The sequence below is a fragment of the Sminthopsis crassicaudata genome, chromosome 1, assembly GCF_048593235.1.
Source record: "Sminthopsis crassicaudata isolate SCR6 chromosome 1, ASM4859323v1, whole genome shotgun sequence".
Taxonomy (NCBI): domain Eukaryota; kingdom Metazoa; phylum Chordata; class Mammalia; order Dasyuromorphia; family Dasyuridae; genus Sminthopsis; species Sminthopsis crassicaudata.
Genome location: NC_133617.1, coordinates 325,911,015 through 326,177,419, shown reverse-complemented (window position 1 = coordinate 326,177,419; position 266,405 = coordinate 325,911,015). Strand labels below are relative to the sequence as shown.

At 34.3% G+C, this 266,405-nt stretch overlaps 1 protein-coding gene across 1 annotated transcript; it reads right to left on the bottom strand.

Moving 5' to 3' along the window:
- Window positions 1-42,009: 42,009 nt before the first annotated feature.
- On the bottom strand, window positions 42,010-245,925 carry MYO10 (myosin X). The gene is made up of 37 exons (XM_074279100.1): window positions 245,377-245,925; window positions 194,313-194,411; window positions 155,690-155,848; window positions 142,239-142,426; window positions 136,440-136,574; window positions 134,823-134,940; window positions 134,094-134,202; window positions 133,131-133,234; window positions 127,234-127,363; window positions 126,325-126,443; window positions 124,989-125,135; window positions 124,538-124,638; window positions 124,367-124,433; window positions 123,211-123,303; window positions 122,281-122,349; window positions 121,703-121,785; window positions 119,270-119,378; window positions 115,361-115,441; window positions 76,337-76,461; window positions 76,097-76,211; window positions 69,787-69,893; window positions 68,740-68,949; window positions 68,005-68,050; window positions 65,204-66,052; window positions 63,396-63,519; window positions 61,810-62,053; window positions 59,937-60,032; window positions 56,893-56,986; window positions 56,250-56,305; window positions 53,628-53,770; window positions 53,188-53,382; window positions 51,779-51,936; window positions 49,390-49,513; window positions 47,804-48,101; window positions 46,615-46,822; window positions 43,098-43,234; window positions 42,010-42,164 (listed from the first exon to the last, which is right to left on the bottom strand). The coding sequence occupies exons 1-37, from the start codon at window positions 245,395-245,397 to the stop codon at window positions 42,047-42,049; spliced, it is 5,379 nt and encodes a 1,792-aa protein (XP_074135201.1). The 5' UTR covers window positions 245,398-245,925; the 3' UTR covers window positions 42,010-42,046.
- Between the last annotated feature and the right edge of the window lie 20,480 nt (window positions 245,926-266,405).

The window sequence follows — 266,405 nt, the reverse complement described above, 5'->3', positions numbered from 1 at the left end:
TTTCCAAAATACATAGAGAACTGACCCTGATTTATAGGAAACCGAACCATTCTCCAATTGATAAATGGTCAAGGGATATGAAAAGACAATTCTCAGATGATAAAATTGAAACTATTTCCACTCATATGAAAGTGTTCCAAATCACTACTGATCAGAGAAATGCAAATTAAGACAACTCTGAGATACCACTATACACCTGTCAGATTGGCTAAGATGACAGGAACAAATAATGATGAATGTTGGAGGGGATGTGGGAAAACTGGGACACTGATACATTGTTGGTGGAGTTGTGAAAGAATCCAGCCATTCTGGAGAGCAATTTGGAACTGTGCCCAAAACGTTCTCAAACTGTGCATACCCTTTGACCCAGCATTGCTGTTATTGGGATTATATCCCAAAGAAATACTAAAGAGTGGAAAGGGACCTGTATGTGCCAAAATGTTTGTGGCAGCTCTTTTTGTTGTAGCTAGAAACTGGAAGTTGAATGGATGTCCTTCAATTGGAGAGTGGTTGGGTAAATTGTGGTATATGAAGGTTATGGAATATTATTGTTCTGTAAGAAATGACCAGCAGGAGGAATACAGAGAGGCTTGGAGAGACTTAAATCAACTGTTGCTGAGTGAAATGAGCAGAACCAGAAGATCACTATACACTTCAACAACAATACTGTATGAGGATGTATTCTGATGGAAGTGGAAATCTTCAACATAAAGAAGATCCAACTCACTTCCAGTTGATCAATGATGGACAGAAATAACTATACCCAGAGAAGGAACACTGGGAAGCGAATGTAAATTGTTAGCACTACTGTCTATCTACCCAGGTTACTTATACCTTCGGAAGCTAATAATGTGCAACAAGAAAATGGTATTTACACACATATATTGTATCTAGGTTATATTGTAACACATGTAAAATGTATGGGATTACCTGCCATCCGGGGGAGGGAGTGGAGGGAGGGAGGGGATAATTTGGAAAAATGAATATAAAAAAATAAAAAATTTTTTAAAAATAAATAAAAATAAATAAATAAATAAAAGAAAATGAATATGATTTTTGGGGAAAGTCAAAAGTCTTTCAGTCAAGTTTTACATAAGATGATAAGACCATTGATTTAGAGAATAAGATTTAATGAATCCAACCCATTCATTTTATAGATGAAGAAATTGAGGCACTGACTGGGCCAAGGATTTACAGGTAGTAAATGGCAAAGCCATGTGTTAAGCATGCAAGCAATAAGCACTTATTTAGCCATACTGTGTGTGATGCAGTTAAGTAAGTAGTACCATCATTTGTGTTACTTTTGTTTTTAAGTTTGACTATAAAATACCAGTACTGATTTAGTTTTGTAGGTCATGAACTGGTTCAATATATTCCAAAATAGATGAAGGCACTTGGTGCTTTAAACATACTTGGAAATTGTTTAGATAAATGATGATTTAAAACCTGATTTAATAACAACATTATTCTTCAAAGCCTGTTTTAATAATTCTTCCCAGAACATTCTTGTCAACATGTATTCTATCCACAGGCATTCTAAGTTAGTCCAAAATAGCATTTTCTCATTAAGTAAGTTATCTTTCTCCTCCAAATATCTTGTTCAACTCAGATTTACCGATTGAGGCCTAATATCAGAAATGAGAGGGAAAGTAGCTATAGAGAGAATATAATTAACTTTCATTTTTTTAAATCAGCATTTTACCATTTTACTGAACCCTGCAAGAGAAGAATGTGTTCAGACACATACACACACACACACACACACACACACACGAGAGAGAGAGAGGGAGAGAGAGAGAGAGAGAGAGAGAGGAGAGAGAGAGAGAGAGAGGGAGGGAGGAAGTACAAGCAGCCTCTACAATTTGAAGAGTTCCTACTGTTAAAGGATTTTTAATAGTGCTATTGTCCTAATTATAACATGCTGACTTCCCCTCCTTCCAAAAACTTCCTTCAGTTCTCATGTTTTATGATTCCTATCAAGGCTACTCATAGTAATCACCTTGACCTGATTTTTGTCTATATAAAAATGTTGGGCATGAGTAGAGGGAAAACAAAAATTTGCCTTGACCCCAAATCTCTAGGGTTGATCAAGGAACCCAAACACCATCACACCCCATTGCACCCCAAAGGCAGCCAAACCTGTTTACAGTATTCAATGTGTATTGCCTAACTCTGCTAGTGACTCTGGGAACTTAGGTTGCTGGTTCCTAGACAAAAGTACTACCATTCACTATTCAATGAGACATAGAATTTATCATTTTAGTAGACCCTTGGACCGCTAAGACAAGATTAAATTCTGCACTGTACAATGTAGCAAAGACCACCTTATTTTTAGAGATATTTCAAGAACTATACATTGATTATGTTCAGAAAGTTATAATCATAGTCATAAAATTTGATGTTGACAGATTCTAAATTAACAAATACTCTACTGGATCATCCCAGTGATGTGGATATTCCCTATAAAAAGCAAATTACCAACTCATCCACACTTGCCTTTTCTTTTAGTTCTGTACTCTGATATTTTTTTGTTGCGGTGGTCATTTCTTCTACTGAGTTTTGGCTGCTCTTCATGACCTTTTCATGATCTTTTCTTTTCAAAGAGTGGTTTGCCATTTTCTTTTCCAATTTATTTCAAATTGGATTAAGTAATTTACCTAATATTATCCAGCTGGTAAATGCATATGAGGGAATATTTGAATGTGTGAAGATGCCAAACTTACCACTCTAAGCACTGGACCATTTAGCTGTTCACTAATAAATGTAATACAGAGACCACCCCTAGAGCACACCAACTATCTGTCACTTGTCTTTCACTATGGCTAACATCTCTAGCTCTTTTTTTTCAGATTTGTAATATCCCTCTTCTGTAATTATGCAGTTGGATTTTTAAAGCATTCTGTCATTTTTAAAGTTATTAGGATCATAGGAACAAAGATTCAGATTTGACTCATTAATCCAGCTATTAAGATCTCCTTGGATCCTGACCTTCTCATCCAATCTGTTTACAAGGAAAAAAGCAACAAGCACATCCCTTCTAGCTTTGCATCATATGAAGATTTGATAACATTTATACATTTCCCTATCCGTCATTAATTAAAATGTTAAACAGAACTGACTCATAAAAAAAATCATCAGGCATCCCCTTCCATGGTGACATCAATATTACTTTAGTAGGGTCATTCAATTATTTTTACATATACCCAATTGTACTGTTATAGATTGTAATTTGTGCAAGAGCACACAGCAAATTTGTATTAGAAGCAGGATACAAACCCGGATTTTTATTATTCTAAGACCATTTCTTTTTCTACTACAAGTTGAAAGGCCATTGGACTATTTTTCCTTAATGTTCACTGCGGTTATTTTTCTTTAATCTTGTTCCATCTTGGTGTAGAAGTAATCCTGGTTTCCCAGACTATGCTAATAAAATTCAAGTTATAATGGGTTTTACAAGATAAAATGTTTAAAATAAACATTTTAAAAGTAAGGTCTAAGGACACGATTGTATCTTTTTGTTGTCCAAGGGCCAACCAACTCAAATGACTTCTATAGAAGGTAAACTTAATAAGTTATGAAGGGTGAAGTAGGAGATAGAAGGAGAGAAAGGAAATAAGGGAAGGAGAGAAGGGAGTGTTTTTAGCCTTCATTCTCAGAGAGGACCAAAATGACATCAGTATGTTGGTCAAGTCAAGGTACAGGGTGTCTGACTGGCTGGTCAGATCAGTATGATCTCAGAAGGCTCTAGTAGATTGGGCATTTGAATTTGAAATAAAGATGTCTCTAAATTTGCACATCAAACATTTCTTTTGAACTACTTAATTCTTCTCCCTCATAGTGCCTTTTTGATGCTGGCAAGTCATTCTAAATGGTCCTTTTACCAGTGTCTGTCACAATCAATTCCAAAGTTTTTCAGAGAGAGCTTTAGAGTGTCCTTTATTGTTTCTTCTGACCACCACGTGAGTTCTTTGTTAAATAATCTTTTTAGACAAATCTATATTTGTCATTCAGACAACATGGCCAACCCATCAGAATTGTGCTTTCTGCAATAGAATTTAAATGCTTGGCAATTAACTTGAGAGAGAATTTCAGTGTCCTGTACCTTATTTTGCCAAGTCATCTTCAGAATCTCCCTAAGATAATCAAAAAAGTGATTCAGTTTCCTCGCAGCTGGTTTCACATGCATACAACATGGCAGGTTTCACAGACATACAACGACCACAACAGCTCTTAGAGACCTTTAGTTTGGTAGCCAGTCTAATACCCCTCCTCTCCCACACTTTCCTTTGGACCCTCCCAAACACTGGGTTAACTCTGGCAGTGTGTATATCAACTTCATCATCTAGATGTACATCCCTGGACAGTGTATTGGCAAGGTTAGTAAATTTATCCACAGCATTCATAATTTTTCTATTTATTGTGATCAGTGGTTCCACAGATAGATGGTATGGAATTGATGGTGGAGAATGTGTTTACTTGGTGATAATTGTTCAACCAAAATTAGTCTAAGCAAGAGTGGATTAACCCATATTTTGTTTTATCTCAGCAACAGAGGCTGCTGTGAGTGCATAATCCTTTGCAAATAAAAAATCTCACACCATTCTCCTTCCTCTTTAGTCTTGGCTTATCATCTTTTCAAGTAAAGTAATTTATCATCAGAGTGGCAGCTGATGATGCAATTCTTGTCCTGATTGAAGGCATCTGGAAACATTGCTAAACACGTGCTATTGTACCAAAGCAACAACAAAATTATACAAGAATCAACTCTGATAGACGTGGCTCTCTTCAACAATGAGATGATTCAGGCCAGTTCCAATTGTTCGGTGATGAAGAGAGCCATCTACACTCAGAGAGAGGCCTGTGGGAACTAAATGTAGACCACAGCATAGCATTCTCTGTTTGCTTGCATTTTGTTTTCTTTCTTGATTTTTTCCCTTCTTGATCTGATTTGTCTTGTGCAGCAAGATAACTAAATATGATAAATTAGATTTATATTAGATAAATAAATTAGATTTAACATATATTTTAACATTTAACGTGTATTGGATTACTTGCCATCTAGGAGAAGGGGGAGTAGGAAGAAGGATGGGAAAATTTGAAAAACAAGGTTTTGCAAAGATCAATGTTGAAAAATTACCTATGCATTCAAAATAACTGTCGATAGTATAAAATATTTGGGAATATATCTACCAAAGGAAAGTCAGGAATTATATGAGCAAAATTACAAAACACTTGCCAAAAAATAAAGTCAGATTTAAATAATTGGAAAGACATTAAGTGCTCTTGGATAGGGCGAGCGAATATAATCAAGATGACAATACTCCCCAAACTAATCTATTTATTTAGTGCTATACCAATCAGACTCCCAAGAAACTATTTTAATGACCTAGAAAAAATAACAACAAAATTCATATGGAAGAATAAAAGATCGAGAATTTCAAGGGAAGTAATGGAAAAAAAAATCAAATGAAGGTGGCCTAGCTGTACCTGATCTAGAACTATATTATAAAGCAGCAGTCACCAAAACCATTTGGTATTGGCTAAGAAATAGACTAGTTGATCAGTGGAATAGGTTAGGTTCACAGGACAAGATAGTGAATAAAAATAGCAATCTAGTGTTTAACAAACCCAAAGATCCCAACTTTTGGGATAAGAATTCATTATTTGACAAAAACTGCTCGGAAAACTGGAAATTAGCATGGCAGAAACTAGGCATAGACCCACAGAACACCACATACTAAGATAAGATCAAAATGGGTCCATGATTTAGACATAAAGAACGAGATCATAAATAAATTAGAGGAACATAGGATAGTTTACCTCTCAGATTTGTGGAGGAAGAAGGAATTTGTGACCAAAGGAGAACTAGAGATCATTATTGATCACAAAATAGAAAATTTTGATTACACCCAATTATGCTTTTGTACAAACAAAACTAATGCAAACAAGATTAGAAGGTAAGTAATAAATTGGGAAAACATTTTTACAGTTAAAGGTAAAAAAGGCCTCATCTCCAAAATATACAGAGAATTGACTCTATAAGAAATCAAGCCATTCTGCAGTTGATAAATGGTCAAAGGATATGAACAATTTTCAGATGATGAAATTGAAACTATTTCCACTCATATGAAAGAGTGTTCCAAATCACTATTGATCAGAGAAATGCAAATTAAGACAACTCTGAGATACCACTACACACCTGTCAGATTGGCTAAGATGACAGGAACAAATAATGATGAATGTTGGAGGGGATATGGAAAAACTGGAACACTGATGCATTGTTGGTGGAGTTGTGAAATAATCCAACCATTCTGGAGAGCAATCTGGAATTATGCCCAAAAAGTTATCAAAATGTGCATACCCTTTGACCCAGCAGTGCTACTACTGGGCTTATATCCCAAAGAGATATAAAAGAAGGGAAAGGGACCTGTATGTGCCAAAATGTTTGTGGCAGCCCTTTTTGTAGTGTCTAGAAACTGGAAAATGAATGGATGTCCATCAATTGGAGAATGGTTGGGTAAATTATGGTATATGAATATTATGGAATATTATTGTTCTGTAAGAAATGACCAACAGGATGAATACAGAGAGGCTTGGAGCGACTTACATCAACTGATGCTGAGTGAAATGAACAGAACTAGGAGATCATTATACACTTCAACAATGATACTGTACGAAGATGTATGCTGATGGAAGTGGATATCTTCAACATAGAGAAGAGCTAATCCAATTCCAATTGATCAATGATGGACAGAATCAGCTACACCCAGAGAAGGAACACTGGGAAATGAGTGTAAACTGTGAGCATTTTTTTTTTGTTTTTCTCCCCAGGTTATTTTTACCTTCTGAATCCAATTCTTCCTTTGCAACAACAACAAAATTCGGTTCTGCAATATGTATTGTACCTAGGATATACTATAACATATTTAATATGTATGGGAATTCCAGCCATTTAGGGGAGGGGTAGAGGGAAGGAGGGGAAAAATTTGGAATAGTACAAGGGATAATGTTGTAAAAAAAATTACCTATACATATGTACTGTCAAAAAAAGTTATAATTATAAAATTAATTTTTAAAAAGAAAGAAAAATTACCCATGCATGTTTTGTAAATAAAAAAAAGAAAAAATTATGCTAAAAAGCACACTTCTTTCACTCCTTTGGCATCTGGAAAAGTTGACATAATTATCTAGAATCCGGACAAGCATGTCATGAAATGACCTATGATACTGATGAACTTCTCCGAACAACTCTCCACAAGTCTCATGATTAACAGTATCAAAGGCCTTGGTCATATTAATTAATGTTGTGTACAGATCTCTGTTTTGCTCCTGGCATTTCTCCTGGCAGTTTGGGCAGCTAGCACCATCTGTACTGTTCCTCTGCTCTGTCTGAAGCAACCTGGGCTTTCAGGTAGATCACCACCTTTCCGGCTAGACTGGTAAGGAGGAGATCCCCTATCTGCTCTGTGATTGTCACAGGACAATGTATTTTATCTTTCTAGAGATGGACAATGGAGGGAATAACCTATCTCCCTCTTGCCATTATAATCTGGAAATTTTCAGTCAGCTTTTATGTGAGCAGTGGGTAACCCTGCTTTATAAATCTCAGCTGGAATAGAATCAGCACTAGGCTGCTACAGGAGGGGAGCCTAATGGCATTCAAAACCTCTTCTGTTTGAAATTCAACATGAAGTATTTGTTCAATGGCTTCAGTATTGATTGATGTTGATCTGTTAACACTATGAAAATGTTCAGCCCATCACTCTTTGATCATGTCTGAATCACCAATCAATGTGGCTCTAGTAGCACTGAATAATTGAGATGCAACGTATGTCTTTGACTCATAGTCTTCAGGGTATCATAGAAGCACTTTGGATTGTTACTATCAGTGTAAAAATGACTTTCTTCTGCCTCCTTACTAACCCAAGAATCCTGCATTTTATTTTTGATGGAGTTAAGCACTACTTTCTTAGAGACAGATAAATTATCCTAGTGGTAAACCATGTGAATTTCCCCATTTCTGTCAAACCAGTTTTGATGTTTTAATTCTGGCTTAGGTGAATAAAAGCAGCAGTGGCCACTAAATCTCTGAAAGCTGCCCATTCCTTTATTGCTCCAGTGTTCCCAACCATGTTTTGGCTCCAAGTTAGAAATTAACTGTTTTCACCAGGAGACTCACTCTAATTTGTTAATATTAAGTCTTTTGGTGCTTGTTTTGCATTGGAGCCACCACTTTTGTTGAATGTGAGAAAAGATAAGTCTATGATCATTTTTTGGCATTGACCCTTACAAAGCCTTATGTTCCTAATTTTACCCTTCCTGCCTCCTCCCCTAGGTTAAACTTGTTAAAATATATGTTAAATCCAATATATGTATACATATTTATACAATTATTATGCTAGTACAGTTCTTTAAAAAGACTGCTCAGGCACCCTAGTGGGCTGCCAAATCTTACTGCTGCTTCCAAGAGTGAGAAGACAACCCTACGGCTTGGGATACCTGTGTTCAGTGTTGTGACTACAGCTCTCAATGTATTTGCACCTGCTGCCTTGTCACTTGGTTGTTGCCATAGGAAATTGAAACAAGTAAAATAGCATGAGTGATATCTCCTGATTTGCACGTAAATTGGATTGGTGAGGCAGAATTACACAAAGTCCACACTCTCTTCCAAAGTCATCAGAGTCCAATGGTAAGACATAGTAATGGCTCAGAATACAGTACTTTGGTAACCTGTCTAACCAAGCTCATAAGTGCTCTGTAGCACCTGTTTCATTCACCTTCCTGATCCTGGAAACAAATTGTTCTTATCCACCCATTCTGCCAGGGGAAATGTTCACAAGCTAACTCACTGAAGAGTTTTACTTTCAACCTGGTTTAGTTTGGTTTCAAGGATGTGATCAATATATATGCTGCCAGTTCTTGGAGCCCAAGAGTTGGTGAATCAGATGGACCCCAAAGGTGGGAAGCAGCCCTGAATAGGGCCCAGCAATCCTCAAAGCAAAAGTAGTTGTCTCTTCCCTAGTTAGGGTCTTACTAAGTGCTAATGAGATAATGAGATATTAGGTTCTTAACTAAGTGCTAAGTCGGTACTTGACAATTCTCTAGTTCTGGCCTTTCCTGGGGAAGAGCTTGCATGCTTAGGAGGAGCAAGTTCATTGGTTGAAGTAATTCTTCCCAGAAGCCCTTGCATTATCCCACGCCCATTCTCTGGGAGGATAAAGAGGGCAGCTCTGGAGGAAAAAGGGAGTTGTTTCTGGACCAGACTTGAGGTTTCTCTCTGCAGGAAGGGAAGTCAGCTTTCTACAGGAAGAAGAATCTGTCTGAGAGATTTGAGTTGACACAGCAGATCTCCTCCCAGAGAACGATCAGCAGCTTCTGAAGACAACAGCACATTACATTCCCTGAATACACCCCACACCCCTTATTGAGGCAAAAGGCGTTAAATGACTTAGCGAGGTCACAGACTTCTTAAGTGTCTGAGGCTGGATTTGAATTCAAGAAGATGAGCCTTCTGACTCTGGGCCCACTCCTGTATCCACTCTACCATCTAGCTGCCCAGGAAAGAAGGAAGAAGGGAGTGAGAAAAATAAAAGAAAAAAGATAGAACTTATAGGAAGAGAAAGAAAGAAAAAATGGGGGGAAGTAACTTTTTTTAATTAAAAAAAAATTAAATAGCTTTTTATTTTCAAAATACATGCAAAGATATTTTTCGACATTCACCCTTACACAATCTTGTGTTTCAAAATTTTTTTCCCTCCCTTCCCTCCACTCCCCTTCCCTAGACAACAAGTAATCCAATCTAGGTTAATCATGTGCAATTCTTCTAAACATATCTCCACATTTATTGTGCTGCATATGAAAAATCAGATCAAAAGGGGAAAAGGAAAAGGAAAAACAAAGGAACAAAAAATTTTTTAAAATCTATATTGTGATCCACATTCAGTCCCGCTATAGTCCTTTAGATGCAGATGGCTCTCGCCATCACAAGTCTATTGGAATTGGCCTGAATCACCTCACTATTGAAGAAAGCCATGTCCATCAGAGTTGATCATCATATAATCTTATTGTTGCTGTGTTCAATGATCTCTTTCTGTTCATTTCACTTAGCACCAGTTCAAGTAAGTCTCTCCAGGTCACTCTGAAATCATCCTGCTGATTGTTTTTTATAGAACAATAATATTACATAGCATTAATATACCATAATTTATTCAGCCATTCTCCAATTGATGGGCATCCATTCAGTTTCCAGTTTCTTGCCACTACAAAGAGGGCTGCCACAAACATTTGTGCACATGTGGGCCCCTTGCCCTTCTTTAAGATCTCTTTGGGATATATGCCCAGTTGAAACACTGCTGGATCAAAGGGTATGCACAGTTTGATAGCCCTTTTGGCAGTTGGATCACTAAGGAAGTAATTTTTAATACAATTGCCAATATATTAAAGCTAAAAATAACTTTAATCCAGCTCCTTTATTTTAAAGGTGAGAAATTGAAGTCTAGGAAAGGGAAGCTATTTACTCAAAATTGAATTATTATTTTCAGAGCTTGAAGGAGTGCCAATATATATATATATATATATATATATATATATATATATATATATATATATATATATATATATATATATATATATATATATATATATATATTACAAATTATTATTATATGATTTGGCTTTTGGTGTAGTAGTACTTCAGTTAATATTTATACTAATCTTACTTTAGTTGTTGAACTTCATCTTATAACAGAAGACTGTGTTGTATTTTATATATGTATATATCCACAGATACCTATCTCTATATATATACCTATACACATAAAGTATGAAGTATTTCTATTACCTTCAAAAATAACAAATGGATTGCCAAAATATGTTTAAAAGAATTTTTTTTCTTCTTTAATCATCCTTTTGGCATGTTAGTTGGGCCTCTCTTCTTGAATTCTATTGCCATCAGTCACTATTACAATAGTGAAAGCTGCTGTCAGAACACAGGCATAAAACCTAAGCTTGTTTGTTTAATTTGCAAGTTATCTCTCCTTTAAAATAACATATCCCACTATCATAAAATCTTTTCCATTTTAAATTACTTCAGAAAATCTGGTACCAGAATTTTACTTTTTTTTTCTTTTTCTTTTCTTTCTTTTGTTTTGTTTTTTTTTTTTTTACATAGCAAGATGGATGTTTTTTCCCCACTTCTCATACCTGTTGACAAACCAAAACCATACTAGAGTAAAAGAAGTCACCCTATCACAATTAAAACAATGCTAAGTATTGGTTTTTTATTATCTTTTTAACTCTAGAAAAACTTATTCAGCACTGAGACACTTTTTAAAAAAAAATATCATTAAGTGGTTTATTGCTCAAAGATCCCTGACCAGTCAGTCAGTCAAGTTGTATATCTTTTCCTCCCCTTCATCGTTAAAGGCCTTGTGAATTCTATATTTCTCCACTTCTCTTCTTAACTGTCTTCCAAATCTTAGTAATCTAGCTGTTCTTTCTTAGTGATGTTTAAATTTCGAAGTCTAATGGCCTTTTCTCATTTTTCATTCTTTTTTACTTTCAGGAGCATTTGACACTATCAATCACTTTAGTTTCTCCTCTCTAGGTTTTTCCTACTTGTCTGATCCTCTATTCTCTTCTATTAGTTTTTCATCCATGTCGTGCCCTCAAATCATGAGTATCCCCCAAGACTCTTATCTCCTCTTCTTTTTTACTCTCTGTGATTTTACTTTCTCCTATGGTTTCAATTATCTCTAAGTAGAAGATTCCCAGATCGATGTATTTATTCAAGTGGTTCTCCTGAGCTAAAAAAATCTCCCATCACCAACTGCCTTTTGGCTCAAACTAGATGTCCCATTCATTAACTTTTCTTCAAATTCACCCTTTCTGAGTTTCTCTGCTATAGGTTACTATCATCATCTTGGTTACCTATGCTCACAATCTCAATGAATATTCAGCTCCTGATTTTCATTCATCCCACACACATAACCAAACCATTACTAAATCTTATTTCTACCTTCCCAACATTTCTCATATTTGTCCTTGTCTACTCACACACAACTTCCTTGTTCAGTCTCCCATCATCTCTTGCCTGAATTATTGCTAAGCCCTAATTTTATTGGTTTCCCTTGTTCAGATCTCTCCTTACTCCAAGACATCCTCCACTCAGCTTCCAAAGTGATTTTTCTCAAATGTGGGTTTGACATTACCCCTTCTCCCCCCATTCAGTAAACTCCAGCAGCTTTGTATTATCTCAAAGATCATATACATGCTCCTTTGTCATTTAAAGCTCTTCACAACCTAATTATTTTCCTACTTTTCAGGCTTTATTATGCTTTGTGAATTCCACAGTCCAACTCTACTGGCCAACTTCCTGCTCCTCACAAACAATACTCCTTTCCAAATCTCCATGCCTTTGAATTGGCCCTCCTCCATAACAGGGATGATCTCCCTCTTCTTGTTTCTGTTAGCTCTCTTCAGTACTGCTCAAATGTCATCTTCTATGGAGGGACTTTCTCGGCCCTCTCAGCTTAGTTAACTTCCTTTCTGAGATCACCTTAGAGTTACTCTATATGTACCTAATTATTGACATGCTCCCCTCTCACACTATATAATATTCTCACTTATAATTGTATTATCATACATTATATAATTTCACACTATAGCTCTTTGAAGGAAGGTACTGTTTTTGTATTTCTGTCTCTTATTCCTATCTAGTACCATAGTGTTTCATCCATAGGAAGTTTAATAAATGATGGTCAAATGATTCTTTTATGAAGTGTCTAATAATAAATACATTGTACCAAGTGCTTAGAGGAACAAAGACTAAAGCAAAATGGGTCTTGCCCTTAACTTACAATTCAAGGAAAGACACATACATATAATCACATGCAAACACATACAACACAAAGAAAAGGCACCCTTGGTGGGAGAGGACACTGGCCATTGAGGGGAGCAATAAAGGCCTCTTGCAGCTGATGTTTAAGCATAGTTTTGAAGAGTTCAAGAAGAGAACATTCTAGGCACAAAGAAAATGCAAAAGTTAGAGATGTAGTATGTGTGAGCAATAGCAAGAAAATTATTTTGGCTGGATTACAGAGTGTGCAGAAATGAATAATGTGTTATAAGACTAAGACTGGAAAAAGCCACTAAAGAGCTTTTTTCCTGTGTCATTATATGTTGGTGATAATCAGTGGACTGTTTGATATCACCTTCGGAATAATGTGTTTTAAGACTGGAAAGGCAGGATGGAATCAGCTACTAAAGAACTTTTTGTCTGCCACTATATGTTGGTAATAATCAGTGGACTGTTTGGTATCACTTGCAACTATGTGAAGGTCTGTTTTTCACAGAATAGTAATTATTTTCATAAAAAACATTTGGCTGTGTAGACTCCAATGGATTAATGATGCCATGCAACTATGTGAAGGTCTGTTTTTCACAGAATAGTAATTATTTTCATTAAAAAACATTTGGCTGTGTAGACTCCAATGGATTAATGATGTCATCATCCTCTCTATTGAGGATCTTCCCTACCTCCATGGAGAAATTTGAAGTGGGGAAACCAATTAGAAAACTGTTGCACAAAACTAATGCAAACAAGATTAGAAGGGAAGCAATAAACTGGGAAAATATTTTTACAGTTAAAGGTTCTGATAAAGGCCTCATTTCCAAAATATAAGAAGAATTGACTCTAATTTATAAGAAATCAAGCCATTCTCCACTTGATAAATGGTCAAAGGATATGAGCAGACAATTTTCAGATAAAGAAATTGAAACTATTTCTAGCCATATGAAAAGGTGCTCCAAATCATTATTGATCAGAGAAATGCAATTAAAGACAACTTTGAGATACCACTACACACCTGTCAAATTGGCTAGAATGACAGGAAAAGATAATAACGAATGTTGGTGGCGATGTGGGAAAAGTGGGACACTAATATGTTGTTAGTGGAATTGTGAATGGATCCAACCATTCTGGAGAGCAATTTGGAATTATGCTCAAAAAGTTATCAAACTGTGCATACCCTTTGATCCAGCAGTGTTACTACTGGGCTTATATCCCAAAGAGATCTTAAAGAAGGGAAAGGGACCTGTTTGTGGCAGCCCTCTTTGTAGTGGGTAGAATCTGGAAATTGAGTGGATGCCCATCAACTGTATAATGGCTGAATAAATTGTGGTATATGAATATTATGGAATATTATTGTTCCGTAAAAAATGCCCAGCAGGATGAATACAGAGAGGCTTGGAGAGACTTACGTCAACTGATGCTGAGTGAAATGAGCAGAATCAGGAGATCACTATATATACTTCAACAACAATACTATATGATGATCGGTTCTACTGGATGTGGCTATCTTCAACAATGAGAGGATCCAAATCAGTAATGAACAGAACCAGCTATACCCAGTGTAAGAACACTGGTAAATGAGTGTGGACCACAACATAGCATTTGCACTCTTTCTATTATTGTCTGCTTGCATTTTTGTCTTTCTTCCCAGGTTATTTTTACCTTCTTTCTAAATCTGATTTTTCTTGTGCAATAAGATAACTGTATAAATATGTATACATATATTGTAGTTAACATATACTTTAACATATTTGACATGTATGGGACTACCTGCCATCTAGGGGAGGGGGTGGAGGAAAGGAGGGGAAAAGCTGGAACAGAAGTTTTTGCAGGGGTCCATGTTGAAAAATGACCCATGCATATGTTTTGCTAATAAAAATATATAATAATGTAAAAAATAACAACAAAAAGCTTTAAAAAAAAAAAAAGAAAACTTGAAGTAATATAGGCAAAAGGCAATGAGTGCTTGAATCAACCACCATCAAACTTTCTAGTATCCATTACTCACTTTTGTTTCTTCTTTTTTTTCGCTTATGCAGCCTATTTAGCTTGGAAAATGTGTTTGAAGTTAAGAGCTTTTCATATATTTTATACCCCAATAACCCTTTATATGGTAGGCGCTTATTTAATAACCTTTTGATTTAATGAAATACTAAATTATTAAAATTATTAATATAATTACTACCAATAAGTTTTAAATTATAGTTATAAATGCATTTAAAATATGTCATTTGGAAATATATTTGTTAATAAATTACATAAATAATTTTATTATAATTTAGCAACAAGTTGCTAAACTATTATTTGAAATGCAAATGTCAAAATATAGTTTAATGAAGCTTCAGTCTTCAGATAGTTTTATAAAGAAATGATTCCAAGCATGTCTCCCAAAAGAAAAATCTGTCATCTGAGCTCTCATTGATAGCTACCTGCATCATAATTAAATTTGCCTAGTTATTAATTAATCATTAGTCATCAAAAGATTTTGTACTATTTGTATCCATCTTCTAAAAATACACATGTAATAGTTGCTCCTGTCAGCAATTAGGATTTATAGGATTTGCACCTGTATTAAGAAACTGGGACAGATGAAGGGAAGTATCCTATAAGCACATTTTCCATCACTCAGCTCTCAGCTCCTCTCTGTCACTTCCCAGGCTCTATGCAAAGTTATTTATAAGAAATTATCAGTCATTTGCTAGGCTAGTTCCTGTCCCACTGGCTATTCCCTCTATAATCAGTGAACAAGAATTTACTATATTCCAGTTACATTTTAGGTGTTGGGGATGGAAAGACAGTCTGATCACAAGGAGCTCCAATCAGCTACCACTGAAGTAAAAAAACAAACCAAAAAACCTCCATTCCAGTACTGGGGTTAAAAATTCCATAATATTGGCAGTTCCTATGGAAATCTTTCATAATGAAACTTACTTCCTTTCAACATAGAAATGGAGAACTAAGGGTATGGAATGCTGTGTACACTACCAGAACGAGTTCACTATGGGATTTACTTTTGTTTAACTGCTTTTCTTTATAAACTCATTGGCTAAAGATGGGAGTAGGAGAAAGTATGTAGAAGTAACTGTGATAAAATACAAAAGGAGCCAGCACCACTTTTTTTTAAAGCAAATTAAATCACATGATGGTGTCCTGAGCTGATCTTTTCCTGCTCATTTAGGAGACAGAAATCATATCTGGTCCTAGGCTGGACTGTTCTGGATTGCAGGGGTCCCTTCCTGTCTGTAGGATTCAGGCTTCTTCCTGCTCCTTCACCTATTCCCTGGCCTGGCTCACCTGAAGGAACAGAAAAGAAACATCATTCCTTCACCTTCCAGCCCTTATCTTCCTCCCGAGCAGCCCCGAGAGATCTCTACCCAGAGGCAGAAACCTTAAATGATGTTAATAGCCCATCACCTGAATTGATTCATCAGTGCTTAAGACATTTGCAGCCAGTCTTACATCCCCAACCCAATGACTCAGTATTCAAAGGCTGTTTGTTCTCTGTTCTTCACTGCTAATTCCTTTATTCCTATCCCTCAACACCCAACCCTATCTAGGTCCCATTCAGCCCCTGCCCCTTTCACTGTGCTCTCTGAAATGATTGTCCTAGAGGTAACAAATTTGCTCAGACCTCAGATCTTACATTTTCATGCTACCCTCAAGCTGTGTCCATATATTTAGCTATTACACACAAACATATGGGTATACATCCTCCAAGGAAGTAAAAGGCAAAAAAGAAGTCTGTATGCAACCAAAATATTCATGGCAATGTTGATATGGAAGACACTCCAATAATGTTAGGGTGCCCAGGTCAGTGTTGTAGATATGGCGAAACAATCCACAAACTCAGTTTGTCTCCAAGTTAAGGGGCAAAAATTTATTACACTCCTTACAGCGAGCGGGCTCAGTTCCAAAAGAATTTTAGCAAATAATCAGAAGCAAGAAGTTTAAATTTATAGGAAAATGTTAGACCTGGTGCTTTTTGTCACTGATATGCTAATTTTATGGCTGACAGGTGGATTTGGGGAGTGGTCTGGTATACATCTTATTGTCTCAGAACCTGTTATCACTGATGAACAGATTGTTCTCAAACAGCCAGTAATGTTTGTGGGACTATTGCTCTCCCAAGGCCAGGGGAACTCGGGGTTATTACTACATCTTGCCTAAAAGCTAGAAGAAATATATAACTACATTACTCCCAAGGCCAAATGACCTTAAGGTTATTGCTATATCTCCCTTAGAAGTTACACCCTATCAACAACACTATTTATGGTTGAGGAAAAAGAAGATGCTCATTGGTTATGAAATGACTAAGCAAATTGTGATACAGAAAAGAGTTGAGAAAATATACTTTCCTCACTTTGCTGCAAAGGTATATACTCTGAGTTTAGAATGTTATATGTGCTATCACACATGTTCAACATATTGATTAATTATATTAATTATATGGAATTGCTTTCTTTGTCTTGTCTTAAAATTATACTTTGTTACAAACAATGTCTTGCTAGTAAGAGGATAGGAGTGATATATTCAGAAATGCATATGATATAAAAATGAAAATTTTTAATAATAAAATTTTAAATTTTAAATACATTTTTATAAAATAAAATTTTAAAAGAAGCAACTAAATCTTCTCCTTGTGTAGTGGGAACTTTAGCTTCCCCTGCAAAGTTCAGAACTTTGGGACCACTTGGCCAGAACAGGAGAGAGCCTCTTTTACAGTTAATCTCTCCTGTCTCTGTTCCAGTCACAGGTAGGTTCTCCCAACATATTTATGTTTCAATAGTTCTGGTCACAAATTCCAGGCACTAAAAGTTATGTAGCTCTGTCTACCTTAGGAAATGTTTCTCTCTAGTTACGACATAGAACCCCAAGTATCCCCTAATTTCTTCTTTTTAGCATATGATCTGTCAGCTAGTTGCCAGACCTACCTCAAGTGGGAGCTATTTCTCCTTCAGTTCCCAATGCTGGACTTCAAGTCTAACCTTTCTCCTAAATCAATAAAGGATAAGAAAGGGAAGGAAGATCCTAGAAATAACTACAGTACCATCTACAGGCCAAATGTGAAATCCTGAATGATATATTAACAAATGGCAGTTTTGTAATTACTGTGTTAAAACTTAATATATACTTTTCAAACACAATAAGAATGGAACAAAAGTTCATAATGTTATATGCAAATCTATTTTTTCTTGTTCTTTGCATTTTGAAATGTTTGTTGAAAAGTTAATCAAAATAAAATAAAACTTTTAAAAGATACTAGGGAAAAGTGGGTTATGATTTATTGGGCTCAATTCTGTACTTTCATAAGAACAAAAATATTGCACCTGCAGAACCTATGCTGTTGTTTATTCTGGCTTTTTTCTTTTTTCTTTTTCCAAATGTGGTAAGGGGATGGAGGGAAAGAAAATAGATTTTTATTTATTGAAAAAACAAAATGAAATCAAAACAAACTTTTAAAAAACTTTGCTGTAGCCTCTACACTATACTTCCATTTTCCTGTCCTGTATCTGAGAGGGGAGTCTTTTGTAGACACCGCAGACCACAAGTAAGTTTTAGGCACTTATGTAAAATGCTAAGCTGCTACTAGGATCAACAACTATACAATATAAAAAAGCAAGAATTGTCCCTCTGTAGTTGATATTATAATACCCTTTTCATATCTCATGCCTCCTTTTTTAGTCTTAATATTTTAAAGAAATGTGGAAAAACTAAGCAGAAAAATATACTAACAAGAAAATTAAAATGAAGGAAAATAAACCATTTTTCTTGGGAAAGATAGGTAGTCTATATGTATTAAACATTAATGGCAACTTCTTTATAGAAAAGAAGTGGAAATTAAAGAAGTACTCATTAATTGGAAAATGACTAACTAGATTATAGTATGTAAATTTAATATAATGGTAGGTAATATAGTTATATTAATTTTGTCACTATAATTACCTATTAAGAAATAAGACAATTTATCACCCCATAAGAAATCACAAAATAAATCATTTCAAAGAAACCCAGGAAGATTAACTAATGCAGAATGAAGTTGGGGGCACAAGGACAACAGCCACATTGTAAAGAAAAAGAACTTTGAAAGACTTAAGAACGCTAATCAATGAAAGTTTGACCACAATTCCAGAGAACTGAATATGAAGCATGGTACTTACATCTTGAGCATGGGGGATTCCCAATTCAAGGTTACAGTGGTGATGGTGTTCCTCCATGCAGAAAAAACAACAAATAGGCCATTTAACTAGATTTTAGAGGATATGGAAGGAAGTAAAGTAATTAAATTTGGAAGATAGGAAGTGTCCATTATAAAGAGCTTTATATGCCAAATATGACTTTTATTTTTGATCTTGAAAGTAATAGAAAGTTATTTAACTGTAAACTTCAAAGGGCTAGTCACATAAGACTTTCTCCAGTCTTATCCCATTTGGGGTTTTCCTGGCAAAGATACCTGCCATTTCCTTCTCTGGTTCATTTTATAGATGAGGAAACTGAGTCAGGGACTTAGGGTCCCACTGCTAGTATCTGCAGCCAGATTTAAATTTTGGAAGAGTCTGTCCCCGTGCCCTGTGGTCTCTATTCCCAGCTCACTATTTTAGAGACTTCAAGAAATATACTCTGGGGTAATATGTAGAGCTCTCCCTCTTGGTTGAATTGAGTTAGCTAAGTCCTAATAGGGAAGCTCACTCACTCTATGAATTGTCTGTTGTATATTTTCATTTGTACACATTTTCTGTTTTCTGTTTGGATAAATGAATTTATTTGCCATTTGCAATGGCATCTGATGGCAAAGGAGTCAAACCTTGTATATTTATAATTTAAGACACTCCTTTCCCTTAAGAGATAGTGATCAGGAATATAACTTAAATCTAAAAATTATTTTCTCTGGATTAACAATATTTAAGGAAATATCCTCTCTGTCTCTGAGGAGAGCAGTGGCCAGTCTCTGGTCCCATTCTCTTGCTTTCCCTCTTGCTCCCTTGGAAAAAGTGTGGGGTAGATTGTGGAAGAGATTGTAGAGATATCTGTTCTTGTCTCTCTACAAAACACATCTAGACACATATGTAACTTAATGGGCAAAAACAACAACCCCACACCCTACCAGTTTTATCAATTTATTGTACCACCATATAGGCTAGAATAATTTCTTCCCCCAGTAGGGAAGCTACCTTTTTCACTTCACTAGTTCAGGGGGCCTAACACTTAAGTTCTCAATGTAGCTTTCAATTACCTAAGGCATAAGATACTAAGCTGATGCCTTTCAGACTGTGGAAGCCCCATTGTTATTATGCTTGACATATCCTGCTGACCAGAAAGATGAGAGGTATCATATTTACCTAAATCAGTACTGTATAATAGCTGAGTAACCTTTCCATACTATGGATAAATAAACCTTTTTGTTTACTGATAGAAATCCTGTGAGTGTCTCATTTCATGCCAACTGAGGGCCTGGAACACCAGATAGTCTGAATTAGGCCCAGCCTACCATAGACTCCTTTTGAACTTCCTTTTGTTCTCTTATTGTGTTTTTAAAAATATTTCATTAATGTTCTTTTCCCTTTTTTTCCCTTCTTTTGCAACACTCTCTTCCCCTCAACTTTGTTTATCTCCATCCTCAAACATAAGTTCTTTCTCCTAATAAGTATAATCAAAACAAATCAATGCAATGTCTGTAAAAATGTGTTTTTTTCTCACCTCTAACCCATCACTTCTTTGCCAGGAAATGGAAAGCATGTTTTATTATGTCTTCTGAAGTCCTATTGGTTGCTGCATTGATCAGTGTGCTGAAGTCTTTCAAATTTGTTTTCCTTAACATTATTGTTGTCATCTTGTAAATTGTTCTGTTCATTTTGCTCTGCAACACAGTTTATACAAGTATTTAACATGCCATAATTTGTTTTCCTTCAGAATTTTCATAGCATTTTAAAAATGACTCAATTATAATTGTTTGTATTCTTGTTTTGTGTCTTCTCCTATTAGAATGTAAACTCCTTGAGGATATGACTTCTGTCTTTTCAAAAGTTGCATTTCCTTAGTAGAAAGAGTGCCAGACCTGGAATCAGAGAGACCTAGGTCTCAGACATACTAGCTGTATGACCCAGGGCCGGTCACTTCACCCCATTTGTCTCAGTTTCTTTATCTATAAAATAAGCTTGAGGAGGAAATGGCAAACTACTCTAGTACCTTTGCAAAAAACCCCAAAAAACTCCAAATAGAGTCAAGAAAAGTCAAACACGACTAAAGCAATTAAGCAACAACAGCAACAACATTTAGAAAAATACTTTGTAGTAAATAATAAATAGTATTGTCACAAGGTCTTTGCCCCAAATTTTGCAGCTTTCTATTTCTCGTTCAGATTGAAGTGTTAGGGCTACAACTCAAACTCACCTTTATAAAGGTGCTGCAGGTAATTTTGGCCACAGGTTTCTAGAGCAGAGAGGCTTCCTAGTAAACCTACAGAGGATTATCACTCAGCTCTCTATCTTATTTACCCAGGCTATAATTACACATTGACTCCTTCTCCCCTAGCTAAGAGATGTAAGAGGCCACATTTGAACTCAGTTCTTCATAACCATAAGCAATTTATAAATTTTTACTCAAGTGCAGCAATACCAATACAAAAATCTTTGGGGGAAAATAAAGAACCAGATACTCTGAAAATTTCTTTCATATTTCCTTGGTTTTTTTTAAAGTAAAGTTAAGAGTCTAGGGGCCTATCTGCCCTAATCTTATTTATCCATCTTCTGTATTACTTAGATATTAATTCAATGTCCAAAATAAGGGACATTATAGTCTAGCTATAGTAACCACCATTATTGTATTCATCATGGGTATGATATTTTGCCAAACTGATCTCATTCCTAGGAGACTGTCACCAGTATAATGAAGGTGATGCTGTTTGAGTGGTCTAGATTCCTGGTGGTCTAGAGGTTAGTGGTTATAAGAGAGGTGTTAAGAATCCCCTTTAAGGGACCTGTCTGTGCAAGAATGTTTGTGACAAACCTCTTTTTAGTGGCCAGAAACTGGAAACTAAGTGGATGCCGATCAATTGGAGAATGGCTGAATAAATTGTGGTATATGAATATTATGGAATATTATTGTTCTGTAAGAAACGACCAGCAGGATGATTTCAGAAAGACCTGGAGAGACTTACATGAACTGATGCTGAGTGAAATGAGCAGGACCAGGAGATCATTATATACTTCAACAACAATACTGTATGAGGATCAATTCTGATGGACTTGGCCATCTTCAACAATGAGATGAACCAAATCAGTTCCAATAGAGCAGTAATGAACTGAACCAGCTACACCCAGCAAAAGAACTCTGGGAGATGACTATGAACCACTACATAGAATTCCTAATCCCTCTAATTTTTTCCACCTGCACTTTTGATTTCTTTCACAGGTTAATAATACACTATTCTCTTTGTGCAGCAAAATAACTGTATGGACATATATACATATATTGTATTTAATTTATACTTTAATATATTTAACATGTATTGGTCAACCTGCCCTCTGGGGGAAGGGGGGGAAGGAAGGGAAAATAAAATCAACACAATTTAAATAAAAATGTTAAAAATAGAAATTAAAAAAAGAATACCCTTTAAATTGGCCACAGGTTTTAGGAATGAAAGAATTTACTCATTCCTTAATATTAGTTGCAAAATGAAAGTTTATTGTTAGATAGAAATCAGTTTACCAAGAGACTGACTTCTGTAGTGTCAGATTTATGGAAAACGGAGTTTTGTACTGAGAATGCAGTTCTCAGTGGACAGAAAGTCCTGGCAGCAAAGGGAGCTGCTAAGGTCTGTCTGCAAAGACTTTAGTTAATGAAAGCTCATTATATTGGTTGTCTTGGTGGGGGGTGGGAAACCCGAGCACATCAGAACCAGTAGGGGCTGGAAGGCCCAAGCAAGTCAGAATGGGGGCTGGGACAAGCCCAGATCTCCTATTAGAATTCAAAGGGATGCTTTTTGACCAGGATTTGTAATTGAATCAAAGGCTCTGGCATCCTGGAAAGATCTGGGGAGGATATGGCCCAGTCAGAAGGGGCTGGGAATCTGAAAGGAATCACAGATCAATAGGAAATACAGTTTCTTAAAGGGACCACAACCCACTTCAAAGGTACTCACCATCATATAAGGATAAGTTGAAGGAATTGGGAATATTGAGCCTAAAAAGAGAAACTTCAGAGGATACTTGTTTTTAATTATTTGAAAGAATATCATAAGAAAAATGTCATAGTTGTATTAACTCAAATTGATACCTTAATTTGACATTTTTCTCCTTTTTATTAGTGCAACAACAGTTAAATATGGAGAGTTTCGTAGTGGACATGCTATTTGTGTTTCCCAGAATAATAATTACTTCTAAGCAAACAGCATAGGAGCCAGCATGGTTCAGTGGTAAGAGTACCAATTTGGAATCTGACATCCAGGATTCAAGTTTCAGCTCTGTTATTTCCTGCTCATATGAGACCGTACAAGTGACTTATTGTGATAGCAAAATATTGAAAATTGAGAGGATGCCCAACAATTGGGGAATGGCTGAATGTTGTGCTATAATGAATGTAAATGGAATATTACTGTTCAACAGAAACAATGAATAGGCAGATTTCAGAAAAACCCGGAAAGATTTATATGAACTGATACAAAGTGCAATGAGCAGAACCAGGAAAACATTGTGCATAAAGTTGACAACACTATGATAATCAATTAGGAATGATGAAGTCCTTCTCAGCAACACAATAATCCAAGACAAGTTCAAAGGACCCATGATAGAAAATACTATTGTGGAATCCTGATTGGTGAAAGCCATATAATGGGTAAAAGCCATTCTAAAAGGGGTGTAAAAGGTATTTTCATCTAGCAAATAAGCTTCCGTGCACCTGGAAACTTACTCAAACTCACCAGCACATGGTCTTATGAAATCCCTATTGAGTTGAAAACCATATCCATAACAAGGACACAGAAACATGAACACAACATTCACTGTGTCTAACATATAACCTTGGACATATAGAACTCATTCAAGGGTATTCACATGTAACCCTGAGATCCAGGCCCAAAATTAGAACTGCTTGCTAAATATAATGCAAAATCCCTAAATAATATGGTGCTTTGCAGCTCCTCCTCCCTTTGTTTGATTTCTATAATTACCATGGGATTTGGGGAGGGGGGTCTTTGAGGGGATCACTGAATCTGGGACCAGTGTCCCAGATTATATGGTGAGAATTTGAGATATAATGAATTGTCTGTCAGCCATCCCCAGACAGCGCCTATGTAAGTAACTCATTAAAATTATTCAAATACTCATATAATCATTATGGAGCTTTTTGCCTTTTTAAAAGTATAATTAGCTTGCCCTTTAGTTGGGGGGGGGGATAGAGTAGGAGATTCAGAGTTCTCTTGGTTGGACAATTCTAGACCCTGCATCTATGTACATCTGGATAAAGAACTGATAGGAAAAAAACAAAATAAAACCTGATAGATTCTGAATGCAGATCCCCTTCATCTATGCATTTCTGGATAAAGAACTGACAGACTCTGAATGCAGATCCAAGCATACTTTTTTCACTTTATTTTTTTTTTCATGGTTAGTAACCCTGGAAGATTTGAATATAGGAAGATGAGTCTTCCTGACTCCAGGCTCCTGTGCTCTAACAACTATACCACTACCTAACTGTCCCTAGAAGTTGGACTAGATGATCTCAAGTTCCTAACCAGGTCTGAATCTCTGAGGATTCTCTAAATTGTTGTTCTAAGTCTTGTAGGGCAGAACTAGGATCAATGACTAGAAGTTTCAGAGAGGCAGATTATGGTTTGATAAATATTAAAATGTTCTAAAAGTTAAAAAAAAAAATAGAATGAACTGACTCTTCAGGTAGTGAATTCCCTAGCATTGGAGATTTTCAAGGGGATTTTGAATCAACTATGTAAGCTGCACAGAGAATTCCCCAAGTATTGATGAAAGTAAATTGATAAAATCTCTGAACTTCCTTCTAAGTCTGAGATATTTTATCCAAGGTTCATGGATCTACACGGAACTTGATCTGGTTCATACCTCTCCCCTAGAAGCACTATACCTTATTTTATAGATGAGGAAATGAATGAAGTGATTTGTCAATGGTCATACAAATAGTAATCACCAAAGGCAGCATCTGAAGCTAGGTCCCCTACCTCCTGTCCTAGTCTGTCTCCCAATATCCAAGTGAGTTCTAAGCCTTTGCTAATTATTCTAGCCCCAGGGATCTTTCCTTCTGCTGAATCTTTGGTGTCTATGGAACATTTGCCTTTTCTCTTCATATTGCCTTAAATTGTTTTTGAAACACTCATCTGTATGTCTTGTCTCTCAACTAAACTATTATCCACAGCACTCAGGACAGGGTCTCATTCTCAGAAGACTCTTGATTGGTTGAGTAAAAGTGATAGAGTTGAGTTAAAGTTAAAGAGTTGAGTAAAGTGATAGGGGTAGGGACCACAGCCATGAAAAGACTGAAAGACAAAAGTAAGAATTTAGTTGAGGTAGAGACATTGGAAGATTTTAAAGAGTCAGGAAGGCTTTTTTTTTTGATTCGTGCATAAATTGGATTTAAGTGAGGCAGAATTGCACCAAGTAGTCAGCCTCAAGAGTCAGAGGCAAGACAGAAGTGAATCCAAAGGAGGTAAGCAGTGCTTTTAACAGCTCTTAATAAAGGGGTGTAGTGAGACAGTGTCAGAAAAGTGCTTTGAACTTCTTGAAAGAGAGGCCCACAAAATACACTATTATTATACTCACAAAGAAATAATGAGCTTCTTTGACTTCAGTGAACTAGAAAACTGAGTTCTTGGGGCTATAAAACTACAGCCTTCTGAGGACAAGTTACCAAGCCTGCCCAACCACCTTTTCCATGCATCCAACTTGTAATTTTAGCTTTTTTTTTTTTTTCCTTAAACTTTACACTGTAAATTTTTACTTCTCCCAGGAGAGAATTAGTATAATATTTTGGTTGCCTGACTGTCACCCTATACATATTATATACTTATTCACTTGTATGAGTAATAATAGGCCATAATAGAATACCTATTGCCTTCTGTGTTACCGGTCTCCCTGATTCTTTTTGCAAAATCCCCTCTTAAGTACCATAAATGTTACTAAGAACAAAAACAATTTAAAGAATTTTAAAGCCGATCCAAGTATAATACATATAGTTTACAATATAATATATAATATATATAATGTATATATACATATACTCATATATATGTATCATATATATACTATGTGAATAAACTTTTATAACTATATACGTATGTAATTACTTATTATGTCTCATTACTTCTGCCTAATTTTTTTTCAAAAAGGGTAATCTGTGCATTTTTCTCTATATAGATATCTATATAGAGATAGATATCTATAGATAGATGATAGATGGTAGATAGATAGGTAAGATAGATAAATAAACAGATTATCTTTTCTCCAAAAGAGCAACAGTCTAACTTCTTAATAGCAATTACGAAACTTACAGGAGGTTTAGAAAAGTGTCAGATCAACTTGCTGACTGGGCAAGAAGGGAAGGAAAAACGTTAGAACACAGGGTTTTGTAGGGGTGAATATCAAAAATTATCCATATATATTTTTTGAAAATAAAAAGTTATAATTTAAAAAAAAAAGAAAAATGTCAGATCAATAACACAAAAAAAACCATAGATCTTCTATTATGGCTCAGGCCTAAAACCTAGCAGCTGAGGCAAGAGCCTGAAGGTGGCAGCAAAAAGGAGGGATAAAAAGGGAAGAGGAGGTGAAGGCAAAAGTTTCTGTCATAACTAGAATGATTAGTTGTTCCTTGGACACAAAGGGGCTTCAGGACACTTCAGGAGGAGAAAGGGGATGTTAATCATGATTTTCTGGAGAGGCTACACTGAGCTCTTGGGGAGACATTGTGGTACAGTGAAATCAAAGGACCTGAGTTTAAATATCAGTTCTGGACAAGTTGTGTGAATTCACTGGAATTCAACTTTTTCTTTAAATGACTTCTAATGCCCCTTTAAGAGCCCTTAATTAATTATACTATGACTTTGCATTCCTGGCTTCTCTAATCTCTCCATCATTTTTCTATCTGGTACCATATACATGAGCTTCATTGTCTTCAGAGCTCATTGGGGCAGATGTGAATTATAGGATAATGTATGGCCAAGGTCCCCTCTAAGGATTCTAGGTTCTCCTAGCCTGTGTTCATGGTCCAGGGCTGAGGGTCCATGGCCCAGGGTTGAGGGTCCATGGCCTAAAGGTGAATTTCTTACATTTGCCTTTGCCTATATCCTGGAGTAAAACTTCAAGGTCATCTCCAAAATTAAATTCAGGTATGGCTTGTTTTTATGTTTTTCCAGATAGACACTTGCCATAAAACTAATTTTTTCTATAACATAGATCTAACCATGTCACCCCCTTCAATTAATAAATATTAACTCCTCTGACAGTGATTTCCATTGGAATTAGAGCCATTTTTTGCTTATTCTTTGTATTTTCAGAATTTAGCATAATTCCCGACACATAATAAGAATTTAATAAATGCTTGCTGATTTATTGATAGGACATTTGATTATGAAACATAATCAATTTGATTATCAATTTTAAAAATAAAGGACATTCCATAATCAATAAGATTTACTATTTTAGCTGTATTTTACCCATGATACCACAAAAGCCCATGTAGAAATATAGAAAGAGAAACCATACAAGCTTCTTACAGATTTTGTCCAGAAGGTAGCAACATTTTGTAGAATTTCTAAATAAATACTCTTTATTCACCTCAGACCTGATTTTTTGGGGTAACTCATAGCAGTATCATGGCGAGTTGACAAAGTACAACTCTTAGCTTCTCATGGCATGATTGCAGTTTATTAGCATGAAGGCCATATTCTTCCTTCTCCAGACTGCACACTATTGAGAAAATCTTTTCCCTTTAAACTGCCAAACTACCGAACTTTCCAACTACCAAAATTCCCTATGTCTTAGGAATGTCAGAACTTGGCAATTCTTGAACTCAGTTACCAAAAAGAGTAATCTACCAGGCTGGAATTACCCATTCTCAAAGTCATTAGTTTTTGATTTGTCCTCAGGGAAAAAAAAAAAAAAGAATGACAGAAGTAGGTTTCTAGGAAATAAAAACTTAGGAACTCCCCATCAGGCTTCTCAGCTCAGTGCTGGATTGATTACTGTGGACTTCTCCTGTAACTCTTCATTCCTGTTTCCTTTGGGGAGGAGAATAGAGAAATCCCCTCCTTATCCTCTGTATATCATTTTCAAAAGAAAAGAAAAAGAAAACTATGGAAAAGACAAGGATAAGTGTTTTATAATGTAATTTTATAGCAGTTCTCAAAAAAGGAATTGGGAACTATTAACAATCCTATGAAAGAATGTTCCAGAGAGCCAATAATAAGAGAAAACTAAATTAAAATAACTCTGAGGTTTCATTTTATGCTTAGCAAATTGGAAAAAAGTGACAAAATATGAAGGAGTTGTGGAAAGATGGATATACTAAAATACTTCTAATGGAGCTATAAATTGCTCCAAACATTGTGGAAAAACACTTGGAATTTTGAAAATAAAGTGACTTTCACTTTGATATTCCATTGCTAATTATATATCCCAAGAGGGTCAATGACAAAAAGAAGCATGCCCAGAGACATAAAAATATGGCACTACTTTTTGTAGAAAAAATGAACCAGAAATAAAAAAGCCTGGTTTGGTAAAGGTGAAACAGGTTATATAATACATGATTATAACGGAATATCATTATGCTTTGAGAAATTATGAATATGATCTATAAATCACTTATAATCTGAGAAATGATGACTATAACCTACAAATCATTATATTTCTTTCTTTTCCTCCTGGCCAGGATACCACACAGAAAGCAGGTGACCCTTACCTTTGCTGCCGTAAAGAAATCAAAGAAAAATGATCAATCCTTTGTTTTAGAAGCTCTTCAAGAATTGTGGCCTTGGTCAAGACATCCGGAATAAAAAGGACTTAATATGCTTTATGCATTGTAATATCAAAAGTTTATCCTTTATAATCATTTGAAAGTGCTACCAGCAATTAACCATTTCAACTAGTTTGTTTGTTTATTTTATTTTTTCAATCATTAAACAACTAATCAACTAATCCACAAGCACAGACCTGAAGTGAAGCAAGGAAAAAAAATCAAAAATGCTCTTGTAGATTGATTCAGAAAGCTCAAGGTAAGGAGGATATCCCTACCAAAAAATATCTATCTTCAAGGTTCTTCTTTACTAACCTGATAGAAAAAAGGAAGCTCAGCTGCCAATGCATATGAATGATGTGGCTTCTTTCTATCTGCCTTTTACCTCAAACTGAGATCTCCTTATTGTATTACCAAAGGAAAGGCCAGATTGGTGGTTTAATTCACAAAAAGACTGAACCCACAGGTTAATCCTGAAGATAAAGGAACCCTGGCTAAACTGGTAAAAGCTATCCAGAACAATTATCAATAACATAGGTTGAGAGCCATCATCCTTGGACTCATTTTGCCAAGCTAGAAAAGACAAAAATTAAAGAACTTGCCATCAAACTATGTGAAATGTGTCAGTTTGATTTTCCCTACATAAAAATGGAAATTCCAAAAACAACAACAAAAAGATCAATACAGAGGAATACTGAAAGACATAATTATGGTAATAGATGAGGAAGGAAGGAAATAGAATCATAATACACGACTATAAAAATGAAAATGAAAGAACAAAACAACTCTAAGTTCTCTGAGACTGTAATGACCAAGATGGGCTCAAACAGGAGACATAAAAAAGCACTATGAGTGTGGGAGGCCAGGAGCGTAGAATATAGTTTTATGATGTCAAATTTTTTTTGTTTTGTTAATTAGTTTTGCTAATTTTTTTCCTCCTTTTTTTATTATTTTATTTATTATTTTTATTATTTTTATCTTGGGTGGGGGGGGAAGGAAACAGGATATATAGAGAAATGTAGATGTTATTTTAAAAAAAGATATCAATACAATGTATTTTAATAAAGTTTATTAGGAAACTTAACAAATTGATCTGGATTTTTCTGATTCCCCCCTTATAATAAACATATGTATGTGTTTTATTTAACTAGAAGCAACATGCTTACATGTCCAGGACCACACAAGTAATGTCAGAAATCAAATTTGAATTCAGGTCCCCCTGCCTCCAGGGCTAGTGCTCTATCCACTGTGTCGCCTAGCTGCCCCACAAATAGAGGCAAATTTGTATGGTTGATATCAAAAACAGAGAGATGCTGTCTTTGGCAGTGGAGGCAGGGAATCAATCAAGGTGTATGAGTATGGAGTATTGCCACTTTTCAATCAATGGCAGGAGGATAGAGTTAGGCAGAAGAAGGGCTTGGCAAGAGTCCATAATAAAGATAACCTAAAGCCAGTGAGCCGCGTTTCCTAGGTTTTTTTTTTTTTTTTTTTTTTTAGACTGTCAAACAATAAAATCCAATTAAATGCTAAGAGACTACAGAACATTTCAGTAAATGTGCTAGCCTATTCACTGCTAAGGTTAGGCTGACACAGTACTGACAAGCTGCATATATCTATGTTTCAGAGAGAAGAGTTAAAAAGACATTAGGATATAAATTATCTCTTTATTGTGCTCCCCCTGATTCCTTTCCCCAGGTCCAGTTTTCAATAGCCGGATGAGTGATTCACTAGGTCACTAACAGGATAACAAGCTGTGAGGAGGAAGGAATTGTGGCTAAAAAATTCTGAATTGTTAAGGAACTTGAGAAAGATAAGATTTTCATGCTGGATCCCTGAGAATGGAGCTCTGACCCTGGAAAAGGGTTAGATAATAAAATTAGAAATAGAAGAAATATAGGATGGGAAATGCCAAGCCAGCATAATGGGAAGAGTGAATCAGGGGAGTGGAGCAGACCAAACAAATTACTGCCAGGTTGAAGTATGGCCTATAAAACCTATATTGACAATATGATGAAAACATTATAATTGTTTAAAATATCTTCTTTTTCTTTAAATCTTCATACATTTGCTAAGAAGCCCAAGGAGTTTTATCTAAATCTTACAAAATTTGCATGCTGTCTGATGGTAGAATCAGCATCCACAATTTTTTACTTTACAACTTCTGCAACTCAAAAGAGAACTTTAAATTATTTGAAAATGGACTTCTAACTAAGCATGGACCCACACTTAACACCACATACTAAGATAAGATCAAAATGGGCCCTTGATTTAGGCATAAAGAACCAGATCATAAATAAATTAGAGGAACATAGGATAGTCTACCTCTCAGACTTGTGGAGGAGGAAGGAATTTGTGACCAAAGGAGAACTAGAGATTATTATTGATCACAAAATAGAAAATTTTGATTACATCCAATTAAAAAGCTTTTGTACAAACAAAATCAATGCAAACAAGATTAGAAGGGAAGTAACAAATTGGGAAAACATTTTTACAGCTAAAGGTTCTGATAAAGGCCTCATCTCCAAAATATACAGAGAATTGATTTTAATTTATAAGAAATCAAGCCATTCTCCAATTGATAAATGGTCAAAGGATATGAACAGACAATTTTCAGATGATGAAATTAAAACTATTTCCACTCATATGAAAGAGTGTTCCAAATCACTATTGATCAGAGAAATGCAAATTAAGACAACTCTGAGATATCACTACACACCTGTCAGATTGGCTAAGATGATAGGAACAAATAATGATGAATGTTGGAGGGGATATGGAAAAACTGGGACACTTATGCATTGTTGGTGGAGTTGTGAAAGAATCCAACCATTCTGGAGAGCAATCTGGAATTATGCCCAAAAAGTTATCAAACTGTGCATACGCTTTGATCCCAAGGAAATACTAAAGAAGGGAAAGGGACCTGTGTGTGCCAAAATGTTTGTGGCAGTCCTTTTTGTAGTGGCTAGAAACTGGAAACTGAATGGATGTCCATCAATTGGAGAATGGGTAAATTATGGCATATGAATGTTATGGAATATTATTGTTCTGTAAGAAATGACCAACAGGAGGAATACAGAGAGGCTTGGAGAGACTTACATCAACTATTGCTGAGTGAAATGAACAGAACTAGGAGATCATTATACACTTCAACAATGATACTTTTTGAGGATGTATTCTGATGGAAGTGGATATCTTCAACATAGAGAAGAGCTAATCCAATTCCAATTGATCAATGATGGACAGAACCAGCTACATCCAGAAAAGGAACACTGGGAAATGTGTGTAAACTGTTTGCATTTTTTGTTTTTCTTCCCAGGTTATTTTTACCATCCAAATCCACTTCTTCCTTTGTAACAACAACAACAAAATTCGGTTCTGCACATATATATTTTATCTAGGATATACTATAACATATTTAATATGGATGGGAATGCCTGCCATCTAGGGGAGGAGGTGGAGGGAAGGAGGGAAAAATTCGGAACAGAAGGGAGTACAAGGGATAATGTAAAAAATTACCTATGTATATATACTGTCAAAAATGTTATAATTATAAAATTAATTTTAAAAATCATCTAAAAAATAAATAAATAAATAAGAAAATGGACTTTTAGGGGTAGCTACCTGGCACAGTGAATAGAGCACCGGCCTTTAAGTCAGGAGGACCTGAGTTCAAATCTGATTTTATACACTTAACACTTTTTAGCTGAGTGACCCTGGGCAAGTCACTTAATCCCAACTGCCTCAACAACAAAAAAAGAAAATGGACTTCTACATTCATTTATCATCAGTTGCTTCAAACAGTTGTTTATCTAAATGAAGATCATTACTAATCAATTCTTGTCAGTGCAAATCTCGCAAGCAAATCTGGAAAATGGTCATCTTTTCATTATTCAAAACCAAGATTTCTTCTTCTTCTTTTTTTCTGTTTCTTCTGTAAATCTGTTTTGAAGACAGAAAATCTTAAAAATGACTATTTGCACAATGTGACAAAATGTACTTCTACCCTGCTACATCCTCAACTGTACTGGCTGATTCTTCAGTAAATCTAACATTAATGCAATTGAACTACAATTTTTAAAGCAATTGAACCAATTAGCTTATAGTAACTAAGTTTCTTCACTATTAACTTCATTGTCATTTTTTTCCATTTCCTTAAATAAATTTAATGCTTTTATTTGAATGGAAGCTATACCAAGAGAAATGTTGACCATATCTCCAATGTTAGCTTTGCAGGGAGCTCTAGATGAGAAACTCCCTATTTTGAGGAAAATACAAGTCTTCTCTGTATGGAATAGTATCAGAGTATTGCCTCAGGCCATTGAGCTACCCAGTCATTATGTGTCATTGACAAGGCTTCTTCCATCAGTTCTGAGGCACTCTTTGGTACCTCTCTTCTTAGGCCTTTTAATTCTTTTGTTAAATGTATATCATTTTTGTGCCAGAAAATTCTACTCCATGGCACACCCTTATTTTATTTTGAGATGTCATACCCTTATATTACAGTCAAAGGCTTCAGTGGATTGTAAAAAGCTGCAACATCCAAACCTTACTAAGTAAAGTCACTTTAAAACACCTTTATTTTTTGTTCTCTAAAAAGATTTGTTTCTATTGGAGTTGGATTCTCCTCAAGTGATATTATGGTTTAACACCAAAATTTCAGCTTTCTAGGGAAACAACTTCAGATCCTAACTGCGAACTATTATGTCTCTCTTTGGATCAAAAAGTTGGAAACTTGATCTACAATGATTTATTGGGAGACTTATCATGTACCCCCCAAAATTGAAGGCTAGTTTTTCCTCAGTTTACTTGTTGCTTTTCTTAGGCTGATTTACAATATGTTTTTGGTAAATGATTTTCTTAGAATAACAATCCTTGACAAATAATGAAAGTAAATATTATCATTTGCCATGAGCATTAAAAAATTTTTTTTCTTAGATAGAGAGGGTTCCTTTATATAAAATGCATTTAATCATTTACTGCTAAATGAGGTCTTAAATTAAAAAAAAAAAAATTTGGCACCAACATGTACATAGAAGTCATTTTGTTTTTAAGGGAACTAAGAACATTTTTCAGGATGACTTTGGTGAGAAGGGTTTCTTTACTTGTCTGGCTATTCCTTCTCAGTTTCCTTTGCAGGATGATGATTTCTGTCCACCTCCTAAGTATGGGCATCCTTTAGGCAGTTGTACTAGGTTTTCTTCCCACAGTGATTGATTATCTTCTAAGGTGATGACTCCCAACTACATATTTACCCCTTACTTTCTGTGGAGGTTTTCTTAGGCTTATAAAAATCAACATAGCCAATGCAGAATTATCTTTTCTCCTATCCTTAATTGTCCTAAATTTCCTATTTTTGCGGAGGGTAATCACCACCTTTCTGTTTATCTGGGTTTCTAAGAAAGTTGATTATTTATTCCCCTATCCAATGGTTTGTCAACTCTTACAGATTTCAGCTTAACAGTCTTCAAATTTGCCTTCTCTCCCCATGTACCCAAAGCACTCTAATTTAAGGCTTCCTCAACTTTCCCCTGGACTATTTATAATAGGAACCTAATTGGTCTCCCTGGTTCCAAGCTGTCCCCATAACATCCCATCCTCTACATAGTTGTCAGATTGAACCTCCTAAAGCCAAGGCTTGACTATATCACTCCCCTCCTCAGGTAGCCTCGGTGGCTTCCTTTTAGCCAGATGAAATACAATCTTCTACTTGGCAAATTGAGTCCTTTACAATCTGAATTTAAACTAACTTGCAAGGCTCATTATCTTCTCTTACACATTATGTTGCAGTTAAATTGGCCTGATGACTGTACCTTCTACACAACATCCCATTTCTCATCTCTGTGCATTTGTCCATGCTATCTCCCATTCCTGAAATGCAACCCTTTATTTCTACCACATGAAATCCTTCAATGCTACCTTCAGCTAAGCCCTTTCTGATTATCTCAATTATTAGTGCTGTCTGTTCGTCCTTCCCTTCCCCTGAAATTACTGTGCATTTATTCTGTATTGATTTAACTGGGGACATGTTGTTTTCCCCAGAAAAATGCAAGCTCCCTTGAGAATAAAGCTCATTATTTTTATCTTGCTATCGTCAGAACCTACCACACAGCAGCTACTTAATAAATGTTCACTTGCATTGAATAAAAATAAATCTCCTCTAAATCTGAAATGTTTTTCTTTCCAGTTAGCTTTCCAAGGAAAATATTAAATATATTGATGTCCTTGTTAATGTCCATCAACCAATTAGTGTCTAGGGAGATAGCAAATGAGCAGTTGCAGTCATGTGAAACATTATAGAACTCTTGAGAGGGAAAGGTTTGCATAAAAAACAGATACTAGACAGACCTTAGTCATTAGGCAAGGACACCCTGTCAGTGACCACAAGTTCTGCTGGGCTTCTTTTAAAATATTCTTTTAATTTGATTATATACATCAGTATATGCTTATACGTAATTATTTACACGTTGTCTCCTTTATTAGATTGTGAGCTCAGGTATAGAGATGATCTCTTCTCTGTTATCTCCAGCATTTAGCAAATTGCCTGGCACATAGCAGGTGCTTATTAAATGTTTGACTGTACCTGTTTTGTTACCAGACCGGAATATTTTAATTTGCCTGACTTTGCTCCTCTTCTTGTTCTTAATGCAGAACTTAGCCATCCAAATTGGGACCCCAGCCCCACCATCTGGTGTAGATCTGGGTAGATAGGAAAAATATGAGCCTGAGAAGTTAAAAGGCTTGGTATAGCTGTAATCTTGATCAAATCACTAAACTTCTGCGTCTCATTTTCTCATTTGTAAATTGAGGCAATTGAACCAGAGGCGCTCTTCTGATAATTTTTTCCTACTTGTGTATTCTATCTTAGTCATTAGGCAATTAAGCACTGCCACAGAAACAATGAATGGGTCCCAAGAAACAATGGGTAACAAGAAAAGTGCTTCAAAATATGAAGGTAAAACTGTCTCCACACGGGAGACTTGACTGCAGTATACTATTCTTGGTATTTTTGTTATGATATTGTAGTCATTTAATTCCCAAACACTGAATGTACTATGAATGTGCTGCAAAGCCCTCCAAGACTGGGATTCTGTGTGTGTGTGTGTGTTTATGCTTAATGTACATGCACAATGGTAAAGGTTTTGACTATCATGAACACAGCAGTTTCCTAGAGAAGCAGTAGATGAACAGGGAATACAAATGCACCCTTTCCCTTTGTGAACTTGTGTTTAACATACTGCCCCATTCTTTGCATTTCTTCTGCAGATCAACTAGAATTTCACTCATGGTAGATAAAGGGAACAAAGCCACACAACTGCTCATCTAGTACATGTATGAGAAATTTTTTAAAAAACAAAGGATTATTTTAGAATCACTGCAAGTTAGGTGTACTGATGACAAAGATGAGACATAAAAGATTCAGTAGGTTAACTAGGATCTTTTATTGTTGGATTTCCTTTGAGCAAATATGTAACATTTCTTAAAGGCTGTGGTTTGTCATAAAGGCCCAAAATGGCTTTCATTTATTCTCTTAATGCACAGATTCATCGCTGTTGATGCATGTTTGCCTTATATTACAACTTTTCCATATAAAAATAAATGTCCCAAACCAGATTATTTTTTTTTCTGGTTATAATTGCAGATTTATTTACAGGTGTTTGTGAGGACCACTATCAAGAACTTGGGATAATGTATTTTAGAAATTAAAACAACACAATATAATTTCATGCTCCTTTAAAAGGTCTTCCATTTTACAAGAATTTGATCTTTTTCCCCCATTCCAGTAGGGTGCTTTTGTAATCTCCAATCAGAGTTTTATGAGATAGTGTCCTTTAGAGTAACATTAAAACTTTATAAACTAAAGATCCTGCATGTATGGCATATCGTATTGAAAACTGCATTTCTGTATGAGAATAATGTATAAATACAATTATCTTAATCAGCTACTTATCTGTATATAATACAGCAGATACAGAATGCAGACTTGCTACATGGAAAATAAAACTGCCAAAACATGATTTAGAAATACACTAAAGACGTAGGAAAAATCTGTGATTCTGATTTATTAATAAAACTGCCTTATAAAGTAACCATAAAATTGAAACTATAACTCTGAACTCTATTAAAATGTACAGAAGGACTGTTTACACCATTGCACATCATTATTCCCTTTGCTTTTAATGCTCATGAGAAATGAAATAAAATTAGTTTATATAACATGCATGCATATGCAAGCACATCTACTTAGAAGAATAAACAAAACAGCTAATGTCTGTGAAGAAGGCTGCCAGCAGCACTCCAAGCAGAATAGACAATTCTGGTTCCCTTCCCTCTCCCTCATCCCCCAGATTCCTCACTGTACCACTAGCAAAGGAAGTCCAGCTGGAAGGTTAGTGCATAATAGATGGATTCACTTCCCCTCTTCCATTTCTTTACTCTTTGTATGGAAAGAAAGGCTTTCTCTCCTCAGGAGCACAGTTAAGGTCAATTCGTGATGGTTTACAAGATGAAGGCACTTTTTGCTGCCTCTATGGCAGCATACACACGCACACACACGTAGACACACATATTTAAGGCATGTATCATCTAAAAGTAATAAAGCTTTGGAAATTTTGCAGACTGTGAAGCTGACAGTGGATTTTTCAAGTTGGCATTGGTAAGGTCTTGTGGAGAAATCTTCTCCTTGCAAGGGTCTTGCTTTGCTGATGGCTTGAATCAATCAGCACGCCAGAGCCCTTCTAGGCCAGAAGGTGATATGTTCAGATGTGAAGGTCCTGGGGACTGGCCCAGCTTCTATCGGGAGCTCCCTTGACTTTCATGGCTGCTCACAGATCGGGAGGTGCTATAGCGCTTTTTCACAATCATACTGATATAAGCTTTCATCAATTTGGCCACATCCACTACCTGTCCGGTGAAACAAAGGGAACAGATCATCCCATCAGACCCGATGATGAGTTTTCCATAATGCACAAATACAATGAACAAATGATTTTCCTTATCAAATGAACATTCCAATGCTTGTCATTTAACAAGAAATATCAGGAGCTCTGGAATCACTGACTCTGACTTAGCTAAGCTTTTATGAATTGTGGTAGAAGACATCATCAACTTTTACTATCCTAATGATGAAAGGAAAATCATGGTCATATATGAAATATTCTTTCCACTGGTACTATCATCTTTAAACTAACCTTTAAGCAGATTTTAATACAAAAGAATTAAAATTATTATATTAACAAATTATGTTAAAATAAATTATACCAACAAATTATTGTATTATTACATTACATTAAAATTATTATAATTAAAATGTTATGGCTCCAATTATATCAAAATACATGGTAAACACTACATATTAGTGTTAAAATCCCTATTTAATTAAGCAATTAATGTTTCAGATACATTAACATATGCTTCTTTTAACTTCTGACACTCAATTTAAATATTGGTAATAAAAGCACAAAGAGAAACAGTGATCCTGTGAAAATCACTTAACCTGAGGATCAATTTGGCTGATAAGACAAATTACAGATGGTGATTACAGAAGAATTTCCAGAGTTCTCCACACCCATGAAATTATAGGTCCATAGATTTTTATTTTTTATGTCTTCTTATGAATGTAATTATAATTTTTTTTATATTCTTTCTGCATTGTTGCTCTTTATGTAATAAAGTATATACTAAGTATATATATGTAATATATATAAAAAAAATATAGTACATACTAAAGTATACACTAAAAGTGATAAAAATCTGGGTAATTAATTAGAGCTTAATGCTGCATATTTTTAAAAGATATAATATATTTAAATACAATTATCTGGCCAATGCTAACACAAAGAATTAACTATTACTGTTTGGTTTAGTAAGGATGTTTCTAATATTATTTATTGTCAGTTCTTACCTCAGTGGTTTCAAATAGCAGTTCCCTCTCATCAACCACTATCTTGTATGTGTTTGCCAGTGGTGCTCCAAAAGACAGGATATGTTCATACTGGAATACTTCTAGAGGTCTGCCCTCTCCACGCTTGTACACAGACACTGCTTCAGCACTGACCCCGAGCCAGAGCTCTTGTGGAAAGCCACCTTCTTTGCACTATTGGAAATGAGAATAAAATGAGAATTATAGAGATAGCACCAATAATTTAAATATTGTGATTACCTTCCAAGTGTTCCTAAATTCTTACATACATATGAGCTTGTTTGTACTTCCTTCATTCTCTTAGGGAAATCTAGGAGATGAGATGGACTGTGTTTACAAAGAATACTGAATTTGCCATTTTGATAGCTTAGTCAGTCACACAGCCAGCTAATTCAAAGTACTGATCCACATGATTTATTTATTTATTTGTTTGTTTTTTTGTTTGTTTTTGTGGAGGTATGGTTTTGTTTTACTGAAATTAATAGTTGTTTGATTAAAAGAGCAATTATTTTGACAACACAACCTGATTTGCCAAGATTCTTCTAATGAACTAAGGAGCCAGAACTGGAATTAGAAGACAGAGCTTCTTGCACAGACCACTGCTATAGCTTTTTGCCCCAGATCCTTGTTTAACCCACTATTCCTCAAAGATAATATGAACAGAGCTAAGAGCACTTCCCCACTTAGTGGCTTGGGCTTTTCCCTGAAATAAATATACTAAGTAGGTTGAAGTGATCTTTGTGTGTCATCAAATTATCTTCCTATCAAACTAATAATCCACTCAGTTTATAGTTTAACATTGCTCTAATTCCTGTAAAAGACAGGCTAGTTTTCATCTGAAATATACTGGAAACAAGTTTTAAAAACAAATTAGAGTTTTTGAATCCGTAACTCACATGCTATTTTTTAGAGACTGTAATTAAAAGCCTATTATTCTTACATGGATAAAAAGTAGTTAGATAATACTAATTTATTTTATTGATAAGCAAGATGATTGAAGATGTCAAGCTATTTCAATTATAAATAACTTGTTTGCACTGGATACTTAAAACTTTTCTAAGAGGAAAAAAAACCCTAAAATTATTTTAGTAACCATTTTTCTCCTCATTCTTCACAAATGTTAGAATTTGTTAAAGGTATTTTTTAAAAAAATAATTTAGAAAAGCTTTTACTGGACCTACTAAAAATATGTAACAGACCAAAGTGTCATATGATTTAAAAAAGAAAATCCACTCAAGGATTATCTTTTATTTAAATCTATTTGATTATCCTTGAATTACTCTTGCCATATTTCAAGTCTGAAGTTGTACATCATCCTACATGCTTTCAACTAACTAACTTCAGTTATCTATACGAAAATTTCTTAACCTGTGGATCACAACATCATATGGGGGCTGCAAAATTATTATTTACCATCAATAACAATTTGATTCGTATACCTATTTTACCTATCTACATAATGTGGGTCACATAACATTTCTTAGAAAAAAAGTTAAGAAGCCCCAATCTACAATTCTGATGGATATGGCTCTTCTTGACAATGAGATAATCCAGGCCAATTCCAATGAAAAGAGCTATGTGCACCCAGAGAGAGGACTATGGGAACTGAGGGTGGATCACAACACAGCATTTTCATTTCTTTTATTGATGTTTGCTTGCATTTTATTTTCTTAATCAATTTTTTTCCCTTTCTGATCTGATTTCTCTTGTGCAACAAGATAACTGTATAAATATGTATGCCTGTATTGGATTTAACATATTTTTACCATGTTTAACAGAAACTGGATTACTTGCCATCTAGAGGAAGGGATAGAGGGAAAAATTGGATTTTCAAGGATCAGTGGTAAAAAACTATCCTTGCATGCTTTAAAAATAAAAAGCTTCAATTAAAAAATAAAAACCAATCTACTATATAGTACTTGTATAATATCTGGAGTTCTATCATGTCTCACTTCCAGTTCCCCTTACCTCCACATCAAAGAGTGTAGATCCATATCCTGGCCACTCTTTAATCAAGGCCATGTATTTGGCCATGGCCTGTTCCTGATTCATTCCCTGTACTTTTTTCCACTTATCAATGACACTGGCTCGAGCGGACGAGACTTCTTCCTTAATCCACATATCCAACATCTGTTCTTCTTCGATCTTTTGTCGGCTGATAGATCCCGTGCGGAAGCTTCTTCTCAGCGTTCCTTCTAAAAAGCTAGTGCGCCTTCTTTCCATTCTCTCCAAAGGTGGGAAGGTTTTAGTGGACTGTGTAATACGAGACTTGAGCCTCTGTAAAGGGTAGACTTCTTCTAAGGCTGGAACAGGTGTGTGCATTGTATAATCTCCATGAAGATACTGAAGCCTCAAGGCAGCAAGAACTTGAAGGTTTTCTTCAGGAGCTGGATAATGACCCCGGATAACTGCTTCATGAGCCTAAAAAGAATGAGACTGTAACTTAAGAAGCCCGATATTCAACCCTGATACATTTCTGCTACCTTTCACTATATCCATCTTCATGTCCCAAGACCAAGCTTTGGAGGGCATCACTTTGTTAACTCGAAAACTCTCTCCCCTAAGGACTGTGCTGCTTTAATTGGTGAGTGCCTCTTATGTCCCACTCTATTCTGGATGGCTAACGTCATCTTGTTGAACCATCCACAGAAGTTCTCCATCCCTCTTTCAAGCTCTGGAATTGTAATCAAATTAAAAGTACCATCTCTACTGGAAATGTGTTTTTTTTTAAGGCTCCACTCCCATCTTTATGAATTCCTCGATCAAAACCTCTCTCCCTGGACACAATTCCTTTATTAGTGCTAACTTCTTCTATTAGAATGGAAGTTCTTTGAGGGCAGGGATCATCTCACTTCTAAGTTATATCCCTTTTTTCTAGTACAGTGCTTGCCATGTGCTAGATTATTTCCTCTCATACAGCTCAGCCATTAGGTGGTGCAGTAGAACAGAGAACTGAGACTGACAAAAACCTGAATTCAAATCCAGCCTCAGACTCTTTCCCAGAAGTGTGAGCTTGGCAAGTCACCCTGTTCCTATGTAATAGGAACAATAACAACACCTACATCACAGTACTGTTGGAAGATCAAAGATCAATTTTTGGGTAAAGAGCTTAGCATAGTGCTTGACCCATAAAGATGCTATAAAAATGCTTATTTATTTTATTTGTATTTATAACTATTATCTATTATTTTTTATTCTCTTTATGACAAATTAGCAAAATTTTTCATTGTTCGCTAGGGGATAAAAACTATTTGAAAACACACACATTCACATACAGACAGATACACCCACACATACTCTTTACCTGTTCAAACCATAAATGCAAATTCCACACTGTCTTTTGGGACATTATCTGTATCCAAGAAACAGTAAAGTTTGAAGTAGAACTTCCAGGGCAAGTCGCCAACCTCTGATGAGGCAGTAAGCCTGCAAATACAAATTATGATGTACTTTAAGAGACTAAAATAATTGTCAACAGCTATTTCACAGGGAACTTCTTTATTACTTTTGAATTTTTTTAATGCTTTTATGCTTTTATATGACAATCATTTCCTGATATAGCTTCTGCAGAATCTAATTTTGGAGGAAGAAGTATATAGCAAAACTGACCAAAACACAATCTGAATACTCTCCTCATCCTTACCCACTTGAGCCCCAAACTCTGCTTTATGGAGGATTTTTTTTCCTATTTGTTGCTCTGTGGAATCAATATTTGGTTTCTTTTACTTTTAAATCAATTTCATATAGTTAATGTTCACGCACAATAATATAATACATATATATAACAATTAATATATGTATTATATGTATATATTAATATATATAATGTCATATATATATACATACACACACACACACACACACACACACACACACACACATATATCTTTTTATGAGACATTTTATATACAAGTAAATGGTACAGTAGAAAAGATCATTGTTTCTGAAGTTAGGGAAACCTGCATTCTAATCTGGCCTTAGACACTTCCTAGCTAACCCTGAAAGTCTATTGGTCTTAGTTTTTGCAAATGTAATATGGGGATCGTTATAATATTGTCAGTTGACAGTACTGTCATCTGAGTTGATACAGATTGAAAGGCTTGCTTATTAGGGAAAAATAAAAAAGGCAGGAGAGAGCTGTTATAGTGTCTCTTAATAAAAATGTCAGTAAATTAATATTTTCAGAATACTCTAGTTACTTTCTAAATGACAACTTTGCTGTGTTTTATTTAATGACTAAGTAAATAGGATAATACAAACTAACAAAAACAATGAATAAGAAAAAAGTAAGATAATAGAGATTACTATATATGCTGGTACATTCTAGAATTCCTACTATGGGATTTTAAGGAGACTTACTTTTCAAACTTGGCTAAGACATCAGCCACTATAGTTCTGCTTTCAATTGCTTTATCAGCAGTCCCATTGTACTCAAAGAGAGCAAACATGTTTCTGCTATCCTCCATGGCTAAACCTCTAATTAATTTTTCAACAACCTTAAAAAACAAAAAATTCAACTTGTTAGTATCATTGAGTTCTCTTAAGTTATTTAAGCAAATAAAATTAATAAGCACATCTTTACCTGAAATTAAAATTAACTGGTATCTCAATTCAGAAGCAATAACACTTTTGTTATTGTATAATAAAAATTTTTGTTATAAGGGATCTTTGTTGGATATAGGAAAGGAGAGAAGAATTTTCAAAAATAAAAGTGTTTTATATTGTTCAGTCATTCAGTTATCTCCCAAAGTCTATCCAAGTTCATGTTCATTGTTTCCATGATGCTATCTACCTGTCTCTTCTGTTATTCCCTTTTCCTTTTGCCTTCAATTTTCTCCAACATCAAGGTCTTTAAGTATTTAAACTTCAATAATAACCTTCTAGTGAATAATATTATTTTTTAAGTTATTAACTGATTTTATCTCCTTGCTATCAAAGACTTTCAAAAATCTTCTCCAATACTACAACTCAAAAGGGTTAGTTAATTCTGTGGTATTCAGTTTTCCTTATAGTCCAGCTCTCCTAATGGAAAAACCAAAGCTTTGACAACAAGGCAATAGCTTTGCTTTTTTAGTATTCTGTCCATCTTTGCCATAGCTTTCTTTCCAAGGAGCAAGGATTTTTAAATTTAATGACTGCAGCTGCTGTCTGCGGTGATCTTTGAGCCTAAGAATATAAAGTGCTTTCATTTCTTCCCACATTATTTGCAAAAAGTGATTGGATTAATTGCAAAGATCTTGATTGTTTTGATGTTAAACTTCAAGCCAGTTTTTATATACTCTTATCCTTAACTAGAAGTGTTTTAATTTTTCTTCACTTTCTGCCATCATAATGACAGGGTTGATATTTCACCTGACAAACTTAATTCCAGATTTTGACTCATCCAGTCTAGCATTTTGCATGACACAATTTGCATATAAGTTAAACAAGGTGACAATATATAACCTTGTCATACTACTTTTCCAATATTAAAACAACCAGCTATTCTATGTTTGTTTCCAACTATTGCTTCTTAACCATCATACATACAGTACAAGTAAGATGATCTGGTATTCCCATTTCTTTGAGAATCTGTCATGTTGTAGTCTACATAGTCAGAGGCTTTAGTGTTGTCAATGAAGCAGAAATAGATATTTTTCTGGAACTCACTTGCTTTCTCCAAAATCCAGAAAATGTCTCTAGTTCCTTTGTCTCTTCAAAAATCAATTTGCTCTTCTGGTAATTCTTGTTTCACATACTGCTAAGTCTAGCTTGCAGAATGTTAGGCAGACCCTTGCTGATATGTGAAATGAGTGCAATTGTTTGAAAATTCTTTGAGACTGCTTTTCTTTAGGGCTAATCTTTTAAACCAATCTTTTCCAATTCAGTAGACACTGACGAATTTTCCTAATCTGCTGGCATATGGAATACAACACTATAACAAAATCAACACTTAGACTTTTAAATCACTCAGCTAGAATTCCACCACCTATTTGACTTTATTTTTTGGGATGTCTGGCTCTAGGTCAGTAACCACACTATCATGGTCATCGGTGATAGTAAGACCTTTCTTGTATAGCTCTTCTTTGTATTCTTGTTATCTCATCTACTTCTACCAATTTTTGTCTTTTTTGCATGAAATATTCCCTTGATATTTTGAAATCTTCTTCAATGTCTTTGCATTGTTCATTTAAGAAAACCTTTTTTTATCTTTCCTTGTTATTCTCTGGAATTCTACATTAAGTTGGATATATCTTTTCCTTTCTCCTTGATTTTCCTTCTTTCCTCAACTATTTGTAAATCTTCATTAGACAACCATTTTGTTTCATTATTTTTCTCTTTATTAGGAGTTTTTGTGGTTACTTCCTGGAGAATTCTGTAAACCTTTATTCAGTTCTTCAGGTGCTTTATCTACCTGATTTAAACCTTTAAATCTATTCATTATTTCTACTTTATATTCATAAGGCAAGTTATTTATGTCATATCTATGTAGTCTGATGATTTTCCTTACTTTTTTTAATTTAAGCCTGATTTTTCTAATAAAAAGCTCATAATGTAGCTCTTGGTCTTGTTCAACCTACTCTATAGAATCTCTCCACCTCTGGCTGTAAATATAATAAATCTAAATAAATAATCACTCTGATTTCCATATATTGTCTACATGTAGTCAATTTTTATGTAGTAGAAATAATTGTTTGCTATAATCAGGAAGTTATCCTGACAAAACTGTTATTTACTGCTTTGCTTTACTGCTTGCATTCCAATTCCCTATAATGAAAAGGATATATTTTTTGATGTTGTTTCTAGAAAATCTTGTAGGTTCTTCTCTGGATCTGTGGTTGCAGGATATACTTGCATCATTATTATGCTGAATGATTTGTCTTGGATTTGAACACACACACACAGTGCTGTCATTTTTGAGATTATACCTCAGTACTACTTTTCTCACTCTTTTACTGATTATGAGGAAGACTCATTTCTTCTAAGGAATTTAACAAACAAAAAGTTGCTTTTTAAGTTCTAATCAAATCAGTTAAAACCAAATCCTGGAAAAAGTGCATCAACGTATTCTCCCCATGGCTTCACTATCCTTGTTACTTTCTAATGAAAAGTCTTCTCTCTGGCTATATTCCCTTTTATCAAATGTAAGGCTCCTTAAGGGATGGGACTGTCTCTGCCTTTGTATCCTCAGTGCTGAGCACATAAGTAAATATTTATATTCTTCTTTCTTTTCTTTTTTTTTTTTTCTTCCTTCCTTCTGAGGCAGCTGCTAGCACAGTGGATAAAATACTGAGCCAGGAGTCAGGAAAATTACAAATTCAATGAGAGACTCCAGAGGGATGTCTTTTACCTGCTAAAATTTATTAACTCTAAGGAGTATTAATAGTGACTTCAGCAAGTTCCTTGTGGAACATTTCTTGCATGTTGGAAACTACTTGGGATTTTATATTGCACCACGCTTACTTTAAGATTAAGTGGAAAATGTGGTCATTAGCCCACACATTTCATAGCTGTGGTCACTGAGATGACAAGCAAATATTTACATTTCTATGCAGATATGATATAATGAAGTTAGGTTACACTGTACAACTTGCCAGTATTACTTGATTCCTTTGTGATTACAGTAATTTAAATTTTCTAAGATACTTACTGACTTGTGAATATACTTTACCAAGAGTTTCAGAGAGACATTCTTTCTAAATTAACCTTATTGTTTTCTCCCTCCTCCATCTCTAACAAATATTTTGGTTTTACATGCATGTGGTTGCCTTTAAGAACGCATTTCTAAATCTGTAAAAAATCTGTATTTTCTATGAATATATGAAAATAATACTTTCACCTATATATGTTAAAGTAAAACAGTAAAGTAGGAAAATATCCCAGAAGAAAGTCTTACCTCTCCAGCTGTAGTGTGAGAGTTGACTGTGATTTTGCAGGATCCACCACCATGGCAATAAACAGTAGATGTCATTTCCTGCCTATTAATCAGGGCTTCTATTTCATCCCGGGAAGGCACAAACTCTCTGCATTTGGTTTTTTTAAGAGATTCATAAACGAAGGCAGCATACTTTTCCATTTCTGTTCCTGGAAACTGTTCTCGTATCCTAGGAGACAAGCATCGGCCTTTAATTACAAGTTTTAAGGGAAAATCTTAATATAAGAATTGGTAGTCTGTGTTGCTAGGGACTTCACTTAAGATCCAAAAGGCAAAGGGCCTCCAAAGGCAGCACAGTGATTCACTGGCACTGATCACTATTTGGGGCACATGCCCATTTTATGTGGATTTTAGTTTACACACGAGAAAAACGACTAAATGTTTAAAGGAGTATACTTCTTGTTGCCAGCTCAACTTTGACTCATGGTCCTTTCCTGAGGCTCTCATTCAAGCACACACACTCTTGTGGGGAAAAAAAAAGAAAAAAAAAGAAAAAAGGAAAAAACAAAACCCCAAACATCCTTTACTCACAGCAATGTAAAGTAAATAAAAACATGAATCTGATTTTTCTGTGGAATATAAAATGCCAATGCATTTTTCTTATTAAGTGGACAAAGGGCTGGCTACTCTCCCTATCTGATGTGATGGCAAATGACAGATATGAGCATAAAAATCATATAGGTAATTTCTGAGACAAGTTCTTCCTACCCTGGGACCCTACATAACCTGTCTTTTTAAGTGGTTTGACTCACCAAGACTTCCCAATCCAAAACACCTCTCCCCTGGCTACCCATTCCTTATATAGGTTATTTCCCCTGATTAGAATGTAAATGCCTTGAGAGAAGGACCTATCTTTTTTCATCATTTTGTACCCTAATCATTTGTTAGCATAGATGTGGGTTTGGTATTCTCCGCCCCCCCCCCCCACCATTCCTTCAGGGAATCCTAAAGCTTGGCAATGGAGAGCTCAGACATCATCTTCGGAGCTCTCCATCTCTTTAAATTTGAATAAATTATTGCATAAATGAAATACATCCAACTTTCATTTGGATGAGGCAATACAGAGAAAATGAAAATACACCTAATAATAACACTACCCCTCCCCCCTTACCTCACTAACCATTCTAAAGAAGACTTTTTCTGCCTTTACCTTTTTAGATGGAATTTCAGATACTTAAGAATCCCACGACTGGGCAGGAAGGTGCAGCTCAGGCAAGTCAGAATCTGCCAGCTATAGAGATTCCCCACACTGCCTGGATGGGGCACTTTGTTGGTCTGTTTGATAAGTTGGCAATAAAGCTCATCGCGGAGAGGTCGGAGATCATGTCCAGTCTGAAGGATGCCTTGAATAATAGGGATAGGATCGGACATGGACTCAAGTTGCTGGAGGGAATTGAATATCTTGATAGCTTCATCCTGGAGAGTTGTATAGCCCTTGTCTTTTAGCACTAGGAAAACAAGACAAAAAAAAAAATAGGAAAAAATTTGTAAAAAAGCTTTGGGTGAATACATAAATTGAGCAAAAGACAAATTATGTGGAAGGTGATGTGAGAATAGGTAAAATTGAGACAGTGAAAAGCATGTTGGATTTGACAGTTAGGGTTCAAAATCTCTCTCTGAGATCATTATATATCATATGACTTCTGTGCAATTTTCTATTCTATAAAATGGGAGCAGATTAGATGGACTTTTAAGTCTTTTTTAGCCTCAAGTCTATGATCCTAAACTAGATGGTTTAGATTAATTTTAGAGGAAAATTATAAGAATAAATATTTCAGGTGGGTTTTACTCTTAAAGATGGATCAAATTCAAAAGTAAATTATAAAAGTATCCAATATCTGTACCATGTAGCTTTATGTAATTCATCTATTTTTCACAGGAACAAATTGAGAGGTAGAAGGAATCTTGGAGGTCACCTACTTCAATACATTTATTTTAAAAATATGGAAACTTAAGGGAAGTCACACAAGTAGGAATTAGCTTATATTCTGTGTGTGAGACTGAGTTCTTTTTTTAAAGAATTTTTCTGTGTCCTTTTAGTTCTCAGCACACCTTAGTCTAATATTGGAAATCTTAACTTGAAGTCTGTATATGTAATTTTATTGTTTTTTTTTTTTGAGGGAATTGGGGTTAAAGTGACTTGTTCAGGGTCATACAGCTAGGAAATATTAAAAGTCTCATTTGAATCTGGGTCCTCTAGATGTCAGGGCCAGGAGCTCTATCCACTATGCCATCTAGCTACTTCAGTAAACTTAATTTTAAAATTAATTAACTATATTTCAATAACTTGCTTCTTTTATTATTCTGTCTTTTGTGTATTTACATCATTTTGAGGAGGGCTTCACCAAACCAATAAAGGGATCCATAACACAAAAAAATTTAAGAACTCCTGCCAACAGCAAGACTTTCTCCACCTAGTCTAAGCTAATCAGTGAAAGCATCTTTGTGCAGAACTTTCTAAGAATGAGGCAGTATCACTGAAGCTATTTAGAAGTGAACCTGTCTACTCCTTTCAGACTGTTTTTTAAGTTATATTAGAAATAAACATGGGTCCTATATGAGTCAAACCTAAAAACGTCCTATCAATTCTTAAAAGAGAACCAGTCATCCTTTTGACCTCACAAAAATATTAGACTTTTGGAAGAAAGAGCTGGTTCAAGTGATTAAGTTAGAATTAAACATACCAAGAAAATGTCTTTGAACAGTTTATATTTAAGAATATAAGTCTATACTTACAGTTTAGATTAATGTCTCCATAAGGCAAGGGCAGAAGTGGTGAGTGCAATGGGTGATTGGTGTAACGCAGGATGGGGTTTCGCTTGTAAATTTGTTCTACCACATCAGAATTCAGGCAGTTCTCCTTAGAAATAATTTTCAAAAATTAATTCTAAATTTTGTTTTGTATTTTATTGCAAACAAGTACAATAAAGAATGCAATGTATGGACTTTGTTTTTAAAAGAGAATTCATTGTGTAGAAAATCTATGAATGGCCAGAAAATTACTTTAAAAATTACTGATAGTTGAAAGCACAAAGAGAGCCAATTCTCTGCCTTGGAAAACTATGAAGTTCTTCTGAGGGAACCATTTTTCTTAATTTTAACTTGCAAATATTTCCCTAAAGCATTTCTAGCATCATTTCCAGAAAACTATACCCTTTTAAAAGGGTAATAGTATACTTAGAAATCATTTGATAAGTACCATTTAACCCAATTATGCTTTTTTTTTTAATGTACAATTTTTTTCCCCCAAATAAATCCTCCCTAGTTTCTTAATCCCCCCCCCCCCCCCCCCGCCCCTGGCTGGGGTTAAGTGACTTGCCCAGGATCACACAGCTAGGAAGTGTTAAGTGTCTGAGACCAGATTTGAACTCAGGGACTCCTGAATAGATAGAGCTGGCGCTCTATCCACTGTGCCACCTAGCTGCCCCCCGCTTCTTAATTTTTTATTGGATAATCTCCCAAACTGTAATGTGTACAGAAAGGCCATCAATAAAAAAGAATTAAACAAAAGTATAGTTCCTAAGTAACTAAAAATTACTATTTCACATTCATGCATTGCTTACTTTCCTTCTTCCTAGTATGTAACCACTACACAGGTATTTTCACCATATATTTATGTTGCTAAAATACACGGTACTTGAATGGAAGTCCAGCTATTTTTATTGCTTCAGTTTTTAAAAGTGGAGAAAAACCCAATGAATCACTCCATCACAGTCACTTTAATGTTTTTTCTTTCTTTCTTTTCTTTTTTTCCCCCCTGAGGCTGGGGTTAAGTGACTTGCCCAGTGTCACACAGGTAGGAAGTGTTAAGTATCTGAGACCAGATTTGAACTCGGGTCCTTTGGAATTCAGAGCTGGTGCTCTATCTACTGCACCACCTAGCTGCCCCTACTTTAATGTTTTTAATGAAACTTTCCTATTAGTATTCCTTTATAAAATGTTATTTCTTTTATCAAAAAAAAAAAAAAAAGTAAAATGGAACGAAAATCATTATTTCGCAAATTATTTCAGATTTGAAAATTTATTTAATTTCCTTTAAAATCTAAGTTTATTCAAGAAAAAGGATAATGGGGATTAATACTTAAAATTAAATTCAAGAGAAACTCTGCAACGAGAACTCTGCAAACTTTCATATAACATTTCCTGACATTTGGGCCATAAAAACTATTGGACTGTTTTGTTACTTTAGAACTGGCCCACAAGAAAGTTAAACATGGATATAGTAGAAAATTATTTTAATTTACCCTTTTTAGATTCACTGAAAGGAATTGTTGTTTTAGGACTTGATAAAGGGAAAAATCCAAGGTTTTCAATATTCCACTAGCATATTGTCTTTATCTTGTTTTTACAAAGCAATTGTCACAAACTTCATTTTTTCATTATTATTTTCATGTTTTCCCTTTAATATTTCCCCATTTCAAGAAAAACAGTGAAAATAGCTTGTTATTAAAAACAAATGTAATTAACGTTCAATTTTGTTTCAGCAAATAATTTTATACCTTCTTTGATATCTGGGAAACATGGATAGTGCTACTTCCATCCTTTTGACCTCACAAAACTATTATACTTTTAGAAGAAAGAGCTGACTCTTTTTTCCACACAACTATGAAAATTTGCTTCTGGCCAGAGGTATCAAGGCCCATCATTCTAGATTCTAGATACAACTGGAAAGAAATACCAGTAGTGGTTTATAAGCCATGCTGATACAAATATGACTGATAAGCAACAGCTAAAAACAAAAGGTCTTCCAAATACCCAGTATGGACGTATGGACTTTTATTCTGAGAAGTCCAGAGAGTCAGTACCTACAGAACAATGATGGAAAATTTCAAACCATATTAGAGAAGATATACCCGGCAGGTCTCATACTCTGATATCTCTCTGATATCAAAGGCCAGTTCAGCCAGTATGACAAAGTTCAAATTTACAAAGTGTGACAATTAAAGTGTAAAGTATATAAACTCTTGGCTGAAAGAGGGAAATTCAGATTAAAAAGTAACTTAATTTTCTTGTTTAATCAACCTAGTCACCCAATGTTTCTGATTAAAAGACTAGTAATTGAGCAGCAAAGTTCCTTTGAGCAAATGGATACATAGATAAAAACACAAATAAAAATTCTGCTTACCTTGATATCCTGGATTAGCTGCTGGGTAGGAGTATCAATTGGAGCTTTGGTCTCAGTCACATTTTGTATGGCACTGGACCACCGGGTTGCCTCATTGAGCAATTTGGTGTAGAGACGGTAACAGTGCTTCCGTCCATACACAGTGACATTCCAGTAGCCTGAAGTATTAGAAACACACAATTACAGACCTCCTGAACTAAGGGGTCTGCCTTGAGTTATTATTTCTTTGGGAAAAACCATTATCACAAATGTCTCAAGTTGAGGTCTGTGCTCTTGAGATAGTGGTCTGCCCTTGGGTCACTAAAAGAACTTTTCCTCCAACTTCTTAATCCTTTCCCTTAGACTCACTTTAATAAATGAAAATGCCATGCAAGTTTGTATGGATAGAAGCTGCTTAAGTCGTCTTCTTCCTCTTCCCTTCCCACATACCCTCCTTCAAACTTTACTCTGATGAATTTAAGATAAAAATAATGGGAAAGAAAAAAGATGAAGAAAAATTTTAAAAAAGAAAAAAGAGGATCACCAAAATTAAAAAAATCAAGAAAAGTTACCAACTCTCCTAGTCCTCTTCAAATTGCAATCTATTAAAAACAGACAAGGTTTCTTCCGGATAAGTTTATGCCTCTTGCTTTTCTATTAATTTCACTGACAGTTGGAACTGTGCTTTATGCTGTATGTACAACTGATTACAATGGTATACATTTTTAATGAAGATGAAAACGTGAATGCAAGACTAGAGATGATTAAATCTTACTGCATTTCTAAGATAATTTACAAACTGTGCCATGTCAATTATTCCTCCTCTTCCCACTAAAAACTAGAATATCTACAACTAACTGATTCCTAAACACAGGCAAAACTTACACAGAAGTTTTTGTTGTCTAGTGGAAAAAGATTTTAACTGCAATTTTTTAATTAAACAATTCTTTGGTCAAGGCACTGTATGAAACTCAATATATTTCTTATATAATAATATATAACAGAATCTCCATTCTATCAGGAATCATATACTTAAAGAAAAACTTTCAAGATTTGCTTCTGAACAGCATCTTTACATAAATCTGTTAATTTAAAATTAATTACATCTTATTTGAATCTAGTGGAATATACACAGGTATAATAATTATAACTGATGCTTAATGGGGAGTGTCTAGAATTTTCAAATTTCAGAAAAATTTCATCTACTTTTCTTGCCCTTATATAAACTTTTCTACAAGTCAGAAGTATATAAAAAATTTCAAACTTATTTTATATATGTATTTTGAATCAATTCATAGAAAAGTCTTAAAAAAAAAAAAAAACAACACAAAGAGCAATAAAAAAAAGGAAATAAGCAGAGCCATTTGAGAATAGAAACACTGTCCCATAGTAGTTTTAATTAGAAGTCATAATAGAAACGAACCAGTTACCTGTCTCTTTGAAGATTTTTTCATCAGGTGGGACAACAGAACAGAGGCTATTCAGGACCAGAGTACCCAGTTTCAGAGCATTCTTTTCTGAGCTTTTGTAATAATCCAAGGAGTTGTGTGTTAGGACAAACCAACGCTTTTTCAGCTTGAGTGAAGACATCTTGGGGCTGTTTTTTACCTCCTTGTGCAACCATCCTTCAGGGACAAAATTATTTATATGATGAGGATTAAATCATACAAAACCTACTAAGAACAAATCAGGTGAAACACATGTGGTTGCATTCCTATTTTATGGCTTAAAACTCCTTTTGCAAAAAAGACAATTTTTAGAAGACAATAAAATAAGTGTAAAATTAACAATGTTACTAATCAAAACACTACCCTAGAATACAGCACACAAGACGCTTTGGGAAATATCTTTGCAATCCATTGATCGTTACCTCTCACGATAAATTCTTGCCCCTCAACTCGGGTATCTCCTTTTGACCTCTGCAGAAGAGTTATCCAGTGGTGCATTTCCTCTGGTGTATCAGCATTGCAGTGAAGGACCCGGTTAGCAGTGATGATCACAAATGAATTAGGCCTGTGCCCAGGGAGGAGAAAGTGGAAAAATCTATTAGCTTGACTGTCAACATAACCTTTGTTTGAACCACAACTAAAATGACTCTTTCCTGGCTTACCAATCATAGGTATAAACACTGCTGTGCTATTTGTATTTTATATTAAAGCAAACACTGCTCACTTTTGGAGCATTTATTTTAAGCTTGATTAACCTTTACACTTGGAGCAACACATTCTCAAAGTTCTGGGAAGGAAAAACATTTTTAATGCAAAATTTTCCAAATGAAAATCTGGCTAGTTCTGGGAAAACTAAATAAAATGACTTTTTTTTTTTTTTTTTTGGGGGGGGGGGTGATTGGAGTTTTCCAAAATCAACTTTTTTTTTTGCTTCTTTTGGGCAATATTAGTGTGGACTAGTAATTTACAACAGGCAAACACCAGGAAATACATCAGGAAAAAGTCTAAATAATGAAATATCTTAGAATCTCTTTTCAAAGTTATTTCATGTTAGCATTGGAATGAGGGCCAGGAAGACAGGGAAAAGTCACAGACTGTTTCTTTTGTCCTTTTCTATTCTGAAATATTTTTGATTTCTATAGGCCTGTGTTACTACTGGTGGCCTCAGGTTAACATATAAATTATGACAGCAAATGAGTCTGGACTCAAATAGTTTAAAATATTTTTGGAAAGAAGTTATGGCTTGAAGATATTAGTGTCGAAAGAGACAGAAAATGAGATGCTGTGCTGTTTATATCCTTAATATCCTCCATTGCTGCAATTCATTGTTCTTTGTTGTTATTTTTGTTTTCTTAGTGCACAATTACTATCTTAATTGGCAATGTACAAATAAGGAAGTTTCCTAAAGGGAAAGAAACATGATATTTTCAAATTTTTGAAGTGAAGAAATATGAATAAGGAAATTAATTCTAGAATACAATTTACTATACTATACTAATACAATCACAAAATACTTTGCTCAAATAAATACTCTAAATGGTTAAAATAATTGACTGAAACATCCTTAGTGAACAGGGCCTTATGCACAGAGCTTAATGAATATTTGTTGATAAATGAAAGACATCATAGAAGTCTTATAATTTCAATTTAGTTAGTTTTTTAATGGAGTATTAAGGACTTCCTTTAAATTACAATTACAAATTAAAGTTACTTCCTTTATTACAATCTAATTATGGAGTTAAATTATGTATTTTACAACATGGTAAATTCTAAGAAGTTTAAAAAAGAGAGAGTGAGGGAACAGTGGTGGTGATTTTATGAAAGGGTGAAACTACTAGAATATAAAGTTCCACAAGGGAAAATCTATCTTCAATCATCTTGATATCTCCAATATTAAGTATATGCTCAGGATGTAGCATGTACTTAAATGCTGAATGAATTTGACTTGAAATTCAGTGTAGTGGAGGGGATGTATATAGTGGAGGGGCGCAAAAGAACTGCATTCAAGATACAAACTGCCTAGGCAATTTCTCAGTTTGAGACAACTTTCTAAGAGATTAAGTTGTAGAGAAGGTATCTTCGTTGATAGAGAGAGGTTCTTCATCCCTAGGCTCCCTATACTGAATGTGAAATGAGGACAGATAAAAGTAGACAGGAGCAGGGGAGCATTCAACAAAAAGCAAATATACAAAATTATTGAGAAAACTGTGAGATGGTTGGCCTGGGTATAAGAATCTTACTGGGGAGCATTAAGTGGGAGATAAGGTTAGATAGATAGAGGGAGCCCATATTTTGGAGAGTGCAACCTCAACAGGATTATTCCAATGTAATTTTTAAATTCTTCTAAAAATATACCATAAATTATAAAATAAATTCCAATTCATTTTCCTAAAGATGTGTTGTTAGAAAAAATATCAGTTCATCTTATTTAATAGTTTTATTTCTTGAAATCCAAAGTAGTATTTCTTCCATAATGGTTTTCAGTGATTTATAAATCCAAATTCAATTACATTTCATGCCCAAGTGAAGATTATTTTGCTAGCCTTATATTGAAAATCTATAAAAAGTTAATTGCCTCTCCCCTAGTTTTTTTTTTTTTTCCCCATGAACTATAGAAGATTATTTGCTTAATGAAACACAAAAAGAAGACAAAAAACAGCGAGTGGCTCAGAGGCAGAAGAGTTCTCGCTCAATGAGACCAGAAAAATCCCAGCATCTTTAAGTCTCAGTTTTCTCACCTATAGAACTGAGATAAAAGTACTTTTCAACAATCGCACTAGGTTATTGTGAGGAATATGTTTTGTGAATTTGGAAACTCAAAAGAAATGCAGCCAACAATATTGTTTGGAACCCCATGTTCTTGATCTTTTGTTTTCAAGCAAGTTACATATATTGTATACTGACCATGACATTATTTTATCATTGAGTGAGAAGGAAAAGTGGTCAGATATGGAAAAAACCAAGATAGGAAAAAAGGAAGATATATTTTAAAGTTTATTAAGATATGAAAATAAGATTAAAGAAAAAGAAATAGCTGAAATTACCTATCTGGGTTGTCAGAAGCACACACAGAGTCAATCAACCCCACGTCCAAAGTGCCCTGCAAGAGAGTATGAAAGAAGGAATTAGGAAAGCAGTAGTTTGTAAATTTGAAATAATATAGCTCATAAAAAAAAAGCATTCTCTTTATGCTTTGCTAACTGAAAATAAAAAGATTTCCCATTCAAGAGGCATTAACATTTTCAGAAAATACCCATTCCCTCTATTCAGTACTGAATCAGAGTGAAAGGAAAGAAATTCTGGAACTCTTGCTCACCCTTGCAATCTAATTTTTGTGATTAAAGAGGAACAATTTAGCTTAAACTGGATATCTCCTGTAGGAATAGCCAAAAACAAAGTGGGTTAACATTGAGGGATCAAAGTCATCAGTCCAGCCTCTTAGAGGAGAAAAAATATTTTTCTAGTTCATTCTGATTTTTTTTTCATGGCCATCAGTTTTATAAATTGTTATCTGCTCAAGTTTTAAGTTCATCATTAAATATAATGAAAAAGCAACTTTATTTTGTTATTGGGCCTCAATGTTCATCAAATGAAAGATACTATTCTTTTCTCCCCCCCCCCCAGTTTAAACTTAATATTCTTAATTTCTTCAACCTATGTTAGCTGCTAAGTAAACCTTTCACTTACCACTGCATTTTGTGGATTTGCTTGTTCATCATGCATCTCCCGAATCTCTTGGTCTGTGGATGCATGAACTTGACTCAGCACACTGAACCAGTGACTGTAAGAAGGAAGGAGTGAGTGTCATTTTTTTTTTTTAACAGGAAAGGTCAAACTCTGAATTCATAAAAAAGGCTGACCTAGAAGAAACCTTTTAGAAGGGGCCTCTGATTTCTACATGGTTATACTACAAGAGTAAACTTGTGTTTTTTGGCTTGTTCAGAAGCAGTTAAAAATATAATAATCAATTGCTTTTAACTTCTTTGTAGCAACAACTGCAAGAGGTAATGAGACTTCTCTCCCCTTACTTCCTGCCCACAAGAGGTTACTCAATATAGTAGAAAATACACTTATAGGAAAAAAAAAGAAACACGATGAACCTACATAATTAGTTAACTTAGTAAAACATTTGCTAGTTATTTCATAAAAATTCTTTTTACCAAATACACTTATTGAGTTGTTGAAAAAGAACATCAAAAGGAAGTGGCAACATAAGTGAACATTTGTGTAACATGTAAGGAAGAAATAGGAAAACCAGGCAGTTTTTAAATGTTCAGAAATATTATCTCAGGATAATTATTTAGCAAAATTATATTACACATATTCTTAGGTCATTAGTTACCCACACATGATCTATTTCTACTCAAAAGAGTCAAACTGTTTTTCCATAATAGAATTAATTGGGTTCCTTAGACCCATGATGTTCAATATTAAAATGTTTTTCCACTTAAATTATCATCAAAGGCAAAAAATAAAGAAACCATAAATAAGCCTTTCCTTTTTCCCTTTTATAGTATAGCAGATTAGGAAAAAGGATATGAACTAAGTAAATAATTATTTTTGAGCGCCTTACAATTAGTTTGGTTCCACTAGTTGAGAGGCTGTGGAATCATTAAGATGCTATCTTTTGTATCAAAACATTAAAAAACAATAAAATATGGATATACAAAGAAAGACCAACCCTCTTCTAAAGTGTAATCTAGTTTAAAAAAAAAATTTTTTTGGGGGGGGGGGACACAGAGGGGAAGAATGAAAAAAAAAAAAAAGAGAAGATATGAAAAAATAATCTAGCAAATGGACAGGGTCACACAAGTGATGCTAAAACAGTTTAAGGGAATATTATATTTGTATATTATATTTTTTCTTGGGAGGGAAATTTATATACCTATAGAAAAATATAAATAAATAATGTAAAAAAAAAAAAAGAGTATTTCTAGCTATGCACATACACAAAGGGATAAAATGTAAGCGCTGTTATTGTTATTTCCTAAAGGAAAGCTATATTACTAGGAGCATGAAATTTTGAGAGACAGAAACTTTTAAAAGTAATTAGATCAATGAATTCCCGAGCTAACCAAGAGGCAAAATTTCCAAATGACTGTTTTACAATGTCCCAAATGCCTCTACACGTATGAAGGAAAGCACATATGCATTTCAGCTTCAAGCAACTAGATGAATATTTTCAAATATTTGAGATGACAAGGTAATGTATTGTTCTTTCACAGTCTTTAGAGAAGGCACTGTTCAAATTACTCACATTTCTTCCTCCTAATCAAATATAATTTGGGACTTGAAAAGAGCTGAACAACAACTATTCTATGCACTGGTCAGTGGAAGAAAGGAAGCACTTGGATAAAATATCCACAAGGTTAAATTTAGCTGATTCAATATGGTACAAAGCAAACAAGGGAAAGTTGCCAAGGGTAGGGGCTATAATTCCACTGAGAAGTTGTGGTCATTTTTGTTATCCACCAGAAACCACATGCAGTCTCCAGGGCCATGAAATGGAATTACAGTTTGTTTTCCAAATTCCAAGTTTGTTTGCTTTTCCATTTTATGTATAATTTATGGATCTAACTGAAGTTAAAGACTATTCCCATGGGAAGATTTTTTTCCCCTGCTGTCTTTCCCCTTACTGTTGCTGCCATGGTGCTATGTCAACTCAAGATATTTTTTAAAGGACAAGTGGTGGGGTGAGGCCCTGAGAACTTCTCACACTTACTGAAATTATTTTCAAGGAAAGGAGAGAAAAAATGTAGGTGAGGAGATATTATACTTAGGAATTATAAGCATAACAAGGACCATACTTGTTTTTAATGTAACTCAAAAAACACTATGAAAGGACAGGATAATTCACTTCGAAATAACAACAATCATACTGGCTTATATTTTGTTTTTAGAAAGCCTTTATTTTCAAACATTCAAAACTTTTTCAGAGACCATCTCACTGCCTAAGAATGAAAAAGGTGGATGAAGAACTGAAGTCTTTAAGGTGGGGAGATTTTTTTTGGGGGGGTGGGGGTATTATGGACTCCTTTTGATAGTCTGGTCAAAAGTATGCTCTACTTCTTTGGAAGATGTAGGTGGTAGTGAAAAGAATTTGGGATTGTGATAAAATGCACAATATAAAACATACAATATTTCTAAGGAAACCAATTACACTGAAATATAGATTAAAAACAAACAAACAAACAAACAGGGGAAAAACCCAAGTTCATGGACTCCAGATTGACTCTGCAAATGCTGAGTACAGTCAGTGGGGGAACCTGGTGTTCAAAAGTGCTTCTTAAAAATATAAATGAGAAAGATTTTCCTACTTTCTACACCACAAACAACTTATTCACCTTTTCAATAAAGTTACATTTACATGAAAACAAGATGCTAAAAAACCCATGTTTATCAATTTTCACATTCTGTGTAAGTTAAATGCCCTTTTATAGGAAGCCTCATCTTACCTATCTGAAAACAAATCACAGCTGCCCCATGGCTCCATCCCCAAGATACGAGGGGGGGTGGGGTAGAGATTGCTGTGTCCCTGCATACTTTTTGCCTAGCAAGAGCTTTCCCAGACATGAAAGTACATGTCTTTTGTCTTGAGGGTTCATTTTCCTTAAGTCCAGATAAATGTTGACTCAACTAAATGATTTTCTAGGACCATTAGAAAAAGCAATCTCTATGATACTAAATAAACAGGAATTTCATAGAAACAAAGCAATTATTCAGACTCTTACCTGGCATCTTCTGGGGATTCAGCAATCAGATGGAATACTCTGTCAGCCATAATAATGTCAATTCCATTCTCTTTGCTGGTGTTATCTATGATCTCTCTGAAATGAAAATGTAATTGATCTTAAACCAGGAGCACTGAAATCTTAATAATATTTAATGAAAGGCAATCTAGGAAATATCAAGAAAGATTTTCTATTTATTTAGTCTTGTTAATTCTGAACGGGTTAGAAGTAAAAATACAAATCCACAATTCATACTATGTTATGTACAATGATATTTATCACACATCTTCTCAACTAGTGGTACAAAATAATGGAAGACACTCAGAAAATGCACAATTTATACAAAAACGTACAATTTTTGGATACTGATTTGCTTCTATAATCCCACTCTCTTCCTATGGAAGACATAGGTGGTGGTGTGTTGAGCATCTGAGATTATGATAAAACAGGAAAAATTTTTATATTGTCTGTAAAAGACTTTCTATCAAAGAATACAATACAATTCTGTGCTCTTTAGCAAGAGGTGTATAAAAGCAATAGTGTAGTGTAAAGGCCATAGCAGTAGTAAGAGAAACATTATAGCATTTTAGAACTTATAAAATGCCTTCTATATGATCTCCTTTGATCTTTCCCCCAAACTGTGAGGTACATGTTATATCCATTTTACAGTTGGGGCAACTGAAGCTGAGGTAGGACTTTCCCAAATTAGTAGTCCACAGCAGGATGTAAGTTCAGGTTTTGCTCCAAATCCAACTTTCTAGCTACAATGCTATGGGTTTCAGGGTAGAACTGGGACATTGCAAGACCATTCTGGAGGCCCAGGAAACTCAGTCACAGGCAGGTCCTAAGTAAAACTGGCAAGTTGGTGAATTGTCTCCTTTCAGTGACTACTTCTTCCACTCAAGTTCCCCTCAAGTGGAATTAACAGAGACTGTTAACATTGCCTCAGTAACCATGTATGCATTTCAAAAGGTGCTTTCTGGATGCAATAATTTTATGTGAAGGAGTAACTTCACATCTGGTGGAACTTTCAGATAGCAAGGAGGGTTGGAAGAATTATCTTCTTGTAACCCAGGCAACCTAATCAGAATAAAACTAGTGCTTATGGTTCTGGATAGAAAAAAAATTTTCCCTCCACTTGTAAAACTTTTTCTTGGGAAGCATCCTGTGCAGTAGAAACTGTTTCCTTTAGGGAAAAAGATACAAGGTGATAACATAAGGTAGTGAGGGAGTCAAAGGACAACTCTGATCTCATATGGGCAGCAGCAGAAGAAAATGGATTTTTTCTGAAATCATTTCCAGGTTGTCAAGTCCCCCCTCAATTTACCAAACAGCAGTCTGGAGACTCGGGAAGTGATGGGAGGGGTGAAACTGTTAAAAAGGAACCTCAACCAACTGTTCTACTTATTCACACCATTATTTCTGAGTGCAACTAATTGTGTTTCCAATTGGCTAATTACAAGTCCAACTGTCTAGACTTTGTCTTTTAAATGAGAGTCAAATGGCTAATGGTGACTACAAAAAGTCTGTTAAATATAGATTTCACAGATGAAATCTTCTTTCCATGGCTATCCATGGAAGTATAATCTGCTAAGAAGAACAGCAGGGGACCTTAAATAAAGATCAGTACACTGAATTAGGTTCAGTTTAAAAAAAAAAAATACAAAAAACCAGGCCCAAGTTTCCATGGGAATTTTATAAGACCTAGAAGAATATTAGAAGTCAGAACCACATGCATGTCAAATGCTATTGTTATTACTATTTATTTGTATTTATTTGATGACCACCATGTGCAAATAGCCATGAACCTAGAAAAAAGGAATAAAAGATTGCATAAGTTTAAATAATTTAGCAACTATCATTCATAACATACTTGGCAGTCCGGACTTCAATTGTGCCCTTTAACTTTTCCTCGCTGTCATTTTCAAAGTACATCAGTTTGGACTGCCGGAGAACAAACCAACGCTTCTTCCAGTTCCTCCTGGAAAGCGTGGATGATCCACCGCCTTTTTTGTGCAGCCAGCCTTGTTTAAGGGCCTCTTGCTTGGAACGGAACCACAAAAAGGTCTCATCTTTGAGAACACACCATCGACGTTTCCATGAGTTCATTAAGCCACCTGGTGCCCCAAAAGAGATAATTTAAGAAAAAATAAGTATAAAATAAGATTGGATTGTAAATATACCAGGTTGTGCCTTAAAATTATAAAAAAGTCAGTTTCAGTCAGTTCAAGATTTTTTTTCTCTTTTAAATCACATGCATAAAATTGTTCCTAAACAAACTGCACAGAAATAACAGAACAAGAAAAAAAGTAAAAAAGTAAATATAGAAAATGAGTACAGGAAAGAAAATAGATGGACAAGAAAAATTTTTAAGAAAAAAGAAAAGTTTTTTTTCTCTTTTAAACAAATAAATGCCTTAAAAAACTTAAGCATTGTATTTTGGATGGAAAAATAAGACTAATAGAGGATCAACTCTTCTGCAATATAATTTCGCATCTTAAATTCAATTTTACCTTTTGAAGGATAGCTAAGTGGTGGAGTAAAAAAAAAAAAAAAGTGCCAGCCTAGATTAAGAAAGACTCATCATCCTAGTTCAAATCTGAGTGCACACCCTTATTAGTTGTGTGGCCTTGGTCAAGTTTGCCTCAGTTTCTTCATCTTAAAATGAACTGGAGGAGGAAATAGCACTAACTACTAACTACTAACTTGCCAAGAAAACCACAAATGGGATCAGGAAGAGTTGGGCATAACTGAATAACATATCTTTTAAATTCCATGACATTTTCATTATAATTCAATTTCTAAGATCCATACTCTTACTGGAGCTAAGTATAAGATTTCATATTGTCTCTCTTTCCAAGTTCATTTAAGTCTAATCACCAGGTTCCATCCCTCACCCCCTGCCTCCCACTGAGCCTGTCCCTCTAATACACTTTTCCAAAAGGATTCTGGACACAGTCCTAACATAGGTCAAATACTTCTGTTCTATTTCTGAGAGAAAAGAAAATGCTGGCTGCAAATGGTCTTGCACTGTAGCAAACAATCATGAGGAAAAAAATGAGAGCAAAATATTTGATATATTGAATATATAGATATATATCTGAACATAAAACTGTTTGTAAAACATCTTCAGGACCAAAAATCCCATCAAGGTTGACTGATTTGGGGTGTGGCAGAAAATTTAAGTAATCAGGGTGTGCCCTTTCTACTACCCACAGTTACCACACCTATCTCTGTCCATCAGTGAGAGAAAGAAGAAAATCCCATGAGCAGAAGGCAAAATTCAGAACTATTATGTCCTATAGGATGCAGATAAGTCATCATCCCAGCCCTGGCCAAACAGATTTGGGGAAAAGCTTGTATGTATGGGTCTGTTATGATCAAAACAAATTTGAATTCTTTTATTATTAATCTATACCTTAATCCAAACCATAGAATCCATGTAACATTGAAACATACCTTTCATGTACAAAAAGCTGTGGAAATATGGCAGGCTGACACAGCTATAAACTGAGTCTCTTCTATAAGAGAGTTCATCATCTGTATCAAATCTAGAATCAAAGTCTTCTTCACTGTCTTCAAACTGTACAAAAAGATAGAAAATATCAAAACTCAAACATAAGAGTAGGCAATGAAAAAAACAAAGATGGTATATACCATGTGGAGGTCAACTTTTTCTGAGGGGGGACAGTCAATAATGTCCAGATATAAGTAAAGCCTGGTATTTATAATAAGGTTAAATATATATTAATGTTCTGAATTCAAAAATCTGTTGAATATTCTAGAATATATAGACAGATTTCATATAATTTGGAGCATGTCTATCAATATAAACACAATGGAATCTTGATGTTTAAGGGATAAAATGGTAATCAAATTACATAAATTAATTTATCTTACCATGCTAAAAACATTTAAAGATATTATTTAAAAGATGAATATATTTCATATATTCAGATATGCAATAAAATGGAGAAACTGGAGTAACTAAGAACTAAGAGAAGGGGGGAGAAGTGAATTCATAGAAATAACGAATCTAGTAGAAAAAAGGATTTGACAAAACAGTAAAAATTATAGTAGTTACAATCCATTCCTCATTTTTAAAAAACACTATTAGAAATAATATTCTATTGAGTGAAATAGCAAACCTATTCTATTGAGTGAAATGAGCAACCCTTCCAAACTTTTCCCAATGCGCCGCTGGCAATTCTAATGCTAGGTGAAGGAGTCTCATTTCCTAATTTACAAAAAAAGCCATGGCTGACATTGCTCAAGACCCAAGTAAACACATGCCCCTTTTATTAGGCTTCAGGCAAAATTCAGTTCTGGGTGTGTATGTAGCTATATACAGAAGGCACTATCAAAGGCTTCTATTTGCTAATGAAAATCCTCTTTGAAAATTAAAAGCTTTGGAAATAAGTATAAAAGATTTGCACATGTTTAACATATATTGAATTACTTGCTGTCTAAGGGAGGGAGTGGAGAAAAGGGAAGGAGAAAAAAATTGGAACACAGTTTTGGAAGGGTGAATGTCAAAAACTATCTACACATGTATTTTGAAACCCCCTTCCCCCCCAAAAAATTTAAAGCTTTAGAATCTTATTATTGTTGTAAATAATGGATTCTGAAGATTTTGTATTATTTGACCTAAAAAAATTGGTGCAGTGGTGCAATGGAAATTTTTTTAAACATAATTAATATGTTAAAATTATTTCCAAAGATTTAATCTTATTTAATTAAATTTATTTAAATTCTTAGAGTTTATTATTTAATTAATTTGGTTTGATTTTAATAACCAATTAAGATTCTAGATAACTGAGTTATCTAGATATAAGTGTGTTATATATATATATATATATATATATATATATCTATATCTGTTAACAGTGGTAATGAGCTTAGGGTGCTAGATAAGGCCAAAAAAAGGTAAGGCTAGATAAGGCTAGTAGGAGCTACAGTAGAATTTAGGCCTGAGTCAGGAAGATCCAAGTTCAAATTTAACCTCAGACATTATCTGACTTATTGATCACTCCAAGGATAATGGTGAGATACATGGTGCATATGCAGTGAAAATTTTCTTTATTTTTTCCCTGAGGCAATTGGGGTTGCCCAGGGTCACACAGCCAGGAAGTGTTAAATGTCACAGGCCAGCTTGGAACTCAGGCCCTCCCGACTCTGGGGTCAGTGTGCCATCCACTATGCCACTTAGCTGCCCCTCAGTGGGCATCTCCACATGCACTCAGCAGTGACAATGGGCCCGGACTCACCGAGGACTGTGCTCCCTCAGAACTGAAGCGGTACGCTCCAGAGCTGTTGTAGGTGCCCACCGAACAGCGATAATCAGGGGACCACTGGCTGCTGTGCGAGTTAGAGAAGGTCACGCTGCTGCCCGAGGTGATGGCCCCGTCCTCGTAGTCGTCCTGGTCATAGTCGTAGTCGCCCTCTGGGGAGATGAGCTCTACTGAGCTCTGGGGCACGCAATAGGTGGACTCGCCACTGGAGGAGTTGTGCAGGCTGGCAGAGTCGTGGGCTGAGGGCGTCAACGCGGTGCTGTCAGCACTAGGGCTGGTGGGCACTACGGTGTCGTTCATGTAGGGGTCCTCCTCGGAGGAGTCATCACTCGTGCGGATGCCACTCGTCCTCTGGTCGGAGTGGCCGTGTTCGCTAGGGTTGGGCGAGTCCTTGAAGGCGTCATCATCAGCTTCGAAGCCCTCATCCACTTCCTCCTCCGGGTAGGGCTGGCTGAAGTTAAAGTCAGGCTTTTCCTCACAGGCATCTCCGGTCAGCTCTGCCGAGAAGCCGCTGCCCACTGAGAGGGACCTCTCAATGTTTCTGACGCACTCGTCGATCTCGTCAAAGTTGAGGGACTCCAGGAACTCCTGGGCCGCACGGCAGGCTTCATCTTCCAGCCTCCTGAGCTCCTGGTCCCGGAGCTGCTGGAGCCTTTGCAAGGAAGCCTCCGTCAAGGACAACTCCTGCCGCTCCTTCACCCGCTGCAGGTCCTCGATCTCCTTCTCCAGGCGCAAGATCTCTTCCACTTGCTTGTTTTCCTTCTGCTTCAGCCGCTCTTCCTTCTGAAGGGCTTCAAGTTTTTCCCGTCTCCTTGCCTCTTCAGCCTGTTCAGAAGAGAAATGCAAGACTGTTCTCAGTACACACCTGTGACGAGATGTCATTACATTTTATCATTGGCAGTAAACTGAAATTTTTAATTGGACTAAAAAATTAAGTTCATAATGAAAAACTCAAAATTTTTTCTGGTAAAAAAACCAAATTTTTTTCTGGAAAAACAAAAAAACAAAAACCCCCAAGCTAATGAGTAGGAAATCCTCACACCACATTTTTACTGAATTCACTGTTTTCTACTTCTTTCCAGATTTCAATTCCAAGGAACAATCCAATTCAGTGGATATCAATTAAGGGTTCCCTCTATAGAAAGCTCTCTTATTACATCACTCATCTCTGTGATGAGTGATATAATAATTCCTGTCTCCAAAGAGCTCAAGGATGAAAAATAAATAACCAATACAAATTATAATTAGGTAAGCAAGCAAAGGAACAGAATGGATAGGACAGATTTAGGTGAGGGAACCATACCTGGCTTTATAAATGTTTAGTAAACTGAATTCCTTTAATAGAGGTGGCAAGTTTTCAAACTTCCAATCAGGCTCCACCATTCTCCTAGTCCTCCAGACTTCCAAAATCAATTCATCTTTGATTGCTCACTCTCTCTGGCTGCTACTCCCTTAATCTGCCTTAAGACCTGATAATTTTACCTTTGCATACCTTAAATATATGAAGAAGGCCACCACCCTGTTGAAGGTATTCATTTCCTATACCTACACTATTACAATAGACTAATGATGGGGATCCATGTCACAAGTCTCTCCAGAATACCCTATGCTCAATGTCAAAGTGATTTTTCTAAAGCATCTCACTACTCAGTACACACCGGACTCCACATTACATCAAAAATAAAATTCTGTTTGCTATTCCAATCCTTTCAAAATCTCTTTCCCCTACCTTTCTAGTCTTCTTGTACTTTTTGGTCCTCCTGCTCTTCAATTCATTCTTAAATAAAACACTTCACACTTCTAGAACATCACTGGTTGTCCTCCATGCTTAGAATGTTCTTCCATCTACATTTTCTACCTTCCTTTAAATCTCAACTAAAATTCCACCACTGTAGGAAGCCTATCCCAAGAACTCTATTGCTTTCCATCTCTTGACATTTATCCTACATTTAGCTTTTATATCTGTATGTAGTTGTATATTTTTCTCTTTCATTGGATTGAGCTCTTCAAGGACAGAGACTCTTTATATTCCCTCAGTCCCTAGCACAGAGCCTACCACATAATAGATACTTAATAAATGCTCACTGTGACTCCATGATACATCCTTGAAGGTATATAACATTGTTGGAAAAAAGGAAGAGAAGTGGTCATAGAATGTTTGAAGGACAGAAGAGGCTAGGAATAGAAGACTAGTCACAAAAGAAGAGAGTAAAAAAAGGTGGGAAAAGACTGAAGAATAGAGACTTGTGTATTCTAACTATGCACACTACCTTGAATGCTAGGCTAAGGAGCCTATATTTTATAAAGCAATGGGAGGTTATTGAAAATTTCTCTTCAAAGATACAATGTGTTAAGACCTACATTTTGAGAAGAATAATCCAATGATGGTACAAAGAACAGTGGAAAGAGGACAGACTGGAGACAAGGGGATTAGTTAGAATTTATTACATACAACACTCTAGGTAATGAGCCTTAACCAGGATCACAGTAGTGAAATTAGAAAGGAGTGGGGAGATGGAAGATATGCTGCTGAGGTAAAATCAACAATATTTGGCAATAATTTTTAAGAAATGAGTATAAGGTTACTCCATTTCAAACATAATGGATGTGAGAATAATGGTGGTACCATAAACCAAATTAGAAAAATTAGAAGAAAGGCTTGTTAGAGACTTCAATTATTGACATGTTAAATTTAAAACAATTCAATGTGCTAGCTATTGGGAGTGAAAAGAAAAAAGGATAAACTTGTAAAGTCAAGTTATCAAACCATTCTTTACCTTCTGAGCAAGAAGCTCAGCTTCTTGTCTCTTCCTTTCTTTCTCTCTAGAAAAAAGTTAAGAAAAAGAATGTGAACATAATAAAATATAACACTTTATTAAGACACACTTGGGGGTGGAGGCAGGATACCTGAGTTCAAATCCAGCCTCAGACAAGGTGGCACCACCTATCTGGGGAATTTACTCTGGCTGCTATTCCCACCCCCCAACCCAAGACACTTATTTTCCAGTAATTTGCTAATAATAGACAGAAACTTTTTAAAAAATGGAAGGGGGGAGCAGCAGCTAGATGATATAGTGGATAGAGCACCAGCCCTGAACTCAGGAGACCCCAAGTTCAAATCCAGCCTCAGACACTTAAAATTTCTAGCTGTGTGACCCTGGGCAAGTCAACCCCAATTTTTTGAGGAAAAAAAAAAAAGAAGAATGGAGGGTATAACTTCTCTCTAAAAATATATGTATCCTACAAGAAACACTGGAAAGAGTATGAGACTAGTTAGGATACACCTGAGTTCAGACCAATCTGTGATTCTAAAAATAGGCATAATGCTCCAAAGAGTACAAAATTTATTTTAAGAAACTCTAAGTTACTGATCCATTCAGAGAGGAATGGTTTATTATTGTTTTTCAAAAGGATCTGAAACACTTACTATGAATGCTTGCTTAGAAAGAATGTTCAGAATGAAATCTAAAATATAATTTTTGGTTAAATCTAGGTACTAGAGCACACAGCACCTTTCTTGTTCTTCCTTTTTCCTCTTTTCTTCTTGAATACGTTTCTCTTCTAGCATTTGTCTATAAACTCGTCTTGCAATTTGGCCCCTCAGTTGTTTCTGGAACACTACAGCTGCTTTCTTCAGGCACAAAAATCTTCTCCTCATGAGGAAGGCTCTGTAGTTTTTTTGTATTATAACTATGTAATAAAGGACCTTTCTGTACTGTTTCCTGAAGGAAGAACAACCAATGAAGTGAAGAGGGTTAGAGGAGTCACAGAAACCTTGAGAATCATTTGCTTTGATTTTAAGGCAGCAAAGAATTGTGACAAGTATCACCTACTTTTGTAACAATTCGTTAATTATGGTGATGCTTCCCCCTCTCCCCCCTCCCCACTCTCTTGCACAATATAAGGTCCATTTAGTGAGGATATTAGTATTATCTTGCCAAAAAATGCATACCACTGAGTGCATTTTTTATGATCCTCACAAGAAGATACCTCTAAAAATGAAAGGTTTGATGTATTTTCAATGCTTCTATTAAAAAAAAAAAATTACCACAGCATGATAACTTTGTCCTGAAGAAAAAGGAATACATGGTGTTTCATGTGACATATTGTTCAGTATATGTGGATAGAACTATACACATGAAAAGAAATGGCCTCATTATGTAAAGTACTTCAGAAGAGGCCTCTATTGAATTACTGGGAAAATACAAAAGTAAACAGATGGGTTACAATACAAAGACTAATCCATAATGCATGAAATTAGGTTAGTAAATCAAAACATTTCAGCATAGTCACCTAATGTCATTTTTCTCTTTTTATTATCAGTGATGGGTCCCTTTTCCTTGTTTTTGTCAAAACTGAGATCACATGGCTCATTATAGCAGTAGACAGAATGGTAGGGGTTTGGAAGAGCAAAACCAAACTTTTCTTTAAAGGCTCCACTGTTTTTCTGTCAGAATCCCAAAGTAATATAAAACTGAATTCACATTATCTTATTCAATAATGTTATACAAAAGCAGGAAAAACATTCCTTGTGTATTATGGTTTAACACATTACTCACCGTGCCAGATAGCCAAGGATGTGAGCACGGATAACCATGGCCGCCTGGAAGACCTCCTCTTCCCGCTGTTTCTCCAACTTCTGTTCCAAGGACTCCCGAAGGAATACCTGCTCAAAGAAAATTCAAATGTCAGGACCTCTTAAAGCTCAAATTGTCAGGAAAACAGGTTTTACCTTCAAGGAATAATTCCAAACCAGAGAGTAGAATCTGTTGAGAATGGATTGAGTTATATTTTGATAATGATTTGATAAGATATGAAATTACTGAATCCTTAAGTAACAAGTGAAAGATAGATTTTTTTAAGAACAAAAAGGAAATCCAATGACAATGTCATTTCTTCACTGAGGCCATTTTCCCAAATATCACTATGCTCAGCCAAAAATTTGTTTTGATCTTGGTCCATTCATTAATGATTATTAAATGATAAGGGTTAGCTCCAGTTCATTGCATCTGTTACTCTGGGAACATGAATTCACATAATGATTTTATATTAAGAATTTAATCCTAGAAATGAGAGTAAAGGCCAAAGGGGTTTATGAATTCCTGATTAAATAAGTGATTAAAACAGAAAAGACACTTTTGATACATCACTTACTAAAAAGATTCCTGAGTATATTGCCTGTTCCTTGGAAACAAGAATGAAAATCCTCCATTCACAACAGATATTATGTCTACATGTTAGGAGAAGAGCTTTGGCATCATATAACAGCCTGGTTTAATTTTTATACTATTAACCCTAACTTTTGAAAAGTACAAACATCATGGTTAAAAATGTAATTTTCTACCCCAGCCTCCAGAATGAAGAGGCCTTAAATATCTCTCTCTCAAAAAAAAAAAAAAAAAAAAGCACCAAGGGGGGAAAAAAAAACCCTATTCTTACATTTTGACTTATTTAATTTTTAGCCTGTAGAAAAACTTTGGTGGAATCTAAACTTCCTCATACATGATCTTAATTTCAGTATTTCCCATGAGTCACACAGTGAGGTACTAGGTTCATGGTACTAGGCTCTAAGAAGCACTTTGATTAGTTTCCACAGCATTCAGGTAAAAATACAAATAAATCTCAGAAATCACATGACAACATTCCTAAATTTTATCCTGAAATTATAAAAATTGTTTGCTGTATGAGAAGCTTTTAAATGTCTGCATATGTAAATTATGTCATTTCATAAATGATCAAATACCTAGTCTGTCCTATAGTTTATTGGAAGAGAATTTATTGCATGTTCAGGCTTGAAAATTAGAATTGAAAACAAGAAACAAAAAATCTGCAGAGGAAAAGGGATTATCCCCATTAAGGATCACAAACTAAATTTAATACTTGTCATGGTTCTGATTTTAGTAGGTTTTCTTTAAAAAAAAAAAAAAATTTTTTTAGTAAAAAAGCACTGAAAATTTCATCATATGAAATTGTTTTAGATATAAGACTTAATCTTAGTTAATTTAACTATATACAGAGAACTCTGTTACAAGACATTTCCAAAGCCTGATCCCAAAATGCAATAATGTGCCACTTATTCTCCATGATAATCAGAGCAAAGCAATCTGAATATATATTGTGTTTTCTCATGGTCCTCATAGAGATATGAAATGTAGTGAAATTAGACATGTACTATAATTTTTTCCTATCAAGCAGCTTGTGTTCCTCTAAATTGGTTGGTTATAGGTACAATAATTGCTTTATTCATAGAGAAGATCTTTCCACAATTACTACTCCAAACTATGTTCTAATAGTAAATTAAAGAATATAGAACTGGAAGAAACCTAAGACTATCTTACTCCCTCGTATTATAGATGAGTAAAGTGGAGTTCAGAAAGACAAAGAAATTTCCTAAAAGATATACACAGAGTAAGGATAACAGAATCAGAATTAAAACTCAAGTTATCTGACTGGATATTCACTTCTCTTTCCACTAAAATAAGTCTAGGTATGTATTTCTAAAAGATAAGAAAGCAAATATGACAGAAGTAAAAACAAAAGTAAAACTAAGTATATGTTGTCACAACATCTGTAAGGTCTTTTAAACTCTCAGAATAAAAATTCTGTAGAAATCTTTGAGCAGAGAGAAAAGATCTATACTTGTGTTCAAAACAGGGGTAAAGTGTGGAAAATCCTGAAGGATTTGGCCGACTTTGATTTATAGGATCATCATGATGCAAAAAGAGATTTCAATAGACTAGAATGAGAGATTAACTCTAGTAAGATTAGACTTGATAGGTAAATGTAAAGTCCTGTATTTGTGTTAAAAAATTCAATGCCCCAAGTATAAGATGGGCAAGGTATATCCTAGGTAACCATATGTGTTTTAAAAAAAAAATAAAGATGGAAGGTGTTTGTTGGATTTTTTGAGGAACATGAAAAGTTAGGTTTCCATAGACATTGTCAAAATAGGATGACAGGGGTGGTGAATTACCTTGTTATCTCCAACCAATCACCCTGTGTGTGAATTAGGGAAATGAGTGAACAACAATGTTCCTGACAAAGGGCCAAGGATTAAACTGGCCCAAACTGGCTAGGATCAATGACAGGACACAAGCCTTTTGACATACTGAATGGGCAAATAAAGAGAATTATAAATCTGGCCAATTGCAAATCAGACCTAATTGTAATTTGAACTGTAAAGCCAATCAATCTGAACACTTGAAAGGAGATGTAAAGAACCCAAATTGACAAATTAACAGTCTAAAGCTTGCCCCTGATTCTGTATTCTGTGTGTGTCCCCAGTAAGCACTCCTGCTTCTCATGAGAACTGCTGAATAAGGGATTCTTCTCTCAGTCTAAAAGAGCGATGGCTTTTTTTTGGTAACATTGATCCTGAACCAGCTTGCAAATGGGGAAGCAGAATGCATTACTCCCCAACCTGCTGAGTTCCACAGAATCTCCTGATAATGACTTCAAGCTATATGAATCCAATGAGTTGCAAATTTTGTCATTTCTATGTCTCTGCCATTCTCTCTACTCAACACAGCTACAAACCTAGTAGAGCCCCTATTTCTCACTTAGATTACCGAAATAATTTATGACTGGGTATCCCTGCTTAAAATTATTGCCTCTAATCTATCTTCCTAATGATGTCAAAGAGCTTTTCCTAAAATACATCTCTGACCATGTCAACCCTTTCCCTATTCATTAAATTCCAGTGACTGCTAAATCAAATATTAAAAACTCTTTGCCATTTCAAGTTTCTCTTCATGATGTTTTCTTCTTACCTTTCCAGCACTTATGCATCATTCTCTCCACCAAAACTCTTCTAATAGCCAATACTGGCCAACTTGCCCTGGCCCACATACTCCCATCACCTAAAACTAGCTGTTCTGCAGTGTAGGGCTGGAGCTGACTATTCCAGTCTAAGTTATTTCTAGAAAGAAGAGGGTTACTGTAGAAAGAGGACTGAATTAAGTTCAGGAGAACTGAGTACTAGTCTTGTTTCTTACCCTAACTAATGAATGTTATTCTAGAAGAGTCATTTTACCTCTTTGTCCTGTTTCCACATGTTTTAAATTTTTTAATAGTTTTTATTTTACAATACATACAAGGATAGTTTTTTTCTCCTCTCTCCCCCAATTCCCTTTCATAAACAGCAAGCAATCCAATATAGGTTAAACATTTATTTCCACATCTGTTAAATAAAAAAGGACTATGAGTAGAATGAGAAGTACTATGAGATCTCTTAAGATCCCTTTGGTTACAACAGTTTTGTAGGAAAATAAAGGCTTCTTTTATTTCTTAGGAAAAAAAATTAGTAGCAATTTGGTAAATCAGGTGGGAGAGGATATATTTATTTTAGAAACTATGGATGGGGCAGTGAATAATGAAAAGAAATAATTAGAAAAAAGGTCTAAAAGGTCACTATGTACAGAATGATTCAATTGAGGGGGATGGAGTGGAGAATGAGTTTAGAGTCAGAGGATCTGGGTTCAAGTGCCAACTCTTTTACACTACCAGTGTAATCATAGGTAAGTCACATCTACTGTCTGATCTCAATTGCCTCATCCAAAAAATTATGATGTTGCAATATATGACATGAAATTTCTTCTTAAATTATAAATGCTCTATGAAATGATGAAATACTCTGGGAACAATAAGACTCTAAAAAATAGAAGCTCTTATTTTAAACTCTCTTGCCCTACTTTTCTTATCACTCTGTATAAGAGCAGTGTTCCAGTCTCTCTTATTATTCCAAAAACACAATTCACCTATTACTGCCTCTGTGACTTTGCAAATATTATTCTCTCCTACTTTTTCTTTGAACTCTATCAAATTCTTTATTTGTCATAATCTAGCCACAAGTTACTCTATAGCATATTAAACAATGGCCTTCTTCTCAGCTTAAATTTCTTAAAACTATATAATCTCTATAAAGCTATTAATACCTAAGTATTTTCTCTATAAGGAGTTTATAAGCTTCTTAGAGCCAAGGAAGGACCGTTACCAAAACTACTTTTTTGTTCCTAAATACTTTGTATAGGTGATTAATAAATGCCTTCCACTGCTTGTGTTAGCCAAACTACAAATGTAACATTTCTTTGTGAGAAGTCATGCGGGAACTCAAGTTATATAACAACAACCTGCAAATAATGTTAGCTATTTCTGTCTTTTTATTACTTTCAATTTGAATTATTTACTCACTTATTGCTAGCTAATCCTTTTATACTTATTGTAGCTAAGAAGATTTTTTTTTTTGTCTTCAAGGATAATCAAGCACATATTAGAGTACTCATTCATCCACATTAGTCCTTATTTGGAACAAGGAGAAGAACCACTCAATTTGAAGTATATGAAGAATTATGAGGGAATGGATTAGGCAAATTAAAAATATACTAAGAGAAGAGAAAGTTGACCTGGGGGTTACGTTGTATTTGATTTCTATCCAGCCTAGATATGTCTATTTACACACTTGTCTCTCCTACTAGGAGAACAACGACTACCTTGAGAGAACCTTGAGAACAAGGACTGTTCTGTTTTTCTTTTTTATCTTTTTCTTGTCTTGGCAACAAGGAAAGCAGAAAGACATGGTATCAGAGAGATGGTGTTGTCAGGAAGATTGAGGGGGAAATGGAGAATAAAGAGAACATTAAAGATGTTAAAGACAAACTTATACAACTCCAAATCTTTGGGGGATTAGTTCAGTTTACATTTAATTACTGCCATTTCTATCCTGCATATATACAGCTCAATCAGAAACAGAATTGACAATATTTCTTTGCACAATTCCAATATTTCTTTGCACAATGAGTCATTTTTTACTTAATTATATACACTCTATCATGTTGAAGATGAAGGAAGGCAACTAGGAGTGGAAGGGAACCAATTAATGTGTAGAAGAGGAAATATAGGCCTGCGTTAAATCGTTCATTTTGGCTACCCCATCATGTAATGACAATAAGGGTAGGGATTAGAGTTGTTTCAAACAGAATGTAAAATATAATTCTGATGAAGTGAAGGCTATAATAAATGACAGTTGAAGCTGAAGAATAATTTGCTAATTGATATATCCTAATATGTACCAAAGACTCAGTCTTTGTTTGATGCTATAATTCAATTAAACTTTTCAAAAGGCATGAAACAATGTTTTTTCAAAAGGCAATGAAACAATTAAACTTTTCAAAAGGCATGAAACAATTCTTTTTATTTACTCATAATGGTTTCTAAGGCTCATCATAACTTAATAAATATAATTTTTATTGGACGTTTATCTTTTCAGACAAAATGAATAGTGGAAAAGGTTTCATTAAGTTTTGCAAACTCTGTCCAGTGTAGTCTGGTTTCACAGTAATGGATAAGCTTCAAAACTGACAACAACCTCATATGAGTAGGTCAACTGAATTAACCTAAGTACCACAAGCCATTTCTTTGATAGTATTCCTCTAGCACAAAGCTTCTTAAACTATGGTAGCATAACTGAATGTCATGAAGTGATGCTTTATTATCAGTATATGTCTAATCTGTATACCAATTTTATATATCTATATTAAAATGGGTATAAAATAAAAGAGGATAAATTCTTAAGAAATCACGTATGCAAAAATAAGTGGATTAGGGGGGAAAAAAGGTATTTAATGGAAAAAATCCAATTCAATATACCTTAATTAGCACCAGCTTAGTCAGAAATTAGTTTGGGTGGGTGGGGAAGATAGGAAGACACATATGTTAGATAAGTCAAAATGTGGGTCCTCATGGCACTTAAAAACATGGATTTAGAGAAAAGAACTGGAATGTTCATGGATTTTAACTAACAGAACATGTATTTTGAAGACATGAAAACTATATATATTATAAGTGTGGAAGGGTAACCACAATAATTCCCACCTTAGTCTTTCCAAGCTGCCACTCACTGTTAGTGTCATCATAGTGGTGAAGCAGGACAGTGCATTTTCCTTTGACATCTTCAGGAAGAGTCAGATTTCTCATCAATACTTTATACCTGTAAAGCACATATCATATTTAGTTGATATAATGAATTTCCCATAACTTTTTATTCTTCACAATCCCTTGTAAATAATAAGACGCAGTATACAGTGTACTTCAATGGTCTAACAGAAGCTTTACCTTTTACAAAAATCCTGAAAGGGTCTTCGGACAGGGAACCCAGCTTTTCTTATTCTCACAGTCTCCAGCATCCCAGAATATTTTAGTTGGTTAAGCACTAGTGCTTGATCAAACTGATCTGGCATCTAAAGAGAAATGAGTCAACTTTAAATAAGGTCAACACCACTAGAATATTTTACAAAGCATTTTCCCTCAAAAACCTCTGATATCATCATACCCCCCAAGCTTTTTGTACCTGCAATCTAATATTAACCTTGTCCCTACAGACAAAAAAATTTGACTCCATAGGGTCATCTGTCTTGTATGCCTAGGGTTACAACAGGGATCAGTGAAGAGGCCAGAAAAAGGGGAAAAGGATATTCAAATATTTCTCAATTTCCAGCCAGGTAACCAACCTACCTATCAAGCTCAAGTTAATTACAGTTATCTACATAAGAATATGAGAAGAGAGTTTATTTAATTAAAAGTATATTAAAAAAAAAAAAATCAAGCCAAAAGACAAAACATTATATAAAAAAACCACCCCCAATCTTTCCAGTTACTAGCACACATCCTAAATTCTGACCAAATAACAATATTTCTTCAGCATGAAATAGACTAGGCAAGCAAGTTAAGTGCCACATTTACAGCGTCTCAGCCACTGGTTTCAGTTGTTTAATCAGCCTTCCCTTTTCATTTCATTGGTATCTTGCCATCTTAGTTAACTGTTTATAAAGAGGACCATGGGACAGTCTCATAAACAGCTTTAAAAGTATGAAAAATACAGTAAAAGGGAACATCTGTCTAGTTTGTCAGCCAGTCAACACAAAAGTAGACTAAAAACTATTTATACAAACAAGTTTTTCAAAGACAATGAAAATAAATAATAAAAATGGAGACTAGGTGTTTCAGAAGAAATAGTTACAACTTCTTCAATCAGCAGAATGTTACATTTCAAAGAAGGGACATAATCATGCAAAAATAAGAAGAAACACAGTTCATTTAACTAAGAGCAGTCACCTAACAGGCAGAACCTTACAAATAATCCTGGCCCCACAGTTTTTAATCTTAATCATCTAAAATAGCTTAGTCGACTGAATAAAGAACTAGAAACATAATTATTATCATTATAACTTAGAAGCCTAAATAGATACCCCAAACTTTTGTTTAAAAAAAAATTATCTTGCCCAAATATTGCCTATCAAATCATAATACTAACAAACATCTTAAGATTATTATAAAATATTGAAATTATTAGATATTTCTAATGTTTTCAGTAGAAAATTTAATTTGACCAGAAAATTATATTGGCTATTTACCTAAATAAAAACTTGTCCCAAGAATAGCCCAGTTTCTTAGATTTATTGATCGAGAAAGTACAGATAGGCTCAAACATTTTATTAACTTTAAATTCAAACAAACATTTCAAAAGTAAAGATAATAAATCTGCTATTCAAATTCTTCAAGATAAAGTAGCCTGTGCTTGAAAAGCCTCTACACCTGACTCATAGCAGGAAAATAGCACTCCATTCACTAACTTTCTTTTTTCTTCCATTCTAATTTTCCTTGTTTAACAGTCAAAAGGAGTTCTGCAACTACTTGGCTGCAGAGCCATGAAAACAAACTAAAACTACTCAGCAACTTCAAACGTAAAGCTCAGAAACACTTACCATCTTACCTATAGGTAGTCCCTATAGTCTTCTGTTTGGCTCCACGGCCAAAATTCATATGGAAAACAACAGCTACACACTGACCTTTATTCCCCAGGGCTAAAGACACTGAACAATAATGAACACCATTCCTGTGCTTTAAAAAGTGCTCAGTCACCATGGCAACTCCTCCCATTCTGGGGATAATTAGTGTGGTGTGGTTGTAGGATTTGATACAGGAGAGGGAGTGAGGGGGCAGTGAGATTCCACGACCAAACAGTATTGCTACTTCTAGTCTCCCATTGAGATTGTGTTTCTGTCCTTTTTAACCATAATTTAAAGGGAGGAGTGGGGAGAAGGGGCTATAGGCTGTCACTGTAGGCAACATACATTTACAATCACAGCAGAAATATGTTGCATTTCTAATACCAGTGTTCTTTCTAGCTTCAACCTCCCCCCACTTTGATGAACTTAATTTTGAAAGAAAACACAGTTGGAACCAGAACAAGAAGCAACTTAAAGGCATTTGGCCTTTCAAAAGTTCTCAGCTGTGCTTTGGTCTTGATTAGTAACTAGTTGGTTCCCCCCCCCCTTCTTCCAAGAACGGGAGGTTCAACTAAAGAAGTCTCCAGCAGGGAGAAAATATGGACTTTCAGATAGAGACAAATGAGGTTAGGTTTCTGAGGGGATGGCTGCAGGGGAAGCATATATTCACTAGCTTCAAGTTTCAAGGGTACACAACGAATATCCTCCATGCAGATTAACACTTCTGGTTTGATGTCCTGAATTTCAAATCACAGGGGCCCCTTCCAAAAATGTGTATGACACTCATAGACAGTAACTGTAAATCAGACCCAAATTTCAGGTTCAAACAAGTGTCTTAGGCCAAAAAAGTCTTCTTCCCCCCATCCCACCCATGTAACCTTCTTATGAAGGGTTTGATTTCAGTTAAATTCCATTAAAGAAGTACTTAATATGCTTTATAAATAAGGAAAAAAAGATGTGTATTATCCTACACCATTTTCCCACTTCTTTAAACAAGATTTCAACTCTTGAGAATAATTTAAGGTGAAAAGGGTTAACTGAAATCTGCCCCTTTTATATTTCAATTGAGAAACTAACGTTTATATGAATTAATGTATGTCCTGATAATATCCACTCAACTATCCCAAATTCAATCTTTCACAATCCTTCAACTGAATAATGCATTCTTATGTGAAAGACTAGTTATTCTAGAAAAAAAAAATTATTCCAGTTACCACAATTTTTAAGCCTAAGCTTTTCTAAGTCTTTAAAACCAAAGTTTCATTAAGAAAAATGCCTTTCCTCTTAACCAGCTAAGAAAGTGCTTCCAATGTCTACATGTTTTGTTTTTTTTTTTCCTGGCTCTAACATAGGAAGTAACAGGTATCTTCAAGGGAGCTACCTTATACTGGCCTCAGCTCCATCAGAGCAGTTATTAAATATTATCAGATCAACCCTGTGCTTCAAATGGTTTTCAGCCCTGCTCATTAAGAAAGCTATCCCTTCAAAGCACTGGACAGAATAATTAGGTCAGCAAGAAGGACATCCTGTACTCACAGAACACACCTTCCATGTGCTGCCAAAAGGAACACTTATTGGAGGTCTTGAGTCAGTTGGGCAAAGGAGGGAGAAATGAAACATCCTTTCTCTGGCTTCAGGTGGAAGGAAAAGGAAGAGGAACAAAGAAAGGAGTGAGGGGGGGAGACAGAGGAGCAGAGAGAGGAGAAATTTCTCTCAGGGAGGCAAGGTTCAGATTCTGACTTTTTCTGCACCAAATAGGATGAACAATCAATCTATCTATTTATCAGAACTCATTAACTGCCTATTGTGTGCCAAGCACTAAGGTTATAAGAGCAAGGCAGAAGGAAATACCTAGACTCCAGGAAATTATCTGGGGGTTGGGGGGGAGGGGAGACTATGAAGAAAATTTCTAAACCTAGATTTGGCCTAAATATAAAGGGAACCTTTGATCTGTTTTTTTTCTTCTGCAGCGTGATAATATAGAAATACATTTGGAAGAATTTTTTAACCTATATTGGCTTAGTTGCTGTTTAGGAGAGGGGAATGTTGGGCAGGAAGGAAGAAAAAACATAAGATTTTGCAAGAGTGAACGTTGAAAACTATCTTTGCATGTATTTTGAAAAATAAAAAGCTATTATAAAAAATTAAATAAATACAAAAATATATAAAGGGAACCAATACAATTATATGCAAAGTAATTAAACTCAAGGTAGTTAGGAGAAATCAAGAAGGCCTTCCTGCAAAGTATGGTGCTTGAGCTGCTGGTTAAAGTATAATCCTAAAGATCCCTTAAAGATCTTTCAAGGAGCCTTAGAAATCAAAATTATTTTCATAATTAGGAAAGCAGCTAGATGGCTTTCCTCAAGTCCCAACTAAAATTCCCAACCAAGCCTTCCCCAAACCCTCTTAATTCCAATGTTTTCCCTATTTCAATTATTTCCTGTTTGAACTTTTACAGGGATTTTTGCTTGAAAGTACCCACCTATCCACTCACTCAGCTACTAGGGGGCAGCAATCAATTTTTGCCTCTTTTTGTATTCCCAGTTCTTAATAGAGCCCCTGGGAAGAATGAGATGTTTAATAAAAGTTTATTGAATTGAAACGGTTTGCTTTGCATTTCTCACCTTCAAAATAAGAGGTATGATGATAGCACTAGTCTTACCAGGCTACTCTGAGGATCAAATTTAGGGCAATTGGGATCAAGTGACTTGCCGAGGATCACACAAAGCTAGAAAGTGTTAAGTGTCTGAGACCACATTTGAATTCAGATCCTCCTGACTTCAGGGCTGGTGCTCTATTCACTGAATCACCTAGTTGCCCCATGATAGAACATTTGTGAAATGCTTAGCACAATACATAGAGGTGCTTAAAAAGAGAGTTATTTCTTTCCTTACAACTAAGAGGGTATTTTCTTATTAAAATACTCCTCCCATTTGCAACTATATATCTTCCTGAAGCTGGATGTTGTTTATAAACTTTAACCAAAACAATTTATCACAACAGACAACATAGAAGCAGATATGAAGATCCAGCTAAACCAGCCATTAAAGATCTTTGCAAAAATACTTAAAACAATCACTTGTCTTATTGTATTTTGATCTTAGAAAATGATTTTAAGTAAAAATGTTATTTATTAACATGTAATGGGTATATTATCATAAATGAGAATACTATTTATTTTTGTTTTAATTTTTAATATGGTAAATATATAGATATACCACACTGAGGTCCTGAGGTCAATGTATTCTTTTAATTTATAATTTATCTTATAATATAAGAGTCCTGAGATTTAAGTGTTTGAAAGCGCAGACTGAAAGGAAAGGGATAGAAGTAAGGAAACAGTATATTCTAGGCATGGGAGATGGTCAGTACAATGGCAAAAGTAAATAAATTAAGTGTTTTGAGTGAGAAACAGAAAAAGACTGATATGTGATGAGGCTGGAAAGACAGATTGGGACCAGGCTGCACTAAAAGCTAGACTGAGAAATTAATATTTTATCTGTGATGTAATAAGTCATTGGAGTTAACTGGGTAGGAGAAGATCTTCACTTCACTTGTGAAGATTCACTTCACAATCCATATGGAGGATGGATTGCAGTGGGCAGAAAACTGAGTCCGGGAGACCAATTAGGAGGCTGATGCAATAATTAAGACAAGAGTCTACAGTATTTTGAAATACACACACACACACACACACACACACACACACACACACACACACACACACACATGTAATCTTGGTATATCTTGGAATATCTATGGTTTCTGCCTTCAAAAGAGCAGAATATATTAAACTAGAACATAAATCTTAATATAAATCTTAATATATGGTATTCTTTCTAATGGCAACAAATTTTTTTGGAGTGGAAATAGGATCATGAAGATAGAAATAACAAGATTTATCATCTGATTGGATATAAAGGATGAAAATGAGGACTCAAAACCAATATTGAGGAAAGAGATCTGACAGACTGGTGAGATAGTGGTGAATTTGGCAAAAATAGGGAAATTTGGAAGAAGGCAGAATAGGGTACTAGTGGAAGGAATATAGTTAAGTTTTGGGCATGTTAAGATTCAGATTTCTTCATAATATGATGATACGAAGTTCAGTGATGTTGAGTGTGCTGAATATGCTTGTGATTCTTTTATGCCTACAAAGACATGAGGAACATAATTGGAAACTGTAAACTATGTCTAATAAAAAAAGCTCAATATCTATGTGTCAATATAGATATGTGTCAATACAGTTTGAATAATTTTCCTGCTACAGACAGACCACCTGTACGCAGATCCTATTTCTGATACTTCAAGATCTGTGTGATCTTGAGTAACTTATTTAATATCTCAACATTTCAGTTTATTCATATGAAAAAATTTGGGCCATACTAAATGTCCTTGCAGGTCCCTTCCAAATGCTATATCTACAATCCTATTATATACATAAATTATCCATTTAAAATAGCATTATTAACACAGGGTTTTTTCACTTCTGAATTAAATATTTCTATTGTAGTTTATATTTTGGAGGTTAGATCCATCACTTCTAAACTCACCACCATATTGCTAAATCAAGTTCTGTCCGACACCACCTTATCTCCTCCTTTACCTTCCTACCTATTTAAGAATTTACCTAGTGTAAATTCTTTGAGGACAGGGGCTGTCTTTCTTTTTATAAATTACTTACTTTGTACTGTACCTGCAAAGGTACTCAAAATGTCTTACATTCAAAGTAAGGAGCCAATTTTGGCATATGAGCTCAAAAGATAAATGATGTAAAAAATATAGAAGATATTAGTTTACTACTGACAAAGAAGAAGAGTAAATGGTTAATCTGATATCCATATAATCTTGGTATATTTATGGTTTATGCCCCCAAAAGAACAGAATACATTAAATTAGAACACAAATCTTAATATGTGGTATTCTTTCTAATGAAAACAAATTCTTAGAAAAATTTGGCTTTGGAAAAATCCTTAGGGAACTATAAAGGGCTAGCAACAAACAAGTCCCGGGCAAATATAAAGCAGTGAGAAAAAATGGTGTATATATAAAAATACTGTGCTAAAGTGGTTTTCCTAAAAGGTGGGTCTGATCACCTTATTCTCCAAAAACCTCAAGCAGTTTGCTTCTTCTGTTTGGCATTCCCAACATGGTCCCAAACTACCTTTCTAGTCTTATTACATTCCCAGCTCTATGCATTCCATATAGAGACAATCCAAAATGGCCTTCTTATACTCTCATTACACAGTATCCTCTCTGATGTATTCTACAGGGCATGCAACATATATGTCACTCATCTCCTATTTGAAGGCACTCTTTCATCTCCATCTCTGGTTTCTTTCAAAATACAACCATCTTCTACATCAAAAATATTTCCTTATGACCATAAAATCAGGGAAAAGGACCCACATGTACAAAAATGTTTTAGTAGCTCTTTTTTTGATAGCAAAGAATTGAAAAATGAGTAGATGCCCATCAGTTGGGGAATGGCTGAACAAATTGTGGTATAAAGTGATAATGGAATAATTTTGTTCTACAAAAAAATGATTAAAAAGCCGATTTTTAGAAAGGTTTGGAAAGATTTACATGAACTGATAGAGTGAAACAAGCAGAACCAGGAATACATCGTACACAATAACAGCAAGAATGAGCAATGATGAACTATGAAAGACTAGGTTCTTTTCAGTGGTTCAGTTATCCAAAACAATCCCGATAGATTTTAAACAGAAAATGGTATCTGTATCCAGAAAAAGTACTATGGAGATTGAATGTAAAACACATGCTATGTTCACTTCTTTTTTTTCCCCCTCCCATGATTTTTCCCTTCTTTTGATTTCTCTCATCTAACATGTATAATAAAAATAAACAAACTAAATAGAAGAAAAAAAGGGGGAAAATACGCAAAAAATTTCCTTCTTCCTTTAATTTTCATAACTGTCTTAAATAACCTCATAATTATTTTGTATACATTTCCTTATTTATGTAAATGTCTGTGAGTTTCTTGACAGAATTTAAACTTCTTGAAAGCAAGGACTATCATTTTTATCTTTCCTATCTTCACTACCTAACAATGCCTTTGAACTGTGTTTAAGTAAATGTAAAGTACTATAGACATGCCATTACTCATGGGGTACTCTGTCCACAAAAAGATGGTTTTTTTCCCTTCATTGAACAAATATATTTTTATACAGCTTTTCTCCAAATTATGAGGTTCAAAAACTTATAAAGGCAAATCTAACATGCCAACTAGCCAATCCAATAAACATTTAATGATCTGTATGAACTTTTGGTATTTGCAAGCATAAGACATGGTCTCTGCTCTCAAGGATCTAATACTTAAGAAGCTTTAATCTATACCTGCCTGGCACATTCTTGCTATTATTGTGTACTGTGTATTCTTGATTCTCCTGTTTTGCTCAGCATTAGTTCATATAAATCTTTCCAGGCCTTTCTAAAATCAGCTTGTTCATCATTTTTATAGAATAATATTCCATTATCTTCATATATCACAACTTATTCAACCATTCCCCTATTGATGACCATCTACTCACCAAATCATGCTTGTTCAGCATGGATTTATAAAGAAGCAAAATGCTGAAGGAAAGCCAGCTTTTAAAGAGCTAATCTCATAGTGAAAATAAGATATTACATAAGATATAGTACAAAAATGCTTAATATTCTTTCACGCCAACCTAGATTTGTCATAATATCTATTAAGGCACCATTCATTCTGCACATAAATTCACTTTGAATTTATTGTTTTGGGGAGGGATCCAAACAAATAACAATGAATCAAGGAACCAGCATTTAAAAATAACAAAAATAATTGGATAAATTCAACACAATTATGGTTTGGAAATGAGTGGTTCTAATAGTACAAGTGGAATAACTTTACTAATATTCACAGTGATATATGTAGAACAAGATCTTGCTATGTTTTCACTCGCCTGTTCCCTTGCATGTATTCACATATATGGGGTGCTTAATATTTTACAAAGAATCCTCACAACCAATAATGAAGTAAACAGGGTGTATGTTACTATCCCCATTTTTTCAGAGAGAAAAGAGGCTCAGAGAAATTAAACGATTAAATGATTTTTCTATGATTGCACAGTTAATAAATAGCAAAAACAAGACACAAATATTTGGTCTCAAGCATATAAGTGGTCTCAAGTAGAACACCTTTTCATTTAACAATGGTCTTTTTCAGGACATCTAGATGATGAAAAAGAGCTCTGGACCAGGAGTGAGGAAGTAAATGAGGAAGACCCGAGTTTAAATCTGACCTCTTTTATATAATCTTGGTCTGCCTCAGTTTCCTAATCTGCAAAACAGAGAAACTGATAACAGCTACTTCTCAGAGTTGAGGTGAGAGAAAAAAATTGAGCCTATATTTGTAGAGCACTATGTAAATGCTAGAAGGTAGTAGTAGCACAGAAGAACAATAAAACATAAAAGTTGTTTACTATTTAGCCTTTTTTTCTCACATGTTACAAAGTAGTTAAATCTGGACAACAAAAGGCACATGCTACTATCCTAAGAAGGTAAGGGGAAAATGGAACAACTATAGTATAAAATGATTATTAAGAATATAGAGAAAATTTAAAATTTTAAAAATAAAAATAGAAAAAGAATTGAATAAAAAGGAATCATTGCTAAATGATTCTCCCCAGATATTAAGGCTCTCTGATCTATTGTCTGAGTAACGAGCCTAGGTAGTCCATAGGATAGAGCCCTGAATTCAAATGTGACCTCAAGACACTTAGCTGTGTGACCCTGAGCAACCCCAATTGCCCAGGAAGGGGGAGGAGGGAAGAGGGGGGAGAGAAAGTAACCAGACATTTTTTTTTTTTGGTGGTGTCATGAAAAAAAAAAGAGGCCTGAGTTTGAAGTTAACCCCCAAACAAGATGACTATATAAATTTAGGCAACGTAAAAAAAAAACAACCAAAAAAAACCTCACAAACCTGTAAAATGTAAAATATTTAACTCAGAAAGCAATTATGAAGATTAAATGATATATGCAATAATATATATAAAGCACTTTAAGGTGGTATGTAAGTGTCAGCATGAAAGCACATGGGACAAAATTTGGTCTAACAGTGTTAAACCTCCTGTTGGTAAGTCATTTGCTAAATAGTAGGAGATTATTCAATTTATATGAAATAGGAAGACTGGAACAGACACATCTGACTTGAATCAATTATTTTATGGACTTAAAGATGCAACAGAATACAATGACCTAAAACAACACAAAGCCATCCTTTTTCTAAAACTTTTACAAAGATGTAAGTTTATGATGTGAAAAGTGAAGCCCATCTCAAATGTCACATAGCTACTTAGTGACCTAAGAGAATTTACTGTTCATTCTATGAGATCATACTGAGACCTGGGCAGTACCTCAGTGTGTGTCATAGGATGCTAGGATCAGAGATTTAGAGATATAGACTTTAGGGGTTTAAAGTCTCCTTTTATAGAGATGATGAAGCTGAGGCTGAGAGATTGGGAACAATTTGTCCCAAGATCTTATAAGCAACTTGCAAAATTGGGTGGAAGTGAAGCCGACTTATATCATAATATATCTACTACCTATCTCCCATTTCCAAGTTTCTGTCCAATACTCTTTCTCCTGTACCATATACATATTTAAGTCTAAACAAACATAATATCTATTCAGTCATTAAAGGAAAAAAAGCAAAATGAGTAATTTATAGGTACTATTCATTTGGCATGTAACTCTGGACAAATTACAACCTTTTATATACTTCGTGTCTTCATTTTAAAATGGTAAGGGATTTAAACTAATCATCCCTGTAATTCTTGCCAGAAACAAAATTCTGAGAGTCCTTGGTCTCTGATTCATAGAATTATAGACTTAAAGGGGGAAAAAGACATCAGAGATATTCTAGTCTAAATCAATCTTGTTACATAAGGAAACTGAGGCCCAGAGTAGTTAAATGACATGCCCACAGTCTATGAGTTACAATTAAATATGGACTTTCAAGGAAAATTCTAAATATTTATTGAGGAAAATCCCATAAGTCTTCCTATTTATAAGATATATTTATCTATGAATTTATAAGGATGAATGAATGGCCAGTGTAACATAAGTATAAGGAACAATCTTAGGTAAAGATGAAAGCTTCCTTAGTTTTAATTTATTTGCTTTTTTGGTTTTTTATAGGAATACTGCAATCAAGAATCAGATTTAGAGATGAAAGGGGACTTAAAGATTATATTTCAGCTTCCTTATATATTACATTTGAGGATATAAATTGAGAAAAAGTCCAGGTTGTTATGAATGCTAATGTTGTTTTTGTAATTTACAGAGTATATATATTATACAGAGTATATTATACAGAGTATATATATATATATATATATTAAAAGTCTAGTGATGATGTTTCCTATCACAAATTTCCTATCAGGAATTCCATTCCTAAAGCAGAATGTGAACATTCTAACAGTTGGACTTATAAGGTGCTTTTAGGTCCCTAAAATATGACAGATGCTAATGGACAATATAAATGGATAGTTATGTCATCAGAGTGCAACCAACACTAAATTAGCAATTATCTAAACATAATTCTGTTGAGTATTCAACTACACAAAATTTCCTATTTCTTGGTAGGGAAGAATATCAGGAAGACATCCTTTGGCTTTTGTTGATTTATGAATTGACATTACCTAGTGAAATTTGAGTAATTATGAGTCTATTTTGTAATTATAGAGTTAACTAGTGGATAGAACACTCAAGTCAGGGTAATATTAAATGGAATCCTGTTGCACACAAGTTTCACTTATACTCTCTAAGGTTCAGTTTTCATATATGTAAAATAGGATTATAGCTTTTGTCTCATAAAATTGAGAGGATCAAATGGGAATGTACATGAAGTGCAGTGAATACCTTAAAAACCTACAAAAATGTGCTATTATTAATATTTAACTATATGGCACATAATAACTAATGGAATGAAATATATTATGAAGTGAAATATCACATAGGAGAAGGAATTCTAAAGTCCCATATAGCAATAAAATTTTATGAATTCTAAATTCAGAATGGGGAGGGGAGAGAGAAAGTGTGGCTAGACAATATTTTTATAAAAGAGAATATAAGAGTTTTAGCAAAATGTAATACCAGTCAACAGTGTGACAAAACAGCCAAAAATAAAAAAATAAAAAAATAAAAAAGAAAATGCAGTCTTAGGTAGAATTAAGAAGATGGCATCCAGAACAAGGAAAGTGACAGTTCTATTATACTCCACAGCTAGAACATTTTGTTCAGTCCTGTGCATCCCATTGACAAGACAGAGCATGTCAATATGGTGAACAGACTCAAAGCCATGTCATATAAAAATTTTTTATGGGATTGAGCAATATTAAGCCTAAAGAGTAAAGAGTAGGAGGACTAAAAGAGAGGAAAAAAAGGAGTAGGAGACACAAGTGTCTTCAACTATTTGAAGGATCACCATATGGAAGTAGAAATCAGACTTAATCTGTTTGAACTAAAAAGTCAAACAGCTAGGTAACTAGAATCAGTAGTAAGACTGACTTTGGTTTGGTTTGTGACAGAAAATATTCCTAACAATTTTCTAAAGACAGAATGACTTGTGTCTCAGAAAGTAGTAAATTTCCTAAAAATGACATCTTCAAGTGAAGGCTGAATGATATACTGGCGATAAGTTGAAATATAGCAAATAGATATAGAACATTGTACTTGTACTCATGTACTACCACTGATGTGTTCTAGCTCTATGACCTTGTGTAAAATCATTTGATATTCATTTTAAATTAAGTGTGCTAGACTAACTGATCATTAAGGTCCCTTCTAAATCTATAACCTGTGATCTACTAAGTTAAAGGTACATTCTCATGAATATTGGAAATTTTGCATGAAATTGAAATCATAGATGATTTAATTTACAATTCTAAACATATTATATTTGTTAGCTATCCTCATGAACAAGGTATGTATGAGTCCTGCAATTGAATGTAAGTTACTTGAGAGGATGTGTGTGTGTGTATGTGTCTTTGTGTGTTTTATCTTTTTTACCATCAATATCCAGAATATAGTAGTTGCTTAATAATGACCATGCATAAACATGTATAAACATATTTATAATATATAGGAATCTATATTATAGCTCAAAAACCATAGGGAATTATAAATCAAATACCATTATGATTATTAATAGTTACTATGTAAAAGACAACTTCTCTGGTATATAATATTTTTTCTTAAATGTTGTCAGGCTTGTTATGACAAGTAAACAATATACTTCAATTTAAAAGAGCTATACAAGTTTCGCAACAATGTAAGGAAAGAAAGTTGCCTTAGAAATAGTCTAAGAGGAATAATAGTATCAGGGAAAATAAAAGAAAATTTGGATGGACTCAGCACATAGTTTTGGTGAGGAGAAAAAGAGTGATTATGTGAGCAGACTTTCACGGAAAAATCCATTTTTAAAGATTTTTATGAATAGAAAAAATAGGCAGGAGACACTGAGTTGAATTGGGGAATTGGCCTAGCAAGATTGGGCTGAAATTTCATTTGCAGTCATCCAAATTAGTCTGCCAGGGAATTAAATTACAGCCAAACATTATCCATAACTCCTTTTTACCCCTGCAAATCTTTCTGTACTATACTGGGCTCAATATACAAAAAATGTTTTAGTGAGTTCTGTGTATTTGAAATCGCAAAATGAAAACTTGCAAGTCCAATGTCCTATATTGAATTTTTATAGCCCCTTAGATATATAAGATTTGATAAGCCTGAAATGTTTTAAGACTAATGATTTTACATTAAAAAAAAACACAGTACATAATCCTAAATATGTATCCCTTCTTTTAAATAAAATCCAAATTTACATTATATTAACTATAACTTACACATAGATGACAAAGTGTAACAATTTAGTTACATAGAACCTTAAGCTGGATACTATAGAATCTATAGGATGACCTATACTGTGTTACATCCTTGAGGACTGGGAACTTGAGGACTTTTCCCCTATTTTAAATATATAGTCTTATATCTCATAGGTGTTTAACAAATAGTTTAAATGAATGAATTATAATCAACAAATATAATATTGAAGATAACTTCCATTATCCCTGGGGAATACTGAGGCCAATATGAATAGTGAACTTTCTAAGAGCTGTAAATACAGATGAAAGTATTTTCCAAGCATGGACTGTTACTGTGACTTGAGAAGTGCAGATGTGGCAGCAAGAAATCTTCCGAGTCTGTGATACTTTTTCCTCTAAATCAAAGGACTAAATTCTTTTAGCAGCAAAACATCCAATATTTTCTGGGCAGCATGGCCTCAATCTTAGGAAGATGTTTTCCTGGGGAATTTTTAAAAGTAGTACCTCCTTGATTTGAGAGAATACCTAATGGGATAATAGGATTTCTTTTGTAGTCAACTTTTTTCAAGAACTAAAAACAAGGGAGAAATGTGTGAAGAAAATTCTCTGATTTGCTTATCTAATGAGTAACTATTACAAAGATATAGATAGATAGATAGATAGATAGATAGATAGAGTTATACATACATAATGTATACATACATATTTGCTTAAATACTCATTCACAAGAAAAAATATGAGAAGAAACCTTCCTCACTTCCTTAAAGATATGAGGAAATATGTAGATATGAAACATTGTAAATATTACTGAACTTTTTTGATATTAGCTTCACTGAACTATTTTCTTTTTTTTTTGTCCTTTCTTAAACAGGATGAGAAATAAGTTATATATTGGGAAATGTAGACCATTTAAAATGAAAGACAGCAGTAAAAAAATGTATTATAAAACATTTTTCCTAAATGTCATTTTTCCATAGGAATAATATATAATAATATAAATTGTATAGTTATATCCATTATATATAATAATAACAATGATTAACAATTTATACAGCACTTCTTATCACCAGGTATTGTGCTAGAGTTTTATAGTTATTAACTCATTTAATTCTTAGAACAATTTCTGAGACGTAGATGATAAAGATAGGGATCATCAAATTCTGTTCACACATATATATATACACAATCTACCCAAAGTGATATCACATTGATGAAACACAGTTTTCGAAAGCTCACTGATGTGTAAAAGGATCTAGGATATTTGCAAATCTATTTTTGAGATCAACTTCAAATGACTTTTTAAAGATAAAGATATAAAAAATAAAGATTATCCTTTTAAAGGATATAGAGGTAGGATTAAAAAAAAAAAAAAAAAGTATACAATAGCCTGCACAAATAGCCTGCTCTGGTAAAGGTGACAGAAGGTGAAACTCAGTACAGTTTCCATCTGGAAATCTCCAAAAAACCTCCTCCTTTTTATTTGTATAGATGTAGTCTGTTGCATTTTTTTTCCTAAGGAAGCTAATTAAAGCTTTTAATCTCTCCAAAATAAAATTCAATCTGTCCCCACTGTTCCTTACTGTTTCCCTCTGTCCACCACATTGTTAAGTGGTCAGCTATATTCTTTTGTACTTTAGCTCCAGACATAGTATGAAAAATCACGCTGTGAAATACTAATTAAAAGGACAGCTGTCGTTTGAAAACTGTCACAAGTATATCCAAATCAAAGTTACTAAGGCCTTGCTTAAACACTCTGTCAGATGCATAATCATTCTGGTTATAAGAAAATAAATGACAAACTTTACTTTTTTCTGTAATATGATAGCATGTTTATAATACATAACATATTTATTTTTACATACATATACAAATACTCTTTTACATGTATAAATACAGTTTCCCCTATATCTCTTTCAGAAGAAAATATGTTTCCCCCCCCAGGTAAAAGAAACATGGAAGAATTTAAAAGTCAATGTAATAGCAACAAGTAGAATTTACATTAAGAACTTAAATCTAAGGAGGGAAAAGGGAAAGAAGAACAAAGAAGACAAAATAAAAGAACAGGATGACACCAAGAAAGGGAAGAAGTAAAATAAGTTAAAAAGTAGTCCTTTTAGTATCTAAGAAAGCTTATTCTCAGAAAATCCCCGACACTCCTATCCCCGACCCAAAAAAACCCAAAAAACCCAAAAAACAAAAACAAACAAACAAAAGAAAACAACTAGAATTAAAATACATTGTGATTAGTGACTGATGAATTAAAAAGAGAAATAAAATTCAGTTTCTCTTCTCAAGGCAAGAGTCCATCTCAGTTTGATAGAGTGGTCAGCTGCTTCAAGCTTTATATTATCTATTAGAATATTCATGGAGAATGGAGGGAGAGACAAGATCAGTAGAAAGGTGGCAGTCAATGAATAGACAAGGGGTGTCAGGATAGATACAATGAGACTTGTTATTCAGAAGAATATGAAGTGGGGTCATTATAGATGTACCATAGAGCTAACAGATATTTGAAAGAGTAATCCTGCTTGTTTTCAAAATTATCTTAAAAGGGGCAGCTAAATAGCACAGTGAATAGAACATAGGACCTGGAGTCAGAAGGACAGGAGTTTCAAATATAGCCTTGGATACTTAATACTTAGAAACTGTGTGACCCTGAGCAAATCACTCCAATTGAACACCCAAATATTTTAAAATAAGTCATTATATTTATTTATTTACAAAAACTTTTCTTAAAAAAATCAGAATTACTGATTTTTGAATTGAATTACTAGATTTTTAAAAATGCAATTTTGAAAATTATCCACTTAAAGATAAAGATAGGGGGGAAAATTAAATCCAGAAGAATTAGGTGATTACTCTTCATTTAAAGATTATTAAAAGGTAATGATTGCATTTATAGATAGGTTTTAATCTGAACTTTTTCAAAAAATAGTACTACTTTTTTAAAAAGTTGTATGCCCCACATATATTGTATCTAGGTTATATTGTAACACATGTAAAATGTATGGGATTACCTGCCATGGGGGGGGGGGGGGGGAGGGAGTGGAGGGAGGGAGGGGATAATTTGGAAAAATGAATAAAAACAAAACAAAACAAAACAAAACAAAAAAAAAAAAAAAAAAAAAGTTGTATGCCCAAATATTAACCTGCAATAATAAGATAAAGAAGATTAAAGTTACATTACTGGTAAATTCCACTTCAAAAGAGGTTTGGAAGAGATTTGAAGGGTATACAACTGAATCCAGCTTCCTAGGAATCCTTTTTTCCCTCTTTATTCATGTATTAAAGTGACTGCCCACAAGACATAATGGGAAATTAGCCAGTCTTAGATCACAGCCAATATCTGATAAGTATAAATTAGGAACACCACAAAATATTTCACTAAGCAGCTCTGAGTTGCTAGGAAACGGGAGGTCAGGCAACATTCAAAGGCCGGATTATTCCCATCCTCTAGTACACTTATAGAACTCTATTCATCCTAAATTCCCAACTCTGTGGGTGCTGGGCTGCAAAGACTCTATGATCAAGCACTCATGGAACCTAATTGAGATTCTGGTCTTCTGAGTTTCATGGCTGTCCTCACTGAACTTTGAACAAATCTGAATTTCTTTTCCTTTCCCTTCTCTCTCCATCCCCCTTGCCCAAGATTCCAGCTCTATGATTCCATGCTACTTTTATCTGCAACTTGGCAACTACTTACCAATTTAATACCTCCTGTGAGTATATAAGAAAGAATAGTTTTAAGGTCCATAGCAACATATCTAATTGGCAAAAAATTTAAGAACATATTTTAAAACTTTATTTTAAAAAATATTTTAATATTTGTGATCAATGAAAAAAAAAAACAGGATTTGGAGGGAAAGGAAGCTATCACCTAGCTAGCTTATAATGAAAAGCTATGTGCAAAGCGCCTTGCAATCCTTAAAGAACATCAGTTACTACTATTATTTTTATTGCATAAAGAAAAAAAAGATTCTTAAGTATGTATTTGACCAATCTGTGGATATATGTTGAAGGCCACTGCCTTCTGTAGCTCATTTTGTTCTGATTCAGTATTTAAATCCTTTGATTTTTTTGTAAATAAGGATGAATTTGACAATACTTTTGAATCACATTGTCTCCAATTCTCCTTTATTTAAAACCACATTCTACAGAATTTACTTTAGAGAATGAACCTTTTTCTTTTAGGACTTTTTTTTTAGGACCCTTTAATAGAAACTAAATACATAGAGTTATTCGATAAAATGAACCACATCCCAGGATATAGCCACATGACTAGGAATTTTCTGTGAGTCACATATATCTCTTCACAGTATATTTATTAATTTTTTCCAACCAGGTTGAATTTTAAATGGCTTGTGATCATTTATAACTAATAAAAGAATTATTTCAAGGAAACAGAAATGTTTAGCCTGGAGAAGAGAAAACCATAACTATTAAAGTATTTAAATAACTGTCATTCAGGAAAAGGATTAAATTTATTCTTTTGGGCACCAGAGAGCAGAACTAGAAGTAACTGAGTAGAAGTTGAGTAGAAGGAAAAAAAAAAAAAATGTAAAAATACATTCAACATTGGAATAGATGACGAATATTTTTTTTTCAAAGCAAGTATTTTTTACAAACATTGGATAACTACTTGGCAGTTAGATATTTTTTTTTAAATCCCAACTCCAAAATGTTGCACTATTAGGACAAAAATCCTATAATGAAAGAAATTTATTGTTTATAAGACCATATACTATATCTGTGTCTGTGTCTGGTAGGTGCTGGCATTCTCTCTCTCTCCCCACAATTTTCTCTTTAGGTGATGATGTACATGATAACAGAGTAAATCCGAATACATATAGAATTAAGACATTAATTCCTTGAGTTCAAATGTTACTAGCCAAGTCAGGAGAATCATGGAACATGTACTAAACACCCAAATGATACTAAAAAAAAAATAAATCAATCAATCCATTCTCTGCTGTTTTTACCTCACTATTCTAGGGTTTGTGAAGATCACATCTGTAAAGTGCTTAGCTTAATACCTGGCACATACAAGGCATCTACTGCTTCTTCCTCCTTGATAGGTCCATTATAGCTGGGATTTTTTTTATGCATATAGGTTGGATAAGATTCTGTGATCCTTTCTACATGAATGACACTCTGCTCAACATAGCAAATAAATATCTATGACCCCTGAAATAAAGGACTGATAGAGAATGCTTTCTAGTAGCAGGACTTCCATGTCTTCCACATGCTATCCCAAAAAGAAAAAAAAAAGTGAACTACTTTGTTATGAAGGTCTTCTGAAAAACAAGTTCATCTTCATTTTAATTTGCTTCAACGTCATGTCACAATATAATTCCAGCATCAGATAAGGATTTCCTTCCTTCTTTCCTTCCTTATGCAACCTGAATACCTATTTTATATTAGGTATTGTTTTGTCTGAACAAGAGAAGGGGAAGAGTTTTAATAATATAACTATTGGTGTTGCTATTTGTGTTAACAGAGGAAATACCCCTGGCACAGTTTCAGAGCCAAGATTAGTCTTTACAAAAGGGCTGACAAAAAGTTACGGTCTACAGATGTCACACAATAGCTACAGACCTGGTGAGAGGAGTTCTTTATGGAATACAGATGTTTTGATTCACACCAGATCATAGAATTAGATCTTGGGGGTTCATCCAGTATAAACTAACTGCTTAATTTAAGAGATGGAAACATAGAAATCATGACTTTCTAAGATCAAACAGGCAAAACATTTCGACTCCCATCTTCTAACTCCAAATCTTCCCATTGTACCACACTCTACTTGGCCTGTACTCAGAATTTTAAAAAATGGGGGATGAAATTACTAAATAAAAGGCCATGTTTTTTTTTAAAGTTATATTACACTATGTTATAGTAAAGTTATACTATACTATAAAGTATAGTATATAAAGTATACTTACATTACAACCTAAAGTCTAGACAATATAGTCTTGTATTTCTACTACTGCATAAATTAACAAAAATAATCACAACCAGCAATTATATAGTATTTTCAGGTTTTTAAAAAAGCAGTTTTCTCCCAACAGTCCTATGAGGCTTTGATATTAGGGATATAACTATATAACTACATAATATAAGAACCAAGTTTGTAAGTATATGAAATATCAAATGAAACAAAATTTGTAAATTGCTTTGCAAACCTTAAAATGCCACAAAAAATGCTTATTGTTATTATTACCACCACTGTATATTCAAGTTAGAAATAGAAATATAAAATGAAATAAATGTAATGCGGTTTACTGCATACTATGATGATTGATTCAATACTAATGAATATTCAATGAAGTTACAATAATCAGCATTTCTATGGCATTTTGAGATTTGCAAAGCACTTTAAAAATTTTGTCTCATTTGATATTTTCAACAAATGTGAGATAGATGCTATTCTTATTCTCATTTTTGCAGATGGGGAAACTGAGGCCCAGGGCCACACAGCCAATAAATCAATTGAGAAAGTCTCATCTAAATCACAGCTGTATACTACAAAGAGATTGAATGTGGGATCAGAATCCCAAGAACAAGACTTGTTTCATTTTTGTCTTTGTATCTTTATTGTCTAGCATAGGTTCTGACAATTATATGCCTAAAGGAACAAGCATTTCTTATGCACTTATGATGTATCTGGCATTGTGCTAAGTGCTTTACAAATATTCTCTTATTTGATCATCACAATAACCCTGGAAAGTAATTGTTTTTACTATCTCCATCTTAGAGATGAGGAAACCAAGGTTAAAAAGAGCTTCAATTATTTGTACAAGGCACACTGTTAGTAAGTGAAGTCACCTTAGAACTCAGGTCTTCATGACTCAAGGCCCAGCACTCTATCCACTGTTACTTATTTACTACTACTAATCCTGCTTCCTTAAATTTTAAATTCTTGAACAATCTACCTTAAGGAGTTGATTTGAAGATTAAATAAAGCAGTTCATAAACAATAACAGATTATTTGTCAGTTACTAGTAGTAGAAGAAGAAACAGCAACAATATTAACATAGTAGTAGTAGTAGTAGTAGTAGTAGTAGTAGTAGTAGTAGTAGTAGTAGTAGTAGTAGTAGTAGTAGCAGTAGTAGCAGTAGTAGTTTTGTAATAATATGGTGTTATATATTCAGACCTGATGGTGAAAAAGCTACTACTCATCTGAATTTGGATGGGAGAAAACCACCATCAGTTCATCCTTAAAGCAGATACAGTTCAATAAATATTGATACTAGGACTGAAATATTTTCATTTAAATATTTAAAATGTAGCTATATTTATACTGCTTTATATATGAATAAAAATGAAGACAATACAAAAAAGTATTGTTTCATTTCAAAGTTTCTATGCATAAAGCAAATATACCGAGTACCTACAAGAAATGAAATGTAGAGGATACAAATAAACAGTGTCTACCATTAAGAAACTTCTAATTTAGTTGGGGATATAAATCATTTAAACAAATATGATGTATGAGTAAAAGTACTTTGAAAGGTTTTTAAAGAGAGAGGGCATTTCTGGAGTTGGGCAGGTTTGGATTGGGTCAGAAAATGCCACTTAGACAAGAAAGTCAGCTAGGGAGCATTTGACTTAGACTTTAAAGATAAGATGGGAGGAAAAAAAAATTTAAATAGAGAACACAAAATGAACAAAGGTATTACGGTGGAAAGTCAGAGAAGGCACAAACTCAGATACATTCAAATAGAAAACAGTTAAATTAAAAGTCCAAATAGTTGAAAAGGGACATCAGTTAAAATGAAGTCACAGAGTTAGGACCAAATCATGGCAAGCTTGGAATGCTAGAGTTAAGGAATAGGGAGTCCTTGAAAGTTTGCTCTGTGTTTTGTTTTATAAAGCAAGTGCTCTTGAAGAGTGATCAGAAATGTAGCACAACAAAGAAGGTAACATATAAAGGTGATATATATGAAACCCAAAGAAGCTAGTTTCAAGAAAGGGTTTATTAATTAAGTACTAGAGAAGCCAAGAAAGAAAAAAGATTAGGAAAGAGGCATCCAACTGAGATTAAGGAAACTGGTAATTTTTCAGAAAATAATTTCAATTGAAAGCTAGTATTAACTATATTGTTTGACTAAATGGGGGCTGTTAGAAGGCTCGGCAGATAGAACACTGGGCCTGGAGTAAGAAAGCCCCAAGTACAAATCTAGCTCTTTGCCTTAATCCATTGCAAAAAGAAATGGCAAATCACTCTAGTATCTTTGACAAGAAAATCAAACGGGCAGTGTGGTTCATGGAATCACAAAGGTTGGACATAACTAAATAACAACAAAGTTCGAGTTGATTTCTAGTAATCAAAAGGGAAGCAGGATAATAATAATAATAATGACAGAAGAATTAAGCAAGTGTGCAAATGAAGGAAAAAGAACTGGTAGAAATGGAGAAACACAGAATATAAGAAAGTAAAAGGTCCTGATTGAGGAGGTAGGGATGGGTTCAAGAGCATAAAACAGGTTGACTTCAGAAAAGCTTGGAAAAGCCTGGAAAAGCCTGGTCAACTATGATGGACTTGGTTCTCTTGGTGGTGATTCAAGGAGATTCCAATAGACTTGAGAAGGAAAATGCCATCTGCATGGAGGGAGAGAACTATGGAGATTGAATTTGGATCAAAGCATAGCATTTTCACCTTTTTTTGTTGCTTTTTTCCCCCTTTGGATCTGATATTTCTTTTACATGTGAAATGTGAAGATATTTAAAACAACTGCACACATTTAACATGAGATTGTCTGCTATTTTGGGTAGAGGGAAGGAAGAAAAAAATTGGAACATAAAATTTAAAAAAAATGGTGAAAACTATCATTTATAGAAAAACAAAACACTACTGATAAATTTAAAAATAAAGTTTAAGTAAAAAAAAAAAAGGCATAAGGCTATCTTTCTAAAAGAAGGATGAGAAATTTTGGGGTAGAAAGAAATCTATATTCCTTAGTCAAAGAGACCTAGCACTAAGCCCCTTTTCCACCATCCAGACATAGAGCCTTAATCCAGAGAGTTTGGCTCTCAATTCCCTGGAGTTAGTGGTAAGGGAAGTTAGAAGAAGTCTCAAGCTAGGGGTCCAACCAATGGAAATGCAAAATGATATAAAGTATACTGGATTTGGAAATTGAAAGCCTTGAGTTTGACTTCTGTCTCTATTCTGACATTTACTAGCAATGTTAGCACAAGTCTCTCTTAGAAGTCTCAATGTTAGCACAAGTCTCTCTTCATTTCTCAAAAAGGGATAAGATCTAGAGTGTAATTATGTTAGAAGGTTGTAAGAAAGATCAAATGAAGTAGCAGATCAAGAAAATACTTTGTAACTCAAAGTACTTTACAAAGGCAGTTATTATGTCACTATGAGTGAATATTAGATTAGGATACAGAGCTGGGGGCCCAAAGAATATAGGAAAGGCTATAGCAATGGTAATTGCAAAGTATAAAAACCTGCAAAACTCTTTTTTCTCTGTCCCCAAATCATGATACTATTTTACACATTTAAAGTTGTACTAAAAGCTAGTGCTGTGGAAAGAAGAAATAAAAAATGAAATGCATTTTATTGGACACTACACTGATTGATTCAAATCACAGATTTAGTCATGTGGCAGTCTGAATGTGTTAGTATATATAATCCCAACATCCAATTCAATTTCTGCTGAGCATATATTTTAATTATATTCAGATGCCAGTTTTGCATGGAATCTTTGTTTTATGGTTAATGTAAAAAAATCTTCCAGATAAACCACCTATCATTTATAAGGGTGAATAAAGTTGGATAGAAGCCAATGATTACCCCGCAAGCTGTGATGACATGTCCGTCTATAAGTTAACATTTATATTTTACACATTCTTTATTAGATGCTTTCTTTAGCAAAAATTTCCTTTATGATTCTTACTGGACTGGAACAAGTGAACCTCCACAAAATGTGCCTCATCAGGTTTCTCCAGTAGGATTGCAAAATTCAGACTTGTATATGCATGTGTAAAGCAGCTATATGATATGCAATAGATTGTTCAACTAAAATCTTTTCCTTGTTTCAAAACTTATGAAAATCATTCATTAAGACATATTTTAACAAAATAACATTAATGTCAATTTTTTAGGATGGTTAAAGTTTCTTTAAAATGTCACATAATGTTACCAGCTCCCATAAAGTATTATCATAAACAAATTGCAAACAAAAGAATCTCACTGAAAAAAAAAAAAAAACAAAACACAAAACACAAAAAAAACCAAACAATTTTTCCAGACTAATGCCAAAATCAGTCACTGTTCTGTTGAGTAACAAAATAATGATTCAATTTCAAACATAAACTGAATATATAAAAAGGGTTTTCTGGTAGATTAAACTTCTGCAGGCAATTTAAATTTACCCTGACCCACTCGGGAGTAAAGTGTGAAACTAGAAACATTTCCAGTTCACTTAGAAATGGCAACCTCCCCTCTACATATGCTTACTTTCACAATTCCACTGCATGCAGTTCCCAAAAGTCAGACAAAATATTTCAAATATAGCCATTAAATAAGCCCCTACCTTTGGATTTCTTTTTTCCTTCCTTAGTTTGGGTCCACTGTGAAGGGCTGCATCTTTAGCAGTCAAAGCTGCTGCATTCGCCTATACTGACAGAGGCACAAAAACGGGCTTTCTCTAGCTTGCTGGTATTCCAAGCCTTTCATGTGGTATCTTAAGCTGTTCCTGTTTAATTCATTCCTGTTTCTTCTCAGAGGAAGTCATGCCTAGTGAGGGTTGGCTCACCAGTACATGAAGATATTTGTGACGGGCTCTGAGAAGCTTCTAGGAAGCCAAAAATGCAAATATTTCAAAGCCTCTGAATTATAAAACTTTATTATTATAAGCCACCAAAAAAAAAAAAAATATATATATATATATATGGACCTGAATAAAAGTAAAATTATTCAGTTTTAATCTCAGAAAATTTATCCCAGAGTCTTAGAGTCTTCCTTTCAGCTGCACTCTCTAAGCTGCATTTGTGACTATTTATCAGAGTCTGTACATAGCTTTGCTGAATAGTTACCATGGCAACTCAGTAAACAGGATTCAAGTGACCATTGAGAAGCTTGGGGGGGATTGTTCTATTTAGTGAGTAGAATGGTCTCTCTTCAATCCTTCTTTACTGAAACTGTCTGAAAAGGTAAAATTGCCTGTGTATATGAGATATTCTCAAAAGGCAAAGAATACAATGTTGGCACTTGATGTACCTTTGACTGGGCAAAAACCCACATCCACTGTGGTCATTGCACAGAGCCCAACAAAAATTGATAGCAATGATAGAATGAAGGTGGAATGCTTAAAGGCTCCTGAATGGCATTTTTTTTTCTCTTCCACATTAGGGCCAGATGGGCATTTTTCAGTAGAAAACAAAGTGGAAATAAACATTCTCAAAGATGAATGGATGAGCCAGGAGGCTGAACTTCCAGGTAGTACCAAGCAAATTCTAATTATCTTTTAGTTGTTTTTCTTTCTTCTTTTACTTCCTTCCTTCTCTAGAGAAGAATAAAATTTACTTTCTATAACATGCACATTTGGATTCTAGTGTTTTACACTAGTATATCCCCTTTAGAAGTTATCTGATATTAAGTTTAATTAAGTTTTAATACAAATATTATTAATACAATGACAAATACAAGATGGTTCTCACTTTGTGTAAGTGGACTCTTCCATAGACTTTAATGAAAATTGATTTTTGTCTAACTTGAATTTGTTGGAGGATATGGAAAAGTAGAGGAGTGGAAAAGGGCTGTGCTCCAGAGAAGGGGGAGCACATAGTTTATGAATATAATGGGGTATAAGAGGATGGCACAGTAAGAAGGGAGTGGGTGTGGATGAACATGTGGGCTGGGAACAGCCAAATAAGGGATTGGTCACAATTTGAGAGGAACAATTTTGGGGGCAGGGAAGAGAAAGGAGTCACAAGTGGGATTTTGGACACAAACTCATATGAGAGAGGACAGTGAAAAGATGGACACATAGGGGGTTAAGATGCGGGTGGGTAGGCAGTCTCCTCGCCACCTATCTCTCAAGCCAAGCCTCTGATTCTGGGCAGGGATGGGGATGATATGTCTATTTCTGTGCCTTCATTTTTAGGGGGGTGGGGAAGAAGGCTGCAAAGTGCTTGACCAAGAAGGGCAGAAAGCACAGCACTGTAAAGTTAACACATGTGTTTGGTTTGTTTGGGTTTTTTGGAATGCAAATTTCTTTCAGAATTCATCATGTGCATTATGCAAATTCACATAAAGCAATAATTGTTTGCATTATAAAATAAAAGTTTGCTATCCTCAGTGAATTGGCAGAAGTTTGTTTTAAAGCTACGACAATGTTTTAAAATTAAAAGTCTGCTATTCAACTTTAACTTCACGTTAAGCTTGAAAAGATATTTATTTATACACCTCTAAGGTTACTTGTCTCCCTCTACCCTTACAAGATAAACAGTAAAATTTTGTACGGTTTTGAAAATCAAAAACAGTCAATCATATTCATTAAATGTTTACCAGGTACTAGGTACTAGGCTCAGCTTAGAGAAAAAAAAAAAAAAAAAAAAAAAAAAAAATCAAGCAAAAACACAATCCCTGAACTCAAGGAGCACCCATTCTAATAGAAGAATACATAAGTAACTATGTAAATATAAAAAAGTATATATAAAATATATTAAATAAAAATGTAAAAAAATAAATAAATAAAATTGCAGGAAGATAAGAAAGTGACAGTAGATAAAGTTAACTACAAGAGATAGAAATGACTATTTGATATAAATAAGGGCACATAATGATGATTTACATGGCATTTCATTTGATCCCCACAACTTTTTAAGGTAGGTGCTACAGAATTCCTAAGATGAAGAAGCTGGCGATCAGAAAGGATAAATGCTTGGATCACTGTATACAATGGCCTAGTAGAGTCTATATCCTCACAGTTCCTAAGTCTCTGTCCTGACTGTAAACTCACTTTCTTCCTACCAAACCATGTTGTTTGGGAGGCAATTAGAAAAATCACCAAAGGGAGTAAGATAATAGTTTGGGAAATGCAAGTAGCAGATCATGGAATCTAAAACCAGAGAGCACAGAGACATCATGGAGTAAGAGATCATGAATTATTCATACATGCTGGCAATCTTTACCAAAAAGTCTTGATTTGCCTGAATAATATCTTTCTTCAAAAAGAGGAGTTGTGGGATGCTTGGGACTGAACATCTCTTCATTTTACAGATGAACAAACAATGACCTTTGGTCATTGATGGGGTTAAAAAAAAAAACACAAACAAAGCCTGAAAAACAGGCTTAAAAAATGATTAAAATATGGTTTTGGCTAGTTAGTTATATTTTATGAATAAGAAGCAGGATAGGTAAAAAATAGGTGGAGTAGCATTGTATATTAAGAAATTATTGTACGAATAAATCCAGGAAATCAGAATGAGAGAAATGGTTAGAGAATAAAGACCAATGGAGGGAGAATTATCATTTGAATTTACTATAGACAGAAAGTGGAAAAATAGGGGTTTAGGAAAGAGATCATAAGATTGGAAAAGACAGAGTAGTGATGAGAAACTGGAATTATTTAGATTTATGCCAGAGATCTTTCTTCAACAACAAAACAGAACAAGAGATAACTTCCCGCTTTGCCTTAATGGTGCTAGTGAAGAAGGAATACAGGAGGCTCAGGATTGAACAACCTGCCCTTCTGGCTCCCTCAGACCCAACCTTCACCTGGCTCTCCAGAGGGCCTGCCTCCCAGCCTTAAGACTCTCAATCAGCCTCTGAAGGGGGAGTAGCCAGGAGCTTCCTCTTCTCCTCCTCCTGTCTCCCCCCAAAGCCTGCCTTACCTGTTCAAGAAGAGAGGGAGGTGATTAAGGCCCAAGATCACTGGCCATTGCCTTGAAACATCAACCCATGGGATGGTGATAGAATTAATCTCAAAATTTTAGTTAAGGTGACAATGGGAAGAAACATGGAGGAGAGCTCTCTCATTAACATTCTGAGCTGAAAAGGACCTCAGAAAAAAGTACAATGAAGGAACCCCATTTCTCCCATAAGAAGAAGCAAGTAACCCTTTAAGAGATCACTAGAAACCAGCAATGGTTATGACAAGGGTCACATCAGAATAAGTGGCCTAAATTTTATTATGTTTGACACCATGGGGAAGGGGTTTCACTAAGGAATAGAAACAAATCAAAACGCTGCACAATGAATAAATGCTATGGATTAAGAAGTTCTCGAAGGGAAAACCAGACAAAGAAAGCAACATAAGAACAAATATTAGCTGCTAAAAGCAAATAGTAAAATCACAAAGAATATACTGGTTGGTCACAAGGAGAACAAGAATGGCTGGAGGAAATGAAGCAAGAGACTTTAAAAAAATGAAATTATAATTAAAAGCTCTGGAGGAAAGAATTAGAAGGAAAAAAAATATTTAAAAAATGGAATATATTACCTAAGAGGCTCCCAAGAACCTAATAACTCCATGAGACAATAAGAAATATTTGAAGATAAAATAATACAACAATTCAGAAAAAGAAAGAATTTAAGAAAAAGGAACCAAAGTTAAGTATCACAGAAGATTATAATGCAGTGATAGAAGAGAAAATCTCAAAATAAATACAACAGACAAAGATTTATAGCCAGGAATGGTGTCCTACAAATCTGAGCAAAATCCTACAGGGTGAAAGTGAATCTTTAAATATATTAGTGGACTTGCACAAAGTCCTGATTTAAAAAAATAAATAAATAAAAGCAAAAACATAGCTAAGTAGAGACAGTAAAATGCAAACACAGAAATTTAGAGAAATCTAGGAGTTTTTAAATAATGGAAAGGAGCTAAACAATGATGATGTGTTTATATTTTAATAGGGAAGAAAGGACACATAGGATTTATATTTTAATAGGGAATAAAAACACAAAGATGCAAAATAAAATAAAGATAGTTGGATAAGGAAGCAAAATTAAACTACATGCTGTTAGAAGCATAACTGACATAAAAAAATAAAAAGTTAAAATGAGGAAGTAGAGCAGAATTTATTCATAGGAAAACTGAAAAACCGTCAAGGCAATAATGATGTCATAAAAGACAATAGTAAAAGCAATATGATTAAAAGAAAAAATGGAGAAATTATCATGTTTATAAGCTCCATAAACAACTAAACAACACACACACACTCTCTCTCTGAATGCTTAAAAAGGAATGTGAATTAAATTACAAGGAAAATCTGGGGATCTAAATGTATTCTTCTTAGGCACAGACAAATCTAAGAATAAGAAAGAAATTAGGACCCTGAATAGAATTTTAGATATTAGGTATTACTGAATGGGAATAGACAGGACAATGTTTTATGTCTTTGCATACACCCATACATGTATATATAACATACTACATGACATGAAAAATGATAAAAATAAATGTCATGTTTGTTGTTTGAAAAATGGCAAAAATGACATATGCTCATAAAATCTGCAGATGACAATTTTGAAAGCAATGGAGTCAAGATACACAAAGATGTTGACATTGGGCTGAATCTAAATAAAACTCAGTGGGGATAGATGTTAAGCCTTAGGTGTTCAAGTTAAAAATTAAACAGGGTCTTATTACTCTTCTCTTTCCTACAAAAGGGAAATAGGAACAGGGGTCTGAAGACTGGAAGAATCCAACGCTAACTAAAGACACTAAATGTAAATGATTTCAAATTAGCAGATTCTGTTGAACTGAACCATAGCATCCTTAGGAAGAATAATGTGAATTAATGAAATTATTATATAAAGCAAACTATTATTTTTATTAACTGAAAGGTTACCTAAATTTGCTCATCTAAAAATCCTTGCCAAAAAAAAAACAAAAATGAAAACAAAAAAACAATAAAATAAAGCAAGAATTTTAAAAGAACTGAGTCCAGGATAACAACTATCAGGAATTTAAAAAAAAAAAAAAAAAAACAGTATATAACAATATAATAACAATAAATAATTAAAATTAATAAAAGTAAACACTGTCAATGTAATGAATGCTCTGCCATGACAAATGAAAAAGAAGTAACTTTTCTTAACTTTAACAGAGCTTTTTGTTTGGTTCAGTACAACATACTGAAGCAATAAATTGGGGAAAAGGTATTCTAGGGTCAAACAATTATCAGGTATGCTATTCATAAGACTGGAATAACTCAGAAATCAGCCAGTATTGAGCTGAGGAAATACCACTATTATAGTTCTTGGCCTCGTGCTAAATTGTGTTTCTATCTACAGTGAGAGTATATTTTTTTTAATTATGTGAATTGTAGATGATACCAAAATGGTGAACAGAATTGAATTTGATAGAATATTTTGAAATTCTATTTTGCTATTACACTCTCCTTTTTATTTTAATAGGCTGATCATTCAAGGCCAGTCAGCCTCCTGTCTTAGGATACTTGTATTTTCTTGAACAAAGCCAGTCTTGCCAGAATCAGGAAATTCTCCAAGAGCACATTCACTCATTCTTTTGCTTCTAGCCCTCAAGGAGAAGCCTTCCAAAGACCTTTAAAGTATTAAATTTCATTTTACATAGCTCTCCAATAAGTGAAAGCATGAGTCAAAGTCTGATTCATATGATAAACTTATAATTGGGTCACTGAGTATTGCTGATAATGCCTGAGAGAATTTGTTGGAAGGAAAAGACAAATAGAAGGGGCATTTGCTTTCTATTTATTTTGTTATACTCAAAGAAAGCAATGTTTAATGTTTTTTGACAAGGACAAAATATAATCTATTTAATTCTACATCACAAATCTAAAGATTAAACAATATCATCACCATTATAGTACAGTGCTTAGAAGTCTAAAGCAGCAAAATAAATCCAGGTGATAAGAAAAAAAGAACAAACCAAATCTTTTACTATACCCCAACTACCACAGGGCATTGGGTCACGTGCTCTAATTATATTTTTCTGAAGAGTTTATTACTCCTTTTTAAAATATAGCTTTTCTGAGTTCCCATTTTTAAATGTGGATTATATGTGATTAAAATCTAATTTCTTCTCCCTCATATAATTACTCTGACACAAAAATCAGAAGTATGGTGAAAGATATCAGCAGTCCAGCCAATAATATCTCCCAACAATACAAATTTATCTTTTCAAAAGGTAGGTATAATTTAATAGTAAATACACCAATAGTTGCCCAGTTTCTCTAGGGAGAAAAGAAAGATGTTCTGGAAACTCTGAGAGACTAGTTCTCATACTTACTGAGATTTTGTGATAGTCACCTGTATGTTCTCTTCTTTAATTCCATCTTCTAACCCCTTAGGGGATCTTGTGAAGGAATGTTAATGAGAGTCCTTTCTGTCCAAAACTCATTTGCTTATTAGAAACTTTGTGAGAACAGACTGAGTACAGCCTGATTTTCCTTAGGGAACTGTTCTAATGAGGTTAAATCATGTTTTGAAGGATAAATCTCCAGTGGTTTATTATATATGGTAAATGATTCTTAGCTATTAATGTCGCATATAGCAAATTATAAATTAAAAGGCAAAACAGTCACTTTTTTATTCCCAAGTCATCCAGGAGCAACAAAAAAGTGAGGTCTTATCTTCTGTTTCTCATCAAATTCTACAGAAATCTTTATATTTCAAACTTCAACATTAAAAAAACATTAAAAAAAAATACTTACCTATAATGTTGAGCACTGTGGAGTGATAAAAAAAGAAATGACCTATAGACCCTACCTTTATGTATCTAATAGGATAGGTACACAAATCATTATGAGGAATACTAAAGATGTGAGAGAGGCACAAATAAAATGAGGGGGAAATATTAGGGGATGAGATTAGAAGGAAGGGATGAGTCATTAAGGTGCCTTACTAATCAGAAATTAGGGAAAAATTTAGGGAAGAGAAGGCACTGGGCCTAAGGAGTAGTTTCAGCAAAAAACAATAAGTGAAGGTATAGGGACAGGATGTGAACCATGGGACAAGTAGTTCAGGCCAGTCTGGCTGGCTTATAGCCATATGGGGAGACTCAACAGGAAAAGTAGGATGATGTTTGGTGATTAAATCCCAGAATGCCAGGCTAAGGCGTTTGAACTTTATGTTAAGAAATAGGAAGTCACTGAAGGGTTCTGAACAATAGAATAACATGATTACATCTGTGCCATATGGAAAATTAATCTGACAGCATTAAATAGAAGAAAGACAGGTTAGGAAGACTAATCCATCATGACAAAGACTTAAAGTAGCAGCCACAATGAAGGTAGTTTTAAAAACTGCCTTCATAACCTAAGAGCCAGGAAGAGTCTAAAATAGGCTTAGAAAGCACATTCTACTAGTCAATAGTTGAAATAAATACCCTCAAATAGATCAAATTCTCCCTCTAAAACCAAAATAAAACTTCCTCTTCTTCCTCTCTATCAAAACCCAAGTAAACTTTAAGAAAGGAAAATATAGAAATTTCAATATTTCTATATTTCATATAGAAATATATATACACATATATTTATATATATTTCTATATAGAAATTTCTCTTCTCTCTCTCCTTTGCACTTGCTTTGATATTTTTCAAGTCTGCTGATTCTATGATAAATCTGAAAAGATAGTACTGCCATTCTTTTTCCTCCACATTCAACAAATATGCATTCTTCAATATATCACAGAGCTAGAGAGACTGGAAGGGAGCTCAGCAGTAAAGATTCTTAACCTGAGGTCCATGGACCTGTAGATTTCAAAGTATGAATCAGGAAAAAAAATTTACATTTTTCTCATCTCTAATATTAGTTCTTTTGAAATTTGAAGTATTTTTATTTTTCATCTAAAATCATTATTCTAAAGAGGTATCCATAGATTTTTCCAGACTGACAAAATGGGGTCCAGTACACAGAAAAAAGTTAGGAAACAATGCTGTAGTATAATCCTTATCTTTTTGGGAACATTTCTGATGAGGGGTTATTTATCCTTTATTGGAAAAATTTTAGTAAGGAAGAACCCTCCCCTCACACAGCTTCTTCCCCATTTCAAGGAATATATTTCAGTATGGACTGCTCTAATTTGTTGAAGTTTTTCAAGCTGAAATCTGCCTCTCTCCCAAACAATGTTTCTTAAGAAATGTGGATCCTCTTCAATATGAAATCCCCTGAAATACTTCATGTGATCACAAATTCAGAGTTGAAAAAAATCCTCAGAAATCATACAGTTCAGTGTACTTGCTTTACAGATAAGGAAACTGAGCACTAGGCAAAATCAGTAACTAAAGCTTATTCATAAGTACTAAGCAGCAGAGCTATTTAACAGTATATGATGGGTCCATCTTTGCTAGGATAAATATCTTCAGTTCTTCAAATTATTCTCTGTATGGCAACATTTTGAGGTTCCTACCTGGTAATGCTCTTATAATTGCTCTTCAAAAATTGAACATAGTAATACTATAGCACAGTAGCTTTGGAAACAAATTACAATTAATCTTTTTCTTTTTAATGTTTTATCTTTCAAATCAAAACAAATGTCCCTTCAGGAAGGGAAATTCCTGAGAACTCCTTAGATGCAAAGATTGTTTTTGTTTTTTCTTTGCATAATGCTTAGTATAGTACATGGCACTAATTATTTGATAAATATGTACTGATTTTGTACTATTTTAATATTCAAATTTGCAGTCACATACTAGACTTCACAGACTATTATCATGCACTTCTCCCCCTCCCCCCTGCCGAGGCAATTTGACTTGCTCAGGGTCACATAGTCAGGAAGTGTAAAGTGTCTGAGGTCATATTTGAACTCAGATCTTTCTTGCTCATATCCACTACACCAACTAGTTGCCCCAACATGGCACTTCTTTCCACAAATCTGTGTTTGTATTTGTATTTTTGAGTGCCTTAAAAAACACCAACGATGTTTATAAATTTTTCTACTATCTGTATTTCTTCATGGAATTAACTACTGATCACAACAAGATGAAGAACACATGAGCTAATAAAAACTAAAACATTATGAAATTACTGGAAAATAATTGATAGGAAAATTATGAAATAATCCTGATATGTTTGTTCACTTTTTTTTTTTTAAAGAAACTATAAAACAGAAGCAATTATTGGTCAGACAAAAAATATGAGAATGGAAAAATTAAGACTGAAAAAGGTCACTGCCTATTTACCTTCCAGGGACAGAAATATTCCAACAGATTCCAAAGACTTCAAAAGTACTATGCATCACCCATAATAAAATATTTTAGAAACATTTTAAAGGTTACTGTAGTTTAAAAAACGGTATGGGGGATGAGGAAGCCAAGATGTAGGGGGGAAATAATCCTCTGAATACCTTTAAAAAATGCCATAAAACAATTCACAAAAGGATAAGGTAAAATAATTTTCAAGCCAATGACAATTTAAAAGATCAGCAGAAAAGGTCTGTCCCATCTGGGTGAGAGTAGAACACACTCCAGTGCAGACAGCACTGGACCAACTGGGTCCCGGCAAATGAGGAGCCACTGAATCAAAAGCAACAGCAGCAACTGCTTCCAAAGCTCTGTTGCTTTGCCTGTACTTTAGGTCACAGTTCTGGGTGGCAGTCCCCTTGCAAGGGGGAGCACTAGTACACAGTGGAACTGGGATCCTCCTCACAGTTCCAGAGCAGAAAAGAGTGCTTTTGGTCACTCACAGGGCTGAGGACAGGCCAGAATAGTAAACAAACTTCTTAGATCATATCACCTTGGAAGAACTGAAAACTTACAGTCCCTAAAGTGTTTCTGAAAAAAGCTGCACAAACCCTCCAGAGTTTGGGAAAGTGCTGGAACCTGGAAGCAGAGGTTTATTTTAACAAAGAGTTAAAAATAAAGTAATAGCCTGGTAAAATGAGAAAACAACAGAAAAATATTCAGACCATAGACACTGTTACTAAGTGATCAAAACACATTCAGAAGATAACAAAGTCAAAGTTCCTATATCAAAAGCCTCCAAAAAAAAAAAAAAATTGGTGTCACGCCATAGAAGAGCTCAAAAAGAACTTTGAAAATCAAGAGAGAGAGAGAGAGAGAGAGAGAGAGAGAGAAAGGGAGGGCGGGGAAATTGGGAATAGAAATGAGAGTGATGAAATGAAAAACTAGTCATGACTTAGTGAAAGAGACATACACCTTAAAAAAGAGGCACTGCAGGGAAAAAAAAAAAGCTCCTTAAAAAGTAAAACTGACTGAATGGAAAAGGAGATACAAAAGCTCACTGAAAAAAATTACTAAAAAAATTAGAATTGACCAAATGGAAACTAATGACTTCATAAAAAAATAATAAATAAATCAAGAAACAAAGCCAAAAGAACCCAAAGAAAGAAAATCCAAAAAACCCCAGAAGACAATGTGAACTATCTCACTGGAAAAACAAGTGATTTTAAAAATAGATCCAAGAGAGATAATTTTAAGATTATTTAAAACCTAAAGCCATGACCAAATAAAAAGAACCTAGATTTCATCACTCTCATTTCTATTCTTTCAAAAAATTATCAAAGAAAACTGTTCTGATATTCTAGAACCTGAGGGTAAAATAGAAATTGAAAGAATCCTCCAATTACCTACTGAAAGAGATCCAAAAATGAAAACTCTGTGGCAGGGGTTCTCAAACTAGAGCCTGCGGGCCAGATGCAGCCACTGAGGATTTTATGTAGTCTGCAAGGTTATGGCAAATTGGCTAAGGGGTGGAGACAGAGTGTGAGGTTTTGATTTTTTTTTTTTTTTTTTAACTATCGTCCGGCCCTCCAACAGTCTGAGGGACAGTGAACTAGCCCCCTATTTAAAAAGTTTATAGCTAAATTCCAACACTCCCAGATCATGGAGAAAATATAGTAGGCAGCCAGAAACAAGTCAAGTACAATGGAGTCACAATCAAGATAATGCAAAATTTAGCAGTTTCTACATTAAAGGATAGGAGGTCTTGGAATATTATCTTTGGAGGACAAAGTAGCTAGGATGACAACCAAGAATCATCTTCTGGGAGGTAAAATGGACATTCAATGAAACAGAGGACTTTTAGATATTCTTGGTTGAAAAACTTGGACAGTACATACTAGAACAATTAAATTGTTTACATTCTTATATGGGAAGACACTTGTAACTCATAAGAAACTTCTCACTATTAGAGCTGTTAGGAGTAAATATAGAGGATTTTGGGGGGAAAAGATTGAAGCTAATTTGTCTAAGCAAGGCCTCATTTCTATATCTGAAACAAAGAGAAACAAAAATAAAAACCATTTTCCAATTGGTAAGTGACTAAAAGATGAAGTAATTAAAGTTATCTACTATAGGAAAAAATAGAGAAATTCAAATTAGAACAATTCTAAAGTAATACCTATTAGATTGACTAATGGGACAGAAAATAAAAATGACAATTGTTGGAAGATATGTGGGGAAAATGAGACACTATTGGTGGAGTTCTAAACTGATTCAACCATCCTGCTGAGCAATTTGGAATTAAGCCCAAAGAGCTAGAAAATCATATATTCTCTTTGACCTAGCTATACCACTACTACATCTGTATCCTAAGAAATTAAAACAAAAAAGGAAAAGAACCTGCATATACAAAAATATTTATAGCAGCCCTTGTCTGGTGACAAAGAATTAGAAATTGAGGGGATGCCCTTCAACTGGAGAATGGCACACCTTAAGAAGGTGTGGTTATGATGGAATTATGATGGAATGAGTGATTATGATGGAATATTATATGATGGATGCTCCCCCAAAATCTGGAAAGACATGAGCTGATACAAAGTGAAATGTATTACATATAAAGTAACAACAATATTGTTATGATAATCAGCTGTGAATGAGTTATTCTTAGCAATACAGTGATCCAAAACAGTTTTGAAGGATAAAAAAATGCTGTCAGAACTAATGATGTCTGGATACAGATTGAAGCATACTTTTTCATTTTTCTTACCTTTTTGGGGGGCAAGAGCTATACTTTCTTTCATAATATGACTAGTATGGAATATACTATAGTATGGAATATGGTATATACTGCAAGTGTATAATATATATTAGCTTGCTCGTCTTCTCAATAAAGTGAGATGAGGACAGAGGAAGGGAGAGATTTTGGAACTCAAAAGTTTTAAAAATGAAAGTTAAGTTACTGGGGAAATAAAATAATTTTTTAAAAAGAAAGTACATGACAAAAATACATAGAAGAAGTTTAGGTACCATAATTTAAATATTTTAAGATGTTTTAACATTATAAACTGTACTAAATTACCAATAATTCTGCTGGAATTTAGGGCATTATTAGTGGACCCCAATTATAGGAACCAAATATATCTAAAAGATAAGTGTTATAATTACAAAACAAAATAGGGAATACTGATTGCTTAATAAAAATAATAATAGCTAATATTTACATACATAGTTCTTGCTTCATATAAATTCAACTTAAACAAAAGAACTGACATTACAGTGGTAGCTACTGTTACCACTGTCAGTACCTAGTTAAAGACCTCTCAGACTAGGAGAGATCTTTGACTGTTATTCCCATACCAGTGTGTCCTCCCCTGACTATCTTCTGTTTGTTCCCAACTCTCAAGTATCATCTGTTCCTTCTTCCTCATTCTCTCTTCAACTCCCGCTTCTCTGTCCCCAGTGCTTTGTTTTCTTGAACCTTGAGCCACCTTGATCAGAGTTACACAGCTTGGAATTATCAGGCTGGATCTGAACTTCGGTGTTCCTGATGCCAGGGCCAGTACTATTCATTGGACATGTACTTGGTCTACTGATGAGCTCACATTCACAACTGAATGCTAAAGAGTTTTTAAAAGCTGATGCCCCCAAAGTAAAGAATACCATCTATCTGGAATAAATTATTCTACTTCAAAGGATTACTAAAGATTGTGGACAAAAAGCTTCATTTCATCATGGTTTGATCTTAGACTTAGAAAATATATGTGGTCTGAGTATCTTAAGGTTTATATGAAAACTATGAATATGAATATAAATATGAATAGCAGTATCTCATAAGCCAGTGTTAAATAACGTTAAATGTCCTGAGCAAGGTCTAATGTTAACTTTCAAAAAAGGTAGCATAAGTATAACCTTTATTTTATTGCTTACTGTCTTGGAAAAGGAAGGAAGAATGGAATGTGGAATTCAAAACTTAAAAAAAAATGTTAAAATTGTTATAATATGTAATTGGGGGAAATATTTAAATTTTTGAAATAATTTTAAGGTTTTTTTTTTAATATTTGGAATATTCAGTATTGTTGGGCAAGGGAATTAAAGACCCAGCCCACAATCAAAGCTTCATTTAATAAGGAATGGAAACATTTTAACATCACAAAGAATATTAGTTTTGCTGCCTATGTATAAGAACTCTTTCTTAAAATGCTGGATGCCTTTAAAAATATTTATTTGCATGCTAAAAAAATTATAGAAAATCTCAATGCCTTCTATATGGAAGTACCAGAGAAATGACATTTTACAGATATCTTAAATTCTATTAAAAAACAAAACAAAAAACAAACAAAAAAAAACAACCCACCCACCTATAAATTACTTGGAGAGGTACATCTGTTTAAGTTACCAAAAACACAAATATAGCACATATGCACACATACTTGCACAAGATATTGTCATTTTACACATATATAAATACAGTAAGACTCTATGGAGACTTCTATTATATATAGGCAAAACTTTAAAAGTTGGGAATATTAGGTTTTCTCTTTTAAATTAAATTCTTTCCCCTCATTTTAGTTGCTAGTTTGTCAAACTCTACTCAATCATTTTTAGATGTCAATAAACTGAATATGATATCCTTTCAAACTAACTCTTTTTAAAAAAATAGTTTACATATAACCCAGTAAAACTGACTGCACCTACTCTGCATCAGTTTTCCCAAATAAGACTAACTTTCATCAATTAAAAAACAATTCTAAAAAAAATTCTGATTATTTGTGAAAAGCATCTAACCTTTCTTTGGAAAAAGATTTAGAAAATAAGCAAAGCTAGCACCAAACTGCTTTTCTTTAGCTAGCCCTACTTTTCTTCCTGAGCATTTTCTCCCCCTCACATTTAGTGTCTAACAGCTGTATGCACTTTGGACAATTAAAATCATGGATTCCAGATTAATACTGAAGCTGCCTCAAAGTGAACATAGATTCAGGCTAGATTTATAAACACAACAGAACTTCTAAAATATATATACACACACACAGGAACAACAAAAGAATTTAACTTGAAGTTAACTATAAATACGAAAATATTTTAAATTGTTCATTTTATTACAAATGAGAGGCTTCTCTGAAATGTAATGATATTTTCTAAAAATGTAAAATGAAGATATAATTAGTTTCTAGTTTTAGAATGAAATTTGAATAACACAGTCTGAGTATATGACTAGCACATTCAAATACATTCTAAGTGACTTGACAGAAACTAAAATAATGAGAATCCACCCTTCCATTCCCCGGCTACCTCCAGAAACTCTCTTTCTAAGAAGCCAAATACTATAAGTCATCTAGATCTGAGAGTACCTTAAATCTTACCTTCTGCATGTTTGGCTTGATACATCGAACAAAGAAAGGATTAGATGTGCTTAATGTGGCCATTAAGGAATGCAGAGAGTCCTATTGAAAAGGGGAAAAAAAAAAGCTTTTTTAAATTTAGTTTCCTATTATTTTACCCTCTTTGTTTCTAAGCACCCCAGGCACTTCTAAAAGCAGCCTTAGTTGACAGAGAGTAGACCTCTTTTTAAGGTATTTTCACTTTAAAAGTCTAAGTTTAATGCAAAAAAAAGTCTATAAGAGACACTATTATTTACATTGGGAGGCAAGGGAGAAAGCCTCATATATTATGAAGCCTAATCCTATAGAAAAGTATATTATTACTATAGCTACCAGTCCAAATGATTATTCAACCTATATGCAAAACTAAAACATTTTTTTTGTTAACAAAAGAAAGCAGTAAAAGCAAAACTTAAAAAAAAAACAACAAAAAACTCCCACAATTTTCCCATCCTAGTAATGCCTTCTACTTCAGCATTTTTCTTTAGAAACATAATTGACTGCTTACTTTACTTACAAATAACTCGAATGGAAAAGGACTGCCAACCCTTCTCGGTCAGGAAAAAGCAAGGGAGAGGGCAACCATTTTTTTCAACTGCTCTTTTAATTTTCAGAAAATGTGTATTTTGTTTATAATATAAAGCCTATAACTTCTTAGCCTTCACGAATTGGTCTGGTTTTTCTCTCCAGTTTTATATTATAATATTTTAACAACAGAACTACTCACTGTCCCATAAACATCAAGTATCCTCCTGCCTCGACTTTTGTTCTTGTTTCATCTGCCCAGAATATACTTTTTAATAGGATTCATTCCTTTTAAAAGGTCAGCTCAAGTTTTACCTCTAGCTTGAAAATTCCTTTCAATACCACAGCCAATAGTTCTAATAACCTTTTTTTTCCTGAATTCCTGAGGAAATGTGGCACTCATTTGGGACTCAAAATATGTATTGTTTTGTAAATGTCTTGTAAATACAAACAAATTTTGGGGGGCAGCTAGGTGGCACAGTGGACTTAAGGCACAGCCTTTAAGTCAGGAGGACTGATGAGTTCAAATCTGGTCTCAGACATTTAACACTTCCTAGCTGTATGACTCTGGGCAAGTCACATCACCCCAACTGGCTCAACAAAAACCAAATAAATTTTGTTTGTTCCAGTGTGTGGATATTGTTGTCTCAGTTTTTAAATTTAAATTAAACTTTATTTAATTAATTTAAATTAACTTAAATTTTAGTTTAAGTTTTCTGAGAAGAGAGGACAACTAGTTTTTTGTATCCTCCATAGTGCCTTGGCAGCAGATCCTTAGCTGGGAAAAAACTTAGGATCACAGACTAATAGTCAAAGAGTCACTGTTATCTATCAAACTCCTGATTATTTTCCCATGATTTCTGGTAGTTGGCTCAGTCCCTTTTATGCCATTACCCAATGAAATATCCATACAAAGATTAAAAACTTTTCTGATACCCATCTTTAGTTTCCAGAGCTCAGCCATCAATAAACATTACATGACACTACCAATTCCCAAGAGTCATCTGATATTAGATGTCATGATTGCTTAAAATTATGCTTCCTCTTGATACCCTGAACTCTGAAATTCCCTTTTCTGATCTTAAGACCTTTCTTCTACTTCAAAACCTTGATTCTTCTAGTTGTTCTTCTATCATGATCTTTAAGTCTAAGATTATTCCCTATTCTCCCATTTAAAGCTCTTTTGGTTATCACTTTACTTCTTATCCAGTCCTGACCCTAGGGTCGGTCATTTAAAAATACCCTTTCTTCTCTATCCTTGAATTCTTTATTGTTTACTTTATGCTTTTTCAACCTTATTAACCCTTTCATCCTGCATAAATCCTATCATCTATCTCCTTTTTCCTCCCCTACTACCAGCCATACATCATGCTGCTTGAGGAAATCATTTGTACTAAGCTACTAATTTATGCAGTCTCACTTCACCTTTCCTCCACCAATGATTTATGTTTCTCTTCCCTCCTGTCTGTCTCCTTTATTCTAATTTTTTTTAAAATTTCCTGTCATTTTTTGAAGAGAAAATCATGGAATCTCATATCAGAAGGTAATTTTTGAAGCCAGAGAGTTTATAGTCAAAAAAGAAGTAAGAATACTTTCTACAATATGCCACTCTGCTTCTAGGAAGGGATAGTCTATCACTTCCTAAGGTTGACCATTTCACTCTTTCTTCTTTGCAACTTTCATCCACTTCCACTTAGAATAATGTCCCAGAAAAAAATAGTCAATCCCTGCTTCCTTCATTGCCTCACCTTCTACCTCAACCTTTTGTCCTTTGAAGTTTGACATATATCCCCAGAACTCTATTATCCTTGACTATGATGATTTCCTTGGGAGCAAGAATTTTGGGCGGAGGGGAAGAGGGGGTTTTGTGTTCTCAAGACTTGATTAGCACTATCCCTGGCACATAATGTTTATTAGATTGACCACTTAAAACTTTTCCAAAGTTATTAGGCTAAAGAATGACCTTTATCCTTCTTGGTCTTTCTATATCTAATACTGTGGAATATCCTATTGTTCCTGATACCTTAATTCCCTTCTCTGGCTACACAACTAACTATTATTGTTTTCCCTCAAGCTCTTTAACCAAGCCTACTTCTCCACAGAGTTCCAAGTACATTATTACCAAGACACTATTAGTAACTCAAACCCATTGTTTTCTCCCCTAAATTTGTTTCTCCTCCTAAAGCCCTGATTTTCTGCTAAGATCATTGTTCTGAGCTACAGGATTCACAGGTTCCATCTTATAATTTTTCCATCACCCCACATATCCAAATGACTAAATCCTATTGATTTCTTTGTAGTATATCTGGTATCAATCCCTTTTCTTTCAATTTCCAAGGAAGCTATCACAGTTCATGTCTTTTCACCTAGAATATTATAATAACTTCCAAAATTAGTTCCCTGCCTCTAGCCTTCTTACTGCAATTACTGCTGCTCAAATAAATTTTCTTGTTATACTAAGTATACTTGATACACTATTTCACATACTTTCTAAAATTTAAAACTTTTAAGGGATCCCATTATTTACTCCATGAAATATTTAAAATATTTATTCAATTTAACCTTCAATTTTTGGTTACCCATATAACTTTGGTTCAATTTACCTGTGCTCTTTACATATTCCATTTTCTTGCCCAAGTGCAATGTTCTTTGATCCCTGTCCTCTTCCTCCCCTTCCCTATCCAGGCTTTCATGAAAGATACAGAGAAATGGCAACAGCAACTCTTCCCTTTGCACACCTTACATTTGCCTACACCTAGGAAAAAATGACTCCACATCTTTGTCCACTGAAGTCCCTATGTTCCACTCTGCATGCAACTATGCTCTTTCCTGAGACTTACACTAATATCTTTCCAGAAAAAAAGGAATTTTTTTAGTTTCTCAAACTTCACAGCAATTGGCCTAAACCTCTCCTTTGCATGTATCTCTTTCTCAACTAGGTTGTTATTTTTGTCCTTTCTCTTGTACATTGAGTTTAAGTTCCCTGGCAGGAGATCCTTTTTTATATGTACCTGGATATGACTTTTGCTTAATGAATTAGAATTTTCTTTAATTCTTACTCTTTGAAATGCTACCAGCTAATTTTATTTTCATCAGAACATTTTAAACACATAAATTAACACATAACAAATAAAGGAAATGTAAGAAACCTACCCCTTTTCAACTGAAGAACTTTCATAAACAGCACAATATCACTTTTACCCTAACTAGAAAGCTACCCATTTTTATTATTAAAAATAAAAGCATTTTATTTTTACAAAGCATTTTGGTTGAAAATTAAAGGAAAAAAAATATTTTAATTGTAATACTTCCTGATGCACACACAAGTACAATTTAATAAAAATATCAGAGATATCTTAAACTAACCTTGAACTGTGAGCTGACAGTGGGTCTCTTGTGTTTACTTCCACATTTCAAGGTTTCCTGGTTATTTCGGCTTGAAACATGCTCAAATAGGTCATAGATGAAATCAAGTCTAAAAGAGAAACAACAAAGTCTTCACATAAGTAATCATAAAATTATTATGCTTCATCTTTCTATGATTACAGCCCTTTTTTCATCTGATAACAAAGTTATTTTCTGTAGTCTAAGTTAACACTATTTTCAAAGGTTGCAAGCTTATTATCAAGAACAGATTAGCCATGGGAACCATGCTATATAGTTCATCTATATTGAAATGACACATTACTTCTGAGAACTTGAGCAAACTTCACAAGCCCCACTTGCCTCAGTTGACTCATCTATGCAGTCAAAGGCTTTTGATGTTCCTTTCAGTTGTAAATCTATGATCCTTCTAAGTCTCCATTTTGTAGGTAAAGAATCAAAGGCAAAATAACTGTGTGTATCTCAGCGTTTATACTTACTATGTGTCTCTTGGGCAAATGAAACAGATCCCCTTGGGGGAGTGATTTCAACAAAATATTATGGGAAAGAGAAACTGTTTCCTTTTGTTTATACTCTTTATTTATTTAATTCTGTGAATATTGCATCTCCAAGTAAAGTGCAAGCAAGAACTTGATTTTATCTTCCTATACCATTCAGTAATTAAAGAAACCACAGCTCCAGAACCAAAAATATTCAAGTGGTATAATCTGTGTACAGGGCTGTGTGGCTCTGGCCATATCCTTTATCCTTTTATTAACCCAGTCAATTCCTCAAGAGAAATAATTTCAGAATAGCTTCAGATCTGCATTGATAGAGGGAGAAAAATCTTCAGTGTCTCATGTGTGTTTATTTAACTGTTTACTGAAAAGAATTAAAAAAAAAAAAAACCCACCCCCAAACTCCTAGACCTAGAATTTGAAGGACCAGATTGTTGTAATGTGAACCTACTAAGACACAATCATCCTATGATTCCATCCACTAATTATAACAATTGGATAGTATAGTACCTAAGAATGTCAAACATGGAATCAGGATGACTCATCTTTCTGAGTTAAAATTGAGCCTCAGATATATACTGGCTGTATTACATACACTAGCAAGTCACTTAATCCTGTCTGTCTCAGTTCCTCATATGTAAAATGAACTGTAGAAGGAAATGGCAATCCACTCCAGTAACCTTTGCAAAGAAAACCCCAATAGGTAACAAAGTTTTTTTTACACAATTAAATCGCCTGAATAAATCCATCAAAATATATTAGATTGCCTAACATAACTTTTTAAACTAAACCATTGATTATAACTTGAGTTTTTCAATTATTAAAATCAAGTAACTACTCAATACTTTCATTATAAATACATTTTGTTCATAAACAAAATAAAAAAAAAAAAAACAAGGAAAAGAAATTATGAATTCCACATAAAATAATGTATATACTACAAATAAAACATCAAATCTATGGGCTATGAAATATTATAGTGGGATAGTCACACGATGGAGCTATGTCTTTCAAAGACAGAACTGGACATTGAGCTGTCAAATGAGAACTAACTCATACACAAGCAAAACTTTTTAATTTTGCCCCTAGAATGAATTTTCCAGCCTTTCTTATGCTTATTGCATGTTTTAGAATCTTTGCATCATACCCGTACAATGTAATATTTTAAATTATTAAATATTTAAATTATTATAAATTAGTGTAGTATAAAAGATTAAAGGTAGAATTTTAGTATTTTAAGGAATCCAAAGTTAGTAACATTAAATTTGCTGTTTGTTTAGTCATTTTAGTCATGTCCCATCTGTCCTGACCCCATTTGGCATTTTCTTGGCAAGGGTAATAGAGCAGTTTGCCATTTCCTTCTCTAGTTAATTTTACAGATGAAGAAACTGAGGCAAACTTAATTAACTGTGATCCGGGCAAGAAATTTAACCAAGGATAGATTAGAATTCAGGTTGTGTGAATCCAGACCCAGTGCTTTATCCAGTGTACTACTTAGATGTCCTTGGTAACATTAAATACTAGTATTTAAATCAGTAATTAGAGTATTTTCAAGGTTTGCTATATTCCTTTAACACTATAGTACTTTTAGTACCTTAGAGTAACCAATCCTAAGTTGTAGACATGACAAAGCAATTTTTTTTAAGTGAAATGAAATAAATTTGGTTCTGTTTCTAAGAATTTCCTGATCACTGTTGGTAATAGGAAATAGAAAAAAGAATTCAATGATTTAAGCTACAAGCACTAATATGTTTATGTTACATGTATCTTTTTCACTTTTGGTTAATAAAAATATGGCCTATATATTCCAGAAGAATATTAATATTTTAATATGTGTGAATATACATAGTATAACTTAGGAGCTATTCATATCTGTCATTTGTTGGTCAATTACTTTTCCATGAGTAATGTTACATACCGGCTTTCCCTTAGCAAGTTGAGAAGATCATCTCGGAATGTATCTCTGTTCTTCTCCAAAATTCCCCTAACATCATATTGCACCTGTTAAACCACCCCCAAAAAAGGGCAATAGAATTTGGGGCAAGGGGGGAGAGGGAAAAAGGAGAATAAAAATTAAAATTAACCAAATTTTATAATAGCAAAAACAAAACAGTTCAATGAATTTATCTTCCTATGTAGAAAATAAGTATTTCTTTAAAAGATATTAAAAGGAATTTCACAGGGAGTTTTAAAAATCTTCCATTAAAACCTCCTTTTTGCTAAAGTGGAGGTGAGCTTGGACTCTCAAAAGTTGTATGCCAGTACTGGCAGACCTTGTAAAGCTGACAGGGCTCTGAGAAGAGGTCTTTTGACAATCCATTTTCTATCAACTTCCCTAGTTCAGAGAGGTTCCCTACTAAGTGATCAGTTCCTTTTAGACCCTCAGTCTATAAAAACATGAAGAAGGTGTGATCTATATTAATGAAAGAAGCGTCCACACTGACTAAACTATGGTTCTTTTGAAACACTGAAGAAGAAATTCTAAAAATATATTACCTCTCCAGCATAGTGTTTTACTCCAAAATTATTAACAGCAACTCTTGGCTTCACATAAAAGTGGTTATGCTAAATTAAAAAGAAAAAAATGAATAATTCAACAAACATTTTAGTGTTCACTCTATAAAAAGCATCATAAAATATAATGGAGGAAATGCAAAGTTTAGATAAATCTTGGTCTCTGACTTAATAAGGTTTAGTGTCTTATAAGGGGACATGACACTCAGTGTGCATTTACAAAACATACTTAAGAAGAGGTGCAAAGAAAGTCCTATGTCAAGTCTGAGAATAGAGTGGTCATTCTCTATGGAGGAAAGGCTTCACTATTTTGAGCTGAGATGAACTGAAATGATACATAGAAATGTTAGTAGTACAAGATGCAGAGGAAGCAGCCTAGACATAGAGTACAGTTTGAGTAAAGGGATGGAATTGAGATTTACAAAGGCCCATGTAGAAAAAAGGAGCAGAAAAGGGAATAAAACACACAGAGAATAAAATGGCAACATGGGATATGCCACCAAAATTCTGGATACTATATAAACAATTAGATAACTTGGTAGATGTATTCAAGTTTACAAGATTAGTGTCAAAATATTAGAGACACCCTGTTTCCCAGATCTAAGGTCCAGCAAGAAGGCTGTGTGCTAAGCTTGAATGGATCAATAATCCTTTATGCTCTAGATGATCTCCTCCTCTGGCAAAGTATATTGCTTTAATCAGCATCAGCTATTAACTAAACTATTTGAGACTTTCATGTTAATTACTAGTTAACAGCTTATTAAAGTATCTATTCTAGCAAATAGTTATAGTTTGGAAAGCAATTACATTAGTGGGCCCTAAGGAAATAATTCATGTTCTCAAATATTAGGTGTACACTTAATCCAAAGTTTTGTTATTTCAGATAGAAGAATCTGGAATGGTCTGACATACAGCGTGCTGAGAGTGTAACTTCTCCAGTAAGGTAGTATCTGTTGCCTGAGGAAAATGACTTTCTTCGTTGATAAGGGCTAGTAGTCCAAGTTTCTGGAAGAGGGAAGGGGGGGGGAAAAAAAAAGAGTATTTTAAAAATATAAAAATATAATTAAATTGCTTCTCCTGCCTCCATAAAGCACATAAAATATTTATTTCTAAGAATAAGTTTTTTTTAACCCCATACTATAAAAAAAAAATTTAGATCATATTAATGGGTTGTTTTGAATGATTTTTTTAGGGGCAGGTGGGCAGGTAGGTGGTTTAGTGGATAAGGTGCCAGAATTGAAGTCAAGAAGACTCATATTTCTTAAGTTTCTGAATTTCTTATTTCTGAAGTCTGGCCTCAAAAATTCACTGTGTGAACACATCATGAAATTCTGTAATCCTCATGTGTAAAAATGAGCTGGAAAAGGAAATGATATATAACTCTAGTATTTTTGCCAAGAAAAATCCCAAATGGGGTCACAAAGAGTTGGACAATGATTTTAAAAGAATAAATGAAAAAAGAGGGATCACATGGTCATGGAGTCAGGAAGTATTTGGCTTAAATACTTAAGACTGGACAAATTACTTTAATCTCAGATATCCTTAAGATTTTTCTAAGTCACAGGTAGTTTGGAACTCTGAATTACCCATGATGCATTCCTACCTCTAAACCCCATTCCTTCAGTAGATTCTTCAATTCCATAAAATAATATGCATTTATTTCCACTAAGTAGAATTTTGGAACTTACTTTTTAATTTTATACTTTGATTACCAAATTATAATCTAAACTTTAGAAAAGCATAAACAATATGGTTAAAAAAATACACATTACATCCTACATGCTGTATATATGTGAAACATGCCTGTGTACATTTACATATATAAATTTACATGTATATTTATTTGCATTTACACCAGATTCTGCTAAAATTGAAATTAAAGTACAAAGTAAGAAATGCTACTATGATCACAGAATCACAGAATTGCCAAAGCTGGAAAGCAACTCTCATTAGAATACAATCTCTTTCACACCTTTAAAGTACATGTTAGTTACTTTGTTCCCATAAGCACAAATTAACACAGCTGAGCAAGCTGGGGGTCATAACTTGTTCTCCAACAATGGATTACCTTTTCAATCAGATCCAGACATTCTCCATTGTCTATCCAGTCAATATCTTCCCACACTAGCCCCTCTCTATAATAAAAGCAGAAAGTAACATTTAAATTTCACACATAATTAAATTAAATTCTCAATTTTTCTTTAATCATTTTGGAAATGGTATTTGAACCTATTATTACCTGCTATATTCCAGTTGTTCCAAAGAAAAAATATGTTTATTGAAATATTCCTGAAGCTTTTCATTTGCATAGTTTATACTGAACTGCTCAAAATGGTTAACCTGAGAGGAAAGGAGACATAATTAAACAATAACTATCTTCAAATTTCATAAAATGCAAATTAATTAGAGAAAGAACCAAAAATTCAGTAAGCTTCAGAAATCCAATCAGAGCTTCCAAAACAAGGAACTGCATAATAAGCTTAAATATCAAAGAATTATCAAGGGGCAACTAGGTGGTGAAGTGAAGTCAGGAGGACCTGAGTTCAAATCTGGCCTCAGACACAACACTAACTAGCTGCTTGATTCTGGGCAAGTCATTTAACCCCAATTGCCAAAAAATTAAAATTAAAATTAAATTAAATTAAAATAAATTTAAAATAGACATATATATATTGAATACCAATACATACCTCAAAGTTTTCAAATCCAAATATGTCTAGAATTCCAATAGACTTGAAGTCATCTTTGCCTTTGATTCTACTGTTAATTTTCTTAATAATCCAGGCAAAACATTGGGAATAAAGTGCCATAGCCATGGAATCCCTGCTATCTGCTGCCTGTGGGACAGATCAGACACATTAAGCACTTTTTATTTTATTATTAACATAATTGTTAATTATTAATAACATTAATTATTTTATTTTTAACATCTATAGCAGACAAGGTATGAATCTATCCCCTCTCTAAGAAAATCAATAAATCCAATAAGGTCCTGGGTTATTAGATAGAGTTGGCAGAGAAATTCATAAGATTATTCCTTGAGGAAAAGGGTACTGATGGGGATCAGCTCAAGCTTACATGCTGACCCCCTGTGATGGTCTTAGGTAACCCCACCTTACTGTATCCAATCAGAAAATCAAGATATGAGGTTAAGTTTCTCCTAAAAATCTGTCCAAGGTGTACACCACCTTTGCCGACTCCCTTTTGGCTGAGCTCAAAAGGAAATTCTGCCTTGTGCTGTTTTCTTCATGTTTTTTAGTGTCTTTTTCCTGTTCATAGCTAACTAGTAATTCTATTAGGGTGTAAACTCCTCTACAGATTTAGCCTGTCATTCAATGAAGTATTCCTATCTTAGGCCTCCCATAGGAAAAATTATGTTCTCATTCTTCTGATTGTGAGTTCCAATAGGGAACTTTTTACTTTAATTCTTAAAACCACTTTCTTGTGTATGTTCTCCCAAATCTATTTTCATATTTACCACTACTGATGGTCTATTTTGCCTCTCCACTTTATCTGTAAACTGTAAATCTATCTGTAAAAATCTACCTTTTGCAAAGAGAAAGGCCCCTGTATATTCATCACATGACAGAACTCTAACATTTGGTGTCAAACCCCAACATCTGGTATCAATTGCTCCCTTTTATCTATTTTATTATTATTATCTATTTAATTGGTATTATCTATTTAATTATCTATTTAATTGGTATTATTATCTATTTAATTGGTATTATTATCTATTTAATTGGTACGTATATCAATACGTATATCAATCAATCTCATCAGATCCATTCTCAAATTTGCCAGTGGATGGATTATGCTTCAAAAGTGTATAACTTGGTACTCTGGAAACTACTATACCGATCTCAACTCATATCTTTCCAATTTCTGAGACTCTTATCCGATGTTCCCCAGTGCCCTCATGCTCCCTTCTCCTTCCAAACTTTATCTTTTCTAAAGCTTCCACAGTCTTCCTTTTATTTCATAAATTAACCAAGGGAAAACTCAGTAGCATTTGCTAAGAATTACTTGTTGTATGTTGAGAGGTGTTAAGATCTCTTCTCCTCGGAGTATCATTGATCTTTGTGTCAAGGCATCAGTTAGCTGTGTTGAGTCCAATCCTAGTAATTCTGCAGATCTACCAAGAGCTGACAAAACAAAGAAAAAACAAATAAATAAAAGATAAGCAAAATTCGGATTATGTTTATACAAAAAATAGCAGGTGATTTCTTTGTGATCTGATTTGAGTCTACACCAGCATGTCCTTAAGTAAGTAATAATCTTTAAGTCATTTTCCTTAGAAATTACAGAATAGTGAAACAAGTAAGTATTCATATTGATGTAAGCAATTGTACTGAGTGAATGGAATGCTTGAAAAAAATCAAATTTCTCTCTTTGGGTTAGAATTATAAGTTTATCAGCTTAGACCACATAGGATCATAGTAGCCTATTAGAGATTAGAAGTGAATAGAAGAACCTTGATTCAAATCCAAATTCAAAATCTAGCCAAATCAGTTCTAGTGTGGAATTAGGACTAGTGTGGAAAGATAATGTTTGGATAAACAACGGAGAATGTTTTAATCTTATTGAAAAGGCAATGAATTTAAATTATTTTTTTAATTATAAAATTGGATTCTAAGATTGGATTGATAGATTATAGAATTCCCCTCCATAACTCATGCAAATTATTAAATAAGTTACTATCCCCTAAAAACCCATTCCTATAATTACAAATATTTATATATTTGACTAGTAATAGAGTAGAACTGGCTTTAAAGACCAGCTATTCTTGTTCCTGATCTTTCTATTTACAAATTCAGCAATATTTTCAGGATCCAAACTCTCTATATAGAAGTATGTTTCTTAATAGTTTAAAGAAAAAAAAAAAAAAAAAGAAAAAAAAAAAAAAAAGGGGGGGGGGAAGAGAAGAAACCTTACCTGTTTTAAAAGAAACTTGTGCTCCACCAGCAGTGATAAATTCTATGTTTCCAAGATGCAGAATACCAGCAAGAAGCCTAAGAACTTCCCGAACTTCTTCTTTGCTGAATTGCATTACTTCCATTGCAGTCTAGAAGGGGGAAAAATGCCCATCTAATTAAATTGAAGAACTAGAAAAACTGTCATAATCTAATGATGTGCATTATGCATTAAGATCTATACATCGAAGCAAAAAGACTGACTTTTCTTTGCCATGAAGCAATACATTCCTAGGTCACAAATCACAGATACCCAAAAAAAGGGCAGATCAGAAGAAGGAGGGAGGGAGAGATGAAGAGGGGAAGAGGAGGGGTAGAGAGGGAGAGGAAGGTATATTATATAATGGCCAGAAAACAAAACGGTATAAAGCCATGTTATTTACTTTTTTTTCTTAATTTTTGAGACCTGTATTAAGTTACTATGACCCAAAGTGGAAAGGCAAAAAACAAAACATACAAATCAACAATTTTTTTTGGTCTTTTCCAAAGTACAATAGCATAAATGTTATTTTTACTATATAGCATGAATATCAAACAAATTCAGGTATAGAGAACTCCATTTACATATTTCAGTAAGAAAATTAGTAGCTATTCTCAGGGTACTAAACAGAAAGCAGGTGGATTAGAAAAATTATCAGTCTCCAGATTTTTGCTCTTTGAGAAAGAAATTTAAAAAGCCACTATCAGTAAAAGAAAATTAGTTCTATTTTTCTACACACTATAATTCCAGATACTAGACACTAAAATGTAATCATTTTAAGAAATTAATAAAGTGCTATTTTCATCATATATGGGTGCTGAAAACAAATATGCCCAAGGTTCAGAGGGAACAGAGAAGCATTAGTGGGAGATCAAAATACTGAAAAATCAACGCATTTATGCATAAATATTTTAATAGTCTTAGTAATTTAGGCAGAGTATGCCAGTGTTATAAAATAAATTTTTTGTGCATAAATGATTTTATATTTTAGTAAGTTACCAGTATTTTAAAATTTAAATCGGTCTGAAACACTAAAATGTTCTATTGATATGAATTTAAGTCAATGATGAAGATAGCAGAATTCAAAATGTATGAGCAAACAAATACAAATGAAAAAAGTAGGATTCTTAATTGTAACATATTTTAGAATATTGACACAATATATAGAGCTAAAAGACACCTTTGTAAGCTGACATTTAAAATAATTAGTAATTATGTTCCATTAAAAACAAATAGGCAATTTAAGTCTTCACTGGGTGCACAGTATTACACAAGGCAGCAATTTCTATAATCTAATTTCAATTGATAAGATGGACTACAATGAATTCATATATTCAAACATTTATTAAGTATCTACTTATGTGCAATATCCTGTTGAATATCAATTCTTTATATGTGAAATGTTCAAAGAAAAATATTTTTGTTTTAATATATACATTTGATTCTTTTGTTAAATAATATTTTTAAAAATCAAGATTGCTAAATTACTGTAAAAGGACTTTATAAAGTATTATTATATGATTAGAAAAGATGGGTAAAACCAGGATGGAGAGGAGAGTGGCAGGAACCTATACAAAAAATTGCTCCACTTCAAAAACTCCTCTAAAGAGAGCTAGAAAATGCAGCAGAATCCTAATGGGGAACTCTAAAAGAAATAACAGTAAATCATTTGTTGGGCTCAGCTGACAAGTGTGTAGACACTGAAGGCAGGCTTCTGTAAGCATTCTAGTACTCAGAGTCCTAATCCATACTGGGGCACTGAGATGGGGACAGGTGCAAGCTGGATGCTCGGGGCAGACTGAGAAGAGGACCTGTGTTCTCAGGTAGATGGCCCTGGGCAGTGTACCAAGAAAGGAGAAGAATCAGAAGGCAGTAAGTAGGGGCAGCTGTGTGGCTCAGACCCAAATCTCATTTAAAGCATCTGAGCCTGCTTGCAGAGGAATAAACAAAGCAAGAATCTCATAGTAAAAAAATGGCTAAAATTCTCCCATTTTGAACTAACAAAGCTTTCTAGCTGACTGACATGAGTCTTGTAGCTATTGCTCTTACACAGACCCAAGCACAGGTCATAAAACTGCAAAATTCATAACAGAAAGGAGCGTGTGGGAAGGATAAGGAGAGAAGCATTCATACATTGCCCTACATTAGACCACTTTGCAAGCACTGAAAGCTAGCAGGTCCCCAGTCTTAACACATTCAAGAAAACAGTAAAAGGACCAGGCTTTTGTACTAGAGCCTAGTCCCAACATCAAACCTAAGGTTAGGAAGTAGGCTGGAAGAATGGGCCAAACAAACCCCAAATAAACAAAACTCCAGAATGAAAGACTATAAAACATCCACAAGTAGATGGCTGGGGCACAAATGCAATTAGAATGACTGGAAGAGATAAAGTTTTTTTTATTTTTTGCTTTGTTTTGTTTGTGTGTTTGTGTGTGTGTGTGTGTGTGTGTGTGTGTGTGTGTGTGTGTGTGTGTGTGTGTGTGTGTGTGTGTTTGGACAAATAGACTTAAGAGTGTTTGAGGGGAAAAAAAAGAAAATAAATGAGAGTTCTGAAAAAAAGGTACAAACCACTGCTCAAACAACCAATTCCTTGAAAATTTGAACATAATGGAGAATGGAAAATAAGCTTAATTAGAATGGAGTTAAATTCTATGTGGTAACAAGAAATATTAAAACAAAAGTCAAAACACTGAAAAAGTTAAAAAAAATCTGCTATCTCACAAAAAAAATCAAATAACCTAGAAAATAGCTTAAGAAGAAAAAATTCAAGAATCATTAGATTGTCAACGCAATGATCAAAAAAAGGAATCTAGGTATAACACTTTAAGAAATCTGCCATCTTTTCAAAAATTCAGTGATTCAAAGCAATTCTATTAGACTAGGCACAGAAAATGCCATTCATACTGTCAGAAATAACTATGGAGATTGAGTAAGGATCAAAGCATAGTAGCTTTACATTTTGGGGGTTTGTTTCTTTTTTTCTTTCTTATTTTTTTCCCCTTTGAGCCCGATTTTTCTTCCATAACATGACAAATATGGAAACATGTTTAAAAGTACTGCACATATTTAACCTATGTAAGATTATTTGCTGACTTGGGGAAGGTAGTAGAAAATTTTGGAACATAAAGTTTTACAAAAATGAATGTCGAAAACTTGTAAAGATAAGTATATATGTATTTGAAAAAATAAAATACTATTCAAAATTAAAAAAAAAAGAAATAAAACTGCCATCTCTTAGAACCAGAAAGGAAAGTAGAAATAGAAAAGAATTATAGTCTCCTACTAAGACAAAATTCCAAATGAAAATGAGAGCTAATATCCAGAGATTCAAGGTCAAAGAAAAATTTTTGCAAGTAGTTAGAAATAAAGAATTCAAATACCAAAGAATAGCAGTTGGGATTACACACAAACTAGTAATTATCACTATAAAGAAATGGCTTAATTTGAAATGCGATATTCCAGAAGACAAATGATAACAAGAAATAAACATAACATTACAGAGAAATGAATATAACACTAAAGGGAAAAATTTAATGAAATAACATACTTTTAAGCAATTATGAAAAGGCCAAAATTGTGAAAAAAAACTTTGAAGATCAAGAGTGAAGATCAAAGAGTGAAGAGAAAAATGAAAAAGTAAACATAAACGAACAATTATAAAGGGCTAAACATAAATAACTTGCTTATGTTAAAATATGGGAAGCTGATACATGTATCCCCTCTCATTTCTATTATTATCAGAGGTCTAGAAGTGGTTCTATAATATATTGATGATCTGAAGAAAAGAGTGAAAAGATAGAGGAAGAAAAATACACTGAAGGTGGGGATGAAGAGAAAAGAGAAAGTACAGGGAAATTATCTCACATAATCAAGGTACAAGTAGACATCTATACCAAGGTAAAGGAGAATGGCTGACCATTGTACCTATTGTAACTATTACACACATAAAGAGTTGGGAGCAGAAATTAATTTAAACAGAGGTTGAGGGAAAAGCCAGAAAGGAGGAGAGGATTACAAGGAGAATAAATTTTGGAAAGGACTCATCCTAAGCCACACAAGCTCTAATAAACTTTATATAAGTGTTATATATTAACTATTTTAGCTACTAATATTTTACCTCAAATAGATCAAGATTTTGAGAACTAAATTACTTAAATGAAAAAAACAAAATGTTAATGGCCTAAATAGACAATGCCAGATAAGTCACAGTCTATAAGAACATATCATATTATTCACTATTTTAAATTCCTTTTGTTAACTAAAAGTAAATTACTTATGATTCCACTGAAACCTGTGCTTTTCTTGCTCTAACATGCACCCTAGTGGTCATAGAGAAAATTGGTTACTTGGATGAAAGGAAAAGGAAAAGAATGGGTTGAAATTAAGATGGCACTATATTTATACAACAACCTGTCTTTTAGATCAGGTATCAATAATATAGCAGCACCTACAACATTGCCAAATGCATGGTCAGAACTTGATTAAAATGTAATTTGAAAGTATTTCAAAAAATAAATACAATAAAAGTTTAAAATGTAAAAAAAATTTATTTTATATATATGTGTGTGTGTGTGTGTGTGTGTGTGTGTGTGTGTGTGTGTGTGTGTGTGTGTGGCCCACAGAGACACATTATTAGTGTTCCCTCCTTGAATTCCCTACCTGAACTTTAGAATAAAATACTGTTTTTGATCAAAGCATCAAAGTATTTCTTGATGTAAGTAACATAGCAACCTCACCCTTTGATTTACAAGACCTTAGATTTGTAGCTATAGGAACCTATATAGGAACCTAACAGGCAAAGACTATTCATTTATTTTATCATTAAGGAAATTGAGGCACAAAATGATCATGTAATTTATTTATTTAGCACATGTATGTGTGTGTGTGTGTGTGTGTGTGTGTGTGTGTGTGTGTGTGTATAAAATCACCAAAAAGAGTCCCAGTTTCCTTATGTCTTCTCAAAACGTGATCTCTTACAAAGATATAGAAGCAAGGTGATTGGTAATGGTGCTATCTATAACAGGAGGCATAAATTAAATAAAATAGATAATGATTAAAGACTATTTAAAACATACTAAATCATACATCACATGTATCAGGCATTGATGATATATGCATTTTAGAATGTTTAAGAACAGAAAGGTATCACTGTAGCAGAACTAGCCAGTAGTCTTGAAAAATCTTGAAAGACAGGATAACTTGAAACCCAGGGTGTCTTGATTTCAAGGTAAAGGCAAAGACTATGTCCATATTAGGGAAATCTAGGAAACTTCAGACCAGTAAGCTTAAGATCCAAACCCCAGTAGAAAAAGCAAGTCATTTGTTAACACTCAGACTTTAAGATGCAATCAAAAATGAATTGAAGTATGGTTTTTATAGTTAGAAATCTTCAAATAAATCAAATAAAATATTAACATGCTTGTCTAGAGAGGTTCAAGAATCCCTCCTTCAATATGGTGCTGAGTAAAAGAGTGTTGGTCTTCTATCCAAGTCTTAAGAATCACTACTTATTAATAACCCTGTGATAAGAATAATTTAACTTCTCTGTAAATTATATTTGGGGGGGGGAGAGAAAAATATTTGTACCACTTAACTGATTGTGAGGAAAACATACTGTCAATTGCAAAGAACTATGAAAATATGAATATTATTATTAAAACAGTTCATTATCTCTCAAGATTCCTTTTGATTCTTGCTTTTAATGCCAGTAAAAAATTATCCAGTCTTTGAAAGCAATTTTAAAGCAAAAGAAAAGAAAAAAGGGGAAATACTGCCTTTGAATGCTCTTTGATTAGTTATTATTTTCAGGTTTTTTTCTGAGGTAACTGACAGTACACTGTACCAGAAAGTAATTAATTATTTTTAGGAAAATAACTTACAATGACATCCTTGAAGGATTCTTTATCATTGATTGTCGCATCTGCTACACATCCAGATTGATTCAAGTAGTGGTAATGTTCTGGCATAGATAAATAAAATTCTTCTACAATATAAAAAGAGAATATTAAGTCCACATTTTGTTATAATTCAGTTGATTATCTTGGGGAATAACACAACACAAAAGGTTTTCCTTCTGAAATTAAAAAAAGAACTAAGTAAATCTCACTACCATCTCCTCTTCATGGAAATAACTATGATTTGGGCTAAGTGTATTTTTATAAATCAAGATAGTGGAAGATGTTAAAAATAGTAGTAAAACCAAGTATGTACCATGCACTGCACTAAGTTCTGGGGATACAGAGAAACTTCAAAGAACTTATATAGGGAAAAGAACATGATATAGAAACCAAAATACCAAATCTATATAAAGTAATTACTGGGGAAAATGGTACAAGCTACTAAGGGAAGAAAAGGAGCAGGGGGAAATGTCTTCAGTAAACTATGAAAGGAAGCTAGATATTTTAATGATAGAAATAAATCCAGGCATTGGGTGTAGCTTGAATAAAAATGTAGAGTTATAAGATGTAATATCCTGAATGGGGAAAAACATTAAATAAATTATTAGAGAATTAGAGAGTTTCCTTTTTGTTCCTGTAAATGTTGGAAAGCATATTATTCATATATTATGCCAAAAAAATTTCCATTTCAGTTTTCAAAAACATCCTCTGAATTATATACACAAAGTCAAAAGCCAAGGAGATTCCAGATTTTCTTTCTTCTCTTTACATTATTTGGCACTTCAGTAAATTCAATTTTCCATTTATCCTCAAATAACAACTTATTTCTCTATGAACACATTTCATAAAGCTTTCTCCATAGTTCTTCCATGGTTATTGATTTTTTTTTTTAAAAATAAAAAATAGGTTACCAACACATGTGTACCTACTGTTTCTATCACTCACCTTTCTCTTCATTCTCAAGTCCTGCCAGCAGTGCATAGAATATGTGATAATTCCTCTCCCCTGGATTCTGTCTCACCACTCGGTTCTGTGAGAATATATCAAATTTACACTATTTTCCCCTTGTTAATTTTCACAAATTGGCAATCTTCCCCCCCAAAACCCCACCCACAAAAAATCACCCAACAACAAAGCAAACTGAACCAAAAATACTTACTTTTTCTAATAAATCTTCATTTAGAAAAAAAAATCCAAGTCAAGAAAAATCAAGAATTTTAAACTAGTTTTAGTCACAATCTTCTCTTTATTTTCCTTCAACATAGCCTCCCTGACATTTTGTTTTGCCAAAATACAAATGAAACTAAAATAAGACTTGCTCATCCAGATTTAATTACAAACATGCTATGTATTAGAAAGTCAGAAGTCAAATTATGTGACAATAGATTTCAACCACCTATGTTTTTATGGTCAATTATGACCAGAGAGTTTAAGATAATGACACTAGCTACCAGAACTTTCCAAAGAACAATTTGTTCTTAACCATGTGCTCTAATTAAGTAGTTCAATTCTGCTTACTCTTGAATCAACCATTTAAAATAGATCCAGGAAAATAATATTTCTCTTTATTTTCCCCCTTCCATTACAACGACAATCTAACATCAGCAGCAGGTCCTTCCTACTTATCAAGGTTAAATAGAGAAGAAATGAAAAGGAAAACAGGATACAATCTACAATTCTTCCTCCTTGAATATTTCCCTTCTCGCAGATGTTCAGCTGAATAAACTTCCCAAAACGACTGGAGTTGTTGTTGTAAACAGTCTTTGCATTACCAAAAGCTTCCATAATTGGGCTGTGGAATGAAAGGGTGGCAAAAAGGGTCAATTAGGAAGCAGTAAAAACTACAAAATCATTTCTCCCCAAAATAGCATCTCTACAGAAACCAGGAATAAATTATTACCCCTACCACAGGTGCTACATCCTTTTATTCTTTAGCTAAACCTAGAACATTCCTCAACATAACAAATATTTGTTTTTTTTTTTTCTTTTTTGGTATGGATCTATGAAGCCAGCATTAAGGAATTCTCCATGTAGAAACTCCCTTCACTAATACTGATGATAACTTGCCTACAATTTGGTCTTACCCATGTGAGGCACTTAGAAGTGATCATACTGCTGGTGTCAGAAACAAGATCTGAAGCTATTTATCAACCTCCAAAGAGAGAACTCTATACAACTTAAAATGTTACTTCTCAATGAATATTCTTAGTTTGAGAAATAAGGTGATTAAACCGTATTTATAATGAGAATAATTTTGACTGAAAAATTATTATAGCTTGAGTAGTTATGAACAATTCAAAATGGACATTTGCTTTCTGTGTCAATTAGCATGAACCTATACCTACAAATAAAGAAAACAACAGAGTAGGCAAATTATTTTTAATGGAAATTTTTTTTAATGGAAATTGACAGTATAAATCACCTCTAAAATTCTGATATGAGCTACTATAAGATGCTTCAATGTTGATACTGCTAAACAAAAAATTATTTATTTCTTCATAAACCCAAGTATTTTATGAGAATGTGTTGGCTACTTCCACCTTGTTAGAACTCACACAAATTACAGAACATATAATATAAACATACAAAAATATAATTATATATACATGCACTACAAAGTATAATGATAAAGTTCAATAATAGAGGTACAGAAGAATAAAATCCAAAAATATCACTGGCTTGGGGTATCTGTAAAGTCTTTATGAGGGAGACAGGATAGGTAGGAATTAGATGTGTGTAGAATGAGCCGTTTTTATTTCTATGTATATATAGAAAGCTAATAAGTGCACTTGTTTTGCCTGACTGAATATCTGTTACAAGGAATTTGCTGTTCTTTTCTCCTTTCCTTCCCAATATGGTAGAAGTAAGAGAAAATAGATTTCTATTTATTTGTATTTTAAATTAAAAAACAAAGGAGGGTAGGGAAGTTGCAGATGTGGAATGCTGCCAATACTTTCAGATGAAGTCCTATACAATAGTTACTGCTTTTCAGATCAGAAGCTCACAATTATTAATGCTTCTAATACACATGGTATAGGATTATAAAAACCTGTCTTTCTATTAGTATCTATCAGTGTCTTCTTCATATGGTTGGTTGCTCAGTGATTGCAATTTTTATTTATTAATCCATCTTATTCTCCTTGAAATGCTAAAGGAACCGTGTTGGTAGTTCATACAGGAGCAACTATAACAAAAGTAACTTGTCTTTCTAATAAAAGGATTAGGAGACAATTCTCAAAATTGTAAAGCACTTGATATTACAAGCATAGAATAATTAAGTTAAAATAATACCTGCTTTCAAGAATAGCTTGCTCTACACAGGCTGTCTTTTCCTTTATTGATAATTCCAAAGAGTGCTGACTGATGGCAGACAGGAACTTGAGGATTAGCTTAGTGCTCTCAGTTTTACCTGCCCCACTTTCCCCACTGAAAGACAAAATAAATATAAGGCAAGATAAGGTATTATATTAATAATCATCATTTTTAAAAATTGGGTGATTGTTCCAATATAATAGTGATAAGTAGTAAAATACTTTCTATAATTAGCAATATAGTTCCTATCATTATTTGTATTGCCTTTTATGGCTAAGAAATTAGTTACTATCTTACACTCCCTCTGTCCTATTTCCTTGCCCCCTGTTTGTTTATAAATTTAGAGGATTTATATAACCATCTTATAGAACCATTTATATAACCTATCAACCTATTCCCGTTGAGAGTAGGGTTCTAGAACTACTAATCCTCCTTCTTCCTCTAATTCCTCTATGTCACTTCTTCATCTCAAATCTCATTTCTATAACATAATCACTCTTTTTACCTTTCCCTTAATAATTTTGCTTTTTAGAATTATATCACATTCAGCTCTATCCCAACCTTTCTTTCCAACTACCCAATTACCAATGACAATCTTAAAATTACCTGTATTGGTACATTTCTATTTTGTCTTTGTTGAGTCTCTTGTAATTATTCTTTGATGCTTACCTTGTATTTCTGCTGGAATCAAATTGTCAAATTTTCTATTAAGTTTAGGTCTTTTTGCAACAAAAATCCTTTAAGTCCCCCCCCCATTCAGGATTAAGCTAAACTTTGCTGGCTTTTTGGCTTCAAGAGCATCTTTTGCTCTTTAATACATAAGGTTCCACAACTTGTTTTTTAATGTTGCTAATGCTAGGTCTTATGTGATTCTAATTGTGACTCCACTGTACTTGAATTATTTTTTTCTTTTTACTTGTAGTGTTTTCTCCTACATTTGGGGGTTTCACAATTTGGCTATGATGTTCCTATAGGTTTCCTACTAGGATCTCTTTCAGGTGATAATTGGTGAATTTCTTCTATTTTTCTATTTTTACTTTCCCCTCTAGTTATAACACTTCAGGACAATTTTCTTTAATCATTTCTTCTATCAAGATTCTTTTTTTTTTTAATTTTAGTTTTCAGATAATCCTATTAAACTTCCTGAGCCATGACATGCTGCTTCTGGCTTCAAACCTAACAACTCCACCTTCCTCTAAGTGCCCAGTCAGTAGTCTGCCTGCCCCACTGTTTCTGTACTTATTACATATGTACTGGTTCTTGCTCAAGTATATGTTTCAACAGCACAGCTGGGGGCCTGATATCCCTTATCAACCTTGAGGTTCCCTCAGTCTTCCCAAACTCAGAAACCTGACTCCACATTGTCTGAGAACTGATATTTTCTGTGGCTGGGGCTGAGATTACCTCCCAATCCAATAAGGCTTGGGACTCACTGCTTATGGTTTCAGTGGAACTATCCTGTTTGGTATTCACATTTCATAGGGACCAAACCCTCATCCCTCTGCTTTTCTTCAGATCATCCCTGATTGTCCCAGGAGGACTACTTTTCTGCCTCAACTGCTGTTTGTTTTTAACCACATTCTACATTTGTCCTGAGGTACTATTCTGTTTACTCTGTGAAGGAGAGAAAGTTCTGAAGAGCTTGGAATTTTTTGACCTGTCGCTTTCCCAGAATCCTTTCCCAATAATTTTATTATTTGTATTTTAATTAAACATTATTATTTTTAAAATTAAAATCATAAATTAGAAATGAACTCCATAGAAGACACCAGCATGAAAGTAGACCAGGAGGGTCTTTTCCCCTACTTTTCCCCTAAGGAGATCGTTTCTTAAGTCTTAAGTCCCAAATAGAAAGGACACAGAAAAGCTTTGAAACAAACAGGAAAAAGAAAACAGGGCTGGCCTTACCTAAGATACCTTTCAAATACAAAATGTCTCAATCAGTACAGTCTAGAAATCAATTCTAGAATAATTTTTGCTATTTCTGCTAAAGACAAAATTCTCTCCATAAAGTCTTTAGCCCAATCTAGACTTAGAATTCTACTTAGTTAATATGTGCAAGTTAGTTGCAATAGAGTTAAAATATAGTCTAGGGTGTTTGTAGTTTCAAACTCTTCTGCATCGCCCTCTCAACTTCTTCTAGCAGTTGCACAGGAAATATATTGTTCAGTAACTAGTGACTTCCCAACAGAACTTCCAACACAAATATCTGTTATTGTTTAGTCAGGTCCAACTGCCATTTTCCTTGGCAGAAATATCGAGAGTGTTTAACCATTTCCTTCTCTGGCTCTGAGACAATTAAGGTCAAGTGAGTTGCCCCAGGTCACACAGGTAGTAAATGTCTGAGACTGGATTTTAACTTTGTCCTCCTAACTCCAGACCTAGAGCTACATCCATTGAGCCACCTAGCTGCCCCAACAACACAAAAATTTTTGGCAACTAAGTAAGTTCTGGACTTTCCCAATTATGTAGAATAATCACTCAGCTGCTGACTAGTTATGCAGTGCCTTGTTGCATATGCTACATACATAAATACAGACACATTTACAGGTCATCTTGGCAGGACAGAAAGGGCAATACTCCAAAATGTTTAAAAATGTGGAAAAAGAGAATAAGGGGAAGAAACACTCATTATAGAAGCTGATCTTTTAGCTCTTAACTTTTTCTTTGATGAAACTGCTATATTCTTGCTCACTTTAATTATGAATGTACTTATTTGCATACATGTAGTATCCTCTAAACAAAATGTTAACTCTCTTGAGGAAAAGAACTGTTTCATTTTGGGTGTTTTGCCCAAATATTATATTATATGATATGATTGTTCAAGTTATTTTATCTTTCTAAGCTCTCAGTTTACTCATCTGTAAAATAAGGATACTGGATTAGACACTAATCAACACTAATCAGGCACTTTTTACTTTGACTAATCAGTCTTTAATACAAAAAAATTAAATAAAGTCTATGATACATATGAGGTATGTGAGAAATAAGGTGAAAGATGGCATCTTTTAAAGTAACAAAACAGAATAAGTCCACAAGAGGGCACTTTATGCTCAAGAAAATCTAAATGGAAACTACAATGTTTCCACTTTAATAGATTTTCTTTTTCCTTCTCAAATGTTCTAGCAAAAACTCAAAAAAGACATTTTTATTAATAAGTAAATTATCTTATTTTAAAATCTCTCCTGAATCTGAAAATTTGCTGCAGCTTATAATGTTATTATAATATATATTATAATTATAATGTTCATATTTGCTTAATACAATAAAGGCTTTCCATACAATATTTTAATTATACATTAATACATACATTAATCACATTCTTATTTTCCCTCTACAACTCCAAAGATACTGTCAGGCTTGTGGCTTCTCATTTTTTTCCTACTGAAGTCAATAATTAGTTATTAATTTGTAGTATTTAACAGCCCAAGAAACTGAAATAAAATTGTAATACAAAAAGCTCAGAACCTATAATCAGGAAAACCTGGATTTAAATTATCACTTAACTGTATGGCCTTGGCTACTTCATGACTCTTAAGTTTGTCTCATTGACAAATAAGCTGTCTGTAAAGTAAACTGTCTCACTGAGACAGCTAAATCCTCTAATTTGGAACAATGCTAGGCTTGGATTCCAGAAGGTCCATGTTTGACTCTTGTCTCAAACACTTCTCAAACACTTCACTACCTGTGTGATAATGGGCTAAGACTTTCACCTCATCTGTAAAATGAGGATAAAGAGAGCAAGTGTTGTTTGCCTGTCTTAAAACTCATCTGGAAGTAGTACAGTTCTCTAGCAACTCTTTTACAAGCACACTTTAGCAAATGCTATATTCTCTGTTTCTACAAGTACTTTGGACTCCACATGAGAAGTTCATTCTTCAACACTATGGAATAGGATTCAGTACAGGGCAAAAACTACCTTGAAACTAAGCCAAGGGATTTTGGTTGCTTTGGACCCCGAGGACAGAATTAACATGAGGCTCCAATATAAATAATTGAAATTAAACTTTGATGTCATAAGATATAATAAAAGAAGAAATTTAGATCTGTCCAGGGGGTGGAAGTGGGGGAGGTAGTATAGGAAGAGTCTGGTGGTTATTTTTCAAAAGAGAATAGCATTATGAGATTTTTAAGGAAATGCATTTTAATTACTTTCAACTATAAGAAGCAACTTACTTTTCATGAAATTTTCCAAAAGAGCTTATATGCTAAAATCTTTCCTTCCTCCCTCTAAATTAGATCTCATAATAATCATTAACAAATGCTTTTTTTCAGTCTGTGATTTTCATTAGTATATGCTTAGTAAACCTTTTTTTCATGGTAAATACAAAGTTGAAAGGCAGCACAGTATGGTATAAGGAGAGCAATGGAATCTAGATTATTTTGGGCTTGAGTTTTGTCCCTGACCACTGGCTGTTGTATTGATCTGCATTGGTTGAGGGAGTTTCCTTTCCATAATGACCTTTCTTTTGGTCTGCATTTTTGATATCATTGGCATAATAGGGATTCTCACCCACAGAGACCTACAACTATTCTGAAACTTGAGAGTCTTAGAAAATTAGCTAGTGCATTTAAAGATTAACTGATTTACCTTAGCCATCAGGTTTGGTCTTGAACCCAGTCTATTTTACTAGTAAGCCAAATCTTCCCTTCACATTTCAGAATCATAATAATTTAGGTTATTATAAATCCTAAAATCATAGAATCCTATTTAGTGAAGTATTATTGCATTGATGAGACACACTGACCAAATACTTAAATACATGCCATTTTGATTCAACTTTGGCAGTAAAATAGAATAAAATATTTTACTACTTTGGTAGTAAAAGAGAAAGACCTTAGGACAACACTGTTCAGTAGTAAGAAGAGGAGACAACTTCTGACTACAAAGCTAGATTGTAAGTTATTGAGTTGGTTTCACTAGCTGAAAAGAGATGAGAGGAAGTTCCATGGATGAGACAAGGAAACCAAAAATAGCTAAATCAATGTGTGTTTTTGGCAATCTGAGTGCTAAATGACTTTCATTCTGTTCTTCTGCCTGGGCATAGTAGAGCTGCCAAAAAAATCAATAGGAGACAAGTATATGTATCAGGGAAAAAGTTGGCTCTATAAGTGTGAAACAGTTTCAACTTGGAAGTGCTAAGGGAATAATAGTATTGAAGACAATAAATGTAATACTATTCAAATCCTCTTAAGATTAAAGAGTAATTAAAGTCAAACAATGGAAGAAATATGGTAGAATAATAATCTTTAGTTAAATTAGTTTAAATAACTAACAAGTTGTAGATGTTTCTTCCTAAGTGAGTTCCCAAAATATCTTAGAGTTACAATTTTCAAGCCTAATAAAAAACTGATCATCATACTGTTCAAAAAGACATGGTCAAGTTTGAAAGAGGGGGGGGAAAAGGCATTTGTAATGAAAGGAAGTTAAAATTCAAAAGGCAATAGTATGTGGGTGTAAAATATTTTTCCATCAAATTACTCTTAAGAATATGTAAAAATATATAAAGCATGTTTTCCTTCCCAGGATAATTGGAGCATGCAGTAACACTGCATTCTCAGAGACACAACAATTAAAGATAATTATAAAAAAATATACAAGTAGTAATTTTTGGCTAACTTGATTTCATTCTTTTTCTGATTTCTGATTTCATTCTTTCCTGTCAATCCCTTCCCAAGTCTTTGGCCCTTTTCCCCAGTCTACATTATGAAGATGCTCTCACATTATTCTAAGGCATACAAGCAGAATGATGAATTATTAAAATCACATCCATTTACCTGATGAGAACACACTGGTTGTCATGACGTTTCCATAGACAGCGATAACATTCATTAGCAACTGCAAAGATGTGAGGTGAAATCTCCCCCATGTGGTGCCTACTGTAATGCTCCATTGTTGACTGGTCATACAAGCCAGGAATGGTCTTGTAAGGATTCACCGAAGCAATAATGGAACCAATATAGGTCTGTAAATACATAGAAGGAGAAATACAAATGATTCACAGGCCTGCAGGTGACATATTTGCTTGAGCCTTCATGAATTTTTGTTCTCCCTTATTGAATTTATTTCTTAAGGCACAGAATAAGGTGACATATGTAAAACTTCAGAAAAGCATATCAGAAACAATTTAGCAACATAGCACCTCATCATACAAGTGAGATAGTGAATACACATAATCTAAATAATGAACTTTGTATAATAACTACTGGAAAAGTCTTTTGTATTAAAATTCACATAAGCATGACTCCCAAAGTAGCAACCCCTCAATAGAAATAATTACATAATAGTCAAAATGGAGTGGACATATTAAACATGATACCTCCAAGACATGGGAAGTTTGTGAATTGGAACTAGAGCTCAGGAGAGAGAATGAGATTGGATACATAGATCTGGGATCTCTACCAAGAGCATAACTGAATTTGTGGAAGTTGATGAGAGAACATACAGAGAGAGGAAAGAAGAGAGCCCAAAATAGATATTTGAGGTTACATCCACAGTTTCAGGGCAAAACATAGGTGATGAGCCAGCAAATAAAACTAAAAAGAAAGTGGGGTTCCCCCCCTTTGATCTGTTTCTTCTTTCACAACTGTGACTAATATGGAATATATTTTACATGACAGCAAATGTATAAATTATTCAAACTGTCTACTATCATCAGAAGAGAGGAATGCAGGAGAAAAATTTAGAACTTAAAATTTTGTAAAAATTAAGCTAAAAACTTTCTTGACATGTAACTAGGGGAAAAAGTAAAATAATATTAGAGGAAAAAATAAGAAGAATTACTAGGAAGGCAGAAGGACAAAGAGAAAGGCCACATTATAAAAACCCAGAGAGGCAGGAATATCCAGAAAGAGGGAGTTATGAAAAATATCTAATGTGAAGAAACAGTTTATTTTGAAGAATGTGGTTATACTTGATGGACTAGATTGCAAATGGTTGGGAAATGAGATAAAGAAGGAAATATGTAGGAAATAAGGAGACAGGAAAATAGCTGAAGAAGAACAAGTAATCAAGTGAGGATTTTTTAAGGGTAGGGGAGACACTGTGATATGTTTGGATGACACAGAGAAAGAGTCCACAAGAAGGGAGAGATTGAAGATTAAAGAATGAAGATGACTAGGGAAGTAATATGTTGGAAGAGAATCGAGGAGTTTGGTTTGGGTAGAAGGATTGAAGGTCAATACACCTTTTATCAAACACTGAAGTACAAGAAGAGAGAATAGTAGATAATATCATGGGATTCCAAATATAGAATAGGGAAGAGATGGAAGCTCTTTATTCGAACATCTTTTTATTCAGCAAAGTATGAGGCAGAGTCTTCTGCCAAGAACAAAGGGGTAGGGATAGTGTGGGAGGCTTAAGGAAAAAAAGGTCTGAAATAAACATTATGGTTCATGAAAAAGAAATGAAGTGGAGAAGATGACAATAATTGCCTTATTGCAATGATAACTAAGTTGAGATTAGGTAACAAACTTTAGAGGACAAAATCAATAAGGTTATGTAATATCCTCCAGAACTTTTCTGCAGTCCATATGGAGAAGGCAGATAATGGTGATGAGGGTGGAGGTAGAGGAAATAATCCAAGGTTAGAATTTGACAAGGTATGAGTAACGCCAAGACAAAAACATTAAAGAAGAAAAACCAAAAACACCCCTTTGTGCTTTTCCTGCCATGTCAAAAAATATAGAAAAAACATTTAATCTCTTTCCTAGAAAATAGTGACTTGCTTTCTTAGTCCTGTGGTAAATGGAATTTGTATTTCAGTTTGTCCAAATCTAATCTGCAATGAATGGAGTGTCTCCTCTCTCTAATTACAGCTTAAATAAATGAGGCTGGATATTTTTTAAACTATAGTTTAGCACATCAGCTTGGTAACAACTCCAGATATTATCCAACAATCATTTTTTTTTGTGGTACAATCTAAGATTATATATTCATGATACCTTAATTTTAAAATACTGGTTTGGTTTATTATATCTTTCCCAAGTTATGGTTTCTTTTCAAAAGACTTTCTTCTTTATAAGTTGCTATAATCAACATATCATGGCATGTTACCCATTTTATTTATTTAAAGAATAAATTCAATGATTCAGTTGAACAGATGACTGATGAAGGACAGACTGAAGCACACTTTTTCACTTTATATTTCTTGTTCATTTTTTGGTGCAAATCGCTAATATTGAAATATGTTGTATATGACTTCACATTTGTTTGCGCTACACATAGGTGAAAAAAGGGCTAAATAGAAGGAATTTAGAACTCAATTTTCCCCCCTGAATGTTAAAAATAAATAATTCAACTGAAATCACATTTTACTTGTCAATTCAAAACAAGCATTTGTTAAAGTGTGGAAGAGTGACAAGCTGCTGGAATGCATAGTGCCAGGTAGCTGAAAGGACAATAGACTAAGTGAGAAGAAAGCTGTGGGAGGAAGATTGAGTAGAAGTCTCATAATCCAAGTAGGAAATGATGAGGGTCTGGATCAGAACAGTGTTAGTATCAGGAGAAAGTAATATGAAGATATTACATTTGATCAAATATGGAGGGTGAAAGAAGATGAAGATTTTAAAATGACAACTAAATTGAAGAGCTGAGTGACCAGGAAGATGGTGCCCTTCTGGGATGATTCCTTGGAGAAAAAAATTATTTCAATTTTGGATGTCCATGGAATAACCAGACTGATGTAAGACTAGTACTCTGGAGACCTAAATAAATAAACTTGAGAATCATCAATAGTGATGACAATGAATCCATGGGAGCTGATATGATCACCATGAGTAAAAAGGAAGACAGAGGTCTCAGGTCAGTGGGGCAGGGGTGCACTTTTAGGCAGGGGTAAAGTCCAATAAGAAGAGGCAGGTGAAGAAGATAACAATGAGAGAAGATTACCAAATCTACAAAGAAAAGAGTATTAGAGAGAAGAAAACGGTTGACAATAAAAGGATGGAGAAAAGTCAAGAAGGCTATGAACTAAGAAAAGGAGATTAAGTTTGGCAATTAACAGTTCACTGATAACTCTGGAGGGAGTAGTTTTCATCAGTTGCTTGAGAAGATCAGACATTAGGTTGCAGAGTTAAGAAGAGTGTAAGATGAAAGGAAGTGGGGGAACCAATTGTAAATGGCCTCTCAAAAAAAAAATTAAGCCACAAAAATAAGAAAAGATACAGGATGAGAACAGAGATGTGAATGAAGATTTTGCTAAAGATGACGAGACGTGGACACGTTTAGAAGCAGCTAGTAAACAGGGAGAGTTCTATTACATATAAATTCATGCTATATTTGTTATTTAATGTTATTTAATGATTCAAGACACCATCTGACAATATATCAATAAAGGTTCTTCTCAAACAGGCATCTCTCACACATATTAAAAGTATATAATGTTCTACTAGGTAAAACTGTTCATTAAGTGTTTATGTATTTGTTACCTAGTAATAGATAATGGTGAGAGAGACATTTGTATTTCTGACAGTGTTTTTAAAACACAGCTAATAGAGTTCATCAAAATCACAAATATATTGTGTTCCACTGCTATCACACCATTGACTGTAAAGATTTTTGCAAAATGTAAAGCATAACAGAAACATAAGTTATAATTATAATTAAAATTATTTTATAGGCAACATTTCACAAATGATCTTTTTTTCCTTTTTATATCTAAGTTTGAATATCACACACTTATCATGATGTGTAGCACATCATTCAGATAACAATGTATTCAGTATTAACAAGGGCAGCTAGAAGGAGCAGTGGAAGGAGCACTGACCAGGGTAAACCTGACTTTAGACACTTAATAATTACTAGCTGTGACCCTGAGCAAGTCACTTAATCCCAATTGCCTCACCAATAAAAATAATAATTATTATCATTACAGATGTGAAGTGACTGGTCACAGAGCAATTCAGTATAAAGCAATAGCTTAAACCCTCAGGTCCTTTAATTAATGATTTAGTCATCAATGAACCCTTTATCACCATATCAAATGACCTTTCTCTTATCTTTACTCTCTGCAATTTATCTTGGCATAACATATTGTGGCTTATTCTCTTATTCTCTTCTGGATTCCCTCTTTTCTTGATTTCTAGAAATTAAGAGTCTCAGAATCCTTTTCTTTTATATACCCACCCACAGCCCAATTTGTGTATTAAACACTAATAACAAGTTTCATAAACTGTAGGAACTGAACTATTATTTTTGTATCCCAACCATAGACGAACACAATGCTTTTGACATAAGTTTTTAAAATAAATATCTCTTTAAGGTATTCAAAATGAATTCCCAAGGTCACATACACAGACAGACACACAGACAACCAGAATTGCCTTGTTTTCTGAGTTAGGTTTTGTTCACCTGCCTGGGGTTAATGAATCCATTACTGCCTGATCTGCTACCTCTGTTAAAGGCAATCATTTCTCAAGACCTTTTGGTATAGGTGACATGAGTAAATGTTGCTTAAAAGATTCTTATCTGACTTAAAATTTCCTGAAACATGAGTGTTCCATTTATGATACTAGAGAATCCTCTAGTTGGAAGAATCATATAGATGTAATTTGCTCAGTGTCTGATCTGCTGCATTATCTCCAATGAAATATAATACCTCATCATAAACTCCAGATGCCAGTGCTCAAAGATGGCTCCCTATTAAAAAGTCATTCTTAAAAGCAACAACAATAACAACAACAACAACAACAACAACAACAACAACAACAACAACTAGGATTTACCTAATAACTACTTAGTATTGTTTCATTTCCTTTTTGACTACATTTCCAACATGAAAACAAAAAACAATGTGCAGTGGAGCAGAGGGTAGAATTATTACCTTCCCTGACCTAGAGCATCTACACACTAACTTGAATATAATATCCTCTTATTCATTCATTCAATTTCTATTAGATAATTTTCTAAAGCAAACTAAAACTCATTGCCTTTAAAATTTTCTATTTTACTTAAGCCATAAGTTTTTCACTTTCTCCATTTGAAAATGGATGCCTATTCACTTATTACCCAGTATTTTCTCCTCTTTCTTTTCAATTTAAATATCTTTTCTGTTATATGCAATCTAGATGATTCTTAGAACTTACTTTTCAAATCAGAATGTGTACAAAGTCTCAAACAAATCACTTTACCTCTAAGAGTATGAGCTTCCTCTTTTGTAAAGTGAGAGGATTAAACTAGTGACCTGATTGCTAAGATCCCTTCCAACTCCAGTTCTGTAAATGGTAGATAAGGAGGAAGGGGAAGGAGGGAAGAAAGGAGAGAGAAAGGGAGAAAGGGAGAGAAGCAGGAAAGGAGGAAAGGAGAGAGGGAGGAAGGAAGAAAGTGGAAGGAAGGAAAAAGTAGAAAGAACACTGAAGAGGGTTTTATCATTTCCTTTTTTTGTTTTTTAATCATCACAGACTTTGGTATGGGGGAGGGGTCAATTCTACTGTCAATTTTCTTCAACTATTTTATTCAACTAAAGATAACATTTAGTTATTTTATGCACCTGTTAGACAACTTAATTTATTACACTAGGATTCCTTTTGCTGGTCTACATTAAACGCTGAAATCATTTGAAGTAATTTAATTTCATAATTGAATAATAAATGGCTAATACACTGAAGCATTACATCCAATCTGCAGGTAATTAGGGGATTATAGAGTAAACATGGGATACTGAAAAGACCTCTAGAGTTGAATTCTAGCTCTTTCTAGCTATTTGACATATTGGACAAGTTACCTAAATATATAAGCTTCAAGTTTTTTATTTGTAAAAAAGAGGATAGAACTGAAGTCTCTAGTAGGGATAAATAAGATAATGTATGTGCAGTATTAATTTTTATCAATACAAAAAGAAGCAAGGAAAAGAATTGCTTCATCTTTTTTATATCTTTCACTTCTATATCAGGTGTTCTTGCACATGGACACACATACACACAAGGTTTCAAAAATTAGTTTGTAATCCTATACCTTTTATTTGATGCATTTAAAAACATTCTGAGCCATTACCACACTGTCAAAAGGATCCATGACAAAAATAATCAAAAGCTCCTGCTTTGTATGATATGAACTGAATGGAGTTTCTTAATGAAAAGTAATGCTGAAAGGCAGTACTCATAACTACTAAAAGCTACCATAAGAGCATACTGAACCTAAGTGATGGAGAACATGATTTGGCAGTATATCCATTAAGTGACAAAATTAGATCATCATTCAATAAAAATATTTTACAAAAATAACTAATAAATAGCATTCATTTTGCCTATAGATTAACTGGATCCCAGAAGATTAAGTTATTAGAATAGTTAAGGAATTAGAAGTATTGAAAGAATTTTTAATAAGTAACTTCCCCATTAAATTTGAATAAATTTGGTAAAGGAAGAATATTGATGGATAAAGGGGAAAAAGTTATAAAAGAGGATGGGGAGTAAGAACAAAAAAAGATGGGAAAGAGGAATGGAGAAAATCATACTAACAGTTCCTGATTACCATCATCTTAAAGTGGTGGGGCAGAAGTGGCTGCTCAAGGGCACAAATGTTTGGTGAAATTTAAAAATACATATAGTCTGACAGATGGTTATAATCATTTTCTGGCAATCCTTATGTCTTGATTTCAGACTTTCAAAAAATAATAACAAAAAAACCTTATAACCATATTTTATTATTCTTCCCTTACAACTGATTACCTGCCAATGTTGAAGTAATTATCTGACCTTTTGATAGCCTTTAGCCCATCTGTAAAAGAACCTGAATAAATGATAAGACATCATTTCTTGGCACTTTCATCAGAAAGGAAAAAAAGAAGGGCCTCTGGAAAAGCTTAAGTTGGAAAAGTGCATGGGAAATGAAATACAGATTTAAGCCTACATACCCAAACAGTAAATTCCATCACTATATTCACAACCATCCAAAATTCTAAATGAAACCCATTGAGGAGTCATTTCAATTCACCTACCCAGTGAAGTCTGAGTACCTTTAAGTGATTGCTCCCTTTTCACACTTTTCTTGTCATAAATCTGCTTCAATATTTAATTCAATAAGTCAAACGTATTTGCAGACTGTGCTTAAAGTGCCACCAAGTCAAATTTTTGACACCTAAAAATGCAGAGGCTGTGAATATATTCCTTGACCAATCAGTTATTTTTAGGTATAAGTTCAGTTCTTAAATTCCACTTGACTCCTTTCTGTTCTGTTTTTGGGCTAGACCAGCAACTTAACCAACTGACAGGGTGGAAGAGAAGTCACTTCCTTTGGGGTCAACTTCAACACCATAATAAGTAAGCTGTCCTGTACCCAGCATCATGCCTAATGATGTGGTTTAGTTACTTCTCAACGACTGGGAAAGTCTCCTTTATTGTGAACTAAGCTTATCCAATTAGCCAGGAGGGATAATTTCCAAATTGCATGAGGACATATCTTATTTTAGAGAATTTTTTTCTTTTCTTGCTATTCATGGGAAAGATTATAGATATTCAAAATTTTCATCTGATTCTTGTGAGCTTACTAGAGCAAGCATGTGAGTACTTGAGAATCTTAATGGGACAGGATGGACCAAAGCCAGACTCATCATTTATGATTCTCATTGTTCATTTCCCACCAGACAAGCTCTTAGTACACTTGTCTAGTATAACATTAATTTGTTAATAATGTTTATTTCCTCTGCTCCCAAATAGGATATATGATCTTTGAAGGTGGCAATGATTTCATTTCTCTCTTTATATCTTCAGTGCCTTACTTGCTTGCTATTATATTCTCTTTTCTATATTAATGCATTTAGTCTTACCATTCATTTTTCCAACTGGTTAGTCTCAAAATCCTTGATTCATCCCTTGCTAGTTATCAATGTCTCCTATCTCTCTCTTTTCTATTTCACTGACATCTACCGCCATGATCTAGATTTTACTATCTTACTATCTAACATTTTAATCACTACAAAAGTTACTACCTTCCAATTATAAAAAAGGGCTTCCCTACTTCTTGATTTAGTTCCACTTTTACATTGCTGTCATTCCACATTTTTACATTCTGATATTATGTTTTTGACTACTGTTCTAACTTCCTACCACTTTACCCCATCTCTCATTCAACCATCCCTCTTAGTCTTCAAACTCTTATTACTCTGTCAACTGAGGTTAACTACTCTTTCTGATACCTTCTTTCCTCTTAGTCTCAGAGACAATGTACATTATCCAGGTTCTCCTGCTATTCTGTGCTTGTGACAACCAATAATTTATTTCATTTTGTGACAGCAGTGATCATGTATGTATGCTTCTATTACTATCACAATGACTCAGAACCTGACCTTAACCAAATGAATCTAGAGTTGTTTCCTCTCACTTATGGTTAATTCTATCTGTAAAATACTAGATTTAATGCTACATACTTCTGTTTCTTTGATGTATTCTTAATTCTCTATTGAAGCAATGGGCAGTTTTCAGTCACGGGACCAACAAAATGGAGGAACTAGATATTCTCTTCAGTCTACGCAAATAAGAGGGGAAATATGCACCAAAGCTAGAGTGATCACAACATATTTTACAATAAAAGAAAGCAAGAAGACAAGAAAAGTATCGGTTTTATGAATTAAAAGTGGAAAATACTAATCTCTACACTCAGCATCCTTCTCCATACTCTGCCAAGACTGCAAATCAACTCCATAGCTTATGCTTTGGAACCTACTAGGGAATTTCTTTCTTCTACAATCTCTGCTGGTTCACAACATCCCTCCTCTTCCACTAGCTCCTTGTTGCAACAAACAGCAGAAAATGTCCACTATGCCCCATCATGTATGGAGGAATGGAACTTCCTTTCTGCCTGGAGATGTGGTTTATGTGCTTCAGTTAAGGGACTCCAAAGCTATAGAAACTGCCCAGAATATCTACTCCATCCTCTGCCACAAAGTGATAGTTACACAAAAAAGATGGACAATGACATAGCAGAGAAGTAAAAAACATTGGCGACAACTGGGGCTAAGGACAAGGACAAGTATGTGGGGTTGAAGGAAAGTGAATGGATTCTTTCTAGGACCAATCCTGTCCATCCACTTCCTTCTCTTCCCACCTCCAGAAGCTAGCTGGGAAATAAAAATGAGATGAAGTTGAAACAAATTTGAGGTCTACTCACAAAGAGTAAACTCATCATCAAAAGGGAAAGAGCAAAAAATTGAGCAACAGGAGAACATAAAAAAGACTAAAATCATTAAAATTCTCATGAGAAACAAAATTCAGTTACAAACAGATCAATTTCTAGGGAAGATTATAAAACTAGAATGACTATTAAGACATCTAAAGATTGCAAATCTCTGTAAACAAATATTGCAAAACAAATTAAATTTGAACCAACACATAAAAAACACAAAGCACTGTAGATCCCCTAAAGAGCATTCCTATTGTCAGCGGGATGTTCCAGAACTGGTCCAAGAAAGAAAAATAAGTAAAAAAAAAAAAAAAAAAAAAAAAGTAAAAATAATTACAAAAATAGAAAAATTTGAATCCGTTCATCTGCTTGAATCTACTCATATTGTTCCTTATAGATGGAATACTCTTCTGTTACTTGAGTACTTTCATATTTCATGAATATACTCATACTTTTAAGGTCAACTCATATTCCATCTTCTCTATGTAGCCTTTCCCTTTTCTCTCATCAGTGACACCTTTTTCCCTTGCCTTTTTTTTTTAATAACTTATTTACAAGATATATGCATAGGTAATTTTTCAGCATTGACAATTGCAAAACCTTTTGTTCCAACTTTTCTCCTCCTTCCCCCCATCCCTTCCCCCAGATGGCAGGTTGACCAATATATATTAAATATGTTAAAGTATAAGTTAAATACAATATATGTATACATGTCTAAACAGTTATTTTGCTGTACAAAAAGAATCGGACTTTGAAATAGTGGACCATTAGCCTGTGAAGGACATTAAAAATGCAGGAGGACAAAAATTGAGGGATTAGGAATTCTATGTAGTGGTTCATAGTCATTGCCCAGAGTTCTTTCGCTGGGTGTAGCCAGTTCAGTTCGTTACTGCTCTATTGGAACTGATTTGGTTCATCCCATAGTTGAAGAGGGCCACGTCCATCAGAATTGATCATCATATAATATTGTTGTTGAATGATCTCCTGGTCCTACTCATTTCACTCAGCATCAGTTCATGTAAGTCTCTCCAGGCCTTTCTGAAATCATCTTGCTGGTCATTTCTAACAGAACAATAATATTCCATAATATTCATATACCACAATTTATTCAGCCATTCTCCAATTGATGGGCATCCACTCAGTTTCTAGTTTATGGCCACTAAAAAGGGAGCTACCACAAACATTCTTGCACATACAGGTCCCTTTCCCTTCTTTAAGTCCAATATTAACACTGCTTGATCAAAGGGCATGCACAGTTTGATAACTTTTTTGAGCACAGTTCCAAATTGCTCTCCAGAATGGCTGGATGTATTCACAATTCCACCAACAATGTATCAGTGTCCCAGTTTTCCCACATCCCCTCCAACATTCTGCATTATCTTTCCCTGTCATTCTAGCCAATCTGACAGGTATGTAGTGGTATCTCAGAGTTGTCTTTATTTGTATTTCTGATTAATAATGACTTGGATCATCTTTTCATATGGCTAGAAATAGTTTCCATTTCTTCGTCTGAGAATTGTTTGTAAATATCCTTTGACCATTTATCAATTGGAGAATGGCTTGTTTTCTTATAAATTAGAGTCAATTCTCTCTATATTTTGGAAATGAGGCCTTTATTAGAACCTGTAAAAATGTTTTCCCAGTTTATTGCTTCCCTTCTAACTTGTCTGCATTAGTTTTATAATCAAAATTTTCTATTTTGTGATCAATAATGATCTCTAGTTCTTCTTTGGTTATAAATTCTTTCCTCTTCCACAGGTCTGAGAGGTAAACTATGTTCTTCTAATTTACTTATAATCTCATTCTTTATGCCAAGTCATGAATCCATTGTGATCTTATTTTGGAGTACAATGTTAAATGTGTGTCAATGCAGTGACACTTTTTTACTCTCAGATATCACAATTAACTTTTACTGGCATTTTACAGTACATTTATAGGTTATGTTATACTATAATTATTTTAAGCTCCACCAATTAAACTGTTGGTTCCCTAAGTATAGTTTCTTTTTTAATTTAGTGGAGTCTCAGGACCTAGTAACAGAGTCCTACACAAAATAGATGCTTAATAAATGTTTTCTGCTTGTCTAAACTTTTCTGCTTGAATTTTAAAATTCTTACTATCTACTCCAACCCTAACTATGCAACTATTTTTCTCTTTAATATGTAAGCCTCTATTCTGACCAAGTCAACTCTCCTGAATATCCCATCAAACTATGTTCATTCATGCTTCTGCACATTTCCTCATTGTACCTCCTCTAGAGTACCATTCATTTTTCCATTGACCTAGAGAAATCCATCCCAAGTGCAATTCAATTCTCATCAAAATTACTTTTGCATATGCTTTATATTTATCTTTACATGTTAGTTCCCCATCAATAGAATGTAAGCTTCTTGAGGGTTGGGCTTGTTACTTTTTTTATTTCTATCAGAATAGCATCTAGCATATATATTAGACACAGATATTTTTTTTTTAAATCATCTTTCTTATTGGGCCACAGTGCCATGAGCATCGCTTCCCTGAAGATGGAACCCACCTGTCATAAGCCCATGTATTGGCAAAATAAAAATTTCTAAGATCCTTAAAAAAGCAGAACCTCTGGCCTTCCTATTTTTGTCTCTCTACAATGCCTTGATTAAGAAACATTTAATAAATTGAATCTAATGGTGAATGGAATACAAATTTAACCCAATTAATAAAAATATGCCCTGTCTCAGCTTATAAAATAGCAATAGCTAAGAAAGAAAATACTTTATTATCAGTTTTTAAAAAACAAGAGTACCCCCTGCTACATTTCTAATGATAGGTTTTCCCTTTCAAATGATAGAGGCAAAGGACCCTCAGTAACCTAATAAATTCTAAATGAAAGGTGGAAATAAACAAAGCTCATGCTTGACACTGGCTTTCCCTGCTGGAATTCTTGGCTAACTTTAAGCTCTGATGAGTGAGTAGATGATGGGCCTTGGCATCCATTATAAATGTGTTTACTCTAATGAGGAAATAATAGTGGCTACTTTACAGATAATAATATAATTAGGCCCAGACTTAAATCAGACTGTAAAGGCATAATTAACTGAATTGAGCTGCAAATTGAACTCACACAAACTTCAGATGAGCATCTACCTCAGTCTGCAAGGGCAAAGGGGAACTGTTCTACTATAGAAGAAAAAACAAAAGGGCCATTCACACAGTTTATTAGGAAGCATACAGATCAGGTTCCTTCAAAGATAAGAAAACTAACTTTTTTTCCCCCCTAAAAAATATTTTTCCAACTGCTAAGTATTCCCCTCCATGTTTATTTTAAAATGAAATTTGAAAATGAATATGTAAAAGTTTATGGGTACTTTTCTTTAAAAAATAGGAAAAGTACAGATGCAGAGATTTTACTCCCTGAAAAGATTCTCCAACAGAAAAAAAAAAATTTCCTTTATGTTATAGTCCAAGCTTACAAAAAGGTCTTTTGATATGCACTGCAATGCATTTATTTGCAATTTTCCTCTGATACAATATAGAGATACTACTACAGGGTTGTCATGTTTTAAAAGTAAGCATCACCTTTTCAAAAGAACATATGGAAAACATTTTCACTCACAAAATTTAACTTAAGCCAAGCTCAACTAGTATGATAGTATGATTATAAAGTTTATTCTCTAAATGTCATTGTTTGAAAACATTTGGAAAGTATTTAGGTGAATGGGCAATACTGTCATTTCATAGTGTGAAAAGCAATGCAAACATCTTTCTTAAAAAGATTATCTAATTACAAGGTTTTTTCTTTTTGGGGAGATGGAATAAAGAATAAATATTTGAAAATTGTAAAATAAAATTTAACTTAAAAATCAAAAGGGGAAAAAATGAAATAAATTTTATTCCAAAAGGAGATAAAATCATTCTTAAACTCTATACACTATATAGTTTAGGGAAATTCTTTAAAAAAACACACACAAGGAAATTTTATAAAAAACTGATCAAACACCTGGAAGACTTTTTATATTCTTTTTTTTATATTCTTTTAAAAAATTTAAAAGTACAAAATGCTTTAAGAATAAAGCATAATTTCTTTAAAATCTAGCATTTTAATCCTTTTCCCTTAAAAATTTAAAATAGAACTTACATATATCTGAGTTTTCTGATATCGCTGGAATAAATTGTGCAATATGGAGCCCTCATGGAGGTCTATCAATGTAGCCATATTTTCCACACCTTCTTCATTTGACGGATGCATAGCTGTTACCTTTTGCTGTGTAATCGTATTCTGCTTATAGGTGAATACCTGAGGAGAAAAGATTTTTAGTTATTATCATCTTAAGTTGGACTTAGAACCTTTAAAGTAAACTGGGGGTCATGAATAATATAGTTATTAGTGAGGTCATTAAAAAAATTCAAGGATTTCATATCAGTTACAATCATTCTTAATTACTTTTCCATTTCCATATTTACATGCATAATTCCATTTAATGTCCCCAATTCCCCTGTGAATTAAGTGCTATTGCTATCCCTATTATACAATTAAGGAAACTGAGGCTCAGAAACTTGTCCAGTATAACCCATAATGTAAATGTCTAAGGTAAGAGCCTTTCTGACTCCAAGTCCCAGCGATACCCACAACAACACAGTCATGGAAACTATTAGGATGTATTAAGATACATACTTTTGGATAGAAAGCTATCTTTACAATTACTATCAGATGTTTCTGATAGACATTAATTTGAATACTGACTCTCCTGGGGAACTATGGAAATTGGAGTTCTATAATCTATAATCATCTCCCTTGACAGTATCAGATTAAAATACAGGTGTTCTGATTTTTCAAAGTATTGTATAATATATACTTGTTTGTAAAATTCAGGGCAAACAAATATCACAGAAGTATTTTGAAGATGTTCTTGGCATCTGAGCAATAAACTTTCATGTGTTCTTTTGACCAAACATTATTTCAGGTTTAGGATATGATAAATTACATTTCCTTGTGGGATTTTTTCTTCCAATTTCCATCTTATGAATTACTAAATTTTTTATTTTTCTTATGGAAATGTTTAATAGATAAAAATCCCTTCTTAAAATGGAGTGATCTCCCTTTGTAAATGATGATTAAGGACAGGATTAACAATACCAAAAATCATGTTTAAGGATGTGATCTGAACAACTAACACATACAAATCAGTGCTATGGCAAGGTATTTTATAAGATAACTTTGCTATCAATTTATGTATCATTATCACAAGATAAATTTTACATAATAATGATGTTAGCACAAATAATTTTAAAATGCAAATGTATTAAAATGAAACATAAGTTTTCCCCAAATTAATTTTACAAGTATAATCCTTATCAGAGATAATAATTGTCAGCAACATTTCAAAAAACTATTGAGATCCCTATGTATAACAAACTGCTTATTACTACAGGAAAAAATGACAGCTGAGCTCACACTGTCACCAGGTGTTATCAGGAGAAAACTACCAACCCAATGATTTTTCCAAAACATTAAAAATGACAAGCAATTCATAACCTTTTTCCTTCCCTCATATCATGGACCCTTTGGGCAAATTTAGTGAAGTTTATGGACCCTTTCAGAATAATGGTTTTTAAAATAATTTTTAAAATAATACAATACAATACACAGAAATACAAAGAAAACAACAATACTAAATCATTACCAAAACATTTGTAAAAGTGTATAAAATTCAAGATAACACTATTCCAAAGAGTCACTGAAACACTTTTTCTATCATATTGAAGACCAAGAGCTGCTCTGAACTACACAAAGAGTTGTCACAGACTAGAGCATCATCTTTCTGGAGAAGAACTTACCTTAAGCTGCCTTAAAATGGAAGATAAAAATTAGGCCCTTTTTGTGTCCTATATTTGTGAACAGCTGGCCAAAATCAGAAATGTCATATGTGCCCTCTCTGTGGTGGCCAATGTCACATGAGTGCATTTAAGGCTAGGCAATGGACCAAGTTTTGTTGTGCAAAAAAAGGGAGCTGTGGGGAACTGCCAACACTACCCACAATGACAAGATATTGGATATGAACTCATGTTAGTTATAGCATGTCTCATGTATGACTGTAAGAATGAAGAAAAACACAAAAGCAAAAGAGACTTGAGCTTTTGGTAACAAACACTATAGTATAAAATAAGAGGGATAATCAGGGACAGTTAAATACATAAAGTTTCAACACAATGATATACTATTGTCATACGAGTAATTTTCAGAAAGCTTATTACTAGAAATTGATTTTTTGAAAAAAAATGTATGTAACATACACATATTCTGCTTAGATTACAAACTGTCCTTAAAGAGACAAACCAAAAATATTTTAAACTCCAGATATCTCTCAAGGATCTAAGGGAAAAAATTTGGTGACTCTTTATTCACATGGAATGTAAATATTTAGTATGTAGGAAGAAAAAAAATCATCTAAGAAACAAAACCAATTTAATCTATATCTAGAACAGTATATTGGAAATGCAATTCAATCTTCTTTAAAATCAGAACACCAAGTTGCTTCTTTTCCTTTCATTCCTTGTCAAAACCCTAAGATCACTCTATCCACCACCCACAGAAAATTAAACTTGATCTCTCATTCATTCTTATCTATGTTCTACCAAAGGACAGTTAAGTACAAAGGTTAAGCTACATCTTTGAGTAAGATGTACTGCACTTTCCTTTCCTAAAGTCATTTAATCATTTGTTATACTATCTAGTTTACTCTTTTATGAATAATTTGAGTAGCAAAATCTGTCTCTATTTTCCTCAAAGATCTTGACTTGATGAATACTTAGGGGCAGATAAGGCAGATGAAAAATAATGAGAATGAACCTGAGGGAAACAGGAGGGAGATCTGTCAGTCCCATGGTTAACAAAGTGGACTGATAAGAAAACCCTACAGAATCACTGAAGGTGAGAAGTCAACTAAAATAACCTGTATTTTAGCAAAAGAATCCCCTCATACTCAATGAGCCACCTTTGCATTAAGACTTTTGGTAAGGGAGAATTCACTAACTCCTGAAGGAGTCCATTATATTTTTTAAAACTCTGACTGTTAGGAGGTTTGTTTGTTTTGTTTGTTTTTCCTTCAAAACAATTTCCTCTCCTTTACCTTAATTATTCCCTCATGCTGTGAACTGCCTAGTCCACATTTGGATTGGCTCTCTATCCAACTACTTTTGAAATGTCTTCAATTTTCAAGAAATTCAGCCATGCCATTCTCATTTATAACATTTCCAAGTCTTTCAACAAGAACACCTACAATAGATGCATAATTTGGAAGAACTACGAAGTATGATTTGTATTTGAAATCAGGGTATGATTCAAGCTTGTTTCAGAAAGAAATGACTAAAGATTAAAAGTAGTCCTTCTTTACATTTACTTTGAAGTTTATGTATATAGTTTTAAAATATAGTTTAGTAAAGGCTTTTGATCTACAATCATTTTGTCTCAAACATTTCCCATGATCCCCTTTAATGAGCCCTCTTTTGTAACAAAGATGAACAGCTAAGTAAAACCATATAGCTTAGTGATTCTGGCAGGGTATGACCATTTCTGCAATCTCCCCCTCCACCCCTCATATTTTTCTCTACCAAAGGGAAGAAGGAACTTCCTCATTTTCTTTGGGATCACTACTTATCATTGTAATTACTTCTTGCTCAATTACATTTTTGGGGGAAGGGGAGTTAAGTGACTTGCCCAGGGTCACACAGCTAATGTATATGTCTGAGGCTATATTTGAAATCAGGTCCTCCTGACTCCAGGGCCAGTGCCCCTCAACTACATTTTAATGGGTTTTTTTAATCATATTTTTTTAGAGTTCCTAAATATATTGTTATCCTGCTTTTGTTTCCTCTGTCTTCTCAAGTTTTCTGTGCTCCTCACACCTGTCATTTTCATTTCATTCATATACCTCAATTTGTTCAGTCATTTCCTAAATAAGTCATCCACTTTATTTCCAGGGTTTCTTCTTGTATTGTTTCTTTTTGCTATAATAAAAACAGATGCTAGGACTACTTTGGCATATAAGGCTTGCCCATGGTTGTTAAAGTGTTGAAAATTTGTAATTTGTACTTGATTTTATATACCGAGCAATATTTCCTGATTTTGAGTTGTTTCCCTATATATCTTAGATAATTCGTTTTTATTAGAGATAAAACAAAGGAACTCCTTTTTATTTGAATTCAAGTAACAGTAAAATCTACATAAGCATCTTCATTCTATTTATATTTATTTGTAAGGAGAGAAGAAGAGAGGTATATTAACCAAAAAAATCAAAAAACAATCCACTTAATTTGCAACAGATGTTCATCTCACTTATTGGCTATGTGACTATGTGACTTATTGGCTATGTGAGAGTTATCTACTCTCCTTGCCTGTTTCTTTATTTTAAAAGCAAGGGAGAATGAATTTCTTTACAGCTCTAACAATCTGAATTCCTAATTTAAAAAAAAAAAAAAAAAAAAAATAGGGGGCAGCTAGGTGGCGCAGTGGATAGAGCACCAGCCTTGAATTCAGGAGGACCCAAGTTCAAATTTGATCTCAGACACTTAACACTTCCTACTGTATGACCCTGGGCAAGTCACTTAACTCCAGCCTCAGGGAAAAAAAAAAAAAAAAAAGTTATCCATTTGGCCAAGGAACCTTAAAGTGTCACTTTGGGGCAAGCCACTTTTCTCATCTAGACTTCAGTCTAGAGGAGGAGGAGAAGGAGAAGGAGAAGGAGAAGGAAGAGGAGAAGGAGAAGGAGAAGAAGAAGATGCAATATGGGAAAGAAATGAAATTCTTTTATTCCTTCTGGAAACAGAGCTGTTTTTTGCAGTGGTAAACTACAATGACCTGACTGCCAAAGCGTGCATTTTTCAAGTCATTAAAGGGAGGTTAATGATTCTTTGCCTTCCCCAAAAATTTATTTTTAAGGTCTAATTTTTACTTTTTAAAAAGTAATTCACTGAATTAAAATAGTAATCAAATGCCAAGGGTGAGACAGTAGGCTCATAGCCCATTGGCAGACACAGAATGAGGTACTGTAATAAATCTAGTTGTTAAAAAGTTAAATTTACTATACAACATTCCAAACTTCCTATGCTTGTAATATTTTCACATTAGATATTAAGAAGCAGTATTGTTAGCTCTGTATTTAATAAACAAGCCAAAATTTTAATAAAGTTCCTCATTCCCAAGAATCAGAACAAAAAGCTTTAAGTTCATTAACAGGAATGGGAGGAAGAAATTGCATTTTACAATCCATCTTTGAACAATGTTATTGTTTATTTAGACTAATTCCATTGCTTTCTTTTTCTGGGAATGTTATGCTGTAATAAAATCTCTAGCAAAATTTTGTAATTTCACTGTATATTCTGAGGAAGAAATAAAATGACTCACTTGCAGCCTGAAACTAAAAATTCAAAGACTTAAACTAGATAACAACCATAATGATAAACTGCCCTTTTACAGTTATCTTACTGAGTGGTTTAGACTTAAGCCTTTTACTAAAATTTGAAGCAACAAAAGTTCCTCACAAAAACCCTAAAGAATCAGAGATTAAATTAGATCACCTGCTGGTATCCAGGATTCACTCCAAGATCTCCAGGATTGCTGGTTTATTCCACTCTCCCCCTCTCCCCACAAATGATGGGATTTCAAAAGGGCTTCCCTTCTATCAGGTCACCAATCTATCTTCTCTTTCTCTTAAACTCTCTTCCATTCTCCTAAACCATTGAAGATTTAAAGGCAGTTTATATCTTCCAGATCAGTCACTGATCATAAGATAGACAGGCAGATCAACTATAAACACAATCTCCAATTTATCCTATAAAAAATTGCTTGTATATAGTCTTTTGTGTGAAAATCTCCCTCAGAGGACTGTGAGCACTAGAGTGTCTTTTCAGTCATTCAACATCTCTTAAATTCTTACTATGTGCCAGGCAGGCACTGTGCTATAAACTCAGGATACAGATCTTGAAAGAGATATTCCTAACAGCTGCAAGTAAGTCACTTAACCGTTGCATGCTACAGCTCCTTCATTTATTAATCTGGGTTCATTTATTTGGCAGGGAAGTTGTAAAGACAAATGAAATATTATGTGATTGATAGTTTTTGGAACAGAAAACTTGTTTTAATATTTGTTAACCACCGTGAAATGGTCCAAATGAAGTATTCTAAAGTGGGGTCAAACTCACACAGAAATGCAGACCACTAAGCTGTATCTAAGGTTTGGCCATATATTGACTTATAAAACCATCTAAACATTATCGATGTTCTACTGTTTTTATTTATTTTGCTAAATATTTCTTAATTACTTTTTTAATCTAGTTCAGCAATACTACAGTAGGATGTCTGACCCCCTCTGCTCTATCCAAAAAGTGTGCATGGTGCTTTTATAAAATAGGAGAACATCTGCATGTGTGTGTTTTTGTGTGTTTTTTTTTTTTGTGTGTGTGTGTGTGTGTGTGTGTGTGTGTGTGTGTGTACTGGCTAGATTCCTTGCAGAACATTGAAATGGTGGGGAAGAAATAAATTGAAATTGAAAAGATTCACAAAAGACAGGGGGGAAAGGGGGGAAGAGAGCGTGTATGGTAAAAGAATTTCCAAATAGATCAAATTTTGGCATGCTTCTACAAATTTCCTCCTTCAAGGAAAAGGGTATTTGGGGTCAATGCCAGTTAAGGAATAATTACATTACCTAGCAATTGCTCACATGACCAATTTGTTATGTGATACAGATGGCTCATTTATTTAGAGTCCCACACCAATAGAAAGACAAGTCTATTTAATCAACTTCCTGTGCCTATGATAGCTGTCTGCCACTCCTAGCATACCTTTTTTCAGAGATGAGAAAGTATTAGTCACTAATCTGCAACTGAGCTGTCAGTACTGAGTCAGTGAACTACAATTTCCCACCTAAGCTTTCTCAAGCTGTTTACAGTTATGGTATTGGGATAGAGATGTGGTATCTGAGTAATGGCTAACCAGGCTCAAACCCTGCAACTGGCTGACAGGCACCTAGGGACAAGGCAACCTCTCAGTGTCTCCCCTCTATCTCACCTCCCCAAGTTTCTATGAAATTAGGTTGAATAAAAGTTGCCAAGACTTTACCAGTGAAATCACAGGTGTAGACCAAAATAAAGAGCCTAATTCAAGTTCTATAAACTTCCAATTACACCTGAAATTCCTCAAACAAAATACTCCATTTTCCTGACTTCATCCAGTTCTGGAATTCCCTACTCTTCCACCTTAATCTTGCTTTCTTCAGAATTCTACCTTCAAAACTCAGCAGAAATCCTAGCAGGAAGCAGCCCCTACTCCCCTGAGCTATCAGTAATATATGTAATTCTTGTCTCCATTAGATTTCTTTTTTCTCTTTTTTGCTGAGGGCAATTGGGGTTAAGTGACTTGGCCAGGGTCACACAGCTAGAAAGTGTTGAGTGTCTGATACCAGATTTGAACTCCGGTCCTCCTGATAGTGCTCTAGCTGCCCCCATTCTTTATTAGGAGATTAGAAGATTTCTTGAGAGCAGAGACTTTTTGGGGGGGGGGGGGCGGGGGGGGGGAGAATAGGGGAGAAGGAGGTTGACTTGGTCTTGTATCCTCAAGGTTTAGCAGAATGCCTGAAACCCAATAAGTACTTAATAAATGCTTGTTTGGCTTACTGACTTGATTATAAGAAAAAAGAGGAAATAATCTATTTTTAAAATTGTTATGTATGAGTACTTCAAGAAAAAACTACAACAGGAAATCCAAGATATTGGTCTGAGAACTGAAAACTTAAGTAAAATTTTACTTGTTACAAGGCTAAATCATTTTTATTAATGAAATTAAAAATAGAACAGCTAATAGGTTAAATAAATCAGTAAGAGACACAAGTATCCCTGGGAACACTGACAGGATTTTAGAAAAGCAAAAATATACACAAGCACATGCCCTGTTGGCAATCTATAATCTATACTCAATTACTCAATATCATTCTTCTTTCCTTTTTACTATGTTCTTATTTCTCTCGGTTTATAAGAGGAAAAGGGAAGAAGGTGAAGGAAAAAATTCTATTAATAAAAAAATATTAGGCATAAGAAGACATTTATTCATTCCTAGCCTCCCTCCTTTGCATAATTAGGGAACTATGAGTATAAAATATGATTTCAGGAATTTTTCATACAATGGGTAATTTTGCTAAACTTTTTTAAAAATAATTTTTAATTCTTTATTATGGGGAAAGAGATGGAAAGTCAAGGAGAGCGATTGTTGAAATGTAGGTAATTTTCAAACAAATTATATTAATATATTTTTTAAAAGTTAGCTGTTATCTAATAAATGCACTGGAACAAAGGATCATTGAGTCTATGTAAACCTAGCTTGTTACTCAATTCTTTCAAACATTGAGGAAGTCAAAGGTTATGTTTTAAATATAAAATATCATCATTAGACTGAATGAAACAGTTTTTGGATGCTAGCTTGCAAATTTCTATAGAACAGGCCAGAGTTCATGGTATGATATATGAAGTAATGGATTTGGGATCAGGAAATAGTATGAAACTAAGCTAAGCTACTTAGTATCCATGTGACTTCAAATCTTAACCTCTAAAGTTTCAACTTCCCCATGTAGTGTATCAACAGTTACACTATACATTTATCAAATTAATCTGGTATTCTTCCTTTATAAACTAAAGACATAATTTGATTACTATTTAGGAAAATTAAGGAAATATTGGAAGAGTGAAAGTCCCTCAAAAAAAAAAATGGTGTTTTTAACAACGGGGCAAGAAAATCAAACTCATAATTGGGCTTTGCCCCACCATGTAAATGAGCATGCAGAGAAATGATAAAAATAAAAGGATGAGAAGGAACTATGATTCCTTTTTTTTTTTTTAAAGCTCAACTCAGAATGAATACTTGCAAGCATGTGAACCCAGATAATATTAAAACCTAAAAACCTTCTAAGGGTTGCCATTCAAGTTTAATAGGAAATCTAGGCAAATCATCCAGACCCACTGATAGCAAAGTTAAAAGGAAATTATTTAAATCAAACATTATAGTGGTATACCCAGGAGCAAAGGTTGCAAGAAGAACATAACTATTTTTCCCTTTTTTAGTCAATAATATCATTTTCCATATATCTTCTTCCTCAGCTACAATAAAATGAGTGAGGAATACATATTTTGTGGTGACATATTGAAAGAAAAAAATACAATTTTTTATCTATATTACAGAAATAAAATACCACCAAATGGTATTTCAACCAATACCAATTGTGAATTTCACTTTTGGCCTTATTTGCCAAATGACTCCCTCCATTTTCTATGTTACAACCTGCAAATGCAATATTAAGCATATTTGAAGTCCTTTCTAATGTCTGTAATTTCAATGGATTTTCATTTTTCTGATTTTCATAATACTGAAAGACGATGAAAAAGAAAAACAGTTAAATTATATGCAAGCAGTTAGTAAAGAAGGAAGATGAAGAAAATGTGTTCCAAAGTGTTCACACCCAGATAGGATGAAAATCTGGAAACTGAAAATTTGTTTCAAAGATGCTACCAAGTAATTTGTGTTTCAGGTTTTTTCAAAACAAGCTCAATGAAGATCACTGAATTGTGAGTCCCATTAATGGAAGCTCTCCAAGATGCTTTCCTGAAAGTCTTTAGAAAAAGCATCTACTCTAAACCTCAAAATGTGTTCTCAGGTCTAAATAAAGAAAATGTCAGTCCAGTTATCTTCCAAAATTCTGGCCTCAGACATTTAAGAGCTATCTGACCCTAAGCAAGTCACTTACCCCTGTTTACCTCATTTCCTCACCTATAAAATGATCTGAAGAGGGTATAGCAAACTACTTCAATGTCTTTGCCAAGAAAATCACAAATAGGGTCACAAAGAGTCAGACAAGAATGAAATAACAATATGATTCTATGTGGCTTTAGTTCAGAAATTATCAAACAATACTAATCATTTTTTCTAAGTGATAATAATCTTCATTTCTCTCATTCTCTTCTCTGTCCTTCCTAATCTTTTCCTTTCGAATACAATTTGTTTTAGATTCATGTTTCATGAGCATATAGTCATGAATAATAAGACAGACCCACATGGAAGTTATGGGTGAACCAAAGTGACCTACACACCTCTAACTCTCCTAAGAACCACAAAACTGCCAACATAGCAGTAAATGTGAAAACAAGTTACCTGAAACCTAACATAAAGGAATGACAAGGAAAAAGCATCAGAACCCTAAGAATAGGACAGAGATGTGATTTCACATATAGCACAAGAACTACTTCTTAGGATTTTAGAGGTATTCCTGAAGGATCAGGAAATTTTTATAGTAATGCTGTTAATCTATCTCATGTGCTCCTTAGTTAGCAAGAGCCAATTACCCTTTAGAAACAAGAATTTACTAAATAAGAACAGCAAATAAGAGTTGTCATAGAAATATTTCCCCAAAGCAATGCAGAAGCACATTTTCCCTTTATACACAAAAGGTCCCAGGACTGGAGCAGAGAATGAGGAAAAGAATTGGGCATAAATGAACATAAATGTGGAGAAAACAAAAATTCAGTTCTTAATGAATGGAAATCATTATTCTCTTCATAGAATCATCAAGTTCCTTGATTGGTATTTTATAGAGTTCTGAGAATGCTTTTTCCTCACTGTGTCTAATTTGTAGGTCTTAATGAGGTATGTATAAACACATGATTCCATGATTCTACATTAAACATTGAACTTTATTTTATTAATGTTAAAAAAATACATACATAATAAATAAATCCTCTTTTTCTTAATCTAGTTGTCTCTGATTCAATGTCCTTTTGGTTCATCTTTCTTCTCCCTGCCTTAACTCATCATTCCTCAATTTAATTGGACATAAATTTTGTTCTTACATACTGATGTTTGAAGATACAACATGAATCTTATACCAAGGCACTGTTTTAAAGTACAAGAGATGACTACCTATTGTAAAGAAAATTATCTCTTACTAAAAGCCACTAAATCCAGTCCAACCAAATTATTTCCCTGATGGAAGAATGACTAGACTCAATAGTATAGACAAGATACTACTGAGAAATTCCTATTGAGTTAGCACAAAGGCTATCCTACCAAGGAAATTAAACATTTGACAAACACCTGTATGTTCAAAAAGTAGATAGAAAAGCCTTAACATTTCAAATTCATTTAAAATCTCTGATAATTTAAACTGGCCATTAGAAAAAAATCTTGCTAGGCTAAGCCTTATTGTAAAATATTTTAAACATCTTGTTTAAAGAAAGATGAACTGGAATGTTTTGCTTTTTAAAAGGACTTTGGCAATCTTTCTACACAAATAGGTAAGAATTACAATGTGTCTTAGCTATTCAATAAAAAGCCTATAGGGGCTCTTGCTTTGAAACTATTAGCAAACTAGTTTGTGGTAGTATACATTTAATTTATGTAATTTTTTTCCTTACTTAAAATGCACGATGGCTTGAAATGTTAGTCTTATTCTAATTTTTTCAAATTTGATTTCTTTTTCCAATTATTTATTCTCTTTTCCAATTCCATGCCATGAGGAAAAGGAGAGAGGAAGGAGAAACAAAACCCTTGTAATAAATCTAGTATAAGAAAAACAAAGCTCTACATTGCTAAAGTCTAAAATGTCTGTTTCATTCTTCATATTGAGTCCATCACCTCTCGTCAGGAGGTAAATAACATTTTTCATCATCATCATCAGTATTCGAACTTACTCTAATTTAGACCATATTTTGTGGCCCAGTGGCCCAAATTAGTGTACAGTAATTAGAGCAAAGCCCACATCTGCTTTTGAAAGAAAATTAGATAATGTACTATATTATTTTTCTGTAAGTAGGACTCTTGTGGAGTCTAATGTTTGTAATACAACAATAACAACAACATGCATTTATATATAGTTTTAATCATATCTTTTTTTCCTCATAATAAGATAGATATTATTACATCCTCATTTTATAGGTGAGGAAACGGAGGCAGAGAAATTGACTGGTCTAAGGTCATACATCTAGAAAACACTCAGCTAGTTATAGTGATGAAATAGTAAGAGTTTCTGTAGGAATGACCCCTACCAATTTTAGAATTGTGATAGTCTGTGATACTAATGCTCAAACAGCTATAATAATTAACTAGCTATACTGAGAAATGGCACCTGTCTCCATGACATTTTTGTAAGTTAAGTGGATGAAATAATATTTGCAAATATTCATAACATTCCATAATATTGCAAATATTCATAACAGTCCAGAAAAGAAATTGAGGCTATTTTAATTTAATCTATGGTAAATGAAGTAACTACAATGAACATAACCAATATCAACTAAGCAATATTTAAGGAAAAAAGTAAAAATGTTTTACTTCTTGAAATTCATCCTACTTTTACTTCTCATAATATCCTTTTCTAAGTCAGTTACTTAATAAGTATAGACCTCTTTTCTACTTTTTGATTCTGAGAGTGTATATCCAAATAGGTTTCAATTCAACAAACATTTATCAAGTGCATACTATGTACTGATATACAGTTACAAGGCACTGGACATATCAAATTAAAATCCAAAGAATTAGGATTAAGCAAAAGCAGGTTAAAACCAAACAAGAACTTTTGCAGTGTTTATGTTTGATCAGAAGGATACAAATCTAAAAGACAACAAAACTCTTAAACCACAGAGTAAAATTTCAGCTGCTAATATAGTTACATATAAGCTTTTTCAAGAGGAAACATAGTCTAATGGTAGCCATCTCTGAAATAAATAATAAGGGAAATTTACACGATAATTTTATTGTATATTTAAAAAATTGCAAATTGTACATGGTGAATTTGTGGCTTCATGGGCAATTATTTTTTTATTGTACTATATTATGAAAATTACTTTTATTACATAAATTTTAAAAGAAATTTAAATTAAAAAGAGGAAAAGTTGTCATCAATTTTATTCGAGAGTACCAAAAGGCTCCCAACATTTGCTATTGTTGACTTTTACCCTATATGAGAAAGTGATTCCTGTTGTTTGAGTAAAAAGAAGTAAACAACAGAAATCACACAATAAGTCCATTACAAAAAAATTAAGAGAGAAACTTTAATATTTAAATTTGGAAGATGAACTTAAAATACAAATGAGTTATGAGAATGACTGAAAAATTTTTGACCAGACAGCTTGTTTTGACAGCACAACCTCTCTGTAAATGGCCAAATGAACTCTGTCCAAATAGTGCTTTCAAGTTCTGTGAGTCATTAAATAAACTAGGTGGCAAATATAAACTCTTGTCCAAAAGGGAAGTAGTTCAGTTGTCCATCACTATTTTTCAACTTATAAAAGTTCATGCAAGGTCCTTTTCTATTAGAAAAGGTTCACTATGTGTTTTCCTTATTTCAATCAAAGCCTTCTTTCAATGTTCATACATCAGTTTTAGATGGCCCAAAATTCATGGTTTCATCATCATTGCTAACATGTATATAGTGTTTTTATTACAAGCCAACCATGGCTCTCAGACCTTTACAATTAGTAGCTCTTTTGATATTCACAATACTGGAAGATAAGTGCTATCATTTGCAGACTCAAGAGATCTGTGCCACCCAGTGTGCCTACAGAATTTCAGTATTTATAGAGCAATAATAATTGTAATAGGAAAGATTTATTTAGCATCTGGTATGCACTAATCACTCTAAGTGCTTTACAAATACTTATTTTACCCTCACAACACCCTGGGGACACAGGTATTATCATCACCATTTTATACCTGAGGATTAAAGCAAAATGACTTGGCCAGGGTCATAAAGCTAATAAGTGTAAAAGGCCATATTTGAACTCAGTTCCCCCTGACTGCAGGCCCAGCACTCTATTAACAGTGACACTGCCTAGCTCCCTCAAATGTACTATTATTTTCACAGTATTGTGCTATAGAATACCAATTTCATAATTTTACAGTGGGAAATTTACCTCTAATTATAGGCTAGCTGAGAATTTAATTCAATTTGAGAAGCTAAATCCACAAGTTTAATTTAATAAACATTAAATGAATACCCATTTAATAAGTGTGCAAGATATCATGAGTTAGGCAATCTCTACCTAAAAGTTTTCTAACCTTTTAAGGTTATTTATTTATTTATTTCTGTCAGCATTTGGGATAAGCATAGGAAACTATTATCCATTAAAAACAAAACAAAACAAACAAAAAACAAAAAAACAAAAAATGGTTTTATCATCTCTCCAAGTACAAGGAGAAAAACAATTTTAACATTCTTCTTTTTTTTCCTTTCAAATTTCCAAATTCTCCTCTCTTCTCTGACCCCCTCAAGCAATATGACATTTGTCAATTTGACAAGTCTTTCTAGGTTTTTTGGTGAGTATCTTGCTTGTCATTTTTTATAGCATAACAGTATTTCATCATATACAACAACTTTTAACTAGCATTTAGCTATATTCAAGGAACTGACACAATGAAGATACAAAGGTAAAACCAGTTCCTATTCTCAAGGAGCTCACTATTAAATGGAAAAGACAAAATACAAACACCTATGCAAGAATAAGAAATCAAAGTTTAAAATGGGGATAAAATCAAACACAGCATCAAGGGAGACCTAGAAAAGCTTCTAGCAGAAGATAAACCAGAAAGAAGTCAAGAAAGTCAAATGGCAGACATGAGGGGAAAACCAGTGAAAATGCAGTCAGTTATCTTGTGTGAGAAACTGCAAGGAGGCCAGTCATGTTCCTAAAATGTAAGAATGTGTGGAGGGCAATAAGGTCTAAAGAACCTAGGGGTAGTAGAAGGAAACTAGAGACAAGTTTGAAATGTTCAGATTGTTAAGAGACTATCAGTCACAATTGCCTCAAATTAGATTAGCCAAAAAATATAGCCCCACTTCCCAGACAAGCTGCATTTGAGTAATTATAGCCTCAAGGTACTGGAGATAGAAAGGCAGAAACACATCTGAAATCATAAGAAAGGTGAAACTAGAAAAACATTTAAGAGTAAGTGACCAAGACTTGAGCCATGTGACTATCTCTGTTTATGAATCAAAAAGTTAAAGGTATCTAGAAAGAACCCAAGAGACTAAGAAGAGATCAGGATTCAATAGAGACAGAAAAGAATTGAAAGGTCAAGGAAAGACTGAGAAGAAGGAAGGTTTGGTAAATTGGGATATAAAATGTTACTGACATGTCAATACAAATGAATGCTGAGAAAGTCAATTGATTTGTCAATTTAGAAATCACTGCCAACTTGTGAAAGTAGTTTTGTCAAGGAATAAAGTGGAAGAAAGGAATAATCCAGAAGCTGGACTATTACATCTTCCTCATTACATCTTTACCTACATATTTTACTTTACATAATCACTAACATTTAAATCTTTCCCATTTTTGAGGTCCCTGTAAAGAGTTTTTAATAAGGGTGTATGGGAACACTGCCTGTCCAATTAAAAATACATGAGCATATGCTCATGGTAACTGGTCATAATTGGCAATATTTTAAAACAACTGCTATAAATAAAGCAACAGTCAACAATAAAAATGTATTAGAAATATAAATTTTCACTATAAAGGAAAAGAAAAAAAAATCATTTATAAAAAGTGAAACAGGGCTATTTTGAAGTTGTTTATATTCATTAGATATTATAAGACTAGGGCAGGTTTTTAATAGGCAATGTTGTTTGTTAGACAAGTAATAACAAAAAAAAATTATTAATTCTATTATCTATCAGACAGGTTTTTGGTTACTACACTACGTGTGCTAAACAATGCCCTTTAAATGAAGCACATATTACCACATAAAAAAGAAATCCAAATAATCAATTAAGCATGGTTCAAAAAACACTAACAGATTATAACAATATACTCCAAAAGATCTGCTAGTTATTTTTTAAATCTACTTAAAATTTAATAGGGAGATGATGCTTTTCTTCATTTTTAAAAATTATAAACATAAAATATCAAAATTAGAGTATAATTTCCATTTGTGATTTTTTTTTCTTAAAGTCAGAGCCCAGGAGGAAAGGTTGTGGTTCACAAAGAAATCTTTAAAGCTACTTTGGTGCTTTAAGACATTAAGAACTGATTCAAGCTTATCCTTAAACAAAGCACAAGTTCTATTTGAACTTTTAACAATGGAAGTTGACTTTTCTGCCAAATTTCCTTGCAAACTGTTTTTCATTAATAAGCTTTTAAAAGTGTGTCTAATAATAAAATGTACTGTTCCCTTTGTCCTGGCCTCATTATTCTGGTGTCTTGCTGGGCTTGGTCTTTTGAACTGGTGAGACACACATTAGCTCAAGTTCCCAACATGCTGGAAATCATTTTGCCTACTGAAACTAGCTCAGAAGCATCATAATAAGACAATGAATATTCACTGAGGATAAGAGTTTTTTTTTGATGGGAGGGGAGATTTGTGGGGAGAGAAAATGGAGAAAAGAGAAATATAGAAAAAAATATTATATAAAGAGCTTGTAAACTCTTTCAGCATGATATTAATCAAGTAAGGCAGAACTTTATATTAAGCTCTTACTAGATTTTAAAGAAAATATTCCTTAAATGAAACTATTCAATATGCAAAGAAAAACTGAGTGGTGGTGCTAGACATAACAAAGTTATATGGAAGTATCTCACAGTTATTAATGTATTAGTAATAAAGTAAAAGGATATTAAAATAGTTAATAATAGAGGTTTGGCTACTTGGTCAGCAACATTAGTCTGCCAAGTCTGGTTTAGTTGTCAAGCTAAAAAGATTAGTACAGGGAATCAAAAGAATGGAGGATTGCCTACCTCTATCACAGGCTGTGTGACCAAAACCAAGTTATGTTCCTTCTTTCTGCCTCAATTTTTTTTCTTTCTCAAAAAGAAGACAAATTCAATCTGCTGTGGGTTGTTGTGAAAAACAAACAAGATAAGCTGTGAAAAAGTGATCTTAATAGTGCCTACCCCACAACTGACAGGGTGCTGTTCATATTTCAAATTAGAACCATCAAATCTGCTCAAACAATTACAAAGATTTGTTTGTTTAAAATCCCTGCAGTGTGTTTGTTTTTGCAGTCAATTTACCTACCTATGAACTTAATGCTGGCTGAAAAAAGGAAATTTTAGGCTGAAGGAGAAAAGAAAATTTTGGGAAACCTGTATAGTAACTCCAGGGCTTCTTGAGCAAGGGTTTTTAACCTTCTTCCATGTTTACTATTTCCTTCTCCAGCTCTTTTGACAGATAAGGAAACTGAGGAAAACACAGTTAAGTCACTTGGCCAGGGTCACAGATTTATAAAGTGTCTGAGGTCGGATTTAAACTGACTCCAGGTCCAGGATACTTTCCAAGGTGATACCTAGCCTTTGGCAATTTGCTACCTTTATTAATTTGGAACCTTTATCAGAAAAATATTTTTAAAAGCATAAAACAAAATAGAGCATTAGAGGAAACTAACTATACTGAAATACACTTATCAAAAATTTTTATTAACTAAGCTCTTGGATCTCAGGTAAAGAAACCTTGTCTAGAAAATTTATCTGAAGTCTTTTAAGACCAGACTGCTATAGAAGAAAAAGTTCTTTATAGTGAAGGGAAAAATAATAGCATATGATCTATAATTTCTTAAGATTTTTGTCTTCATTAATTCTCTTGATTTGAGTAAATGTATCATTAGTGATTTAGGCAACAGTTCAAATGAAAAATGAAAAATGAATGTTGTTTTTAAGATTAAAAATTAATTTTGTTTTAAAGATTTCTCCAATAATATCCTTTGGAAATAATTATTTTTATAATCTGCTGCAAAATGAAGGGAAATCACAACCATTTAAAAAATTAATTTGAAAATACTACCCATACTGATTTTGTTCCTTCTGCAAGTAAGTGATCATTTGCCACAGAAGAAAGATAACATAAAGAAATTTGAGTTCAAACTATGTAAAATTTTTTCTTCCTATCTATAACTTATTCTCTACTGGGCAATTATAATAGCAATGTAATAGCTTGTGTTTTAAAATATTGACAATAAAAAAGGGATAGCATTTTATTACCACTACCAATTAATACCTGGGAATTATATTCTCTAATTTACATTTCAGACAAAAAAAAAATATCTCAGGGATGAAAAAAATTTTAAATTATTTTATGGCTAGTGTTAAAGAAAATCCAATATATTATACACAGTGACTAGTGCATTGATTCTTTTTTAATCAGGAGTAAAACAGCCATTGGAGAAAGGACAGTAAAAGAAAATCAACAAAAATCTTTTTAAGTTTATCCACAACTGTCTTGAGTTAGTATGTAGACTGAGGAGCTGAAGTAAATAAACACCAATAAATAACAGTTCTGTGGTTAGAAAGAATTCCAATTACTTATTACTTTATTAATAAGCATCCATAACATCTTCACAAAACAGAAGCTGACATTATAGTTCACCTTTTACAATGGGAAAAATTGGGTTTTAATAAGTGAGTTGCTCCAAAGTGCTGAGCCAACAACAAAATTCTATTGAGAAAAGAATTTCATTAAACCAAAGTTCCTGAAACTCACAGCTTCTACTCTCTCACATTTACAAGGTTTCACTTTCAAAAAAGTTTATCTGTATAAAAACATTTAAGGTAGGCCAGTTACAAGAAAAAGAATCCAGGGAATGAAAACTATTGTAACTATGTATTAATAACTATGTCATCTTTAAATTTCTTTATTAATTCTTCAAAATGAAATTCTTTTTCTCTCTCACAAAAAAATATATATATTTGTAATGTAAAGTCAAATGAATAGCTCTTTTTAGTACATGAGGGAGAAAAGGATGCTGTTCCCCTTCTTCAACTCTCACAAAAATTTAACCAGATGAATGAAACTATCAGAAATTTGAGTCTTGCTTGGTATTAAGGTGAAGATAGAAGGATATATATTTATATAATACAGCCAATAGGATTCTGATCTGTATCCAGTCAAGTCTGACCTTGTGCACTAATTTCCTTTCTTCAAACTCTGTGAACCCAACTGTGAAATGAGGTGAAGGTTAGATCCTGCTAAAGCACACATGCTGTTTGGACTAAACTGTGCTAAATGATTACCTTACCTTACAAAACCCAGAATTGTAGCTTGCTTTTCGCAGAAGCCATAACCCTAACCCAAAAGTAGTATATTTAAATAGTGATAGAATATACTTTTTTTTTCTAAAAACATGCTGCAAAATTTACCCAACAATCACACTAATCAAAGAAGTGTGTACTTAGAAATTTAGGTTAGTTTTCCAGTTATTTGTGACAGTCCTTTGATTCAAATCCTGAAGTAAGCTATATTAACCAGGCACTAAGGAATGCCAAAAGACTGACCCTGGCAAATTATTGTCAGCAGACTGCAAATGATACTAGTTTTTGGACTAAAAAACTCTTCAAGGTGACAAAATGTAGGATATCTAATTATGATACCAAAAGAAGTGAACAGAAGTTTCTTTCACATCAAACCAGCAGAATATCAAGAACTACCAGAAGGTACACCGACAATCACTCATGTTTTTGAAGTCAAGTTTAAATTCTTTTCACAGAAAAATTCTTCTGCCTCACCAAAACAAAGAATAAAACTATTGCACTATAAAACAAACTTTGCTGTGAGGTCATTACAACAGAAATAGATCTAAAATGTTTCACCCTTCTTAGAGTATTTCCTGTTTTAATTCTCTCTTATTTATTCAATATAGATAACCTTTGTAGGTAATTGTTTGCATGTTATTTCTCCCATTAGATGTTAAGCAGGGCAGAGCCTGTTTTCTGCTACTTTTTGTATCTTTAGTGCTTAGCACAATGCCTGGTACATGCTAAGTGTTTAATAAATGTTTACTGATTAATTGATGATTTGGTCTTAAATTATATTAAATTTATCCTAAATACATCTGGCTTACATAAGTTTTTTTCCTCTTCTATTAAACTGTAAACTGCTTATGAGCAGGTACCATTTTTAACTGTCTTTGTATTCTTGATACCACATAGTAGGCACTTAATAAATGCTTGCTGTCTGGTACTAGAAGCAGGAGAAAGCAAGGTAGAAGTACTACAATTCCTAGCTAAACCAGACCTAAAACTATATTATAAAGTGACAGTCACCAAAACTATTTAGTACTGGCTAATAAATAGACTAGTATATCAGTGGAATAAGTTAGATTTACAAGACACAATAGTCAATGACTACAGATAGTAATCTAGAGTTTGATAAATCCAAAGACTACAGCTTCTGAGATGAGAACTCACTATTTGATAAAAACTGCTGGGAAAACTGGAAAATAGTATTGCAGAAAGTAGACACTGACCAAGATCTAATATCTTAGATTAGGTTGAAATGGGTTCATGATTTAGACATAAAACATGGTATCACAAGCAAATAAGGAGAACAAGGGATAATCTACCTCTTATGTGGAGAAGGAAGGAATATGGCCAAAGAAGAACTAGAGAACATTTCAAAACACAAAATGGATGATCTTAATTACATTCAATTTAAAAGTTTTTGTACAAATAAAACCAATGTTGTCAAGATTAGAAGAGAAACATATGTAGGGAAAAAATTTTAGATCCAAATTTTCTGATAAAGGCCTAATTTCTAAAATATATAGAGAATTGATTCAAATTTCTAAGAATATGAGCCATTTCCAAATGACCAAATTTTATGCACAAATTCAGATAATGAAATTAAAGCTAATCATACCAAAAAAATCTCTAAATCTTGACTGATTAGAGAAATGCAAATTAAAACAACTCTGTGTACCACTTCACAACTCTTAGATTGGCTAAGTAAGATGACAGAGATGTGGGAAAATTGTTGGATACTAATACTAATACATTGTTGGTGGAGTTATGAACTGATCCAACCATTGTGGAGAAAAATTTGGAACTATATCCAACGAAATCTCAAACAGTCCATACCCTTTGATCCAGCAGTGTTTTTACTGTGCTTGTATCCCAAAGAGATCTTTGAGGGAAAAGGACCAAAATATGCAAAAATGATTGTGGCAGCCCTTTTTGTAGCAGCAAGGAATTGGAAACTGAGTGGATGCCCATCAGTTGGAAAATGGCTGAATAAGTTATGGTGTATGAATGTTATGAAATATTATTGTTCTATAAGAAAATCAATGGGAAGATTTCAGAAAGGCCTGGAGAGACTTATATGAACTGATGCTAAGAGATGTAAGTAGAACCAAGAGAATACTGTTCACAATAACAAGACTATGTGATGATCAGCTGTGACGGACTTGGCAGTTTTCAACAATGAGGTAATTCTAAGCAATTCCAATATACTTGTGATAGAAAGTGCCATCTGTATTCAGCGTGAGCTATGGAGACTGAATGTGGATCCTAACATAGTATTTTCACCTTATTTTTGTTGTTTGTTTGCTTGTTTTTTTTTCCTCAATTTTCCCCATTTTGATCTGATTTTTCTTGTGCAGCATGATAAATGTAGAAATATGTTTAGAAGAACTGCACATGTTTAACCTACATTGGATTCTTGCTGCCTATGGGAGGGGAAAAATTTGGAACACAATTTTGCAAAAGGGAATACTGAAAACTATCTTTGCATATGTTTGGAAAAATAAAAAGTATTTTAAAAAACAACAACTGGAAGGACTCAAGATAGTTTTCATCCTTAATATGGAGGGGAATGCATGAATAAGAAAGATTAGAAAATCATTATTTTACAGTGATCCAAAATTTTCCAAATTAAAAAAAAATTGTCCCTCCCTATCCTGCTTATGCCCTGGGCTAAATATGATTTAGCAGAATATGAGAGGAAAAAACTATACACATATATAGTTTTTTCTAGCAAACCAAAACCCATAGATATTTTATAGTTTAACAACTTTTTTAATATATAAAAGACCTCTAATTTTACTTGTTTTTAGAAAAAAAGTAAGTAAATTTCCTTAAGAGGGATGCTTGTATGTCTGTGTATATATGTGTGTTTGCATTTTCCCTGTCTAACATTACTATCCACCAAACCACCAAAATTATAACAAAGCTTTCTTTTAAGTCTTTGATAGTAGAATCCAATCTCAGGCTTTACTAGTCTCAAAAAAATGCTGAGGACAACAAAAAGAGCTTTTTAGTTAAGTTGGGAATAAGAACAATGAAAGATTCGTTCTGGTCCTGGGAGTGGACAAGGCTATGATCTCATAGAAAGGAAGTGGATCATCTTTGCTCCTGCTAGTTTGCTTTGGCTTCTCCTATCAAGAACGATCTTCAAAGTAGAAAGAATACAGCTAAAATGCCTAAGAGGAAATTGAAAACCAAGATTAAATGGAGAGATAGCAAAAGGCTACCTGGCTATTTTAGCTGAAGTCACTGGGCCTGTACAAATTACTTCTCAGGCACTGATTTTATAACAATTGATTGTGATTGCCCAGTAGCCATCATTAAAGACTGCTTACAGACAATTTTAATATTTTTAAATAAATGAAAACATCCTATATTCGTGTTACTACAATAAATAAGTGAGAAATAGAGATATAGCAAAAACTTTGATTGACAGTTCTAGAAAAAGGAGAAAAGGCTAATTTAGATGGAATGATGGTGACAGAACCAGGATTTTGCCAGCTTGTACTCTGGAGGAAAAAAAAAAAAAGTTATCGTCACCCTACAAAATACAAGTATATTGTTGAACATTATTAAATGCAACATTTTTTTCTCTTGAGACAAAAATAAAAAAAAAAAATCCTCTAATCAGCTGTAATCTCAACATCCCACGAAACTTCAATAAATTTAGGTGATACACATATCTAATTCAAAAAATACTTGCAAGCAAAATGCTGAACCTAGAAATTCGGCCATTAAAATATTTCTTTTTTCTTCCATAACTAGATTTGAGATCTTTGAAACATTTTCAAAGAAAAAAACAACAACAACAAAAAAAAAACCCTAACCATACCAAAAAAAAAGTTAAAATGGCAGTCTGTACATCTGCTTTAACCTAAAAACAAAAGCCATTTTGCTCCCTCTTCAGTGCAAGCATAATCAAAGCACAAACAGCACAGATGGTTTAGATTTTCTTTATAGAGAGTGACTGAGAAGACCAAAATCTTCAGTATTTATACAGCCAAGTCTAATCTTAGTGGCAAATTTAAACTGGGAATTTCTATAAGACAAAGGGGAATTCTTTTAAGCAACAAAAAATTAATTGGGCTAAACTGATATTCCACAGAGAATTAACTAACTGTTCCACAGCACCACAGTAGTAAGACAAATGCTTAACTCAGAACAGTATTGTAATTTCACTTAGCAGTTTCATTATTATACCGATGACACACTGGTTGAAAGATAAAACAAGGTGGTTGAAATGTATTCATCAGCATAAATAGGCAAGAGAAAAATTATATGTGATCTAATCTGTTTCTGGTGATATTATCTAATTTTATAACTATTCAAAATGAGTGGGAGAGGAAGAAGTTAAGAATTCAACATGACTGATATGTCTAAACCAAAACCAACCATGCAAAATAGCTTATAATCAAACCCAAAGGCAGCATGCCTCTTTCTACATATTTCTGTATATCAATATATTTTATTCTTTAAAGCTTTTATTTTCAAAACATGCACCAGGACAGCTAGATGGTGCAGTGGATAGAGCACCAGCCCTGAAGCCCTGAAGTCAGGAGGACCTGAGTTCAAATGTGACCTCAGACACTTAATGCAGTCTAGCTGTGTCACTTAATACAGTAATAGCTGTGTCACTTAATCCCAACTGCCTCAGAAAACAAAAACAAAAACAAAAACATATGCAGAGATAATTTTCAACATTTGTCTTTGCAAAACTCTGTTCCAAATTTTTTTCTCCCTCCTTTCCCTCCACTTTCTCCCCTAGGTGTTAAAATAATCCAATATATGTTAAAGCATGTGCAATTCTTGTATACATATTTCCACATTTACCATGCTGCACAAGAAAAATGAGATCAAAAGGGGAAAAAATGCGAAAGACAAAAAAGTGCAAACAACACCACAAAAAGTGGTGCCCTCTCTCCAGTTGTAAATGGCTCTCTCCATCACAAGACCATTGGAAGTGACCTGAATCATCTCACTGTTAAAAAGAACTACGTCCATCAGAATTTATCATCATATAGTATTGTTGCTGCCTTGTACAATGACCTCCTAGTTTTGTTCATTTCACTCAGCATCAGTTCATTTAAGTCTCTCCAGGGCTCTCTGAAATCATCCTGCTGTGTGTTTCTTGTAGAAACAATTATATTCTGTAACATTCATATACCACATATCAATGGTTTTTTTGAAGATAATGAGTTATAATAAACTTGCTAAGATCATTTTCTCTTTGTCAAATTACTCAGCATTTCTCACCTTCAGGTACTTAGCTACCTTTTAATTATAACTCCATATCCTGATTCTTTTACTATAAGCACAAAGACTGCATTTTCTGTAGTAGATTCTGTCTGTATTAGGAAAAAACCTTAAAAGCACAATGCTTTTTTACATTATTATTAAGGTTTATGATAAAAATGATCTAATGAGAGTATTAATTTCATCAGGGAAGCAAGATGGTATTTTTTCCTGTTATAAAATCTTTTGCACTAAAGTACTATGATATCACATCATAAATTAAAAATAACCTTGGGCTTTCAAAGACTATGTCAATAGAAAACAAAAATTTCTGGTTGTTCCAACTCCAAATAAGAAAGTATTCAAAGTTAGATTAGGCTTCTGCCTATAAACCTTTCTTTTGAGGATCAGTATAGCTAAGTTAGGAGAAACTGTGGACTGGCTAGTAGGTGATTAATTTTTGGCCCCAGCAACTAATACAAAGAAATAATTCAAATTTTGATGCTGACAATTGTCCTCTCAGTGACATAATTTCAACAAATTCAAACATAATTTCGATCATTTTAATGATGAACAAGAACAAGAAAAGTTTTAGGAGCTAACCCTAAAATCTTGTGTATTATCCAGCTCAGCCCATCAGTATGTTAAGGAAGGAAACTGAATTGCTAGAGCAAATCTTGTCAGAGTAATGGCATGCTGGCAAGTCTCCCTGGAATTCTGCTCTCTTTTCCTATGCTACAAAAGTCCCATGACACAAAAGCTTCTTGAAAACTTTGGCCAGCATATGGTGTCCTATTGTTTCACAAGTGTCCATCTCTCCACATTACCCAGTTAACATCTGTCATTAGTTCTGTTTGCAAGGATATAAGCAGATGCTTGGTGAACTCTGACTTCTGATGAAAATGGATAAATTTCAGAACAGAAGATCATTCCAGAAGCTGACTTTTAAAAAATTAACCCCCCTCCCTCTTCTGAAAAATCTAAATAAAATGAAACTCCTGAAAAATCATTATAGAAACCTGTGCACATGCCCAAATATGCTCACTTAAAAACCATTTCCAATCTTATACTTTTAGAACTGAAATGATGTCATATTTTGTGGGCAGGATATTATTTGTATGAATGGCTCACCTATTATATATTGTTTTGATCTAAACTTGATCTTTCCCCCCTTAAATATTTTTTTTCTTTGAGGTTTTCTTTTGGAAAAAAAAATAACCAATTTTTAAAAAATCTTTATTTTCTGGAATATTTTACATTCTTAAGCAATCTTTATAGCCAGTTGAAAAAAGAATATAAGACTTTCAAAGGACCTGGATTCAAATCCTGATTTTGTCACTTAAATAGGTGTATCTCTTCATATCCTTGGCTAGATGATCTCTAACTTTTCTAAATTCTCATATGAAATTCTCAAGTTCTGTTTTCCAACTAGAGACAAGAGCTGGAATAGAATGAGTGGGCAGATAACACATATGGGGAAAAGTCAACAAAGATCACTTTAAAATAGTATGTTTTATCATGGCACATATCAGAAAATACAATTTTTCTTGACATGAGATAATTTATTTTATAATAGGTTACATATGTTATAATAAATGCTCAAAATATTTTGTTGATAATAAACCCCTGGGGATATTTTCAAATACAAAGATGCAATGTTTCAAACATTGTCTAGGCTGCCCAAATATTATACTGTGTTTCAACTTCTAGTCCAATGGTCTGTTAGTCTGTGTTCAATTTTATACTGCTTTTCTCATGGTACTGCTTATTCAGCCTGAGTATCAGAAATCTATGAGGGTAACAATAGGTCGGTAAACAAACAGTTTACTATATTGCCCTAGGATAACTCCTACTAAGTTTTAGTTCCTCATTTATAAAGTGGGAAAAACACTGATAAGCTTGATAGGGAAAAGTGGATGAATCAACAATTTACGGATGCTTTTCAAACTGAAGTAGTTGTATTTTACTATGGGTGTGATTACAAGTAACTCCAAGGAAATAAAATAAGCACATGTATATAAGAACTTCACTTATAAGAATTGAAAACCATTTTCCTAGAACTAAAAGGAGTTGGTTAGGGTAGGTGTTAACTCCCTCTAGACAAAGTAGAGTACTTTTGTTGTAATTAGCAGAAAACACATGTTGATTTTCTGTTCTCAGGGTGCCTAAATGCCCCAACAGATCTGTATTAAGTTAAACTAACATAAGAAAAATACCTTTGTTACAGACAAAACCACTTACAGGTGCCAGTTAGCGTAAAGTTGAAGGCTACCATGCTATGTGCCCTTTGCTGACAATGTTATAGTGTGAATGATTTCTTTGTGATGGCAAATTCAAAGAAATTACCTTTGACTGACAGGATTCTTACCTGTGATACTGACCATCTTGTGTTTTGAAAAACAACATTACTGAGATTATCAGCTTCTTCCATTTAGAACATGACAATGATGTTCACAATAATCAATTTAGTACTTTCTTTTATTTATATATTTTTATTTATTTATATATTTTTTATTTATATATTTTTATTTTGGGTACTTTTCACCAAATTTTTCAATATATTGGAGAAAAAATATGCTGAGACTCAGGAGATTTGTATTTTTAATTCCAACTCTACCACTAGTTACAAGGTCTTGTAACTAGTTCCTAGTTGCTTGGTCTGTTCCTCATCTATAAAAGGAAATTGATTCTATTTCCAAAGTTACTTTCTAGATCTCCTGGAATTCTTTTACTTAGTATTTGGAAGGAAAATGTCATTTGAAGAGAACAAAGAAACATTTCCATAAAAGCTATATAGTTCTGTTATAGTTGATCTTAAAGACATGCAATTTTAGAGCAGTTGCTTTAAAAATACATTAAAAATTAATGTTATTTAAAATTTCAACAGAAGACCCAATTTTCCATAAGATCCAATTTAAATTTCTAGTGTCAAGTCCAAGTACTTGTTGAAGCAAACTTCCTGTTTTTGTTAATTACCCGAGTCAATAATAATTGTTGCTATGTATAATAAATAAATGGTGCTGTAAGAGAGACAGCATCCCATCAGTAGGGATGCATTTTTGCTCACTCAGCTTAGAACCTTTAAAGGCCTTATTAGGCTGCCTCATTAGGCTGTCTTAATGAGTTTCTGTGGCCTCCAAAGTCAATCCTATAGTCAAGGTTTTGATGAAAAGAGTTGAAATTAGCTGGCTAGTTCTCAAATAAAGTGTCAAAGTGTGTGCATAGCAAATCAATGTTTAAGAACTGACTACCACAATATCAAAATTGGAGGAGACATCACAATACAGTTTCAGTCAAAATTGTGAACAGTATATACCTTCAAAACAAAAAATAACTTTTCATTACTATCCGCAAATATACTTGAATTTCACATATTTTTCATTAAGGATATAAATTCAAGTCAGTATTTAATATGATACCAGAAATGAAAACATAAGATATATAGCTCAAAACTTAACAAATGATTATCCTCCACAATAAACCTTAAAAGCAAATATTCATGAGTTCTCTGTTAATCTATAGTTTACTAACATAAGTTTAATTTACAGACTTACATTCAACATTAATACTCCATTATTATATTGTGTGATAAGTATAATTAATAAATAAATAAATATAATTATTATAAATAATAAAGTACATCAAAGAGTATTTTCAAAATAAAAATATTCAAAGGTATGAACATTTGATTTTACATGGAAGATTAGACAATTCTGCTGTGACTCAAAGGGGCAATAAGACACAATCACAACTTTAAATCCAGTTACATAGCAGAAACTGCAGGTCTAGAAGGGTAAGCTAAGAGTTCAGTTAGAATACTAAGAATGAATAAGTAGCATAATCCCAGGCCTTTGCCAACAAAAGCAAAGAAAAACAAATGGGTCAGTAAAGACAATACTAACAAACAAGAATGTGATTTCTGATCCCAGGGCCCAAATGTTTGCTTTTTGATGTGTTTCTGTTGTCATAGTCTGAGAAGAGGCAAATTTGCGAGAGGCCTCAAGTTCTAATGAAGCCTAATTATGACAGATTACAGGTACTAAATCAGTTCTTTTTTTGTGGGATGAACCCAATATGGGAAAGGAACCCTTTCTCAGAGAAAAAAAAAATGCATGAAAATAAAATACATAGAAGCCAATTATATTTAAATCTAGATATGATTTTTTCTTTTAATTAGAGATTCTAGATTAAGAAGCTGAACCTTAAACCTAATTTGGGACATGCACAACTTACATTGTTCTTGCTTTAATTTCAGAGTGGTAAAGATCATAAAAAGAATTAAAGATTTTATATTCCTAAGTGTAATGTACAAAGAATTCCAAGCCTTCACAGTTTTTTTTTCACAGTTTAAAAGATCAATTCTCCTAGTGTCCTCACCCCCCAAACTATATCTGTTGTTAAGTCATATTTGACTCTGTATGACTACAAAGAATTTTACTGTCCCTGGGGTTTTCTTGATAAAGATATTGGAGTAGTTTGCCATTTTCTTCTCCAATGGATTAAGTCAAATGGAGGTTAAATGACTTGTCCAATGTCATACAGCTAACTGAATCCAGATTGAACTCAGGTTCTCCTTATTCCAGGTGCAGCTTTCTATCCCCTCAAGTACCTGGTTGACTCCTAGGCAAACAGAATATGTGATTTGCCCAAAGTCATACACTAGTAAGTGTCAACCCATGGGAATAGCTACACACTACTATCACATGATTTCAAATATAATTTATATGCTTCTAGAATGTCACAATAAAAAACAAGAATTCCTTTGGATAACTCAACACCAGTACACACCCACCATCAAATTTACTTATTTGAACTTACTCTTCAATTTATTGGGTATTCGAAGTTTAAAACTGTAATGTCCTGGATCATCCTGGAGCATATGACTTTTTGACATGAGCCAAAGGCATCGTATTTCTTTATCTGACTAAAAAACTTCTATACGGGACATGTAACTCTTCCCTCCAGCACTAATTGCAAATATGCACCCAGAGTCACTTAATTAAATTCCATAAGACTAAAGCAAATAAGCATTTCCAAGCAGAAGAATTTGATTTGTAAATGTTCATATTTTCAACAATGGTTAGTTATGCCTAAACAAACACATGATCTTATTTATATTATTCTTGGAAAAATTAATAGAAAAAAATATTTTTTATCTTGAATGTGCACATTCATTCTATGTAAACTGCCAACTTTAATAGCTTCTACAGAGACTTGACATAATTTAAAAGGCAACAAAATCTTGTGACAATTTTACTGTCATTTTCTAAAGAGGCTGTAAAGGGTTTGTAATGACTGTGAAAGCTCCTAACAGAAAACATTGTTTCTGGATAGGCTAACTATGAAGACAAAAAAAGAGAAGCCAAGGGAGAAAAAAGCCTAAGGGAACTTATCCCTGAGAGAAGGGAGTTTAGCTATCTTCAAAAGAATATACAGAGAATTCTTAAGGTTTTAATTGGCAGCCCTTTTTGTAATATCAAGGAACTGGAAACTGAGTGGTTGCCTATTAGTTGAAGAATGGCTGAATAAGTTATGGTATATGAATGTTATGGAATATTATTGTTCTGTAAGAAATGATCAGCAGGATGATTTCAGAGAGGCCTGGAGAGACTTAAATGAACTGATGCTAAGTGAAGTGAGCAGAACCAAGAGACATTGTACATAGCATTGTACAACAGGAAGATTATGAGGTGATTAATTCGGATGGACTTAGTTCTCTTCAACAACGAGGTGATTCAGGCCAATTCTAATGATCTTGTGATGAACCCTGAGAGAGGACAGTGGGGACTGAATGTAGACCACAACATAGTTTCACTTTTTTTTTTATTTCTTTCCCATTTTTTTCTTTTTTTGCTCTGATTTTTCTTATGCAGCATGATAATTTGTGAAAATACATATAGAAGAACTGCACATGTTTAACATGCACTGGATTACTTGCATCTAGGGGAGGGGGTGGGAAGAGAGGGAGGAGAAAAAAATTAGAACATAAGGTTTTGTAAGGATGAATTTTGAAAACTGCATGTTTTGAAAATAATTGGTATCAGAAGAGAACTGAATGTTGGGGTTAGTTTATTTCTAAAACTTAAGTTAGTAGTTGTAGAGAAATAATTAAAGGTGACTTTTATTGTGATTTCTCAGAGCTGATACACTGAAAGTAATTATTTGTCATTATTTTACTACTGGCTAAGCTGTTAACAAATAATCTAGTGAGTTAAGTCAATGTTTATTTAAGGGGGAAGAGATTTCGCTAATTATACAAACAAAATAAAGTTGGGTCAAGGTTCAGATATAACAGATATAATAAAAATTTTAGTGATTAATTTTAAAATAAAAGCTATCCTTTAATTTAGGATGGGAATGAATAAAGGAAAGGATCTAGGAGCAGGTAGAGAGTATGAGTCCATTTAGTATATGGATGACCCCCAATTACAGTTCTAGTAATTTTAATCAATGTCTAAGTTTATTAGAGAATATCTTAGATATTCATGGACATAAATTATTTTTTATTAATTTTTACTTTTTCTACAGCTTTCAAAGCTTAAAAGTGCATCAGTCAGAATGACATCATGTTGAGGAAATTTCATTGAGTTTTAAAATGGGAGCAGAAGGAAAATGAAAAGTTTCCCAGTTCTTCCACACTGGGGTCTTCACAATGATTGCCTTTTTTGAGTTAATTTCTACAACAAGAGATATCCATGCTGAAATACAAGCAGAAAGCAAAATGTAAATAATCTGGGGATTATTTGTCACTTGGGACTATCCACTGCTCAGGTCATCACCTTAAGTGAGGACTTTCAAGAGTTAGATTATGAAATTTGTCTCTTTTACTAAGCTGTATTGCCATAACCATCTGGAAGTCAAGTAGACACTCACATTAGTCCCCAGATTCAAGAAAAATTTAGTTGAATGCATAATTTCCTGGGAGGATGTGGGAAGGAGTTTTGGGAATTCAGAATGTACCATGATCACAGGCATATACATGTAGATTCAACAGTGTACAGGAAAAAAAGAAATTGAAGACAAAGAACAATTAAAAAGAAAACTTTAAAAATTGTAAACACCCATATTTTTCATCTTAATTCTGGCTTGGGAATTTTCACTTTTCCTCAACCAAAGCAAACCTTTCAGACTTACATTAAAAAGAACCTCCATTCCTGAAAATTTTAGGCGGGTAAACCAGAGACCACTGAAAGAGTCCTTTTTTTATTTTGAAACACTTTTTTTCAGATATGCATAAGGAATATTTTCAATACCTCCCCCACCAAAAGTAGTTTGAGGAGGTGGTATTATGTTTAAAAAAAAAAAAAAACCAACAACTAACTTTATGCTAAGAATCAAAGTTAATAAACATGAAATTTATGTCCAAATTTTTTTCTCAGTTCAGTGGATTTCAGTTTCCTGTCATAAAAGTGCTTTTTATCTTATCACTAATATTATCTCCAGATTGTTTTTTCTCTATCATTCATTGCTTTTTCTCTTCCAATGTTTCACCTCTTTATTTAACCTCTCTTCTAAGACTTTCCTCCCCCTCTCATCATGTCTTACTTCTATCTACCCCAAAATTCATTGTCTCAGAGGGCCTGCGTTTCCCAAACTGCTTTTTTTTTTTTTAAAGCCTCTTTAGAGGCTGAGCTATCTCTGATTTCTCAGGATCATGCCTGTTTGAGAAGCTTATTGTTAACAGTTTCTTTCTGCTACATACATTTCTGTTCACATGCAGCTGGCTGTTAAGGGAACAGCTGTCTCAGTATGTAAGATTCTGGAATGCAGCTTTGGTTGTAACTAAAAGAACTGGACATCCCCAAGCTCCTAAGACTCAGCAGACATAATCTGCTTCCTTCCAGAGGAAACTCTTAGTCCAAGAACTTTCTGGTGAGCTAAAACGTCTGGAGTTCTGTCGTTTCCCTTTAACAGCCAGATTCTTTCTCTTTCCACCTTCCCTTTTTTCCACTACTGTCTAGAAATGGAGGGGAAATAGCCTATCTGCTAAGATGTTTTTACAATCTGAGGATGAAATAAATATTTTAGGGAGAAGAAAATAAGAGAGGATTAATCATATATGTGTATATATGTTTATGTATGATGTGATGAAAGGATACAAAAAGGACAAGAGGTAGTAACATATGAGCATCAAATTAATTTTTTAAAGGACAAAAAGGCACCAATGAGGCAAAGAAGAATGAAGGAAAACAAGAGACACAGTAAAAATGGGTTAGGAGAAGTTGTGAGAAACAACAGTATGAGAAAATTACAAATTTTTAAAAAATCACTTAATAGGTCATTAACTCCAACTACTATGTAAAAGGACATATGGGGCCTATAATGTAGAATGTGACTATAAAGCAACAGGACTCATTTTCCTGTGGGGCTAGTCTCATTACTTTGTTATTCTGTGTAATAACCAGTTTCTTCTAGGGGAGAAAAATTGAAAAGACAGTAAACTTGGTTTGGTTTGGTTTATGAGAAAACTTTTTTTAAAAAATCATGTCTAATTATGCTTAATGTGAAAATGGAAAGGTAAAAAAAGTTGTGTGGGAGAGCAGAGCCAGCAATTTGTAGAAGTTAGTAATTAAATCGTTAGTGAACAAAACCCAAAAATTCTGTAGGATAACATGTATAGACAAGACAACTGGAAAAATCAGCCATTTCACATACTAAGAAGCTTTATTAAGTGGTTACAAGTGATTCTTCAAGCATTTTTTGTGCCTGAAAATTTGGCATTTCCCAAAAACTAGAGTATTAATTTTTCAAAAACAAAAATCTACTTTAGCACTTACTTAATTCTACAAAATAGCCCACTATTGCATGTACTTTGGATTTAGCAGGAAATTATTTCTATCTAGCTTTTCAAGTTTTTCTTTCATCCTCCAAAAAATATTTCTTTTCATCCTATAAAATATTATTAATCATGATTACTATTAATTAGTGGCAGAGAAGATATTCTAGAAGAAAACTCAAAAGGATCTGGTAACCAGACTAGATCCAAGATGTGAAGGAGAGGTAACATAATACCACCTCCTCAAACTACTTTTTTTGGTGGGGGAGGTATTGAAAATACATTCCTTAAATGTTTGAGAGCCTGTTTGAAGGTTAGAGAGTTGTCCAATTGACCTAAAGTGTCATATTCTTAGAGAGCAGAAAAGGAATAAAACTGAGAAAAGCAGGAATACCAGACTGTGAAAGGTCTTGAATGAATGATAGACAAAAATATCTAAACTTTACTTAACAGCCAATAGGAAACCCCTGAAAATTTCTGAAAGGGGAATGAAAGGAGAGCAAATGTTTAAAGGATCAAAAAAAAAAAAGTTATTTTGGGTACAAAATGAACATAAATGACTACAGGTGTGACTTTTAAATGAGGTTACCTAGAAAGCCCAAATATTTTATGCCAGAGTAAGATTACATGTTTCAGGAAACAGATTATACATTTTACTGTTCAATCCAAAACCAAAACAAAACAGATCATTAATCTTTTGTCCTTCAATTAAAAAAATGTCTTTTTAAGGGTAATTCTGTGGTCTGGGAAACTGACAATATATGCCAGTAATGAGTGGTAAACAAGTAAAAAAGAACCAGGAAAAAGCTTTAGAGGAAAAGAATAGTATCTGAAAGAGTAAGCAGAAAGGTCAAAGAAAGAGTCCAGAGCAGGAGGACCAAGGCCTACTAGAAATTCTGGCTCTGTCCAAGTACTGGGACAAATTGCATGTTATACCATAAAATCAGGCTACATCTCAGAAAAAAAAGTCCTTTGTCAGATTTACATTTCAGAAAATATAATCATCATATACTAATCAAAACTTTTGTCCTATTTCATCTAACTACTAACTTTCCTGATCCCTATTGATTTTCTTGCCTTTCATTCATAACTATGCTATTTGGTACAGAATTGTATTTCAGTGCATTTTTAATCATACATATATACACATATAATGTTAAGCATATATTTTATGAACAATTTTATAACTTTATTTTGGATTGGCTATTCCAAAACAATCATAAATTTAGACTTCATTATGGTAAGTTAAGCTGTTAAAAAAAAAAAAAAGCTTTCTTTAATTAAAGAGAACAAAGAAACACTAAATTCTCTGAGTATGAGGTTACAAAGAAAATTTTTGTCAAGTTTTACATTCCTATATACATCCAAAAGACCAAATCTAAGTAATACCTGACACCTAATATTCTTGGGGAGGGGGAGAAGAGGGAGGGACGGTGTTAGTGTGTGTTCTCAAATATTTGATTATACATATCTGTGGAGTCTATCACTGTGATAAATCCAAATGGATTTTTACCAATATGGAAGACCATTCTCCACTAAATAGCTCAATCATTTCTTCTCTCCATAAGGGCTGGATAGGATCTGCTTTGTGATTTCACTGGTATAGGAAACTCCCAAATGACCAATGCAGATCTGCTGCAACTTAGTCATCATGCTACCTAGAAAACTCAGAAGTTTAATAAATTGCCTTAGATAACTATATGTAACTATATGGCAGAGGGATTTTCTGTCTTAATGCCAGCTCTATCCAATATATCATACTGCCTTTCCCCACAATACAATGATAACTGATATTATGGTGATGACACTCAGCTGTTTCCTCTCTTTATTAAGTTGAAATTCCATGCCCTACAAATCTATGATTTTACATAAATTATTATCAGTGATTAATTACATGAGCAACAATTTATAATGAAGGAAAAACAATTATAATATACTAAGCATAACCATGTTCCAAGACTGATCTTGTCTATTTTTTCCCTGTCTCTTGTGCTTCATTTTCCCAATTAACCCTTGTCTGAAAAGGTACTAGAATAGCAGTTCAGCTGTTCTCTCTATCTTGGACACTAAAGGCAGGACCAAAGAAGCTACAGCCAAGAAGCTTGGGATTGACTGCTTAAAGAGTAGTGGGACACGCTGGTGGAACAAGGGAAATCCCACTCTGAGTTGCCAGTGGAATTGACAAAAAAGGCATAGTGAGAGTAGCCTCTGAATTTTAGGTGTATGACAATATTACGCCAGAGGAATAGAAGGAAAGGGAATTAGACGGAAATGAGTCAGGAGCAAAGAAAGGAAGAGGTACAATTATGAGAAACAATGAAAAAAGCCAGTGATGCTGAGAATCACTCTTCCCCAGCCCCACTCCCCTCCCAAGGAAGGACTAAACCAGAAGGAGTCTGACCCAGGATCTTCTGACCCTAACTCCACACCAAGAATCCAGAAACTGAAGTAGTTTAGCTTTCCAAATATCCTGCAGATAAGCTATAGGGAAGGGTAATATAATTTCAAAGAGAAGGATAAGTATCCTCTACACATTAATTGTCCTCCCCAACTCTATTCTGTCCTACCTGCTTCCTAAAAAGCCATAAAGCCAACAACCATAATTAAGAGTATTAACAAGTTTGAATCAGTGAGTTTCAATCAATATAAAAGGAATCATATTATATCTTTTGCCCTGTTCCAAAAAAGAAAGAAGGCATTGAGAGCCTGACAGAAGAGGTTCAGAATTCCCTCAGGGATAATGTGGGAAAAGTCTCACCTTTCTGTTGGGCTCTGGCAATGTTGAGATGGGTACTAGGTCATGTAAAGGCATAAAAAATCCCACCCATATGGAGCCTCGAGACTTGGTGGTTACAGAAAACCACAGAAGTCATTATTTCCAGAACTGATTTTTCCTACTGAAAGGGGGCAGGGAAATGGTAGGTAGATGCAAATACACACACTGTCTCCTTGGTACAGCTAGTCAATAAACATTTATTTAGTGTCTATCATATATTATTAGTGTATCTCTAGCTAAGCAATAGAGAGACAAAAAAAAAAAAAAAAAAAAAAAAAGGCAAGAGACAGTCCTTGCTTTCAAAGAGCCCTCAATCTAATGGTCTGATACTGTAAACTCCTTTTTATTAACTGTTCAACTTCATTTGTCCCAAAACTGAATCTCACCAAATAGGATACCAAATTTCTAATGTTTCAGAGTAAATGGGGTCAAGCAAGATTGTGTAATTATGCCTGTAATATCTATTTGTGGAGTGGATAAAGTTAGTGGATCCTTTAAGCTAAGGATTTAGGAGATGCAGTGGGTATGGTGTTTAGGGTCCCCAGGACATCTGTCACCAAGATGGTGAGCCCCAAAGAGCAGGAGCCACCTGGCTGATCAAGGAAGGGAAAACAAGATGGAATGAAAGCTCTCATGGGTAACCCATGAACTTCCGCAGCCTAGGCCAGAAAAAGGAAAAGGGAGAGAGGGAACAGACATGGGCAGAAAGGGGGAGAGAAAGAGAGAATGGGGAAGAGAGAGAGAACAAATCTGGCCTTGTAAATGGTTTCTAAATAATGTAATCAATCACTGTTCAATATCTATACTTACTGAATTAAATTGGAATTCATTAAAAATTCTCACTTAAATGCTTTTATACCTTAACATTTTATATCAATGCAAAGAACCAAACCACAAACTGGATAGGACTATTTTGTAGCAATTACCCAAATAAGTCAACCCCTTTGAAAGCTATAATTAGAATATATAGAAAATATTATTAGAATATATAGAAAAAACAATTTCTTCCTCCCTCCCAAACAAAGTCTGATTGGACCTTAACACAGATTTCTGTATTATGGAGAAACTTCCCCAGTTTGTAGTTATTTATAGATTATAGTAGAAAAAAAGAACTAGGAATTACAAAACTTTTTTGGAGCAGAGGACATGTATTCAGATTCCATCTTTATTCCATCCATACTTATTATCTCTGTGGCCTTGAGTGAATCACCCTCCCGTGGCCTCAGTTTCCTCATTTGTAAAATAAGAGGGTTGATCTAGATGATCTTTAAAGTGCATTCCAACTATAAAACTTATTAAGTACATGAGTTAAGCAAAGATATTGGAATACCTTTGGAGATAGGATAATTATGAAAAAAGAATGAAGGATAACAGGTGGATTGATCAAATGTTCTATTGGTACTCAGAAAAGATTTAGACTAAAAGAAAGACTTGATCACAATGGGTGATTAAAGATTATTGAATCAAGGAGTTAGAGCTACAAGGATTTTTGCATCCCTTCATTTTACAGATAAGGAAACTGAAGCTCAAATAGATTGCATATATGACCTATCAGGATCACATAACTAGTAAACATTCAAAGCAGGATATGAACCCAAGTCTTGATTGCTCTAAATCAGGGGGTTTTGACCTTTTTTGGTGCATTCTGGATCTTTTTAGAACTCTGGTGAAGATTTACTAAAATGCATAAAAGTTATTTTATTGAAATATAGTGATCAAAAGATTTTAAAAAACAATGTCATGTCCACCTCCCTCCTCCAATTCCAAACTCTTGCTCAATGCCACAGAAAAGCACTGCTAAGGAGAAGGTATAGATGATTTGTGATTTTTACTTAGGGAGGTAATGTCTCCATTGATGAGATCACAGGTCTAATCAAATATTAAGCACAGATAACCAATTACTTTCTATTCTATTTCCCAACAGGATAATAAAATTAACTTTCTATTCAAGACTGTAATGCTGCCTACAAGAGAAATATGGAGAAAAAAAATTTTCTTATAGGATGCCAGAAAGTAAAATGCAATGACATTACTTATTAGCACTTGAGCTAGAGCTTAGGGCTCAAGGGTTTAGTTAATAAGAACCGGTTTTTTTGGACCAGACCCATGACTTTACTGGTATAGAAAAATCCTCTTGATGGGGAAATGATTTCTGATTAATAAAAATCAGTGCCTGTTCTGTAAATTATAGTTTAAATAATCTGCCTGAGAAACTAAGAGGCTAAGTGACTTACTAGCATCTTATACAGCACCAGACACATAAATAAGAAATGTTTGCAAGTACATGTCTAAGGTAGGAAATGAAACCACAGCTTCTGACTCCAAGACGGATTGTCTATTCCGTGCAAAGGGAATGCCTCTAAGTAACTAATAATAGTTACCCATCTCAGCTTTGATACTCGACCAGTTCCCTCTTCCTCTCACTTCCTCCCTATCTCTCCATACAGAGGGTCCTATGTCCCACAATAGCATACTCCAAATTTGTATTAAGAAGTTAATCTGCTGGTTTATTTGGAGCTCTATGCCTCTGGCACAAAAATTTAGAATCCTAACATTTCTTTACAGATTCAAAATTTGATTCTTAAAATGTGAATAAACTCAGATCTGGAAAATAAAGTTATTCATAACCAAACAGATTAATAATAATAATAATAATAATAATCTAAGCTGAATTTAGTAACTAAAACATATTAAAAATAATTAAAATAGGAATACTGATGCCTGGTTATATTCATGGAACATCAACCAAGCATCGATATTGCTAAGAGTTCCATTTGGAAGAATTTCAGTGATCTAAGACATTCATGAAACTATGTATTCCTTTTTGGATATTGTTAGATCAGTTGGAAAAGAAAAAATTTGTAAAATTTTAAAACCACAACTCATGAAAAAATAACCTTGCTAGACACTAATTTACAAAGTGACATATCTGCTCCTTACCTGACCATAATCTGTTCTGAAGACAACAACTCCCTCTGCACAGGAATTTACAGTACTTGGAAAGTGCTGGCCATTTTCTCGCAACCACACGCGGGTTCCCTGTAAACAAAATGAACATAAATAAGCTTTACACCTAGAAAGAATTCTAAAACAAACCTCAATTCCCTCCAATGTCATAATCACTATATATATTTCCCTATTAAAAAAAAGATCATTTAAAAATTAAGGTATTACCCACAAAATCTTATCTCACAGCACACAACTATGGTTTTGGGGAGAGAAGGAAGAATAGATCTCACCTGACCTCAACTTTAAGCAGCAAATGTCTAATTCTCATTATCTGGGGAGGGTGAGGCAGAAAGATGATCTCTTGAGCTGAGGTGCCCACATTTTGTTTGGTATTAATACTGTGTGCCCACCATATTTGGGGGAGCTACTGGGCTGGTTTAGGAAAACATGAGCTTTTTAATTCTTTTCCCTATTAAAAAAACAGTAATAGTATGGATTTATACTTGGAATGGACCATTTTTGCTCACTGTGATCTAGATGATCCATTCCTAAGTTCTTCTAGCATATGATCTGAGGATGCTTATTATTAATTTTCTAGACAATAAAACCACAATCATGGACCTACAATGTTTTAAGATTAATCATATAGTATGATTCCTGTGATAGGTTAACATGAAAAACCCAAGAAATTTGAATAAGCTCAGGCTCACACTACTCATAATCGTGGTTCATACTCACATACTTTCTGAATCCAAAGTGGAGCTGACTATCCCTAAACTGATCTGAAAACAGTACTACATTGATAAAAAATGACATGTGCAGCTGCCTATCAACTTTAGTGAGTTATTAGCAAACAGCTGCTGTCAAAAAGCATCCTTATTCTCCTTCAATCTTTAAATAGGTCTACTTAGTATCTGCATTATTAGTAGAATGTGACCTCTCTTTATAAATGTCATGACTTCTTTTTGTCATGTACCTTTAAAAAAAAAATTACATGTACAAATAAAGAGGGCTCAATTAAATATCATTTGCATGCATTTAAAGGGAATTTTCACATACAAAAAAAAATCAACCATAAAAACTACAAGAATTATTTTTAAAAGGTATATAACATTACATTTGGTTTCCATTTGTGCCTGACGTAAAGAATCCAAAGCTCTTGTAAAACCATGGTAAGGCATAATAAATAGAATTTTGCTGAAGAAAAGAGGGGGAAAAGAAGATTTCGAAATATGGAAATGGAGAGGGAAGACAATCTAATCCAAAAAAATATTTAATAAGCACCTCCTGTGTTCAAGGTACCGCACTGGATACTGAACAAAGAGAAAGCAGACCCAACCTTAACTTAAGGGTAAAACCCAAATATTTTACCCTTTTCTGAAAGGATTACACAGAGTTGGAAAGGATCTAAGAAACCAACTATAATCTAATCCAAATACCAAAGAAATCTCCACTAAGATATATGCAACAAGTGAGCATCCAATTTCTCTGCTCTAAGGACAGACATCCATTGCTTAAATTGTTAGGATGATCTGCTGACATCAAATTGGTCCCCTTATGAACTTGTACTCATGGCTCCTGCTTCGGTTGACATGATAGCCCATATTAAGACAGCTCTGTGGTCTCTACCACTCTTCAGCTCACCCCAGTCAATCTTCATAAGGTTACATGTACTCAAAGTCTTTAAATAATCCTGATTTCCCTCCTATGGGCAATATAACTTTGCAATGTCTATCTTATAATGTGTTGTCCTAAAGTAATCAAAATGCACCAGAGAAGGTATGAAAAGGCCAGAAAATAGTAAACATAGTAAATAAACAATAGTAAACAATACCTCTCCTAAGGTAGTACCAGATTGGTGGTGTTTTTGGCTGCTATATTACACAGCTGACTCATATTAAGCTTGTGGTCTATTAATCCCCACATCCTAGAAATTTTTGGAGCTCAGGAAATAATTTCTTTATCAGTTTGATAACACAATAGTGTATGAAATTCAATTCACCAACCATTTATTAAAGAACACTGTAGATAGAGAGTAAATTCAAGTTAAAAAAAAAAAATGACAGTCCCCTATTGTCTTTATGCTCATATTGGGGTTTTTCAGCCAGATTATGAGGCTGATTTTTAAAAATTATATTCTACGTACAATAGTAAGCCAAATGAGCAGTTGTAGTAAGGACAGCTAAAGGGGAAAGAACTTCCAAGCCTGAAAGAAAGAAGGGTAAAAACCCATTGGAGTCCAGGTTATTCTATGCAAGGAGCCCAGCTTGATGGATTATCCAGATATAAAGATTTCCTTTTCGAATATTCTGAGTGTAAATGTTGATAAAATATCTAAATGGCTATGTCTAACAAGTAGATGGAGATGTAGAACTGGATTAAGGAAACAACATAGGTCTGGAAAGGTAGGTTTTAAGAATTGCATGCAGAGCAATGATAACTAAACTCACAGCAACACATAAAGGCAAAAAGAAAGAATGCAGAGAAACTAGAAGACAGAATATCTTGGAATTTACCCACATTTAAAAAGCAATTACAATAATTCAGGAAGATCAGAACCAGGAAAAACAGTGACCTAAAAGAGAAGGAGCAGGTAGAATTCATTTTATTAGATGGCATAAAAGCACCCAAAACACTTAAATGTTCTGTCCTCTGAAACCAAACAGAACAATTCTTTCATCACCCTTCAAATCCTTTGGATAATAGAATCAGAACTAAAAGAGATCTCAGAAGTCATATGGTACAATCCTCCCTTCTAACACATGAGGAAAATGAACCTCAAAATAGCCATTTATTATATAATGTTTCTTTGCGATTTCACCACTGTGGATACTTTCATCACCAACAGCTGACTGAAATTTCTTAGAGCTTAGTAACAGATCTTTATGAAATTCTATGAACATCAGCAAAAAAAATTTAAAAAAAATAAAAATCATTCAAATACCATAAAGTTGGTAACAGATTTCTACAGACATCTCATTCCCTGCCAAGCCCAGACTCAAAATCTTTCAAAACTGACCGTAGTATACCTTTTGTTCTATCCTTCAAGAACTCAAGATTACCTGTATACCAACCCCAACAAGCCATGAGAGGACTATAATACCTAATAATAGATCATAAATGTAAGGGTTCCAAAGTAAGCAACTTGCCGAGGAGGGGACCTAACTTATTTCTGACTTTCTCTACAAATGATTTCATGTATAATACATCACATTCTCAATTTTTACAGCTTACAGTTAGTCCCATCCAAATGTTTCTTTGTTTTGGGGCCATTTCAAAAAACAACTTACATATGAACAACATTGCTAAGATAATTAAACCTGTCAACTGGTATTTGGCTAATTAATTTTGAGTTGTTTCCTTACCAAATAGTCTCCTTATTTTACTTTTTGTCTTTAGTTTTCCTTCTCTACAAAATAAGGGAAATGGTCTTAATGACTTCCAAAAGGCACTTTCAGCTCTAAATCTATAATTCTATGTTCCTTAGAAAGGAAAAAGAAAGTTAATTACAGTTAGGAAGCATTTTCTGATACCTGATGTCATATTCTGTTAGGTGTTTTGGTTCTAAGTTTTGGTCTCAGGCACATTTCCTTTTCCATGCTCACTCCTCCCCTAACAGCTGCCCATGCAAATTGTGTTGACACAGAATTATAGGATCCAATAGAAATACTCCTATATTTCAAAGGTCTTTCACTTAGGTGTGAGTAGCTGCTGATAAGCAAAACTTACTATTACTTAACTTCTACAATCAGGACTACTTCCTCTTTGCCAGTGTCTTAAGTATCTTCTGGGCAAGAAAAGCTTGAAAGCACAAAACACAAAAGATTAGTCCTTTTGTGTATTTTTTTTAATAGCTATCTTAAAATTTAGAAACTTACAAGTGGTCCCATTTTTTTTAAACATAGCTAATTATTTTCTTTGAGCCCACAGCTTTTATACTTCTGTTACTACTAACTTCAGAAAGCAGGTTCCTATAATAATTGCAAAAACATACAACAGCAACAAACTTGCTGAAATATTAAAGAAGTTTAGGGTGGGGAATGAATTGCTTACCATAGCCAACCTTTTATTCTGACACTCAAAATAAGGTTGCAATGTCATTAGACATCATTATGTACTGAAATCAGGCTACAGAGGAACATTTCCCCCATTCTACTGAGAAGAAATGACATCAAAACGCAAAATTCAACTTTAAGAAGCAAGGAAAACCAAGTAATAGTGTGATGCTAAAAAGATCTCTTGGACAAGGTGGCACCTAAAGTTGATCCCAGAAGAATGCTTTTTAATTCTAATTTTATTTCTGAATTCTAAAAAGCAAAGCTAAGGAAAATTAGTATTCTACCTGTGAAGTGAATTCAAGTGGGCAAAGGCTCCATAGAGGCAGATGATGGGAACACCAAGTTTAAGTAATGAAAAGAAGGATATAACATAGAATGTGGGATGGGAATTACATGAAACTGATATGAAAAAGAAGGCTGGTGCCAAACTGTGAATGACTGACAAAATTCAAATGCAACAATTTAGCAATAGGCACTGCAGAGTGTTCAAGAGGGAATTGCTTTTGGTAGCAATGGTTTAGAAAGGAAAGATTTTAATTAAATAAATAATACAATTAGGAAGCTATTACAATATTACAAGAAAGAAATAATGGGGGTCTAAACTACGACTAAAACTAATTTGGGAAATGGTGAAAGCAAGTATTTGGGGCAGCCAGGTGCTAACATGGATTGAAGGCTGAGTCTGGAGTCAGGAAGAGCTGAGTTCAAATTTTGCCTCAGTTTCCTCATCTGTAAAATGAGCTGGAGAAGTAAATGGTAAACCACCCTCCAGTGTTTTTAACAAGAAAACTACAAATGGGTCATGAAAAGTCAGACACTATTGAAATGACTAAACAACAGCAATATTTATTCAAAAAATGTAATAAGCACAAAAACAGTTCCTAATTTGGAAAATGACTTCAAGACTGTAAACTTAGGTGACTAGAAGGATGATGGCCTACAACTTTAACAGGCAAATTTTGGGGGAAAGAATAAAGAGAAAGGGTTCTGTTTTAGATATATTGAAATGAGATGTCGCAGGTATTGGAATGTAGCTCCAAAGAATTATCAGAACTGGATATATAAATTTGGGAATCAAATAAGAGTGTAGAAACAGAAGGCAGGACAGAGATTTGGAGGATACAAATAAAGTTGTACAGGAATGATGATTCCGCAAAGGAGCAGGAGAAAATAATCACAAAAGTTAAGAAAGTAGATAAGATGTTGAAGAAAGTAATGGACTGTGTCAAATGATACAGTCAAGAAAACATCAGATTTACCAAATCCCCAAGTAACCTCAGAGAATAGTTTGGTGGGTTTTTTTTTTTTTGGCCACAATGTCTTTACATATAACTGTCTTCAAAAGTGTGTGTGTGTATTCACAATTGTACTCAGCATTAGATTCTATGCTTTAAAAATACAGACTTGAAATTTTTCTTATCTTAAGTGCCAGAATCCTTCTTGTATTAAATATTTCTGGGTCTGAGCTGCCATATACTCTGTATAGTAAAGTCTCTGACAGATTTGACCCCAATTCATCTTTTTCTTCTTATTCTTCAAAAAAGAATGATAAAAAATAAACCAACTAATAATTCCTTCTGAGATCCCAAGTTCTACTTGTTTTAAAGGTGAATAAATAGATCTAGATATAGAAAAATGTTGCTCCAACCACTAAGCATAAATTTAGAATTTAGAAAATCTTCAGCTTATCTAAACACATAAGCAGAGAAGGAATATGAAAAGCCATAGAGCAAAATCCCACATGTTGAAGACCTCCAGCAAGGAGAAACTCAATACCTCTGGAAACAACACATTCTTACTCATGGTAGTTTTAATTGGTACATTTTTCCTTATACTGAATCTAAATTTACCTCTTTGTAAAAGTCCCCCACCTTAGGACCAAGTCCATTTGAAAGTCCTTCAAATACTTCAAGAGAAGTCTTCTCGTCTCTAAATTCAACATCTCCCCATTTCTTTCAACCAGTTCTCACATGGCCCAGTGTTGAATCTATTTGCCTCCTTTAAACATTCTCCATCTAGCATATCAAAGTTCTTCCTAAAATGTGGAACTAGAGCCAAGTATACTACTCCAGATGTGCTTTACAATTTATTTCCTCTACTGTCTGAACATTCTGTCTCTTAATGTGATCAAAGATTGGTTTGTTTTTTTTTTAGTTGCTATATCATACTTTTAAGCTTGTAATCCATAATTCCATGATTTTTTTTTTGAGGAAACTACTGTCTAGCCATATTTTAAAGGTAAGATGAATTTTTTAAATTTACAACTAAGACTTTGCATTTATCCCTATTGTATTTCATTTTATTAGGTTCAGTTCACTGTTTGAACTTGTCAAGATCTGTTTCTATCCTGTCACCCAATGTATTAATTAGCTCTAGTTTTGAATCATTTGCAAATTTGTTAAGTATAGTAATTTTGCTTCTATCAAAGCCATTGATAAAATCTGTAAACATCCGAGGGCCAAAGCACAGATCCCAGAGGTATCTTCTTCCAAACTGACATCAAACTATTTGTAGACTATTCCAGGATTACAGTCATTCAAGCAGTAATCAATTCATATATCATCTAGACACATCTCCATATCTCCTCCTACTGTACACAAAGAAGAGCATGAGACATTTCAAATCTAAGTATTTCCTTGATTATCAGCAGCCTCATACCCCCTCCCAAAAGGCAGAGAGGTTGATCCATTAGAGCCAATTTTTTTTCAATAAAGCCATACCAAATTATCAATTGTGTTGGAACTCAAAAACCAAGTTCATTGGGCAATATTTTAATAGTATTGCTTCCATTTTTTCTATTTCCAAAAGAGAATGGGAAATTTCTAACAAAAGAAAACAGAACTTCTCTATTACCCTAAAGGAAATATTCTTGAAGAAACATCTAGAGTTATCATCAAGACTATTAAAAAAAACCACCTTTTTCAAACAGTTTACACATCTCAGGCTTAAGTATTATTTATAGAAAGACATTACATAAGTCAAACAATATATGTTATTTCTAGTTTAAGAAACTACTTTTTATTGCTATAGGAATATTTTTAAATGAGTTAAATTCCAGTAGCATTTCTGTATGAGAAATTTAAAAACTAGTACTGAAAATGCCATGAGCCAAATAACCCCGTCATAGATCATCTAACGAAGGCAGGAAAAGGGAAGGTTGGCAGATAGAGTTGACCTGTGTCAAGAAAAATTCTGACATGACAAAACTGTTAGTACTAAACAAGACCTGGAAAAGCAAGTGAGAGATAAACACACATTACCAGAATGAAGAAAGAAATATTTATTAATTGCTTACTAAGTGCTAATCAACTTAACTACATATGCCCCAAAAAGCAGTAGGCTATCTGGGGGTAAAAGAGGCTGATAATGATTCCCTCAGTTCCCAAATTACCCAAAAATCAAACCAGATTTACCTAGTGGGCTGCCAACATCAGTCTAATAATCTCTTTAGGTACAGATTTTCTCTCTTTCATGTAAGCTTAATGTGGTCAGTTCACAGACATATCAACCAATGAACCTGTTTAAACAACTGATAGATACTAGATCTTTCCTGATTGTGTTAAAAGAGACATAAATTCACAATATTAATAAACCCATCTTATGCTTAGATAACTACTTCAAGAGCCTTTATATAAATTATTAAGTTAAGAAAGGGTTTCACTTTCTCTGCTGTTTACAAAACAGGAAATTTAAGACCCAGTAAGAATTTAAAGTTTATAAATGCTCAAGTGAGCACAGGAATATATAATAGTAGAGTCATCACTAATAAGGAGAGGAAAGATAGAGTTTTGTGACAGAAGAGAAATTGCTTTCTTCCCAGCTTTTCCTTTACCTTAAAGTAAATCAGAAAGAATATTAATTATGCATGGAGATACTGTTGTCCTATTCCTATAAAACAGGCAGAGAATTCTAATTCAGATGACAATAACCAAAAACACTAGGAAGTAGCCAAGTCTGCATTTAAAAAAAAAAAAAAAAAAAAAAAAAAAAAGCAGCCTTCCCAAGGAATCAGCTCCTCAGGCTACACTATATAACTGAAAACACTCAAGTATCAGAATTTGGAAGAGATTTGAAACAAAAGATGACTGCCCACAATATGAAATATAATTTCAAGGGAAGGGGGGAGGGAGACTAAGGGAGGGAGGGATTGAGGGAGAGAAAGAGGATGGAAGAAGGAGAGGGGAAGGAAGTAGCTACATAGGCCAGAGGTGCCCAGATTTTTTACAACAGTCTTGTTTAACAAATAATTGCAGAGGCTTTTACAGTGAAACATCCTGAAAAAAAAAACAACAAAAACAAGCATGACTTCTTTCTAAATATGTTTTGTGGTGCTATCCCTGGAACCAACTCTGAAACTTAAAATATGACTCATCAGATAATAAATGCCTCAGGCTTGAATTAACTATGGCTCCTTGGGTTGGAGTCTTCTCCCAAAAAGATCCCAATCCTGTTTCACTGCTCAAGATCAAGCAACAGCTGTCTAATAATCTTTATGGGAGTCCCATTATTCCTGTCTGAAAAAACTAAGTACTGAAACATACTATCTCAGACATTAAGCAGTTTTACTTCTGTTTAAACCTCTGTTGAAAATCTCTCGCTACTGGATGAATTTATATGAAACTAGGGCATAAGAAAGACATAGCAAGCAGTCAATGACTCCAAAAGAAAAAATCATGAGGTTTTTAAAACTATTATAGTATATAAAACTACTACCATATGTAATTCATATTGTGTTTGCACATTTGTAATCTATCTTGGCTCCTTATGGCATAGATAGACCGACATATGGAATAATTCTTCTAAATACTAACTGAATGGGTAAAACAGGTAGTGCAAAATTATATTGGGATGATGGAGATTACAAAACATTCCTCTGATCATTTGAGACACTGACTATTCCTTATTTTGATTAGTAGCGATCTAACTTTCTAACAATTTTGGATAATTCCCAAACCAGTTTATATTTTATTCTTTCCCATCTTCCCTTTTTAATAAATTTTATATCACTTAATATATCTCTACACACACCACTAGTACGGACATAATTCCAAGGTCTCCTAGACAATTCTAGACTGCTCTTACACAATACAGTATTATGTAACACTGTATAGATGTAATCTAAAATAATTAAATCTATTCAGACCTGTTAGACTAGGACCGACTTTGAAATGAACTTCAAAGCAACATGTCACATGGCAATACTGGTCAGATATGAAAGATAAATAAATCCTTAAAAGGAACAAAGGAAGATAACAATTTCATTGTGAATGTCACCTTAATTCTTCCTCTTTGAAAAAATTCCACTTTTTTTTTGGGGGGGGGTCCTTTCTTCTGAAGAAATTAAAAAGAGTGAGGTTGATGATCCAATTACAGGTCATGCCATCACCTTCTTGATGTCATGATGCTCTTCAATAATGAAAGGATTTAGAAATGTTCTATAGGTTCAATCTAGACATGTATGAATTACATCATTTTCCTTAGACCATCTAATAACTGTCTTATAAAGGTCATCAAATAAGAATAATTTGCTAATTTATGTGATTTTCTAACATAAGACAAATACAGGTAGTTATGACTGTTGTTCTCTGGAAGTGCAAAGAGACTAGGTATTTGGGTAACATAATCCACAATTTATATTATGCCACATATTACATTACACATATACACATGCTCTCCATTATACAGCACTATATTATGTTCTTTTGTAATATTGGTAGAAGTAAAAAAATTCTATTAGTTTTATATTTAGATTGAGTTAAAAAGAAATGCTTTTCTTTATTCTTTTCTGTAATTCTATTTACTGTTTCTCTACACCAATTATTCTTTCATTCATTTTTTATTTTACTTGCACTGAACAATAGACAATCTGTCCCTATGCTAGGAAATACTGCAAAAGAAAGGAGAAATGGCATGGCAGAGAGAAAAATCACAGAATTTTTATAAGAATAAGGTTAAAGAAATGACTAATGTGCCCAACACTCTACTCTGATCACATCTATTTTGCCTGAGAGTTTAAGGGATTCTAACTACAATCCACATGTGATACAATATACAAACAGATTTCAAAGGGCAAGGAAAAGGATTGGTTGATTTCCCACAACTGATTTTCTTGTCCTGAGACTCCTTTCAGGCCTATTTTTTCACTCACCACATTTGTAGGACAACTGTGTAAGTTCTATAAAGGAAAACCTTAACCACAACCTACAACTTCTCATTAAAATTATTTTAACTTCAAATGAAACATGGTTTGTGCTAAACTGCAATTTCAAATGACAGAGAACTGGGTCTAAAGACACCAAGTGGGACAGTCACATGCCAAATATAGAGATGGAAAAGAGAAATGTAAAGTTGACAATCAACATAACAATGGACAATTAGAACTTGAATTGTACAGTCTGTTGTGATATACTAGAAATCTCATTTTAAGAAATATGTATGACTATTAGTCATAACATAGTTATTCCTTTTTCCCCAATTTGATTTATATGTTAAAATATGCACAAATAATTATAATGTGCCGATGAGCCCAATATCTAAATGGTTGCCCCTACTCTCCCTATACCCACATTACCTGCCAAAGGTACTTATTTCTTCTGTTAGGATGGGATAGGAGGATGAAGAAGAGATGAGAAATTTTTCCCAAATTCAAATTTAGGACTCATTTTTCCATAGATATGGAAATATATAGGCAACAAGTCACTTTTCTATTATATTTCACTACAATCATATAGCATTTGTTATAATATGGGTTGTTTACAAATGTATACACACTCTCATACACAACACATTTCTTGGCAAAAAGATAGATTATATGCATATGTATTCATAATCCCATCCATATGTATACACATATACATTATGCTTCTACCACTTTTAACATGCTTTTTATGGAAACTCACATAGATGCTTCCAAATGACCAAGTTATCAAAGAACTTTCAGAATACAAACCCTTGAAATGTTGCATACTATCTATAATTCAATAAAATTTAAAATGGATAGATTAAAATCATTTGAACCAAAATCTCCAGTCAGCATCCTCAAGCTTGTTAATGCCCAAACTGTTTTTTTGAACAGGATTGTAAGTGTATTTTCACCTTTTTTTTTAACTTAGTTAAATAAAGTACATTCTAGTGACATTAAAACTCGGTGGGTAGTTCTACTCTACCCTAGGAAGAGGATAAAGAGACCAGTAGTCATCAACCAATTCACTGCTCAAATGGAAAAGGAATGTATATAGGGAACATATGGATATAATCACAGAGAGAAGAAAAAAGGTAAAGGTGAAAATTATTCAACAAAAAAAGGTGACTTTTGGCAGGATCCTCAAACTACATTTTTCCAATTCAAAAAGGCAGATATTCCAAGGAATAAAGTAGCCCTTAATTGCAAGATGATGGAGCAACAAGCCCATGGCTTTGGAAAAATGCACCACTATTTGAAGCCCAACTCAAAGACTAGTCCCTATGCCCAGTCCTTCCTAACTTGTTCATAAAAAACTCTTTACTCCAATGATTGAGCTTTTGCTAAGGAAATAAATCAGAGGAACAGTTAAAGAAGCTAAAGAAAGATGCAACACTATTACAGAATAGTGACATCTGTGTGAATTTGACAACAGCTTTGTTGTTCTGAAACATATGATTACAAAAATGATCTGACATTTGATTGGAAAATATATAAAGTGAATTTCCTCATATGTCAAGTAAACTAGCCATGACAAAAGCATATGCTTAAGTCATTGGAAGGAAATTAAACAATGGGGTCTACTAAGAATCAGCCAGTCAGCCTAAAATAAATATAAAGAAACAAGCAACAATAAACATTTATGAAATGATCCAAAGATGTATCCAAAGATGAAGAGGATATTACACTAAAGTGCTAGCATATAATCTAATAAGGAAAATAAATAACCATGATCCATAGAGTACTGGGATTTACAAGCAGGAAATAATAAATGGAAATATAATTTTGGTAAGCTAAAGAGAATGCAACAAGCACAAGGACTACTGAAAAACTAATTATAAATCCATTCTAAGTGATAAAGAAACAAGTATTATGAATTATGTTGTTTGCTTCCTCTTCTCCCCTCCCACTTCCAAGTAGGAAAGTATGCAAGTAGGTAAATGATCATTATGGATCTTTTTGAGAACTGCTGTTTTAAATTAGTGATGTGAAAAACTGTAGGAAGTGCTCTAAAGAAATAAAATGAATTTCAAACATTTTGGTTTCCAGACTCTCTTTTAACTATTAAAAATCACTGAGGATCCCAAAGAGGTTTTCCATATATGGGTTATGTCTACAAATTATATAATTTTTTTTCTTTGAGACTGGGGTTAAGTGACTTGCCCAGGATCACACAGTTAGGAAGTCTTAAGTGTCTGAGATCACATTTGAACTCGGGTCCTTCTCAATTCAAGGTTGGTGCTCTATCCACTGCGCCACCTAACTGCCCCCATGTCTATAAATATTTGCCATTGGAAATCAAAACTGATATTTTGAAAAAAAAATTACTTATAATATAGTTATTTTAGGTGAATTAATAAGTAATAAGTTATAATATAGTTATTTTAGGTGAATTAATAACTTTATTATTGCTAATAACATATGTTAATATGAGTAACATGTGCTTATGAAAAATAACTATATTTTCAAAAAAATTTAGCAACTAGAGTGGTAATTTTACAATTTTTACAAATCTTACTGTCTGACTTAATAAAAGACTGTTGGGTTCTCATATCTGTTTCTGCATTCAATTCGTTGAAATGTTATTTTGGTTGAAGCATATGGAGATTTTCAGAGATGTGAAAAGGAAAAGATTAGAAAAGAATATTTTAATATACAAATATTAGTATTATTGTGAATATTTTTTATCCTATAGGACTTCAGGGACTGCCCCAAAAGACTACATTTGAGATTTGAGAACCTGTTTTAAACCAGATATTTAATCAGAATATTATAAACAATAACAAAAAAAAAATCTAGGTGATAAACTTATGAACGCAACAAAAACAATACAAAAGCTATCATTCATAAGACTTTCCTTGCATAAAAATCTCCATAAGCCTTATCATTGTTATAACAGCATTAAACTGAAATGTTTTATAATTATAATTATAAAATATTAATTAGATATGTCAAAGATGGAGGGTGGGAGGAGAGAGAGGGAGAAAGGAGACAGAGAGGTCAAAATGGAGAAACATTCAAAGTGAACTATGATCAATTAAACTGAACAAAAATGCTAAATGTCAGATGTTGAGGTTTGTCCCATGTTCTTGAAGAGAACCATGACATCAGGGAGATGATGTTATGAGATGCAAAGTGAAGAGAGGCCCTATCAAGAAAATGTAAGAATATTAACATGTGGCAATTAAGAAGCCAGATGAAAATTTTAAGTATGGCATTTGAAGTGCATCACAACTAGGCCCATTCCCACCTTGTTTAGTCTCTTTAAACTTTACTTCTTTACAAGTGCTCTGTAATCCAATATCACTGTTCTGCTCTTGCACAATGAACTCAACCTCCAATCCATGCCTTTTCACTAACTGTCCCCATCCTTACTTAGACCTTTTCCTTTTCTTTAAGACTCAGTGCCAATTCCACCTTCTGCCAGATACTTCTCACTGGTCCATTGGTCTACTTTCACCTCTTTGTTGGTTCCTTCCCTCTGACAATACCTCCCATTTTCATCAAATATATATGTACATAACTATGTAGTCTCCCTCATTGGAACATAATGAGTTCATTAACAAGGGGCATGTTTTAACTTTTCTTTGTATCGCCAGTACCAAATACAGCTCCTGACTCATAGTAAACACTTATTAACTGCCCCTTGACTGAGTTGATTCAGTAGGGTTCCAGTAGATACAAAGGTGAGTAATCAGGGCAGACCTATGTTTGAAAACTACCAGGGCCTAATCAAAGAAGGGCAAGGAGAAAAAGAGTGAACATACTGCATAGAAGCTGACAGCTAGGTGATACAATGGATCCTGAGATCAGGAGGACCTAAATTCAAATCTGATCTATGGCATGGGTAATCAGGTGGCATAGTGGGTAGAGCATCAGCCCGGAAGGAGGGCCTGAGTTCAAATCCATTCTCAGACACTTAACATTTCCTAGCTGTGTGACCCTGGACAAGTCACTTAATCCCAATTGCCTCAAAAAACAAAACAAAACAAAACAAAACAAAACAAAACAAAACAAAACAAAACAAAACAAAACAAAACAAAACAAAACAAAACAAAACAAAAAAACACCTATGGATCAACTCATTCCCATTAACTCCTCACAAGTGGTAGCTGCCTGGAATAGGAAAAACACTAGCAGCGAGACTTATTTTATCTCTGTACCTTGTGAAAACCTGGATGCCTGCTAGAATGTCAGACATCTGCCCCAGTACATAGAGGCTTACATATCCAAACTCATCCAGGGACCATTGCACAGATGGCACGTACTTTCCCCATATGCTCCACATGTCACATCCTAGTTCAGGCCCAAGTGACCTTCCCACCAGTTTGGGTCTAGGCTTTATGACTTCAAGATCCACTCTGTAGTTTATCTATAGCACTTTCAGATCACCAGAAACTTTAAGAATTCTATAAAGACCAAACACTGGCTTATTTCCTCCATTTCCCCACCCAACAAATCAAGATGTGATACCATTTCCCCTTCGGCACCTCCTTCCTCAGACACACAACTTTCTAAAACCTATAATGGTTTTTGGTTTAAATTAAGAAATCTTTATTATGGTAGCATGATGGGAGTATGAAATAAAGTGGTGGAAAAAGCCAACAAGAAAAAGCTTTTGGAAAATTAGAAAATTCTCTCCAAGATGTTCCCTGAAACAAAGGCCCAACATTTTCCAGCAAAATAAGGTAGAGTAGGAGAAGTAGGATAGAAAACCAGTCTTCTATTTGGGAAGACCAGGGATTAAGTGCTACCTCTGGGGGGAAAAAAAGTTATGGACCTTGTCACATAGTGTCAATGGCCACATAAAGGAGGTTTTTAATTCTGGACGGCATGTAGCTACTTCTTTCCACCATCTCTTTCTACCACAAGTCCACTAAGCATCCAAGTTTATGAAGAATAAAAAATTTCAAGATAGTGCTATATCTTAGAATACAGCTACATCATTTGTGATGGTAAAGTATATTCCAAGTCTATAGTCCCTTCCTCTTACAGGTTCCTTCAAGAACCATAATTTAAAAGAAAATCGCTGGATCAGTGATCACCTCTTCATCCCTCTCCCAAATTCTACTCCTGACTGTGGTCCAGATTTTATCTATACTATGTCCTTGAATGGAATACTTCCTTCATTCCCCCTTTAAGTGTTGTCTTACCTCATTAGAATGTAAGTTCTTAGAGAGCTAATTGTATTTGTATCCATCAATCCTTTGCACAAAGTTTTGTACAAGGTAGGTACTTAATGTTTGCTGCTGGGGCTATTCAGGCCAGTTCCAATGGTCTTGTGATGGAGAAAGCCATCTGAACTCAGTCAGAGGACTGTGGGGACTGAGTGTGGATCACAACATAGTATTTTCACTATTTTATTGTTGTTTGCTTGCATTTTGTTTTTCTTTTTGATCTGATTTTTCTTGTGCAACTTGATAATTGTGGAAATAGGTATAGAAGATTTGCACATTTAAAATATACTGGATTACTTGACATCTAGGGGAGGGGATGGGGAAAATGGAGAGAAGAGAAAACTTGGAACACAAAGTTTTACAAGGATGAATGTTGAAACTATGCATATGTTCTGAAAACAAACAGTTTAAAATAAATAAGTAAATAAATGCTTGCTTCTGATTTGATTTAACAATGGATTACAATATAATATAATATAACTTCATCAGATTATAATGTCAAATAGCAAGTGACAAAAGAGGACAACTTTAAAACTGATGATATCTATGGTTAACTTAGTTCTCCTGTTTCAAGATCCTTTCTCATTACTCTCCATAGTCACATCTTGGGTTTCAAAGGAATTCTGGAAATGAGTGAAATATGAAAAAAGAATGTTATTGCTCTAGAACTCTTTAACCATCAGGTGGTATGTCTCTTTGCTGTTTGGGATAATTTCTCTCAAAAATAATGCTCATTACAATCCAAATATTGGCTTTTATGTGTGATCCAATTCCCCTAGTGATGAAAGAGAATGTCAAACTGGAAATCAATATGAGAAAAAGATCTTCTCTGATTTCTTCAATAGAGTAATACAATGCCAACAAAATATGTGAACTGCAGAAAGGAATAAAATATTAATTGATGGAAAGATGGGTATTGTATAGAACAAGTTCTAACATTTGGATATGGATGGTACAAATAAATTGGAAGCAAGAGAAAAGCATCTTGTTAGAAGGTATACAAATTTGCATTGTGCTCAAAATATTTATGAAGTGCATCTTCTGAAACTGTGTATATATCTTGTATATACTATATAATAAATTCCTTTAACCCTTCTGTCAGATAAATAAGCTTAAAAAAGGGAACAGATCTCTACCTTGAGTTTGTAAGGCTTTCAAACACAGACACTCACACTTGGGCACCAGCCAACTAGAGACAGAGTAGAGATTATTTTTCTTGCTCTCCATCCACTAGCACCATTTCCAGCTTTTGCTGGCAAAATCTTTTCTTGGTCCATTCTATTTTCTCTTCCTTTATCCTTCACACTCCAAAATCCAGGGTGACCCATGAGCTTTACTCTTCGAATATTCAAATCCCATCCTCAAAATTCCCAGGCATTAAGGTGTACCATTTAAAAATAAATCTAATTATAGTAACTGGCATTACATTATGACTAATAATACACTTAAAAGTAAAACAAGGAAGGGCATTGGCACCCCAAATGATTTAACTACCACACTAAAGATTCTTTAAATAAATTCCAAATTGGTAAAATGTTGAGGATGGATCTTTTTAAATAAGGGATCTGGTCCGTAATCTAGCCACTGGTCCAACAAAAGAATAAAACAAGTCATTATAATTCAAGGGCAGGAAGTAACCAAAACTAGCTTTCATTGCAACCTCTATTTTTTTTAGACTGCTATTCTTCATACTCATGCGATTGACTAAAAATGTCTAATTAGATAGTTATATGTTAGTTATAAGATCAAGATAGTTATAAGATCATTCTCACTTTAAATAGATGATAACTACAGCTCATATAGACTGACCTCTTCATTTTATAGATGAAGAAACTAGCATTGAAAATGGTTAAATGGCTGTTTAAGAATGATTCAAACTCAGATCCTTTAATTCCAATAAGAGATAGAGACAAATAGACACACAAAAAGACTTAAAGATATGAAACTATGAGAGTCAAAGAATGGGGCAGGGATTCGTCAGGGGAGAGGGAAGAAAAAGAAGAGGAAAATCTACAAGTAGTTTAGTAAGTAACTACTTAATATATCTTCAAGGAATTCTCTCTAAAAGCAATATATTTTACTAAATCTGGTTCGATGCTGTATTCAATTTAGCTACAAAGCTATATTCTTATGTTGAGCTTTTAAGTATTTGTGTCTGGTTTTCTCTGAATGAGTTCTTACTGATGCAGCATATTACCACAAGGTATAAAAAGCAATTTACAGCTTTCCAGACCTCTCAGAGAATCCTTCTCTTTTGTCAGTGAGGGATACAACTGCATTTTAATAAGCTATCTTCTTTCTCATTACAGGATGGAAGGAATAGGAAAGAATTTTTGTTAAATAATAATAATAATTTAAATAATCTATCTTTATAGGCCCCTTCTTGGAGGAAGAGGGTAGTAAAAAGAAATTAGATTCCTCCCTTGCTCAGCTTATTCTGTACTCTGGCTCACATTTACTTAAAAAAAAAATTCAGCATTTTTTCCAATCATGTTAAAACAATTTTTAACATTCATTTTATAAGATTTTAAGTTCCACATTTTCCCCTCCTTCCTTCCATCCCCTCCCTTTTTCATAAAATAGTAAGCAATGTGATGTAGGGGATATATGTGCAATCATATAAATCATATTTCTATTTTAGTCACAGTTGTGAAAACAAAACAGACCAAAAGGAAAAAACAGGGAAAATGTTCATCAATTCTTTATCTGAATAGATAGCATTTTCCATCATGAATCCTTTGTAATAGTGTTGGATCACTGCTGAGAAGAGCTAAGTTGAATATCATATAATATTGTTACTGTGTACAATGTTTTCCTGGTCCTGCTCATTTTACTTTGCATCCATTACACAAGTCTTTTCAGGCTTTTCTGAAATCTGTCTCTTCATAATTTCTTATTGAATTCCACAATAATATTCCATTACATTCATATACTGTGACTTATTCAGCCATTCCTTAATTGATGGGCATCCCCTCAATTTCCAATATTTTGCTACTGCAACAAGTGTTCACAAATATTTTTGTCCAAGTATGTTCTTTCCCCTTTTATACGATTTCTGCAGGATATAGACCTAGTAGTGGTATTGCTCTATCGGATATACAGTTTTTGGTTATCCTTTAGGCATAATTCTAAATTACTCTCTAGAATAGTGGATTAGTTCATAACTCCACATACTATTCATTCGCTTAATAATTTTGCTCCATTGTCTCCAACATGTATCATGTTTTTTTTTTTTTAATTTTTTTTTTTTTTTAATTTGAGCAGCTGGAATGCAGCTGGCAATGTGATTTATAACTTCTTCGGCCACATATAGGAACCAGCTTTCTCCATTCTAATGCTCTTCTCAGCATTGTGACTCTAGTCAGCCAATCAACAATGTGTTAAGTACTTATTATGTTCCAGACATATATTCTAAGAGGAAGAAAACACTCAAAAAATTATACATATATATTATTACATTATACATATAAGACCAGTGTAGATGGAAGATCATTAATCTAGGAAAGGACTTAACAGCAAGGGAAATAAAAGATTTTTTGCAGAAAATGGAATTTGAGTTGTCTCTTCAAGGAAGTCATGGACTTTAGTATTCCAAATGGGGAAAGCAGACAGTAAAAAAGGCACAGTTGGGAGATGGAGTGTTGTGGCAAAGAATAACAAATAGGTCAATGCTGGAGAAGATGGAGTAGAATGGGGAGAACTGCAGAAGGGGGACCAACCATTATTACATAGTTAAAATATTAGTATAAAAGGTCTTGCACCAATCAGAATGGAAGGAGGAATTGTGCTGGAACTCTGTCTTCCCAGAAATCAGCCGGAGTCAGGATCACTAAACGTCTTTATTCTTGATCTTTTCGGGTCAAGGTCAGGGGATTAAATCTAGCAGTCTCCCATACACCTTCCTCCCTCAAATGCCAAGAGACCCAGTGTCTGAGTCTCAATTCCTCTTCCTCCTCTTACTCCTCCCACACACATCACTTTCCCCTCTTTGTCCCACCAATCAAGTCAGCACAGAACAGCGGGGGAGGGTCAACCTTCAAACAAGTTAATAGGGAACGGTCCAATTGGCAATTAGTCTCTCGTGCTCAGTTCTAGCCCTTTACAGAGTTGGATACAAAATATTTAACCTTTCAATGCTATAAGCAGCTCAGCAAGACCTGAAGGTGCAGAATGACTGCTGATTTGCCCTGATAAAAGAGAATGTCTTCACCAAGAGCTTGTGTGGAGTAAGGTATGGTGAAGAATTTACAGATTAAGCACATATTGATCAGAGACTGCTAGCTAACGTAAAATCAGGCCTATAAGCCCCAGTCACATGAAGGCCTAGGCTGCATTCCTTTGCCCAAATAGGGATTAACCTATATGTGGCCGAAGAAGTTATAAATCACATTGCCAGCTGCATTCCAGTGACCAAATATGACCAATCACAACCTATGGAGGGTGGGATTTTGAAAGTTCTTTGTCTGAAATGTATAAAAGTCGTGAGCATCTTCAAGGGAGTGGCTCTTTCCTGCTGTGAATCTGGCTCACAGACTAGGATGGGGTCCGCTTCTTGAGATTCTAATAAATAATTCTGCTTTTCTATGAGTGATCTCTGAGTAGTCATTTTTATACCTCACAAGCTCTTTACATTGATGAAATCCCAAATCTAGCCAAACATATATCATTCCTGAGATTGGAGCATATAAAAGATATATATTGGTAGACTAGGCTTATGAATTTCTCATGTGATAATTGGGATTTTAGAGAACTTATATAATAAATCCAGCTTGAGACTCATAAGCAACTTTTAAATTGTTAATGAGCCTTCTCATCATTAATCTGTATTTTCCACACAGATTTCTGTGAGGTACCCATGACCTCTCCCTCCTTCAATTATTTATATGATTCAAATAAAAAAGCAATGCATTATATGTGTATATGTAGATGTGTGTGTATATCTCATTAAAAACTCACAATTTATTGTTGTCTGAAAATCATAACCTGGGACAACTGCCAAGGAGATTTGTTAATAGACAATGTCGATCCTGGGAAAACAAACCCTCTTTTATGCAGTGAAAATTCTCTCTAGTGATATACAGTAGTGAAAGAATTCAAGATAGAAGAAAACTTCCTAAGACTTGTTTCTAATGCTCACAGAAGAAAAATGAATAAGGACAGTTATTATTACAATTATTACACAATTTCAATGCAATCTTGAGCTAACACTACCACCAAGAATTTCAGAAGTGTTAGTGATGTTTCACAGATTCTACTAATCTCAAGAATTCCCTAAACCTCTTCTTACTCCAGGAAGAGCTGACCTACAAGCTGGTTTGCCCTCTTGCTGTCATTAATCACAGACTCCAAGAATAAGCAGAATTCTGCAGTATTCAGGCAGTTCTGAACTTCCAGCAGTTGTGACAATGTAATGAAAGATGGTGCCCCCGCAGTTCTCCTGGAGGTTACAACAGCAGGAAATATCAAAAAGCCACTTATGGTTCAGCACAGATAAAACCTTTCATTAGTTCCCTCTTCATCTGTATCAGTTTCATAGAAAAGCATCTCACTCCTATTTAACATCAATTTGTGAGCTTATATGCTGTACGACCGGTCCTTCAGCCAAAGAAAAGCAAGTCATTTCATTAACACAGTGTTAAAAGATAAGAAATAAAAATTCTCTCTGAATTAGTAATTCACATATAGATACAGTACTTTTTCACGGTACCCTGTGTGCTTTTGTAAAGTATTTAACTCAGTAACCTCTCAGATTGTGAAGGACTTATTCACCACATTCCATCTAGCTCAACCTTAAGCCATTCCAGACATCACACAGATAATAGAAAAAGACCTGCATAGGGACAGAAGGTGACCTAATGGATAGAGCCCGGAGTTCAAATTTGTCCTCAGGCATTTGATACTCAGTTATTCTAGGCAAATCACTTAATCCCAATTGCTTCCAAAAAGGAAAAAACAAAAAACCAAAAAACCAAAAAAAAAAAAAAAAAAAAAAAAAAAAGAATTAAAAATAACAATTAAGAATTTAAAACCTATTTCCTGCATGTGGAAGTTTTCTGAATTCCTAGAATATATTCTTCCCCTTTTTTAACCAAGAAAGAATGACTAGATTGGATTTAACATAGTTCTATCATATTTAATATACATTAGAATACTTGCCATCTAGAGGAGGGTGTTGGGGAATAAGGGGGAAAATTCAAACAGAAGGTTTTGCAAGGTCTAATGTTGAAAAATAAAAAGCGTTAATGAAAAAAAAAAAAAAAGCCAAGAAAGAAAATGAATCTACAAATCATTGCTCTGTTCACTAGTATAACATTTTAAACTTGTGTTCTAATGGTAGTTAATTAGGTGATACCATGGATAGAGCACTGGTCCTCCATTCAGAATGAGTAATCTTAAATTCAAATCTGGCCCTCAGACAGTTACAAGTGTGGACTTGAGTGAGTTTGCCTCAGTTTCCTCACATATAAAATGAGTTGAAGAAGAAATGGCAGTATTTTTGTCAAGTAGTTGTGAAAAATCAAATAAGATTTTAAAATGACAAAATAATAACTACTACTATCATTGATGGTATGGGTGACAACTCAATACCTGCTTAACTAATGGCAAAGTAGAAACAATTAAAATTAAAATAATAAACCAAGTAGAAGAACTGCTCTTCCCCTAAGTGTCTACCCTCTAAAATGCCAAATACATAAAATGATTACAAAGAAAAGGTTTTTCAAAGATCCAATTAGTGTCTCTTAAAACAACTCTTTAACTGGGAGTTTCCCATGAATTATATAGCAATGAAACAATTACTTTGTGTGCTACAAGCCATTCATTCACTAGAGCAAAACTTGAAAATTCCCCTAACACATTATAAATATGCTAAGCAAGCCAAATTAACTTTCCAAAATATAAGCATGATACATACCATGCAAAGGAAAGTGATTTAATGCATATATCTGCCAAATCAAGGACTTGGGTTTGCAATTCACATAAAACTGACAAGTCACTCATGGCCTACATACATGTACAATATTTTAGTGACAATCTGAGCCTAAAGCCAGACACTTTGTGATGGTCTAAGGGTCATCTACAAGCCACTTAATCTGAGTGTGTAAAGAGTTCCCAAAGATCTATGGCCGAGATTTCCCCCTTCTATTCCCACATAACTTGCCAAATCAAAAATATCTTATATTTTAATATTGTTTTATTTTTAAGTTATTTAAGGCATGACAATGGAAAAGTAGTTTAGTTATATTTTATAACTAAAAAATTAGAAAAAAAAAACCCTTTACTTTTAAAATTTGCCCAAAAGTAGTGGAAAATTCTCCCCCCCACACCTTCTTTTGGTGGTATGGTATAGTAGAAAGAGCACAGGAACCAGAAGATCTAGGTTTAAATTCTATCTCTAATACTTGGTGCTTAAATGATCTGGGGTAAGTAACAGCCTCCCTAAACCTCAGGTTCTCCTGTCTATAAAATAGGGATGCTGAATAAGATAACTTCTGGGTATCTCCAGGTGGCTGTCCTCTCCCAGGAGTGAATACAGCATTTAGGGGGCTCATTAACACATTTCAAACACAGATATGTTCTATGGCTGATTGAATTTGTTGCTCTAAAATATTGAAGAACTAACAAAGGCAATCTTATTAAGGGTCCCCTGACTAAATACACTTGCTGTATATCTCTCTTAACTACAAGTTTCTTTCTATGCCCAATTTCTATGAAAGATTATTTTCTCCCTGCATGTGAATTCTTTGAAAATGATTAATTTGAAACGTCCCTTAGATTTGCAATACTGGTTAAGGCATGCAAAAACAGTATTTCAGCACTCCACAGTAGTAGACCTGCCAATTTCTTACATTCAAAGCTAGTACATAATGTGCTGCTGTTTATTAACAGATCTGATTTGCCAAGAGCACATATGGTTTCTTCAAACTGTCTTTTTAATGGAAAAAACTCCATGAGGACTTATCTTCCTGAAATGAAAACACCTGAAAGAGTATTGTTGGAATGCAGACTTAGAAATGGAGCCCAGTTCCTGCAAAGAATACTACAAAGAATACTTCTACTATAAAATTGTTCAATTCTCCTTTAACATGCTGTTTCTTGTTTACTCAACAGATACAACATAATGCTATGAATGCTGCACACAGTGGAGTTAACACTTTAAATCACTTTTTCCTTAAACTGATCCATTAGCTAACCAAAATATAATTTGCTAAACTATTGAATAGATTATTTACTACATTATAACTGACAAATGTACTGCCCCTCCTCCTTTTTTATTTAGTTCAGCCTAAAATACTATTTTATTTTGAAGATAACAATCTTTTCCCTCACTTGACCTTGAAACCTCCTCTCCCACACTGTTACAGTTTTCAAAGTCTGCCCTTGGAACACTCATTATTTTCAGTTAAAGATAAAAGGGGGTGGACACCTCCCATCCCTGTGACCAGTAAGGTCTCGTTGCAATCAGAGAAGTTCCCTGAAACCAAAATCTCCCCTGTGGCAGCATCAACAGCTACCAGTGTGCCAAAATAACAAGTTTTCTAATACAATGCTTCCATTTCATAGCACTTCTGTATTGCTCATGACTGTTATGGGCCAATTATAACCTTTTCTTTGACATACATTACAAAACTTTAAAGTTTACTTTCTACAGTCTTTACCAAAAGCAGAACTTTACCTTATAACACTCTTTCAAATACATTTTATGGTTTTCAATAACTAAAAGGCACCAAGTGACTTTCTTTGTTTGCCTTACGAAAAAATATGAGAATATGTAACTAAGAAGAAACTTAATTCTTGATTTACAGAGATGCAAGGCATAAATCTATGATCCACAACTCATCATATACATCACATCATTCACAATGAAGTAATCAAGGCTAAAAGAGTAGTTTGTTAACTAATGTCAAACATTTATTTGTGCAAATCTGAAGAGGGAGGAAAAAAAAATCGATTGTGGATCCAATTTCAATTTCAGGATAATATTAGATATTATATATATATATATATATTATATCAGGATAATTTAGAGAAGTCAAGGCAATTAAGATATTCAAAAGAGAAAAGGATGGTAAAGTTTGTCAAATACAGAGAGAGGAGGCGGTTAAGGAGAATGAAAACTGAAAAAAAGCCATCACGGTTCGAAATTAAGAGGTCATTGGTGACCTTAAAGATTATAGCTTCCCTACAAAGGCTTACTCTGAAAGAAAGCCTTTATGAACAGGAAGAGTTTGGTTCATGATTAACTTGTTAGTCTGTGTTCTGTAGAACCTGTATGCCATGAACAGAGAATTCCTTGGAAAAGTTTCTCAATGAAATTATGTGTATATAAAGGTATACATTATATGTAACTCTTAAGAGATAAGAAAATGAACTTTATTTCCTTTATCCTATTCCAAATTACCCCCCCAACACATATACTTTTTTGTACCTTTGGGATTTCTTCATTTCAGGTCCTAGCATCAGCATATGGGGGTTCATCAATATCTTTCAAACTCAACTAAGGAAATTGTTTTCATGTGTCTTGAAGATGCAAAGACAATCAACCTTAGTAAGGGATCTTTTGGATTATGATAATCACTGAGACCTAATCTTGTTACACTAAAAGTCAACATAGGCTAGCTTAGTATGTTTTGACAAAGAATGTAATTATTGTGGAAAAGAATACTACAGCAAAGAAATGTAAAAGCAGATACTTCTATGTAACTTACTTTTTCTTTTTAACTTAGTTTTTAAACAAACAAATAAACAAAAACTTACATTTACTACTCCTATTGATAAATGGATTTTTATTCCTGCACACAATTCACTTGAAGCTAAAGAAAAATAATGCATGTCTATTAAGAGTTTGTACATCATTTTAAGTTATTTTGAGCTCAGAATATATATATATATATATATATATATATATATATATATATTTCTACTTCTACAGACCTAGCCCTAAAAATATTATGTTTAACCATATAATGATTCGTATGTTAAAAAGTGTGAAATCAAAACAAGAGTGTGACCAATCTAGTTAGATATGGGGATAAAATTCTACTCTTTAAACTTGTGATGACATTTTGCAAATCACAGGGAAAATTCTATTTGAAAACTTTTCTACTTTAAACTATCTTTTAATATTAAATCAATTATTTTTATTGCCACCTATCTTGATAAGCCAATTTTTTATACTTTTATATTAAGTACAAAGAACATTGAATAAGAAATGATTTATGTATTGTATGGACTGGGAATAATTACAAAAATGTTTTTTCTAAAGCTTAAAAAAATCTCATCTTTTCCATAGCTTCTTGAAAACTAAGAAGACATATTTTACAGTAGAAGATAAATTATATTTCCCTCCAAAAGTCAAGCCAATTCAAGTTTAATAGCCAGTAATAATTTTAAAATAAAGAGAATCTCTAACCTCAGGACCCACTTTTAATTAGTAGAAACCCAACTTAGATCTTATACTTATGATACTAATTCAACTATTCACAATTTTGAAAAGCAACCTAAAGTTAAGACAAGAAAATCCTTTAATCAACTTGCTTCCATTCCCTTAAGGAAGCAACTATTTCTTTATGACATACTATATACAACATCTGGATACAGTGTTGGGCCTGGACTCAGGAAAATTTATCTCCCTTAATTCAAATCTGGCCATAGACACTTAGCTGTATGACCCTTCACAAGTCACTTAACCCAATTTGTTTCAGTTTCTTCATCTATACAATCAGGTAGAGAAGGAAATGGCCAACCACTCCAGCATCTTTGCCAAGAAAAAGTCCAAATGGGGTCATAAAGAATTAGATACCACTGAAAATGTTTAAACAAAATATAGCATCTCATGCAATGCAGGTATTCAATAAAGGCTATTTTTAAATGTATCATCTTGTACATTATGCCATCATCCAAGTAAGCTTTTCAAAAGAAAGTCTGATTGCTCAAGCAATGCTCTGAAATAAATCTTAACTAAGATTAAGAAGAAAGTGATTATTTTTAGGGCAGCATTGGTTGGGTATGACATACTCAAGTCTTACCTCAGGCTTGACCACACGGCACAATGAAACCTTAAAAAAAAGTTCTTCCTTTAACCACCCAAAGTTCCAAATGAGTAAGCATTCTATTTTTAGTCACCCAGAGTTATGGTTTCCAGACACTCTTTTCCCAACAACATACCACCTCCTCAATATTAAGTTTCAGCCTTTAGCAGTTTAGGCTTTTTCTGTTAGTTTGGTTTTGCAAGATTTTTTGAGCTATGGGCATACTTCCTGGCTTCTTTTCAAAAGGAACATTGGAGTGTACAGAATTTTTCTTCATTTCAAGAGAAATTTTCTCTTTCTCTCCCTCTATCTTACATCAATGAGCACTGTTTTCACTCTGTCTCACCACTACTCCCACCCCACGCACAAAGTTTTAGTTTCTTTCCATGGTAGTTTTTTAAACCTCATAAGCCTAAAGTATCCTGTTATAAGCAACAGAAACTTGCCTTTCATTTCTAGTTTAAGAGTCAAAATACCAACTTTGTTTTCTTAAACTCAAAATTTTGGACAAATAGGCAGTCTGGAAGGACAAAAAATCCACAATGTGGAATAAAATATTGTGCATAGAAGGCTTTCAGAACTCCTCTGCTGATCCAGTAACATTATTGGGCAAACCCCATGGCACAGAATCATGGGAGTCAGGAGTCATTAACTAAACAGTTTGTATAGATCCAAATTTGGTAGATAATTATGCCATGTTTAGTCTATAGTATAAAAACATACTAATGAAAATTAATCACTTGATTGTAAGAATGCACTTACACTGAGGAAAGACAATGCAACAGTTAGCACAAATATTGTTTGACAATAGACAATCACAGATTACAGAGCCAAGAGCCAAGACTAGAAGATCTAAAGCAAAGCTAGCAATACTGAACAAAATGTGGGCTAGGACCCAACGCTCAATCTAAAGCAAGGTTCTGATCAAGTGAAATAACATTTATAAAACGTTGTGCAAACCTTAAAGCACTATGTAAATACTATTACTATTACTAGCAGCAAAACACTCCTTTTTTAGTTAACAACCAGTCCCAGTGAGGTTTATTAGCTTAAAGATTTTTTAAAAGTATTAAATGGAAAAAAAAAAAAAAAGTATTAAATGGGAACTGCAATGTATGAGTAGCAGAAAGCAGCACTTTTTTCCCCTTAAGCAATTGGGGTTAAGTGACTTGCCCAAGGTCACACCGCTAGGACGGGGTCTGAGGCAAGATTTGAACACAGGCCCTCCTAGCTGCCCCCAGCAGCACTTTTTCATAATTAGCAGCACTTTTTCATAAATTAGCCAGTAGTGCATATAAAGCACAAGTATAATGCTCATGTTAATATTCTATGGTTATCAAGGACTTACCTGAGTGCCAGCGCCAGTGAACCTGAGCCTGGATCCTTGAAGTCCCAGCAACTTTTGAGGAAACCATATGTTTGTGGTTTCCAGGGCAGTATTCAAAGCAGAAAGTATCCAAAAGTGACATGGGGATGGCTTGGCCATTATTGGTCTAACTTGAAGAATGGAATTACCCACAGAGCAGAAAGTGACAACAGGATAAATCTGGATTTGATTGATTAATATCCCTGATTGTGACCAACCAAGTCTAAATTGGTTCCCTATCAGAATGCTATGACAATACCACTAGGTTAGACTAATCCAATATTACTTGTCTATGTTCTATGTGCTTATCCAGAGGTCTCAGTCCAAATCATCACACAAGACTGTTTCCTTCCAACTAGCCAGCCCAAGACATGCTTTCAATCCCTTTCATCCATTTACTGAGCCACCAGGGCTTAGTCATCAGAAGCATCTTGCCAAATCACAGGTCCTGTATCCCCTGTGATTTGCCCTGCCACCCACACCTGCCAGAAAATCCAGCAATCACAAGCCATGGGAGTCAAAGATATGGATAACCTGAAATCCTATTTTTCACAAGGATCAGATGAGCAACACTGTAACAAAGACGAATCATTTCTGACACTGGTGTCTGATGAATGCAAGATCAGCACTTTGAAACCTTTAAAGTAGTTTTATAAACATGTTATTTTTCACATCACAGTTAATTCAATGTGTGTGTGTATATATATATATATATATATATATATGGAGATATATATGGAGATATATGTGTATATGCATACACATACACTTTTCTGCCTCACCTACTTTTTTTTCTTTTGTTTTCATAGAATTTCTACTTATAAATGTTGAGTTCTTGGAAGCAAAATTCTTGAGTAAGAAGTGGACACCACTTCCACAATTTGGTATGTTAGCCAAAAGAATATCTTTGGGGTGCTTTGACACCACATCTGGGCATATACAGTGATTAAGCTAGGAAAATAAAGTCAACCATCAGAATTAGCTGAGAATCTACACTGCTATAATATTTGTGATGTGAACTTGCATATGGATAGAAGAATTAGAAGGTGCTTCAGAAAAGATCTTTTTCTCAATTTTTGTATGTTACAGACCCCTTTGGAAGTCTGAAGAACTCTAAGGATCCTTCTCAGAATGTTTTTAAATTCATAAAATAAAACATGTAGAATTACAAGATAATCAATTATATTGAATCATAGTTATCAAGTTCATGGATCCCAGGTGAAGAATACCTCTCCAAAAGTTAGTAAATGTATATTCATGGTCTTCTGAGTTTTCTTCCTCAATCAATAATACTGTACTGTGAAGTAGAAGGGAAATCTCAATTGCCTGATAGACATTAATAATGACCATAAATTTACTTTTATTGAGAGATGAGACTCTTTCAATTTGTCTTCCCTGCTAACCAAAGGTTATGATGGCAACTTGAATCACTGCCAAATGTTATCTTTTTTTAATGAGCTGTTTCTAAGATGTGAAAAACATTCAAATTACTCATTCTCTCACCGTTAATAAAGGCAAAGAAATCAGTGAAAAATTACTAGTTATTGATCAAAGATACTGTTCTATTTGGTGTAAAGTACCAGTTGCTAAAATCCCTTGGTAAAGGAAATGATAATTACCTGAAGATTGGTGTCTAAGCTAAAACATTCTTTAGTTCCTGACAGCCCACAGTAGACAATTCAGGCAGTCAACTGATCCTGTTCTGGCTCTAAGTCAGCTGAGTTTCACAAGTTTCTCCATTTAGCAGATTCATTTCACTTAATACATGAATCTTTTTGGGGGCCAAATATATGACTGAGAAAAACACCTAGAAAAAATGCTGCAGCAATGATACTGTCTCATTTGATCTTCATCCTAGATCAATACTGTTTCATATGAACCCATTCAACTCAAGAAACAATTCTGAGATGTTTACTACCTAACTGCTTCAAGAACATGATAATGCTAATACTGATAAACTGCATTAAGGTTTACAAAGCATGTAATAGTTCATTTAAAGAATCCTGAGAGACAGGTGCAGCCTTTGTCCTCATTTTACAAAGAATCCAAGGCTAAAAGAGTTCATTTGATTTGCCCTAATTTAGATAGCTAATATGACACAAAACTTGAATTTGGATCTTATAGAATCTAAGTCTAGTGTAACCAACTTTTAACTGCTTGCTTTCTCCTAGAAGCACAAAATGTGAGAATGGGGTCCATCAGTCAATTATTCCAACACTTAGAACAAAAGAATATTCACCATAAAATATGCAAACAATGGCACTTACTGCCTTTCTACTCTGAAATTTCAGTGAGACACTGAAGATGAACTGAATTCGAGTCTTCTTTTAACTTTACTTTTTTTTTTTAATCAAGTTGTTCATGCCTCTGCACTGACAACAAAACAACCTACCAGAGAGAAATTATAAAAAAGAAAAAAACCTGGATTTACTCATCAAAATTGGAAGGGAGGAGGAATGAAGGCTGAAGGTAGGACGTGGATATACATACCAATATTTCATTCTCACGTTTTAAGAAAAATGTACCCTGTACAATCTATATCAGATTGCTCGCTGCCTTGGGGAAGGGGGAGGTAAGACAGAAAGAAAAAAAATTGGAATTCAAAATATTACAAAAATGAATACTGAAAACTATCTTTACATGGAATTGGAAAAATAAAATATTATTAAAATTTAAAAGAAAGAAATAACCAGAGTGATTGCAATGTCCAGCAAGTTTTATTTTTGTTGCATAGCCTTGTTGTATTAAAGCTAAATATACTTCCTTTTGTTAATCATTCAAAAATAAATGTTTGAAGAATATGTGACTTCAAAAAAAAAAAAATATGTTTCCCAAAATTGTCAGGAACATCTAAATTTGTATACTAAAATAACCAAAACAGTATTTTCAAATAGTAACTTCAGGAAAAAAAATCAATATAGACTCCCTTTCTTTAGTCCTCATAAAGAGAAAATGTTTTCTTTTATATCTTGACCTGATTTGCCCAGTTCTTTATTTCTCTGATACCTTTGATAAGTAATGTTCATAATGAATGAAGAATCTCATATAAAATCAATTTTATAAAAGCTTTTTATTTTCAAACATATGCATGGATAATTTTTTTTAACACTGACCTTTACAAAACCTTGTGTTCCAATTTTTCCTCTCCTTCCTTAGATGGCAAGTAATCTAAAATATGTTAAACATGTTAAAATATTATATACAACCAATTGCCAAGTCTTTATTCTATTTCTACAATCTCTTCTCTATCCATCTCCTTTCCACAATCACCTACCTAGTTCGGCCTATGATCACTTCTTTCCTGACCACTACAATCACTTTCTAATAGGTCTCCTTGTATCCAATCATCTCCAATTCATTTTCCACACAGTTGCAAAACTGATATTCCCAAAACACTGGTGTGACCATGTTCAAAAAGCACCCTACTGATTCTAGGATAAAAACCAAATCCTCATTGTGACATTTAAATACCTTCACAGTGTGGTTGCAGGCTACTTTTCCAGGCTAATTTCACATTATTTTCCCTTTCCACACTCCTCATTCCAATCAAACTGGCCAACTTACGGATCTCCAAAGTCTTGAGGTCAAATCTTTGCAGTGTAGAAAAATAAGTAACCCTGAAAGGGAACTTTTGTTTATTGGTGCTATATCTAAGTGCCAGATATTTCCCATGGTAGGTCCATAGATTTGTTTGTTAATCTTTATTCCAGCAAAACTATCACTATTTCTTAAGCTTCCATCAGTTGTTGCTTTGTTTTTCTCTAAAGGTACAAAGCTGCAACATGTTTTAGGGTAAAGTATACTAGACTTGGAGTTGGTAGAAACATGAGTTTTATACCTGAAGATTTGAGAGGGTGCTAGTAATTCTTTTCATTAAAAGCAAAGTTGGGAAGAGAGGAAGGTTAGGGGAGAAACATAATGAATTCTGTTTTGGATATGCTATCTTTATGATGTCTACTAGACATAGTTCAAGATATATGAAAAAATAGTTGGACATGTAAGATTGGGGATTAGTAGAGAGATTAGAGCTGAATACATAAATATATGTCATTTTGTTTTTAATATATTACATATGAAAAAGGCTCTAAAAGAAAAATGGACTCTCATAGCTGTAATGACCAAACTTAGTACCAGAAAACATATATTGAAACATTTTCTTCCTCTCAAAAAGGAAAACTAAAGACAATGTGTTGAACACAGTGCCAGCTGTCAGCACTATTACTGGTTTAATAACATCTTGGAACCTTCTAAGTGAGGATTCAAGCTAGGGTGATATAATTTAAAAATAACTTGATGTAAAAATAAAAAGCATTAAAAAAAACCTTCATTAAAATTTTTTTAAAACTTCATTAAAAAATTCATTTTAGTTTTTTTTAATCAACTTCATAAGAGAATTGTGAAACCTGATTAGATAGATGATCCAGCTAAGAAGCAGTGCAGAACATTCCTAATAATCATAACTATCCAACAAAGGATGAGCTATCTAAGGAGTGGATTCCTTCTCATTGCAGGTCTTCAAACACAGGCTGGGTAACCACTTTAAGTGTACTATATATATATATAATTTGAATGAACCAAGCATTAATCAATCAATAAACATTTATTAAGTGCCCACCTGATGTTAGACACTTTACTAAGTAGTAGAATCAATCAATTTCTTTTCAATTAAAAAAAAAACAAACTTTATCTTAAATTCTGAATTCTTGTCTCATTTCTTTCCTTTAACAAATAATCACTCATCTGGGTAAGGTTATATATAGACTAAGTTTCTTTTAAGTTACTTTATGGTGATAAGTATATCACCTCAACTATACTGTTATGTTAGATAGGATAAGAATATTTCATCCATCTTTTTTCCTTCATTAAGTTCTTAAGAGACATTATGGCATTAAGTAGAGCAAATCCCTACAAAAATTAGTAATTATTCTAGAAAAATGTCAATAATCACAGAACTGTAACTTTTTAATATCTGAGACTAAACATTCCTTCACTAAAGTTCTACCATGATATGTCATCATGGTCTAGGGCAAACCTAGACCTTCAGGTTCCTGAAGGTCATTCAAAGGGTTCATAAGCCCTGGCCAGTTCTACTAAGCTGAAAAGACAGGGTATATGGAACTGATAAGAGACTATTTTTGTCTCATCTCAGGACTAGTGTAGCTAAATTCTGAGAGGCTTATTACCAGTTTATGTACAGGTAATTATTGTTTGACCACAATTAGGAAAACTATCTCCAAGTTGGTTGCAATCAGCAACAGTGGACAGAGTACCCACAGCCAACAAAATCATGGTACTTGCAAATAGACATATCCCAATCTGTAACACTGAGATCTCACCTTCACTGTCAGCCAAAATCAAATTAGCATTAAAATTAAATTGTTATGGACTTAATACCAAAATAACATCAGTTCTATTCCTGGTTCCATCATTAATATAACATGTGACTTTGTAATGTCACAACTTACTAGGTATCTACATCACAAGGAGAATAACAGGATGAAAAAGTTAACTTTGGACTTGTGTTTCAGACCCAACAGAACTCTTTTGAAGAAAGGTGTCAAATTGAGAAATATATTTTCACGATGGCACATACCACACATCTGAGATCAGAACCTGGCTCTCATGCAGCAAAGAAAACATTTCCATTCCTCTCTCCTGCCCTAAGCAGAATTGTTCACTCATCTGTTTTAACTTTTCATGGTAAAATGCTGGAAAATAGTACCTATCATGAAAAGACAGCTGCACAAATTGCCCTTCACAACATATGCAAAAAGCGCTTGACTTGTTTATTCTTCAAAATGGACTATTTAATATTGTATGGCAGAATCTGGCTCTCATAGTTGTACAACAAAGGGCTCACTTCATCAGATTTTCTTCTGGTATACACTTTGAAAAGCAACAGGAAATGCCAACTTTTAAATCTTTTATGGAAAAACCACACTGGGCCTTTTCTGGAAGAGGCCTGAATGAACATGGCTTCAGAACTTATGAGATAGTAAGCTGAACTCCATGATGTTCATAAGTAAATTGCTAAAGCTAAGTTGCTAAAGGTTCTAGATCAACCTTTAGCAATTTAAATTTTAATACTTAAAAATACACATAACATTAAGAAAGTTCAAAAAATTCAATAACTTTAAAAAGCTAAAAAATAAATATCAGAATTTATTGTATATTATGCTGACCAAAACTTGTCTTTTGGGCTTATCTACTTTGAAGAATTTCTAGGATCCAATTGAGCATCATGCCATCAAGGCCAATCACAGCAAGCTAGAAGGTTGGATATCCTTAGGATTCTAAAAAGGAAGGAAGGAAGGAGAGAGGGAGGGAAAGAAGGAGGGAAGAAAAGAGGGAAAGAAGGGAAGGAAGGAAGTACACTTATGGGAGGTCTTCCTAAGTTCAAATATAGCTTTGGATACTTAATAGCTATGTGAGCTTAGGCAAGTCACTTAACTCTGTTGCCTCAGTTTCATCTGCAAAATCAGCTGGAAAAGAAAATAAGAAACCACTCTAGTAGCTCTGTCAAGAAAACCCCAAATAATGTTATAAATATTTGGACATGATTTAAAACAACTAAACAAGAAGAACAAATAATAAATCCAAGCACAACTTCATTCTCCAAAAACCAGATTCTTCTGTTACATGACATAGCTGCCAAACTAATTCTGTGTTAGAGCTATCTTTGTGATTACAGACAAGTTACCTAATTTACCAAAGACCTGGGTTTCTTTATCTGTAAAATGAGGGGATTAGACTGAGATCTCTTTCCAGGTCTATCAGTTTCCTCCTGGATGACCTAAGATAGTTTATAAAGTCACTTTTGGCTCTGAATTTATGATCCTAAGACCGTATCTTTACACACACCAGTCATACTTCTACTCTGGATTTCACATCACAACTCCTGCCCTTTGGCTAAGTTCTCTGTATTTTCTCCTGTAACTATGGCCCTGAACAACCAACTCAATAATTCTGGCCTTATCCTCAGAAAAAACTTCCTGGCTCTACCGCTGACAGCTCAGGAAACCTCATCATCCAACAATTTACCTAATAAGGAAAATCTGTTGAAATACATTAAATATTAATGATGCAGCTTACTAATTTAGTCACAAATTTAATGAGAGGGAAAAGCAAAAGGAAGTCTATATTTACATTAAATACCTCAGTTTTCATTCCATGTTTGTACATATGCACAGCTAACAGAAGATTAAACTTGTTTAAAGAAATTCATTCAATAACATGAAGCCCTTGGTATATTTTGCTTTTCTTTTGTAACCTAGTGCTTACTACAGTGCCTGGCACACAGTAGGTGCTTAAAATATGCTCAGTGACTGTTTGAGAAAACAGCCATATAAAAGAATACCAAAAGTTGTGACTATTACTTCCTGAGCCAAGTCTGAACTATTCCTTTTCAGAGCTTAGTTTAGACAAGACTTTTCATCTATTTTATATGGAACAAATGACAAGTCTTTTATGTTTTCAGCAGCAAGGTTCATATAGCTACTTCACAGAATTCATAGAAGGGAGGGATTGAAAAGAAAATAAGTTGTATGGCCTGTAAATGTTCCTAAGAAACAATATTCAACCTACATAGATGTTTCTTATTCAACCTACATATAAAAAACAAAACCAAAATGGTTTTGATCAAAGGAAAAGTCTCTGGTCTTGGAATAGACCCTTAGTGAGGATTTTCTTACAAAAAAAGGCAGGGGTTGACACACCAAAGAAGAGTGTATTTGGAGCAGCAGCTTAATAACCATAGTTCATTTACTATTGGCCAAGACCACGGAGTCAGGACCTTGCTATGAGAGTTCTTAGTGGACTGCCCTTCGCACACCCCTACCAGGTTCCTGTTAGCTTAGCTGAGGAGGTGAACATTATGACAATGAGACCTGGCAGTTTCACAACTGATGAGACAAACATCCCATGTCCTTCAGTGGGACTTTGTTAGAGGGTTAAATTTAAAGGTAGGAATACCAAGGTTTAAATGTCATCCCTGACACTTACTAGTTGTACTTTTCTTATCTGTGAAGTGATATCATCCAGGTAAGCATTTATCGACAGGGATGCTCAAAGGTTAAAATGGAACAAGCATGATCCCATATTGTCTATGATCCCTGAGACTAAGGGAGGCTGGGGTTCTGAGCTGCAGCAAGGCTAAAACTGCTCAGGTGTAAGCACTAAGTCCAACACCAATACAGTAAGTCCCCAGAAACAAGGGGAGGAGGGGAACAAAGTGTCTACAAAGTGACAAACCAGACCAAGTCAAAAGTGCCACTGGACAGGGGGATTTGGCCAGGAGGAACTGCTTCACTTCTAGCCTAGGAGATGAGATACAAAAACCCAGAAGAGAGAAAGCCCCAGGAAGAGAGGAAGGGGAAGGAAAGGAGTTGTCTCCTTCAATAGCATGTGGATCCTTTAAAAGCAGCTACTTGTAGGCCTTGAACATAAAGGAATTTAATAAAAGTTTGCTGATTGACTGAGCACTAGTAACAAATGTTGGAAAAACTTTTTTTTTACTAACTTGCTTCTTTATTTCCCTTCCATTAGTATTTCTATCCCATTAGATGAAACTATGCAAGTTAACATAAAAGCTGGTGGTTTTCCCCCCTTTTTGTTTCTAAGTGGTAATGAGGCCTGGGTCAGAAAGTTTTCTGGGGGTTTTTTCACTCTTACATTTGTAAAAAGAGATGAACGGGCATACTAGAACAGAATGAAACTTTTCAAAATGGAAATTCTTGGGGAAAAAAAAGCATCATACAACATGATTACTGAAAATAGCACACCTGAATCAAACTGCAAATTCAATGATTTGATGAGTCAATGAAGTGACAACAGTCATCAAAAAAACCTAATTTTGTCTTAGTGTCCCAAGAAGTCCTTCAAAAGTGTAATTGCTTACTCTATTCAATCTGCACATTTCAATATATGACATGGGTTTATAAAATATTAGATGCATTCACACAGGATAGAGGGATTCATTCATTCATAAAATATGTAATTATTTGTATCCAAAAGACTAAAGAAACAATTCATTTCCCACATTATTGTTTCACTTGTACAGGTCAAAGAAATCCTTATAATTGATATAATTAGTAATATCATTTGAATTGTGGAAAGTCTGACCAAATCAATCTTAGTCAAAGGAAAAAAAAGAACAATTTGGGAAACAAAATTAATTATTAGTCAGTATTATTTAGAAAAAATTATGGGAGCAGCTAGGTAGCACACTGGATAGAAGAATGGCCCTGGAGTTGGGAGGATCTGGATTCAAATCTGGCCTTAGACACTTTATACTTATTAGTTGTGTGATCTCAAGCAAATCACTTAATCCTGATTGCCTTACAAAAAAAAAAAAAAAAACAAACAAACAAAAAAAAGAGACTAGCAAGGACATAATTATGAAGAAAAATAGAAATTAGAAATGTTTCTATAAGAAAATTCTGAAATAGTCTATTATCAAAATCATTATTAGCACTAGGATGACAGATATTTTTAATAACAAATGATGATATAAAACAAACTATGACAAATAAATCTAAACCCCTCGAGGGGAGCGACCATTTTTCATTTTGTCTTTGTATTCCCAGATCCTAGTAATGTACACAGCACAGGAAGAACAATGCTGCCAGAATTACAGGGGATATAATAAACAGCTGTCTTAAAGTCTCACATGGACTACTCTCCAGAAAATTAACAAATTGTATAAATTTGTAAAGTGTAGAGTCAGGGATGAAACATCAAGATGGAGAGTTGTACCTAATGTGATAACTCATGAAAGAGCAGATGGGAAGAACCAAATGGACAAGCCTATGCTACTGTTTCCAAATGAGCATCATTCCTTCACACATTTTTCCAAAGATAAAATTAAACATATCCTAACAGACTGCAAATAAACAGAGAAGGAAGAGAATCCTAAATGAAATGTTTTAAGTCAAATAGTATGTACTTTAAAAATGTGAATCAATAAAACATTTGTTAGGTACATATTAAGTGACAAGTATACAGGTAGGATAGGAAAACTAAACGGTTGTCATTAGGAAGAAAGATAAGTTGGAACAAAAACAACAAAATTCATCTAAAAAACAAATAAAAGAAACACTTAGCCTGAAGCCAACATGAGTCAACCATGGAACAGCAGTTGCAAAACAAACGGACTGCCTACATGTGAAGAGTTCTGCATGTAAGTTGTATTCTCATAGTCTTTATCTCCTTATATTTGAGTTATTCAGATAAATAAGTATGTCCAGCTTGAGATAATATTTTAAAGATGTGCTTATTTCCTGAGGGCACAAAGGAGTCCCAGAAAAGCACAGATCAAGAAAATAAGACACATGAGAGAAAAGCTCAGAGTTCAGACTAAGGGACCTAAAAAAGTGATTGAGGAGAGATAGGATAGTAAATTAGGTAGAGTTTACCAGACAGATATATAAGAGACAATGCTTTACTTACTTAAATATTAGAAAGTTAGTAATAATGCATTAATAAACAATCCTCATTAAAGTTTCTATAAATTGGATGTTGGGTTCTGAACTTCTTGTATCATGGATTCTTTTGGGGAATGTGGTAAAGCCTATTCAGAATAATGAATGAAAAACCCTTTTCAGAATAATGTTTTTAAATGTATAAAATAAAAAAATGTAAGATAACAAAGGAAACTAGTTATATTATCATTTATCTTGATGCATAGATTGGAAGGTGATAAGTTGATCTATTTCATCTTGAATTCTAATTTTTTTTAACATTTATTAAGTATGTGTTGGGTATTATCAGGTGCTAAAGATACAAATAACTCCTGCCTTCAAGGAGCTTATATTCTATTGGGTAGACAATTATGTATATAGACAGGTATATGCAAAAATGAGATAAAATACTATCAGATGGAAAACCAGGTAAGACTTCCCCTTGGGGATTCTTGATAAATCTCCAAAAACTAAAAATTCTAAGAGGTGAAGATCATGAGGGATGAATTCCACTAAGTGGGATCACCAATGCAATGATACAGAGTGGCTTGTATAAGGCAGAGGAAGAGGACCATTTTGGGCCACTGAGTGAAGGAAAAGAGAATAAAAGAAAATAAGTCTAAAGTTATTTTAGAGACAGATTGTTTTATTTTGCTTTCACTTAAGCATTCACTGAAGGTTGGTTGAATATGTCCAAGGCATTATTCTAAGTATTTACTGAACTTCAACAACAAACCCTAAGTATAATAACTAGTACACTTTAAAAAGGGAAAGTGAAAAGGAAGTAAAGGGTTCTTGGGGCAATGGTTGTATCAATTAACCTTAATTTGTCTCACCTATAAAAATTAGAACAATGGCACCTACTTCTCAGGACTGTTGTGAAGAAAAAACGAACTATTTGTAAAGAGCTTTGTATACCTTAGAGGATTCAGAAATTTTAAAATTTTGAATTTAAAAAACTATTAATTCTACCAACTCCTTCCTAACAATAAAAACATTTATTAAGTGTCTATTGTATGCAGAATACTAGGCACCAAAGATACAAAGAAAGGATGGATGAGCTCTGATAGAGAAAAATGGAGCATCTACATTAAATGACTGATATGAAAAGTAGAGATGTATCAAAGTCTATTCTGATATTGTGTAGCTATACACAAAAAATTCTGAGTGCTGAAAATACAAAACCTATATTGATAATTTAAACTGGGAAGAAAACATCTTTACATTTTAATTTCTGAAAACAGGCAACTGAACTTCCTTCCAGTTAACAGATGGTGCCATGAAGGTAACAAAATTCAATGGAATGAAGAATTACAAAACAAATCCCTTAAAACAATTCTCACAACATATGCTTTTCTTAGCAAGTAGCCATGGGAATGGCAAGCTCTATATAATTGAGTATATGTGTTTATCAGCAGCTTACCTGAATAGAACTTTCTTGCATCTCTGCTCCCAGCAAAATGGAAAGTTTCATGTTTTAAGCCTACTTAGCTAGGCAAAATATTTCCCAAAAGTAAAATTATTGAACTATTATACATATATCGACTCAAAATCAGTACTGTCCTTGTTGCAATGGAAGTGTTCTAAAGGGAAAAACCACAAATATTTTTGTGTTAGCTAATTACTACCCATATACCAAAAAATTATTTTATATCTGACCTACTTTCAAGCATCCACAAAGCTATAAAACTTCCATTTACACCTACTCCCAGAATGAGAAATCTAATTCCTTCTCCTTGGAGATAAAATGTTAAAGTCAGATCATTCTAGAGAAAATTTATTTTAAATAGATCACTGCTGCATAAAATAACCTTCTGAGTATCTTTCCTTTAAACAGTTATGTACCCAAACACTCTGCCAGGTAACAGATGTGATGGATTACACTTTCAGTTGATGGTAATCCCCTTATTTCACTGACCACAAATACAATATAAAAATAATGACTGTTCAGTCTTCTCTGTTGAAACATCTGTTAATGGACAGAGCCCTGGGCTTTGAGTCCAGATTGAGACAGAGGTTCAAACTTGTGTCACTCTGGGTAAATCTCTTAACCTATTTGTATACCTTAGGCTATTTCCTATGATTTAATCTACTAAATTATAGAAGAGTTGCAATTAAAAAAAAAAAAAAAGCTTATTTACTTTGATGAAATCTTCAGTATTTCATCAGTATTCCACTGTGGAAATTCAATTCAATAAGCATTTGTTAAATAGACTTGGGATGGAAAATGTCATCAGTATCCAGAGAGAACTATGGAGACTGAATACGGATTGAAGCATAGCATTTTCACCTTTTTTGTTTGTTTTTTTTTCTTTCTCATAGTTTTTTTCCCTTTTTAGTCTGTATTTTTACGTACAATATGACAAATATGAAAATGTTTAAAACAATTGCACACAATATAACCTATATCAGATTGCTTGCTGTCTTGGGGAAAAGGTAGGGGAAAAAATCTGGAATACAAAGTCTTAGAAAAATTTATGTTGAAAATTCTTTACATGTATTTGGAAAATAAAATACTATTGAAATTTTATTTTAAAAAATAAGTATTTGTTAAAATGTACTGAATGAATAATACTGTGTTTGGAGATGGAAGCTAAAAAACAAAAAATTGAAAAAGCCTATCTTTAAGGTGCTTACATTGAAGGAAAATGACACCAAATAGATTCATTTTGGATTGGGCCTAAAAGTATCACACTATGCTGCTTGCCTCTTCAAAATGTGGAAGAAGAGAGGGAGAGATTTGGAACAAAAATTTTTAAAAATAAGTGTTAGAAATATTTGTATGTATTACAGGGAAATTCTTAAATATATTTTAACATATATACATATTTTAAAATGTAACCAAAAAATCCGCAACACGAACTTGTTTTGTCTTCCTTCATTGAACTGTTCTTTAAGAGTGAATTTTATATGACAAAATATGTAGAGGTGATGAACAAATTTTATACACACCTCATTTCCCAAACCATACAGTAACTTATGCTAACACATAATACAACACCATGATGTCAGATGGAGGCTGTCTATAAGCTACAACAAAAGGTTGCATCTAATAACATTAACCTCATATTAAATTTCTAGTTCTAGACTAAGGTTCAAAAAATCACTTTCATAAACATAGGAAGAGTTGTGATTCAATAATGGGGGAAAGGGACAATGAGAAAAGTCCTTGTAAACACATGCTCAGAAAAGCTAACCGGTAAGACATGGCAGACAAAAAAGCTAATACTAAATTAGACTGCATGCAAAGAAGCCTGATAGTCATGATAACATGGGTAATAAATGGCTCTTGCCTTGAGAAGTGTCATATTAATGGAGATCTTCAACTAAAGACTCCAGAAACTGTTTCTACTCAGTTTGAGATTGAACTAAGGAAAGAGTAAAAATTTACAAAGCACCCTACTATGTGCTAGACACTGTGCTAAATTATCTTTCCATTTTCTCAACAACCTTGGAAAATTACTAACCCCATTTGACATTTGACGAAATGGTAAATGGTTGATCAGATCTGAACTCAGGATATTCTTACTTCAGACCTGGTACTCTATCCACCGTTTCACCTGCTGTCTTGGTACAATGCTAAGATCCCACTACTTTTAAATGGAAGTATGACAAGCTGGGCCTTGACACAGAAAGAGAGGCTAAGAGGAAGATTGAGTGAGGAAATGCAAGAAAACTGGAGTGAAAGGGGGAAAAAAGGCATTTATTGAGTCATATTACAAATATAAAAAAAGATCATTCACCATTGGGGAAATTAAAGAAATCGTTCTCAGAGATGGGCCTAGAGATAAATAAGGTGGGCTATTACCTGGGGATGCATCTGGGGGGTAAAGAAGAGTAGGAGGGATAAAAGAAATAATTTTTCACATTATCCTTTAAACTGCACATACATATTTATGTTGTACAAAGTTGAGTTGGATGGGTTACATAGTAAATGCTCAAACTTCTAGTCGACTCACACAGGAAAGTATAATTTTCAAACCTTGTCTAGGGCCAGAAATATTTTCAATAATGGAGTGGTGTCCAATTGGACACAGGGAGAATTTTAAAAAGCAGAGATGAAAAAGAGGGAATGGAGTGAAAAAAGCCATAGAAGCAGGAAAACTTAGGGCTAGTTCCAGAAATTCTGAATAACTCAGTCTAGCCAAGCACAGGATATGTGAAGGAGAGAATTACCATGACAAAGTTGGAAAGGGTATTGGAACCATAGCACAGGGAGGTCTGCTTACAGTGAAGCAGAAAGAATACGGGTTCTGAAGAAAACCTCGGTTTAAATTGTCTTTGACATGTATCACCTACGTGAACTTGGACAACTTATTCTCCATCTCTAGGTCTTATTTTCCTGATCTGTAAAATTATGGGATTGGACTAGATGGCTGAGATCTCTCTTCAGCTTTGAGAGTCTAAGACCCTGAAGTGGGCATGAAAGGGAGGGCCTGAAGCAGCAACTGTAATGTTCTTTTGTTCGGTTTTCTTGGGATCTCTGGAGGCAGCCTTCATTTCAGTTCAGTAATCACCACAAGTATAATCAGGGGTTAAAGTCCAAATCTTTTATTATCTCTTTCAAAGTTCTTGTCTCCTTTCCTGGACTCCAGTTAGCTTTCTTAGAGGCCTATGGCTCTCTTTGAGTTCCCGCCTCTCTTCTCTGCCCTCTCCCGAATGAATCCTGGTTGAGGCTTCCAGCTGATATGCTCTACAATGAGTATAAACCAATCATTATATCATTAGGAAACAATTATCTGTTGTAAGATTAAATCAATCATACTGAACTTAGATCATCATGCTAAACTAAATAATCATTGTCTCATCAATTCCACTTAGTACCTTGTTTCAAGTTCAGAGTTCTGGCCCATAACAAGCAACCTAAGAAATCTAAGCTTTCTCCTTCGGGAAATGGGATGTCAGAATTCTCTTTAGGAAATAAATCTGGCCTAGGATATAAGGTAGATTGGAGAGGATAGAAAACAAATTGGGAGGTTGCTGCAACACTAAAATGGAATAGAAAATGGAAAAGAACACACACACACAGTAGGAGAAAAAGAAACAGAAGAGAAGGTGAATATAGTAATTGATTGGATGTAAAGGAAATGGAAGATGACAATTAAGGAGGTTTTTATCCTGGGTAACAGAAGAATGGTGACCCACAATCAAAAATATAGAAGCCAGAAAGAAGAGTGGGTTCTGAACTTGAGATGCTATTAAGATATCCAGGAAGAAATGTAAGTCTTCAGGAGGGAAGCTAGAGTGGGGAAGATATATTTGTAAATCAGAAAAAAGGGGAGAGGGAGGAAATTACTAAAGTTGGGTGGTTTCTCCATTCTCAAAGTATCATATATACTTAACTGTTTATAGGTAGTATTCTCCCACTAAAAACAGTAATTCTCTTATTGGCAAGATTACTTTTACTATGGAATAACTGTCAGGAGAGAGTGGAGAGAATAGGTCAAACCCAGTAACTACACAAAACCTTATGGAAAGCTACATTTGAAGCCAGGAAGGAAGAATCAGAAGAATGAGAGGGAAGGAAACTATTCTGTTTAATTGTATAAAAGGGTAAAAATCCCAGAAAAGTATTCCAGCATGGAAATAAAAGGAGGCAAGATGATGTGTTATAGAAAAGACTCAAAGGTTGCTATAGATATTAAATGACACTATTGTTCAGTCATTTCAGTTGGACTGACTCTTCATGACCCCATTTAAGGTTTGGCAAAAATACTAGAGTGGCTAGAGTGGCTTTCTTTCTCCAGCTCATTTTACAGATAAGGAAACTGAGGCAAACAGGGTTAAGTGACTTGCCCAGTCACACAGCTATTAAGCATCTGAGATCAAATTTGAACTGGCCAATTCCTCTATATATTATATTACCTAACTGTCCAATAATTGTACAGAGGGAACGATTTTCAAACTTTCTCTAAGGAGCATAAATACCTTGTCCTGTCTAATTCTAGATCTTACCCTCACCAAGGGTAAAGAGATCATGAGAAAAAGGACTGGGCAAAAACCATTGTATTTGGCAAAAGGCAAAGAAGATTTTGAATACAGCAGTTCTTTGGAGGAGGACTAAAGCTAGACAGCAAAGGAAGGGGTGAATAGGTAAAGGCACAAAGTACCAACTATTTTTTGGAGAAGTCTGACAATAGAATAAGAAATAAGATGTTAATAGTCAAGGAAATTTGATGTGATGGGTGGCAGCAGGATTTTTAAATTTAAGAGGCTTTTTAGGATAGGAAAGACTTCAGCATACAGATAAGTAGGTACCAGTGAAGACAAAGATATCAAAAATGAAGTTGCAAGCAAAAGGAAGCACCAAGCCGAATTTTCCAGCTTTGTTTCACTCTGCTCTCTGTTCCTCGCGAAATTTCCATATTTTTCTATGCCTTGTGCTCAAACCTTGTGTCATTAGTCCTGAAATACTCCCCCTCAACTTCTCTATCCAAAGGAATTGAACTACAAAAACAAGACTTAGAATTCAATTAGACCCAAAAAGCAATCATTATTAACCCTACTATGAGAGCACTTGCCTTCAATGAGTCAGGGAGAAGGAAAAAACAGAGTAATCCAAGTTGGCTAAAGCACAGAGTATATGAAAAATATGGACAAGGCTGGGAAAATAAGGTGCTATCACATCATGGAGGGCCCTGAACACCGGATTTTGAACTCAGTATGCAACTGAGAGTCAAATAATTTTTTAAAAGGAATGATCTGGCCAGACTCATGGACAGCAACAGTACAAAGGATGAATAGGAAGTGAGGATGAACAATGGAGGTGAGAAAACTTCTTAGGAAGACTCTTGACTAAGGAGTTACTAGTAGGAGGTATGGGAGACAGAACCCCATAGGATCTGAATGCTAATTGGCTAGGTGAAAAGATGTCAAAGAATGCCTGAAACTGGGCCAAATGTGAGCATCAATGCTGAAGTCACCAGAGAGAATGGGCTGCAGAAGATGAAATAGGATTCAAGAGAAAAATGATATATAGTAAGAGATAAGCCAGAAGGGATAGATTGGGAGATCTGAATATTCCTTGAATGCCAGGCCAAGGACTTTGGATCTGATTCTTAAAAATGATTAGGGAATAGTTGAAAATTTGGGAGCATTAAAGTGACACAAAAACAGTTTTGGGGAGATTCATCCAAAAGCTGTGTGCAAGAAATGGGTTGGGAAACCAGTATTTCAAGGACTAGACACTGATGGTAAATATTATCACACAGAAGTAAATGCAAAGGCATGTGATCCCACACTTAAGTGTGTACTTTTATTTTACTCTTGCTTTAAAAATAAACAGGATCTTCAGTAGAAATGAAAACTGCCTCCCCAATATAGTACAAAATTATATGGGTCTCCAGAACTCTGAGAAACAGCTTTGAAATTAAGTTTGCCATGAGTTTCATTTATTTCATCTTTTTAACTTCTTTCAATAATATGGAAAGATTATACAAAAGGTTAAGCCCAATTTCCTATTTCCTTCTATCAAATGTTTAAAGAACAGGGGAAAGGCAGCAAGAAGGCACAATGTATAAAACGCTAGTCCAGAAGTCAGGAGACCCTGCATTCAGATCTCGTCTCAGATACTTGACACTTAGCTTTGACCAGGAGCAAACATTTAACCTCACTCCCCTCCCAAAAGGTATATTCTAATAATCATGTAAACAGAGGATATGTTCAATGTTCTAACTCTTAAAGGTCATGCAGTTTTAAATCCTGCATACTTTAAAACAAAAGCAAAATCACTCCATCCACCACTCCAATTAAATAGCTAAGATGTTGGGACACAATGGTCCTGTCAACATCAGTCAGTATTTTACTTTTGCTAGAAGGAAGTAAGATGTGTGATAGGGCCAAGAGAGAGTAATTGATAAGACAGGTCCTCTTTTGGCATAAATAAATTAGGCACCATACACTTTGAGCAAAGAACAAATGGGTTTATATTCCCTTTATTCACATGGAAGTCTTTCACAGATGGTCCAGACATAGTTTCCTACAGACAGTAGTCAATAGAATTGCCCCAGGACATATAAAAGATCCATTTCCTACATTTTTCCTTTCTAATGCAATTTCAGTCTACAGTCTTGGAAAACACAAAACAAATGCTTCACACCTTTTATTCCCTAAAGGGGAAAAAAAACTATGCTAAAATATCACCAACAAAAAAAAATGCCACAAAAATATGTCTATAATGGAGGAAAATAAATATCAGAGAAACAATTCTCAGGTGTAAGATGTTATTATAAACACAAAACAGGAACAAAACTCAGAATCATACCTCATCTAGTTCAGTTCTAAGTGTTTTCATCTAACATCTCAGTTTTCAATCCTAAAACAATTTAAATGACAAGAAAGCAGCTTATGAGCAATGCTATTGAATATATTGAGTACTTTTTCCATTAGAACTTCATAACCTAAAACTTTAACAGCTTTTATGTACATCTACAGCATCAAACTCAAACCGCTATAATCCCTACGAATTGTATACAGATTCAGAAAGCTATATATTATTATTTATGTGTTATGATATTTTTTTGAGGCAGTAGTTAGCCACAGCACTAGGCTTGGAGTCAGGAAATCCTGTGTTCAAATTCAGCCTCAGACACTCAACTCACTAGCTGTATAAATTTGAGTAAGTTGCTTTAATTCAGTAGAGAAAAAAATGGCAAACCACTCCAGCATCTTTTCCAACAAAATTTCATGGACAATACTGATATGCCATGACAAGGTCACTAAGAGTCGAATGAGTGAACAATCACAACAATGACATTTTTATTCTCTTAAATATTTCCCAATTATATTTTAATCTAGTTTGGGCCACACTGACACTTCTGATGTATGATACCTATGACTTGAATGACAATAAAAAATTCTTGCCACTCATAGAAAGAAAAAAAATTGAAGTAAATGATATTTTTGCCTTAATTATTTTGTAAATTTTTGACTTTGAGTTAAAGTCTAGATCTTAGTTTGTTATTTTTTTAAATGATTTTAAATGCACAAAGAACATTTTTTTCTACTATTTTGGATTCCTATGTACTTGGGAGGATGGTTGGCATTCAAATTACTTCAGGGCTCCAAACTTAAAAGTTTACTTCAGGCAGGAACTTAACCCCTTACCTGAAATGCTGAAAAAACAGGCTCCTAGGAAATGCAGACACAATGTATTATAGTTAGACCATAAAAAAAAACTAATGAAAGTATTGAGGAAACTAAAACTTGATGGGGGAGTTTTGCCCACTTAGGGTTGTGTTTTGTTTTTTCTCAATCCTGAAGTACATTTAAGTCAATAGCTGTCAGATGGCACAAGTTCTTGCCAGTCAATGATAAGATCCTAAGTGTTTTTTAAAGCAGGCAAGTATAGACAAGAATAAAGGCCTGTAATGCACACAGAAATTAATACAATTAGGCTGTTGCTTCATGTGTATATTCTAGTATATAACAAAACATATGCTAGTCACAATTAGTTTCTACTTTCTCATTATCAAGGTTCTTACAAAGGTAATAAATGCAAACAGAAATTTTAGTATCTTTCAACAATAGCTTCAAGTTGACTATCATTCATCAAGTTATTATCTTGTAATTTACCTTGAGAAGCTGCCTAAGCCCCCAGCACAAAATGTCCTTTAAAAAATAAATAAATAAATAAAGAACTGCCTAAAAATATTTTACTCAAATCCATTTTTCCTGCTTTCAATGTAAAAGAACATTACAAACCTTTTCTATACTTATATTTCATATGATGTATATTGTATTAAAATTCTCAAAACAGAGCATTAGCAAGATTTTGCTAAGAGTACTAATTTATCATGCTTTAACTCCTTGACACAAGACTTCCGTGTTTGCCACTCTAAGCAGAAAAGGAAACCAGTTATTCTTATGGGTGGAACTTTATATAAATTAAGGACTAAGTTGTAATACTAATCATATGGGTAGAACAAAAGATTCAAACACAAGTTTGGGGAAAAGGAAAGCCACTGTTACTCATAAGAAATAGAAGCTGGAAGTTAAGGTGACCTGGGTTTTAGTTACACTTTTGACAACTAGCTCTTTAACTATGCACAAGTCACTCTCTGTGGACCTCAATTTCCTCTTCTGTAAAATGAGGATTTTGTCTAAGGCCCTTTCCAGATTGTAAGTCCCTGGCTAAGTGATATTAAAACAACTTTCTTGATTATTTACTTGTTCAGTGAAAGATACAGCATTATACAAACATTGCTATTGTTACAGAACTGTGGAGAGAAGAGCACCTTGAAAAATTTTTTATGACCTTAATTAACCAAATCAGAAAATTCTTTGGGCCAGTTTCCTGTAAAAAATGCAAAGTTCTAACAAGATAGTGACATCTTATTTGAGCCTCACACTGATCCAGTTTAGAAGTTCTATTACTGAGATTTTACTGATGAGCAAACAGGGTCAGAGATTGTGACTCTCCCAGAGATAAGAGTTTAACTAAGGTTTCATCTCTCTGACAATCCAAAATCACTCAATAATTTTCAAGCTGCTCTGAATAAGACAGCCATTTGCAGTAGAAAAAGCAAAATCCTGCCTGGTCAAACTGGACAAATCACCTACCTCTTCTGAGCATTACTTAGTTTCCTCATCTGTCAAATGGGCATAATACTTACAGAATCTTCCTCACAACTATGTTATGAGGATTAAATGAAGTAACTTGTATAACAAAACCATATGGAAACCTTAAAGCATTTTATAAATGATGTCAGTTAATAAGTTTCTTCGAAACTTTATTCCTATTCCAGATGTGTGCTACCATAACAATTCTAACTAAAGCACTTCTAAAGATTGTGACGTGCTTTACATATGTTATCTTTTTCCCCACCCTGAGGCTGGGGTTAAGTGACTTGCCCAGGGTCACACAGCTAGGAAGTGTTAAGTGTCTGAGATCAAATTAGGGTTCTCCTGAATTCAGGGCTGGTGCTCTATCCACTGCGCCATCTAGCTGCCCCCTATATATGTTTAGCTGCCCCCTATATATGTTATCTTATTTGACTCTTTATAACAAGGTTACGAGGTGGGTGCCACAGATATATTATTCTTATTTCACAAAAAAGGGACTCAAAGCCCAGGTGAGTTACAACAAATAAGTGCCAGATGGGATCTGAACACTCATCTTCCTGTCTTCAAGTTCATAGCAATAAACATGAGGTTGAGGAAATTTAAAAAAAAAAAAGGTCCCTACTCACACAGGACAATTTTAATGTACCATCCTGTTATTTAAAGTTTAAAATTACATTTGTATTTAGAATGAAGTTAAAACAATCTTTTTACCCAATGGGAAGGTCAGTAACCACTGACCATTTCCAGTAGGCTATCCTGCCATTCTCCATTAACTCTCTTACACATGAAAATAAACGGACCATGCTGTCAAGGCTGGTTGCGTCCAATAACAATGCTGAACCTGTATTGTGAAGGCAACTTGGAATTCTTGAAAGAACAAAAAAAAAAGACCCTCTTTGTTTTTTTCTGGTGGCTATGAACCTGGAAAAGTATTAGTCTAATAATGTCACTCAAAAGAGAAAGAGGCAAGTCTGTATTTAGAGTTAATTTAATCTTGCTTCTCAAGGCACCTGTACCATATGGTTCCAGTTGTCACTTTGGCCATTAAAAATGCTCTTTTCCATGAATGGGATAAATACACATATTGTAAACAGAATGTCTAGAAGACATAAAGGATCCTTCTGGTTGAGCTAAGTTATTATATACTTCATGGCAAAATCATTCTCCTGAAGAGATTTGGAGTCTGTGATGGAATTGCCCAAGTTTCATAAACACCCCTTGGATTTAATGAAAAACCACATTAAACTGACTCATGTCACTCTTTACTCTGGGAAATAGAAGTACATCAAACTAGAGGGAAAAAGTCCATTCTAGAAACGGTTCATTTCTTTCGAGAAAGTAATTTAAAAAAAAAAATGTTGTCTTGGTATCAAGAATGAAGCTTATTTCATCTTTACAATTCTCATAAATGACTTTTATGCACAATTTTCAACAAAAGTGTCAGTTTAAAAGAAATGATCTTTTGATATCATCTGTAATTGTTCCAAACCTTAAAACAGAAACACTTGGCGGGCAATAGATCTTAAATACCAAAACTCTGGCAGGGAGTAAGAAAAAGAGTAAATTAAATCCTTACCCTATTTTTTTTCATTACCCTAGCCTGCCTTCGCAGTATTTGAACCCTTGCAAGTAATTACTGAGCTCTTCGCACAGGAAGCCAACAAGTTTTTCAAAGGAAATACCAGAGCCTTTCCGTGAGAAATCGAGCATTTTGGAGGACTTTCCGCAGAGAGGGTCCTTGCCCATCGAACTGCTTTCTCCGGTCCTAACTCACTCATCCGCAGCGCTCCAGAGCCCTTACCTAGGAGGTTACACAGGGTCCATGACACCGCCGTGAGCAAACAGCCCACACAAAAGGAAGCTCACCTCGGCACATCCCGGAGAAAAGCGGGCAGGAGACCGTGCAAGAGCTGCCATCTCTCACTCCCCTCTGCGGAGCTCGGTTCACACAACTTTTTCTTTATTAAAAAAAAAAAAGTTTCTCCCTCGTGGGCTAAAAAAACCTAAAACCGTAACAGTGGAGACGGGAGAATCGTTCAGCCAGACCTACAGCTGGGCTCGGCAGAGCGGTCTGCCGGGCCGGGCGCCCCGCGACCCCTCCGCTGGGATTCCCAACAAAAGCAGCCGGAGCGGACGCGGGGCAGCGGGGGTGGAACGGGGAAAGACCGGCCCAGAGCGAGGCTGCAGCCCCGCCGGCGCGCCTCCGGAGCTCTAAGTACTCACCTCGCTCAAGAAGCTGTCCATTGTTCGCCAGGAGAGTCCCACTAGCGCCGAGGTAACTTCCAACTGCGGAAGTCAGCGATGCAAAAGGTCTGGGTCAACCATGTGTGTCAAGATCCCGGGCAGTGCGAGGCTCTTCAGGGCTCGAGCCGCTAACGCGTTGCCATCCCTCCCTCCCTCCCTCACCTTTAGGGCTGGACGGCCACTTTTTTAATTGTTTTAATCCAAGTCTCAGACTCCTGAGGGCGACTGGAGCCTTTGTCTCTCCCGAATTTCCTCAGTTCTGGGTAAAGTGCTCGCAGAGAGGGAGCAGCTGGTGGCACATTCTTCTCCCGGGCGAGGGGGGCTCCAGAAGCCTTCGCTGGGATCCCGGGCGGGCGCACTCACTCACACTCCTCCCACTCCCACTCCGGCCGGCAGAGGCACGGCGCGCTTCAGAGTCCGCGGCTCCGGGACGCACCCCCCGCGCGCTCTCCCGGACACAGCCAAACCCCGGCACAAGTCCCGGCAGCGCCGCTCGCTCCTCCTGCGGATCCCTCGGGAGCCCCCGGGGAGCCGGAGGCCCCGCCCCGCCCCGCCACAAGCCCAGCGCTCGGCCAATCCCGGCCCCGCGCTGCTTCGGAATCCTGAGCCAGCCGGCGCGAGCGATACTCCTGCCCCTCCTCCCCCTCCTCCTTCCCTTCCTCCTCCTTCCCCAGGCCGGCGCCTGCCGCACCTCCCCTCCTCCCCGGCCCGCCCCGCACCTACCTCCTGCGCTCCGCCCCCTCTGCAGGACTTCGGCTGCTGCAGGAGCAGCCACCCAGCTCCGAGGCCGGCCGGCCCTCCCCCCCACCCAGCCGTCCTCCTCCCGCGTTCCCTTGGAGGAGTCGGGGGGTCCCCACACTCCACGTAAATAGTCATTTTAAGGGCGGCGTTTTAAGTTCTTTGGCTCCTCTTGGAACCAACTCAATAAAATCGGTGATGCAGCCTCTGCAGATAGACTGCAGAAGCTTCAGTCCATCTTAGGGAGCACCGACTGCTCACTGCGCTCAATAAACGCTTAATACCCGGCCCCCTCCTCTCCTTGTCCGTGCCCCCGAGGGCGACCGAAGCAAAGACCTTCAGGAGAACCAGCCGAAAGCCCCAGTGCTGTAGGTGCTTCTCTCCTGCTGTCAGCTTAGAGAACATCAGTAAAGGACAGGGGAACGTTTCCCGCCCTTCCACTGCGAAGTGGGAGAAACTAACGCACCCAAAAATCTCGAAAGTGGTCGAGATTAACGATCGTGAGAATAATCTGCACAAGTGACCAGCAGCGTCTATATAGAACGTTTTACAACCCGTTTCCCAGAGCATTTGATAAGATGACTGTTATTGCACCAGACACTTGAGGCATGGAAGTATTAGAATATTTGTCAAGTATCACACGGTAAATACAACGATCTGGATTTAAAGCGACCCTTCCTTTGTCCGGCCTGAAGTCAGGAAGACCTTCCCGAGGTAAAATGTAGCCTGACGCTGGACCCTGGACAAGTTTGCCTCGACTTCCTTCTCTGTAAAATGAGCTGGAGAAGAAATGTCAACTATTCTAGTATCTTCGCCAAGAAAATCCCAAATGAGGTCAGAAAAAGTGGGGCAAGATTGAAAACACTTAAAGACAACTTCTACACCTCCGATCTGGTGCTTGGATCCACGAATCCTGTCTAAATTCATAGCTTCAGCATCCCTCTACTGTGCTCAGAGATCTATTATCATATGTGTGTGTGTGTGTGTGTGTCCATATAGGTATAAACAATACCTACGTATAAGCAGGATGATTAATGGAGTTTAATGTGATGAACACGGCTTAGTTTCCGGGATCCAGGCTGGGGTTGAATAGCTGTGCAAACTTGGGCAAAGTCTGAGTTTTATTACCTAGACCGCGGGACTATTACAATACCTCCACCTATACTTTTCTACAGTCAACAAACACTTAATAAGCTACTGCTGTATACAAAGCATTCCGCTGGACACTGTATAAAATAACAACATTTAGGTAATTTATGACCCCATAACCTCAGAAGGATTTCTTTTCTTCCCAGACCTAATTTCATTTGGAAAGAAAACGTCATGGGGAAATTCTCTCTACTAGGAAGCAGATCTGCAACTCCCATTTACTTATAGTCTTAAAAAGTTGCTTTAGGTACTTAAACTTTCTATCCACAGGAGCACACTGATTCCTTTGGAATTTTCAGCCTAGTAATGATAGTAGATAACATTTATACAGCACTTTTAGGTTCTGCAAAGTGCTTTGAATGTACCATCGAATAGAATTCTTTCAACAATACCGTTAGGCACAATGGCAGCCCCCTTTTAAAGATTAGGAAATTGAGACACAAGCTAAGTAACTCTTTGATGGGTACTGGGGTAGTGTTAAGACGTGATTCCAAAGCAGATATCGCTTCATTCCATATCTAGCACTATTCTACACTGCCTCCTGAGAGACAGAGCAGCACATATTACTCTAATACATGTTGCTTTATAAGTACAACAGAAATGAAAAACAATATGCTATGTATAAGATCTGGGAGCATAAGGGAAAGCTTCATGATAGCACCTGTTTTGCTTTCAAAAGTGAATAGAAATTCAATAGTTCAGGAGGAAAAAGAAGAACCTTCGAAATAAAGGAAATAATGTGAGCAACAACAAAAACATGGTGCCAGAAGAAGGCAAGGCACATTGAGGGAACAAAGTGTGGATCAGTTTGGCTAGAGCACGGAATGAACAGAGTGTAGTATGAAACAAGGCTGGACTTAGTATTTGTGACAAGCCAGCTTTGAACAACGATGCACATTCCATCCTTCCTGTGGCCAAGGACTCCACAATGAAGACATGCAAATATTAACATTTTGCACTCCTTTTAAAAAGTTGATGACTATTCTAGCCACATTCTCATTGTAAATTTTGTTTGGATATAAAACACACAAGAGCAATCAGCTCTGATTTCCCATCAACCCTTATTAACACAGTTTAATTTACTCAAAACTAATTGCTTGCCTTGTCTCAATTACCCCCAGAGTTAAACTAGGTATAAGCAAAGTAGGTAGTCATGATAAGGTTCAATCCAGGAAAGAGTGAATAAATACTTTGAATAACATTTTTTCCTAAATGTTTTTAAAAATATATAAAATTTTATTTTTTAAAAATAATTATTCTGAAATTACAGACCAAAAATGAATATCTTCTATACACTAGACACAAAAGTAGATTCTTCATGAAATCTCCAATTCATAAACTTATCTTTTTTAAAGTATGTAATAAACTTTATATATTACTTTCAAAATGCTTCCTTCTAAACTTCCATGCCTTTTTTTTAAGGAGTTACAATGGCCTCTCCTTTTTTTGCATCATTATTGTCAAAACCTTCATGAAAAATAAGCCTGGTCAAGCAAAAACTAAACTAAACAGTGGCCAAATCTAAAAACATATGCCTCTTTCTGCACCCTTTGTTCATCACTTCTCTGTCAGGAGGAAGACAATATGTTTCCTTGTAGGTCTATGGAGAGACATGGTTTATCATTGCATTGATCAGGATTCTTAAGTCTTCCAATTTTCTTTTTTCTTTACAATATTACCATCTTCGTATAAAGTGTTCTCCTGATTCTGCTTACTTTACTCTGAGTAAGTTCATATTAACAAGGATCTCTGAAATAATCTTTCATCATTTGTAATGGACATTATTATATATTTTATTACACTCATCTTCCATAATTTGCTCAGCCATAACCCAATATCTAAGAAACAATCTAAGACACCACCTTCTAGTTCTTTTCTTTCCCCTTCTTCTTTTGAATCAGGAAGTTTATTTTGTTTCCAACTATTCCCTCCTCAATATTATACTTCCTCTTAACTCTGCTCCCTGTTCCAATGTTTTTACCTATTGAGTTTAATGTCTTCAGCACTAAACTCTATGTGTATACATTCAACCTTCCTCTGTCCATTTCATACAGGAATGTCCAGCTTATGTCCATTGCCTCGACTCTGCCTCCATCTGTGCATATTCTTCTCATGTATCCTAATTATAAAAAAGAGCAAGTTTCACGTCCCTTTTTGCCCTCTTTTCTACACTAATGCATTCCTCTTTTATCCTTCCTTTTCTTTCCCCTCTTAAAATTCTCAGAACAGAACCAGTTCATCCCAGGACCTCTGTTTTTCTTATTAACTTCCTCAATAACCTTTAAAGACATTAATGTTCTGATGGGGAGACTTATTTTTTTTTCTCCTATTAAAATGTTAGCACATTATCATATTGCTACTTCCACTTGCTCAAATAAATTTAATTTTCTCAGATTTGCTACTCAATTCTGGTCTGGTCTTTTCATCAGAAATACTTGAAAGTTCTGTTTTTCATTAAAAATCCATTTTCCTCTATTATTTTATTTTCAGGGTAAGTTATTCCCTCATTAATGGTAAGGCTGTGTATTTTGCATTTTGGAATTTCAAATTCCAAGATCTCTTCTATTTTTGCCTTTGTTGAAGCTGTCAGATCTTCTGTTTTTCTGACTATAGTTCCTTGGTATTTGAACTTCCTTTCCTGTATGCTTGCAGTATTTTTTTCTTTTGACAGAGGAGTTCTGAATTTGGTTCTGACACGCTTGAGATTTTTCAGGAGGTGGTCCCCATATTCCTTCTATCTTTATTATCTCTATTCTCTAATTCTAACAGAACCAAATAGTTTTCACTTGTGATTTCTTGAAATATGCTGCTTTTATTATAAGGTCAAGAAATTCAATGTTTGTTAAATCATCTCTCCTTGACCTATTTTGCAGATTGTGAGCTTTTTCTTATTAGTTATTCACATTTTCTTCTGGTTTTCAGTCTTATAATTTTGTCCTTATATTTCTTGCCATCCCAAGGAGTCATGTTTTCTATTTGCTACATTCTAGTTTACAGGGAATCTTCTCTCTTAGATAAGATTTACTTTTAAGCTATTTATTCTCCTTACAATGCTTCCTTTCAAAACTTTTATTTAATTTTGTATCTCTTCATTTCTTCTACATGTGCATGAAGTCTTTGTATAAAAACAATTCTTTACTTTGAGTTTCTTACAGTTATTACAGTTATTCTCTGTTTCATTTGGGAAGTCACTGAATATTTTTCTAACTAATTGATATTTTCTTTGATTGACTTTGTCTCTCCATCTTTTCTTGAAATAGGGCTTTGTGACAAAGCCAAGCTTTTGTGCTTTGGGGTGAGGTGCCCAGCTTGGTCTCACTCTGGGATTCATGAGTTCTTGTATTGACTCTACCTCCCAAAGTTAGACTCTCCTCAGGTTCAAAGCACTGGATCTTCAAAGTTCTCTTTGGCTTTTCAGTACAAAGATTTAGGAACTTGAAAAATCCTTGGTCTCAGCTACCTAGTTCAGGCATAGTAGCACTATGTTGGTTGCTAGTTACTGCTTTCAAGGTCCCCTCCTAGAGTTTTCTTACTGCTCTGGGTACTTCTAGAAAATCCCTCTGTACTTGCTGCCTCTGGACACAGAGCCTTAAGCTACATATCTTTCATTTTTGGTTTCAGTGGGAGGTTACTTTACCCTGCTTCTGATTTTGCTGGAGGGATCTCCTCTTATTGCTGTGAGTTTCTGACTGAGTTTTTGTGTGATTCTGGGGTGAAAAAACATTTACATATTTGAATGTAGCTTGTGGCTTTGAATGTAGCACTCATTAAGTGATAGCAATAAGAATAAGGTTTAAATTTTAAAAGTATTTCCCCTAGACTAGCAATATTTAGGGAGTCAGACAGATATAATTTTAGCCCATTACTCCTTCTAAAGAAAGTGTAATAGACCACCCTAATGGTCCCAATTTCCTGTTTTTTCTTCAGGCAGGAATCACAGTTGGAAAAAAAAGAGATCCAAGAGATATCTATCCATATCTCCTGTTGAGTCACATTTAGACACATTCATTTAAACATACACACAATCTATGTGGAAAATATAGCTTATTTCTTTTTTACCTAATATTGCATAGTTAATCAAAGGGAATCAGAATTACTCTGATGAGATAATATATTCCAAGTAATTTGCAAATCTTAAAACACTGCATCATCATTATTATTAATTCCCATAAGCAATTGTAATGGGCAAATAGAAACAGCTCTACTTCTACACCATCATCTTCAGGATCCTATGCCTTTTCCAGTGGGTCATGTGTGTTTCAACTCAGTTCAGAGGGACTTAGAATTTTGGGATGATACAGCAATCCCTTGTGGTTCCTTGGTTTCCCTCCACAGCTTTAAAGGAAACTGCTCTATTCTCTCTCCTTTTCCTCTTTCTCCTTGTCCTTCTAATCCTCCTCATCCTTCTTGTACTTCTTCTTGTCCTCTTTGTCATACTCCTCTTTTATTGTTTCTCTCTCTCTCTCTCTCTCTCTCTCTCTCTCTCTCTCTCTCTCTCTCTCTCTCTCTCTCTCTCTCTCTCTCTCTCTCTCTCCCTCCTTCCCTCTCTGTCTCTGTCTCTCCTTTCCTCTCTCCCTCACTCCTTTCCTCTCTCCCTCACTCCTTTCCTCCCTCCCTTTTTTTCTCTTCCTCCTTCTTTCTCTCCCTCCCCCCCTCTTAAACACACACATATCTCTCTTTTCCTCCCCCCATCCCTGTTCTTCCTGTTCTTCCCCCCATCCCAGAAAAAGTTCTGACTGTTTGCATGTGGTCACCAGAGCAGGTGTTCTGCCAAATGGATCTGAGTCAGGATCTCAAGATCCTGGCTGCCTTTTTAACTTTGTTTTTCTTTACCTGATCCAGCACTGACTGATGGACCCAAAACATCTGGAACTCTTGCACTCACGGAATTATCTCCAAAACTGGAAAAGTCCGTTTCACAAATGCTATTTAGTCACATCTGCTCACCCTTCATCGGAAATTCCAGAAAGAGGGATCTTCAAGTCCCATTTCAAAAAAAAAAAAAAAAAAAAAAAAAAAGGAAGAGGGAGAAAGTGAAAGCTGATTTATCTACGTGATTGGGGAAGGGGGAACCAAAACATTACCAAGGGTTTGCATTCTAAAGTTCAACGTTTTTTGTATTAAGCCAGAACTTATATGGCCCACTAATAGTGGCTAAGAGTCCTATAGATCAGTGAAACTTACTTGTGTATCCTTCCCCCCCCAACAGTAAAATAGCACTTATTTTCCTCAATTACTCAGGCAGTTAAAATCAAATTCTCTTTAAAAATTTCAAAACCATCTTCTTTTTCTCTTTTTTCTTTTTCTACTTTTAATAAATTATTTAAGTAGCAAAGTTAGATTTTACTAGATTGTAAAATCTTTGAGAGCAATAGCTCCCTAGCTCTTCACATTGTACATTATACAAACTAGGAGTTTAACATGTTAACATGTTTATTGCATGAATCAGTAATCTACTTATTTTTTCAAAAAAAATCTGGTCTCAGTTTACTTTTTCCCCAAAACAGGCAGATCATATATTTTTAAAATTAATTTTTATTTGTACATTTTAATTATCTATGTTTTCTATGGAGTTCCTTCCTCCACTCTCAGAGTCATGCCCTATAATGAAGTCTGAAGAAAGCAAAAAACAAATTTTTAAAAAATGTCTTTTCATATTTCTTCTTTTGGGGCAGCTAAATAGTGCAGTGGATAGAGTGCTACAGTCTTCCTGAGTTAAAATGTGACCTCAGACATTTATTAGCTGTAAATTACTTAAATTCAATCTGCCTCAGTTTCCCCACCTGATGTAACTGCTTAATGCTGTTTGTTTATAAAATAAATTGGAGAAGGAAATGGCATTCCATCTTTGCCAAGAAAACCCCACATGAACCATGAATGAAAAGGTATTCAACAACAACATCCAAGGAAGCCTGAGATACCTTATTTCAAGACAAGATTAATGAATAACAAATTTCAAGTGAGTTCCTATCACTCCCGATATGATTTTTAAAAATTAGATATCCTTCATGAATGCCAGCCTCATTTTCTGGTTTGAATACAGTTATTTTCGCTCATTAATATATTTCATTCTTTAATCCATATTTAGAACAAGGCCCTCAGATGCCATGGGCAAAAAGACAGAACTCAGAGTTGGAAGAATTATAAATCTAGGCCTGGAGTAGACCCCAGAGGTTATCCAGTCCAATCCCTTTTGAATGAAATTGAGACCTGGAGAGAGATCAAGAGGCTTGCCTAACATCACAGCAGTCACAAGTAACCAAGATGGGATTTGAGTAAAGGTTTTCTGACTTCAAATCCATGGCCTTTTCTTTGTTCCACAATGGTTCCTCTTTGAGGCTTCCAATGCCTTGTACTCTGACACACCCTTTATAGAGGAAACCCTTTACTACATTAGTAACCAACCTCTCTAATCCAATCCAAATTAACAAGCATTCATTAAGTGTCCATTATATATAAGCAAGGCAAAACCAAAATAATCAAAGTTCTCAAGGAATTTATATTCCATTGGACCATAACATATTATTTTTTGTTTTTTTGATTAGAGCTGTTTATTTTCAAAACATGTGCATAGATAATTTTCTACATTCACCTTTGTAAAACTTCGTGTTCCAATTTTTTTTTTTCTTTTCCTTCCTCCAATTCTCTCCCCCAGTCGACAAGTAATCCAATATGTTGGAACATACATGTCTATGCATAAGTGTATACATGGTAATATGAGAAAGAATAGCATTCTAACAAAAAAAGGGGAATCAGAAATATCTTTCTATTAGGAATTGGCATATGAGCTGAGCCTTTAATGAAAGAATCTAAGAATTCTAAAAGGTAAAGGAAGAGAACGCATTCTAGATATGGAGCTAGCTTATGCAAAAGCCACTGAGGTAGGAGACAGAATGCTAAATTCAAGGAACATTATAAGTTTGACTGGGCCAGAGGATAGATGAAAGGGAGTATTAAGGAATAAGTCTAAAAAAAAGTAAATCAGAGCCAGTTTTTGTGCCAAGATGAAGTTTATATTTCCATTCATTTAGTGAATATGTATTTGTTAGTCATGTCTAACTCTTCTCGACCGCATTTGTGGTTTTCTTGGCAAAAGTACTAGAGTGGTTTGTTATTTCTTTCTCTAGTTTATTTTACAGATTAGGAACTGAGGCAAACAGGGCTAAGTGACTTGTCCAGGATCACACAGTAAGTAACTAAGGCCAAATTTGAACTCAGGAAGACAAGACTTCCTGACTCTAGGCTTGTACTCTCTCCACTTTGCTCATACCTAAGTAGTTTGGAGGTGAAGTGGGTTTAGACAGAAAGATAGTGAGGTCTATTTTGAACACAGACAGTTTAATTGCCCTACAGAAAATTAAGTAAGATATCCAATAAGAAATTAGTTGATGATGCAGCTCTGGAGCTAAAGAGAGAAATTATATAGAATTGAGTGAGTTCATTATATGGAACTAAGAAGAAATATATAAAATGGAACAAAGATATGATCACCAAGAGAGAGAATGAAGAGGGAAAAGAAAAGAACCAGTTCTTAGATTCTTCAAGGACAACTTTAGTTAGAGAATGGAGCTTGGCTGGGGACTTAACAAAAGAGATTAAGAAAAAGTCAGACAGCAAAGAGGAAAACTAAGGAAGAAAAGTATCAGAAAAATAATGAGGAAAGAAATAGTCCCTAAATAATGTTTGAGGTACAGCCAAGATGGTGGAATAAAGGCAGAGGCTTGCCTCCCCTAAATGCCTCCAAATTACTTTCAATAAAAAAATGTATCTGAGGCAGCTCATTCCACTTTTGGGTAATTCTAATAATTGGATCGTGAGCTTCTGGAGGACAAGGACTGTCTTATGCTTTCCTTTGTATTCTTAGAATTTAGAACAGTGCCTGGCATATATTGGGTTACTTAATGTTTATTGTTGGACTCTAACTCCACCAGTTCTGCCCTCTGACACCAACCAATAAATCTAATCTTTTTTTTTTTTTACATATCATCTCTTGAGAAACTTGAAAATGGTTGTCATAAACTCCCTCCCTCTTCTCTTTTTCAAGATATCCCTAGGAATTCCTTCAGCAGTATTTGTATGACACAGCTTTATCCCCTCACCATCTTGATTCCCCTTCTCTGGACATAAATCATTATACTGGCATCTGTTTTAAAATGTGGTTCACAGAAGTGAATACCAGTCTATTATTGCCTTTGTGTGAATTAAGATCATTATTTAATCTTTAGGAGAAAGCAACAGGAGAAACAGTTAAACTGAATATGAGTCTAACCAAAATGTGTTTCATGTTGAAGGAGAAATAATGGGCTCTTTGGGGGAAGGGAAAGGGAGTGGGTTGTCAAGTAACTCATGACAGAGCTGAATGCAAATAGAAGTATATAATTTATACTTTCTTCTAATGTTTTTTTTCTTTTGTTCTGTTTCTTCTTTTACTAAACAACTTATGTAAATATATAACTTACTACAAATTGCTTACTGTCTTAGGAGGATGGAGAGAGAAGTAGGAAATTTGGAACTCAAAATTTTACATTAAAACTTGTTTTTACATATAGTTGGGAAAAATACTACTTAAAAATAATTAATGACAAGGAAATTAAACAGTGAGATATGCACCTCAAATTTTAAAGGGTTCAGAGCAAGAAGTGGAAACAAAACAGATGCTCACTCATTGGGGAATGGCTGAAAGCATTATGGTAAATGAAAATAAAGTCTTATTGTGTTATAACAAAAGAAGAATATAAGGATTATAGAAAAAGCACAGGAAAACACATGAACTGGTGCAAAATGAAGGAAACAGAACTAGAAAAACAATATGGCTAGAAAAATATAAATGGAAAGAATAGCAATAATAGAAAAAGAATACTATGAAATTATAATGAGCAGTCTTGGCTCCAGAGAAAAAGTGCAAAAATGGACTACTAAATAAGCCAAATTTTAAAGAACAAAGAAAAAACCATATAAACAATAAATAGTTTTACTAACAGAATGATAATAATGAGACCTATCAAAACCTATGTGATACAGCAAAAACAATAATCAGAGGAAAATTTATATCCCTAAATGCTTATGTAAATATGGGAATAAGCTTTTCCAATAAGTTCAAGAGTGAAATGCCCATTTTCACCAACATTATTCACTATGTTATTAGAAATATTAACAATAATAAGAGAAAAAGAAATTGAAAGAATCAGAATAGTCAATAAAATAATAACCCTCTTTGCAGATGACATAATGATTTGCTTGGAAACTAGAGATTCAACTAAAAAAGTTAATTGAAACAATTTTAGCAAAGTATCAAGATATAAAATGAACTCATATAATTTCATCAACATTTCTATCTATCATCAGCAAAATCCTGCAAGAAGAAATAGTAAATGATGCATCATTTGAGATAACTATAGATTACATAAAATACCCAACAGTATATCTATCAAGGTAAGCCCAGGAACTACATTAGCATAATTATAAAACACTTTTATACAAATAAAGTCAGATTTAAACAATTGTTTATGGGTGGATAGAGCCAATGTAATAAAAATGACAATTCTACCTAATCTACTTATTCAGTGCCGTTCCCGTTAAGCTACCACAACATTATTTTATTGATCTAGAAAAAAAAAAAAAAAAGTCATTTGGAAGAACAAGAGTATCAAAAGAATTCATTTCATACCTATCAGATTGCCTAAATGATAGAAGGGGAAAATGACAAATATTGAAGGGGATGTAGAAAAATTGGGACATTAATACACTGTTAGTAGAACTATGAACTGATCCAACGATTTTGAAGAATTATTTGGAATTATGCCCAAAGAGTTAGAAAACTATGTATCTCCTTTATCTCAGCAATACTGCAATTAGATCTGTTTCTGAAGGTGATCAGGGAAAGAGGAAAGGAAACTGTATTTTAAAATAGTTATAGCAGCTCTCTTTGTGGTGGCAAAGAATTGGAAATTGAATGGATGCCCATCAATTGGAGAATGACCGAACAAGTTATGGTATATGATTTTGATGGAATACTATTGCCCTGCAAGAAATGACAAATTAGTTAATTTTAAAAAGACAGGGAAAGACTTGCATGAAATAATGAAAAGTGAATGAGCAGTCCTAGAAAGAAATTGTGTACAGAAAAAGCAATATTGTTTGAACAATAATTGTCTCTTAATCAGAGACATTAACATTTTGCTTTCCCTTTCCATCTTCTATTCTTCTCTTACTTCCATATCTCCCTTGCAAATCTAAATTTGGCTTATGTTAAAGGAACTCTAGTTCCTGTTCATTTTTTTTTTAACCTCAAAATACAGAGAAAAATAACAATTAGACTCAGAGAATCTGAGTTCAAATTTCAGTTCTGTCTCTTACTTCATGTTTGACTTTGGCTAGTTACTTAATCTCTCTTATACTTCAGTTTCCTCATCTTATAAGGAGGAATTTGGAGTATGTGATCTCTAAACTCTAAATCTATGAACATTATTTTAGAGTCAGATTATATAAAACCTAAAGGAATTGTTACCTTAATAAGATCTTGAAGTGGAAAATGTACAATTCATTGTTTGATGTTTTCTTTGAGGATATGAAAAAATAAAGACTAATATTTTTGCTCTTTTTATTGAAGGGGAAGGACTGAGTATGGCCCAAAGATGACATATCACCTTGAAAATTTAGCAACAAATTCCTTCAAAATGCAAGATTGCATTCCTCTGCAATTACTTGGGATTTCTCTTCCTAACAAATGGGAAGATAGAAGCAGACACATTTTGTTCCAGTTCTTACATGGAATACTTTCTCAGCTATCTTGACTGACAGAAGAAACTCAAACCTGTAGGTCAGTGAGGAAACTTGGGAAATCACTCTCTTCCAATTCTTTCTCACCAGGGAGTTGGAATCTCTGCTTGCCATGTAAGGGCATATTTAGCATTTGAAGAGAGGGGTTTGTGTGCCTTACAACCAGGAATTTAGCACACTGTGAAGGTAACTTCAGAGTGGCATTTTAAAAAAGTTAACTTTTACAATTGTTCTTATTTTGCTCCTCATAATATCTCAAAATACTCTTTTTTAACTTCTTCCTTTCACTTAAATGTATGTAAAATATCTAATTTTAGAGAATCTTAAAAGGATAAAAATATTTAAATATATGTACTGACTGTCAGTATCCACATATATCTATTTTAATGAAGATTATACCTGCCATTTTTAGATACAAAGATAATGCAAGCATTGGGCTAGTATAATTTCTATAAATTATTTGTATGTCTATCAATACTTTTTCCCTCAATTATTTATGTGGTCATAAAATGTCCAGACTCAATTTAGGTCAAAGTTCATATTGTCCATTTCACTTGGGTCTTCCCTTTCTCATTCTTTCCATCTATTAGTGAGAAATTTCATTACATTGCAAAATTGAATCTGCCTGGTACTCATATCTCTTTGGTATCCTCTTCCCTACTGATTAGACTCTGCTTAAAGGGCAGGACTATGGGCTCTGATCTCTAGTTAAAGTGGGAGTTCAATAAAGTTTTTCTCCCCATTTTTAACCAGCTTCAGTGCTTTTGGACTTTCCCACCCCCAATTCTTTTTCAGCCTCCTTTTATTTCTTCTTTCCTTCCTTCCTTCCTTGAGATTATAAACTCAATTTTTCAGGGTAAGAAAATACTGAGAGATGTGAATCTTATATAAAAACTAATTCCCAAATTTCTTTCATCTCTACATTATTTCTCTGAAGTACATTTCTATATGAAATCATGATACCCTCCCTAAAATAATACTATGCATTCCTCAGTAACCCACCACTCTACTCTCCCTCTCCCCATAACATTAGCACCAAAGACTGCTATATTGTATTAACCATAAAGGCAGATATTGATACTCACTGATAATGAATGTATAGACGAACAAATGGTGATAAAGCATTTATGAAGCATATAATAGTGTGACTGTACATTTGCATAATATTTAAGGGCTATAAAACTAATTTACTTGTATTATCTTATTTGTTTCTTGCAATCCTGTAAAAAAGGTACTATAATTTCCTCTATTTTATAGAAGAAGGAACTGAAACAGAAAGAAGTTAAGTGACTTATCCAGTGTCATACAACTGATAAGTATTTGAAGATAGGCTTTCCCAACTCCCAAATCCAATATGTGCCTTTAACAACACTTGTTATTTAGTTATTTCAGTCATGTCTGGCTCTTTGTAACATTTGGGGTTTTCTTGGCAAAGATACTGCAGTGGTTTGCCATTTCCTTTTCCAGCTCATTTTACAAGTGAGGAAACTGAGGCAAACAGGGTGAAGCGGCTTTCCAAAGTATACAGGTAATAATAGACTTAATATAAACAGCTAGAAAGTGTATGAGGTCAGAGTTGGATTCAGGCTTTCCTAATTCCAAGCCTTAAGATCTATCTACTCTATCACCTAGTTGCCTTAACAACACTGCTTCTGTTGTTTCTCCTTTGTTTCTGAAGAGGATCAATGACATCAAGAGGTGAAGACTTAACTAGTAGATGAAGTAGATTTAAGTGAAACATAGTTTTATGAAATTATTGACTCTTTCAGAGTCATTGAAATCCAGTATCAGCTACTACACACCTGTCAGATTGGCTAAGATGACAGGAACAAATAATGATGAATGTTGGAGGGGATGTGGGAAAACTGGGACACTGATACATTGTTGGTGGAGCTGCGAAAGAATCCGGCCATTCTGGAGAGCAATTTGGAACTATGCCCAAAAAGTTATCAAACTGTGCATACCCTTTGATCCAGCAGTGCTGCTATTGGGCTTATATCCCAAAGAAATACCAAAGAGGGGAAAGGGACCTGTATGTGCCAAAATGTTTGTGGCAGCCCTTTTCGTAGTGGCTAGAAACTGGAAGATGAATGGATGTCCATCAATTAGAGAATGGTTGGGTAAATTATGGTATATGAAGGTTACGGAATATTATTGCTCTGTAAGAAATGACCAGCAGGATGAATTCAGAAAGGTTTGGAGAGACTTTCATGAACTGATGCTGAGTGAAATGAACAGAACCAGAAGATCACTATATACTTCAACAACAATGCTATATGAAGATGTATTCTGATGGAAGTGGATATCTTCAACATAAAAGAAGATCCAACTCAATGATGGACAGAAATAACTACACCCAGAGAAGGAACACTGGGAAGTGAATGTAAATTGTTAGCACTACTGTCTATCTACCCAGGTTATTTATACCTTCGGAATCTAATACTTAACGTGCAACAAGAAAATTGGATTTACACACATATATTGTATCTAGGTTATACTGTAACACATGTAAAATGTATGAGATTGCTTGTCATCTAGGAGAGGGAGTGGAGGGAGAAAGGGGAAATTTTGGAAAAATGAATACAAGGGATAATGTTATTAAAAAAATTGCTCATGCATATATACTGTCAAAAAACATTTTATAATTATAAAATTAAAAAAAAAATAAAAAAACAAACAAACAAAAATCCAGTATCAGGATAAGAGTCAAGGTGACTGAAAATGATCCACGATGCAGTGGATGACCTTGGATCTTCCATGTCTAACCACGTTCTGAATGCTCCACAATGCCTACTTCAGTCACCTTGATGGCTGTTGGAACAAATTGTTCTCATCTGCCTATTCCACAGAGGGAAGTCTTCACATGCTTAGGGTTGACACCCTCCTAACTCACTGACAGATTTGAGACCAGCCCATTCATTATCCTCAACCTGGTTTAGCCCACTTCTTAAGACTATTTATTAGGCTGTGGCCATAGTGCAGCCTATAGGTTTTTGGAGTTACAAAGAAGGTAGAATAACAGGTGAACCCCAAAGGTGGATAAGCAGCCCTGACAAGAGCTTAGCAACCTTCACACCAAAGGTGCTAGTTCTCTCTGATCATCCCATTCACTCTCTTCCACTCACACTACAGTAAATGTGGGAGAAATAGACTAAGTTGAGATACCCATCCTGCTTGGATTCTGTTGTTTGGTCAAACTCTGTTTTGCTTTAGTTAGCATCTGGCTTTTCCATTTTTCCAGGGAAATTCTTTTACTTGGAAATTAGAGCCTCTTGACACTGTCAAAAGTAATATCTTCCCATTTCTTTCTAATCTGGAAAGGATTTCACTAGGAAAGTTCACTGGGTGGTGAAGGGGGTATGTATATTAGAACCATAGTAGAACCTTCAACCAGGTGGTATAGTGAATAGAACACTGTACCTGGAGTCAAAATCTCTTCCTGAGTTCAAATCTTCCTCCCCACCCTATCACACTCCTTTTCAACATTCTTTTGTGTTCTGCCTTTTCCTACTGGATTTTAATATCCTTATTAAATTGTAAATTTCATGAGGACAGCCACTATCTTGTTTTCATTTATATTTCCAGCATTTAGCACTGTGCTTGGCACATAGTAGGTGCTTAATAAACATTTATTGACTGACTGATACTAATCATTTGTAAAATGGGGCATTTAAAAAAATTTGATGATTTCCAATATCCCTTCAAATCTACATCTTGGTATATATGCTATCTTTCAGAAACTGTCTCATTTTTTGAGAATATTTTCACCGTAGTGGGCTAGCACCTAACAGGCACATGATAAATACTTAATGATTGATTGATTGAATCTATAAATCAAAGAAAAAGTTTCTTTTGACTTCTGCCAGTGCAATGCTGTCTCTTCAAAGTCCTTTCTCTGTGTTAGGAAAGTGAGCAGATCAAAGGGATTTGAAAAAGGAAGTTGTAGACAGAAATAATCAGAAGAGAAGCAAAAGGCAATCTTAGAAAGGGAAATCCAATTTAAGAACTAATAGGTCTGTCTTCAATAAAGGAAAGTGGCCAAAACCCAAATAGACAAAATGGAGAACTTCCCAGTAGTTTTAACACTGCTATGGAAGTTAAACAACTATGCGCAGAGTTCTCCCCCTGCCCTTCTGTCACTAGTTTTTCTAGTTTCATTCTGGTGGAACCCATATTTTATATTCTAGGTCGGTCATGAAGAAAATTGGAAAGCCCACTGTTATCCTTGGATCCTTCTACCCTTTTCCATATTCTTTTACCTCAAAGCTTTCAGAATTCTTTTGGTGCCTTCCTAAACCCCAGGGACTCTCCTTCCTTGTCTAACACCTATAATCTTAGACACAGAATTAAACTTGCAGAGCAGAAAATCCCTATACTCATTCTTTCCTTTTATAGCCAAACAGTGAGAATTAAAAAAGTTACATGACTTTCAGTCAGACTTTGAATTCAGGTCTTATTTATCTCAATCCAGTGTTTTTTACACCAAAGCTTCTTAAACTGTGAGTCACAACTCCATAACTAAATGTGAAGGTTGCAAAATTAAGATTTATTATCAGTAAACGTTTCATTTGTATGTCTATTTTATATACCTATATACCTACAGTGGCATAAAAGTTTCTTGGGCAAAAAGGAGTCATGAATGGAAAAAAGTTTAAGAAGCCCTGATTTACACCACACTACAACCTATTTTCCCCTACATTCCCATTTCCAAGGGCTTTAGTCAATACTTTCCCTTCCATCTCCCTAAAATCAGCTGTTCCTATAGCTCATTCTGAGGGGTAGGATCTTTTTACCTCAAGATAACAATTTGTTAATCTAATATATTAATCAAAGATCAAACTTTGATTACCTCATCTTCTACTATACTCAAAAGATCTTACTTGTCTAGGTCATATCCAATGTGACTTGCCTATCTTCTCATTTAAGCTATTTAGCTTCATCAGGAATGTCTTTCCTCATTTCCAGGTTTATCTGTATTCTTCTTTTCCATTCCATTGCCAAATAATGATAGTTGTTTCTCTGGGGCAGCCAAGTGATATAATAGATAAAATGTTGGTCCTGGATTAAGAAGGATCTAATTTTTTTTTCTGAGGCAATTGGGGTTAAGTGACTTGTCCAGGAGGATCTAATTTCAAATCCAGTCTCAGACACAAGTTCTGCGTACTAGACAAATCATTTAACTCTGATTGTCTCCCCCCAAAAATAGTAGCAAAAATTGAAAATAAAAATCTTATAAATGTAACTGTTGAAAACTAATACATTTTTTCTTTAAAAATAGTAATTTATCCATGAACTAGGCAGTGGATGAGGAAACTGTGGTATGTCAATGCAATGGAAAATTATTGTTTTCAAAATTCAAAAATATTGAATGTGAGCAAAATTCAGAGGAAAACAGAGAAATTTATATGAGATGCTGCAGAGTAAAAAAAAAAAAAAAAAAGCAGAACCACAAAATGATTGATATAGTGAATAAGGAGGAAAGAAGACTTAGGTTCAAGTCCTACTTCTGACACATATTAGTTGTGTGACTTTGACCAAATCACTTAGTCATTCAATGCTCTTGACAATTCTAATTCTATAAGAGGCAAAGATGCTAATACTGATCTACAATAGCAGAGGAATTTCTCGTTTGGCAGTTTCCCATACCCATAAAAGGACATCAAAGACTTTTACAACTTAATATTTACTTCAAAGTTGTAACCAGAAAACCAGAACAAAGGACAAAATTTCCCCCAGTACTCCAGGGGAAAATCCACTTTGGTCTCAGGAAGGTGGGAACAGGGAAGATTAGAGATTGACATGTTAGCTTGGTTCTTATATAACTTTGGTCCCTTGAAGTTCATGTACAAAGTCAGCATCATTGCCTGCTTCTGCTAGTCTGGTATCTCAAGATGCTTGTTTCTCGGAGTGTCACTATTAAGCTGGCTTCCTAGACTCCCAGATCCCCATAGCTCAAACTCCCATCCAAAATTGAAAAAGTCACCCCTTATACTTAGAATCTAATAGCAATAAACAAAAAGATAAAAAATCCAGGCCTGTTTTTTATTGTCATATGACCATAATGGAGGATTAGGAAAGAGGAGGTCTTATGGTCTTTCTCTCTTGCCAATATGACCTCACAGGCTGTGAGTGAAGTATAGTAACTGTTACTTCTTCAGATATGAATACAGCCAAGCTCTAACTGGTGCTGAGCCAGGCCATTCTGAAGATACTAACAGTCCTAGCCACCCAGTTAATAGAAAAAGATTCCTAATAATCATAGAATAGGCTAGGATGGCCAAATCCTCTTCATTCTCATAATCCTCTAAGAAGCAGATTCTTAATATCTCCCACATTTGTATGTTATTTTTGGTGGTATAGACAAGCTTTAGACTCTCAACACACTAAAATTTACCAAATCTGACTTAGGACTTCATATCCAATCATGTTGGAGGAACTTTAAAATCTCCTAATACTCATAAAAGGTTAGAAAATTACAATAGTAGGTAAAATTATTATATATTTATATATCATATGTTTATATAAGATGAAGATAATGATTATTCAGTGTAAATAGTAAGCAAATGTGATTAGACTCAATATAAATGTATACTCTTTGACTTTCCTTAGTAAGGAAAAATCAGACTAATTCCCCTCCCTCTACCTTTAAAGTCACTAAATAGTATATAAATATCAACTCTTGATGTTAATTAATCAATAAACATTTACTAAGCACTAGTTATGTGCCAGGCACTGTGCTAAATTCTGGGGAAACAAAAAGAAGCAAAAGATAGTCCCTGCCTTCCAGGAGTGTACAATCTATTGGGGCAGATAATAAGCAAACAAATTTGCACAGACAAGCTATATTCTGGATAAATAAAAAATAATTCAAAGAAGAAAAAGAACTAGAAATAAAAGGTATTGGGAAAGACTCCCTATAGAACAATAGAATCTAGTAGGGACCTGAAGGAATCCAGAGAAGGTAGTAGGCTTGAGATAACAAGGAAGAACATTCCAGACATAAAGGATAAGCAGAAAAAAATGCCCAAAGTCATGAGATAGAAGATCTTGTGCATGTAAAGCAGGAAGGTCAATGTAACTAGTTCCAAGAGTATGGGGTAGGGAGTCTTTACTCCCTGTGAGATAAGAAGATTAGAAAGTTAGGAGGAGGCTAAGTTATGAAAGTTAATGCTAAGCAAAGTATTTTGTACTTGATCATGAAGGCAACATGGAGTTTATTGACTAGAGATTATAGTCAGACTTGAACTTTAGGAAAATCATTTTCATGGCTGAATGGAGAATGGATTGAAATGGAGAGATACCTAAGGTAGGCAGTCTCACCAGCAGGCTATTTCAATAGTTCAAATATGAAATGAGGAAGTCCTCTACCATGATGATGGCAGGTTCAGATGAGAGAAAGGAATGTATTTTTAGAGATGTTGCAAGTGTAAAACCAACATGTCTTGACAACAGATTGGAAGGGAAGGTTTGATGAAAGATAATGAGAAATTCATTGAGCCTCAGGGTCTTGGAAGATAGTATTGACTTTAATTGTAATAAAGAAAGTAAAAAGAGGGAGGGAAGGAAGCATTTAGAAGGAAAGATAATCAGTTTGGGACATCGAATCTAAAATGTCTATTGAACATCCTGTTTGAGATATTTGAAAGATAATTGGAGATGTAAAATTTCATAAGGTCACAGGAAAGCTAGGACAGAATAGGTAGATCTGAGAATTAACATATAGATGGTGATTAAAGCTATGGGAGCGATGGGGCCACCAAGTGAAATAGTATAAAGGTAAGGTATCCAGGATAGAATCCCGTGGTTTATCTAGAGTTAGAATGTATGACCTAGGTGAGGATGTAGCAAAGGTAGGAGGACAACCAGGAGAGAGTGGTTTTCTGAAAACCTCAAGAGTACACAGTATCAAGAAGATGAGGGTGATCAACAGTGACTAAGACTGAAGAGAGATCAAAAACAGTGAGCTTTGAGAAATGGCCATTGTATTTGGCAATTAAGAGATCACTGGTAACTTTGGAGGTAGCAGTTTTAGTGGAATGATGAGATGGGAAATTAGATTCTAAGAAATTAAGAAAACAATGAGAGGAGAGGAAATGCAGGCACCTATCCTAGACAGTCTTTTCAAAGAGTTTAGCCACAAAGTACAGAAGAGATACAAGACAATAGTTAATGGAGATGAAAGGATCAAGTAAGGGTCTTTTGAGGATGGAGGAAACACAGAGAAAAAGATCTCTCTATCTCTATCTCTATCTCTATCTCTATCTCTATCTATCTATATCTATATCTATATATAGATATAGATAGATAGAGATAGATATAGATATGCGTGTGTGTGTGTGTAT

What these genes read in the sequence shown, in the direction of transcription:
- MYO10 (XM_074279100.1), bottom strand. Translation starts at nt 245,397, where the DNA reads ATGGACAGCTTCTTGAGCGAG. An exon ending in TAAAACACTATGCTGGAGAG is followed by an intron (nt 121,786 to 122,280) that starts GTAATATATTTT and finishes GTGGTTTAACAG; the next exon opens with GTGCAATATGATGTTAGGGG. An exon ending in CTGAAATTCCATCTAAAAAG is followed by an intron (nt 46,823 to 47,803) that starts GTAAAGGCAGAA and finishes CTTGTCTCCTAG; the next exon opens with GATACGAGAACAGTTTCCAG.